Source organism: Urocitellus parryii, chromosome 8 (genome assembly GCF_045843805.1).
Source record: "Urocitellus parryii isolate mUroPar1 chromosome 8, mUroPar1.hap1, whole genome shotgun sequence".
Taxonomy (NCBI): domain Eukaryota; kingdom Metazoa; phylum Chordata; class Mammalia; order Rodentia; family Sciuridae; genus Urocitellus; species Urocitellus parryii.
In genome coordinates this window covers 118,542,789-118,786,581 of record NC_135538.1, presented here as the reverse complement: position 1 = coordinate 118,786,581, position 243,793 = coordinate 118,542,789, and the positions used below count along the sequence as shown (strand labels likewise).

At 49.1% G+C, this 243,793-nt stretch overlaps 20 protein-coding genes, 1 non-coding gene and 1 pseudogene across 34 annotated transcripts; 11 read left to right on the top strand and 11 right to left on the bottom strand.

Annotated features, from left to right (window-relative positions):
• The first annotated feature begins 1,080 nt into the window (after positions 1-1,080).
• On the top strand, positions 1,081-14,845 carry C2 (complement C2). Its single transcript, XM_026415390.2, has 18 exons — positions 1,081-1,192; positions 1,345-1,560; positions 2,430-2,615; positions 4,184-4,357; positions 4,454-4,552; positions 4,721-4,854; positions 6,796-6,934; positions 7,496-7,636; positions 9,218-9,307; positions 12,468-12,608; positions 12,734-12,828; positions 12,923-13,034; positions 13,152-13,317; positions 13,419-13,495; positions 13,640-13,731; positions 13,925-14,051; positions 14,176-14,225; positions 14,386-14,845. Exons 1-18 carry the CDS (start codon positions 1,096-1,098, stop codon positions 14,560-14,562), a joined length of 2,313 nt encoding a protein of 770 aa, XP_026271175.2. The 5' UTR covers positions 1,081-1,095; the 3' UTR covers positions 14,563-14,845.
• A 400-nt stretch (positions 14,846-15,245) lies between these two features.
• On the top strand, positions 15,246-21,059 carry Cfb (complement factor B). Its single transcript, XM_026415335.2, has 18 exons — positions 15,246-15,434; positions 15,523-15,753; positions 16,122-16,307; positions 16,415-16,588; positions 16,818-16,919; positions 17,012-17,148; positions 17,446-17,584; positions 17,890-18,021; positions 18,296-18,397; positions 18,473-18,610; positions 19,148-19,245; positions 19,366-19,483; positions 19,644-19,797; positions 19,907-19,983; positions 20,156-20,256; positions 20,344-20,476; positions 20,547-20,596; positions 20,892-21,059. Exons 1-18 carry the CDS (start codon positions 15,371-15,373, stop codon positions 21,045-21,047), a joined length of 2,292 nt encoding a protein of 763 aa, XP_026271120.2. The 5' UTR covers positions 15,246-15,370; the 3' UTR covers positions 21,048-21,059.
• A 170-nt stretch (positions 21,060-21,229) lies between these two features.
• Positions 21,230-27,212, bottom strand: Nelfe (negative elongation factor complex member E). Its single transcript, XM_026415336.2, has 11 exons — positions 27,119-27,212; positions 26,602-26,684; positions 25,083-25,152; positions 24,843-24,988; positions 24,137-24,211; positions 24,014-24,051; positions 23,504-23,835; positions 23,250-23,394; positions 23,042-23,096; positions 22,694-22,796; positions 21,230-21,416 (listed from the first exon to the last, which is right to left on the bottom strand). Exons 2-11 carry the CDS (start codon positions 26,674-26,676, stop codon positions 21,319-21,321), a joined length of 1,137 nt encoding a protein of 378 aa, XP_026271121.2. The 5' UTR covers positions 26,677-26,684; positions 27,119-27,212; the 3' UTR covers positions 21,230-21,318.
• Positions 27,213-27,358: 146 nt separating this feature from the next.
• Skic2 (SKI2 subunit of superkiller complex) lies at positions 27,359-38,026 on the top strand. Its single transcript, XM_026415333.2, has 28 exons — positions 27,359-27,439; positions 27,518-27,621; positions 28,687-28,796; positions 28,895-29,012; positions 29,103-29,217; positions 29,332-29,406; positions 29,695-29,748; positions 29,834-30,024; positions 30,195-30,323; positions 30,551-30,696; positions 31,214-31,360; positions 31,475-31,559; positions 32,159-32,265; positions 32,537-32,683; positions 32,754-32,850; positions 33,030-33,242; positions 33,322-33,432; positions 34,403-34,633; positions 35,176-35,313; positions 35,466-35,603; positions 35,731-35,835; positions 36,144-36,291; positions 36,384-36,510; positions 36,680-36,890; positions 36,978-37,088; positions 37,170-37,388; positions 37,558-37,698; positions 37,793-38,026. Exons 1-28 carry the CDS (start codon positions 27,418-27,420, stop codon positions 37,991-37,993), a joined length of 3,741 nt encoding a protein of 1,246 aa, XP_026271118.1. The 5' UTR covers positions 27,359-27,417; the 3' UTR covers positions 37,994-38,026.
• A 72-nt stretch (positions 38,027-38,098) lies between these two features.
• Positions 38,099-40,357, bottom strand: Dxo (decapping exoribonuclease). Its single transcript, XM_026415385.2, has 7 exons — positions 40,119-40,357; positions 39,575-39,936; positions 39,186-39,421; positions 38,877-39,096; positions 38,627-38,762; positions 38,380-38,474; positions 38,099-38,295 (listed from the first exon to the last, which is right to left on the bottom strand). Exons 2-7 carry the CDS (start codon positions 39,928-39,930, stop codon positions 38,145-38,147), a joined length of 1,194 nt encoding a protein of 397 aa, XP_026271170.1. The 5' UTR covers positions 39,931-39,936; positions 40,119-40,357; the 3' UTR covers positions 38,099-38,144.
• Positions 40,358-40,526: 169 nt separating this feature from the next.
• On the top strand, positions 40,527-46,514 carry Whr1 (winged helix repair factor 1). Its single transcript, XM_026415389.2, has 7 exons — positions 40,527-40,715; positions 40,865-41,001; positions 44,500-44,595; positions 44,877-45,016; positions 45,569-45,666; positions 45,777-45,924; positions 46,124-46,514. The coding sequence occupies exons 1-7, from the start codon at positions 40,616-40,618 to the stop codon at positions 46,167-46,169; spliced, it is 765 nt and encodes a 254-aa protein (XP_026271174.2). The 5' UTR covers positions 40,527-40,615; the 3' UTR covers positions 46,170-46,514.
• Positions 46,515-47,164: 650 nt separating this feature from the next.
• Positions 47,165-60,776, top strand: C4a (complement C4A (Chido/Rodgers blood group)). Its single transcript, XM_026415338.2, has 41 exons — positions 47,165-47,270; positions 47,398-47,596; positions 47,798-47,999; positions 48,176-48,246; positions 48,325-48,413; positions 48,636-48,718; positions 48,899-48,995; positions 49,132-49,237; positions 49,326-49,458; positions 50,255-50,370; positions 50,475-50,651; positions 50,776-50,961; positions 51,092-51,277; positions 51,438-51,596; positions 51,889-52,015; positions 52,168-52,242; positions 52,509-52,706; positions 52,795-52,906; positions 52,995-53,065; positions 53,294-53,433; positions 53,549-53,758; positions 54,004-54,055; positions 54,156-54,245; positions 54,354-54,563; positions 54,724-54,799; positions 54,910-55,066; positions 55,167-55,283; positions 55,378-55,549; positions 55,792-56,024; positions 56,102-56,269; positions 56,615-56,674; positions 57,639-57,732; positions 57,826-58,012; positions 58,149-58,239; positions 58,376-58,450; positions 59,201-59,303; positions 59,465-59,554; positions 59,636-59,734; positions 59,881-59,964; positions 60,215-60,347; positions 60,514-60,776. Exons 1-41 carry the CDS (start codon positions 47,206-47,208, stop codon positions 60,653-60,655), a joined length of 5,235 nt encoding a protein of 1,744 aa, XP_026271123.2. The 5' UTR covers positions 47,165-47,205; the 3' UTR covers positions 60,656-60,776.
• A 2,895-nt stretch (positions 60,777-63,671) lies between these two features.
• On the top strand, positions 63,672-66,199 carry Cyp21a2 (cytochrome P450 family 21 subfamily A member 2). Its single transcript, XM_026415396.2, has 10 exons — positions 63,672-63,873; positions 63,955-64,044; positions 64,158-64,312; positions 64,423-64,518; positions 64,615-64,716; positions 64,805-64,891; positions 65,041-65,241; positions 65,474-65,652; positions 65,731-65,834; positions 65,958-66,199. Exons 1-10 carry the CDS (start codon positions 63,672-63,674, stop codon positions 66,197-66,199), a joined length of 1,458 nt encoding a protein of 485 aa, XP_026271181.2.
• A 32-nt stretch (positions 66,200-66,231) lies between these two features.
• Positions 66,232-124,000, bottom strand: Tnxb (tenascin XB). Of its 5 annotated transcripts, XM_077801749.1 has the most exons (43): positions 123,810-124,000; positions 116,073-116,462; positions 113,887-115,725; positions 113,335-113,450; positions 108,279-108,435; positions 107,832-108,095; positions 106,344-107,084; positions 104,863-105,231; positions 103,557-103,850; positions 101,562-101,852; positions 100,903-101,208; positions 98,977-99,309; positions 98,243-98,590; positions 92,015-92,323; positions 90,538-90,825; positions 89,991-90,287; positions 89,128-89,442; positions 88,687-89,010; positions 87,975-88,298; positions 86,031-86,327; positions 83,822-84,154; positions 83,051-83,401; positions 80,223-80,555; positions 77,908-78,225; positions 77,386-77,694; positions 75,120-75,437; positions 74,436-74,786; positions 73,587-73,874; positions 72,907-73,185; positions 71,199-71,486; positions 69,988-70,296; positions 69,397-69,732; positions 69,061-69,183; positions 68,797-68,940; positions 68,481-68,600; positions 68,247-68,390; positions 68,023-68,153; positions 67,772-67,904; positions 67,544-67,695; positions 67,336-67,432; positions 67,085-67,246; positions 66,847-67,010; positions 66,232-66,518 (listed from the first exon to the last, which is right to left on the bottom strand). In XM_077801749.1, exons 2-43 carry the CDS (start codon positions 116,449-116,451, stop codon positions 66,417-66,419), a joined length of 12,876 nt encoding a protein of 4,291 aa, XP_077657875.1. In that variant the 5' UTR covers positions 116,452-116,462; positions 123,810-124,000; the 3' UTR covers positions 66,232-66,416. The 5 variants fall into 5 exon arrangements, with proteins under 5 accessions (XP_077657875.1, XP_077657876.1, XP_077657877.1 ...); XM_077801750.1 differs by lacking the exon at positions 80,223-80,555; XM_077801751.1 differs by lacking the exons at positions 75,120-75,437; positions 77,386-77,694.
• Positions 124,001-129,349: 5,349 nt separating this feature from the next.
• Atf6b (activating transcription factor 6 beta) lies at positions 129,350-141,008 on the bottom strand. Of its 2 annotated transcripts, none has more exons than XM_026415359.2 (18): positions 140,903-141,008; positions 140,445-140,524; positions 140,238-140,316; positions 139,880-139,971; positions 139,241-139,376; positions 135,290-135,375; positions 135,011-135,146; positions 134,793-134,924; positions 134,510-134,643; positions 133,566-133,751; positions 133,384-133,475; positions 131,860-132,039; positions 131,581-131,688; positions 131,306-131,387; positions 131,090-131,160; positions 130,781-130,892; positions 130,558-130,642; positions 129,350-130,030 (listed from the first exon to the last, which is right to left on the bottom strand). In XM_026415359.2, exons 1-18 carry the CDS (start codon positions 141,006-141,008, stop codon positions 129,801-129,803), a joined length of 2,127 nt encoding a protein of 708 aa, XP_026271144.1. In that variant the 3' UTR covers positions 129,350-129,800. The 2 variants fall into 2 exon arrangements, with proteins under 2 accessions (XP_026271144.1, XP_026271143.2); XM_026415358.2 differs by having other exon boundaries at positions 140,894-140,999.
• Positions 141,009-141,492: 484 nt separating this feature from the next.
• Fkbpl (FKBP prolyl isomerase like) lies at positions 141,493-143,004 on the bottom strand. Of its 2 annotated transcripts, none has more exons than XM_026415387.2 (2): positions 142,864-143,004; positions 141,493-142,626 (listed from the first exon to the last, which is right to left on the bottom strand). In XM_026415387.2, the coding sequence occupies exon 2, from the start codon at positions 142,550-142,552 to the stop codon at positions 141,503-141,505; it is 1,050 nt and encodes a 349-aa protein (XP_026271172.1). In that variant the 5' UTR covers positions 142,553-142,626; positions 142,864-143,004; the 3' UTR covers positions 141,493-141,502. The 2 variants fall into 2 exon arrangements, with proteins under 2 accessions (XP_026271172.1, XP_026271171.1); XM_026415386.2 differs by having other exon boundaries at positions 141,493-142,589.
• Positions 143,005-145,418: 2,414 nt separating this feature from the next.
• LOC113201629 (U6 spliceosomal RNA) lies at positions 145,419-145,515 on the top strand (annotated as a pseudogene).
• Positions 145,516-164,545: 19,030 nt separating this feature from the next.
• Positions 164,546-169,485, bottom strand: Prrt1 (proline rich transmembrane protein 1). 2 transcript variants are annotated; one of them, XM_026415436.2, is made up of 5 exons: positions 169,074-169,485; positions 167,831-167,914; positions 166,437-166,975; positions 165,654-165,839; positions 164,546-165,511 (listed from the first exon to the last, which is right to left on the bottom strand). In XM_026415436.2, the coding sequence occupies exons 2-5, from the start codon at positions 167,847-167,849 to the stop codon at positions 165,335-165,337; spliced, it is 921 nt and encodes a 306-aa protein (XP_026271221.1). In that variant the 5' UTR covers positions 167,850-167,914; positions 169,074-169,485; the 3' UTR covers positions 164,546-165,334. The 2 variants fall into 2 exon arrangements, with proteins under 2 accessions (XP_026271221.1, XP_026271220.1); XM_026415435.2 differs by lacking the exon at positions 169,074-169,485 and having other exon boundaries at positions 167,831-167,954.
• Positions 169,486-169,503: 18 nt separating this feature from the next.
• Positions 169,504-178,558, top strand: Ppt2 (palmitoyl-protein thioesterase 2). 2 transcript variants are annotated; one of them, XM_026415438.2, is made up of 10 exons: positions 169,504-169,665; positions 170,199-170,248; positions 170,577-170,767; positions 171,019-171,172; positions 171,612-171,707; positions 171,797-171,904; positions 172,491-172,574; positions 172,692-172,776; positions 177,474-177,528; positions 177,720-178,558. In XM_026415438.2, the coding sequence occupies exons 3-10, from the start codon at positions 170,585-170,587 to the stop codon at positions 177,861-177,863; spliced, it is 909 nt and encodes a 302-aa protein (XP_026271223.1). In that variant the 5' UTR covers positions 169,504-169,665; positions 170,199-170,248; positions 170,577-170,584; the 3' UTR covers positions 177,864-178,558. The 2 variants fall into 2 exon arrangements, with proteins under 2 accessions (XP_026271223.1, XP_026271222.1); XM_026415437.2 differs by lacking the exon at positions 169,504-169,665 and having other exon boundaries at positions 169,692-170,248.
• A 57-nt stretch (positions 178,559-178,615) lies between these two features.
• Egfl8 (EGF like domain multiple 8) lies at positions 178,616-182,181 on the top strand. 2 transcript variants are annotated; one of them, XM_026415433.2, is made up of 8 exons: positions 178,616-179,563; positions 180,116-180,244; positions 180,475-180,597; positions 180,696-180,805; positions 180,919-181,014; positions 181,128-181,298; positions 181,380-181,459; positions 181,541-182,181. In XM_026415433.2, the coding sequence occupies exons 2-8, from the start codon at positions 180,144-180,146 to the stop codon at positions 181,844-181,846; spliced, it is 987 nt and encodes a 328-aa protein (XP_026271218.1). In that variant the 5' UTR covers positions 178,616-179,563; positions 180,116-180,143; the 3' UTR covers positions 181,847-182,181. The 2 variants fall into 2 exon arrangements, with proteins under 2 accessions (XP_026271218.1, XP_026271219.1); XM_026415434.1 differs by lacking the exon at positions 178,616-179,563 and having other exon boundaries at positions 179,640-180,244; positions 181,541-181,694; positions 181,958-182,181.
• Positions 182,182-182,249: 68 nt separating this feature from the next.
• Positions 182,250-189,891, bottom strand: Agpat1 (1-acylglycerol-3-phosphate O-acyltransferase 1). Of its 4 annotated transcripts, none has more exons than XM_026415441.2 (7): positions 189,626-189,891; positions 185,295-185,503; positions 184,933-185,066; positions 184,437-184,612; positions 184,186-184,281; positions 183,999-184,071; positions 182,250-183,488 (listed from the first exon to the last, which is right to left on the bottom strand). In XM_026415441.2, exons 2-7 carry the CDS (start codon positions 185,492-185,494, stop codon positions 183,304-183,306), a joined length of 864 nt encoding a protein of 287 aa, XP_026271226.1. In that variant the 5' UTR covers positions 185,495-185,503; positions 189,626-189,891; the 3' UTR covers positions 182,250-183,303. The 4 variants fall into 4 exon arrangements, with proteins under 4 accessions (XP_026271226.1, XP_026271225.1, XP_026271227.1 ...); XM_026415440.2 differs by having other exon boundaries at positions 185,295-185,539; positions 189,626-189,890; XM_026415442.2 differs by lacking the exon at positions 189,626-189,891 and adding an exon at positions 187,098-187,544 and having other exon boundaries at positions 185,295-185,539.
• Positions 189,892-192,507: 2,616 nt separating this feature from the next.
• On the top strand, positions 192,508-195,011 carry Rnf5 (ring finger protein 5). Its single transcript, XM_026415380.2, has 6 exons — positions 192,508-192,728; positions 193,747-193,765; positions 193,860-193,972; positions 194,086-194,140; positions 194,217-194,334; positions 194,449-195,011. The coding sequence occupies exons 1-6, from the start codon at positions 192,589-192,591 to the stop codon at positions 194,544-194,546; spliced, it is 543 nt and encodes a 180-aa protein (XP_026271165.2). The 5' UTR covers positions 192,508-192,588; the 3' UTR covers positions 194,547-195,011.
• Positions 195,012-195,294: 283 nt separating this feature from the next.
• Positions 195,295-198,913, bottom strand: Ager (advanced glycosylation end-product specific receptor). Its single transcript, XM_026415381.2, has 11 exons — positions 198,375-198,913; positions 198,096-198,202; positions 197,787-197,979; positions 197,541-197,605; positions 197,346-197,433; positions 197,067-197,249; positions 196,796-196,926; positions 196,466-196,607; positions 196,162-196,188; positions 195,589-195,715; positions 195,295-195,468 (listed from the first exon to the last, which is right to left on the bottom strand). The coding sequence occupies exons 1-11, from the start codon at positions 198,424-198,426 to the stop codon at positions 195,372-195,374; spliced, it is 1,212 nt and encodes a 403-aa protein (XP_026271166.1). The 5' UTR covers positions 198,427-198,913; the 3' UTR covers positions 195,295-195,371.
• A 135-nt stretch (positions 198,914-199,048) lies between these two features.
• On the bottom strand, positions 199,049-203,937 carry Pbx2 (PBX homeobox 2). The gene is made up of 9 exons (XM_026415407.2): positions 203,682-203,937; positions 202,735-202,808; positions 202,270-202,517; positions 201,981-202,171; positions 201,670-201,805; positions 201,417-201,570; positions 200,955-201,043; positions 200,751-200,837; positions 199,049-200,617 (listed from the first exon to the last, which is right to left on the bottom strand). The coding sequence occupies exons 1-9, from the start codon at positions 203,900-203,902 to the stop codon at positions 200,525-200,527; spliced, it is 1,293 nt and encodes a 430-aa protein (XP_026271192.2). The 5' UTR covers positions 203,903-203,937; the 3' UTR covers positions 199,049-200,524.
• Positions 203,938-204,815: 878 nt separating this feature from the next.
• Gpsm3 (G protein signaling modulator 3) lies at positions 204,816-206,532 on the bottom strand. The gene is made up of 4 exons (XM_026415408.2): positions 206,408-206,532; positions 206,088-206,187; positions 205,693-205,892; positions 204,816-205,474 (listed from the first exon to the last, which is right to left on the bottom strand). The coding sequence occupies exons 1-4, from the start codon at positions 206,444-206,446 to the stop codon at positions 205,337-205,339; spliced, it is 477 nt and encodes a 158-aa protein (XP_026271193.2). The 5' UTR covers positions 206,447-206,532; the 3' UTR covers positions 204,816-205,336.
• Positions 206,533-208,264: 1,732 nt separating this feature from the next.
• On the bottom strand, positions 208,265-230,417 carry Notch4 (notch receptor 4). Of its 2 annotated transcripts, none has more exons than XM_026415361.2 (30): positions 230,228-230,417; positions 229,361-229,442; positions 228,886-229,181; positions 227,019-227,366; positions 226,793-226,915; positions 226,446-226,682; positions 226,183-226,338; positions 225,584-225,778; positions 223,997-224,110; positions 223,060-223,173; positions 222,854-222,976; positions 221,783-221,942; positions 221,041-221,186; positions 220,616-220,768; positions 220,300-220,417; positions 219,988-220,075; positions 219,493-219,646; positions 218,222-218,406; positions 215,709-215,961; positions 215,369-215,481; positions 213,842-214,365; positions 212,948-213,331; positions 212,667-212,842; positions 211,982-212,198; positions 211,710-211,791; positions 211,484-211,622; positions 210,707-211,002; positions 210,342-210,489; positions 209,730-209,827; positions 208,265-209,534 (listed from the first exon to the last, which is right to left on the bottom strand). In XM_026415361.2, exons 1-30 carry the CDS (start codon positions 230,298-230,300, stop codon positions 208,803-208,805), a joined length of 6,027 nt encoding a protein of 2,008 aa, XP_026271146.2. In that variant the 5' UTR covers positions 230,301-230,417; the 3' UTR covers positions 208,265-208,802. The 2 variants fall into 2 exon arrangements, with proteins under 2 accessions (XP_026271146.2, XP_026271147.2); XM_026415362.2 differs by having other exon boundaries at positions 211,719-211,791.
• On the top strand, positions 214,936-215,008 carry Trnaa-ugc (transfer RNA alanine (anticodon UGC)). Its single transcript has one exon. It is a non-coding gene; the product is annotated as a tRNA-Ala (tRNA).
• Positions 230,418-243,793: the final 13,376 nt, after the last annotated feature.

The window sequence follows — 243,793 nt, the reverse complement described above, 5'->3', positions numbered from 1 at the left end:
TAGGTGAGCGCTCTACCGCTGAGCCACAATCCCAGCCCCCCCAAATGCTTTTAATACTTCAAGTAACCAACTCCAAATTTATTTATTTTGCAAGTGGGGACTTTTTCTACTGGGCTTTCTGTAAAAATATTCTAAACATTTTTCCTGTCTCCACAAACAAATGCTAATTCTATTTTTCTCCCTAGATTCTCTCTTGGGAAGGATTGCAGGAAAGAAAAGGATTGTGAATCTTCCTATTAAGAAGTCTAAGAAGGGCTGGAGTTGTGGCTCAGTGGTAGAGCACTTGCCTTGCATGTGTGAGGCTCTGGGTTCCATCCTCAGTACCACATAAAAACAAATAAATAAAATGAAAGGATTGTGTCTATCTCCAACTTAAAAAAAAAAGTCTAAGAAAATCAGTCTCAATCCTTTGCAAGTTTATATTCAAGAAGATCACACTCTCCCAGGCTCCCAGGAAATAAAATGCACTTGGCAAACCCAAAAAGAAAACAAAAACTTTGCTTCAAAAACATATTTGACTTGGGCTGGGGATGTGGCTCAAGCGGTAGCGCGCTCGCCTGGCATGCGTGCGGCCTGGGTTCGATCCTCAGCACCACATACCAACAAAGATGTTGTGTCCGCCGAGAACTAAAAAATAAATATTAAAAATTCTCTCTCTCTCTATCTCTCTCTCCTCTCTCACTCTCTCTTTAAAAAAAAAAAAACATATTTGGCAAGATCTTGGATGGTTTGTGGGTTTGTGTGCTTTAGACTAGTTATGTGAGAGCAAGTGCAAATGAGCACACGTGTGTAAGTGCACGTGTGTGTGTTTGTGCATTTGTGTGTGCATGCCTGTGTTCCTGCATGCATGTGTGTGTATGGGTGTGTGTGGGTGTGTGTGTGGCACATGGCACTTGACATCAGTATGCAAAGTCTGTGGTGGTGATCTACTGACTATGGATATATCAGAATTAGGGAAGCAAAGATTTTGCCTCTCAACCCAGTCCCCAACCCCTGCTTAGTGTTTTCTAACAGGAGGCCACCCCCCTTGCCACTCCCTAGCTTTCATTTTCTGTCAGTAAATGAAACAGCCAGCTTTGGTTTGCGGGAAGTCAGATGACCTTTTCCCTCTTCTGGCTTGGCTCTCCTTGCCCTGGGGTGGACACTATGGACCCACAGATGGCTCTCCTTTATCTGCTGCTCCTGGGCCCAGGTAGGAGGCAGGGGAGGGGGATGGTGGGCTCTGCAGGAAAGGCCAGTCCCCCCAGGCTGAGACCAGTCCCACGATGGTCTTTTGTTTCCCTTTTTCTCATCTGTGCGTTTCTTCTTTCCCCTCTCATTGTCTGTGTGTCCCCACACCCACAGGCCTGGCAGCTACCGTTCCTTCCTGTCCTCAGAATGTGAACATCTCTGGTGGCACTTTCACCCTCAGCCATGGCTGGGCACCTGGGAGCCTCCTTACCTACTCCTGCCCCCAGGGCAGTTACCCAGTCCCTGCATCACGACTGTGCAAGAGCAGTGGACGGTGGCAGACACCAGGATCCCCAAGATCTACCCGGCTCACTAAGGCTGTCTGCAGACGTGAGGCTCCCCCTGGGCTTTGCCCAGCATGCTCTGGCCAAGGGCCAGCCCAGAACTTCTATTTATGAGTTGCTCAGGATAGGCTGACCCTGATTAGGCGGTGTAGAGGGCTGGCCAGGCGGCTCTTGCAGAGGGCCCTCCAAAATACTTGGAAAATGTCAATTATCCACAGTAAGGAATTCAGGACAGGTTTTAATGGAGACTGTGGGGTACCAAAGATAGGGATGACTTTTTATGTACAATTGATTGTGTGGTGGTGATCATTCTGAATGGCTGCTGAATGGTCCCAGGGTCTCCTGACATCTGAGAATCCCAGGAAAGGGGCCGGGGTGACCATGACCCACTGTGGGCTCAGGGAAGTAACTATCAATCAATTAAGTTGTACTGTGTATAATTGTCAGTATTCAACCAGTTATCTTAAAAAGTAATTTCATCTCTGTCCACCTACTTTCTCAAAAAAACATGTGTGTGTGTGTGTGTGTGTGTGTGTGTGTGTGTGTATGAGAGAGAGAGAGAGAGAGAGAGAGAGAGAGAGAGAGAGAGAGAGAGAGAGAGAGAGAGAGAAAAGAGAAAAGAGAGAAGAGAGAAGAGAGAGGAGGGGGAAGTGATACTGGGAATTGAACCCAGGAGCACTCCATCACTGAACTACATCCCAGCCCCTTTTATCTTTTATCTTGAGTCAGGGTCTTGCCAAGTTACCGAGGCTGGCCTCCTGCTTCAGTCTCTCCAGTTGCTGGGATTGATCATGTTCAACTCTTTCAGTGTTTTGACAACCAGTTGATCATTCTTCCCAGAAGAATATCACTCACTTGATGTCCAGCCCAGGTGTCAGCCATCCACCCCTGTCTCCTCCACTTCTCTCCCTCCAGCTGTTCGCTGTCCAGCCCCTGTTACCTTTGAGAATGGTGTGTACACTCCACGGCTGGGGTCCCACCCTGTGGGTGGCAACCTGAGTTTCATATGTGAGGACGGCTTCACACTGCGGGGCTCACCTGTGCGGCACTGTCGTCCCAATGGCATGTGGGATGGAGAGACGGCCGTGTGTGACAATGGGGGTGAGTAGTCTGACAGGGAGGGGGAGTTTGTGGAGGCCAGATGTGCCCAGGGAACCTCTGTTGGGGACAGGGGCCTGGTGTTCTAGACCGAAGAATATTCCTGGAATTGGGTAAGTTGAGATCCACAGGTCACCCATCACTGGTCTGCAGGGTGCCTGGCCCTTGGAAGTTGGTACTAAACTTCAGCTCCAACACAATGGCTCCACATACTCTGTCCATCTTTTCTACATGCCTCAAGGCAACACTTAGTATTTGGGCCCCAGGAAGTATTGCCCGGAAAACATGATTGGAGAGAATTAAGTATTGTGCTTAAGTGCCTTGCCTTCAGAGCCAGATTAGGATATTCCAAGCCCAGATCTTAATAGTCTTTGGGCAGGTTATATAACCTCTTCGTGCCTCAGTTTTCACATCTATCAAATGGCAGTAGTAAGAGTACTGATCTCATGGGATTTCCATGTGAGTTAAATGAGTTAATATTATTAAGCACCTAGAATAGCTGGAACTTGATAAACACCACATACACTTTTTTTTTAGTTGTAGGTCACAATACCTTTATTTTATTTATTTATGTGGTGCTGAGGATTGAACCCAGTGCCCCATGCATGCAAAGCAAGCACTCTACCAGTGAGCCTCAACCCCAGCCCCACCACATATACTTTTTTTTTAAGTTGTCGATTTATTATTTATTTATTTATATGTGATACTGAGAATCGAACCCAGTATCTCACACATGCTAGGCAAGTCTCTACCACTGAGCTGCAACCCCAGTCCCCCACCACATATACTTTTGTCATGGCTCTTACTGCCCCTGTGAATAGTGAGTGGCTCTGCTTGGCAGAAGTAGGACTTCCAGGATTACTCTGAGCCACAGCTGCCTGTGGCTTTCCATAACACAGAAGACAACGCCTACCAGGCAGCAGGACTATACCCACACCCAGTGGCTCAGCTGATGGCTCCCTACTTCTGCCCTACCCTGGAATTTTCCCCAAATAGGCTTTTTTTTTTTTTTTTTTTTTTGGTACTAGGGAGTAAATCCAGGAGTACTTAACCACTGGCCACACCCTCACCCATTTTTTGTATTTTATTTAGAGACAGGGCCTCACTGAGTTACTTAGAACCTTGCTAAGTTGCTGAGGCTAGCTTTGAACTCACGATCCTCCTGCCTTAGCCTCCAGAGCCACTGGGATTACAGGTGTGCCCCATCATGCTCGGCCCCAAACAGCCATTTATTCAAATATAAATTTAATTTATTTAAAAATGTCCCTAGGTGCTGGGGAGTGAACCCAGTAGCCTCACACATGCTGGGCAAGCAGCTGTCCTCACACTACATCTTCTCTGGGGTTCTGGGTAGACACAGGTGAGGCCTGGGTTGGAACTAGGATGCTCCAGCTGGCAACTGAGGCTGCCAAATTCTAAACCCTTCACCCTACTTAATGTTCTTTAAACTTACCCTGGTCTCACAGTTCTGTTTTCTCCCAAGGGACCCTTGCAGCTCTGAAGGTCTCTAGAGGAGCCTGGAGGGAGGGGTTGGTGGCTTGCTCATCTCTGTCTTTTTTATTCACTTGCAGCTGGCCACTGCCCCAACCCAGGCATTTCAGTGGGTGCAGTGCGGACGGGCTCCCGCTTTGGCCTTGGGGACAAGGTCAGCTATCGCTGCTCCTCAAATCTGGTGCTGACAGGGTCATCAGAGAGGGAGTGCCTGGGCAATGGGGTCTGGAGTGGGACAGAGCCCATCTGCCGTCGTGAGTAGCCATGCCCTCCTGGGACTCCTGACCCCCCTGGCCCCTCCTGAGACTCCTGACACCCCTTGGCTGACCTCCAGGTGCTTCTTCCCACAGAACCCTATTCTTATGACTTTCCTGAGGATGTGGCCCCTGCCCTGTCCATCTCCTTGTCCCATGTGCTTGGAGCCACCAATCCCACCCAGAAGAAGAAGGGTGAGTGTTTTGAGGACGGGGTAGCAGGGGATGTTCTTGGGTGGAACAGGTCGGGGAGGGAAGCCTCCTGTGACTCAGTGACTGAAGGAGAGGCAGGGAGGCTGGACTCTCTCACCAAGAGCACAGGAAGGAGTGCGCATCTGAATCTCCCCTTGCACATTTCTCCAGAGAACCTGGGCCGTAAAATCCAGATCCAGCGCTCTGGTCACCTGAACTTCTACCTGCTCCTGGATGCCTCTCAGAGTGTGTCGAAAGATGACTTTGAGATCTTCAAGAAGAGTGCTTTCCTCATGGTGGACAGGGTCAGGAACCAGGAGTTTACAGGCTGAGAAGTCCTTCTTGGCTCTCTCGGTCTTCTTCCTGTGCTCAGAGCCTCTCTCACAGCCCACCTCCTTCTAGATGTCCTCCAAGATTATATTCATGCCGTGCAGGAATCATAAATTCAATTCACACGATCATTTTTAAAATTCCACAAATCCCTTTGGGGCACCTACTATGGGTCAGGCACCATGTTGGGTGCTGGGGGATAACAAAGATGAACAAGGCTGTGAGGTCTTCTCCCCAGAAATTCATTATCTAGAGCAGTGGTATCCACAGAGGGGTAACAAAATAATCCATGGGGGTGAGGCAGAAAATTACTGATGTCTCTGTTAAATAATCTTAATTAAATTAATGATATTTAATAATTTTCTCTTAAAACTTCAATATTTTGAGCAGTTTTAAAAATGTGTATATTTGAATAGTTCAATCCTTTATAATTTATAAATGGGCCCAATGGCCAATAATCCTGCTACTCAAGAAGCTGAGGCAGGATGATTGTGAGTTCAAGGCCAGCCTGGGCAATTTAGCAAGACTCTTTCTCAAAACAAAACAAGGGATGTAGCTTAGTGGTAGAATGCCTCTGGTTCAATCCCCAGGATTCCCCACACACACATAATCATAAATATATACACCTGTATTGAGGTATGTGTCCAAAATGTTTTTATTTTATTTATTTTTTTGATACCAGAGATTGAACTCAGGAGCCCTCAACCACTGAGCCACATCCCCAGCCCTATTTTGTATTTTATTTAGAGACTGGGACTCACTGAGTTGCTTAGTGCCTCACTTTTTCTGAGGCTGGCTTTGAACTCTTAGTCTTCCTGCCTCAGCCTTCTGAGCCACGGGGGTTGTAGGCATGCATCTCCGTGCCTGGCCTCCAAAATGTTTTTGCTGACAGGAAGCATCACCAGAAGAGTTCGGATGCCACTGGCTTCAGTTCTTTGGTTCCTTGCCAGCCCTTTCTTTTGTATTATGCTTTTCACAGTAATTGGTGTAAATAGGTGGTTTTTCGCTTTCAGCTACATTTTTTTATTATCTATTTTTTTTAGTTGTAGATGGACACAATACCTTTATTTTACTTATTTGCTTTTATGTGGTGCTGAGGATCAAATACAGTGCCCTACACATGTGAGGCAAGTGCTCTACCACTAAACCACAACCCCAGCCCTCAGCTACATTTTTGACTTTATTAAATTGTTGTTGCTGCTGCTGGGGATTGAATCTAGGGCTAAGCACACTTACCTGCACACCCCAGCCATTTTTTAAAGAGGGTTTCTTAATGTCTTCTGTAGAGTTTCTCTTAGGACTTAGAGTATATAATTAAATGGTGAGGTGATAAAATATACCAGTTAGAGAAATGACCTCAGAGTCATTTCCTAATGACTAATAAAGCCAAATCCTTTATTTTTTTAATGGAATATATATATATTTTAGTATTGGGGATTGAACCCTGGGGATATATCCCCAGTCCTTTTTATTTTTTATTTTGAAACAGGGTCTTACTAAGTTGCTGAGGGTCTTGCTAAATTGTTGAGACTGACTTCAAACTTGTGATCCTCCTGCCTCAGCCTCCTGAGTCATTGGGATTACAGGTGGGCACCACTATGCCTGGCCAGACTCAAATCCTAATGCCACCTCTTGCTAGCGGTGTGATCCAGGATGAGGTAATAAGCCTCCGTTTCCTAATCTATGAAATAGGGAGCATCAGGTCCCTCACTGATTTGATGTGAGGATGAGATGAGGAGCAAGTATGTTAAAGAGAATAGATGCTTGTTTTCCTGGCTTCTTCCTAGCTGCAGTTGCTTGCACCTGTCAGTCTCGGTGCGGGTTCTCTGCCTCTGCAAGGGCCTCTTACTTATTCTCTTACTATGTCCCCTTTGGTTTCCGGACTTCTCATTCCTCCACTCACCTGCCCTCCTCAGCTCTTCAGCTTTGAGGTCAATGTCAGCGTTGCCATCATCACATTTGCCTCACGGCCCAAAACCATCATGTCTATCCTGAGTGACAAATCCAGGGATGTGACTGAAGTGCTCTACAGTCTGCAAAATGCCAACTATAAAGGTATGGCTGTCATCAAATGAGGGCTGCCAGAGAGGAGAGGTCAGTACCTGTAGGTAGAGTCTGGAGAGTGAGGTCTCTTGGGGCCCTGGAGTCCTAAGGCTCTGAGGTATCTTCCAAGTCCAGGGTCACGGTGGAGGAGTCCCAGCTTGCCCTGGCTCATGGCTTACCCTGAAGTGCTGTTAATCTAAACGAATGGTGCAGATATTGGTTTTCAACTCCTTCTAGAGGGCCATGCTGTGTGGTTGAATTTCATAGCTCAGCACGGTAGTCTCCCATCATTATCCACCCGCACGCTGTGTAAAGAAAAATGATCAAACAATCCAAGTTCTTTGGAAACTCCATCCCTGAATCTTGGAACCTTACAGTGGTCTTGGATGCAGTGAGCATTCTAGGTAGAAAGACTGAACATTTGAACAGGCAACGAAGTCAAATCATTAAAGGTCTGAGTTTATCAAAGCCTATTGATAACTTACGTTTCCAGAGGTTGTGAAAGAGTGATTCCTCACTCCCAGGTGGAGGTGGGAAGTTTCTAAGACAGTCTTTCGTTTTGGCATGTTCCAGATCATGAGAATGGAACTGGGACCAATATCTATGAAGCTCTAAATAGTGTCTACATCATGATGAATAACCAAATGCAACGCCTTGGCATAGTAACATCGGCCTGGAAGGAAATCAGACACGCTATCATCATTCTGACAGATGGTGGGTACTGCCATCTTTGTGAGGGGTTCTGGAATAGTGAAAGGGGCATCAATGTAGGGTCAGAAGACCTTTTGCATTCTGTTCCCCCCTTGGCCACTTCAGACCTCAGTTTCTTTCCTTTCCTTTTTTTTTTTTTTTTAATACTTTCCATGGTAAAAGTGTTTTGAGGGGACAAGTTGAACCACAATGCAGTTGAACCAATGTAATGTTTTGTGAATTTTCATGCAATCCTTGTTCAGGGGTCATGATAATCTTTGTTATCATCCTGATTTTTTTTTTTTCTTTCTGGTACCAGGGTTTGAAGCCAGGGGTGCTTAACCACTGAGCCACATCCCCAGACATTCTAATTTTTTATTTTGAGACAGGGTCTTTCTAAGTTGCTTAGAGTCTTGCTAAATTTCTGAGGCTGGCCTCAAACTTGTGATCCTCTTACCTCCACCTCCTGAGCTGCTGGGGTTACAGGCATGTGCCACCATGCCTGGCTTCATTCTGATTTTACTATATGTGCTGCTGAAACTATAATGAGCCTCAGTTTCTTATCTATAAGATAGAAATAGTGTTATTTTTTAAAATATTTTTTTAATTTAGTTGTACACGTTTATTTTGTTTATTTATTTTTATGTGGTGTTGAGGTTCAAACCCAGGGCCTCGTGCATGCTAGGTGAGCGCTCTACCGTTGAGCCACAACCCCAGCCCCGAAATAGTGTTATTGATGATGATTGTAACAACAATGAGGATAATGATAACTACTCTCCTTTCCTTACATAATTTTTTTTGGACAGAAACTTGAGTAGTATGTATAAAAGCATTCTATGATTAGAACATGTCAGTTCATGTTACCACCTGGAGGTAACCTGGTGCTTGATGGTGGAGATGTGGTTCTTGAACACGAACACGAGGAGCTGTCTGTATTGGATCTGGCCTCTGCCATTTGTGCATATATATAAATTGTATATATATACTTTATTAAAATATTAAATTGTATATATATATACAACTTTATTAAATGTATATATATATACTTTATTAAAATAAAGTAATTTAATAAAGTATATATATACTTTATTAAATTACTTTATTAAATTAAATAAAATACTTTATTAAATTGTTGTTGCTGCTGCTGGGTATTGAACCTAGAATATATATAATATATATATATATATATATTATAGTTGTAGGACACAATACCTTTATTTTTATTTTATTTATTTACTTTTATGTGGTGCTGAGGATCAAACCCAGTGCCTCACCCGTGCAAGGCAGGTTGTCTACCACTGAGCCACAATCCCAGCCCTGTCATTTACATCTTGATTTTGTCCAAATTACATAGCCCCTCCAGGACTTGGTTTTCTCATCTATGAAATAAGGATATCCATACTTCCTGGGGTTTCATGAGAATTAAATGAGAAAGAGTATATGAAGCTCCTGGCCCAGTGCCTAAATGTAGACAATTTCAGGAAACAAAATATTTTGAAATGGCTTTGTTAAGGTTTCCAGGCTGAATGCTTCTTCATGCTTCTGGGGCTCCAGAGGATTCAGAAACCCACGCAGATGGACAATTCTTTCCCTTCTCTGTTCTAGGAAAGTCCAACATGGGTGGTTCTCCCAAGCCAGCAATTGACAACATCAAAGAGATTGTGGATATCAAACAGAACAGGAATGACTATCTAGGTAAGCCTCTGCCTTCACCCACCCACCCAATCTGTGCTGCCCTGTGGACAGTATGGGATCCTCAGCCAGAGTTCCAGTGGGTCTTGGCTCTGGCCCAGAGCCACACAGTTTTCTCTCTGTTGTTTTGTTTGAGGGTAGCTGAGTATCACATGGAAGAGGGGAGGTGATATGCCCCTGGTCCCCACCTTGGTTTCACTTTTGGTGGCCTGGGATTGTGGGCAGTTTCTTCATCTGTAAAAGGGGAGCAGTACTAGGACCTCCCTCATAGGCCAAGAGAAGACGCTCAGGCAAATTTTGCCTAGCATAGAGAACTGCCATTGTCATCATTGGTGTGGTCACCACCATTGTCTCAAGTTTCAGGAAACTTTCCAGGAAGAAGGATCCTGGATTCCTCTAGACTCTCCCTGCTGTTTCTCTTTTAGCAATATAGACAGCTAACCAAGGTTTAGCAATTGCAGTCTATGAAGGAAAAGTTTCTCAGGTTCAGAGTAAACACAAATTGTACTGACCCTTGACCTGAAAAAGATTTTGGAGAGAGACACTCAGAGAGGGCAGCTGTTTTTTTTTTTTTTTTTTTTTTTTTTGTACTGGGGTTCTTATCCACTGAGCCACTTCCCCAGCTCTTTTTATATTTTATTTAGGGACAGGCTCTCACTAAGTTGCTTAGGGCCTCACTAAATTGCTGAGTCTGGCTTTGAACTTGTGATCCTCCTGCCTCAGCCTTCCAAGGAGGGATTACAGGCACGTGCTATCATACTTGGCTTAAAACTGGCCCAGTTTTAAAACTCCAAATTCATTTCCTTCCTCTTTAGCCTCTGAACCAGAGTCAGATGCTCAAAAAACACCTTAATAGCTGTGTGCAGTGGCACATGCTACTTGGGAGGTTGAGGCAGGAGACTAGAAAGTTGGAGGCCAGCCTGGAAAATTTAATAAGACCCTGTCTCAAAATACAAAAATAAAAAACGGGGTTGGGGCGCTGGGATTGTGGCTCAGTTGGCACATGTGAGGCATTGGGTTTGATCCTCAGCGCCACATAAAAATAAATAGATAAAATAAAGGCATTGTGTCCATCTACAACTAAAAAAAATATATTTAAAAAAATGTGACTAGTCCAAGTTGACATGTACTGTGATTTAAAAAACAAAACAAAACAAAAACAACAACAACAAAAACAAAAATGAGTGGGGATATAGCTCAGTGGTAGAACATTTGTTTGGCAACAGCAAAGACCCTGGGTTCCATCCTCAGCACTGTGAAAGCAAGCAAACAAACAAATGGAAGCAGGAAACTGAAGGAATAGAGCTGAAGAAATCATTTTGTGGCTCTGCTATGCTTCTGTCCTGGGCATTGCTGATTGCTTCTGAGATTTCCCTCTGTCTTCCTGAGCTCCTTGATCCTTTTACACCAAAAGGGTGCAAAGAGTGGAAGCAGATGGACTCTGAGGGCCACCACAGGGTGGTTCTTCCAGGGATCCCTACTCCTAGGCCAGAACTGGCAGCTGTGTGGGTTCAGGGCCTCCAGTGTGAAGAGATGGCTTTAGGCCCTTCTCCTACAGCCTACTTTTCCAGAGGAAGACTATATCTGAAGCTCTGTCTCTGTGCTATGTTTATGAGTCTCTTTCATTCAGTCATTCATTTTAAAGTCTTTACTGAGAAACTCTCCTGAGCCAGGCACCATCCTGGGTGCTCGACAGACAAAAATGCCTGCTTGCACAGGACCGCCATTCCAGAGAGGACAACGTATATTAGTTTCCTAGGGCTGCTGTAACAAACTGCCCCAAACTTGGGTGGCTTGAAACACAAATTTATTCTTCCACAGTTCTGGAGGTCAGAAGTCTGAAATCACAGTGTGGCAAGGGCCAGCCTCCCTTTAAAGGCTGTAGGGAAGAATCCTTACATGCCTCTTCTAGTTTCTGGCAGCCCCAGGCATTCCTTGGCTTGTAGCAGCATAACCCAATCTTTACTTCTGTCCTTACTTAGCCTTCTTTCCTGTGTAATCTCTGTATCATTACATGGTGTCCTGCTATCTGTGTGTTTCCAAAGTTCCTTATTATTTTTATTTATTAAACATTTTTTTTTTGCATTGCTCAGGATTGAACGCAGGGCCTCATACATGCTAAGCAGATGCCCTACCACTTAGCTACACTGACAGTCCTTGCCTTTAGATTATGACCCACTTTAATCTAGTATGATCTCATCTTAACTTGATTAATTCTGTAAAGACCATTTTTCTGGACCACCTCTATCAGGTCCACTCTTGGCCTGTGAGAGCTTTCTCTTCTTACTTGAATAAATTCTACTCTTTACACTCAAAAAAAAAAAATAAAGAAAGAAAATAAAAGAAAAAAGAAAGAAAGGAAGAAAAAGAATTACTGAGGATGTAACAGTACCAAGAAAAAGAAAAAATAATAAGACCCTGTTTCCAATTAAGACCCCATCCATGGGTCCTGAGGGTTAAGACTTGAATATATCCTTTGGAGAACATGATTCTACCCACATTAGGTGATACTCAGGATAAATAAGGAATCCATATAGCATGCAGCTTGTAGGTAACTCATGACATGATATGAATGAGGCAGAGAGGGAATGGGAGGGCCTGGGGCATTGAAGTTTTAGACATTGAAGGTACATTTGTGCTAAGACTTAAACAGGTGTGAAAGTGAACCGTGAGAACATCTGGGGAGAATGACCCAGATGAGGTGAAGCTGGTGCAGAGGGTTGAAGGTGAGAGAGCGTCTGCAGATTTAAGAAACTTCAAGGGTTGGGGTTGTGGTTTAGTGGCAAAGAAGAACCAGGGGATCTGGGAGTTCTATGGTGATGATAGTCTTGCTGATGTTGGCCCAGAAAGTGAAAATGTCCACCCATGCTTCTGCAAGGCACTGGGTTTGATCCTCAACACCACATAAAATAAGTAAAATAAAGATATTGTGTCCAACTACAGCCAGAAAGCTTTTTTTTTTTTTTTTTAAGAAACTTCAAGAAGGCTGTGCTGGAAGAGTGAGGGGCAGGGAGTGCTAGGAAACAGAGAGGTGGCAGGGGTGAGGGAGGCTTGGATACAGCTCATGTAGATCTTTGTTGCCATAGTAGTTCAGATTCCAGCATTCTCTCTCACGGGATAGCCCCTCAGCCACAGGATTGGTGACTTCCCTCCTCCCCATCAGACATCTATGCCATCGGGGTGGGCAAGCTGGATGTGGACTGGAAAGAATTGAATGAGCTGGGGTCCAAAAAGGACGGTGAGCGGCATGCCTTCATTCTTCAGGACTCACAGGCTCTGCACCAGGCTTTTGAACACATGCTGGGTGAGTGAGTTTTGTCTTCCTGGTGTTGGGGAGAATGGTGGGGAGACAGTGGGGGGCCCATATTGGGAACCTGGGCACAATACCCCTCCCTTGCCTCCTTCTCAACCTGATCCTCACACTCACAGATGTCTCCAAGTTCACAGACACCATCTGTGGGGTGGGGAACATGTCAGCTAATGCCTCCGACCAGGAAAGGACACCTTGGCATGTCACTATTAAGGTACCAGGAAAGAGGGGTGGGCTTGGATCCCAGAGGTGAAAGCAGCTATAGGCCAGAGACACTGCAGTTTCTGAATATCACTTATTCCCTGCAGCCCAAGAACAACGAGGCCTGTCGGGGGGCTCTTGTCTCTGACCAGTGGGTTCTGACAGCAGCTCACTGCTTCCACAATGCTAAGGACCGCTCCCTGTGGAGGGTCAACGTGGGTAAGGCAGGGGCTTCACCAAGTTCCTGACCCCAAGGCCAGAGCGCTGGTTACCCGTCCCCAGCCTCTGGCCCCTTCAGGAGCCCTGATTCAGCCTCATCTACCGTATCATTCCCAGGGGATCCCAACTCCCAGTGGGGCAAAGAATTCCTTATTGAGAAAGTCGAGATCTCCCCGGGATTTGATGTCTACGCAAAGAAGGACCAGGGGATACAGGAGTTCTATGGTGATGACATAGCCTTGCTGAAGTTGGCCCAGAAAGTGAAAATGTCCACCCATGCCAGGTGCTTGATCCTAGGACAGGAGGATGCCCTGCAGGGGAGAGTGCTCTGGGGAGCCCCAGGATACTGAGGATGGGCTGTGTGACACTCACCCTTCTCTCCAGGCCCATCTGCATTCCCTGCACAGTGGAGGCCAACATGGCTCTGCGGAGACCCCAACACAGTACCTGTCAGGACCACGGTGAGTGCTGAGGTTTAGAGTTTGTAAAGAGCTGGGGCCAGAGCCTGGGGGTGCCAACAGGGACTAGACTTCTGTCTCCAAGCCAGAAGTCTGACTGGTGGGTAAAGGGACCTACAATCAACACCCTCTTCTCTTTGATGGCAGAGACAGAACTTCTGAACCAACAGAGCATCCCTGCTCATTTTGTGGCCTTGAATGGGAGCAAACTGAACATTAACCTCAAGACAGGGGAAGAGGTGAGGGTCTTAGGTGGGGGGGGGGGTTCTGGGGTCCCACTCAAGCCAGATCACAGAATGGTGCTCTTCCTCCTCTAGCTCCGGCTGCTTTTTCCACCTCACTTAAGTCACCCCTCCTCCCAGGCTTAGTGTTTTGCCAAGTGTCCCTAGGCCACTCATTTCATTCTTCCTTCCTGTTCCACCTCTACTGCAGAGGTCAGACTGTATCAAGGTAGTCTCCCAAGACAAAAAAAAGTTCCCCAACTTGACGGATGTCAGTGAGGTGGTGACAGATCAGTTTCTATGCAGTGGGACCCAGGAGGATGACAATCCCTGTAAAGGTGAGCACCCCCCATGTCTGGATTTCCCAAGGAAGGGCCACAGTGTTCCTGTGGCCAGCATGCATGCTAGGATGCCAGCACCTGCCCTGGATGACACACTGTCTCTTGTTCATCTTGCTGGCAGGAGAATCTGGGGGAGCAGTTTTCCTTGAGCGGAGGTTCAGGTTTTTCCAGGTGGGTACAGGGAAGCTCACAAGGCTGTCTACAGGAACTCAGCCTAGCTGGGGCAGGGGTGGTGATGGTGGTGGTGAGGGAGGTCTCTGAAGGAACCATGGGAGTCAGGGCTCAGAGCTGGGGCTGTGGCATCTTTCTACTTCATTTTCCTTTCTTTCAGGTGGGCCTGGTGAGCTGGGGTCTCTACAACCCCTGTTTTGGTGCTACCAACAAAAACTCCCGCAAAAAGCCTCCCCATGGTGCCCCACCACCCCGAGACTTCCACATTAACCTCTTCCGCCTACAACCCTGGCTGAGGCAGCATCTGGAGGGTGTTCTGAATTTCTTGCCCCTCTAATCATGGCCACCAATCCCTTGGCTATCTTGCCAGGATCTGCCTTCTCTCCTATCTCCTACCCCTGAACACCTACCCTCAGACCCTGTGGCCCATCCTCAATTCTAGCTGTGTGAATTCAGGAGCCCAGACACAGCATGCACAAGCAGGAAGGTCCCCCCGGGGTGCTGGCCAGTGTGTCTGCCAGCTGCATCCTCCCCTCCTGCTCCTGCTCAAATCCCTCACCCTGGTAAACATAACGTATTCCTTTCACTTTCACATGAAATTTCCCAGTTATGAAATTAATAAAAATTGATGATTTCCACATCTGTCTGTACCTCTGCCTGGGGGATGGGGAGGGCAGAATGATTCCAGGAAGGTCAGAGACCCTGCTGGACAAACAGCAGCTGGACTCTGCCCTATAACACAGTCAACAGGGAAACCAGCTGGGGGACTATTTCTGGTCTCTAGCTAGGGTGGTCTGGGATTGTTGGGGAGAACCTGGAAGCTGATATGAAGTGTCAAAGGGGAGAGTCCCAGACCTTGGGCAGCAAAGGGTGGGGCTTGTGTAGTTTCTATTTCTTCAATTGGCAGCTCAGTGGGGTCCTCCTGCTTGAACATTCCCGGAAAGTGATGTGTATAGGGAAGGCTGGACAAGCTGCAGGTGCCAGAACAGATTGCATAAAAGGCTGGGGGTTGGTGGGGAAGGGAGTGCCACTAGACTTAGGTCTAGAGTTTCAGCTTGGACACTGAGCCAAGCAGGCACACAGAAGGAACCTGGAGAAGCCCTCCTGACCCCAGCTCGCCCACTTCTCTCCTGCCTTCTATCACCATGGGGTGCCATCTCAGCCCCCACCTCTGTCTGGTATCTTTGGTCTTGGGCCTCTTGCCCGGAGGTAAGAAAGGGTCACCCCCACCCTCCTGCTGCCCCCAGCATTCTTCCTTGACTTTGTAGGGCCAAGCTTCACCAGTATTTCTTTTCAGGTGTGAACACAATTCCATTGCTGGCCCAGCCCCAAGGCTCCTGCTCTCTGGAGGGGGTAGAGATCAAAGGTGGCTCCTTCCAACTTCTCCAAGAGGGCAAGACCCTGGAGTACATATGTCCCTCTGGCTTCTACCCATATCCTGTCCAGACACGCACCTGCAGATCCACAGGGTCCTGGAGTTCCCTAAAGACTCAAGACCAAAAGATTGTCAAGAAAGCAGAGTGCAGAGGTTAGAGGCGGTGAGAACAGGGATGTGCTGAGACAGGGGATGATGGGGCAGGTGGTAGCCAAGGTCAGCACGCCTTGGGTGAGATTAGAGCTGTGTTGAGGCCAGCAGCCCAACAGGTTTGGCTAAACAGGGTAAGGGGCAGCCCTAGGGGTGCAGGTAAAAATCTGGGAGGCAGGGGGGCTCACCTTCACTAAACAGTTGCCCTGTATCTGGCAGCTGTGGCAGTGAAGAGAATGCTCAGGAATTGGGAGCAGATCAGCAGACCAGGGACTTGCTGTTTCTCAGTGACAAGGTCTCTGAGAGCAAGAGGGATACCCTGAAGATAGCCCTTCTATCTTGATGACTTTTACTTGTCCTCCTCCCCAAAGCGATTTACTGCCCAAGACCTCAGGAATTTGAGAATGGGTACTACTGGCCCAGGTCTTCTTATTACAATGTGAGCGATGAGATCTCTTTCCAATGCTACCATGGATACATTCTCCGGGGCTCTGCCAATCGCACCTGCCAAGTAAATGGCCGGTGGGATGGGCAAACAGCAATCTGCGATGATGGAGGTGAGAAGCCTGCCTGCTCCTGTCGACCACACTCTCTCCCTTACACATCCATCCCCAAGGAACAGGCATCACAACTGTTCTCTGACCTGCCCTCTCGGCCTCTGCAGCGGGGTACTGCCCAAACCCGGGCATTCCCATTGGCACAAGGAAGGTGGGAAGCCAGTACCGCCTTGAAGACACAGTCACTTACCACTGTAGCCGGGGGCTTACCCTGCGTGGCTCCCAACAGCGAAAATGCCAGGAAGGTGGATCTTGGAGTGGGACAGAGCCTTCCTGCCAAGGTGAGTCTTGACTTGGGCTCCCAGGTCAGATCCTACTCTCCAGTCCTAATGTTCCCACAGCAAGGCACTGTCTCCTTCTCTCTTCAACCCAGCTTCTCCTAACTTCTTCCAAACTCTGTAGAGCTTTCTTACTTCCAAGCCCTTCCCATCCTAGAAACACATCATCCTGTCTTTCTGGTCACTGTCCTTGACCCTTCAGCTATTTGACCTGAGTTCTGACCTTTCCCAGACACCTTCATGTATGACACCCCTCAAGAGGTGGCCGAAGCCTTCTTGTCTTCCCTGACAGAGACCATAGAAGGAGTTGATGCTGAGGACGGGCACAGCCCAGGTTTGAGCAGAGTTGGGAGGAAGAGCAGGGAATTGGGGGAGTTGCAGGAGAAACATGCATCCTGAAACCTGAGTCTCTCTGCTGGCATCCAGGGGAACAACAGAAGCGGAAGATTGTCCTGGATCCCTCAGGCTCCATGAACATCTACCTGGTGCTGGATGGATCTGACAGCATTGGGACCGGCAACTTCACAGGGGCTAAGAGGTGTCTCGCCAACTTAATTGAGAAGGTGGAATCCCTTCCCCTTGAATGTGGGGATCCTGACTGGACCTTGCTGCCCTTCCAGGACTAAGTTCCTTTGTGCTCCCTGTCTCTCTGAACCACAGCATCCCAGTAAAATCTCCAGGTCTTATTCTGTCCTTTCCTTTTAAGGTGAAGTGGTAATTTAATGCTTGACACAGCCTCCTCCATGAACTTCAGCCTGAGCTTCTTACTGTGGTCTTTCTGTCCTAAAAAAGGTGCTGAATTTTTCTAACTATAATATTGTACTTTCAATGCCATGATCTCTTACTCTTCTCACTCACAGATAGCAAGTTATGGGGTGAGGCCAAGATATGCTCTAGTGACATATGCCACAGAACCCAAAGTTGTGATCAGAGTATCTGATCAAAAGAGCAGCGATGCAGACTGGGTCACAGAGAAACTCAACCAAATCAGTTACGAAGGTCAGAGGTTAAGAAAGGGAAGCTCTCAGGTTAACTGGGGGGGTCAGAGAAGTCAGAAGCCTCAGAGATATTGTGGGGGAAGGGGTAGAGGGGGCAGGGGTGGGTACCATACATTGTAGTTAAAGATGGATGGCAGGGTTACTGGGTAATGGGGGTTAGTGGGGACATATTGGGTGCTGATAGGGCAATTTTGTAGTCAAAGGGATGACAATCCACCAAGATGAAGGATGTGGGATCTCAGTTGTGATAGGCTCAAGGATGGCTTGGAAGACCAGGTGAGGTGATGACCTTTTCCCTTTCTACAGACCACAAATTGAAGACAGGGACTAATACCAAGAGGGCCCTCCAGGCAGTGTACAACATGATGAACTGGGCAGGAGATGTCCCCCCTGAAGGCTGGAACCGTACCCGCCACGTCATCATCCTGATGACTGATGGTCAGAAGGGACCTTTTTCCTACCCAGACTCCCCACCCTCAAATCTACATGTAACACTTGAGTTGGGGTCCTGAACACTGCTCATAGCTGGCTGTTGAGTTTTCCAATGACCCTTTTAAAGGTGGGATCCTTCTCCCCAAGGCCTTCTATGATCTGTCACCTCCATCCCATCTCCAACCTGCTACTCAGCCATGTGTGTTGTCACTGCCTTCCCCAATTAATGTTCTTTGATTCTTTTCCTCTCCTGCCCACATGGTCCTTGTCTTCTCTGCAGGCTTATACAACATGGGTGGGGATCCAGTCACTATTATTGGTGAGATCCGGGACTTGCTGGACATTGGCAGGGATCGCAAAAACCCAAGGGAGGATTATTTGGGTGAGTGACCTGCCAAAGACCTAGCATCATGCTTTCTCAGGGCCTGGACCCTTACTCTGCCTTTTCCTTCCTTAGATGTATATGTGTTTGGGGTCGGGCCTCTGGTGGACGAAGTGAACATCAATGCTTTGGCTTCCAAGAAGGACAATGAGCGGCATGTGTTCAAAGTCAAGGACATGGAAAATCTGGAGGACGTTTTCTACCAAATGATTGGTAAGAACATACAAAAGCATAAGACGAATATTAGGAAACTCAGATCTCATCAAATTGCTCATTTCCCTCTACCTCCTCCTCCCTCCCTCCCTTCCTTTCTGGGGATAGAATCCAGGGCCTCACACATGCTAGACACGCATTCTACAACTGATACTTCCCAGACCTTGGAAACCTTTTCTCATTCCTCTATGTCACTATTCTTGTTTCCTGCCACTGTCCACTTCCTGATCTTAGAATTACAGCAACATCAGGACTTTCTACTTCATTTTACAAATGTGGTAATTGATACTAAGGGAAAGAAAGCTAGCAACAAAAGTGGGTCTGAAAACAGCAGGTCCCTGATTTGGTCCCAAGGCCTTTCACTACCCCAGTGTTTTCTTGTTTCCTAACATAACAAATGCTCTCAGCCTTTTTCTCTATGTGGGCTTCTGTTCCCCACAGACATGCGGGGTGGGGGGTGGGGATTCCTTCTGAAATGGCTGCTGCCACTTGGGGATGAAGGGTCTCTAGCTTTCAGCACACTTTCCTTTCGACTAGATGAAACCCAGACTCTGGGGCTCTGCGGCATGGTTTGGGAACACAGGAAAGGTACTGATTACCACAAGCAACCATGGCATGCCAAGATCTCAGTCACTGTAAGTACTATATCCTAGTAGGTACTTGTGGGAGGGGAGGTGGAAGGGGCAAAGAGGGCAGAGGAAGAACAAAATATGCACATCAGACTGGCTTTTCCCCCTTCACTGTTCTGTTCCCAGCGCCCTTTGAAGGGACATGAGAACTGTATGGGGGCTGTGGTGTCTGAGTACTTTGTGCTGACAGCGGCACACTGTTTCATTGTGGATGACCAAAAACACTCAATCAAGGTCAGCGTGGGTAAGGATGCAGCAGATGGGCCCTGAGCTCCGGCCATACCTCCCACTTCCTTGCCACCCTGAACTCTGCCCTTCCCTCTAAAAAGTTGGGGGTAGGGAAAATCAGAAGTCAGGGTGACACTGGGTCAGAGTCAGGAGGCTGCCCTCTCTTCCCCCATCAGGAGGGAAGAGGCAGGACCTGGAGATAGAAGAAGTCCTATTTCACCCCAACTACAACATCAATGGGAAAAAGGAAAAAGGAATTTCTGAATTTTATGACTATGACGTTGCCTTGATCAAGCTCAAGAATAAACTGAAGTACAGCGAGACTCTTAGGTGAGAGAATCTGGGTCCCTGAGGAAAGGAGGCTGGGGAAGGTGGGCTGGAGGACAGGGGTGCAGGGCAGGCCATTTGCTGCTCCTGACTTTCCTCACCTCTGTAACAGGCCCATTTGTCTGCCCTGCACCGAGGGAACAACTCGAGCTTTGCGACTCCCTCAGACAGCCACTTGCAAGCAACACAGTAAGGCATATTCTGGGATGGGACAAAGATAAGACTCCAGGAGATGCGAGGGGGAGGTGTAGCAGGAGCAAATGATGCCTAGCTCAGGAAGGGCTTGAAGGACATCTGTTAAGACAGAAGCAATGGGGTGGGAGGGGAGAACTGGAGTAACCCAGTCTGTCCACCTGTTCAGAGGAAGAGCTGCTCCCTGTCAAGGATGTCAAAGCAATGTTTGTTTCTGAGGAAGAGAAAAAGCTGACTCGAAAGGAGGTTTACATCAAGAATGGGGATAAGGTGAGGAATGGGGAATCCTAAGGTCCTCTAGGCCTGACTTAAGTCGGTTTTGTTCATCATCCCTTTCTCCCCCATGCTCCCCTTTAGAAAGCCAGCTGTGAGAGAGATGCTCAATATGCTCCAGGCTATGATAAAGTCAAGGATATCTCAGAAGTTGTCACCCCTAGGTTCCTCTGCACTGGAGGGGTATATCCCTATGCTGATCCCAATACTTGCAAAGGTGAGAGGAGTCTGGTTCTTATAAGTTCCTGAGGCCCAATAGTCCTTTCCCTAAAGCTTCTCTCCTACAGGTGACTCTGGTGGTCCTCTGATTATTCACAAGAAAAGTCGCTTCATTCAAGTGAGTATTCCCTTTCCTATCTGTGGGGAGATGCTAAATGGTCAGCATGGACCCCAAAGCAGGAAAGCTCACTGAACGTAGCTGGTAACAGGACAGAGCCCGCCTAACCTTAGAGTTAGTCTCTGAACAGATCACTTTAGTGTTATGTGTCTGGCCTGCAAGGCAAGAACAGGATTGAGCTGGATATCTAGTCTCATTCCCTTGGATCAGCTAAGATGCACTCGGGATAACCATGCTTCCTGACATTAGGATGAAACTCTACAAAATGATCCATAGCATTCCCTCACCTCTGCAGGTTGGTGTGATCAGCTGGGGAGTAGTGGATGTCTGCAAAGACCACAGACTGCAACAGCAGGTACCTGCTCACGCCCGGGACTTTCACGTCAATCTCTTCCAAGTGCTGCCCTGGCTCAAGGAGAAACTCAAAGATGAGGATCTGGGTTTTCTATGAGGGTTTTCCTGCTGGAAAGGGGCATGGGATCAAATTAAAACAGCTGCAATAATAACTGTGTTCCAGATCCTTGTGGGGTAAAGGAGCGGGGGATGTGTACTGACGATGTTAACAACTGAAAATATAATCTGACAGCCGTTTTTAAAGGCTTAACCCCAATCCCAAGTGCTGAAAAACCAGAGGCTGAGGAAGGTGTGTGAGCTTCCACCTCAGTGTTTTACTGAGACGAGCATTGGGGGCGTATGAGGCACAAGGAATCCAGCTCCATTCCCTAGAAGTCATCCACAAGGTTTTCCTCATAGACATCATCATTGTAGACAATCTGGGTCCTCTTGTCCCGGTGGCAACCCTTAGGGCTATTCTGGACAGCTAGAGAGGGAAAAGAATAACAATTAAGGTTTGAAGGAGATCCTGAGTCAGACCTGAGGCCTAGAGCCTGACTACCTCACTCTGGCCTCTGTCCCCAGGAAGCCCAGTTCTCATGCTGCCCTCTGGTGGACAGGATGGCCTGTCTCCTCTTAGCTCCTTCAGGTTGGTTGTGGTCAACCTATCACAATCGAGAGTGTGATGTTATTGCAGAGCATGTGGCTATTGTGATGAATGTTTTGTTCTTAGAAAATCCTCAAATGTTATCATTACTGAGACGTGTGAATGATGTTAACCTACTGCTTTTAGTCAATACATCAAAAATTAAAAATCAGAAATCTGTAGCCCTTTGTTGATCAATTCTGGATCCTTCCTAGTGTCCAAATCCTACCTCCTGCTTACTTCTTTCCCAGGAAAATCTATTTTCAGGTAAAATGGGTCATTCACAGTAAGAAATGTTACTGGCCTCACCAGAACTCCTTTAAGGGGTAACTTTGGCTCTCAGCATACTCTCTTGAGCCTCTGGTCCTTTTTTCCCTTTCTCTTTCTTTCCTTCATCAGACATGGTCCCTCTCTTCAAGGATTCCATCCCTCCTACCTGAGGGCTAGAGCAAGTCTCTCCACACCAACTCCCATTCTCTGGGTCTCCTACCACTGACCACTTATCCCTCTTGAAGCCTGCGTCCTTTGGCTTTAGTGGCCTAGGGTCTCTGATGCTGTTCCTAGTGCTGGACACTTCTTGTTTTCTTTGCTGAATCCTCACCCTAACATGTCAGGGCTGCTATGGACATGTAGGGCACAAGGAGCCTGGTCCACCTTCCTAACATATTCCCTGAACAGTCCCCAAATTAGTCCTGGGTCACTCTTTTCTCCAAAATCAGTTTTCCTAATGATACTGTCATTTTGTAGCCATCCCAAGATGCAAATGGCTAAACCATTTTTATTCCTCACTTCACATTTGAGTTCTGGACTCTTAATTTCAAAGTTTCATGAAGCCTGCTGTACTCCAGCTCAGAATGCACAAGTCTCATGAACTGTTCATCTCCCTACTAACCTGACTTTGGCTCCCACTTTCTTCCCTGTTCCAGTCATTGCTTTGGTTTCAATACTCTTCTCTCCTCCCCTTACCCCTAGCTGATGGAGGGCCTGGCAATTCTCCTTTCTATTCCCATAGCCTCCATGAAAATTCTGACCATTACCACCTCTAAGGAACCCAGGGATATGCAAGGGAACAAAAAGGGATAGGTTGTGGGGGGAATGAGGAAGATTTCTGTTCTTACCAAGGGAGCCCCAGAGAGACTTGCCAGTAGCAGCATCCAGCATGGGCTGTTTTCGGGCTATGTTGACTTTGAGCTGTACGGACTCCACCTGGGTCCCGTTGAGCTGTAGTAGAAGATGATAGGGTACAGAGGATAGGGGAAACATTACAGATAACCCAGAGAAGCTATTCCAGGGGCTACTATCCTAGAAGCAGATAAATAAGGATCTGAAATTATTAGTTTTTCTGTGTGACTAGAAAGAGACTTCCTGTCAAAAGGAACCAATTTCCTCCTGGCTTTCAAGTATTTTAAGAAGAAAACATGAAGCTGGCAGAAGGGATGGGAAGAACAGGTCTGGGAAGTCCCAACCTCGGCAACGGCCTGATCTGCTGACTCCATCTTTTCATAGGTGACGAAGGCACAGCTGGGATGAGAAAAAAACAGAGTCAGTAGAAGGCCTCTGGGCTCTGCTGGACCCAACCAAACCCAGTGCTCACAGGCTGCTGGAAACAGGGCAGCTTCCTCCCCTAGGCCTTACATCCCAGGTCTTCTTATCATGCCCTGTGGCCATCCTTACTTTCTGGGTGGGTCCATGGAGAGGTCAATGATGTTTCCAAAGGGAGAGAAGGCCCCTCGGAGGAGAGTGGGTGTCATGTCTTCTCCATACACGTACAGAGTGTTCCCCTTCCGAGGGGCCCGGCGTTCAGGGAATGAGTCCGACCCTATGGGATTCGCAATCAGTCACAAGACAGTCCATTTCACCTTCCACCTTAGTGGCACCCACCCAAGTCTGAGCTGAGATCACCCATCCTGCCAGCCAAGATCACTCACTACGGAAAGGGCCCTCTCGGTCTCGGTCTCTATCCCTGTCCCGGTCTCGATCTCGATCCCTGTCTCTATCTCGATCTCGGTCTCTGTCTCGATCCCGGTCCCGATCTCGATCTCGATCTCTGTCCCGCTCCCGATCTCGGTCTCGGTCTCTGTCCCGGTTCCTCTCGTGGCTGCGGTCCCGGCTTCGGGGAGGGGAGGTTGAGGAGCGAGCACTGCCACGTTCTTCATAGCCCCAGTCAAAGCTTCGAGGGGGACCATCACCAGACGCTGGGCCCTCTGCTTCTTCTCCATCTGGCCCTAGTTCCCAAAGTCTATCACTAGAAGATACAAAGCTGAAGAGAAACAGACAATATAATTCAAAGAGGGCCTTTACTTCCTCCTCCCAGACCCTGTGGAGACTCAACACACCCTCCACAACCTATTTTTTTTTTTTTTAACTCCAGTCCCAACCATCCCAAGGACTAGGCAATCAACCCCCACACTGAGTGGGACCCAGTCTAGTTCTCTAACCTCTCATACAAAGATTTCCTCTGGGGACGTCTGGATGACTGAAAAAGAAACCAAGAATAGTTAATATGGGGTCTCTCGTCTTCCTCAATCCCCAGCTCAGGGATGGCAAATTGGAACCATTACCTCCTGCAGGTCATCGTCAGCAGATATGCTCCTCTGGAAGGGCTGGAAAGTAGGGACTGGCCCCTTCTCAGGGTCCTGAAGAGGTGGTAGAAGCCTATGTCAGTGTTGGAACAGGAGGCTGCCTAACCATGAGACAGAGGGGCTACTCTTCCCTCACTCTCTTCTTGACTTCTGATCTTTTCTTTTAATGCTACATATACTTCTTATCTGATTGTGTGTAGTTTTGAAAATAAATGACCTGACATACATGTAAAGTACCTGGTTTAACCGCTATCTTGAATCTGATATTTTCAGCCTGTTCAACTTCTTGGAGCAACACATTTTAAGAGCTCTAACCTCATGTGGATTAGAATCACAGAATGTATAAAACAGAGAAGACAATAGGAGTCACCTAGTTTTTTTTCACTTTACAAATAAGAAACCTAAGGCTCTTCCCACGTGTGGTGGGTCACACCTACAGTCCAGCTATTGGGAAGCTGAGGTGGGATCCCTTGTTCCCAAGAGTTCAATATCAGCCTGGGCAACATAGGGAGACCCATCTCAGAGAGAAAAGAAAAGGAAAAAAAGAAACCCCAAAGCTCAGTTGGTACAATAAGTTGCCCATGTCTAAATATGCACTGTTTTCCCCCTAAACCTATCTCCCTTCTAACTTGGAGAGATGCTCTCTGAAATCAAAGGTCCCAAGAACAATCCTGCTTGTGCACACCTTTAGCTTCCCCTCTAGGGTTCGAGAACGTTTGAAGCCTGAGTTCTTGGTCTCGGCTTTGATGGCACTGATAGCCCCTGACTTCACCAGTTGCTTTGCCTGCTCTGTTGCTGTAGCTGTGTCCACCACAGGCTGCTCTGACAGTGCTGGAGTAGTGAAGGAAACAGACATTATGTTGGCTGTGGTACAGGTCAGGCCCACACTGCCCACTTCTAATCTTCTCCATTTCCTGTCACTCACAGCGTTTGACGCCACCTTGGCTGGCTGTGCTGCTGCTACTTTGCTTCTTCAGAGCCAGCAATGCCTTTTTCTGTGAATGGTGAGAAGACAGTGGTCAGGCAGGCCAAGTCTTTTCCCAAGGCCCCTGGGTACAACACTCCAGGGACACCTTCCTTGAAGAAGACAATGCAAATGGTACCCCTGGAGTGGTGCATTGAGGCATCCCCGCCTCTCATATCTGATCCCCCAAATCATGTACAATACCAGCAATACTTAACCAAACCATGGTATTCAGAGGCTTTCCAGAGTCTCACATTTTTTAAGTTGATGAAAATGAATCCAGTCATGGATTGGAGCCCCAGGATATAAGTTGCAAGTAAGTATAAGCCTATGTACCTTTGTGGGGGTGTTCACCTACCCATTCCTTACATATTTAAGGAAGTCCAGACATGACTTTGTAACAGAGATATACAGAAGTAAATACATGGTTCCTATGCTTAACAGTCCAGGAGATGAAATGACTAGACTGAATGCCAAGAATGATAATAAAAGATGTAGATTACTTGTAGCTGAATACAAATAAGAATTTCTGATGCTTATGTGGCTACTAAACTGGGCCCCTAGTAGGATCGAAGCCAACACAAATAGAAAAGTATTTTAGACAAAGAAAACAAAGATGCAGAGAAAAGACGGTTTCGGGGAATGAATTCTGAGTAGTAAACAGTTCTGCTTGATTAGATAGCAATGTCAACCTAAGGTTTTGGGGCTTTGCTGTATATATAATGTGAAATCACTCATGAATTTTGAGGACAAAATGAATCATTTTAATAGGAGTGAATGTTTGTTCAAAACAACAAAAAAACAGACTGAAGACCATTCTAACAGCCTAGGTGCAACGGTGTGCAATGAGAAATTCATGGGAATGAATAAACAGGATAAATTACTTTGAAAGAAGAATCAAGAAGACTTGGCACACTGAACATGGTGGTGTGTGCCTGTAGTTCAGTAACTCAGGAGTCTGAGACCCGAGGGTCACTTAAGACTAGGAATTGGAGACTAGCCCAGGCAACATAGTGAGACCCCAATCTCAAAAAGAAAAGGGGGAAAAAACTGTTTGGCTCTGCAAATGGTGCAGAAGTCAGAGATGAGATTTTTGAGTTCAAACACAAAAGAGTTGAACATAGTCAGTTCTATGTGCAAGAGCAAGAAAAAGGACTAGATTAGATAGGAAGATAATAATTTCAGTCTGGGTCCCTAAAGGTTATAAGTAAGGCAACAGATGCAACTGGAAAATCTAAACTTGGGAATTACCAGTGTGAAGTGTGGTGGTATTAAAAGCCCCAGAAAAGATGACAATTCCATGAAAGACTGCATAGAAAAAGGAAAAAGTCACACCAAGACTTGAGAAAGCCCACCTTTTGAAGTTATGAGGTGATGTCTCCAGGTGTAAGCTGGAACCCCCCATCCCCTCACACTCACCCCGGTGTTCTTGGAGTGCTGAATCTGAAAGGTTGGGATATGCCCCCACACACTCCCTCACCTTTTTCTTGAGTTTGTTGAATTTCTTCTGCAGAGCCTCCTCCTCCTCGCTCAGTCCGGGGGGTATCACCAACATGGTGGCTCCTGGTTCAAGGGCAGGGCCCAAGACATCTTTCTCCACTTTCACCACCCGGGGTTCACACGCCGTCCACCCTATACTCCAACCCACCCTTCCAGGCCTGCCTACTTTTGCCTTTGGCCTTTCTCTACCCCTTGTTTAAACCAGGCTGTGGTCCAAGCTCCCGCTCGTTGTATCAACCAGCATTTCCTCTTGTCTCCAAGGATCAGACATCAGAGCCTTGGGGTACCACGTGGCTCAGGGAGGGAAAAACACCGACTCCGTCACCAAGGTGATGGCACCCGACCCCCCATCCCCATTTGAGTTAGTATGGCCAACAGCGGGGTCTGGACAGCAGAGGAGGCGGCTGAACCCGCGCAGCTCTCTTAGTGCAAGAAAAATGGGAAGAAAATAGAAGGGGCTCCGAAAAAAGGGGCGAGGGGTGAAGAGAAGACCTTACCTGAGGGGGCGGCAACTCGAGCCCCACGGTCTCGGGCGGCGCCAGCGCTGGCTGCTGAGAGCGGGCTCTAAGCGATGACGTAGCAGGGGCTGAGAACGCGGTAACCAAGGCGGCGGAGGCGCAGGCACTTCCGCCCGGCCTTCTACTGTTCCAGGTCGGGCCCCAAGGCCGCGCTGGTCCACGCTCCCGGCGGGGGTGTGTACCGGAAGTCGCCTCTACTTCCGCCCATTTAGGGGCGGGGCTTGCCTGCAACTACTAGCTGCCTTTCAAGGCTGCGGGCTGGCTGTCCTGGCTCCGGGATGTTGGAGACCGAGAGACTTGGTGAGGGGGAGGGAGGTGGAACCGAGTCGTAGACTGAGAATGACTCTTGACCTTTGACCTCTGACTTTTTCTCTCTAGTGCTTCCTTCCCCCGACCCCCTGAACCTGCCGCTGCGGACCGTGGAACTGGGATGCACGGGGCGCTGGGAGCTGCTCAACGTGCCTGGGACTCCAGAGAGCACCGTGAGTGACATTTGACCCCAAGCTTTGACCCGCATTGAGCCTAAAACTTCCTCCACCCTCCTCAGTAGGATCTAGCATGACCTCCCTGTCCTGTGTCTGGCCACTGTCATCTGGGCCCCCTGCTGATGCCGGGCAAATCTTAGCTCAGTGGACCTGTAGTGGGTCAGAGCCCATCTGAGGATGGAGCTGGGAGTGCTGGAAATGCCTTAGTTCTGAGAGATAGATACTCTTTGAAATGTGTCCTTTTCTTGGAGTTCCCTGTCCTCAAGAACAAGTGCACTTTGTGACTGAGATGCTATCTTTTGAGTCCCTGTCTCTTCATCCTTAGGTCTGGCATGCCTTTTCTAAAACTAATGATTATCAAGTTTAAGTGTACTTAATGATTATCAGAAGAGCTTTTTAAGAATGCAACTCTTGGTGCTGGGGATGTGGCTCAAGCGGTTGCGCTCTCGCCTGGCATGTGTGCGGCCTGGGTTCGATCCTCAGCATCACATACAAACAAAGATGTTGTGTCCAACGAGAACTAAAAAATAAATATTAAAAAATTCTCTCTCTCTTTCTCTCTCTCTCTTTAAAAAAAAAAAGAATGCAACTCTTGGGCTGGGGTTGTGGCTCAGCAGTAGAGAGCTTGCCTAGCACATGTAAGGTTCTGGGTTCGATCCTCAGCACCACATAAAAAAAATTAAAACAAAATAAAGGTATTGTGTACAGCTAAAAAAATAAATATTTGAAAAAAAAAGAATGCAACTTTTCGGTGGGAATGATTGTGAAATCCAAAGTCTGTACCCCAGATAATTTAGTAGCAGGTAGTGTTTTGACAACTTTTAGGAAAACTTGCTTCTGCCTGATGAACCTGGACTGTCTGGGACATCTACTATTTCTGACCTAAACACAAATCTTATCATTTTTTTTCATATTACTCTTTTTTTTTTTTTTTTGGTTCTGGGGATTGAACCCAGGACCTTGTGCATGCGAGGCAAGCACTCTACCGATTGAATTATATCCCCAGCTCTTCATGTTACTCTTTTTCCTGACCTAATGCCTCTCATCTTACCTTGGTTCCAGCTTCCCCATGGCCTTCCTCCCTGTGCCCCAGATCTGCACCAAGAAGCAGAACAGTTGTTTCTGTCCTCTCCAGCCTGGTTGCCACTGCATGGTGTGGAGCATTCAGCTCGGTGAGGAGACTGGAGGGGTCAAGACTAGGGAGACAGGTCAGTGAAGGAAGCTGGGGCAGAGAGAGTGAAGACTTGAAAATTATTTCCTTTCTTTTCAGAAAATGGCAGAGGAAGACAGATCCCTGGTCACTCCTGGCTGCCCCCGGGGCTCCAGTTCCATCTGACCTTCAGGCCCAAAGACACCCAACAACAGGCCAGATCCTGGGCTACAAGGAGGTAAAAGATCAGGGGCTTCCAGAAGTAGAATTGGGAGAAGATGGTCAGAGGCAAGCTCGGCCTCACTGGGGTTCTGATCTCTTACCTCAGGTCCTGCTGGAGAACACAAACCTGTCAGCCACAACCTCCTTATCTCTTCGCCGGCCTCCAGGGCCAGTCTCCCAGTCTCTATGGGGGAACCCAACACAGTACCCTTTCTGGCCAGGTGACTGTTGTGGAGACAGGGTGGTAGGAGAGGGAGTCCTTAGTCTTCAGGGAAAGGTTCCCCACTCATCCTGTTTTACTCATTCCATGAATCCCTATCTGTCTACCCTCTCAGGTGGGATGGATGAGCCTACCATAACAGATCTGAGCACTCGTGAGGAGGCTGAGGAGGATATAGACTTTGAGAAAGGTGAGGTGAAGCTCTGCATCTGAGCCCCGAGGAAGAGGGGCCCAGGCAGCCCTGTCACTAGGCTACTGGTAGCCCTTCCATGTTTTTGTGTTTTATGAAAGCTCTCCCTTGCCCTGACCAACAAACAAACAAAGGGAAAAGTGACCTTTCAATAACAACCTTTATTGTCATCTATTGGGAAATGGTCACAACAGACATACCCATCTATAAACATCTGTATGGCAGATATCTGTTATCTATAACAGCATGCAGTGACCTTGATTCTGTCTCTTTACTCCTGGCTTCCAGATCTTCTCACCATTCCACCTGGCTTTAAGAAAGGCGTGAATTTTGCCCCCAAGGGTGAGTTTTATGAGGTTTTACAGTGGCACCCTTCAGTGGATAGAGATGGATGTGACAAGGTTGCTCTTTTTGCTTTGCTTCTCAGATCACCCAGCTCCAGCTCCTGGGCTACTCAGCCTTAGCCGTCTGCTGGAGCCTCTAGATTTGGGAGTGGGTGATGAGGATGAGGGCGAGGCAAAGGGAGAGTCTGAAGGTCCCAGATGGGACAGTGTTTCAGCCTCGACTTGCAGTGTTCCTCTGGCCCGGGCAAGCAGCTTGGAGGACCTAGTGTTAAAGGTTGGTGGTTCTGGGCAATGGAGTCAAGAAAGAAGGGGCCTTGCCATAGGGAGGGTGGGATGGCTAGGTTGGGTCTAGGGGAGGAATGGAGCATCTTTGGGAAGAATGAAGTATCTCTGGGGAGGAGTGATCTTTGAGAGCTCTTTGGCTGTACCTTTTATCACTCCTAGGAAGCATCCACAGTCATATCCCCGCCAGAACCTCCCAAACCTCCACCTCAGGAGCAGTGGGCCATTCCTGTAGATGTCACCTCCCCTGTTGGTGATTTCTATCGTCTTATTCCCCAGCCAGCCTTCCAGGTACTGAACCCCAGTCCTCACATGTTCTTTCATCTTTGGGTGACTCAGACTCTGGCCCTGTCTCCCAGCCTACCCCTTGTCTTCTTTCCCCACCAGAGGCCTTGTACCTCCAGACCCGTGTTAGTCCTCAGTCCCAGCTTCACCCTACTCTGAACTTTGTCCCTCTCTCCCGTATGTTCATGAGCAGAAGTCCTCTTCTTCAGCCCATCAATTTCTCTCTCTCACAGTGGGCATTTGAGCCAGATGTGTTTCAGAAACAAGCCATCCTGCACTTGGAACAACATGACTCTGTCTTTGTAGCAGCTCACACATCTGCGGGGAAGACAGTTGTGGCTGAATATGCCATTGCCCTGGCCCAGAAACACATGACACGGTATAAGTACCCTCCTCACCCTTCACCAACCAGCCCTGATTTTTCCTGCATCCTGTCTGGACCTCATCTCTCCCACACCTGTCTGCCTCATCCTTTATAAAGGAGGTTCAGGAAAGACTGAAATGGGGCCCAGAGAGAAATGAGAAGGTGTGGTGGGGAGAAAGTTTAGAAAGATGACCTGGGCTATAGGAAGAGATGGGAGACATTTTTTTTTTTAATATATTTTTCAGTTGTCAGTGAACCTTTATTTTTATTGATTTATTTATATGTGGTGCTGAGGCTCGACCCCAGTGCCTCACACATGCTAGGCAAGTGCTCCACCACTGAGCTACAGCCCCAGCCCAGGAGACTTAAGTTTTTCTGGAGTCATATCATGAAAGAATATGTGAGGGCATTTGGGTAAAGAAGGGGAGCATCACAGCTTCTGGGGTGTGGACTTGGGATAGCTCAGCAAAGCAGAACAAGTGCTGACCATGGGTCTATGTGAGACTCTGGCTGACTTTACACCTCTTCCCAGCACCATCTACACTTCACCTATCAAAGCCCTGAGCAATCAGAAGTTCCGGGACTTCCGAAACACATTTGGGGATGTGGGGCTTCTCACTGGGGATGTGCAGCTCCACCCAGAGGCCTCCTGCCTTATCATGACGACAGAGATCCTCCGGTGAGAAAGGGGCACCCAACATGGTGGGTTTTGGGTAGGTAGAGGAGGCTGCTCTAGAGAACAAAGGTGAAGATGGGAGCCTCTAAGGAGTCAGCTTTCTGCTCTTCTTCCCAGCTCCATGCTGTACAGTGGCTCTGATGTCATTCGGGATCTGGAATGGGTCATCTTTGATGAGGTTCACTATATTAATGATGCAGAGGTAAGAAACATGGGGTCTCCTGTGGGACTAGTGGAGAGTTCTCCTATTCCATATACCCTGAGGACTGCTGCAACACATGACTAAATCAGTCAGGATCACTCTAGGTAAATTGGGCTGGCACTAAATAAGCACACAGAGACAGAGAAAATACTTTTTTCTTGAGTTCCAGTGACGGCTCCTCTGCTCTAGCTCCCACAAGGGAGGCCAGAGAGGCAGGCGAAAGAGAGAGAGAGCATGCCTGAAAACCTATTTATTGGGGGGAAGACACTCGAGAAAGTTCCACCCAAATGAGGCAAGGGATTGGGTTTCAGGGGTGTGTAGCCCAGTCCATTGGGTGACGCCCACTCCCAGAGCTATAATTCCTTGTCTAGAGAAGGTGAAATGCTTTCGCACTTCTAGTGGAAGCCAGTTCCACACCTTCATTGCTCAAGGCTAAGGGTATATGCTCAGCTCCTATGTGCTCAGCTCCTGTTCATTGTGGCCCCCGACAGAGGACCTTACTGCTTTCTTTGCCCCCATGGACCCCTATGCCACATCTCTGGGGGCAGAAATTGGCCTCTCTGCGCTCCCTATGACCAGTCTTCCTTTTCCATGCCTAGCGTGGGGTCGTGTGGGAGGAGGTACTCATTATGCTCCCTGACCATGTCTCCATCATCCTTCTGAGTGCTACCGTCCCTAATGCCCTGGAGTTTGCTGACTGGATTGGGTGAGATGGGTGAAGGAACTGTAAAATTCCTTGATTGGGAGCTGGGGGTACTAAGGACACCACAGCAAAGAGAAGAGTCAGGCCTTGGGGGTGGCTGTGGAATTCCTCTTGGACCCAGAACACTTTGTATGTTGAGATGGGATTCTTGGGGACAACTTTCCATTCTGGGTCTCAGAGTGAGACTGGATAAAGTCAGAGGCAGTGGGGAAGGTGTTAGAGATGGGTGTTCCTTTCTGCACTCCCACCCTGACTTGCTCCCTCTTCCTTTCAGGAGACTGAAGCGTCGCCAGATCTATGTGATCAGCACTGTTGCTCGCCCTGTGCCCCTGGAGCACTATCTCTTCACAGGGAATAGCCCCAAGACCCAGGGAGAGCTCTTTCTGCTGCTGGACTCTCGAGGGGCCTTCCATACCAAGGGGTAAGTCCAGGGTTGGGTGAATCAGGTCTGGGCTCCAGCCAGATCTGATGGCTGCCCCTCTCTGCCACAGGTACTATGCAGCTGTAGAGGCCAAGAAGGAGAGAATGAGCAAACATGCCCAGACCTTTGGGGCCAAACAGCCCACACACCAGGGGGGCCCTGCACAGGTGAGATTTGGGGGGGTTCCTATCTGCCAACATAGGTTTCTCTGCTATCCTTTTTTCCCTAGTCCTCTAGGGACTTGGTCTTGAACTTTGAACCCTGGCTGACTGATCACTATTTCACATCCTCCACTTTAGTTGCCTCTCAGGGACTCAACATCTACCCTTTATCCTTCCTTCTCCAGGACCGTGGGGTGTACCTGTCACTCCTGGCCTCCCTCCGTGCCCGGGCCCAGCTGCCTGTGGTAGTGTTTACCTTCTCCCGGGGCCGCTGTGATGAGCAAGCCTCAGGCCTCACCTCACTTGACCTTACCACGAGTTCAGAGAAGAGTGAGATTCACCTCTTTCTGCAGCGTTGCCTTGCTCGTCTCAGGGGCTCTGACCGCCAACTGCCTCAGGTGCATCTATATGGAAATTGGTGAAATAAGGTGTTCAGAGACCCATCTCTGACTATGGGCCACTTCCCCACCCTCACAGGTCCTGCACATGTCTGAACTCCTGCACCGTGGCCTGGGTGTACACCACAGTGGCATCTTGCCCATTCTCAAGGAGATTGTGGAGATGCTCTTCAGCCGTGGCCTGGTCAAGGTACACATGATGGGGGAAGAGGAACTTCCACGGTACTAGGCATCACCTTGTGGGCAGTCCCCAGGACAGAAGTATAGAAGTTTAGGCAAGACAGTGCAGAACCTGGGCTCTGGGTCCAGACCACCTGGGTTTGAATCTCAGCCTCACCATATCCTCCCTGTGTAATCTTGGACAAATTTCTTAACCTCCAAACCTCTAAACAGGGCCTTTGAGAGTCTTAGGTTTCCCATCTTAAAATGGGGATGCACAGGATGCTCAAACAAATGATCATCAGAAGAGAAACCCAAAAAACTAGGGACCATATGAAAAGTCACTAGAGCTGGGGATGTGGCTCAGTAGTAGAGCAGTTGCCTAGCATCCATGCCACCCTGGGTTGCATCCCCAGTGCTGAAAAAAAGGAAAAGGAAAGGGAAAAAGTTACTAGTAATCAGAGAAACATAAATTGAAATGCTTAGAAGATATGACTTTATAGCTATTAAATGTAAAATTTAGGAACCTGGCTAATATTAGCCAAGTATGGCCAGAGACATGGGAGACTAGGAGTTGTTGTACCACTTATACCAGTTTAGAATTCACCTGGCATTATATTTTTTACCCTGGCACTATTTAAGCCAATGAATGCCTAGCATGCATAAGGCCCTGGGTTTGGTCCTCAGCACTAAAAATAAATAAATATTTTTTAAAAATTACAAGTGCACAAAACAAGTCATGGTCTGAAATAACATATTCACCAAGATACTTGTTAAACACATTGGAATCATTGCAGTGGGATACGTGTGCAAAAGGAAAAAAATAGGTAAATACATAAGCAAAATAAAGACAATGATAGTATCTGTCCTAAAGAGTTGCCTGGAGAGTTAAATGAGATCCTGTAAGAAATGACCTGGGACTATGCCTTGGCTACAAAGTGAGGTGGGTGTGACTTTTGCTGAGCACCTTTGTTGATCCTTGCTCTTCTCTGCTCTTCCAGGTCTTGTTTGCCACAGAGACCTTTGCCATGGGTGTAAACATGCCAGCACGTACAGTGGTGTTTGACTCCATGCGTAAGCATGATGGCTCCACTTTCCGGGACCTGCTACCTGGGGAGTATGTACAGATGGCTGGCCGGGCAGGCCGGAGGGGCTTGGACCCCACAGGCACTGTCATCCTTCTCTGTAAGGGTCGTGTGCCTGAGATGGCAGATCTGCACCGCATGATGATGGTGAGCAGGGGTGGTGTGAGGCCAAGACAGGCAGGGATCTGCTGAATTCCTTTTTCCAACCTTTTGCCTGTTTCCTCCCTAAAAAGCCTACCTCACTTTGTAGCCAGGGCACAGTCCCAGGTCATTTCTTAACAAGATCTCATTTGACTCTCCAGGCAATTCTATAGGACAGGTACTAGCATTTTCCTCATTTTGCTTATGTAGTTACCTCTTTTTAGAGAAGAAATGGGCAGAATATTTGTTGGAGTTTTTTATTTTGCCTGGAAGAACCCAAGATGAGACTGAGAAAATCTAAGGAAGAGATTGGATTCCATCCATTCTAGTTTATTCCTGCTGTGAATACTGAGCTAGACAGGGCCTTTGAGAGTCTGTATTTCATTTTGTTCTTTCCCCCTGTTACAGAAGAGGTGAGCAGGTGGTTTGTCTAAGATCCATGGTTACAGAGCTAGGACCAGATCTGAGTGGATACAGATCCCCATAGGACTGGCCAGGGAGTGGCAGGTCCCCACCTGATCTCATTGACCTCTCTGGCTTGGCTCCAGGGGAAGCCATCCCAGCTGCAGTCCCAGTTCCGCCTCACTTACACTATGATTCTCAACCTGCTTCGGGTAGATGCCCTCAGGGTGGAGGACATGATGAAGAGGAGCTTCTCTGAGTTTCCATCCCGTAAAGACAGCAAGGTGAGGAGGCTGGGGTGACCAGTATACTGGACAGGAAGGTGGACAAGACCAGGTTGAGAAGAGGTTGTTATACAGACCAGTTGGGCGAAGGTGGGGGGTGTGGCAAGATGGGCCTGAGGGGCTTGCTTCACAACATCCCCTTTGCCACCCAGGCCCATGAACAGGCACTGGCTGAACTAACCAAGAGGCTGGGTGCCTTGGAGGAGCCTGATATGACTGGTCAATTGGTAGACCTACCAGAGTATTACAGCTGGGGGGAGGAACTGACAGAGACCCGGAACATGATCCAGGTAAATGTGTGCCAGTGGGGAGATGATGGGGTGAGGGAGTAAGAGATTGGGTCACCCTGGGTACTCCCAAACTTAGTCCCAGTGACACCTTCTACTATATCCCCTTGTGCATTTCCCTCTTTTTCAGCAACGCATCATAGAGTCGGTGAATGGGCTGAAATCTCTCTCGGCAGGAAGAGTGGTGGTTGTGAAGAATCAGGAGCATCACAATGCACTGGGTGTGATCCTGCAGGTGAGGATGGGTTGGGAACTAAGAAGGTGGGAAGGAATGAGGAAACAAACTCTAGCTCCCTCTTCCCTGCTTGGCTGGGGGGCAGGTTGCTGCCACCACAATGCTTTCATTTCCCCCCTTTTCCTTCCCACCAATACCTCATGTCCACCTTCCCACACAAAGAAATATGCTGGGTGGTTGGTTACCTCTCCATATTGGTAGGCTCTGCGTGGTTGTTCCCTGATCCCAGCCCAAGGGTGGGCTTCTGGTTTCTACTTTTGATGTCTATTCCTTATATTCCACTGTCCTGGGCTTTCTGCCTCCCTCAGGTCTCCTCAAACTCCACCAGCAGAATTTTCACAACCCTGGTCTTGTGTGATAAGCTTGTGTCTGAGGATCCACAGGACAAGGATCCAGCCACTCCAGATGTGCCCCACCCAGATGACCTAGTAGGCTTTAAGCTGTTCCTGCCTGAAGGTGAGTGAGGCAGATGTCTGGCTTCCTGACTGGAATGTGAGCTGGATGCCTGGCTCTATGGCAAGGACTGACCTACTTTTCCTTTTTCACAGGGCCCTGTGATCATACTGTGGCCAAGCTTCAGCCAGGAGATGTGGCTGCCATCACCACCAAGGTGCTCCGGGTGAATGGTGAGAAGATCTTGGAGGACTTCAGCAAGAGGCAGCAACCAAAATTCAGGTCAGAGATGCTGGGGGGATCCTTTTCCCCAGAGGACATGAATTACCAGCTAGGGGAGTATATTTGAGAGATCCCCTCAGCCTGAGGGGGATCCCCTTATCTAGCCTAAAGAGGTTCCTATGGCAAAGAAGTCTCTTGCCCAGATCTCAAAAACATGCTCCCTCTTTAGGAAGGATCCTCCCCTTGCAGCTGTGACCACTGCTGTCCAGGAATTGCTTCGTCTGGCTCAAGCCTACCCAGCAGGACCTCCCACCCTTGACCCTGTTAATGACCTACAGCTCAAGGATGTGTCAGTGGTAGAGGGGGGGCTCCGGGCCCGGAAGCTGGAAGAGCTAATTCGGGGAGCCCAGTGTGTACACAGCCCCCGTTTTTCTGCCCAGGTAGCTCTCAAGTGAAGGGGGGACTTTTCCTTAACACCTCTGCTGAGTGGGAGAGGACTGAGGGCTCTTGCCTGTGACTCTCTGCAGTATTTGAAGCTGAGGGAACGAATGCAGATTCAGAAGGAGATGGAGCGGCTGCGCTTCCTACTGTCAGATCAGTCACTGCTGCTGCTCCCTGAGTATCACCAGCGAGTAGAGGTAGGAGCGGTGGGGATGGGGTTAGGAGGCTAATGTGGGAGAAAGTGGCAGACTCCCCATCACTAACCCTCTTTCTTGTAGGTACTCCGAACGCTGGGTTACGTGGACCAGGCAGGCACTGTGAAGTTGGCAGGGCGGGTGGCTTGTGCCATGAGCAGCCATGAATTGCTCCTCACTGAGCTCATGTTTGACAATGCACTGAGCGCCCTGCGGCCTGAGGAGATCGCAGCCCTGCTTTCTGGCCTGGTCTGCCAGAGTCCCGGGGACCCTGGGGATCAGCTTCCAAGCACCCTCAAGCAGGTAAGGGATACTACCACTCTCCCTGGACTGTGGCATTCCCAACCCCTGATCTGGTTTCCCCAGGTGACCACAAGTGCCTCTAAAAATGCACATGGCCTCTTCCTTCACTTGGGCCTCCCCGGGCCTAGAGCAGGAAGACAGGCCTTGACTTCTTCTTTCCCTTCTACAGGGAGTAGAACGTGTCCGAGCCGTGGCAAAGCGGATTGGTGAGGTCCAAGTGGCCTGTGGTCTGAACCAGACAGTGGAGGAATTTGTGGGGGAGCTGAATTTTGGACTTGTTGAGGTTGTGTATGAGTGGGCCCGGGGCATGGTGAGTACCTGGGGTTTGGGGTTTTGTGGCTGGCTGGCCGGTCAGAAGCTGTCTGGGTCTGGCATCTTCAATCTTCACTCTGTTTTCCCCACAGCCCTTCTCTGAGTTGGCAGGGCTCTCGGGGACCCCTGAAGGCCTGGTGGTCCGCTGCATCCAGCGCCTGGCTGAGATGTGTCGCTCACTTCGAGGGGCAGCCCGCCTGGTAGGGGAGCCTGTGCTGGGAGCCAAGATGGAGACAGCAGCTACCCTGTTACGAAGGGACATTGTCTTTGCAGCTAGCCTTTACACCCAGTGAATGACTCCTGGGTGGAAGTGGAATAATAAAATAGCAAACCACCACATGTGCTTGGGGTGTTGGGCAGGATGACTCAGCTCAGAAGACACAGCAGGGAGAGCCACTTAGAAAACCTTTATTATTTCTGCAGATGAATTGGCCCCTTGAAGTCTTACTCTGTCGGGGAGGGTGTCTTGGGAACTGATGGGAGGTCCTGTGTCATAGCTTCCACATACCACATAGGCAGGAAGGCATAGGGTGCATCCCGATGTACAGACACTGTGACTGGGCCACCAGGCTCCCAGGAGAAGAGGTGGACAAGCCTGGGGGCAGACGGGAGAGTGAGTTGAGGGTCAGAGACTGAGCTCCTGGGATCCAGAGGGGGTGCACAGAGCTGAATGCCTCACCTGGAGTCATCCTGGACAACTGTGCTCTGGGCAAAGCTAAGGAAGGCAGCACAGAAGTTCATGCACACAGAGGGATTCCAGCCATCACGGTCATTCTGGAGTGGACAAAGGAGGAGGAGGCAGAAGACTAGTGGTGAGGATGGGTTGGAAGAAGGGGAAGGCAGACTGCAGCCCTGGATGTTGGACCCGTGGTCTTGGTGCATGGGGTAGGCAAATATAAGTGGGAACTGTGATGTCATTGTCTTACCCTGACATGTTCAAACATCTCCATGGTAGGAAATGTCTTGAGAGAACAGACGAAACCCTCTGGGTTACGAAAGCCAGCAACAACTTTTGGGACTCCTGGGAGGAATGACTGAGCCCACCATTTCAGAAGCTTGTGTCTGACAGGAAAGGCAAGGGGTCAGTGGGACCCTCTCCACCCTCTGTTCCTCCCTTTAGGCCTTATCCTCCCCAGTCCCCTTCCCAGTCCTTGCTCTGCCCACCCCATCCTGAACCTGTAGAAGCTCCTCCACTGTCCAGGGCTGTACATCTCCTTGGAGGTCTTGAGCTCCACATAACAGGTGGGGGGCTGTGTAGATGGGGCCTGGGGGTCTGTGCAGTCTACCTCCCCGGAAAAGAGCAGAGGGTGGTTTCCCAGGCGGCCGCGTAGCACAGAGCAGAAGGCGACGTTGGTGTTAACCTCCCCAGAGGGGTCTGGGGAGCCTCCCGGTTTGTCTGCACAAGGAGAGAAGCAGCAGCAGGGGTGGGGGCATCTCAATCTCTGGGGAAGGGGAAAGGGGCCACTGAGTAGGGGCAACTCTCACCTGCACACATATACTGCTCAAACTTGTACCCCATGTACATAAGCTCTCGGAGAAGGGGTGGCCGAGCAAGCCTCTGAGCTCGAGCAGCTGGGGTCTCCACTTCACTCAGGTACAGTGTCCCCTGGAACCTGGAGGCTGCCAACTGCCAGCCTTCCTGCCGCTCATATGGTGTTGTCAGCAACTTTGTCAAGTGTCCCCGCCATGTCACTATGGCCCCTGCCAGCCAGCCTGGACCTCTGAGAGGGAAGAGTTAAGAGACCAAAGGTCTGACGCAGCATTAGCTCAGCTCATTTCCCCAAGAATCTAAAGACTGATTCCTGTTCCAGCTTTTGCCTTCCTAACTTTAGAAGGTACATTTAAGTCTCCAGATCTACTCTTGGTTATCTCACCCCTCCAGCTGGCCTCGGTGTTCCAGGAGCCAGCGTAGCAAGTGGTCCAGCCCCTCTCGGACCTCCTCATCCCGGGGCAGATATCGATCAGGGTATCCATCTCTCAGGTCAAATTCAGGGCCTGGACCATTGGTGGGGGGTGGGCTGTAGTAGCGGAGGGCTCGGGCATCTCCATGGTATTGGCGTTGTGCATCCAGAGAGAAGCAGCCTAGTTCAGAAGGGCGCCGGTAGAAAGGAAAGGGTCCAGAGTAGAGTGCAGGCTCTGTGGGTAGTGAGGATGTGGAATAGGCAAGTTTGTTCCGAGGTTCAGTTATCTCTAACTTTTCTGTTCTTCTCTTGGTCCCTCTGGGCTCCATAAAGTCCTAAGAGGGAAAAAGAGTGGGTCAGGACAAAGTGAGCTTCCAGACTACCAGATTTTGGCCTTGAAACTTGCAGGCCCCAGCCCCTCAAAGCCAGCCCACCTTTTTCTTTGCCCTATCCCCCAGGTTCTTTAAATGCAGTGAGGTCAGGAAGGAATCTGGACTCAGATGAAATATCTGGTTACCTTAGAGTCCCCAACCTTGTCTTCCGCAAGGCTATGACGTCAGGGGGGCATATCAGAAGAAGAGCAATGCAAAATTGTTTTATTTTTTTCTTTGCTTCCAATGATGCAACGATCCCACTGCGGTGCCAGACAAATCCTGGAGGGGGTGGAGCGGGTGTGGGTAGCAGTGAGATTTACACCAGGAAATTGAGCCCAACGTGGCCACCGGTGAGGCTTAGAGCCATCTAACTGTTCCGGGACATGAGCGCTCTCGGCCAGAGCCAATCAGCGGCAGGCATAGGGCAGCTGCCCCGCGGAAGTGGTGCTGGTATCCGCCTCTCCTGGCAAAGGGCAAGACAAGTGGGACCCTTACGTCATCACGTTGTTTAAACCTTGGGGATAAGATCTCCATAGACTCCCAGAAAGGTCTACGTCACTACTCTGCGCCGGAAGACCCTGTTTCCACAAGCTCTTCCCTCAATTTCTGCCGCTTCCCCGGTACCTTAAAGTCCGGGGATATGAGCCGGAAGAGACACCGCTTGGCCCCGGAGACTTTTGCATTGAAGAAGCGGCGGGAGCGAGGGCCTGTAGAAGCGGATCCTTTGAGGGGTGAATCAGGTAGGCGTGGCAGCCCCGGGGCGGGGCTGTAGACCTAATTGGGAGGGACCTCACTTCCACTAGCCAGGTGTTTGGGGGAGACCTGCACCCCTATAGTTGTCCCTCAGCCCCACTTAATTCTGTCTCAATGTCCCTGTCTCCCCAATCAGGGTCTGCGCGCGCGGCGGTCGAGAAGCTAGTGCAGCTGTTTCCGAGAGGTCTGTTCGAGGATGCGCTGCCTCCTATCGTGCTGAGAAGCCAAGTGTACAGCCTCTTGCCGGACCGGACCGTGGCCGACCGGCAACTGGTGAGGGGCGTCAGGGCCACCACCGGAGGCCCCTTCCCTGCCTTGTGGGCACTCGCGAAGGCCAGCGTCAGACAGATCCTCAGTCGGTTCACCAGCCATCCAGCAAGCATTAGGCCAAATCAAGAAGACAGAAAAGTGAAACTTTTAGGGAAGCAGTCGTGGGGCATTCATAGTACGAGCGTCCATCTCTAGGAATGCAGGCATACATCAGATCACAACAGGCTTGGTCTGTTTAGTGGTGCTATTTCAGTCTTATAATGAAGGCGTTGAGCTAGTAGAGCATGTTAAACAGGAGAGAGAATGGCGTATTGGGTGTATTGGAGGTAGTGCCATGCCTAGAAAGCTATTGCATCTGAGAACTGGGGAAGGCCTAACCTAGGGAAGTGTGGAAGGTAGGGGGAGTGTGAGTGAGGCTTTGTGGAGAGTGATGAAGAGGGAGGAATTCATGGTAATTCCCAGGTGTTCCAGATGGTTGGCGGAGTGAATACAGGAGGAGCACATTGAGCTTTGGGGAGCATATGATGCATTTAATTTTGTACAAGTTGAGTTGGAGTGTTTGTGGATCATCCAAAGTTGTTGGAGAGAATTTGGAGCCAGTAATAATAGAATTAAAAGTCATAGAGGTATGGATAGTGGGTTCAGAACATGGATGTGAGTGAGATCCAGTAGGAAAAGGGAGTGATTTTTTACAATGTTTGGAAGGTGGTGAAAGCAGTAGCTATTTCTTGCCAGAAAAATGCCTCTACAACAGACACACACATGCACACACAGTATTATGTATGATTTGTGGGGGAGTGTTTCACAGTTCCTCTGAGATCCAAGGTTAAAGACCCCAGGTTTAGAGTGTAAGATACTAGGGCCATATCCACAATGCTGGCAACACCATTATTTAGGGCAATGTTACTCAATGTAATACTATATGGCCTTATTTCTACCCAGACGATTCTGGGCTGCTAATTCAGAAATTAGAGGTTCTGGGATTTACCCAAGGTTAATGAATTAAGATATCTTGTAGGAGTGGGATGAAGGGATGTAGGAATCTACAATTTTAAATTACTGCTTCAGGTGATTCTTAATTTGCCTTAAAAATTGAGACCTACTAATGTAAGAGAAAAATAGAGGAAGAGAAATCTGTGAAAGAGGCTGAGAAGGAATTGCCAGTTAAGAAAAACCCAGGAAGAGGTCTAATGTGAAAGTAAAGAGGTATTCAATGGGGCTGGGGATGTGGCTCAAGCGGTAGCGCGCTGGCCTGGCATGAGTGCCCCCGGCACCACATACAAAACAAGGATGTTGTGTCCGCCGATAACTAAAGAATAAATATTGAAATTCTCTCTCTCTCTCCCTCTCTCTTTAAAAAAAAAGAGGTATTCAAGGAGGTTGGAGTAGTTGGTGGTGTTAAAACCTGGAACTCAAAGAATTTTCTCTGAAGAGGTCCAGTAAAATAAAAGCTGAAATCTCTCCATTGGAGTTAGCTAGTCACAAAAGGAAAGAAGAAAAGGAGAATGGAGACTTGTACAGTCTGATGAGAAAGCAGGTCAGATGGAACTAATTCTTTAAAAAGTATTTGTGATTTTTAGCCAGATGTAGTGGTGACTCGGGAGGCTGAGGCAGGAGAATTGCAAGTTTGAGGACAGCCTTGGCAACTTAAGAAGACCTTGTCTTAAAATAAAAAATCAAAAGGACTAGGAATGTAAATCAGTGGTAGAATGCCCCTGGGTTCAATCCCTAGTACCACACACACACACACAAAGTATTGTTGTTTTTAATTTATTTGTGTTAGCTTACATCTTTTATATTTTGAAAGAGTTTTAAAAATTACACAAAAGAAAATATAAATGTACACAGAGAATTTACAGAATGTTTATAAAGAAATACCTTGCCACCACCTAGGTCAAACTATAAAACATGGCCAATATTGTACATATCTTTCTCTGACCAAAATTCTTTACATCCTTGGGAGTTGGGAGTTGACCACCATTCAAACTGCTATAATTGTTACCTTGGTGTTCTTTATATCACCTGTGTACGTATTCATAAATAACTGGCTTAATTTCCATCCCCCCCCCCTTGTTTCACTCCTAGGGATTGAACCCAGGTGCCAATTTGAGGCCAGCTTCAGCCACTAAACAAGACCCTATCTCAAAATAAAAAATGACAAATGACTGTGGTAAAGTAACCCGAGTTCAATCCCTAATACCAACACAAAAGTAAATAAGTAAATAAACAAACAAATAAATAAAAGTGGATAGTCTTATTTTTACATAGAGTAGTTGTATGCATTGATAGGATACAATATGACTTATTTGATCCATGTATACAGTGTGTAATCATCATATTAGATAATGATCATTTTCTTCTTCATTTATAATTTTGTGTTGAAAACTTTCCAGTTCTTCTTTTCTAGTTCTTTATAAAATTGTTTTCTATATTATAGTTATCCTACCATGCTATAGAACAGTTATTCTGTTTACCTAACTGTATTTTGATAGCCATTATAAAAGATTGTCTTTTTGATAATTCCGCTATAAAAGTCTTGGTATGTTTCATTTGTTTCTTTTTTTTGTTTCCTGTGGGCCCAGTTATTTTTGGCCATGTGTTGGACAGATTTGATTTAGATTAGCAAATGCTCTCCATGTCCCACTCTCACTGTGAGTTCTTGTTTCTGCTTAAATATTATATTAGGTCTGGTAATTTTTGTTATCTTTTGATCTCTTTAGTGTTTAAACAATTTTAAAATAATATTTAGTATTTTAGTTAATTTCCGAGTAGTTGTTTCGTTCTTACTATATTCCTATAGACAGGAATTCTAGTTTTTTTTTTATTTTGTTGTTGTTATTATCTTTAATACTGGGAATTGAATTCAGAAAAACTCTACCACTGTGCTGTATCCCCTGTCCAGCTCTTTTTAATTTTTTTAATAGCTTTTTTATTTATTAATTTTTTTTTAATGTGGTGCTGAGGATTGAACCCAGTGCCTCATCGTGCTAGGCAAGTGCTCTACCTTAGCCACAACCCCAACCCTATTTTAAAATTTTGAGAAAGGGTCTTGCTAAGTTACCCAAGCTGGCCTCAAACTTGTGTTCCTTCTGACTCAGCCTCTGGAGGAGCTGGGACTACAGGCATGTACCACTGCACCTGGCTATTTTTACTTGTTTTAAACATTTTATCCAATACTTCTCCCCACCTTCTGCCATCTGATATCTAGACTGTGGATTTCTTGAGGGAAGGGCCTGTGTCTTAATCACTGTTTTATCTCACTGCTTGGCATAGAACTGGTCTTCGAAAATATATATTTTTTCACAGACAAGTGATAAGACAGGTGACTGGGAAGGTGGGTAACTAGTTGAAAAAGGCTGCTTGGTGTACCACCTGATTATATCCCCACACATTAAAATTCCCCAATTCTGGCAAACAAAGACTCCCTGCCCCATTGTGCCCAGAGTATAACAACATCTTACCCTGAAATCCTTTTTTTCATTTCTATCTCTGTGGAAACAGAAGGAACTTCAAGAGCAGGGAGAAATCAGAATCATCCAGCTGGGCTTTGACTTGGATGCCCATGGAATTATCTTCACTGAAGACTACAGGACCAGAGTATGTGTAGCTGTGTATGTTTGTGTCATGAGCAGGGGAGGGTAAGGAAATTGAGGAATGAAAAAATGATTTCCCTTATCCCATGTCCCATCAAGAGGCTTAGGGATCTGGTAAGTGGTAAAATGAGGGAGAGGGAATAAAGAAGGAGAGGAGGAGGAGGGGAAGGAAGAGGAGTGGAGGAAGATCTTGAGTAAGAGGGAAATCAGGAAGAGAAATGCTGTCCTGGGAATGGAGATGGGTGGAGGGTAGGACTAGCCCATGTCTCTCGCCTTTGGTTCTAGGTCCTCAAGGCTTGTGATGGCCGACCGTACGCTGGGGCAGTACAGAAATTTCTGGCCTCCGTGCTTCCAGCCTGTGGGGACCTTAGTTTTCAGCAGGAACAAATGACACAGACCTTTGGCTTCAGGGATCCAGAGATCACGTGAGATTTGTAGGACCAACAGTCAAGCATCTGGTACCTCCCTGCCTTCTTCCAGTCCCATCCAACATATCTTTTTCTTCCTAGTAAACCTGCCAAAAAAGGCTGACTCTTTTATGTAATAAAATGATCTAAGTTTGTGCTCTTTCTTTCAAGAGAGGAGGCCTATCTTAACTTGGGGCTTTCGAAAGAACTCCAGACCAGAATTCAGGAGAGCTGAGTGACTTGACAAATACATGAGGGGGTTGGCAGAAACTATAGCTGTCTGATTTTATTCATGCTGGATCTAAGAGGATAGAGAATGGTATTAAATAACAGGAAAAGAATGGGCAGAAGGCAGTTCAGTATGGACAGTTGATTAAGCAAGGGCACAAAAACCTTAAATAGCATGCATGGTCCAAGCAGACACCTGCGCCAGGTTGGGTTTTCTTATCTGGTCCCTGTTGCATGATTCCCCATGTTTCTGGAAACTTGGTGCCCAAACATAAACAGATGGGGAGGACATATGGTTCTCAGAGTCCAGGCCATGTCTCTTCTGACTTCCCCCTGCTGTAGGCACCTGGTAAAGGCCGGAGTCTTCACTGTCCGTGATGCTGGGAGCTGGTGGCTAGCTGTACCTGGAGCTGGGAGATTCATCAAGTACTTTGTTAAAGGTAACTTGTCTGCAACCAAGCCCTCAACCTCTCAAGAACATCCTTTGGTGGCTCCTCAGGCCTCTAGGCTTTATTCACCTTTTCTCTTTCCTGTACCACCTCTTCTCCAGGACGCCAGGCAGTCCTTGGCATGGTCCGGAAGGCCAAGTACCGGGAGCTTCTCCTGTCGGAGCTCTTGGGTCGGCGGGCACCTGCCACAGTGCGACTTGGCCTTGCCTACCATGTACATGACCTCATTGGAGCCCAGCTGGTCGACTGGTGAGTCTTGCCCCTGGCCTGGGAGATGAAAGAGCAATGACCCAAGGTTGGATTTCTTCCCAACACAAGCTTAATTCACTATTGAAGCCCAATTTCTCTCCATTTTCTCTGGGACCCAGGAACACCCCTTACCAAGTTGAGTTCTTCTCATACCTTGGGCCTACACTGTTGGCTTTAGTCTTATCTTTCTCTTGTATAGTGTCTCCACCACTTCTGGAACCATCCTTCGCCTGCCAGAAACGTGAGGATTCTGCTTGTCATTGCACATCTCCCAGAGTGGGGTGAGGGTCCTGGGGATCCTGCCCAACAATGACTGATCCAGGGTCACCTTGGGAAGGCCTGGAAGCCAGGAATGCTGCCGTGTATGTTGCTGAGGTTCAAGCTTGGGTTCTTTCTTGTGGTAGGCTCTAGGCAATATTTATCTGCCCTTCCACGAATCTGGAGCCAGAAACTGTGCCAAGGCCACCATGGCCATTGCCTATCAGGAAAGAAGGTGCTATTGTTCTATGTTGGGACAGGAAGGTGGGATTGCTGGGGAGGCTGGGGAAAGAGGGGTCTTGTGCCCTATGTGTTGGATTGAAACTGCTAAATAAAATACTCTGCTTTCTGATATTTTCTGGATGTCCTTTATTTTGTGTGACGTGATTGGGTGTCTTATTTTGGGGTAGAGATAGGTAAAGCCAACCTTAGTTCTGAGGTTTTCTCCATTGCTCAGAGAGAACAAGGGTTAACTCTGGTATTCAGGCCAGTTCTCCCTGTAGGGTGGTGAGGTTGCACCCCATCTCTTAAACCACAGGCTTTCTGTTAGGGCCTACAGAATGTGAAAGGCTGTAGAGGTTCAGTTTGTGTCAGGGTAAAAGTAAGAGGCAAGGGTCTTAGAAGCCTATCCTTGTTTTGTTAGGTGTGTACATCTAGGCCACATTGGGCCCTCGCAGGCTCATGAAACGTGAGCACAATTACATGTGTACACACACAGGTATACCCAGTTAGAGGGCAGTGCCCAGGCACCAGGATGAGGAGGGTTAATAGGGAAGGCAAGATCCATCTCTAGTCCAAGATTTCTCCAGATTTCCTCAGACCCTGGTGTCCTGGCTGCCCCCAGTCCCCAACCCCCCACACCTGGGCCTGGGGCCAGTTGCATTTCTTGACTGTCACGTGGTTTCCCGGCTTAGCTGGGGTAAGGGAGGAGCAACATCCAGAGTCAACTCTGCCCTGAACCCTAAGTTGACCAGAAGGGAACAGACAGACAGGCAGACCTGACTCCTCTTGGATTCTCCAGCCATGAGGCTCCTCTGGGGGCTGATCTGGGCGTCCAGCTTCTTTGTCTTGTCTCTGCAGAAGCCTAGGTACTAAAGGCAATCAATATGCTGGGTGCTTGGGTGGAGGCACGGCTGGTGATAGAACCCAATTCCGGAGTGAGGGAGAGCTGGTGTGGAAGGGTCAGGGTCAAGTCTGTGACACCCCTCTCCTCAGGTTGCTTCTGTTCTCGCCTTCTGTGGTTCATCTGGGGGTCCCCCTGTCAGTGGGGGTGCAGCTCCAGGATGCCCCCCGGGGACAGGTAGTGAAAGGATCACTTTTCCTGAGAAATCCAAGCCGAAATAATCACCGCTGCTCCCCAAAGGAGGACTTTACCCTCAGCTCAGAAAAAGACTTTGTGCTCCTCAGTCTCCAGGTAACTGGCTCCCATCCTCTACTGCTGTTTCTGGGGGCCTCCCCAATGTTCCCCTCTATAATCTTGCCAATGACTGGCTTCTTCACTGGCTTTCCTTCCTCTCTTCCCACCTCAGTGGTCTCCTTCCTGTTGCTGTGTTGTTCTCTCTGATATTTTTCTCTGTGTCTGTCTCTGACCTGCTCCTTCTCCTTCTTCTGACAGATCCCCCTGAATAATGCAAAGAGTTGTGGCCTCTTTGAACTACGTAGAAGCCCTGAGGTCCAGCTAGTGGCCCAGTCATCATGGCTGAAGGACTCCCTGTCTAGAACAACAGATATTCAGGGTGTTAACCTGCTCTTCTCCTCTCGTCGGGGACACCTTTTTTTGCAGACTGACCAGCCCATTTACAACCCTGGCCAACGGGGTAAGCACAGGCCTCAGGCCCTCTACTTTAACTCCCTCCCAACCCACTCAGGACATGTTTGGTTCCCCTTAATGTGAGGTAACCTGAAAGAAAGCGCCATTGGGCCTTTCCCTCCCTTTGGGCCTACCCTCCCTTTGCACACAGACTCCTGCTCATCTCTCATTCTGCATTCCCAGTTCGGTACCGGGTCTTGTCACTGGATCAAAAGATGCGCCCATCCACTGACACCCTCACGATCATGGTTGAGGTGAGTCCCCTGACTGGCCTTCAGACCCTGGCTGCCGATGTGACTTCCCACATGAGACCACTTCTATTCCCCTTGTAGAATTCTTTTGGCCTCCGTGTGCTCAAGAAGGAGGTCCGCGTTCCTTCACCCATCTTCCAGGATGACTTCACGATTCCAGACATCTCAGAGTGAGCTACCCCCACCTGGGAGTTATCCCCGTCTACACCACTCCAATTCCCATTTCCTTTTGGGCTGTCCACCTTCAACATGGTCACATCCCAAATGCCCTGGCCCTGGGCCTCCTGAGCCTCTGGTTTATCCCCTTAGACCTACTCCTAGGGAACCAGGCTGCTGGCTCTCTGTGGTTCTCCTGCATAAGTGAGTTGAGTCCCTTCCTTGTCCATCCTCAGACCAGGGACCTGGAAGATCTCAGCCCGATTCTCAGACAGTCTGGAATCCAACAGAAGCACCCTGTTTGAGGTGAAGAAATATGGTGAGTGCCGGAGATATGAAGGACAGGTAGCTTCTTTCAAGAAGGAAAAAAGGGGTAGAAGAGAGATGGTGGGACAGGGCAGGACCAGGGAGGTATGGGCACTACAGACCAGAGGGGAGGGGGTCTTAGAAGGGTACTTTCACTAGGGTATGACCTGCTTACCCCTTTGTTCTGGGTCAGTCCTTCCCAATTTTGAGGTGAAGATCACCCCTGGAAAGCCCTACATCCTGACTGCACCTGGCCATCTTGGCGAAATTGAATTAGATATCCAGGCCAGGTAACAGCCCCTGCTCCTGCCGGGTCCTGTTCCCATGTAGAATGAACAGGGTATAGAGCCCCGCTTCCTTCCTTCCCAGATTATTATTTCTACCAGGCCTCAGCCTACCTTCTTCCTCTTCTCCCTTTGGTAATAGGTACATCTATGGGAAGCCAGTGCAGGGGGTAGCATATGTGCGCTTTGCCCTCCAGGATGAGGATGGTAAGAAGACTTTCCTCCGGGGGCTGGAGACTCAGAACAAGGTAGGAAAGAGGTGGGGAGAGGTGGGGAGCAGAGAAGTGGAGAACTCCAGTCTTACCCCATGTCCTGTTTTTTTACTCCATGCCCTAGTTGGTGGAAGGCCAGAGTCATATTTCCCTCTCAAAGGATAAGGTCCAGGGTACCCTGGAGAAGCTTAATATTGGTATTGCTGACCTCCAAGGACTACGTCTGTATGTTGCAGCAGCCATCATTGAGTCTCCAGGTAGGTGACTCCCCAGTAAAATCTAGCCCCTTGTCTCTGACCTCTGAGCTGACTGTATTAATCATCATCCCATCATCCTAACCACTACCTGAGAGAGTCAGCTTATAAATACAGATTTGTTTTGGCTCATGGTTTTGGAGATTCCAGGTCATGATCAGTTGGCCCCTTTACTTTGGGCTTGTGGTGAGGCAGCGCCTCCTGGTAGGAGTGTATGTTGAAGCAAAACTGCTCTATTCATGGCTGGGAAGCAAAAGAAAGGAAGAGTAAGGGTCCTGGGTCCCACTATCACCTTTGAGGGTGTGCCCCCAATAACCTGAAGTCTTCCTACTAGGCCTCACCTTATTAAGGTCCCACCACCTCCCACTATTGCCACACTGGGGACCAGTCCTTTTCCATATGGACCTTTGAGGGACATTCAAGATCCGAATTATAACACTGATCGTGTTCTCTAGCACCTGCACCACCCCGGACTTCTGCTACCTCATATCAGGCCTAAAGACAGGAAAGACCCAGAAGACCTGTCTTTTTCCAACTTTGTCTTTGCATGGGTCTGCCCCTTTCCCCATCTTGGTTTATTTATTTATTGTTTTGCTCATTTGTTCATCAGCTCACTCATCCAGCGCACCTCTGTGTGCAGGTCCTTTGTTGGGCCTCAGCAAATGGAGATGAATACTGTTCAGCCTGGGTGCTAAGGAGCTCATTGTCTTAGGGGGCATGCTCAAGCTGTCCCCTCACCTTCCCATTCCTCTTTCCCAGAGCTCTGTCCTCCACATTCTCACTGCCATTTGTCTTGCAGGAGGGGAGTTGGAGGAGGCAGAGCTTACATCCTGGCGTTTTGTGTCATCTGCCTTCTCCTTGGATCTTAGCAAGACCAAGCGACACCTTGTACCTGGGGCCCCCTTCCTACTGCAGGTTGCTCCTGGGGAGGGAGGATTGGCTGGGAGTGAGTGTTGGTCAGGAGGGTCCTGTGTCTTGCTGACCACTCCCTTTTACCAGCCCCTTTCACCCCCACGTAGGCCCTGGTCCGTGAAATGTCAGGCTCCCCAGCTTCTGGCATTCCTGTAAAAGTTTCTGCCACTTTGTCTTCTGAGTCAGTTTCTAAAATTCAAGATTTTCAACAAAACACAGATGGGACTGGCCACGTCAGCATTCCCATCGTTGTCCCGAAGACTATCACAGAACTGCAGCTCTTGGTAGGGCTCCCCTGTCCCTTGGGGACAGTGGGGGAGGAAAGGAAGTGTCCACTGCCCAACTTGAGAGGAGTGGGGTACATGGGTTCTTGCCATTGACCCTGTCCTGACCTGTCCCTCTCTCCAGGTGTCTGCAGGCTCCCTCTATCCAGCCACAGCCAGGCTCACTGTGCGAGCCCCACCTTCAGGAGGTTCTGGCTTTCTGTCTATTGAGCGGCTGGATCCTCGACCCCCTCGTGTAGGGGACACTCTCAACTTGAACCTGCAAGCCATGGGCATCAGTGGGGACACCTTCTCTCATTACTACTACATGGTGTGCATAGCTGGGGAGTAGAGGAGGGCAGGGTGCAGGGAACAGCACCCTGGACAGGTTGGGTGCAGCTTCAAGGGTGGGGATGTTCAATGAAGAGGAAACCACTCTTGTCCTCTTCTTCGTGACCCAGATCCTATCCCGGGGAGAGATCGTGTCTGTGAATCGAGAAGACAGGAGGGCCCTGACCTCGGTCTCTGTGTTTGTGGACCATCGCCTGGCACCCTCCTTCTACTTCGTGGCCTTCTATTATCATCGAGGCCTCCCAGTGGCCAACTCCCTGCGAGTGGATGTCCAGGCTGAGGCCTGCGAGGGCAAGGTGACTGGGGTTGGAAGAGGTGTTGTGTGTTAATGGGATTAAGAAAGGAAGACAGGGTGATTGCTAGAAGGGCATGGATTTAGTTTGGGTACAGTGAGGTTGTATGGGATTGAAAGAAGCTCTCCCTACTCTGACTGCCCCCACCGCCCATCTCTGCCAGCTGGAACTGAACCTGGATGGCGCCAAGGACTATCGTAATGGGGAGAATGTAAAGCTGCATCTGCAAACAGATTCTCAAGCCCTGGTGGCCCTGGGAGCTGTGGACACAGCTCTGTATGCTGTGGGTGGCAGGTCCTACAAGCCCTTGGACATGAGCAAGGTTTGTTGAGCCCTCTCCCCTGTCTTTTTGCCCCCTATGGCTCTTTCCCCTGCTTCCCTGAGCCCAAGTACTGAGCTCAGTTCCTAGATCACACTTGAGCTCCTAACAGACCCTTCCCATTCTTCTCCCAGGTCTTGGACCTTGTCCATTTCTCCTCTTGGCCCCTGCTCTCTATTTTCCCGCTCTATATCTCTTTCATATTTGTCCATGTCCTGCCCTCTTGCTCATAGCCGAGTGGCTGATCTTGCCCCCCAGACACTCTCGCCTCCAGTTTCCTGCTTTTTCTTACCAGGTCTTTGAAGTTATGAATAGCTATGACCTTGGGTGTGGTGCTGGAGGTGGGGACAGTGCCCTTCAGGTGTTCCAGGCAGCGGGTCTGGCCTTTTCTGATGGAGAGAAGTTGACGTCCGTTAGAAAGAGTGAGAACAGTGGTGGAAAGAGAGTGGGTGAGGGGAAGATGAGGAAGGAGGAAGGGCCTGTGGGGTCAAGGAAGAAGAGGGGCAGGAGGGATGGGCAGGGGAAGGGGAGGAGAGGAGAGGCAGGACTTGACTGTAGACTTGCTCTCTACCAGGTCTGAGCTGTCCCAAGGAGAATAAAATCCGGAAAAAGAGAAATGTGAACTTCCAAAAGGCATTTAGTGAGAAGTGTGAGTTGGGGGCACCCATGAAGCAACTTAAGCTGTCCACTTGTTTCTGGATCAGGGTAGGGATCTCTTTGCCCTTTTACTCCTCAGTGAGCCAGTAGGTGGTATGTGGGACCAAGAAACCAAGTTGTGGGGTTGAAGTAACTGGGTTGGTGGCTGTCTCCCCACATTTATGTTCTCGAGGCAAGTCCTTGTGGGTCTAGGGGTTGGGATGGGGGCTGAGGCGTGTCTGTTTTGGTCCCTTGCTCTTACCCTCACCTGGCCTGCAGTGGGCCAGTATTCTTCACCTGAAGCCAAGCGCTGCTGTCAGGATGGGCTGACACGGCTACCCATGGCACGCTCCTGTGAGCAGCGAGTAGCTCGTGTGTTGCAGCTGGCCTGCCGGGAGCCCTTCCTGTCCTGCTGCCAGTTTGCTGAGAGCCTGCGCAAGAAGAACAGGACAAGGGGCCAGGTGGGCCTCGCCCGAGGTGAGGGGCTAGGTGGGGTGGGGGACAGGCAGTGGTGCCTGGAAGGGCAGAAGGGTCCCTCCTCACTCCCATCCCCCATGGCCCCCAGCCCTGGAGGTCCTGCAGGAAGAGGAACTGATGCATGAAGATGATATTGTGGTGCGCAGCTTCTTCCCAGAGAACTGGCTCTGGAGAGTGGAGACAGTGGACCGTTCCAAAATGTGAGGACCTGGGGGACCTTGCTTTTTCTCTGGGTTAGGTCTAGGACCAGCCCTGGGTGTGACAGGGCTTCTCCACCTCTCCTGCTAGATTGTCATTGTGGCTCCCTGACTCTCTGACCACGTGGGAGATCCATGGCGTGAGCTTGTCCAAAAGCACAGGTAAGGTTGCCCTGCCTGGGCCTCAGGCTGCCTTTCTCCCATTTCTCTTTGACCCAGGCACCCTGCTTAACCCTTTGCTCTCAGTAGAAGAAGGGGTTCCAGGGATCTGGGGAAGTCTCTATTAGCATGCACCTGGGTTGATCCTGAGAGAAGGGGCAGGCTAATGGCAGAGCTAGGTCATACCCTGCTCTCCACTGACCTCTGCTCCCCAAATTCCCCATCCATCAGGTTTGTGTGTGGCTAAACCAGTCCATCTCCGAGTGTTCCGCGAGTTCCACCTGCACCTCCGCCTGCCCGTCTCTGTCCGCCGCTTTGAGCAACTTGAGCTGCGGCCTGTCCTCTATAACTACCTGGATAAAAACTTGACTGTGAGGCCCCTTGGGAGCCTGAGCACATGGGGGTGGGTGGGGGAACCAGGGACAGGTGGGGATGGAAACCCTAACTGGTCTGGGGCTCTGGCCATCCCCATTTTGTTGCCCCCAGGTGAGCGTCCATGTGTCCCCAGTGGAGGGGCTGTGCCTGGCTGGGGGTGGAGGGCTGGCCCAGCAGGTGCTAGTGCCTGCAGGCTCTGCCCGGCCCGTTGCCTTCTCTATGGTGCCCATGGCAGCTGCTGCTATGTCCCTGAAGGTGGTGGCTCGAGGATCCTTTGAATTCCCTGTAGGGGATGCAGTGTCCAAGGTTCTGCAAATTGAGGTGAATGGAGCAACCCCTGAATCCAAGTCCCTGGACTCCCAGATTTATCCCCCATCCTCAGTTCATCCTCTGCTGTCCAGACCAGTGTTCTTATACCCAAAACCAATGTCTTGTTCCACTTACATCTTCTATTGTTGTGACCTAACACTCCCTGAAGTTGGAACAGTCCCAGGGGAGTTTGCAGTGGGGGAGGGGGAAGGCTATAGACCTATCTGATGTCTCACAGCCATGTTTCTCCGAGACAGAAGGAAGGGGCCATCCACAGGGAGGAGATTGTCTATGAACTCAACCCCCTGGGTGAGTGACCCCTACCCCAGTCATCAGTTTCCTAAGGAGATTGTGGGGTGATAGGGATGTGGATAGAAGGACCGACTGCTAACTTCTCCCATCTTCCCAGACCACCGAGGCCGGAGCTTGGAAATTCCTGGCAACTCTGATCCAAATATTATCCCTGATGGAGATTTCAGCAGCATCGTGAGAGTTACAGGTGGGGGTGACCTTCAGTCCCTTCCTAATGGGTCCACATGTGAAGCCTGTGGATCCCTGTTTTGACCCTAAGACCCACTCTCATCCTCAACCCTCTCTCTCTTCGTAGCCTCGGATCCATTGGAGACCCTTGGCTCTGGGGGGGCCTTATCCCCAGGGGGCCTGGCCGCCCTCCTGAGGCTTCCCTATGGCTGTGCTGAACAAACCATGATCTACTTGGCTCCCACACTGGCAGCCTCCCACTATCTGGACAAGACAGAACAATGGAGCAAACTGCCCCCTGAGACCAAGGATCGTGCCGTGGATCTGATCCAGAAAGGTTCTGGGTGCAGGGTCAAGCAGGACTAGGGGTTGGGAGGGCAAGTAATGGAAGATGGGCAGCCCAGAAGGCTAGAGAGGGGAAGCAGGGGGAAGCATGGCCTCGGGCACAAACAGTGGAAGAATGTGTGACACCTTAGCAGCCCCCTCTCCTCTCTAAGGCTACATGCGAATCCAGCAGTTTCGGAAGACAGATGGTTCCTTTGGGGCTTGGTTACACAGGGACAGCAGCACCTGGTGAGATTGGAAGGGGGCCCTGGAGGTTGAATAATCAGATACCCGGGGAAGTGGATCTGTGTCTCCAGAGGGAACGCTCCTATCCCCATCTGTCCCTTCCTTCCCACTAGGCTCACAGCCTTTGTGCTGAAGGTTCTAAGTTTGGCTCAGGAGCAGGTGGGCGGCTCACCTGAAAAACTGCAGGAGACAGCCAGTTGGTTGCTGTCCCAGCAACAGGCAGATGGCTCATTCCAGGACCCATGTCCAGTTATCCACAGGGCCATGCAGGTGTGGATGTGCTGGGAGGCTGGGCCAAGGAGCACCTCCAGCAAAAACTGTCTCTGCCTCTTTCCCTCCTGAATGACATCTTCTTTTCTCCCCTCTCTAGGGGGGTTTGGTGGGAAATGATGAGACTGTGGCTCTTACTGCTTTCGTGGTCATTGCCCTTCAGCATGGGCTGGCCATCTTCCAGGACCAGAGTGCACAGCAATTGAAGCAGAGAGTGGTAAGGACACCTATGGGTTTTCCCATCACTGGAACCCAGGCATTCAGACCCAGTTCTCCCAGGAGTCCAGACCTTCCTCCTTGCTTTCTTCCAGGAAACCTCCATCTCAAAGGCAAACTCATTCTTGGGGGAGAAAGCAAGTGCTGGGCTCCTGGGTGCCCATGCAGCTGCCATCACAGCCTATGCCCTAACTCTGTCCAAGGCTTCCCAGAACCTGCAGGATGTTGCCCACAACAACCTTATGGCCATGGCCCAGGAGACTGGTGGTAAGGACAAGGGAGTTCTAGCAGTGACTCTGTTGGCTTGCGGGGGGAGGATGGTCCTTGTGATACCTGGATATATCTAGAAAGAGAGAGAATGGAGACCCTGAGAAGGAATTAAAGCATAAGCAGGGAGGATTTGGGAATAGAATCAGGAAAGCCTGACAGAAAGGAGTCAGAGGGCAGGTAACTGGGATCCTCTCCCTGTCTGTTGCCCTATTTGCCTGTGGGTCTCCCTTCTTTTCCAGATTACCTGTACTGGGGCTCAGTCACTGGTTCTCAGAACAATGTCGTGTCACCCACCCTGGCTCCTCGCAGTCCAACAGACCCCATGCCCCAGGCCCCAGCCCTGTGGATTGAAACCACAGCCTATGGCCTGTTGCACCTGCTGCTTCGAGAGGGCAAAGCAGAGCTGGCCAACCAGGTGGCATCCTGGCTCACCCATCAGGGCAGCTTCCAAGGGGGATTCCGCAGCACTCAGGTAGGAGTTGCCATGGGCTCTGGGGCTGGCTAGTCCTGAGACCAAGTGCTGAGTCCTACCTGGCCTAACCTCCTCAGGACACGGTGATTGCGCTGGATGCCCTGTCTGCATACTGGATCGCTGCCCACACCACTGAGGAGCGGGGACTTAATGTGACTCTCAGTTCCATAGGCCGCAGTGGGTTCAAATCCTATGTGCTTCAGCTGAACAACCACCAAATTAAAGGGATAGAGGAGGAGCTGCAGGTGAACACACTCACGCCTGGGTTGCCATGAAAACGGCCAGTCTAGAAGCCATCCCCACTGTCACCCTTCAGGAATCCCTGTGGCCCTCTTCCAGAGGTCCTCCTAGGAAGATTTTCTGTCTGTGTCACCAAACTTCTGAGCTTTGCTTTTCTCAGCTATAAATCATATATATGCCGAGTCTGTCCCACATGGTTTTAGGAGGCTCAAGTGAGAGAACACATACAAAGGTGGAGACTTTTAGAAATGTGAGGTGGGATATTTTAAGGGACGAGGTAAATTATTAGAGCAACAAACTGATTTCCGTCTGTCCTTCTGATGTCTGTTTCTCTTTTTTGTTCCTGAAAGTTTTCCCTGAGCAACAAGATTGATGTGAAAGTGGGAGGAAACAGCAAGGGAACCTTGAAGGTAAGGCTGACGGTGCAAGTGCCCGGTCAGGGGAGAGGCAGAGCCCACAGAAAAGGGAGGAGCTGGTTGTGAGGGGTCCCTAGGGGCTGAACTTATAGTCAGGGGGAAGAAGAAGCCACCTCAGGGTTGGTGTCCCCTGTTTCCATCCTGGGCCTTTCCGTTTTGCTCTGGTCTCCGCCTTTTCTGGGCATTTGTCATTTCCTTTATCTTTTTATCTTGTTCCCAGCCAAGGTTCTATCTCCTGATCCAGAGGCTCAACACATTCCACAGTACCTCAGACATAGCAGGTCTCAAACCCCTTCTTTCTCCTATGTCCCTTATCTGAGTGATGGGATCCCCTTCTGCCCAGGAGCCCAGCCACCACTCTAGATGCCATCTAGAAGTACCCAGAGCATCTCCTTATAGACTCTATAACTCCTGCTCTGCTCCCCTGCTGTCTAGGGCCTTTTCACTTGTGTCCTAGAGCCCTTGTCACTTATGTCCTAGAGCCCTTGTTAAGATGGTCTTGGCCCTTCCTCCCATTTCTCCACTCTGATCCATTGTCCACATAGCAACGAGACTGACCTGAAAACACCAGTCAGATTCACCTAGAAAAAATGTCACACTGGGGTCCCTGCCTACCTTTCTGGCCAGACCACACATCCACACAGCTCTCCCTGCATATATGCACTCCCTCTGCTCCCTGTTCCATAGAACAAGCTCATTCTCCTCCTTCTAGCCTCAGCCAGAACCCTTTCCTGAGCTTTCCGTTCCAGCCTCCTGTGTGCCTTCTAGAGCGCTGACCTCCTTGGGCAGCCCTGCATCATCATCTCTGTCTCATGTCGTACCCAGCAGCCCATCTGGTGTCCACTTATGGTTGGACCATTAAGATGGGCTAGGGCTTTAGACCCCTCAGCCCAAGGTGATGCCCTTAGGTCTGTACCCCAAGCATCGTATGTCCTCTCTCTGCCCCTTGCTGAGCCAGGTCCTGCGTACCTACAATGTCCTGGACATGAAGAACACAACCTGCAAGGACCTTCAGATTGAGGTGTCAGTCATAGGCCATGTAGACTACACAAGTGAGTGTTGGAGTGGGGAGTCCTTGGGCCCTGAGGGGCTGATGTAGGGCTGAGTGGCTTCCCAGCCATTTCTCACCATGCTGCCCTGTGCAGGGGAAGCAAATGAGGATTATGAAGATTATGAGTATGAGGAATTTCCAGCCAGTGATGACCCAGGTGCCTATACCCAGCCTGTGACACCCCTGCAGCTGTTTGAGGGACGGAGGAACCGCCGTAGGAGGGAGGTGCCCAAGGTGGCAGAGGAACAGGAATCCAGAGTGCAGTATACTGTGTGCATCTGGTGCGTGCTGGGAGCTGCACAGACCATGTTGGGTGCAACCACTGGGCCAGGAGAATGGGGGTGGGACAGAAGCTGGGGCTGCGCATCTGGAACAGAGTAACATGGAACCTAAGCATCAGGCCACATTTCTCCACAGGCGAAATGGCAAGGTGGGGCTGTCTGGCATGGCCATTGCGGATATTACTCTTCTGAGTGGATTCCATGCTCTGCGGGCTGACCTAGAGAAGGTATGGTCAGCTACCCAGACCATTCCTCTCTGCCCTCAGGAACCCTGCTCCATCCCTGTAGTACCACCAGATGCTAAGCCCTGGCTTGTTTGAGGCCTAGGACTACTGACCTGAAACTGTCTCCCCTTCTCCACAGCTGACCTCCCTCTCTGACCGTTATGTGAGTCACTTTGAGACGGATGGACCCCATGTCTTACTGTACTTTGACTCGGTGAGTGGGGAGGGGTGATACAGGAAGGGAATTGATGGCACTGGGATTACTGAATCTGTTATGAAGATTCAGGGGCAGCTGTGTCAGCAGCTCTTGAGAACCTAGAATGTAAGCAGGGAGCCAGGACAAAAATGAGACCCACATGAGCCACAGCAGAATTAGAGGCAGTCTTCTTAGGTTATGGCAGATAACAGAGGCCCTAGTTATATTGGTAACGAGGACAAGGCTGTCAGGAGTGTGGCTTGAGGGCAGTTAGAGTGCCTTGGAGGACAAGTCCTGCCACAATCCCAATGCAAGAATGGTACTGAAAGTCCAGTTTGAGAATCATCAACCTGGAAAGGTTTGTTGGGAGTCAGGGATAGAGAAACCCTTAAGATTACAAAGGAGGGAAGAAGGTGGGCTCAGGCCTAGGAAGGAAAAGAGAAAAAAGGATTTTCCAGATGGAACCAGAGACAGTGTCAGAAGCTTACTCTCAGTTTAGGGAGTCTTGCAGAGAATGTGTCCATAATTTAAGACTGCAGAGGGATTGGGACAAATAGTACTGGGGCAAGGTCACCATAAGTACAGTAAAGTTTATCAGAGACCTTGGGGATCAGTTTTTAGAGTTCTGGTGGCCGGAAGGTAAGAGAATGTGAAGGATGGTAGAGATAAGATCAATAGCAATGGAATATAAACAGGCCAAGTAAAGGCAGCCGGAAGCCTGCAGGCTGGGGAGTGATTCCCTGACCTTCCTTCCCCACCCGGTGCCAGGTCCCCACCTCCCGGGAGTGTGTGGGCTTTGGAGCTGTGCAGGAGGTGGCCGTGGGGCTGGTGCAGCCAGCTAGCGCCGTCCTATATGACTACTACAGCCCTGGTGAGCACTTGGGGACCACGTGGCATTTGGGGAGGTTTGGGTCAGCACCCTTATTTGGGATGCCAGGAACCAGCAGAGTGAAAGGTGGAAGGGGGCTCCCTGAGATGGGGAGGTGTGGAGGAGGGACATGTGCCTTAACTCCACTCTTTGTTTTTCTCCAGAGCACAAATGTTCTGTGTTTTATGGGGCACCAACTAAGAGCAAACTTCTGTCCACGTTGTGTTCTGCTGATGTCTGCCAGTGTGCTGAAGGTAAGAGGCAAGGTCTGGGCTAGGGCTGGGAAGATGAGCTGATGGGGCAAATGCACCCCTCATCTGGGCCTTCCACCTCAGGGAAATGCCCTCGACAGCGTCGCGCCCTGGAGCGGGGGCTGCAGGATGAGGATGGTTATAGGATGAAGTTTGCCTGCTACTATCCCCGTGTGGAATATGGTTAGTCTTTTCCCTCAGGGACCAGCTGTCTTGGTATCTCTGGATTTTCTGTTCCTCTCACAGGCCCATGTGTGGCCTCTTTGCTGTCTGGGGTCTCTCAGCCTCGGCTGACCAACCTGCCTTCCCTTCCCCTCACCCTTGCCTAGGCTTCCAGGTTCATGTTCTCCGAGAAGATAGCAGAACTGCTTTCCGCCTCTTTGAAACCAGGATCACCCAAGTCCTGCACTTCAGTAGGAAGGGAGCCAAAGAGGCGGGCAACTGGGGGAGGCAGGGAGGTTTAGGTGTGGGGTCTGGCCAGCTGGAATCATGAAAGTTCAGACTGAGCACACGTTCTTAGCAACCTGGGCTTGCCTATAAGTGGGGAGTAATAGCACATGCCTATCAGGCACAGTAAGGGTTAAATGATAGCTGTGCAGAGCCCTGTGCTGCCCTTGGCCTTCCCTACCTCTCTAATGGCTCTTGCACATATTATCCCTTCAGCCAAGGATTCCAAGGCTGCTGCTGGTCAGACCCGCAACTTCCTGGTTCGAGCTTCTTGCCGCCTTCGCTTGGAGCCTGAGAAAGAATATTTGATCATGGGTCTGGATGGGGCCACATATGACCTCAAAGGAGAGTGAGTTATCTGGTCCCTTCTGTCTTGTTTTCCTCACATCGATGACCTTCCTTAGGGAACACTTCCCTGGCACCCATCCCTGTCCCTCAGAAGCCAAGGCCTTATGCTCTCTATTCTGCATGCCCATCCTCCTGACCTCTGCTGACAGCCCCTTTGTTCCCTGCAGCCCCCAATACCTGCTGGACTCAAATAGCTGGATTGAAGAAATGCCCTCTGAACGCCTGTGCCGGAGCACCCGCCAGCGGGCAGCCTGTGCCCAGCTCAGTGACTTCCTCCAGGAGTATGGCACCCAGGGGTGCCAAGTGTGAGGGCTTCTCCTCTCTGCTTCCCAGGTGGAGCCTGAGCTGGAGAAAGGTGACGCTTGGCAGTGCAGCAACTCCTTGGCCTCTGAACACAGCCAGGGACAGGGTCACAATAAAGCCTTTTGCCAAAGTGTCAGTGTGTATCTCTAGGATTGAGAGCAGCTGCCATTCTGGGTTCTGGGGGGCCAAGGCCAGATTTGTATAATCTTGGACTCTCAGAGCCTGGGGACCCTTGGACTGGCCACCTCTGCCAGAACCCACCCTGATGATGACTCACTAGGCCTTAGTACATCATGGGACCACCTCAAGCAGAACTGTGACCCAACAGCCTGTTCCTCAAGGACCAGAGTGTACCCCGAGATGTTCCCAAGGAGCTCCATCGCCCAATGTCATCAGTCACCTGGGCCTTGGGCAGGGTTTGTGCTCAGTTGACACATCACCTCTTGCCAGATGAGCTGTGTCCAGTCCCGTGTTCCTACTCTGACCTTGTGCAGTTGGCAGTCCTGGGGTCTGTTGAATTTAGCTGAGTCCTGGTCTGTTGAAATCTTGTTGACCCTTGATCCTGTTATCAATAGCATTAGGTATCTTAAGTTGTGCAATCCGATGATGATGTCTTCATCTGGACACTGATTTTAAACAAGCCCAAAGGCTAACTATGATGTATTTGTTAATACTCTGAAGGAAATGATTATTCTACTGGGGCCAACCCACTCTACTCTGTTTGCCTAGCTTTCTCCCACTTTGGTTGCACCCTTGGGATCTTAAGCAGTGACCTTAGAAATCTACCCAGGGGAATTTACTGAGATCAGTTTTGATGCCAGCTGAGACAGTCCAGCAGCCCACCATTCAATCATTCAACAGAAATTCACAGAACTCTAATTCCATGCCATGCCCTGTGCCAGATGCCAGAAATATAGCCATCTGTTCCTCCTGTGCCAGAGCACCCACCAGTGTGCAGCCTGTGGCCAGTTCACTGTTGGAGGAAGCAGAAATGAGAATGAACACTCCCCATCCTTTGAAAAGTGTGATGTCAGGGAGCAGTGTGGTCCTGTGGGGCATCCAATCCAGTAAAGGAGAGTGCCAGAGGACCAGGGAAGGCTTCCTAGAAGAGGTGACACAGAAATTATGTTCCGAAGGTTGAGAAGGAGTGCATGTCATTCATCATATTTGGGAGTTGGAGTTGGGGTGGAGATGTCCACCAGTGTGTCAGCTTTCTACATCAGTCTCTTTTCAAATGGAGCCCCCCTCTTCTTCCATGCAACATCAAGCAGTTCTGACCTTCCTTAGCACTTCAGCACTTTCTTGGATTCTGCTTAAGTGACCCTCTTGTTGCCACTTCATCTCTCCCGAAGCCATTCTGCATGATGGCAGCATAAACTCATTTGCCAGTAGCTGCAATTGTGACAAGACACAGCTCGGGCCCAGGAGGTCGACCATGAAGAGGACGGCAGCTGTCACTGCCAACTTCAGAAGTCCCACCCTTCTAGTCTCCCTTCAGGACAAGGCATGAATCCAGGCTGAGCCTGAGCCTCTTTTAGGACCCCAAACAGCAGGGAAGGTCAAGATAGTAGGTGGCACCGCTGGGATTTCAACTGGGGCTCTCTAGCAGCACAGCCTGTGCTCTGGATAAACCCCCAGGGGAGAGGGACCCCCGGGTCCCAGGAGCTATCTGCAGAGCTAGGGAGTTGGGGGAAAGCCTAAGCTCTCACCTCCCAGGCAGCCCTCTTTTCTAAGCCCCCAATTACCTTCTCACAAAAGTAGTCCCTGATAGTTACTTGATCCAGTGAAAATCCATCCCTTAAGACTACAATTCCAGAAGAGGAGTAGCCCCTGGTCAGTTTTGGCTATTGTGCTGCTTCCTGGACTTTGGTATTGATGCTCAGTAATGCTGGGAATCCACACTCTTCTTGGTCTGACCCTATAACCTGTGGACCCTGGCACCAACAGCAACCCCTCTCTGCCTGCCTGGAAGCATGTCTCTCCTCTGCCAGCAGGGGAGAGAGGGGAGGAGTGACAGAGGAGGCAACTGCCACCAACAGGAATTTTTTTTTTCTGCCTCCTATTCCTGGTCTTCAAGGCCAGAGATCCCTTCCTTGCTTTCCTATTGTTGGGTTCTGCAAAACATCTCCGTATTTGTATGACAATTCTTATTTTTATCACACATGAGTTTAGGTGTGTTATTTTTCTTTGGGACCAAAGAGAGATGCCACTAGCTGTTAAAGGTACAGATTATGCAGCCTGATCACAAGCCTGAATGCTGCCTCTACCACTTTCTGATTGTTCTGGTTTTTGGGGAAGCCACTCAGCCTCACATCTTAGGTCCGTTATCTATAAAATGGGAACAATACTAGTGTTCTATGTATAGCATGTCTGTGAAGGGTTGCTTTATACAGGGAAAGCACATAGAACAGAGTCTGCTACATGCTAGGTGCTCTAAATGATGACCCCTATAATTCTTTGCCTCCTTGACACTTCTGATAGTGGAAGAGGCTCTATTAATAATTTTGCAGGGACTACAGGTATATATTTGGATGCCCCAGGCAAACTAGGCCATATGACCACCCTATCTAAAAGTAAAAACAAAGAAAACCCTATTTTCATTTCATTTTGTCCTTCAAACAATCCTGGAGGGACACAGTAGGCAGGGACTGTTATTTTTCTCTTGGAGACAAATTTAAACCAGTAAAATTGTCCAAGGTGGGTATGGAGGGTGAGGGCCTGGGCTGGGGATGGACACATTGACCTGCATGGCTGACATGGAACTGGAAAGCTGATTCTGGATGAAAAAGGTCAGGGTTTTGTTTCCCTTCCTATCTTCTTGATAGATGGTATGTCCTTTGAAATGTGATATCTCCAAGGTCTGTAAGACTGTCACCATCCTGGGAATGTGTCATCTGTGGGTAGGACAGTGGGAAGGGTCCTGAAGGTGGGGGCTGGAAGGCTGCCAAAATGACCCAAGCAACAAGGCGGGGGCTCAAGAGTTATAAGTGGTTGTGACAGGGCCTCGCACAGGTCTCCAGCCATGCTGTTTCTTGGGCTGTTGTTGCTGCTGACACTGTTGGCTGGCAGCTGCCTGCTGTGGGGCCAGAGGAAACTCAGGGGCTTCCACCTCCCTCCTCGTGCCCCAGGCTTCCTGCACTTTCTGCAACCCAACCTCCCCATCTATCTGCTCGGCCTCACTCGGAAACTCGGGCCCATCTACAGGCTCCGCTTGGGGCTTCAGGGTGAGCGTTCACTCCCTCCTTGTCCCATAGGAGGCTAGGTGGGGTCCTGCCCTTCCTGACACCTGCTTGGGCTCCCCCCAGATGTCGTGGTGCTGAACTCCACCAGGGCCATCGAGGAAGCCATGGTCAGAAAGTGGGCAGACTTCGCTGGCAGACCCCGGGTACCATCCTGTAAGAGCTGGGGGCATTCTTGAGGGAGAAAGGGACTTGGGAGGCAGGAGAAGTTCAGGTCCTTGGCTTCTGTGGTCAGTTCTTACCATCCACTCCTGTGATTCCCACTGCAGACAAGCTGGTGTCTCACAACCATCCAGACCTGTCACTAGGGGACTACTCCCTGCTCTGGAAGGCCCATAAGAAACTTGCCCGCTCAGCCCTGCTACTGGGTGTCCGTGAATCCATGGAGTCCCTGCTGAAGCAGCTGACTCAGGAGTTCTGTGAGGTGAAGCTGGGCTCCTGCAGCCCAGCCCTTCCCATGGGTCAGGCTTCCCTCTCTCATAGTGCCCCTTTGTTCCCCTGCCAGCCTGTGTAGCTCCTGCTCTTCCCCCACAGCACCTCAGAGTCCAGGCCAGTGCCCCCCTGGCCATCCAGAAGGAATTTTCTTTCTTTGCCTGTAACATCATCTGCTGCCTCACCTTTGGAAAAAAGGTAAAGGTTGCCCTCCCTTCCCCTCCATCCTCCCCCTCAATCCTTCCCTGACCCTTCCTTGGTCCCAAACTGAAAGTATTCCTTCGTTTCTGGCAGGATGACACCCTGGGACATGCCATTTATAATTGTGTTCAGGATGTCATGAAAGCTTGGAACCACTGGTCCATCCAAATTTTGGACTTGGTTCCTTTCCTCAAGGTGAGGAGGTGGAGTCCAGACATGTAGGTGGGGGCTAGAGCTGCTTCTCAGCAGCTCACTCTTGCCTCCCCCTTCTACTCTTGCCCAGTTCTTCCCCAACCCAGGGGTCTGGAAGCTGAAGAAGATCATGGAAAAAAGGGACAAAATTGTAGAGCAGCAGCTGAGGCAGCACAAGGTGGGAGTGACATGAGTGGACCAGGCTCCCTTCAGCCCAGGCCGGTGATGCTATTGCCTCAGCATCACTGCTGGGTCCACCTTTGGACCTGCTGCCCCCACACATCCCTCCCTGAGCTGGGAACTCAGTCACTCCCCCACTTTCTGTAGGAGAGTTTGGTGATGGGCCAGTGGAGAGATATGATAGACTACATGCTCCAAGAGCTGGGGCGGCCGAGAGAGGACAGTGGTTCTGGACAGCTCCTTGAAGGGCACGTGCACATGGCCGTGGTGGACCTTTTCATTGGTGGCACTGAGACCACAGCGACCACCCTCTCCTGGGCTGTGGCTTTCTTGCTTCACTACCCTGAGGTGTGCGCCAGGGGCGGGCAAAAGGTTCCTTCCTGTCAGCTTGGCCAGGGTCAGAAGAACCCAGCTCCCTCTTCTCTTAGTGCTGCACCCTGGGGGGGGGGCGGCTACATTCATCAAAAAGAACACAATGGCTCAGCCAGATATCTGGAGGGAGTGGCTGGAGGTCAGGCAGTTGTGAATGGGCAGCAGTGGAGCTCGGTCCCTGGTCTCCAGGCTTACCCTTGCCTCACAGGTTCAGCATCGACTGCAGAAGGAGCTGGACCTCCAACTGGGGCCCGGGGCTTCAAGCTCCCAGGTCCTATATAAGGACCGAATGCGACTGCCCTTGCTCAATGCCACCATCTCAGAGGTGTTACGCCTTCGGCCTGTGGTGCCCTTGGCCTTACCCCACCGCACCATCCGGCCCAGCAGGTGAGTCCCAAGGGTTAGGGATGAGTGAGGAAGGCCTGAGCAGGGTCCTGGTCAGCCTCTAACTCCACCTTCCCTCAGCATCCTTGGCTACGACATCCCTAAGGATACAGTCATCATCCCTAACCTCCAAGGTGCCAACCTTGACGAGATGGTCTGGGAGCGGCCACAGGAGTTCTGGCCTGGTATGTGGGGGGCCAGGTGCCAGGCATGGAGGTGAAGGAGGAAATGGAGGAGGCAGAAGAGGAGGTGGAGGAGGCTCATAACTGCTAAAAACCTCCCTGTCCCATCCACCCATCTGCTCACAGACCGATTCCTGAAGCCTGGCAAGAACCCCAAAGTGACATCCTTTGGCTGTGGGGCACGCGTGTGCCTAGGAGAACCGCTGGCGCGTGTGGAACTCTTCATGGTACTGGCCAACCTGCTCCAGACCTTCACGCTGCTGCCTGAGGGTGCCCTGCCCTCTCTGCAGCCCCAGCCCTACAGTGGTGTGAACCTTCTGATGCAGCCTTTCCAGGTGCGGCTGCAGCCCCGGGACCAGTGCCAGTGATGGGGCAGGATCAGTGCCAGCCAGGTGCCTCAGTTTCTCCTTTATTGCTCCCATAGAAACCCCTCCCCCTCCCCCCTGTAAACATGATGCTGTGAGGTCACAGGCAGAGAAGGCTTCCTCTGGTGGCTGGGAGGTGGAGGCATCCCTGGCTCTTCTCTGGGTGTGACCCCTCAGTGCTCGGCAGTCATACTGGGGTGTGAGAGAGGTGGGCAGCAGCTCAGCCTCCCCCTACAGGGGACCGATAGCTTCTTGGTCTTAGCTTCATTTCCGTAAAGGGTACAGAGAACTCGAAGCCCTTCCAGTGGTACCAGCTCACTCCCTGGGAAAGTTTGTCAAGAGTCAAATCTGGATATCTCATCTGTCCCTACTCCTGCCCCTTTAGGAAGTGATTCCAGAGATCTATCCACTCTCCCAGTACCCTGCCCCCCTTTCATTGCAATCCTCAGCTGCCCAGGACTGAGGTTTAATCCTGAGCTGGCCTTTTTCACCCAATAAATCATCTTATTGGGATAACTTAGCAAGGTTGACATTATTATCCCATTTCACAGATGGGGCCCTGAGGCATGAGCAACTCTGTCACATCCTGGGCTTCACCCAAGGAACCAAGCCCCAATCACTGCAGCCCTGCTGCCTCCCCAGCCTCTCACCTGGTGGTCCACTGTGCTCCCATAGAGCCCATTGAGGTTGGCATAGTGGCAGTTCCTGTACCACCATGCCCCACGGTAGGAGACAGCGCAGGAAATGAGCAAGTTGTTGGGGTCTCGATCACGGGCCGAAAAGACACTGCCACTGTGGTAGCTCATGGAGTCCCCTGGGCAGGGCATGGGAAGGAATGGTGAGGTCACTCCTTCCCACTCCCTCTCCCAGGCCTGGGCCTGCTCTTACCTGCGGTGCCATGGTAGCCCTCCAGGTGGAGGCGGTAGTTCTCAGCAGCTGATCCTACTCGGAAGGAGTCATACTGGGCGAACACAGCCTCATCCCCAGCCCGCAGGTCCACACGCATGGAGTAATCACCAGCCTGTGTCAGGCTGTGCAGGGCCTCATTGCCTGGGGGTAGGGGTGGGTGCTTCATCAGAGACCACATGTCCACAGGGCCTTCATCCCCTCCCTAGTTCTCCAATCCCTGAGGCACTGACCCAGCCAAAACTCCCTGGAGATGTTCCCAAAGCCATGGGCATAATCCTCCCAATCCCTCCAGAAGTCTGTCTGTCCATCCATGCGGCGCTGGAACACCTGGGAGGCAGATGGGAACAGCATTAGTCTCTGGCTTCAGGGGCAGCAGTCTCTGCCCTACACAGATCCCTGGGGTGTGAAAGAGGAGGGCAGCCACCAGCTGGCACCCACCAGCCAGCCGCCCCCATCGGTCTCCATGTCACAAAACACATTCAGGGGCCGCTCGCGATTGCCATTGAGAAAGATGGTGGTGGTTCTCGAGGTGCTGGGCCCATTCTGCATCTCCTCCCCACAGTCCCTGGGGAAGGGGATCCGCAGTCCACCTGTGGAGAGGAGCGTGAGAAACCTGTCCTTTTTCCAAACCTTAGCCCACCCAGTGCGGGCCCCAGTTCTGGGTACCAGTGGTGAAGGAGGTGGATACTGGTGGTGTGAGGCTTTGGCCCCACACGGCCTGGAGCCGTGCATTATAGTAGGTAGAAGGGAAGAGGCCAAGGAGCCGGTGTGAGGTGATTCCTGAGGGGAGCAGGATCTCCTGTGGGACAGACAAGACATAGGTCAGGGGAGGGAGAGACCTCCTGAGGAAGCCAGAGCCAGCACCTCCGAATCAATCCAGGGAGAGGAGGTAGCCAATAGGGTAGGGGTGCGGGCACCTGAGTCTGTCCACCAGGGGTGTCAAAGCTGAGCAGGTAGCCTGTGGGTAGGACTTGGGGCTCAGTCCAAGTGAGCAGCGCTGTTCGGGGAGTCACTTCCTTGGTTTCCAAGTCCAGGGGAGCCTTCAACCCTGGGAGGGGAAGATGGGAAGAGATAATGGGGATGAGGCCTGCCAGGCTCCTTTGCCTTTCTCCTTACCCATTTCACATACCCCAGGCTGTACCTGTGGTGAAGGTGATGTTGGCTGGGGAGGTGAAGTTGGGTCCCCGGAGGCCGCGCACAGTGGCAGTATAGTTGGTGTGGAGTACCAGGTCACGCAGGGGGTAGTCCACAGCACTGCCCGGGGCGGAGTCCTGCAGAGATGGGGCTGGGAATGGGGGTGGGTGTCAGCTCCTGCCACTCTCTGCTCTCCTACCCCCAACAATCCCATGTAGAGGGAGTCTTCAGCTCTGCTCACCCCCTGGGGCTGTAACCTGGACGTTGTATTTGTCCACAGGGTTCTGGGGGGGCTTCCAGTGCAGCAGAGTGGATCCCTCAGTCAAGTTCAGTGCACGCAGCTCAGTGGGGCCATCAGGAACTGGGAGAGGGGAAGGGCTCAGAGGGGTCTCCAGCACTGTCCCTACTCCTAACCTTCCCGAACTCACTGGCTACTCCCTTGTCCACAGTCAGAGCTCCAGTGCCTCCCCTCCCTTCCCCTTGGGTTCCTTCCAGGCTCCTGCCCACACCCTCATTTTCTCTCCCTCCACCTGCTGCGCTGGCCCAGTCCCTCTCACCAGTGGTGAGGAAGCCTGTGAGAGGCTCACTCTCCTCAAAGCCGCGGACAGAGACCACTGTCACCTCGTAGCGAGCACCTGGGATCAGCCCCTGAATTTTCTGGGTCTGGGCCCGGCCATCCACCTGCACACTCTGCGGCTCCCCTGAAAACATATTGGGGGCTAGGAGGTTACCCAGGGAACTCCATAGCAACTGGGGGTGGACAGAGGGCAGGGGCAGGAGAGATGAGAGAGCAGATGAGGACATGGGCAGAAAAGCGTTACCTCCATCTGCCAGCTGGTAGGAAACTTTGAAGCTGTCCACCCTGGATGGTGGTGGCACCCAGCTGACCATGGCTGAGGTCTCCCCAATTTCGCTGAATTGGAGGTCACGTGGACTCTCCAGAACTGAGGATGGGAGCAAGGGATGATGGTGAGGGCAGGGGCAGGGAGGTTCCCTCCCTTTCTCCTGGGCCTCCTGGCTCCAGAAGTGCCCACCACACCTTTTCTTAGGAATGGAAATTGCTCTCAAGAATCCTCCATGTCTCCTACGCACTCCCCAGCCTCCCTCTGGCTGAGGTACCAGGTCCATTTTAGTGGGTGCCCCAAATGGGGCCTTACTTGGGCTGAGGGTCCGGGCAGTGCCTTGGATGCTGTCAGCCTTGTGAGGCCCTCGTAGCCCATAGAGAGTAAGGCTGTACAGGGTCCCAGGGCGCAGATCTCGGAGCACCGCTGAGCGCCTTGTCCCGGGCACCATCAGCTCCCTTTGCAGCAGAGGACGTGGACGTGGCTCCAGGGTGCTTGGTGATGGAACCCCAAAGCGGAGTAGGAAGGAATCAAAGGCTCCAAGTGGGGCCTCCCAGTTGAGCCGTAGCGAACTGGTGGTCACATCAGTCACTGACAGGTGAGACAGGCGGGGCCCTGGGTCTCCTGGGGTCAGACCAGCAGGAGGAGGCCCTGGGAGGAACAGATGGGAAAGAAAGGTTGGAGACAGATACACACCAGCCCAGTGGCCTTCTGCCACTGCCCTGGCATATTTCTCTGACAACAGTAGAGCTGGTAAAGGACTCCTTTAGTGGCTGCGGGTAGGAGCAGAGCAAAGAGCTGCCCTAGAGTCCATTGGCCTGCCTTCTCCTGGGCACCACCTCAAGCCCTCAAGTGATCCCCATTTCTGGGGGCCCCCTTACCCAGCTCAACCCAGGCCTGGCCCACCTGTGGTGCCCTCTGTGGAGATGGGCCCTCGACGCATCCCTTCATGGAGACCATAGAGGGAGAACTGGTAAGAGGTGTTGGGCTCCAGGCCTGAGATGAGGACCTTGTTCTGATCACCATCCACAAGCAGGGCCTGGGGCTGCCCATCTGTGTCCAGATACTGGACCACAAAGGAGTCAAAGGGGCCCTGGACCACACTCCACGACAGGCGCAGTGAGTCTGGGGTTGCCTTGGTCACAGCCAGCACCCCCAGCTTCGGTGCTTCAGAGGGCTCAGGGGCTTCTGGGGCTGGTGTGTCCTCTTCTGGGGCTGTGGGGGGGGCAGAGAAGAAGTTAAGTGGAAGTGCCACGGGGCTCTGCTTTTTCCATCTTGCTGGCCCAAGGCCGGGGTGGGGACTTTATAGTTCTGATTAGGCTATCAGGTAGAGAGAAGAGAGGGGCTAAGTTCTTCTAGGACTTTCCAACTCTTAAATCTGACTTATTCCTGATACGCCTGAGGCTTGTTCCCTGATTGGAAAGCTGCTGTGACCTCATCCTCTTTTCAGGTATCCTGTGCTGTGTCTGGATCAAGTATGTATTTTCCCCTTCCCTACCTAATCCCATCCAGCCTCTCCTCTAGCTGTCTGCACAGACTCCACCCTGTATTGATTGCCTGGCAATCATGGGGCTTGGGGCTTGGGACACATGGTATTCTTTCTGAGAACAGCTGAGGGTGGGCCGGGCTGTGATAGGCCAGTCATACCAGCTGCCTCTAACCTGGCAGACCTGATGTGGATGTCAGTGACCTCTGGAAGAGGAGCCTGCCCCACAAATGCAGTCACATCTACTGGCTTCTGTGTCCCTCATCTGTTGTGCTTCCCAGAGATTTTCCATTTGAGGAAATGCTCCTGCCTCATCCATGGCAGGAAAGTTTGCCCCAGTCTGGAGGTTAACAGATACCCCAACAGAGTAGTGGGGGGAAGCCACATGATGGACAAAAACTGGGGTCAGCAAGTACGGGAACCACCACTAAGACCTTTCCTTCTCGCCTGTCCTGGCTCCGCTTTTGTCTAACTCTGTAATCAATGGCAGCCTGACTTAGTGGCAAACTTTCCTTTTCCTTGGGCCCTGGTCAAGGCTCCCTCTCCTGGCCTGTCCACTCCTGTCAGTCTTTAGCACAAAGGTGCAAGGAAGCTACCTGCTAGTGCCAAGCAGGACAGCCTTAGGCCTCACCTGTCATTCCCAGGACGGAGACTGGGCCCAGGCGCTTTCCTCCAACTAGTCCACAGAGCAGAAACTTGTATTTCCTGCCAGGTTTCAGGCCCTCTATGGTGACTTCAAGCTGGTCTGCGGCCACAGGCACTGCCTGGGACTGCCCGTTGGTGTCCTTATACTGGACTAGGAAGGAGTCAAAGGGGCCCTGGGCCACAGTCCAGGACAGGCGCAGGGAGTCTGAGGTCTCCTCAGTCACTGCTAGTTCCCCTAGGCGTGGTGGGGGCTGCCGGGTTTTCTCCAGGGGAGCTGTGGAGAGCATAAGGGAGAATCCTTGTTAAGACCTGCCTGACCCCAAGCCCTGGCAACTCCTGGGAGGTATAAGGGTCTTGGAAAGGTCCCCAGGTGGTCTCTGGAACAGCACCTAAGGATGAATAGGCCTGCTCTGCAGGATGAGGGATAGCAGCCCTGTCCTCCCTCTGGAGGCCACTGCCCACCCCCCTTCCCATCTCTGCTCCCTCCCTGCTGTGTTCAAGGGGACAGTAAACATAAAAGATCATCTCACCAGAGAAGGGTGGTACAGAGGGGGACCTTAATTTCCTCTGACCTCTAGCCTCTGAGCAGGGCTGTGGTCAGAGCTGAGAGACTCTCAGAGGGTGTCTGGATTGTCAGACACCCCCATGTGGGAGACCTGGGTTGGGCAGCCAGGCAGCTCACAGCTTCTATCACTGCTCAGCCTTATGTCCTGCCATGGCCATCAGCCTGAATCATCCCCCCACCTGCTTCCCCAGTCCCAAACTAATCCTACTGGACCAGGGCAGCTGGGGTAGGGCAGAGCTGGAAGAACAAAGACAAAGAAAAGGAAACTCTCCCATATGGGGATGGCTGTTGATAGAGATCAGAGGAACCTATATGTAGTCTCCAAGTGAGAGTTTGGGGTAAAGAAAAATGGAGTCTGGTTGGGCACAGTGGCACATGCCTATAAGCCCAGCAGCTCAGGAGGCTGAGGCAAGAGGATCATGAGTTCAAAGCCAGCCTCAGCAACAGTGAGGCACTAAGCAACTCAGTGGAGACCCTGTCTCTAAATAAAATACAAAATAGTGCTGGACATGTGGCTCAGTGGTTGAGTGCCCCTGAGTTCAATCCCCAGTACCCCCCCCCAAAAAAAATAGTAATGGAGTGTGGGGCCCCAAGCCCTGACTGGCTGGCCAGGGTGACTCACGGTCCTGGGAGTGGGTAAGGGTCAGTGACCCACTCCACCCTTTTCTCAGGGGGCTGAGTCATGGGCTCAAGGATACCAGATTTTTCCAGTCTTTCTTCAGCCAAGCCCTCCCTTACTTTCCACCTCTTGCCTCAGGGTTGGGATTGGAAGAAGAAAGATGGGCAAACTGAGTGCCAGTGGGGATTATTCATCACCATCATGCAGTTGAGGAAGCCAATGTCCATGGCCACATGGCTGGAGAGGGCTGAAGTTGGAATCTGAACACAGGTCGGCCCAAAGCCTACTTCTTAATCCTTCAGCAGCAGTTTATGAATGAAGGTAATAGTGCATATGAAATGCTCACAATTGTGTTTAGCACACAGTAGGGACTTTCTTTTGGTGTTATGGTTGCTATGCCCAGGCTGAAGAGAGAATATATTTCCTGGGAAGGCCATGCTGTCAACTCTGGGCTCTCAAATAAGAGGCAGCTCTGGAAAGGGCAGGAGGCAGGGCCAGGGGCTTGCTTACCTGTGGTGCCATCAGCAGAGAGGGGGCCCAGCCGCTTCTTGCCTGCCAGGCCATACAGTAGGAACTTGTATTTCCTATTTGGCTCCAGGCTGGGGATGGTAACCTTACGCTGGTCTGCGGCCACAGGAACCACCTGGGGCTGCCCATCCCTGTCCTTGTACTGGATCACAAAGGAGTCAAATTCGCCTTCAGGGACTGTCCATGAGAGGCCCATGGAGTCAGGGGTCACATCTGTCACTGTCAGCTCTCCCAGGCGGGGAGAGGGTTTCTTGTCTGGGACTGGAAAAGAGAGGGAGCTGTATGGAGAGTGATGGACACAGAGATGGAAGCAGAGAGACTGCTGGGTGTGTGTGTGTGCTATGCTCTATGGTTATGGAGGACATGAGGGAGCAAATGGACCAGGAATAGGTATAAAAGCACTGCAAAAAAAAAAAAAAGTCAGCAAAGAAACTAAGGGTCTCCTGGAATGGGATGTAAGCAGGGTAGGGATAAGGATGGGAGTGGGGTGGGGGAAGAGAAGCTCAGGGTCTGGATTTCAATAAACCTGATAAATAAATGGGTCCTGAGGTCCTAAGGTCTGGAGTGTGAGGCACAGAAATATGAAATCCCAACAGTCACCACAAGGGGGCGGAGCAGGCCACAAGCTCCAGAGACAAAGGTGGCCTCTGTCTTCCACTCACGGGTCTTGGCATCCACAGAGACTGGGCCATGGCGCTTCCCATCCAGGAGTCCAAAGAGCAAGAACCTGTACTTGCGGGCGGGGTCCAGACCCGAGATAGTAACCTCACGGAGGTCTCTATTCACGGGAACTGCCTGGAGCTGCCCCTGTGCATCCTTGTACTGGACCAGGAAAGAGTCAAAGGGACCCTGGGCCACGGTCCATGAGAGGTGCACAGTGTCCAAGGTCACAGCTGCCACAGCCAGGTCCCCAAGGTGGGGCTCCACGGGAGTCTGAGTAGGGAGGGAGGCTGGAAGAGAGCAGAAGAGGCTGAGGATAGAGGCAGGAACTGCTCAAGGGAGACGGTTCTTTCCCCCATAACCTCTTCCCTGTATCCCAGGCTTTGCTGTAAGCAGTTCACACCCGAGAGTGCACCTAACTCCCAACAAAGTGCTAATAAAATTACCACCCCATACTGCAGGATCTGAGGCCACAGGGGTTAAGAAAAGCTTGCAAAATTACAGTTAGTACACTTGGAGGCAGATTCAAATCTACAAAGTCCAAACCTGGAGCACATTTGGAGTCAATAAAATATCCAGTCATGGAACCTGAGGGTGCAGTTAATGAGAAATAGAGTGACTTAGAAGTTCTGGATAATGGTGGGAGGAGGGAAGCCACAATAAATGGGGCATGGACCACATGCCCATTTCACCACAAATGAAGTGATAAATAATATTCAATTCAAGGACAAGCAACATCATTAGTAATATTTAAGAAAATAGGAACCAAGAGGTCCAGTGATAAGGTGTTGATATCCAAAAAAGAAAAAAACAAGAGGGACCCCAGAGTGAAGGGCCCACCCCTTACTTACAGGTCACCCCAACTGCAGATGCAGGACCCACGCGGTGGCCCTGGTGGAGTCCATACAGGTGCATCTTGTACTTGCGTCCAGGCTCCAGGTCCCCCACAGTGGCCTCTCTCTCCTCTCCTCCAACTCGTACCACCTGGGGCTGCCCATCCCTGTCCTTGTACTGGATGGTGAAGGAGTCAAAGTGGCCCTGGGGCACAGTCCAGGAGAGGCTCAGGGAGTCAGGGGAGGTGCCTGTCACTGTTAGCTCCCCCAGGAGTGGCTCCTCAGTGGACTCTGGGGCCTCTGTGCTGGGTTCTGTGGGCCTGGGGGTCTCCTCCACCTCTGTGGGGCTGGGGGTCTCCTCCTCTGCAGCTGAGAATGAGAGACAGAGAAGGTGAAGCAGGTTCTCTAGGAGATGCATTCAGGTCTTGGGGAGAAAGAGAGAGAAGCCATGGCCAGCACTGGGGGTACTGAGGTCAGTTTAGACAAGCCCAAGTTCATCCTTAGGGCTGAGAGGCCCTGCTTAGCTGACAAGCATGCCCAAGCTCAAGGTCAGATGGATGGAACTGGGGGCAGCTCCCAGCACAGCACAAGTCCCTGTGGTCCTTCCCTGTCCAGGACAACTGTTCCCTGCTCAGCTGTTATCCAAGAATGAGAGTCAACCTCCCACTGGGCCCCACCCCGGAGCTCCCAGCATCCACTCACTTGTCACCCCAATGACAGAGACGGGGCTTGTGCGCTGGCCACTGTGGAAGCCATACAGGTGCATCTTGTACTTGTGGTCTGGCTCCAGCCCTGAGATGGTGACCTCGTCCTCATGTCCTGGCACCCGCACCACCTTGGGCTGCCCATCCCCATTCTTGTACTGGACCAGGAAGTGGTCAAACTGTCCTTCAGGGACTGTCCAGGAGAGGCTCAGGGAGTCAGGGGTGGCCTCTGTCACAGTCAGCTGCCCTAGGCGTGGCCTGAGAGGAGGCTCGGGGGTTGTGGTGGGTGTTACTTGCGTGGTCATTGCTTCATCCTCTGCAGAGGGACACACACACATACAGGGACAGTGAGATCTCCTCAGCCATCTTAGTTCAGCAGCCAAAGCAGCACTTACAACAAATAAAGCACCAAGGAGCAGAGTGATGCTGTCCAAGGCACCACTGACATGTTCCCTTCCTGCTCCTTCCACATCCCCGTTCCTAGCCCTTACCCACCATCTACCAACTGCCACCATCTACCAACACCCACATAACTTCTCCTCCCTCCAGCACCTGCCTCTTGAGAAGGGCCCACTTGGTCACTGTACACTGGGCCTCCCTCCACTGGAGTCTCCTGGCCACCTCCTCATCTGCCTGGTTCAGGTCTTTGCTCCCAAAGAGCCTCAGAACACCCCACCCAAGCCAGAAACTGGGGAGTGCCCTGGACCTGTCCCTCTCCCAGCTGCCATCACACTAGTGGCTCAGACTGTCCCAGACTCCTTCCTAAGTTCCTCTAGCTGCAGGCCCTGGGGTGGCCACTGTCTCTTCTCACTTGGATTGTTTCCTCCCTACCGCCCTTCCTGACTCTGGGCTCACCTGCACCCGCCATATTTAACATGGCCTAAGCTTGGTATGTTCACATCAGATGCCAACATTCGGCAACCATACCCCTCAGGCCTCCTAAGCTTCTCCCATCTCTTCACCCACACCTCAGGGCCATCCCTGTATCTTGAAGACATCTTACAAAATCCTCTCTTGTGTGCCATGCTTTCTCTATCCTCATGGTCTCTGCACCAGTTGGGACATTTACCTGATATCCACTTTCTAAAGCTGTTGCCAGGCTAATGCCTGATAAGTTTCAGCTCCCTGTAGGCATGTTAGCTTGGGAGTCCCTGCCTCATTCAGACTCATCCCCCTCTACTGAACTTTCTGGCTTTCTGCCTGTCACCCTGAATGTGAGCCCAACAAAAATGTGAACTTGTATATGTATCTTTCAAAACTTTACCCTGAGAGAGAAAAAAGCAGCAATGTGAGCTAACAATGGGATCTGCCCACTCTCTCAGCTGACCTTGCTTGCTCAAAGCTGGCCTGGCACAGCTCAGTCCTGTGTGGTCCAGTGGAGCATAGATAGTTTCATGGGTCATCCACATAGACATCTGTCATCAGAATAGCTTAAAAACAGAGCCAGCCTGGAATCATGTCTCCACACACAAACTTGAACATTCACCAAACCACAGACATGACCCAACAGCCCCATCCAGCTAATCTGAGTGATGGCTGCTGATAGAGTCCCAGCTTTGGCCTCCCTCTAGAGACCTCCCCACAGATAAGACTTGGTAAGATTCCCAGTGATAAAGTTGAGCCCTCTTCCTGACAGCATCCAATTTGGAGCCAAACCTGCCTCCTAGTCTCTCACAAGTCACCTAACACCTAGCATGGATCCTAAACCATTTCTTTCCCAACACTCTTACAGAATGACTCACTATCCTGCTCCACAAGCAGCATAAACTCATTCATGCATCACAGGTGAATGAACTCCACAGTGCCTGGATAAGGGCATGAAATTCACTGTGGAATAAACAGTATACCCATAGACCAAAGGTCTGTCAGTATCCTACAATGGGATTACAGGTGCACAGAGAAGATACTGTGCCCCTTTACCTTCCCTCTTTTTTCATGGCTTCCAGGAAACTCCACAGAGGTGGAGCCTCTCTGAGGAATCAGGGATGCAAGCAAAATTCTCAGCAATGAATTGCAAGGGACAATCACATTGCTCTGTTGTGAGGAGGTATACCAAGGCACCAGAAGCAACAAACCTTGATAGGAATGTAGAATATCAGGCTCCAGCCCCAACCTGATGAATACAAATCTGCAGATGCACAAGGCACTCAGATATGCACAAGCAGCATTGCTGCTGGGAACGTTTTGTTTTTGTAAAGCTGATGGAGAATCAAACACTTCCAACACTGCTCTTCCCTGCCCTGCCCCTCCCCACTTTCACTCACCAGTGACACCCACGGTGGACATGGGACCTACACGGTGGCCCTGGTGGAGTCCATATAGGTTCATCTTGTACTTGCGTCCAGGCGCCAGGTCCCCCACAGTGGCCTCTCTCTCCTCTCCTCCAACTCGTACCACCTGGGGCTGCCCATCCCTGTCCTTGTACTGGATGGTGAAGGAGTCAAAGTGGCCCTGGGGCACAGTCCAGGAGAGGCTCAGGGAGTCAGGGGAGGAGCCTGTCACTGTCAGCTCCCCCAGGAGTGGCTCCTCAGTGGACTCTGGGGCCTCTGTGCTGGGTTCTGTGGGGCTGGGGGCTGAAGGGAAGAGAGAGAGAGGGTGAAGCAGGTTTCCTAGGAAGTGTCCTCAGGTCAAGGGCAGCTGGGTGGAAATGGGGGCAGCTCCCAACACAGCACAAGTCCCTGCGGTCCTTCCCTGCCCAGGACAAATGTTCCCTGCTCAGCTGTTATCCAAGAGTGAGAGTCAACCTCCCACTGGGTCCCACCCTGGGGCTCCCAGCATCCACTCACTTGTCACCCCAATGACAGAGACGGGGCCTGTGCGCTGGCCACTGTGGAAGCCATACAGGTGCATCTTGTATTTGTGGTCTGGCTCCAGCCCTGAGATGGTGACCTCGTCCTCATGTCCTGGCACCCGCACCACCTTGGGCTGCCCGTCCCCATTCTTGTACTGGACCAGGAAGTGGTCAAACTGTCCTTCAGGGACTGTCCAGGAGAGGCTCAGGGAGTCAGGGGTAGCATCTGTCACAGTCAGCTGCCCTAGGCGTGGCCTGAGAGGAGGCTCGGGGGTTGTGGTGGGTGTTACTTGCGTGGTCATTGCTTCATCCTCTGCAGAGGGACACACACACATACAGGGACAGTGAGATCTCCTCAGCCATCTTAGTTCAGCAGCCAAAGCAGCACTTACAACAAATAAAGCACCAAGGAGCAGAGTGATGCTGTCCAAGGCACCACTGACATGTCCCCCCTTCCTGCTCCTTCCACATCCCCGTTCCTAGCCCTCACCCACCATCTACCAACTGCCACCATCTACCAACACCCACATAACTTCTCCTCCCTCCAGCACCTGCCTCTTGAGAAGGGCCCACTTGGTCACTGTACCCTGGGCCTCCCTCCACTGAGGTCTCCTGGCCACCTCCTCATCTGCCTGGATCAGGTCTTTGCTCCCAAAGAACCTCAGAACACTGCTCCCAAGCCAGAAACTGGGGAGTGCCCTGAACCTGTCCCTCTCCCAGCTGCCATCAGACTTGGAGAGTGTCCCTCCCAGCCTCTTTCCTAATTCCTCCTTGCTGCCTCACTCCCCTTCCTCCAGTTGCAGGGCTCTAGAGTGGCACTGTCTCCTGTCACCAGGATTACTACCTCCCTACTGGCTTCTCTACCTCAAAGCTCACACCAGGTCTTGGCTGTTCCTGGTATTTGGGGACATGCTGGCTTAGGAGTCCCTGCCTGGTCCTGGCCTGTCCTCCAGGCTTCCCTATCACAAAATCATCTCCTTGCTGTACTTTCTTGTTTATGGCCTGCCTCCCCACTGCTCCCCATTACTCAGGAATTTGTCAGTCTGCCATTTTCAAGGTCTCATCCAACCTCCTCAGGGCCTGGATCCTGCCACCCACAGGTTTGGTGATCTACTGGAGACATAAGTCTGATGATACCCGTACCATGAAGTTTTGGGGTGTACAGTGAAGGAGATGCCCTGGGTACCTGCCCCCTTTCCTCATGGCCCCCAGTCAACTTCACTAGAGACCCAAGAGAAATCTCCACAAGATTCCTCTGAAAGGAATCAGGGATGCAAGCAGAATTCTTAGCAAAAATTCCAAGAGAAGATCTTATCACTTTGTTTTGAGGAATTTGCTACTCAAGAGCTGACCCAGAGACCTACAATGTCAGCATCAGGAGCACTGCTCTAGTCTGGATCTTGAATGCTCCCCAATGGCCCGCATATCAAAGAATTGGTCCTCAGGGTGGTGACACTAGAAGGTAGAACCTTTAAGAGATGGTCCCTGGCTGTGGGGTGTCCTCATGTCATCGGGTGTGCCCTTGAAGGGGATACTGGTGCCCCAGCCATTCCTTTCTCTGTTTTGCTTCCTGGCCATCAGGTAAGAGGTTTTGCACTGCCATTCTCTCCCACCATGATCTGCTGACCCACCTCAGAACTAAAAACAATGGGCAGACTGAATGTAGACTAGAACATCCAAAACTGTGAGCCAAAATAATCTTTTCTCTTTGTAACTTGATTATCTGTGGTACTTGTTGTAGTAGCAAAAATCTAACAAGTATCTTTTTTTTTTTTTCTTTTTGGAAATGGGGATTGATCCCAGGGGTGCTCTACCTTTTCGATATCTCCTGGAGTTTTTAAAAAATATGTTTTTGATGTTGATGGACCTTTATTTTATTAATATATTTAGATCCAGTGCTGAAAAATCGAACCCATAGCCTCACACATGCTAAGCAAGTGCTCTACCACTGAGCCACAAGTCCAGCCCCTCTTCCAGCCTTTTCTGTTTTTTATCTTGAGATAGGGTCTGGATAAGTTGCCCAAGCTGGACTGGAACTTGTGATCCTCCTGCCTCAGTCTCCAAAACAGAATGGCTGGGATTAGAGACATGCACTATAGCACTCAGTTCTAATACAAGGACTTTGATAGAAATGCAGAATATCAGGCTCCATCACCAACCTGATGAATACAAATCTGCCTTTCAACAAGATGAACAGGCTTTCACAAGCAGCATTCCCACAGGAATATTTTGTTTTTGTGAAGCTGGTGGAGAATCAAACAACTTCCAGCACTGCTCTTCCCTGTCCTGCCCCATCCTACACTCACTCACCAGTCATGCCCACAGTGGACATGGGGCCCACACGGTGGCCCTGGTGGAGCCCATACAGGTGCATCTTGTACTTGCGTCCAGGCTCCAAGTCCTCAACAGTGGCTTCTCTCTCCTCTCCTCCAACATGTACCACCTGGGGCCGCCCATCCCTGTCTTTGTACTGGATGGTGAAGGAGTCGAACTGGCCCTGGGGCACAGTCCAGGAGAGGCTCAGGGAGTCAGGGGAGGAGCCTGTCACTGTCAGCTCCCCCAGGAGTGGCTCCTCAGTGGGCTCTGGGGCCTCCATGCTGGGTTCTGTGGGGCTGGGAGTCTCCTCCACAACCTTCTGTGGGGCTAAAAGAAGAGACAGAAGCAAAGGTGACTTACTTCACTAGTGTCATTGATACATATGGAGAAGTACATCCAGGAGATATGCTTCTCAAGTCAAAGGCTCAGAGGCTTGGGTAGCCTTTGGTATTAGCCATCCAGTCATTCATAGTTGGAGGGAGCTGAGCCAGCACCCACGCCTGTCCTGTCCTGTTAGCAGTGGTGCATGGTTACAAATTTTCAGAAAACAAATGGGACATAGGTGTCAGGAGCCAAAATTGTACTCATTTCCTTTGACCCAATAATCCCATCCTGGGCATCTGTCCTAAGAAAATTATTAAAAGCAGGAAAAAGTTATAGCATGGAAGAATTCATAATGGGATTATTCATGGCAGCAAAATGTGTCAGGAAACCAAATGACCTGGAAAAGATGATTAATTTTGGTACAGAGCTTTCACCACAAAGCATCAAATAACCATTAAAATGATGATTAATAAAGGTTGTGTAGCTGCCAGGTAAATGATTACAATGTAACTGTGTACAAAAAATTAAGAGCCAAAATTTAAATGAATATTCTTGACTGCAACTTCAAAACACATACTTGTATGCAAAATGCAGAAAGGGAATATGTGTTATACACATAGTTTTTGGTTTGTTTGGAGGGGGGCTCATGCTTGCTAGGTAAATGCTCACACTGTTATTTACAGCAGTTATTGGGTCAAAGGTAGGATTATGAGTTTTTTCCTATTTTTCCATAATGCTGCTACAGTTCTTTTCACTATAAAAATGTAGATTTAGAAAGAAATTCTGCTTGAGTATGGTAACGCATGCCTATAACCCCAGCAACTAGGGAGGATGACGCAGGAGGATGGCAAATTGGAGGGTGACCTTAACAACTTAGGAAGACCCTGTCTCAGAATGAAAACTAAAAAGGTCTGGGGATGTAGCTCAGTGGTAAAGCACCCTGGATTCAAAAGAAAAAAAAAATTTTAAAAATTAAAAGAGAAATTTTGTATTATAAAAAGTAATGATTGAGGGCTGAGGTTGTGGCTCAGTGGTAGAGCACTTGCCTTGAATGTGTGAGGCACTGGGTTCAATTCTCAGCACCACATAAATAAAACACAAAGGTTCATCAACAACTAAAATAAATAAATAAATAAAATTTTAAAGAAATAATAATTAAGAAGGGGGTGGGATTGAAGAGCAATGCAGATAGAACAGGAAGGCAGGGGACATGGACCCCTTACACTGCCCCCTCTTCCTAGGGAATGCTGTGATTTGCCAGGATAGGGGATAAGAAAATACACAACTGATGGTGCATGAGAATTAACAGCTTAGTGCAAATTTTTCTGATGTTCATTTTCCAATGACTCCTCTGTTCTCCTTGTCCTCCCACTCCACACACAGATGATCTGCTGAATACACGTATAAGAACAAGGCCTGTCCCCATGGGCAGGGAGCCTGAGGAATAACAGTTCCTCCATCTAGATGATCACCAGGACATGAGAGTACCTGTCCCAAACCACAGTTCTGGGGCAAAGAGGCAGCCACCTGCCCTCCACAAGATGACTCTCAGAGGGTGGGGCCTTCCAGATCTGGGAAACTCTTAAGAAATAATCTGAGGCAGGCATCAGAATCTGGCTGAGAATGATTTGGAAAAGGCAGCCTGATGCCCTGTGGGATTCCAATTCACCTTGTGATTTGTTCCTCACTTTCTTATGGACTGAATTTAACTTTCTCATAATTAGAAATGAAGTAAGTTTCCAGAGTGACAGGGAAGAAGACAGATGGAATACAAAAAGAAGACATTGTATTTCTCTGCTTTTTTCTGATTATAAAAAAAATGCCTAGAGAAAGAAAAAAGAAATGCCCTCATTTAAGAAAATTTGGACAATGCAGAAAAGAATAAAATAGAAAAATAAAACATGCTGGAACACTCCATTCTGTCTAACAAATCATATACCCATGGGATGTATTTCTTCCCAGTCTTCTTGCCATGCCTGCTATTTTAGAATAGCTGTGATTAGCATCTTTACAAAAATTTGGGCCTCTGTGTTTTCAATGGAACATAATAAAGTCATTGTTTTATGTAAAACATTTTCAATGGCAGTATAATAGCTCATTTTAAAGCTATTCACTAAGTTATTCAGTCATCCCAATGTGGCTTGATGTTGGGTTGTTTCTTTTGTGTGTGTGTGTGTGTGTAGTTATAACAAAGAATCCCATAATTAAGATGGAAAGAAAAGAAAATTCTGGTAAATCCAGCTTGGCCTGTGCCTGACATATTTCACTGTTGGAGGTGGCAAAGGTTGCCTGTCAGAGAGAGCCCACAACAAAGTGAAAATGGCTGAAAGTGAGCAAAGGTCAAACCAATAGGTATAGGCCATGGACAAGGATAATGGAGGAAGGACATGAGAGGGTGGCCAAGGCTCCGGCCCACAGGAGTTGTTGAAAAAAATCCAACAGTCAAACAGATATCCACAGGGAAAGAAAGATAACCCCTCAGTCCCTTCCTCACTTACCGGTCATTCCTAAAGTAGACACGGGGCCCACACGGCGGCCCTGCTGGAGGCCATACAGGTGCATCTTGTACTTGCGTCCAGGCTCCAGATCCCCCACAGTGGCCTCTCTCTCCTCTCCTCCAACACGCACCACCTGGGGCCGCCCATCCCTGCCCTTGTACTGGATGGTGAAAGAGTCAAAGTGGCCCTGGGGCACAGTCCAGGAGAGGCTCAGGGAGTCAGGGGAGGAGCCTGTCACTGTCAGCTCCCCAAGGAGTGGCTCCTCAGTGGGCTCTGGGGCCTCCGTGCTGGGTTCTGTGGGCCTGGGGGTCTCCTCCACCTCTGTGGGGCTGGGGGTCTCCTCCTCTGCAGCTGAGAAGGAGAAAGAGAGAGAGAGTGAGGCAGGCTTCCTGGGAAGTGTCTCAGGTTTTGGGGAGAAGAAGGGAGGAGCCACAGCCACCATTGGGGGTACTGAGGTCGGTTTAGATAAGCCCAAGTTCATCCTTGGGGCTGGGAGGCCCTGCTCAGCTGACAAGCATGCCCAAGCTCAAGGGCAGCTGGATGGAACTGGGGGCAGCTCCCAGCACAGCGCAAGTTCCTATGGCCCTTCCCTTTCCAAAAGGAAACAGAGGTCAAACCCAGGAGAGACACAAAGGGGGCCATAGCCTCAGCCAAGAGCAGGCCTGTGGTTACTGACCAAGCCTCTGCCACTGTTCCCTGCTCAGCTGTTACCCAGGAGTTAGAGTCAACCTCCCACTGGGCCCCACCCCGGGGCTCCCAGCATCCACTCACTTGTCACCCCAATGACAGAGACGGGGCCTGTGCGCTGGCCACTGTGGAAGCCATACAGGTGCATCTTGTACTTGTGGTCTGGCTCCAGCCCTGAGATGGTGACCTCGTCCTCATGTCCTGGCACCCGCACTACCTTGGGCTGCCCGTCCCCATTCTTGTACTGGACCAGGAAGTGGTCAAACTGTCCTTCAGGGATTGTCCAGGAGAGGCTTAGGGAGTCAGGGGTGGCCTCTGTCACGGTCAGCTGCCCTAGGCGTGGCTTGATAGAAGGCTCAGGGGTTGTGGTTGGTGGTTCTGTCAGAGTTGCGGTAAGTATTTCATCCTTTTCTGGGTCTGGATCATGAGAAAAAAAATCGGTGGACATATTTGGTAGGGTTCCTTCTAGCCAAGGGATTTTAGGATTTCTCTTAGAAGGGAAATCCAGCTGAGCAGGGAACAGTGGCAGAGGCTTGGTCAATAACCGCAGGTCCTCTGGTTTGAATATTCAGTTACCAGGGAGAAAGCACAGACTTGTGCAAAGTTGCAATGCAGTCCCTTAGGAGTTGCCAAATCCCATCCGTTTAGTGTGTTAGATACAACATTTTATGACAAAACCCAACATTATAGGAAAGTTATATTGGGAGCTACATCCTCTTGGGATTGGGACTCCTATTTTACAAGTATTTTCCTTTAATGTCCCTTCTGGTTTACAATATTTTCCCAAGCATTTTTAGAAGCCAATTTTGATTTCACCACTGAGGGTAAGGAGATGAGAGACTGAGGTCATTTTTGCAATCAGGTATTTTCTAGACCTTAACAGGGGTTCTGCTAACTTAGGACAAAGATTCCACTCCACTGAGACCAGCTCTTTGGGCCTCTGTGAAATCATGTGCTTTGTTTTTATTAACCTTTTCTGTTCTTATAGGGTTTCATCTGCCTTGAGAATTGAATCACAAAATCACCATGTTCATTTGTTCTGTTTGGGAAAGCATCTTATACCTCAGGGGTAGCAGCGACATAAGGCCTAATAAAAGCATCAGTGACCATGTTACAGAGTGACTGGTGAAAGGAAAACGCCTTGTTAAGTTGCACACATGACTAATATTAAATAGTAAAACAATGCACAGGATTCAGTGTTGGTTCAGCATAAGTGGTATCAATTTGGGGGCTTAGGAAACAACTATAATTTTTCCTACTAAAATCAATGATAATAGGTTTGTCCTAAGGAGTTTTTTTAAAAAAATATTTTTTAGTTGTTTAATTGTAGATGGACACATACCTTACCTTACTTTTATTTATTTTCTTATGTGGTGCTGAAGATCAAACCCAGTGCCTCACATATGCTAGACAGCACTCTATCACTGAACCACAACTCTAGCCTCTGTCCTAAGGAGTCTTTAAGAACGAATTACCTTCAAGGGGAAGTGGTTACCTTTCACACTGTGTGAGCCCAGTCATACCCCACCCACCCTTTAAGATGTGTGGCTATTCCTTCTTTGAAGAGGAAAGGGAATCCCAGAGAGGCTGAGTGATTCTTTTGAGGTTGAATGGGCTGAGGTTAAGGTCAACCCAGGCTGTGCCTGAATCCGTTCTTTCCCTGGTATCTTGCCTCTTCAAGGACCCAAAATACCCCTGTGTAAAGGATAAGAGAGCTGAGGCAACAACAAAGGTTTGGAGTGAAGACAAGAGCGGAACCAATCCTAGAAGCTCAGGAGGCTCAGTCTCAGGGAGTAAAATAAAAACACCCAAGCAGGGCATGGTAAGACATACCTGAAATCCCAGCAACTCAGGAGGCTGAGGCCCTAAGCAACTTAGCAATACCCTTTCTCTAAGTAAAAAGATGAAATGGACTAGGGTTCTAGTCCATTAGTAAGGTTCCCTGAGGTTCATCTCTAGTATAAAAATAACAACAACAACCGGGTGTGGTGGCACATGCCTGTAATCCCAGTGACTCAGAAGGCTGAGGCAGTAGGATTGTAAGTTCAAAACCAGTCTCAGCAACTTAGTAAGGCCCTTAGCAACTTACTGAGACCCTGTCTCTAAATAAAATTCAAAAAGGGATGGGGATGTGGATCAGTGGCTAAGTGCCCCTGGGTTCAATCCCACATACAAAAAAAAAAAAAAATACCCCAAATCAAACCAAAACAACAACAACAAAACAAAATACTAACAGTAAAAGGAAAACTGGATCCAACCTGGGGCAGGGCCCAGTATCTTTCTATCTACTCACCAGTTGAACCGACAGCAGAGACAGGGCCCGTGCGCTGGTTACCGTGGAAGCCATACAGGTGCATCTTGTATTTATGGTCTGGCTCTAGGCCTGAAATGGTTATACTATCTTTGTGCCCTGGCACCCGCACAGCCTTGGGCTGCCCATCCCCATTCTTATACTGGAGCAGGAAGTGGTCAAATTGTCCCTCAGGGACTGTCCAGGAGAGGCTCAGGGTGTCGGAAGTGGCATCTGTCACAGTCAGCTCCTCCAAGCGTGGCTTCAGAGGAGGGGCATCAGAAGGCTCCTCTTCAGGGGCTAGAGATATAAACAGAATATTTCTTGTTGCTGGAAGGAGGTGTTGAAGTCCCAGCTTTCTTGGATCCAGGTCAGAAGGTGGACTAGCTCTGGCCTTAGAATCTATTTCTGATTATGATCACCAAAGTCTTTCTGTGGTCTCTTTACAGTCCACAAACATGCCAGGCAGCCTCCTACATCAGGGCCTTTGCATGACTGTTCACTTCTCCTGAAGACTTTCTCCAGATGTACGAATGGCTCATGTCTATTCTTTCTTTAAATCTTTGCTCAAATATCACCTCCTATTGGAGGCCTTTCTTGACTATTCTAATCAAAATTCCAATTCTTTTGATTTCTTTCTTTTTAATATTTATTTTTTAGTTATAGGTGGACACAATATCTTTATTTTATTTCTATGTGGTGCTGGGGATTGAACCCAGTACCTCACGCATAGTAGGTGAGGGCTCTACCTCTGAGCCACAGCCCCAACCCAATTCTTTTGATTTCAATGGTTTTCCTTATTTGGACCTGGCTCTAGCAATAAATTGCAAAGCAAGAGTTATGAGATCTGGATAACTGACCATAGTAAGAAATGATTGTTACGATTTTTTAAAGTACGGTAATTGCATTGTGGATATTTTAAAAAAATAGCCTATTTGTGTGTTTATTTCCTTTTGCTGTGCCAGGGATTGAACCCAGATCCTTGCACATGCTAGGCTACTACTCAACCACTGAGCTATACCACCAGCCTATAAAAATAGCCTTTTTAAAAAGAAAGATATGTTTACATATTTATTAAAAATACAGTGTGTCCAAGATTAGTTTTAAAATACTGCAGTGAATAAACCTCAAAAACATCATGCTCAGTGAAAGTCAAACTGTCCCTGGGACACAGTGAAAGAAGTCAGACCCCAAAAAACATGAATTATATAATTATATTTGTATAATTCTAGAAAAGGCAAATCTCCTGAGTCATGTAGATAAGTGGGGAAGGAGGGTTGGGGATAGGAACGCATCTGAAGTTAAAATATCTTTTTGGGATGGTGAAAAAGTTTTGAAAATAGACAGTGGTGATGGTTGCAAACTAGGTAAATGTACCAAAATGGATAAGCTGCACCCTTAAAACAGGTGAATTTTATGGCACATAAATTTTATAGTGAAAAAAATCACTAATAAAGAACATTCTAGTAGGAGAGGGTGGGAAGGGGCGGGGCAAAAATTAACCAGACTGGCCAGGAGTTGACATTTAATTGAAGCAGAGTGACAAATATACCAGTGGTCATCATATTATTCTTTCTCATTGCATATATGATTGAAATTTTGCTTCATCATGATGTGTTAAAGGAATAAATTAATATTTCATGGAATTTGTCCCAATCATACAAAAAGAAATTTCTCTAGAATTTTCTCTGAGGGAAAGGAGAGAGCCACAAACTGGCTGTGAATCACTGTCTTAGAGGCCTTAGTCTCCAGGGCTCTCACCCAGATAGGTCTGACTTGCTCTCCCTGCTCTCCCTGCCCCCAGATCACACCTGTCTTAAGGCACTACAGGATGGGGTGGGGGGATTAGAGGCCTAGGGGCTCTGGGGACCTGGGTCTTTAGCAGAGGAAACACTGGAGACTCCACTTCCCTGAGATCAAACTAAAGACCCCTTAACCTTCACTTACCAGTCACTCCCAGAGTAGACACAGGGCCCACACGGCTGCCCTGCTGGAGGCCATACAGGTGCATCTTGTACTTGCGTCCAGGCTCCAGATCCCCCACAGTGGCCTCTCTCTCCTCTCCTCCAACACGTACCACCTGGGGCCGCCCATCCCTGTCCTTGTATTGGATGGTGAAGGAGTCAAAGTGGCCCTGGGGCACAGTCCAGGAGAGGCTCAGGGAGTCAGGGGAGGAGCCTGTCACTGTCAGCTCCCCAAGGAGTGGCTCTTCAGTGGGCTCTGGGGCCTCCGTGCTGGGTTCTGTGGGGCTGGGGGTCTCCTTCACTGCAGCTGAGAAGGTGAAAGAGAGGGTGAGGCAGGTTCCCTGGGAAGTGTGCTCAGGTCTTGGGGAGAAGAAGGAAGGAGCCACAGCCACCACTGGGGGTACCGAGGTCAGTTTAGACAAGCCCAAGTTCATCCTTGAGGCTGGGAGGCCCTGCTCAGCTGACAAGCATGCCCAAGCTCAAAATCAGCTGGGTGGAACTGGGGGCAGCTTCCAGCACAGCACAAGTTCCTATGGTCAACCCCAGGGAAGGAATAAAGGGGGCCATAGCCTCAGCCAAGAACAGGTCTGTGGTTCCTGACCAAGCTCTGCCACTGTTCCCTGCTCAGCTGTTACCCAAGAGTGAGAGTCAACCTCCCACTGGGTCCCACCCTGGGGCTCCCAGCATCCACTCACTTGTCACCCCAATGACAGAGACAGGGCCTGTGCGCTGGCCACTGTGGAAGCCATACAGGTGCATCTTGTACTTGTGGTCTGGCTCCAGCCCTGAGATGGTGACCTCGTCCTCATGTCCTGGCACCCGCACCACCTTGGGCTGCCCATCCCCATTCTTGTACTGGACCAGGAAGTGGTCAAACTGTCCTTCAGGGATTGTCCAGGAGAGGCTCAGGGAGTCAGGGGTGGCATCTGTCACAGTCAGCTCCCCTAGGCGTGGCCTGAGTGGAGGCTCAGGGGTCATGGTGGGTACTTCTGATGGCTCATTCTCTTCCTCCTGAGGCACTGAATATGAAGAGAGAGAAGGCTTGAAAGAGAGGCCATGTTCGCAGGACCTTTACTCTCCTTTGGACCCCCTAGTCATTTGGAAGGGAGCAGAGTGGCAGAGTTCTTCTCACTCACCTGTCAGGGCTTCTATGTGGGTAGAATCCACACGCTGACCATCATGGAAGCCATATAGGGTCACCAGATATCTGTGATTTGATTCCAGACCAGTGAGGGTAATATCACTCTGGTCTCCCCCAGTACTGACCACTTGGAGTTGACCATCTCTATCTTCATACTGGACCTCAAAGGAGTTGAATTCTCCATTGGTCACCATCCAGGAGAGATGCAGACTGTGAGGAGTGGCCTCCTCCACCATTAGTTCCCCCAGGTGGGGCTCAGCTGTCGGAGGGCTTGGGGTGGGGATATCATCTTCAATTTTTTCCCTAGGGGCTGGTTTAGAGAGATAGGGAGAGATGGGTGACTGGTCTGCCACTGAACAAATCTCTCAAGAGGAGGGTAGGAAAGAAGGAGATAAGGGCAAGAGATCAGCAATGAAAGAGTCAACTTTTCCTACATGTAGCTGAATTTCAAAAACTTTATGCAAATGCAAGAATCCAAACCCAAGACAACATGTATTGTATGATGCTGTTAAAACAAAATGCAAAAAAGGCAAAACTAAAATGATAGAAAGTAGATCAATGGATGCCAAGGGTTGGGAGTGAGGGTGTTGGCTGCAAAGGGGTACAAGGAAATTTGGGTAGATGCCAATGCTTTATATTTCCCTTGTGGCAATGGTTTCGTGACTTACACATTCACCAAAACTCAATGATACTGTGTAATCACAGTGCCATTGTGATGATTTAATGATGCCTTTAAATACTGAGGCATTCTTTCCCCAAAAGAAGGGAAACAGAAAGCTGAGAGACCTTATGGCTCAGTGAGACCAGGAGAGCCAGGAGGAAAAGAAACACAGGGTGTTCTGGTCACCACACACTTACCAGTCATGGCAATGGCAGAAAGGGGACCCACACGCTTGCTGTTGTGCAGCCCATAGAGCAGCAGCTTGTACCTGCGGTCAGGGTCCAGGCCTGAGACATTGACCTCCCTGAGGCTGCCGTCCACAGGCACCACCTGGGGCTGCCCATCCCTGTCTTTGTACTGGACCACAAAGGAGTCAAATTGCCCCTCAGGGACTGTCCATGAGAGGCCCACAGAGTCAGAGGTCACGCCAGTCACTTGCAGTTCCTCCCCTAGTTGGGGTTTTATTCCAGTATGGTCCACAGAACTCGGGCTCACTGAGATGGAGAAATGGAGAAGAAATGGCTAATGTGTTTCTGGAAAGCTGGTGACCTCAAAGGGAAGGATGGAGAGATCTGGAGACAGGGCTTTGTAAAGGGCTGGTGCTACAGGCTCATGCAAGGGCACAGGGGAGCTGGATCTGAGACCAAGTGGTTGGGGTCAAATAATGGTAATGGCAGCTATCCAAGTGACTGCCTGCTGCCCCAGGGCCTTAAAGGATCAGGCTCTGCAGGGGATTCCCCTCACCTGTGGTGGCATCAGCAGTGAGGGGGCCAAGGCGCTTCTTGCCTAGGAGGCCATAGAGAAGGAATCTGTACTTGCGGCCGGGGTCCAGAGAGGTGATGGTGGCTGAGCGCTCATGGCCCTCCACAGGCACCACCTGGGGCCCATCCTTGCTCTTGTACTGGACCACAAAAGAGTCAAAATGGCCCTCGGGGACTGTCCAGGAGAGGCGCAGTGACTCTGGGGTGGTATCCGTCACCCATAGCTCCCCAAGGCGAGGTAGAGCCCCTGGGCTGGCATCACTTCGGGCAGCTGACAGACAGGAAAAGTTCCTGTGATTATTTTTTTCTGAAATGATTCTTTGACTGTCTCTTGCTATGGCTGGAAAACCCCAGAACTTCCCAAGTGGTCAGTGCTTCCCTCATTGTATTTCCATCAGCCTCCATCCTTGCCACCATCTCTAACTGGCCTGAGCTTCTCTTTACTAGACCAACGTGGGAAGAGTCTTCTGCCCTATGTTATTCCTGGGAAGAAATTCCCTAGTTCCCCTCTCCATCTTACCCTTTCTGCTGTCTAGACTCTTCCCATCTCTGAGAGACTATTTCCCCAGCAGGGGGCATCTTATCATGGACTTGGTCTCTATTTCCTTTGACCCAGGAGCCCACACTTTGTGATCTGGCTGGCCCCTGAGGAAATCCAAGTGGGGCACAGGTTCCCTAATGGGGGCAGACAGCAGTGGGGGAAGAGAGATGTTATGACAGGGGTGGTCCTTGCATGTCTCTGTTCCCTTTCTTATTCTGCACCAGCTGGACTCAGGAGCACTGAGAATCCCATAGGGCCTAGAGGAATGGGGGGTTGTCTGTGCCTGGGGGTGTTGCAGGAATTGAAGGGTAAAGTGGGAGAACTGAGATGGGGAAAGCATCTGATGTCTGCCAAAGGAGCCATTCGGGGGCCTGGGAAGGAGCTGGCCTGCTGCCTTCCTGGACGGCAAAGACGCTGACGGCATTGTTATTGCGAGAGGTTTCTGGCAATAGGAAGCCCCAGGGGCAGAGAAGGGCCTGGACTGAACCCCAAAATAGGGCACATTTGGGTTGGACTCCTCTGGTTCCCAGTTCCCAAGGCTTTAGGAGGACAGAGGAGGAAGAAAATCCTTTATGGGAAGCAGATGAGGGGCCAGATGGGTGAGGGGGGTGAGAGTTGGAGGGAAAGGGTGAAACTCTCAAGATGTGAGAAACCCACAAGGCCTAGGGAGGCAGGATGGTGACCACTACCCTTCTCCCAGCAGCCAGTCTCCCATAGTCCATCTTCCAGGAAGGGGCTTCCCCCATTCAACAGAAGCAGAAATGTTGAAAAGAGAGGAAAGACCAGCAGGAGGTAATCGGACCCAAGAACTGGTCCTTGTCTGCTTTGGACTGGGGCAGGCAGTATAAATTTTTAAACCAAACAGAAGCAGGCAGGAAGGCTGAGGCCCAAGGCCTGGCTGCACGGGGGACCCTCTCACCTGTTTTTGCCTCCACAGAGACTGGGCTGCGTCGTTTCCCATCCTGGATCCCAAAAAGCAGGAACTTGTACTTGCGGGAGGGCTCCAGGCCAGGGATGGTAACCTCCCGTTGGTCTGCAGTCACTGGCACCACCTGGGGTTGCCCATGCCTGTCCTTATACTGGACCATGAAGGAGTCAAATTCGCCTTCAGGAACTGTCCACAAGAGGCCCACGGAGTCAGGGGTCACATCTGTCACTGTCAGCTCCCCCAGGCGTGGCTCCAGGGGGCGGTCAGGGGTTTCAGTGGCCTGGGTGGTTGGGAAGGGATCTAGAATCCAAAAGACACAGAACATGCCTGTTCTACAAAGGGGAGAAATCCTGGGCTCTGCTGGTTCCAAGGGAATCAAGAACTAAAATGGGGAACAGTTATAGTCCCTTCAATGATGAAGATAGGAAGCCAAATATTGTAGAATTAACAATACTTGTGAGTTTGCCATCAAGAGAAAGCTGAGATGCTTTCATATCACCTTAGAGCTACTTCAGAAGCTTCAAAATTTTGCTTACATTCATCACTATTTCTAAGTGTGGTAGTTTACTAAACATGCCACAAAGACTTGCTATTTAATGAACTAATGAAGAAGTCCAGTATTACCAAATCACAAATGTGAGTTTTTAAGAAATATTTTGCTAACTGTCCCACAGAATCAAAAGAGGTTTGTTTCTAAGACCCTTCACAGCTAATAAAATCCGAGGATGCTCAAGTCCTTTATATAAAATGGTGTATTATTTACATATAATCTATGAACATCATCTCCAAATATAGTCCAACACACTACTTATGTAGTTGTCCCACTGCACCCAGTCAGGACAAGTGCATTTAAAAAAAATACTTAGTGCCAAATGTGATGATATACCCCTGTAATACCAGCGACTGGGGAGTCTGAGGTAGGAGGATTCCAAGTTTGAGACCAGCCTTAATAATTTAGTGAGCCCCTAAGCAACTTAGTGAGACCCTAATTCACAATGAAAAATAAAAAGGTTCATGCCCCTGGGTTCAGTCCCTGGTATAAAAACAACAACAAGCCTTCAGATCCATACTTGGTTGTGAAACCTGCAGAAACAGAAGACATGCTGTATGTCAATATAATTGGTGTCCTTTTTAATCCTATACATTCTATTTTCTAGATTTTAAAACAATGCTCAGAGAAGGGATAGGGATTTCACCATGTGCCTTGGCACAAAAATTGTGGCAAACCAATGCCCAGGAAGCCATGAGGGGCAGGAGGGTCCAAGGGAGAGGGCAGCCTGTGGAAGGATGAGACTAGCATGGATCAGCAGGGAATGCAACTCAGGCCAGATGGCTGGGATCTCTGAGAAGATATTCAGGTATGTGTATCATTTAACCCCAATAAAAACAGGCAGAAGAGGGCCAAGTGCGGTAGGATTCCTGTAATGCCAGCTAACTTGGGAAGCTAAAGCAGAAGGGTCCCAACTTGGAGGTCAGCCTCAGCAACTTAGCAAGACTCTGTCTCAAAAAATAAAGAGCTGGACTGGGGATGTAGCTCAGTGGTAGAGCATTTGCCTAGCATGTGTGAGGCCCTGGGTTCTATCCTTAGTACCATACACATTAAAAAAAGAAAAGAAAGGGGAAAAAAAAGTGGGGGAAGAGGGGGGAGGTGGCAGCTGCATCCAAGTCACAGGGTTGTAAAAGAGATGGGGAGGAAACAGCTGTGGACAATCAGAGAGGGTGGAAGAGAGAGAGAGAGACTGGATTTAGGCCAAATGGAAGGATGACATCATTCTGGCCTGCTGAGGGCTGGAGATGGGGAAGGCACTGAAGGGTGGGAAAGTTCTAGCTCCAGGGAGAGGCTAAGGGGTCGGAGAACAGACTAAGATGTCTGGGAGGCTGGAAGGGGACCTGCAGAGTCACTGAGGCACAGCCTGAGCGGCCTAACTCCTCAGTGAGGGATGGTGGCTTGGAGAAGGGTCTTAGGGGCCAGCTCTGGATAATAGGAATGAGAACTGCCTCACTCCCACTTACTCACCCATCACAGCTACCACAGAGATAGGGGGGCCATGTGTTCCTTGCCATGTAACCCACAGTAGTTCATCTTATATTTTCCTGTAGGCTCTAGGTTGGGGATGGTGACCTTAAGCTGGTCTGCAGCCACAAGGACCTTCTGGGGTTGCCCATCCCTGTTCTTGTATTGAACCATAAAGGAGTAAAACTGGCCTTCAGGGACAGTCCAGGAGAGGAATTGGGGGCCACATCTGTCACTGTTAATTCCCCCAAGGCATGGTTCCAGGGGGGTTTGGTAGTTAGAGGGGTTGCTTCTTCTGGTTATGGGGCTGGGACAGAGTTGGCAGGGGACTGTTAGGAAAGGACCTTTCTGTTGCTTTTGTGCACCCATGGGGTAGTTTTGATGTAAAACTGCATTGATTAACAACATCTCTCTGGCCAACTATCCTTCACTAAGTCCCTGCCAGATGTCTGAGATTGTGCTTGCTGGGGGAGGGGGATCAATTGTCATCAAGATTGGAAAAATGGCTGAAATCCCATCAGTAGGTCAGTGACAAAATTTATATCCTGTCAGAAACTTCCTCTATCCCCCAGAGTCATGTCTATTCAACATCTTCCTTGGATACATCGTTGGTCTCAAATGCAACAAGTCAAAACCAAGTTCCTCAGCTTCCCCTGACACCTGTGCCCTCTGCAGCCTTCCCACCTCAGTCAAACAACAACCTTGTTCTTCTAGCTGCTCTGGTCAAAATCTATGGTGTCATCCCCATGTTCTTTCTTACCTCCCACATTGTCCCAAGGGTAAGTCCTGTTTTCACTTTCTTAAGGATCTGGCTCCTCCTTACCTCCACCACCATCATCTCTAAACACCATGGGCTCTTACTGGGTCATCACGACAGTCTCCCCATCACCTCTTTCTTTCAGCCCTAACCGCCTTTGATCTGCTGGATCTACAGCCAGAGAGGAGAGACCATCTCACAGTGGCTTCCTGCTTACTTAAAGTAAAAGCCAACTTCTTAAAATGGCTCCCAACTACCTATGTGTTCATGTCTCATGTAGTCCCCTATTGCCTGCCTTCCCCTGACTCTATCCAAATCATGCTGAGCTCCCTGCTGGTTCAGACATTTGGGGCCTCTTGCCACCTGCCAGTCTCTGCATTTGCTTTTCCCTCTGTCTAGGACACATTTTCCCAAAGATCAATGTGGCGTTCTCTCCCCTCCTTCAGGTCCTTCCTTAGATACTGTGTAGCAAGGTCCTTACCACCTTTACCTACTGGCTTTGTTTTCCCCCACAGATTTTGTTCCCATCACAAATGGCACCGCTGACATTATTTGTCCAAGTGGTTTCCTGTTCTCCTCTTCTAGACTGTGAGCTCCACAGGCAGCAGTTTTGCATTGTTCACACTGCTGTGTCCCAGTGCCCAGCACACAGAGGGTCCCCCAGCAAATGCTTGTTAAATACACAAGTGGTGTGCTGGTCTGGGATAGGAAGACTGAGCTCAGGACCTGCCTATCCCCAGTGCTCCAGAGAAAGCCGAGTCTGGCAGAGAGGTATTTCATTAGTGAGCAAACTGGAAGGTGGTGCCAAGAGGCAAACTGGTGGAGAGAGTGGCTGGCTGGGTGGGACTCCCAAGAACCTGTTTCTCTGTCTTCCATGGGAGGATAAGACTACACTCCAGACAAGTGAAATCTGCTTAAAATGGACCAGGAATCAGGCTTCAGGCAGACAAAAGTGAGTGTGGGTGAGAAGGGCAGGAACAGAGGTAGCTGAAGGGGGTGAGGGGACCAGAGCAATCAGCATATATTAAACATCTTCCTTGTACAGTTACCAGGCCTGGCATTTTCTTTCGTTTCACTTGCCTTTTGACCTTATTGGTTCCTGTAAAATCCGTTTCCTGTTTGTTTCTGCCTTCTCTGTACTTCTTTCCATCAGGGAAGAAATTGACCCTCATCATCAAGCCTGATTGTTAATAATTCGGCTTAACTGGAAAAGGTGACATTATAACTATTCATGTATATGACAGTCTCCACGCTGCATCAAGGATAGTCTTTTGCCAAATTAGAAGTGTTTCTAACTAGCTCCATGCAGTGCTTCTCCTGGCAATGGTACAGCATGTGCTGTGTGCCAGGCACAGCCCTCAGCCTACTCAGCAGGCTCCAGCTGCTTCAGCTCCTTGCTGCCCTGATGGTAAACATTCTGTCCCATTCTCTTTTTAAAGGGCCACTTCTATATTATCCAAACATGTAAAGTACATGTTTTAAAATATCTAGCATCTGCTGGGCGCCATGGCGCATACCTGTAATCCCAGCAGCTTTAGGAGGCTGAAGCAGGAGGATCACAAGTTCACAGCCAGTCTCAGCAACTTAAGAGAGGTTTTAAGCAACTTGGTGAAACCCTATCTCCTGGGTTCAATCCCCAATTCCAGAAAAGAAAAAAAATTCTAGCATTAGAACACGGACATACAGTGATCTTTCTATAGAAGGGTCTGAGAAAAAGTCAAATGAGCTGAGAAATCAGCACCTCTCACACTTACAACAAGGTGGACCATGTTTCTCCATCTTGAAGATGAGGAAGCTGAGGTTCCAGGAGAGGAGGTAAATTTTATAAGATCAAGCTAAGAATGGGAAAGCCAAGAATGGAAATGGGTTTATCAGATTTCAAAACTCAATCTTCCTCTATTGCACCACTTTAGTCACTACCTGAAAGGGCTCACCCTTACCCCACAGACCAAGGACAAGGCCACACAAAGCCTAGTGTGGCTACCTGGGACAGAGGGACAGGCCAACAGTCACCCCAGGAGAGACCTTGGCAGTAGGCTCTGGGCATGGCACAACCCTCTACTTCACTACATCAGGTGATGAGGAGGGTAACTGAGGTGGTTCCTCCTCTTCAGAGGCAAAGAAAAGAATTTGGGAGTAGAAGGCTCTAGAAACTAAATAATCCAAGTAATTATGAAGTTGAGCCTTGTGCAAGTACAGAAACCATGTTCTAGAAACCTATTTGTTTCTCTGTCTTTTAAGTTTTTAATATTTTCTCTTATAGCAAAAGCTGTTTTTAAAACATTTGTGCCTATGTTTCAGTAATCAAAGGGAAAAAGAGACATCCTTCACTGTGACCAAGCTGGGCAGGTCAGCAGAAGGGTCCCAGAGGCATCCTCAGCCTTGTTGGATGAGGCTCTGCAGACAAAGTGCCCAGGATAGGTCCTTATGCTGGCCAATGTGGCCCCATAATTGGCCTGAGACAAAGGGTGGGAGAAATATTCTTTTTTGCTGTAAAGTCACTTGCTGGATGATCATTAAAGAAAGTTTCGAGGGCTGGGGTCGTGGCTCAGTGGTAGAGCACTCACTTTGCTTATGTGAGGCACTGGGTTTGATTCTCAGCACCACATATAAATTAATTAATTAAAGGTCCATCGATAACTAAAAACATATTTCAAAAAAAGAAAAATTTTGAGAGGCGCTGATGAATAGCCCACTGTCTGACACATATTATTACCAATTAAGTAGCTGACCCAGCCAGGGGAACAAAGCAGATCCCAGAGTAGGGATAATTATGACCATAGCAAGAAACCCAACACCATGTTTAATCGGTCTGCCAGGCCCATTCTTTATTTTTGGCACTGAAGATTGAACCCGGAAGTGTTTAACCACTGAGCCATATCCCCAGCCCTTCTTATTTTCAATTTGAGACAGGGTCTCAATAAATTGCTTAGGGCCTCGTTAAGTTGCTGAAGCTGGCTTTAGACTTTGTAATCCTCCTGCCTCAGCCTCCTGAGCATCTGGGATCACAGGCATGCACCACCACACCCAGTCCCATTTTTTTTTAAAATACCTTTATTTTGTTTATTTATTTTTATGTGGTGCTGAGGATTGAACCCAGGGCCTCGCACGTGCTAGGTGAGCGCTCTACTGCTGAGCCACAACCCCAGCCCCGCAGCTCCATTCTTAATACTTGGTATTTGTTAACTCATTTAATCCTCACAATATTTCCATGAAGTAGGTATTATCTGCTTTTTAAGACAAAGAAACAAAGGAAACAAAACTGGTAGACAGTCACAAAAACTGGTTGTAGGCCCAATAGATGTAGCCCCAATTCCCACCATGACCTGCTCTTACTAGGTCTTCCCAAGAGGCAGAAACTCGTGGCCTCACTGGAATGAGAGCAACTGGCTACAGAAAGTCAGGATCAGCTGTGAGAGGGAACTGAGTCAGACCCTTCCTCACTTACCAGTCACGCCCAGAGTAGACATGGGGCCCACACGGTGGCCCTGGTGGAGCCCATACAGGTGCATCTTGTACTTGCGTCCAGGCTCCAGGTCCCCCACAGTGGCCTCTCTCTCCTCTCCTCCAACACGCACCACCTGGGGCTGCCCATCCCTGTCTTTATACTGGATGGTGAAGGAGTCAAACTGGCCCTGGGGCACAGTCCAGGAGAGGCTCAGGGAGTCAGGGGAGGTTCCTGTCACCATCAGCTCCCCCAGCAGTGGCTCCTCGGTGGGCTCTGGGGCCTCCGTGCTGGGTTCTGTGGGGCTGGGGGTCTCCACCTCTATAGAGCTGTGGGTTTCTTCCACTGCAGCTGAGAAGGAGAGAAGGGGGGGGGGTGAGGCAGGCTCTCTAAGAGATGTGCTCAGGTCTTGAGGAAGGAGTGAGAAGCTATGGTCCCCACTGGCAGACCTGAGGTCATCCTTGGGGCTCCAAGGCCTTGCTCTGCTGAAAATTGACAAGCATGCCCAAGCTCCTGGTCAGCTGTAGGGAACTGGGGAAGCCCCCAGCATAGCACAGGTCCCTTTGGTGCCTCCTTTCCCAGGAGGAGACAGAGGTCAACCCCAGGGGAAGCACACAGGGGACCACAGTTTCAGCTACAAGCAGACCTGTGTGGTTACTCAACTAAGCCCCTGCCACCATGTCCTGGTCAATTATCACCAAAGAGTTAGAGGGTCAACTTCCCACCAGATCACTCACTTGTCACCCCAGTGGCAGACATGGGGCCCACACGTTGGCCACTGTGGAAGCCATACAGGTGCATCTTGTACTTGTGATCTGGCTCCAGCCCTGAGATGGTGACCTCGTCTTCATACCCTGGCACCCGCACTACCTTGGACTGTCCATCCCCATTCTTGTACTGGACCAGAAAGTGGTCAAACTGTCCTTCGGGCACTGTCCAGGAGAGGCTCAGGGAGTCAGGGGTGGAGTCTGTCACAGTCAGCTCCCCAAGGCGTGGCTGCTCAGGTGTTTCCAGGACTTCCATACTGGGTTTTGTAGGACTGGGGATCTCATCTACAACCTCCCGTGGGGCTGAGAAAAGAGATAGGGGCACACAGGCATTAAGGGTGACTTGGTTTGCCATCAATGGGAACAATGCAGTACATCCAGCCTACAGATATGCTCCTCCAGCCAAGGTGCATAGGGGCTTGTGTAGCCTTTGGCATTAGCCACCCAGGTACTCATGGATGGAGAAGGATCAGCCTGTCTGCTGGTGGGAGTGTGCTGGTGGTTCAGAAAGAAGCTGATTCGAAAAGACAGGACCCCTTTGAGGATCCTTCCAGATCCTATCCCTGACAGTACTGACCTCAGAAAACAGAGGGATGGGGAGGATTTTTACCACCTTGTCTACTCACAGGGTGCTTTGGCAGCCCCATCCCTCTTACCAAAATGAGATCATGGAATGAGTTCTTGGTAAGGCTTCCTCTCCAGGCCTCCTCCTTTCTCTCCCCTTGAGCCCTTAGATTGAACTGCTAAGGTAGGGCTCCGGCCAAGAGTAGGGGAAAGATTCAGATGGGCAGGGGCTGGGGAGGGACCTGCTCTTCCTTGGTTGGCTCTGAAATCACATCCCCACCCACAGTCCCCTCCAAGTAAGTCTCTGCAGGGCTCAATGGACTAGGGAGACTGTGGCACAAGGGAAACCAGCCCTTCTGTGACCCCTTCTTGGTTCAGAGGTGCTATGTAAGAGACTGAGCAGGAAGCAGGCAAGAATTAGAACCCAGGCAAGGATGGGAAGGCAGGGAGGAGAGGAGAAAAAAAGAGGTTACTAGAAAGAGCAAGAGCAATGAGGAACAGCCCCAGTCTCCATGGGTCAGACACCACTCCAGGTACTGAATGCATGTTCACTGTATTTTCTAACAACTCTGTGTAGTGGTCACCATGTTACCTCCATTTTACAGAAAGGAAAGCTGGGGCTCAGAGAGGTTAAGTAACTTGCACACAGTCCCCTGGCAGGAAGTTGCAAAGCTGGTATTCAGAACCAGTTGGTTCCAGAGTCCATGCTCCAAACCACTTTGCCACACCACTTGTTGGCAGTGGCATCTTGGGCTGTGATCATGGCATCCAACAGAGAGGAGCTGGGGATGCGGAGGAACAGGCTGGGATGCAGGGCTGAAAGTGAGTCCTTTGCTCCCCTGCAAGATGGTTGGGAATCAGGGAGGTGGGCTGGGAAGAGTCCTCTCCATGCACGAGGAGGCCAGGGAAACATGATTTCCTTATCTCCTGGATCTGCCACCTCTGTACAGAACAGCAATGCACTGAATAGTGACACAAGTGCAGAAGTGACTAGGTTCTAGCTGAGGCCCAGAAGGATCCCACAGTAAAAAAAAGAGAGGTGAGAATACAGTGGTTGCAGGTAAAGGCAGCCTGGGGTGGAGGGATGAGTCCAGATACTTGGAATGAGTTAAACTGGGGCCTGCTCTGAGATGGAGAAACAAGGCTAAGAAAGAGATTAGGAGCTAGAGGCTGGAAGAGGAGTTCTGGAATGTGGAGGACAGAAGAGCAGAGGGGAAGGAAGACAGTAGAGGCTTTGTCAAAAGAGGAGCTGAGAAAAAGAAGGTGGAGCTGGCCAGGTCCCACTCAGAGTTCGGGGGTAAGCAGGGAGGGAGGCCTATGCAGCTGACTCACCCGTCTTGGCCACTACAGACACGGGCCCCACACGATGCCTGCCATGAAGCCCGTAGAGGTTCATCTTATACTTCCGGTTGGACTCCAGGCCAGGGACTGTGACTTCATTTTCATCTCCCCTGACAGGTACTGCCTGAGGCTGCCCCTGCACATCCTTGTACTGGACCACGAAGGAGTCAAAGGGGCCCTGGGCCACAGTCCAAGACAGGCGCAGGGAGTCTGGGGTCACGCCAGTCACTGTTAATTCCCCCAGAAGGGGCTGCTCAAGGGACTCAGGGCGAGGGGGCTCTTCTTGCCTCTCTGGGGCTGTAAACAAGAGGATTCAACCAGATGCTGAGTTGGAAGCCTTGGATTGGGGTTTGGGGTTTAAACATAGTACCTGAGGGGGGAGGTGTCACTACTCGATTAGTATTAGAGCTGAACTCCTGGGAAGTCTAGTACAGCCAGAGTATGACACACCTTCTGGGCCTTGGGGAGTAGCTGAATGGAATGGATGAAGCCCAGCAGTGTGGGAGAGGCTGGCTGCCCCTCAGCCTGGGAGCAGGGCCAGGATGGTGGAGTCAGCCACCTTTCTGGGAGGCCCCAGCTGGCTCCTAGCTGATGGTAAGTGTGCAGAGAGAGAGAGGGGTCATGTGGGGGGCTTTGGTGGCGATACTCACCAGTAGTGCCATCAGCCATAAGGGGGCCATACCGCTTCTTATCGGCAATCCCAAAGAGAGTGAATCTGTACTTGTGATCAGAGTCCAAGGGGGAGATGATGACTGATCGCTCAGGTCCTTCCACAGGTACCACCTGGGGCCGTCCATCCTTGTCCTTATACTGGACTATGAAGGAGTCAAACTGACCCTCAGGGACAGTCCAGGAGAGGTGCAGTGAGTCTGGAGTAGGGTCTGTTACCCATAGCTTTCCCAGACGGGGTGGGGTTTCTGGACTGGGATCACTCTGAGGCACTAGGAAGAGAAGGTTGAGAGAAGGTGGGTCACAGCAGAAGGGGGAACCCATCTCCCACATAGGAATGTTGTGTGATATTGGGCAGGCTATTCAATGCACAAAGGTGCATGACCTAGGGAGTACAAGGGCACTGAAATCCAACTATCACTCTGCTTGCCGAGCTAAGTACCTTGCAGAGCAGGTTTGTTCACTTAAAAAAGGGTGCCATCATCTAAATGGCACAAAATCCCTGTGGATGCAGTGCTGACTTTGTCACAACCAAGGGGTTCAGAAAGTGGGGCACCCAGCCAGGCCTTCCCTTATCTCCACAGCCAGGAAAACTTCCCCAGTGCAACCTTCACTGCTTCCAAGCCTAACTCATAGCTGGTTTCTCCTTGAAGAGAAAAGGATAGGTCCTTGGGAAATTGTCGGTATCAGAAGGTGGCACTATGTGCTCTGGACCCTCCTCCTTGGGGCTTCAACTCACCTGCCATCCCCACTCTGTATCACCAGCCCCTGACTCCCTACCAATGTGGCCTTCAATATTTAAACATGCTCTTGTCCCTCACCCCCACATTCTGCCTGCATTTTTCTCTAACCTCTACCTTCCCTCTTTGCTTTCTATTCCCAGCCTAGATTTCCAAAAGCCACACTAACTGCAACCATGTCCCAACCCAGCTCCACCCCTCTGTCAGGCAGCTCCATGGTGCCAGTGTGACCTTACCATTGCTAATTGCCATTCAGTAGCCCCTGAATCACTCTTCCAGAATCTGGACCTACTGACCACACCCTCTTTCCTGGCATCCAGGACACCACTCTCCTCCCTGGTTCTGCCCATCCCTGACAGTCACCCCTCAGGCTACTCCATGGGATCCTCTTCCTCTGCTCCTGCTTGGAATGTTTTTGTCCCCAGAGTTCCATTGGTTCACCTCTCCTCTCTCTGGCTCCTGCCTTCAGACACTGATGCCCAGGCCCCTCAGTAGGCCTTCTCTCTCCTCTCTAGGCCCACCAGGGCAGCAATTGGAGGCCCTGGCCATTTTCTACTTGGGTGACCTCCCCTCCCTGTGCTTGATTCTCCTCATCCATGAAGTGGGCATGCCTTGCTAGGCTCCTCTAAGCAGTAAGTATGATCATTCACTTAGAACATCTTGAAGGCGTCTGACTCAATAAATGTTCAAAAGGTGTTTATGGAAGCGTCCCACGCTACATTGTTCCCCAGCTGCTGCTCCCTGCCTCAGGGAACAGAACTGATCTGGGAACCCAGGGTTTGCCTGGGCCTCTTTGCTTTCCTTCACTTTCGACATCCACCCCACTGCCATCATCCCAGCCAGGCCCCCATGCCTCACCAGCTGACTCACTCTCCAGTCAGCCTCTACAGCAGTCACAGTACTATTTGTGAGATAAACACCTAATCACTTTAAATGGCCCAGAGGTTCCCTGGGGTCCTCAAATGAGGTCCACACCCTTCGCACAGCAAAAGAGCTGTAGACCAGGGCCTTGAACTCCCCACATGCCTTGCTCTCCAGCCAGAGGAAACAGTGACATTGATTCTCCTAGGGACCACTCCCTCCCGCTGCCCCATACTGCTTTCCCTTTGGGATGCAGTTCAGGCCTTGCTGCCTGTAGCAAGCCTTCCTGAGCCCCAAGGCAGCTTCCCAGAGCATGAAGAAGGCCTCTTTTATGATGGTACAGTGGGCAGGTATGGGGTGTTTCTTCTCACTCACAGATCTTGGCTTCGGCCACTAAGGGACCATGCCTTTTCTTGTTCACGAGCCCATACAGGACAAATTTGTACTTTCGGCCAGGTTCCAGGGATGTGATGGGGGCTGAGCGCTGAGGCCCCTCCACTGGCATCACCTGGGGCCCATCTCTGTCTTTGTACTGGATCACAAAGGAGTCAAATTCCCCCTCAGGGACTGTCCAACGCAGGAGCAGGGAGTCAGAGGTCACGTCGGTCACTGTCAGCTCACCCAGGCGTGGTGGACCCAAGGACTTCCTAGGCTTCTCTCCATCCCTGTCTGGGGTTATGGTGGGGACAAAAGCAAAGCATGGTGGACTCAAACCATTTTCTTATCCCCCTTCTCCCTCCCTCTTCTCTGCCTACTTTACTCCATCCTAGCACTGCGTCCCTTGGAAACCTCCATCTACCTATCCCTCAGCCCTCTATGACCAACCCTCTTGGGAAGAGGAATATTTCCCCCCTCAATTTCTATTCCCTCCCTTGTGACAACTTCCCCAGCTCTCACAAAGCTTAGCTCCTCTGCACACCAGGATTTTGGTGGGAGTTTCAGTTCTCCTTTGGTTCTGCCCGAGTTTTTAACCACCCCACTGTTGCTCCAGAAGAGTGTGAAGGCTCCCTGGCCCATCTGAGCTGCTCTCTCCCCTGCCATCCCTCTCCCAGTGGTCAGCTTGACTTAGAATTGAGGTAAAAGTCAGCCACCCTTGTCCCATAGTGAGGACCAAAAGGGATGTGAGCCAGGTACCCCAGCCCTGTCTTTCACTGGTCCTGAAGTCCTGATGGCTGAGGAGTTCTAGCCCTCAAGGAGCCTCCAACCCCAGCAGAATCTAGCTGATGGAACCATAGGGTTCTGTCCACAGCAAGCCAGACTCCCAGGGAGGAGGTATCATGGGCTGAGGGTCAGTATCCTAAGGGCCAGAGGTCTCTTCAAGTCCACTTTGAGAGATCTATAGGGAAGGGTAGGGCAAGGAACAACCAGAAAGTAGGGGGCAGACACAGGTCAAAGAAAGTTGCAGGTGGTGGCCAGGAGCCTACAGCCTTTCTCCTTGGATTCCTGTCTCACCCTCTAACTTTTTTCCTCCCACTCCACCACCCTCATCATTGTTCTAAGATCCCCTCCAACTGTCTTCCCTCTGAACCCACCAGAATCCTTTTTTCTCCTACAACCCAGCCCCCAACATCAGCTCTTTCCTTCACCGGCTCCAGAATCCCCATCTCATTTCTGAAGTTCTGACTGCCCCCGTTTCTCCCCCAATCTCAGGACATTGATCTGAGCAGAGTTCAGGAAGTACCCATAACGCCTTGGTAGGTGATGGGAACAGAGGGCTTGCCCCCAGGGGGGATCCCATGAAGTAACAGCTTGTAGGGGGCTCCAGGAGGGGGCGGGGGCATCAGAGCCTGGCGGACGTCCCCTGGCAGCAGTTCTTCATGTGCCCCCGGGCCCTCGGGCACCTGCAGGCGCAGCTGGAAGTGGGCAAAGGTGTCGGGCTGGGCAGTCCAGGTCACACGGAGGCGCCCTGTCTTGTCTCTGCCCAGCACCCTCAACTCTCCCAGCTCCTGGGGGCGCTGCTGCAGGAGAGGGGCCTCAGCCCCTTGGGTCGTCGAGGGGCCTGAGGGAGGAGGCTCATCAGTAGCCCCCAAGAGGCCCGAGGGTGAGGACCCTGGGAAGGGGCAGAGCAGGGCAAGAAAAACAGGAGAGTGGAACATGAGAACCAGAAAGGAATTCTCAGCCTTTTATATTCCTGGGGAACCTCCCCTTTTATATTCCTGGTCCCCCCTCCACATCCTCCCAAAGTTTTTTTTTTCTGTCTTTCAAGCACCCCCATCTACCATTTTCCTGAGCAGACAGGCTTGTGCTTAGGGCAGGTAGTAAATAGATAAAGCCTGCCATCCCACTCCTCATAAGGCTTCCATGCCCTCTATGTCCCTCCCCACCCACTTCCCTCTCCCCACTGAGTGGAGGTCCGGCTTCCATTAGTGCTGCAGTGAGAAGCCTGGAAGAAAGTAGGGTACCGTGGTGTTAGGGAGGGAGGATGCAAGAAGAGAATGGGCAGTAGAAGAGAGGAAAGAGAGCATGGGGGTAGACGTCCAGGTCAAGTGGCATCTGAGCCCTATGGGGGAAGAAGAGTACCACCCCTACCCCTCCACACACACCCACTGCAGCCATAGAGCACCCTTTCCCCCAGCCCAGACATGGTTCCTGTGGGAGAGACAAGCATGTAGTGAGCCAGGAAGACTGAAAACACAGCTTAATAAGCAGTGGTTTCACCCCTATATACACATGCTGCCTGATGGCTTCATGGACACCCTCAAGCAGTTCTCAAATGTCCCTTCATAGTCAAGGCCAAGTTGTGGGAAATAACCACAGGCCACAGTCTTTCATCACCCTCACCACAGTAAATCAGAGAATCACTGGTTTCAACCCACACCACTCAGAGCAGGATAGGCTGTACAAGCCATTATCCCAGATAGCCCTTTCATTACCTAGGACAGCAATCCTGGTCTAGGTGGGAACCCAGATGCAAACAAGGGAACCCTAAAGGCCATAGGATGATATCAGAGCTCTGGGGTGAGGGTGATTTCCAGGGACACTGGAGGGTGTGCTTTGTAGGGGTGAGGGGGGGGGGTCCCCTGGTGCCTGGGCCAGGGAGGGCCAGAAAGTAGAAGGGTGTGGTGGTGGGGGTTGGCGGTCATAGAAGTGAGGCTGCAGGCTCCAAGGCAGGTGGCGCTGGGGACAGGAGATGGATGGTCCCGCCGCCCCAGCCCACGCTACCTGTGGTTGTGATGAAGGCGTAGGACTTGGAGGTCTGCCCTGCCCGCACCCCGTGGACCTCCACGTGGTAGGTGGTGCCAGGCCTGAGGTCGGGTAGGCTGACTGTGCGCGTGGTGCCCGGCACAGTCAGCTCCCCGCTGGGGCCCTCTGCAGGCAGCTGGGGCCGCCAGCGCAGCACCACGCGCTCGAACTGGCCGCGGAGCCCATCAAGTGACACCAGGAGCGCGCCGTCAGCTGAACTGCCCAGCACCTCAGGCTTGGGGTGGCGAGGCGCGGCCAACCGGTCGACGCCTTCAGGGGAGAGGCCGTAGATGCCCTGGTTGGAGTCCCGCTTCCAGGTGCCCGCAGCGGGGCTGGCGGTAGGGTGGGGGCGACGGGGCTGGGGGGCCGGGGAGCCGGCGGGGGCGGCGGCCGCCCGACGCCGCTGCAGGTATTCATGGATGTGGCGCGCCACGGACGTGTAGGTCTGGTTGGCGCGAAGTGGGTAGCCGTGAGCCCGCAGGTGGCGCTCCAGGTCCTGCACCGTGCCGCGGAAGCGGCCCAGTTCGGTGGTCAGGTTGCCCCACGCCCGCCGCGAGGGCTGAGGCAGGTTGGGCCCCGGGCGGGACTCCTCCTCGCCCTCCTCTGCTGGCCCCGAGGGCGGAGCTGGCCGCAGAGGCCGCGAGGCAGGGGCAGGACGGGGATGGGGCTTGGGGGGCGGGGCTGGGGGGTGCACCTCCGGGTAACTGTAGTGGCCTGGTGCTGCCGGGGACGAAAAAGGGGTAGGGGAGAGCTGGTCAGTGGCAGCTCCCCGCACCCTGCACTCCACTCCACCGCGGCTCCTCCCCCTCCCGTCCCCATCAGAACCAGAGGCCTCTCCCCTGAGTCCCAGCCCCACCTGGAAACAGAACCAGAGCAATGAGTCAGTTCCCCTCACCCTCCAAGCCCACCACTGTTGGTGCCCTAGAAAGAAAAGAGAAGCCAGCAGGCGGGGCCCTGTATCTGAAGGAGAGAAAGGGGAGTAAGAAGAGAATGTGAGCTACAGCGAAGTGAGTGTCCCCCTGTCACAGGAAAAGAAAAGAAAGATCCAGGCATCTGTTAAGAAACTTTGAGGGTTAGTGGAAAATTACGGCCCAGAGACCCAACTCCTGGAGACCAAAATCCTGAAGTCAACAGGACTGCTGATTTATAATCTGCCTGAATCCAGTTCCTACAAGATCTGACTTTCAGCACCACTGCTTCAGTGCCTAAGTTAGGATAAGAACCTTCCTTATCTGGGTGGATCAGAGAGCATCTCCTTTCCATGGGGTAGTTCCTTCCATAGTCTAACCTGCAGCCTTGCTATAGGACTCTAAGCAACTGTGTCCTCAGTGACTTCAGAACAGAGCAACAGGTGTTTGGGGATTGCCACACACCCTGCCAAATGCATTCAGAGGAGACTGTGAACCTTAGACCTGGGCTCCCTGTTTTGGAAATTAGGGCCCTTCCCTAACCCCTGGCTGGCCATACCTGTATTGGCCCTGACAGAAGCTGGGTAGCTGACTGCCCGACCCCGTTCTGCAGTGACAGTCACCACATATTCCACGCCTGGCATCAGGTCGGTAAGCAGTGTCCCATCCGCTTCGGGTGGAACTTCCAGCCGTACCCTCTGGTTTCCAGCACTGACATAGGAGACCACAAATCGGTCCACCTCAGCCTGGGGTCGTAGCCAGCTGAGCTCCAGGGTGGTCGGTGTCACAGCCACTACTCGGAGGTCCTGGGGACCATCGATCACTAGTTGAGTTGGAGAGAGGAGGGCTCATGTGGGATTCTGATTCTTCAGTCATCAGCTTTCCTTCCAAGACCCGAGCCCCCATCCCGCCCCATCCCTCTGCCTCCCACAGGACAGGCATACAGCTGTCCCTCTCAAACCCAGACTTCCACCCAGGACCCTGCCCCCACAGTTCCAGCTCTCACTGGTGGTGATGGTCTTAGAAGCAGGAGGACCCCAGCTGGTCCCTCGAAGGGCACGGACAGTGACCTGGTACTCCTGACCAGGGGCCAGTCCTCTCTGGTCATAGGCTGAGGCAGAACTGGGCACCCGCGCTGTGAATGGGGGGCTCGCCCCCTCTGTCTGTGAGAGAGAGTACCAGGTGGATCAGAGGCTGGTACTCTTGCCCAATTCCCCTATATCTCTTCTTTTTCCAATTCTGAACAGTGCCGGCATGGGACTGTGTGGAACTTGGCCCTGTACAAGCTGGGAGCAGGCAAGTAACAGCAAACATGTCCAGAGCCTTATTTCCTGCTAGCTGCTATTCTAGGCAATTTACAAATATGAACTCACTTAATTCTTTTTTGTTGTTGTTGTTTTGGTACTGAACCCAGAGGCATTTTACCACTGAACTACATTTCTAGCCCTTTTTAATAATTTTCATTTTTGAAACAGAGTCTCACTAAGTTGTTCAGGGTCTTACTAAGTTGCTGAGGCTGAGCTCAAACTTGCAATCCTCCTGCCTTGGGCTCCCAAATTGCTGGGATTATAGGCATAAGCCACCATGCTAGGCAAACTCACTTAATTCTTGCAACAGCTCTGTGAGATAGGTCCTATTGGTCCCATTTTACAGATGAGGAAACTGAGAATGATAAGTATCTTATCACTCAAATCAAGATAGTGGCAAGGACTTGAGCCCAGGCAGTTTGAACCCAGGTTTGCTCTTCCTGGGCATTCTTTGTTTTGTTCATCTACCAGAATCCCACCTGACAATCCTGCTGGCTTTCCCCTGGCAACCCCAACTACCTGAGTAGGAGGAGGCTTCTCCTAAACTTGTTCCTTTCAGAACAAATGAAGTAGACTAAGGATCCCCTTTGAATCTCACTTCCTCCTTCAAGTATCTACTCAGCCTGAATCTCCAGCAGATGCCTGCCCTGGCTGTGTAATTTGGTTGTGGCCTGTATCATGATATTTCTTTTTAGGACTTTTCTCTTCAGCATGCTTCTAGACCCCTTTACAACAAGGCCTATGGGCTCAAAGTTCTAGAAATGTTTTTCTTTCTTTCTTTTTTGATAGCAGGAACATATAATCACTGAACCACATCCCCAGCCCATTTTTTACTTTTGAGACAGAGTGTCACTAAATTGATTTAGGGCCTCACTAAGTTGCTGGGGCTGGCTTTGAATTTGTGATCCTTCTGCCTCAGCCTCCTGAGCTGCTGGGATTACAGGCATGGATACCATAGCCGGCTCACAAATGTTTCTTCATTGCTGATTTTGAACCTGAAATCATGCTCAGTAATGGAGACACAAAAATACAGTTCCTGTCCTTGGGTAGCTCATTCTAGTAGCTAAATATAGATCTCCACATAAATCTCTTTGTATAGTAAATGAGTTTGAGAAAACAACCCTTCTCTAAGTGTATATTTAAGGTAGTGTGATTGTATATGGTGGCCTCACAGGAAATTTGGGCTGCTGCTTTAGACAGAGTCTTCAGAGTGCCAGTCTCTGGGGAGGCTGGAAGAGCTGGACATTTGTGAGCATTCTAACATCCCTGCATTTCACTGGGTTATCCAGCTAGGATAGCTGCTGAGGACACTGTGTTCTGCTTAGCTATGTTGGCCGTGATGGGGATGCCTCCATTCAGCCAAGTAGGATTGGAAATTTCTAAAGGTACTCTCCTAAACCAAGAGACTTGTGGGGAAATCAACATAGTAAATACCAAAGTATAAAACCAGATGAGAAGGCCACGTAGAGATTTCTTGTGGAGGATGAAATAAAGCTTTGTCAGAGTTTTCTGGGTTGAAAAGCTTTCCTGGACACACACGATCCCTGTTCCTGTCCTACTCAGGCTGCTCTCGGATATCCCAGGCTAGGAAACCTTGGATTGGCCCTCACTCAATACCTGTAACGTCTCACCCTTCCCAGAACCCACTTGCCCATTACTCTCACCCCTACTTTCTCTTGTCTCTGTCTCTTTTGTTTTTTCTTTCTCTCCTCTCCTTCCCCCGACCCCACACTTGGGTGCTCCCTGATTAAGCCTGGTTCTTTCATTAAGGCAAGCCTATCCCCAGGGTTTTTCTTCACTCTGTGGAATAGCCTGTCTATATTCTGTAGACACCATTTGGTTCCTCCTGAGATAGATTTGGGAACAGTCCCCTGAAAGTTCCACGGTCAGCCTAACCCATGTGTCCCAGCACCATCTTGCTGGCTGGAGGCAGATTCTGGCAGCTAACTCTGCCCCTTGGTAAAGCTTGGTTCCCTCAGCAATTGTTCTTGGTGAATTTTTAACTTTATTCTCAATGTCAACCTCCCTCAAAGGGAGGACTCTATCTTGACTGGTCCCTCACTCTCCCTTTTCAGACAAGACCCATGCAAAAACTCTTCTGTGTGTGCACTCTTGTTTCAAGCCAACACTTGGCCTAGTCTGTTTCCAGGCTGCAGAATACACCCAGACCAGGAATACCTGAACCTCTTTCTGAGGCAGGGATCACCTCCCTTAGGATGCCGTGCTTTCTCTCACACTCTCATAACAGCCAACATTTTGGAAAACAGCAGCATTTCTTAAGTAATGATCCTCAGATTTGAGGCCATCAGAATCACCTGGGGGGCCTGTTACAACATAGGTTACTGAGATCCATTTGCAGACTTTCTGGAGCAGAGAGCTGGGGTAGAGTCTGATATACCATATGTTTCTAACAAGTTCCCAAGGTAATGTTGATGTTGAGGACCAGGGAGCACTGAATACACTTTGAGGCCCACTGAGTCACAATAACAATGCCACATATGCAAGGAGAAGAGGGACATTCTTCTTCTGTGTTCTGAAAATAATTCCAATAACTAGGTGTGCCCTGTGGCCAAGAATAGCAGAGTTTGGATTTTGAGAGAGAAGTACTTCCAGAAAGAGGGAGGGGATGAAGTAGAGACAGGCTTCAAGGAAAATGGCAGAGGTCAGAGGACAGTGAGCTACTGAATACTGTCCCATGCCAACAGAAATGGACAGAGAGCAGTGGCCAAAACAGAAGACTCAAGTGTAGAGGTCAGCTACACAAAGAAAGGACTGGGAGCACAGGCTGGTGTGGAATCCAAGAGGGGTGTTTAGGGACCAATTAACAGGAGCTTCTTTCACACCCAGGCCCACAAGGGATCCACAATATGACAGAGTTCCATATCCAGAGCAGAGTAGATGAACTGAGACCAGGACCACGCCTGGAGCAGGCCGACCCAGCACCACCCTGTCTTAGAGTAAAGGGCAAAGCCTAGGGCTTTGGCTGGCAAGCTGCACCCCCTGACAACACCCAAGGATAAATCTGTATTTATTCAGAGCAGGAGACAACGGTCTCTGAAAGCTTCTCTTATCTCCAGTGTTTATTTTAATTCTTCTTTCTCTGAAGTTTCTTAGGAAAATTCCTTTTAAAAGTCCCACCCTTTTTGGATTAGAGCTATGTAAATAATGTACACATAGAAGAAGAGAGTGGGAGAAACACTTTAAAATGTTAGCAGTGCTTGTTTTAGTGTGGAGCAGCCAAGAATTATTTGTTTTTCTTTAGCTGCCAAGTTCTTGTCTCGTGATTAAATTATTTTTATCACAAATTTTTCTTTTAAACAGAAGAAAAAACCCAAGATACCTTGGTTGTATCACAAACTAGGGATTTCTGCCTCTTCTTTGGCCTGAGAGTGAGAAGAGATAGGACATGGTGGGGCGGTCTAGCCTGGGGGACATAATGAGACCAGGCAAAGGGGGGCAAGGATGACAGCTAATATCTCTGAGCTATCCCTTCTATCCTAGTGCCTGACCAGGCTTTAGGCCCAGAGAGTTATTTATTTTTCCAGAGTCCTGGTTAAGCTGATGGAGATGAGGGTGACATGGCACATCCCTTGTGGCATTTGGGGATGATGCAGGAAAACATGAGTTGGATGCTAGAAATGTCAGATGATTTAGAGCTGGGAAACAGCCATATCCTAAAAGCTCAATTCACAGAAAGGGAAGGCCCTAATAATAGGCCATAGGCTTTGCCCCTATTGTGCTCCCCAAATGTTTTAACGGCAAGTTGGAGGCAGGCAGAGAAAGAATGCTTTGCAATGTGCTGGCGTCATGAAGGTGAGAGAACAAGTCCACAGACTCAAATTATTGCAACAGCCTAGACAGCTTGGCCTAAACCAAGAAAGATAACATTGAACAGAGTCAAAGGCAAAGACCTATATTTAGACTAAAAAGTGTATATAGTTGAATGTTGTCTTCTCTCTTTCCTTCCTTTCTTTCTTCCTTCCTGCCTTCCTCCCTTTTTTCTTTTTTTCCTTGCTTATCTGTATTTTCTACATTTTATGTACTTGGCCCAGATGACTTTTATAATTAAAAGACACTTAAAAGAATTATGATCAAAATGCTGACAGTATTGTGACTACAAGTTAATATATGCCAACTCTGAGAAAAGTGCTGGTGCATCCAGAGTTAGCCAATGGGCTCCTCTCTGATGCCACTTTTGGGGAACATACAAAATGCAGGAAGCACAAGAATAGTAATGAATTCAAACAACAAAAACTTAGGGGGAAGGGGTGAAGAAACTGAAGGGTTTTGCCTGGGGAGAATGAAATATAATTGATGGCTGATGTTGCCAAATATCTGGAGGCCTATGGTACAGGACACAGAAAAAGCAAAAAATATTCCAGCAGCTGGTGCATGCTCAGCTGGGCCAATGGATGGATGGTAGAATTTGGGCAAATTTGGATTCACCAACAAAATGAACTGACCAGCCTTGATGGCCAACAGTGGACTGTATAGCCTCAGGAAGTACTGAGCTCACTATCACTAGAAGTGTTCCAACTGCACTAGACCAATGCTTGCTGGAGATGTCGCAGAGGCCACCAGGCCTGGTATGGCGCAGGATAAGAAGGCCTGTACAGCAGCTTCAGGATTCCAGCCATCTGGGCTTAACCACTCATTACATGAACTTTTTGCATGAGGTGAGGACCCCCTCCCTTGCCACACATACTGCCAGTGCCACTCAGTCAGCTCACTCCTGGAGCTTGGCCCCCTTCTCACCGTGGGGATGAATTGAATTTCATAGGCATCCACAGAGCCAGGAGCCCGGGTCCATTCTGTCCGAACTGTTGTCTCCTCCAGGAGGTGCATCCTCATGTTTTCAATGGCTGGCACCTCTGCCCAGAAGAACAGGGTAGGAAAAGCTGGTTAGCCCCAGGAAGCCACCCCCACATCCCCTCTTAAGGCCACACCAAGAGGCCATCCGACCTTCCCCTGCTCTCTGTAGGTGGGGAAAAGCTGGTAGAGGCTGGAACAGGGCCTGGGTCTCCCTCATCTTCCCATCTCCAGAAACACAGAATCTCTTTACAAGCAGCTAAAGGGAGCCCCAATCTGCTCCTCAGAGATCTGAAGCCGTCTCACCTGCTGACTGCCCCCCCACCCAATAGTTCTGCTTTTCTTGCTGGACTCTGGCTCCTCTGACTCCCACCCCTCTAACACCTACACCATCTCCCTCCAGGTCTTGGGCACCCAAGGCTTTAGGTTTTCTGGATGGCTCTTGGTCCTAGAATCCCAGTCCTTGCCCAAACATATCGGAGAAGACTGCCTACTCACCTTCCCCACAGTCCTCCCCGGCATAGCCATCTTGGCAGAAGCAGCTACCCTGGCGACACTCTCCACGGCCATGACAGTCGCCAGGGCATATCTGGATAGCACAGTCAGGGCCTCGGAAGCCCTCAACGCATACACATTGACCTGCGCGGCACAGTTCCCTGGGCCCGCAGCCCCCTGGGCAGGCGCTGGCGGGAGGCTCTTCCTGCCCACAATCCTCGCCGCCATAGCCCATGTGGCATATGCACACTCCTTGAACACAGCGCCCACGACCCCGGCAGTCAGCTGGGCAGGTGCGGGTGGCACAGACGGGGCCGGTGTAGCCTGGGTCGCACACACAGCGTCCGTCCTCACAGCGGCCACGTCCGTGGCAATTGGAGGGGCAGGTGCGGATGCTGCAGTCCTCGCCTGCGTAACCCTCCCAGCAGGTGCATACACCGTCCTGGCACACGCCGTGTTGGCTGCAGTCTCGTGGGCACCGCCTTACACCGCAGTCCTCGCCGGAGTAGCCGTCGTCACACACGCAGCGCCCATCTAGGCACTGGCCGCGCCCTCGACAGCCCCCAGGGCAATTGCGTGTACTGCAGTCCTCGCCTGAGTAACCCGCATCGCACACACACACGCCATCCTCGCATCGGCCATGTCCGCGGCAGTCTCCAGGACACCGACGGCTCCCACAGTCCTCGCCAGTAAAGCCTGGGTTGCACACACAGCGGCCGTCCACGCAGCGCCCCCTCCCTCGACAGTCTCCAGGACAGGCACGCGTGCCACAGTCCCGGCCCGTGTATCCGGGCCAACACACGCAACGACCACTCTCGCATCGGCCACGACCACGACAGTCCCCAGGACAGCTGCGCACACCGCAATCCTCACCGCTGTAACCCGTGTTGCACACACACACACCGTTCTCACAGCGCCCACGGCCTCTACAGTCGCGCGGGCAGGCACGGGCGCTACAGTCAGGCCCGGTATAACCCGGCCAGCACACACAGCGGCCATCCTCACAGCGGCCCCTTTGGTTGCAGTCGCCAGGGCAGCTACGCACGCCGCAATCGTCCCCGCTGTAGCCTGCGTCGCAGATGCATTCGCCATCCTCACAGCGCCCACGTCCCCGGCAGTTGCGAGGACAAGTTCGGGTGCTACAGTCCTCGCCTGCGTACCCGGGCCAGCACACACAGCGGCCGTCCACGCAGCGCCCTCCCTCACCACAGTCCCAAGGGCAGCTCCGCACGCCGCAGTCTTCTCCAGTGTAGCCAGGGTCACAGACGCAGCGTCCGTCCTCACAACGCCCTCTCTGGCTGCAGCCTCGAGGGCAGCTTTTCACCCCACAGTCCTCACCAGAGTAGCCAGGATTGCACACACAGCGCCCATTCTCACAACGTCCTCTCTGGCTGCAACCGCGAGGGCAGCTTTTCACACCACAGTCCTCACCAGTGTAACCTGGGTCGCACACACAGCGTCCGTCCTCGCAGCGTCCTCTCTGGCTGCAGCTCCGAGGGCAGGAGCGCTGGCCACAGTCGGGGCCTGAGAAGCCTGCCCTGCAGACGCACACACCTTGCACACAGCGCCCTCGGCCTTGGCAATCCCCTGGGCAAGAAGGCCAACCACAACTTGGGCCGGTATAGCCAGGGAAACACACGCAGCGACCTCGGATGCAGCGACCCTGATCGTTGCAGTCATCCGGACAAGACCCGGATTCTGCAGGAGGGGAGGAGGGGGACATCCCAGAATCTGTGGGGTCAGAGCAGGTGGGTCCACCCCACCCTGGCTCACAGGAACAGGCACAACGGCTCAGGTCAAACACACCATGAAGGCTGCAAAGGCTACGAACATCTGTCTGGCCTAAAGTGGGAGAGAGAGAGACAGGCCTCAGTCTCTCTGCAGGGAGAGAGACTGAGCCTACATAGTGCTCCTGTGCCCTCCTCCAGCAGGGCCAGCCTCATTTCATAAGGCCAACTTAGTTTCCAGTTGCTTAATGACCTTATCAAATGCTTGGGTTGACATCTAGCCCGGCTCTACTCCCCAAGTTGTGCCCTGGGCTGCATCCACCCCTCCTAATAGCAAGGAAGGGGTGCCTTTTTGTAATTCATACCAAGATCCAAGATCCTTTATGGGCTAATGATGCCACCCAACCCTAACCCTCTTCTCCACCCTCTCTTCTGTGCCTCCTCTTGTGATGACCAGCTCACCTGTGCCAGCCTGGGCAGCAGCAGGACAACATCCCCCAGTGCACTGTTCCTTGAGCCCCTTCACCAACTCCTCCAAGATCTCTAGCCGGATTCTCAGGGCCTGCACCTCTGAGGCAGGGACAGGGGGCTCAGTGCCTGGGGGACAGCCACAGCCAGCAGAGGGGGGCAGATTAATGCGATGCGTGAACACCACTTGCTTTTCCCCTCCTTCCACAGTATGCTCATAAAGTTGAGAAGAGGGGCTTCCTCCCCCTGGTTGGGGAGGGGGCCGTGGAGCTGGGAGTGTGACATTCGACCGTGGAGAGAAGGGGCCTGCGCTGGCTGTGCCCAGCAGTACCAGGAAGGTCAGACTGGAGGTTAAAGGACATTGGGCTGGCATCGTTCAGGAGGCTGCAGGGAGAGAGGGCAAGTATGAGAGCAGCTTCAAAAGGAAGGAGACAAAATGCATCACTGCCTCTTCCCCAACACACCAGCAATCCCACCACTCACAACTAATCTACCCAACTCACATATTTGTGAAAATTCACATTCAGCCCAACCCCAAAAGATACTTTCCTGGGCATTATCTGGTCTCTACCACTCTTTGTAATGTCATTTGGTTACCTTGTTCCCCTTTATAAAAACTGTGTTCTCCCTTCACAGGCAGAGTGATCTTTTATTTGTCACAAGTGCTCAAAGTTTACACTAGCCTAAGGGCTTTGCACTGTTATCTTCCCTCTGTCTAGGATGCTCTTCACTCAATTTAATTTTGTTTTTGTTTTTACCACTGAGCTACATCCCCAGCTGGCCACTTCTAGTTCAAATCTTAATTCATGTGTCATTGACCCTGAGAGTCCTTCCTTATGCTGGGTCAGTAGCCTTCATCTCAATGGCCTATTTATATTCCTCATGGCATTTTCTGCTGCCTTGTTTTCTTGTTCTTTTGTCTTTTCCCACTACTATAATGGGTGCCCCTTTGGAACAGGGATCTTGACTGTCCTAGCACTGCTGTATCCCTGTCCCTAACAAATTAATGTGTTGGTAAATGTGCCACCCAATACATAGACATTGAATGAAATTAGCAGATGAGTATCTAGGGCCAGTCCTTCACCAAGCACCTGGATCCCAGCTTCTGTAGTCTTTCAGAATCCTTAAGGTATAGATTATTTTCTCTTCTTCATTCTCAACTAGATCTTTCCCATCAGTTTTTTTTAATAAGTTCATATATCTCCCATTAAAAAAAGCCTCTTCCTTGGGACTTACATTATTAAGTGCCAAGATTTATTATAAAGTTGCAAGAATAGTCACATGGAAGAGAATAAGAGCCAGAAAAGACCCAAGCACACATGGTCACCTGATTAATGACAAAAGTGCCTTTGCAATTAAGGAAAAAGGGGTTGGGGGTGTAGTTCAGTGGTAGAGCGCTTGTCTAGAATGTGTGAGGCTGTGGGTTTGATCTCTAACCCTGGAAAGGAAGGAAAGATGGAAGGAAGGAAGGAAGGAAGGAAGGAAGGAAGGAAGGAAGGAAGGAAGGAAGGAAAGAAATAATGGTTGTTTAATGATGGTCTTTTTAATGAATGGTGCTGAGTGGATTGAAGTACCATGCAGAAAAAAATCAATCTCCACTTCATATCCATATTTAGAGGCTAAAGTGAGATGGATTGTGAACTTAAATATGAAAGGTAAAGCAATGCTTTTCCTAACAATACCTTATAGAAAAAAAAATACAAGAAACCCTTTATGACTTTGGAGTAAGTTAAGATTTCTTAAATGGGACACACAAAAAACCTAACCATAAAAGAAATAAACACAGTGGATCTCACTGAGAATTGATAACTTCTGGTCATCAATTGACACTAGTAAAAATAAGAAGGCAAGCCACAGGATGGGATAAAATCTCTCCCTGCCCCCCCACCTCTCTCTCTCTCTCTCTCTCTCTCTCTCTCTCTCACACACACACACACACACACACACACACACACACACAAATCTAATAAAGAACAGAAAGCCAATTTTTTTTTAACTGGCAAAAGACTTAAATAAGTACTCCAGAAAAGAATGTATCCAAAGAGCCAATAAACATGAAAAGGTGTACATCATTAGTCATCAGGAAAAATGCAAATTCACACCACAATGAGATGCCACTAAATAACCACCAGAATGGCTAAACTTAAAAGGACTGTTTGATATGGGCAAGAATATGAAGCAACTGAAATTCTCACATGTTGTAAGCAGAGCATAGATTAGTGTGGGCACTTTGGAAAACTGATAGTATCTACTAAATCATATAGCCACCAGGTGAGTAGTGCATCTATGTTATCCCAGAGACTCAGAAGGCTGAGATAGGAGGATTTTTTAAAAATATTTATTTTTTAGCTGGGCACAATATTTTTATTTTATTTATTTTTATGTGGTGCTGAGGATAGAACTCAGGGCCTCACACATGCTAGGCGGGTGCTCTACCACTGAGCCACAACCCCAGCCCAGGAGGATCTTAAGTTCAAGAACAACCTTCACAACTGAGGGAGACCCTGCTTCAAAATAAAAAAATAAAACAATTAAAGGGATGGGGGTATAACTCAGTGATAGAGGACCCTGGGTTCAATCCCCAGTGCCCCCCGCCACACACACAGACAAAAAAAAAAAAGATAGGAAGGAAGGAAGGAAAAGAAAACAATAACTGAGCTGTTCATTTAACATTTGTACATTTCACTGTCTGAAAATTAAACCCTAAAATAAAGAAATTTTAAAAATCTTCCCTGATATCACACTCCTTCCAGCCACCACCACATATTTTTTTTTGCACCTAGTTCATGGTCAGAGTTGGCAAAATATTTATCTGCACTTGTCTCCACTTCCCCATATCCCACACATGACTCAATCCACTCTTGTCTGGCTTCACACAACCCCTTTAACCAACCAAACAACACTCCTGAAATATCCCAATGATCTTGATGTCACAAAATCCAAGGGACCATTTGTCTTCGTCTTACTTGGCCTCTCTCAAAATCAAATACAGTTGATCACATCTCCCATTTTAAAACATTCTATGTCTGAGATTTTTAGTATGGAAGCCAGAAGAAGTATGTGACTATTGAACACTCGGGATGTGGCTGAGTGAGGAAGGAGCCAAGTTTTATTTAGCATTTTTAAAAAGCTCCCCAAATAATGGTAATCTGCAGTAAAGAACTCCTGCTCTTGTCACCCACCTAATTACCATCATCCAGACTTTTACTGTAATTTCAAAACTATATGCCAATTTGTAAAGCCAGCCCAGACATCTCTTACCTCCACAACAATATATCTTACAGCCTCCTTAGCATCTTCTCTGAAACTGAACTCATGATTGTCTTTCCCATATCCCTTCCCTCCCAATGCACAGGCTCTATTATTCATCCGGCTCTATTAGCAGAAACCCAACTCTCATTCAATGCCACCATATTTCATCATACTTATCCACATTTTCTTATAAACATCTCTTTAATCATTTCTTTCTTTCCCTCTTACCATCATTATAGTCCAAGCTAGTATCCACCTCTTGCCTAACAATGGCCATTGACTTCTAGCTGATCTTCCACAACCCTGCAAAGGCAACCAGATGTCCCTATTCTCCTTGTCCCTATTCATCTTTGTCTTCCCTCCAAATTATCTCAGAACAATGATAAACAGCCTTGCATCACCTGGCCGCTGTTGACTTCTCTTACCTCATCTCCCTTCTTCTTACCACTCCAGTTCCACTCGCCTTCTTTAGGTCCCTCATATTCCTTGTGCTTCTTCCTGATCCCAGATCTTCATATACACTGTTCCCTCTATGTGGATTACTCTTCCCTTCTCTCTTGGCTTTCAGATCCTTCAAATCTCAGCCCTATATCATTTCCTCATGAAAGCCTTTCTGAACAAGTCAGGTCCCCCATCATGTGATATCACAGTACCATATAATTCCCACTTGCAGCATTTATAACAATTTGTGATCATATACAAATAGATATATGATGGGATTATTTTATTACTTTCTTGCCTATTCTCAATCTTCCCATTAGACCATAAGGTCTATAGGGCAGTCATAGTAACTGTTCCCCCAACCTTGTCAGCTGTATCCTTGCACCAAGCACATATCAGGTGCTCAATAAATATTTATTCACTATAGGAATGAATGAAAATTTCAATTTAAGCTCAGGACTAGCATTAAGGCTGAAGTCAAGAATAGGACCAAGGTCAGGGCTAGGACCACGGACAGTGTCTGTGAATAGAAGTTAGTTAGAAAGCAGTAGCCAGGGTAGACCAGTCAGAGACCAGAGTTGGATGGATCCTGGAAGGACCAGATGGTATAAGCACTTTAGAAAACTGTTTGGCTGAATTTACTTGATTTAATAAAGCTGAACATATGTAAACCCCATGACCTTGCAATTCCAATCCTAGGAATACAACCAACATAGCACTACTACCCAGAATAGTTTCAAACTGGGAGCTACCCACATGCTTCACATCAGCAGAATGGATTAAATAATTGTGATTCATTCTTACAGTAGAATAAAATAAGCAATGAGAAGGAACTACAGCTAAATGTAGTAATATAGATGAATCTTACTAAAAGCTTGAGCAAATGAAGCCAGACACACAAGAGAACATGCTGAATAATTCTATTTAAATGAAGTTCAAGAAGAGAGGATGGTAATCTACAGTGTTCTGAGTCATGAATATGGTGCTCATGGTTCGGGTAATGACCAGATGGGACATGGTGGGAGAATATAGAGTGTTGAGAATTAACTAATCAATTAATGGTACTGGGACTGAACCTAGGGTTTGGTGCATACTAGGCAAATGCTTTACCACCAAGCTACACTCCCCGATACTTTTTAAAAACATATACTATATATATAAAAAACAGTGCTGGTAATCGAGCTCAGGGAAATCTTATTTCTTAATCTGGGTAATGGTTATTCACTGTGGCAAGGGCTGGGACATAAAGGAGATAGGGGTTTGAGAGGCAAGGAGGGAGGGAGGGTTCTGGAGAATGAGGGAGTACAGAGGAGTGAGTCAAGCTTCAGTGCAGGTAAAAGTTGAGGAGTAATGTTGGCAGGTGTCAGCTCTTCTAGACTAGAGGGACTGGAGACAGGATGGCAGAGTAGGCATCGGAAAAATGAACTAGTAAGGGAAGGTGTCACAGCTGAGGAGGCAAGGGACTGACCCCCCCTCCCTCAATTTACAAATTTCCTGCCTGCCTCTGAGTCAGAGAAAAATGAGTTTTCAGGGATACAAGCCCCCGCAGTCCCCCATCAGCCATCAAGACACAGAGGGGAACTGGACACCAGAGACAGTGTTTCCACAAGGAGAGGCACCTCACCTCAGGTAGCCAAGGCAGACAAATCTGAATGTAGACAGCCACCCTTTTCTGTGTCCCAGCCCTTCTCAGGTAGAGGTGTAGCTTTGGGTATCAGGTGGGTTCTGGCTTAAACTACCTGTCACTCTGTGTCTAAAGCTGTGCAAATCATCCACACACCAACTATGATGGTGCATGCACAGACAAATATGTAACACAAATAAAGATATTCACACGTGTTCATCCACAAATACAAATATGAACATGCTTGTGCATAAAATACTTACATCCACCTATAAAGCCTGAATCTGTGCAGGCACGTGTACATAGTACACACCATACTCACACTCAGACACACAACCTCCCCTCTACCTAGCCATTGAGTGATGACTAAGAAAGTTGATTTCTTGCTGTCTCAAAGGGCAGCTGTGAAAATGAAGAACTGAATTGAATAGAAGGGAACTGCACTCCTAGGACTCTTCCGAAGTGGGAGGCGGAGGATACATGGTCCCTCTTGAATTCTCTGACACTGCTGAAGGCCTCTGGGAATTCTCCAGTCCCTTTCCCATCCCCCAACCCCCACAGGATTCAGTCTCTTTCCCCATGGGCATGGAAGGGAGTCTCTGTAGCAGGAAGGAGTATACAGAATCCATTGCCTTCTCTGGAAAGCTGGTCTAGAAGACAGGTGCAACCCCCATAAACCATTCCCAGAGCCTCCTTCCCAGTTCCCTCCCCTTCCCTTCCACCGCCACCCCTCTAGCTACCCACTCCAATTCTTGGAAAATTTTGACTGTTCTCTTAGCAATGGGCAAGCAAAGAATTTGGGTATCTCTTGTGTCTCCCTTCTGTCTCTCCCAAGTGTGGCTGGTTGGGGGCAATGTGGCCTCACCCTCTTGACATTCTTCCCACAGTTGGAGGACTGGTAGGGGTAGGGGCATCTTCCCAAACTGTGACTCAGCATCCCTGGTATTTGGTTTTGTGGCCAACTTTGACAATTTGCTCATCACGGACTCTAGAACCCATGGGGTGTGGAGGGGATGGGCTTCTATGAGGGATGTGTCAGAGACTGGGGGGTTCTGATCCCATCCTAATTCCTCCCTCTGCCCCTCCTGTCACACCCCCAGCTGAATTTGGCAATGAGGGGTAAAGGCAGAAGGAGTCTAAGAGTGAGAAAGGAGGGAAGGAGCACAGGAGCCTGAGATATTGGATAAGAAGCAGGTGGGAAGAGAGTACTGGTAAGGGAGAGTTGGGGACCTAGCTGCCCCTTATCCTATAGAGTCAGCTGATGGGCCAGGAGAATGGAAAAACTAAGACAAAAGGATTTCCGGATCCCTAGTGGGAAAGGTCAGGAGGACAGTGAGAGACAGGAAGGCGAGTTCTGGTTCTACATTAGTGGCCAGGATTTAAGCAGAAGGAAGTTTGAGGAATTGAGGTGCTGGATCTCAAGGGATTGGAGATAGGGCCAGGGAAAGAGGGGAGGGGGCTGGAGGTCTCGGAAGTGGAGAAGGGTGGGGCAGGCGGCAGCTGCGGTGTTTCCTAGTTGCTTCCCAGTAGTTCCCCTCAGTTCCTGCTTCCAGTTGTTTCTAAGCCATTAAATTCTTTCCAGGCGAGATAAGAGGCCTGCCCGCCCCACCCAGGGTGTGTCACGTGCATTAGGGGGTGAGTGGGACGATTCCGACTGAGCAGAAGGAGACTAGAAGGGGACGGCAGAGTGAAGACAAGAGTCCTGTGCCCCTCCAGGGACATCACTCAGCCATTGCAGCCGCGCTGAACTGTGAGTCATGGGTGCAGCGCTCCTGGCCAAGAACAAGCTTCAGGATCATCTCTGTAGGCTTTGTGCCCTTCCCAACCTGAGAGTCCTCACTTTGCCCCATTTCAGCATTTCCTAAAGGCTTAAGACTCCCTAGGGCTCCCTCCCAGGTTGTGAAACCTCCCTCCGTGCTGTCATCTGGGGAGTCCCCGTCTGGATGCCCAAAGCTCCCTCTGGCACCTCCGGATCTGGCTCAGCCACTACAGTCCCGGCAGTTGGGATTTCACCCGCACTTTCCTCCTGAGGTTCAGCTGTTCACCAGATCAGCCCAGCCTTGTCTTCTCGGCAGTCTCAGCACCTCACTGATAATCACCTTCACCGTGGTACTATTCCCCGAGTCCCTGGGTTTGTTCCCAATTCCTTTCACATGCCTGTATGGGAACCATCCAAACCCTGGCACCCCCCACCTCCCACAATCACACTGTCTCACCCTCCAGATATATCCTCTACAAGGAGTCTGATCCCAGTGGATGCCCGTATTCCCTCTGTCCTGAACAAAAGTCCCTGTCCTAGGAGAGACTCTGAGAGCTCTCCTGCCACACCTTTGCTGGGGTGTTTCCGACAGATAGAAGTGAAATCCCTATCTGTCTACTCCTCATCGGTGTCTCCCTAGGGCTCTGTTCCTTACCTGGGCAATAGGGCAGCTGCTGTGCCTCTGCACCTGCTCTGTCTCCAATCCTGGGAAAGAAGTGTCTCAGAGCAGGCCAGGGGGGGCTCCCTTTGGCAGCCCTAGACTCCCCGGAGGTCCCCCTCACTTGTCCCCTGCAGCAGAGGCTCACCAAGCCTGGACCAGACTGACTGTCGATCTGGGCAGCGACAGAGAAGGAGGGAGCCTGCAGTGAGCAGGGGGAGGAGAAGGGGAGGACCAGCATGAGGTCAGGGAGGGGAGCGGAGATAGGGCAGGTCCTCCCACCCTTCCTAGACACCACCCCTCCTGTCCTCCTGCCATCATCCTGGCCCCCTCCCTGTCCAGGACCACAGAGTCCCACCATACCCTTGTCTCACCCACTTCATCCTGTCTCAACTTCTCACGTTCTTTCCCCATCCTATTTTAAACTCCTCCCCACCCTAAGTTTTGCCCAACCTGACATTCCCTATTCTTTCTGCTAGTTCTTTATTCCCCATCCTTTCCCCACCTGTGGCCCCTTTTCTCAGACCCAGTTTCTTTTCTCTGCCAACACTGTTCCTCATGGCCAGTCCCTCTCGTGCTCTTTCCCCAAATTCCTTTTCCACTTCTTCCCAGATGCTGCTCCAATTGGAATCTCACCCTATCTGTTGCTAGCACAGGCTCCTTCATCCCCCCAACTATTCTCCACTGGCCATGCAGGGTAGGGAGCAGAGGTAGGAGCAGGAGATAGGAGGCAACCTCCCCTTTAACCCTAAAACCTCTGCCATGAGAGACCATCCATGGGGTTCCACATCCACCCCACCTGCTTCCCCACCTGTTCCCTCTTCCCCAGCTTACACTGTCACCAAGCTGCCTTTCTGTCTGCTCTGACCAGTCCCTTTCCTGTTCTCATTTTCCCACCTCAGCAAGTCCCTAGAAAAATGTGTGAGACTAACTAGGCAAGCGCTTGACTGAACATCAGGGTATATGTGACGTAGGATGAAGGAGGGTTTGAGGGAAGACAGGGAAGGAAAACCTGAGGTTAGGGGCAAGTAAAAGGATGAAGAAAAGAGGTAGAGCAGGAGGCACATATGGGTGATGTTGTGGAAATGGAGAGGTGATGTTGTGGAAGGCAGAATGGAAGGGAATTAATGCCTGGGGAGCAGGGAAGGGAGAGAAACAGGGGCTGGAGGAAAAGGGCATGTTGGTCTCAGACGAGACAGAAAGACTGATCAAGCAAACACACCCCACATTAAGTCTGTTGGGTGTTTCTCTGGCCTCATTTTCCCAGTGCTGCCCTGTTAATGGGCTAAAAATGGGACTTCCGTCACAGAGAACTGTTCACACTGAGGAAGAACGCAACCCAGGCTCTATGGAGGATAGACTCCTCTCCACCCCTCACCAAAAAGATGTACCTTGGCCAAGTAATAGGTGATAGTGAAGGAACTTAGAACAGGCATGTGTTGGATGCCACATGTGATTTGGGCACAGGTGTCTGCACCTCAGGTCAGAGATCTAGTCACAGATGTACTGGGTACCTGGGTCTGGGTACACTGGCATAGCATGTGGCTGTGGCCACTGCCCACTCAGCTCTGCGTGGCTGAGAACAGAAGCACACATGGGCTCTCTCATGGGTGTCCCCGTGTATGTCCGTGTGCCTGGGTGTATGTGGCTGTTTTTTTCCTGGCTTTGATGGGAAGGATGAAGTCAGCATCTTGGATAGAGCTGGACTAAGCTTCCTTCCTCTGTTTTGGCCTGAACCCTCAGAGCCATGAGTAGGTACCACCTTCTCCCAGATCTCCCAGCAAGCAGTGGGGAAGACAAATCAAAGGCAAGGGAGGGTCTTGAAATTGCACCACCTGGGGAGAGCAGATTGTAGAGTATGGATTTTTTCTCTTGACACCCTCCAATTTCTATGGTTATATCCATTCACCCACCCCCCAGGCCCTGTCTTCTTTTCAGTATTTAGAAAGTATGGTTATTTAGTCCAGAGAGTGGTCATGAGACTCTGGAGAGAAGCAAAAACCAGAAGTATGGCCCTAGGATGTTTTGGAAGCCCACCTCTGGGGACCGGATGCTGGGGTCTGAGACAGGAACATGGGGTTCCAGATGTTGACAAGCTTATGAGGCATTTGGGAAAGCCACTGGAAGCTTGATGTAGTTCCAGGTTCCAAAATAATGACTGTCTAAATCTTGACTCACCTCCTGCATTTCAGTCTCCCAGGAGTCCAGGCCTTATAAACATTTTGCTTCTCTTCAGAAAAGCACTGAACCTTGCACAGCACAGGTGACCAATAAATGCTCGTCAATATTAAATTGTGAAAGGACTATGGGGAGCAAGTGTTTGGCAGGGAACCACAGGTGTGAGGGCAGGGAAGCCCTCTGGTCAGGTGTTGGGTTGGCTTCACTGAGGTGTCCTGGGTGGTAGGTGGAGAGGTCATGGTGTTTTCCAAAACTGTCCGTGTGCTCTGTTCTCAAGGTCTTCAGCTGGTATCTTCAGCTCTGAGCCTCCATCCTTGAATGATCCTCCAAGTTTCTGTCCTGACCTCAGGAGGTTATAGAATAAAAGATATACATAGAAGAAAAGGGAAAAGAGAAGAGAAAGAAAAGGAAGGGCAATTGAGGGCAAGGGCTTGAAGGACAGAGAAGGAAACGAAGAAGGGAGGCCAAGGAGGCTGTGAGCCAAGGAATCAGTCCCAGAGAAGGAAAGATAGGAAACATTTGTACTGGGCTTCCGTTTACAAAGCAGTTTCCTACACAGGCATTTTATGAATCCCACTTTGTAGATGAGGAAATGGAGGCTCATAGACATTATGTGGCTTGTCCAGGAGAATTTGCTAGTAGTGAAAGTGGGCCTCACCCCAGTTTTCTGATTCCAAAGCCTACATTCTCTCCCCCTTCCCCAACAGCTCCAGGAAAGGAAGGGGTTGAAAACAGAAACAAGCAAAGTAGCTTCTTGAAGAACTTGCCGAAGAAAGCGTAAAGAAGCTGGATTTTTAAAACTTCTTTCTGTATCCAGTTATTGTATAGATTCAGGGAGAAGAAACTGCCTAAATTGCATATGGGGTAGGATGTCCAACATTTATTACAGGGAATTGAAGGCTGGGAGATGAGGATGGGAATATAGAAAACAGCCTGAGATGGGAGAGAACTAAGAGGTCAAGGATGAACAGGGGGCTAGAGAGTCATGGAAAGAAGGGTCTGGACCCTTAAAACTTCCTTTGCCCAGAGACATGGGTGTGGGGAGAAGGGAGGAGGGAAGACATTTCTATCTCGTGACAAAAGAAAGTCACACAATTGTTTTGTTCTCTGCTCTGGGGCGGGTGGGCGCCTGTATTTACCAGAGGGACTGAGGTCGCTGTGGCAACCACACATCTGGGCCCCGGAATCCAGATGTGCTGTATCGAGAAGCCATAGCAGAACGATGAGGCAAACATTAGGCTCCCCAGTCCTGGCCCCCACAGCTGGGAAGAGGACAGAGGACTGGAGCGGGAAAATGAAGAGAGAAGGGGGGAGGAGAAGACTGCAGCGGGGGAGAAGAGAGGAAGTAATGGAAAGGGGCAAGGAATGTGGACAAAGGAATGGAAAGGGAAATGGGGGGGGTGGCATGAAAAAGGGAGGAGGCATGCACTGGGTCAGCAGCAGGAGATCAGAAGACCAAGAAAAAATAAGAGGAAGAAAGACAGTGAAGCAGAGGGAGAGAAGGGGAAAAACAAAATGCAAAACAAAAAACAAAAGAGGAATAAAGGGTCAAAAGATGTGATAATTTGTGCTTCGGTGGAGGGCCAAAAAAAAAAAAAAAAAAAAAAGGCAGGCAAGAAAGAAGCAGAGAAAAGAGGAAGGGAGGGACAATGGTGTCAGGGAGTCAGGGACCACAGAGAACAAAAGGTGGGGATCCAGAGGGAGGAAGCAGGAGGTGGTAGCCCCAAAAAGCAAAACTGATCAAGAGGGACTAAGACAGGAAGGGAGCAATGAAGTGCAGGAGACAGTGGCCTGGAATGCTGAGGTAGCCTTGGAAGGGGCTGTGGACAAAGGAAATGGAAACCCACACGGGCTTGGAGGGCAGCAGCCAGGAGCCTGCCTTCACCCCACCCCAGGCATACCCAGTCTCCACAGTTCTCCATCCTCCCTGCTACTCCACTCCCTCAGCCAAGAGGTATGAGGCCTGGTTCACACCAGAGTGCCAGCTATCCTTGGCCACTTAGTGGAGGGGCAGCATGCCCCATCCTATAGCCTCCAGCATGAGATGCCAGTGCTTGAAGCACTTTGTCCAACTGGAGTCAGGAAGGAGGAGGAGCTGTAGGACAGTTGAACAGTGATGGACCCAGACGGGGATAAAATGAGAATAGAGGGGGGAAAGGCAATGTAAATGGGGAGAGAAAGAAGTAAGGCCTGAGGGAACAGTGTGTCTACTATGGAGTGAACACTGAAAATATCATCTTTCATCCTCACCCCACCAGAAGATGTAGGTAGGAGTATCACATCTCTCAGATGAGGACCCTGAGGACAGTGTTTTAGGACATCCACTAATAAAAGGCAAAGCAGGAGGAGCCCAACTCAGGTGATCTACTTCCAAAATCCTGGTTCTCATGGAACTTACTGCCTCTGTAGGGCTTGATAAGGCTCTAGGGACCCTGGTGCAGGAAGCACAGCTGAGGACCAGGGCTGCCCTCTGGAGGGAGGAGAGGTCTAGTTCCTGGGAGCCCCAGTTCCAGGTTGCCATAGTAATCCAGTCTGTTTTCACCCCAAACACAGTATGGGCGGGTGGTAGGGAGGAGGGAGAGCCTGGCTGGACACGTGAGGTTCTTCCTCCCTCCTTCAGGCCTGGGCTTATGGCCCAGGCAGCCCCTGTCCAGTCATCTGGGCGTGGAGCCCAAGCCCAGCTCACACCCTCCAGTTGACCCAGGACACTCCTGCAGGGTCAGGCCTGAGGCACTGCTGGACAGGGGCAGCTGGAGGGGGATTTCTCCAAGTTGGGCTCAGACTCAACTCCTCACTTTGTCCCTCCTCCTAATTAGAATACACAGTCTTTTCTGCCCGACCTCCCCACCAACCCCCTCATCTGAACCCTCAGATCCCAGTCCCTCTGGTTTAGGGCTAAGAGGATGCCAGAAACATGCCCCTTTCCTCCCAAATAGCACCCCTTTCTCCAATGTGGCCCCTCCTTCCTGGGCTCAGAGCCCTCTGGCCCCAGCTCCTGTTGTTTGTGTGAGCTGCTGCTCATCCTGGAAAGCAAGGGGAGGGAGGGAGAACCTGCTGGAGAGCAGGGGACCCTGAAGGGCGTGGGGCCCCCTGTCCTTCCTGTTTACTCAGACACATTCCAGGGATCTGCATCCTCTAGTCTGTCACGCCATAGACATCCCTGCGAGACACAGACATACCCCAGAGTTACAGGGGTGGGGCAAGGGGATGACATGAGGTCTGTGATCCCACACCCACCCCACCACCAGCAGTGTCTTCAGTGCTTGGTTTTGTGATGCTGGCTCTACAGAAGCCACTTTTCCCAAAACTCCCCATCATGAGCCAGGAAGGCAATCATCATTCCTTCAACTCCCTCCAAGTTGTTTATTTAATAACAAAAAAGAAGATATGCACACACATAAATCTAATCTCCCTCTACCAACCTTCCTTTACTCCCAGTAACTAGCTCCAAAATGTAAAAATGTCCCTTGTCCCACCTGGGGACTAAATTCCCACTTGTACCCTCAAACAGAGAAACAAAAGAACAGAACATGCAGCAGCCCACCCACCCCAAAACTGAACATCACTCAATACTCTCAGAGAAAGAAGCAGGGACTAGGGGTTCATGGGAATGAGAGAAGCCCTATATTCTGAAGTGGGGTGAGAAGAGAGATGAACCACCCAGCCCCCAAATAAGTGCTTAGCCCCCATACCCTGTCTTTCATTTACCAGCTGCCACCAAACCCAGGGATCAGGGGAATTTGAAACAGTCCCAATTGGTCACACTGTACCCCCCACCCCACCCCCAATTCTTAGTGTGAGTTACAGAGGTCAGGGATGATTGAGGTAGAGGGGCTGGTGGGAGGCCTGGTGGGCCTGGCTGGCTGCAGAAGCTGGCAAGGGGCCACCTGTGGCATTGCCCGAGGTTGGGGACGGCTGTTTTCGGAGCGAGGGGGGCACCGTGGAGGTCTTGATGTGAATCACCCTGGTGTCCATGACCTCACACTCGATCTGCATCATTTCCTCATAGTCCCCTGGGGCCCCCCGGCCTGATAGGGTCTCTGTGAGAAGGGGAGAGTCAGGAAAGAGGAGAAAGGGGAGGCAAATGCGGGGCAGAGGTGTGGTCAGAAAAGTTTTGGTGAGTAGGGAGGAAAGGAAAAGGCAATGGTACAGAGGTGGACCCATAACAGGGGTGAAATGGGATGGCAGGGATGGAGTTTGGTGCAGGGAGGAGGAAAGGGGTAGGAAAAGAAAATGATATTGATGGGGGAGGGGGCCATAAAAGAGAGGATGTCAAGAGGAAAAAAAGGACATGAGTCTAGCAGGTTCCCAGCCCATGCCCTCTGCCCAGCCACCTGCCCAAGCACCTTCACCAAGGAGCACCCACCCTTAGCTTCCTCCCATTATAATCTGAGTTTTGATTTTCTCTCCACTTACTTCCTGCTTCTTCTCACCTCTGAGCTTAGCATCTCTCAATGTCCCACTCTTCTTCCCTTCTCCCTCAGCTGCCCTGCTGGATCTCCCTACCAGAACTTCCTCCTTCCTTGGTTTCAGGACCCCTCCCTACATTCCAGAGGGAAAGAATTACCATTGGGGGCCATGGCAGGCATCACCAGGGACATCTTGGGCCGAGAGGTCTTGTTGTGGCTGATTGCTGGTAGCAGCAAGTGGTCCTAGGGAACAGAGGGGCCAGGCTGGGAGGTGGAAGAGAAGATGCCAGAAAACAGGCACTCCAGCTTTACTCTTTATCTTCCCATTGAAGACAGGTTGCTAGAGAGTCTGGGATGACAGACAGGGGCAGGAGTACTTACCCTTCGGAAAGAGACAACATAAAATGTATCTTCCCGGCGGTCAATCGCATCCAGGAACTCTGGCTGTGAACGATCTGGGTGTCGATAAATCTGCAGTTGGCCCACAGAATCCCTAGGCAGGTGGGGAAACAGGATTTGGGAGGAGTTAAACCCAATGCCCACTTCCCACTGGGCCAGGATGAAAGAGTATGAGAGACAGAGACCTCAGAGGATAAGTGGAGGATAATCTCATTGGTGACAATGCTGACAAGCACAGTATGGCTCTTTAGAGTGGAACCTCACTTAATAAATAAGCACCCCAGTACTCACCTTTCTGGGAGGTCAGGAGGTTGGGTGGGGACTGCCTTAACTGGAAGTGACTTCTTCCGTAGCTGAGACTTCTAGAAGAAGAACAGGTGGCCCCCATCTCACGCCCATTCCTCCACTTCCCCAAACAATTCCTGAAACCTCCACAACAAGATGTCTCCCCAGAACAGTTAGCCCTTTTCTTCAAGTGGCCTCCTTGAACAATCTTACCCATCCTACCTGTCTCTCCTGGGTTTTCTGAGGGACCTTCCGCCGGCCCCTCTCATGGCGCTGGACCCAGCCACTCAGCTCATCGGCAAGCCTAGAGAAGCACAGCAGGGTAAACATGTCTGGGCCAGGCCTAGATGCCCTAGATGCTTTTCTGTCCTGCACACAGGAATGAGAAGATAAGGCAGGGGAGCTGGTGCTTCAGTACATGAGGAGAACCAGGAAGTGGAGGGCCTCTGAGCTTAGCATCTCTCTGTAGTCAGAGCCTAGCCCTGACTCCCCCATACCTTAGGGATTCGGTTCGGTTGAAGTGCCGACAGTCAGAGGAGAGAAACAGCTGGTCTAGGTCTCTCAGTAGTAGTTCCTTGGCACCCCCAGGGAAGGCTGTCAGGTTCCTGGAGTGAGGCATGGATGAAGCACCCATCAGAGACTTCCCAGTACACCCACATCAACGAGGAAGGTGCCAGTGGCAGGGGAGCAGCTTTGGCTCCCTCTTCAAGCAAAAGTGCTTTTAGGGAGAATACTTGCTTACACCCACAAAGGAGATGCAGCTTCTTTCTCCTTACCTGAAACTTGGCAAGCCTTTTGAGCTAGGCTGCAGCTCCTCAGGGGCCTGGGAGGATCCCTGGAGGGGTTCAACTCCATGAACTGGCTCATGCTCTGAGAACTCCAGCAAGTGTCTCTGGAGTCGAGGCTCCTCCCCGCTCATCCGAGGAGAGACGGGAGCTGGAGGAGGCTCACTGATACTATGGACAAAGAAGGAAAGAGCAGGGGCTGGGGATGTGGCTCAAGTGGTAGCGTGCTTGCCTGGCATGCGTGCAGCCCGGGTTTGATCCTCAGCACCACATACAAACAAAGATGTTGTGTCCGCCGAAAAACTAAAAAATAAATATTAAAATTCTCTCTCTCTCGCAGGATAAAGAAGTCCAGCTTATCAAGTATCTACTTAAGAGTAAGGGCTTGGAGCTGGAGTTGTGGCTCAATGGTAGAGCACTCATCTAGCACATGCGAGGCACTAGGTTTGATCCTCAGCACCATAAAAAATAAATAAGTAAATGTCCAACTATAAGTAAAAAATATAAATATATTAAAAAAAAAAAGAGTAAGGGCTTGAGGGCGGGGGTTGTGCCTCAGTGGTAGAGAGCTCACCTAGCATGTGCAAGTCCCTGTGTTCGATCCTCAGCACCACATAAAAATAAAATAAAGATATTGTGTCTATGTACAACTAAAAAAAAAATAATAATAAAATATTAAAAAAAAAAAGAGTTAGGGCTTGTGGCTAGGGTTGTAGCTCAGTGGTAGAATGCTTGCCTAGCACATATGAGGCACTAGGTTCAATCCCCAGTACCATATAAAAATAAATAAATTAAATAAAGGTATTGTGTCTGTCTACAACTAAAAAAAAGTAAGGGCTTGCCAGATGTGGCACATGCCTATAATCCTAATGGCTCAGGAGGCTGAGGCAGGAGGATCACAAGTTTAAGGCCAGCCTCAGCAACTTAGCAATGCCCTCAACAACTTAGCAAGACCCTGTCTAGGGGCTAGAGATGTGGTTCAGTGGTTAAGTGCCCTTAGGTTCAATCCCTAGTACCAAAAATAAAGAGTAAGGGCTTTGTAGTCAGATTGCCTGAATTCCAGTAAGACCAAGTCACTTCATCTTAAGATGGGAATAGAAACCATCTTTACCTCATAGGTCCAGAAAACAAGAAAAAGAATGCTTAGCCTTGAGCCTAGAACTCAGTAAGCCCTTAACAGTCACTGTTTTGTTTGTTTGTTTGTTTGGTGGTTAATAGGGATCAAATCCAGAGCTCTGAGCATCTCAGGCAAGTACTCTACCCATTGAACTACATTCCCAGTTCAATATGGATTATTTTTATCAACATTATCACCAACATCTATCTATTGTACAATGTGCCATCCATGAAGGAAACAGTGGAACAAAAAGACTGCTGGATATACCACCATTGCTGAGGACACCAGAACTGTTTGTGTACAAGTGGAAGGAAACAGACTTGGCCAAAGCAGGCAATCTGACAGTTGTGAGGGTCAGCTCCACCCAGAGGGTTCTAGGGAAATAAGTAGGGTCTCACCTGACAGGTCCAAAGTTGAAGGCAATAAAGAGAAGGAAGACCATGATGCAGACCACCTTCCTGTTTCCAGATCCTAACTTGAGCTCGCTGTTCTAAGGTGCAGAAGGAGAAGCAAAAGAGACAGGATGTCATCGCGTGGAGCCTGTGTTGCAACCCATCTCCCAAGGACAGTCCAATCTGACCTCAGCCAGCAGGGCCTCCAGCCGCCGCCGGAGGGCAGCATTCTCCCTACGCAGCTGCTGGTTGTCTGCCAGCACTGCCTGCAGCCGCGCTTCCAGCCCCTGCAGATACTCTTTCTTCTTCCTACGGGACTGGCAGGCAGACTCCCTGTTCTTGATCATTCGCTGTTGTCGCTTCAGCAACTTTGCCTAGGCACCCAGAGAGGAGGAGGCAAAAAGAAAATGATAGATGAACTGGAAAGGGGGACCAATGCCCCTAGGCCTCAGGGACTAATTACACAAATCTCCCAAGGGCCGTTCCTACCTTCCACCTCCTCAGCCAGAGGGGCTTCCTCCTCTACTAAAACATTCCAGGGAAGGAACCCTTCTCTCAACCATTCCCTGTTCCCTCTGTCACTCAGAGGAGGGAGAAATTAAGACTGCAGGAAGAATTTCCTCCATCCTGGTAAAACCTCTTTACTTGGTGGGCCTTCCTTCTTCCCAGCCCTTGTTTACGGAGACCAAGTTTAGCCTTGCACTTGCACAAAGTTTAGCCTTGCACTCTGACCTCCAGGATCATCTATAGGTCTACATCTTCACTTTCTGCTCCCATGTCTTAACTCCCTCCTCATCCACCATTCTCTCCAAGAGAGACTTCCCTTATCACCGTGTGTGTGTGTGTGGGGGGGGGGGGCGGGGGCAGGGTACTGGGGATTGAACCCAGGACCTGTGCATGCAAGGCAAGCATTCTACCATCTAAGCTACATCCCCAGTCCTCCCTCATCCCTTTCTTTCCTTTTCCTTTAAAAAAAATATTTTTTAGTTTTAAGTTTTTATGTGGTGCTGAGGATCATACCCAGGGCTTCATGCATGCTACGTGAGTACTCTACCACTAAGCCACAACCCTAGCCCCCTCTCTCTCGTCCCTTTCTATCACTAGCTCTACTCCTCTTCTTCCTAATACTTACATCCACTTCAGGTGGGCAAGAGTTCCCAGGCATAGGAGCTGGAACAATGCTTTTCCTCTCAGGCCGTGGAACAGTGGGGGCTGGCCCTTCAGGCTGGACTCGAATAGCACCTTGGATGAGGACAACTGGGGACACTGGGGCAAGTGAACAGGACGTCAGAGAGCTATGAGTTACATGGGGTCCTCTGTCTATCCCTGCACCAAAGCACCCAAGGACTGGGTGCTTCCATGGCTGGGAGCTCTCTGACCAGGTCAATCCAGCCTGCCTCCTCCCTCTTTGGTACCTGCGGGTGGCTGGACAAGAGGTTGTAGAAGGACAGTGGTGCTAGGAGGCACGGCTCTGGGTGGCATCTGGACGGTGGTTAGCACCACAGGTTTGGGCTGCAGTGGTGGCTTCCTTGTGGGTGGGGTTTTGCCTAAAGGAAGGTGAAAGAGAGGAAGATGGAATTTCAGGACTCTGGGCCTCTTACCAAGGACCCCAGGGGTCAAGAGGCCCCATTACCTGAGGAACTATCAGGGGATGGACCCATGCTGATCTGGACAGCTCCAAGTGAGGGGGCTGGAACATCCCATAGGAGGCACCCTGAAGGGGATGGGGACTCTGTCTTCACTTCCAGCACCTCCTCTCCTATAAAAGCCTATGTGGGGCAGTCCAGAGAGATGTTAGTCAGGAGGAGTATCAGATATGTCAAGGAGAAGGAGCTGAAGAGAGAAAAGCTCTCACAGCCATGAAGCAGGAAGAGCTCAGAGGAGCTCCAGGAGGAAAGGAAGTTATACTTACCTGGCTGGGGGAGTCTGCCGACAGCAGTGAAGCCTCAGAGTTAACAGAGGAAGATGGAGAGACTGGTTCTACCTTGGTTTGGATATCTGTGGGGTTGCAGGAAGAAATAAAAGCAATAAACTTAAACAAAATAAAAAGAAATAAATTTACCTAATATTATCTGGTAAATATTGAAGAGGAAGTGGAAGAGGGTTCAGATGGAGAAATGAGTTATTTCTCGTTCTACCTATGATACTACTCTGGCCAGAGGCAGGCAATTCAGAAGGGGCCAGAAGCTGCTACCCTGATGATTCGTCTTCTACCTTTCTTCAGTACTCTTTCTCCTTCAGTAGTTTCTCTAATTTTTCTTATTACTGCTAGTTCTTCTCAAGACTGTTCTTGCTATTCTCTTTCTTTTTCACAAATCTTGTTCATTCACATAGCAGAGACCCAAACAGAGTCTCCAGTATTTACATGGCCCATGTTCCTGTCTTGCCTTATTTCCACCCAACCTGGCCTATAGTACCTCCCACGCTAAGAACTACCCATCTTGCAAGTGATCTATCACTTGCACCCAATCCTGACTTGCAAGCTGACTTCTGGTCACTTACATCTTCATGCCTCCATGTATCTAAATTCAACTGGCCTTAAATGAGGCTCACTGCTTTTCCTTCATACTAGTTCCCTTTTGATATCTGTTAGCTTCCCAGCCACTAAATTACAAAGCCTCAGGCACTTCTGAGCCTCCATAGCTTCTGTTAAATCTCTTCATATTTTGTTGATAACTCCAGGAAAACAAATGTAGGACCCACAGGGCTGAAATGAAACCCAGATTCAGGTCAAAGGGCAACAGTTCACCACTATCTCTGTTCATACCACTTGTTTGCTACTGGTAAATTATGATTGCTAATACTGCTATTTAAAGTTTACAATTTATATTTTGGATACTTAATAGTCATATGATATACATTCCAAAAGAACAAAGGGGAATTCAGTGAAAATTAAATTTCCTTCCCTTCTCTGTCTCCTACCCACCCAACGTCCCTCCTCAGAGATCACTGCTATCATTATTATTTCTGCTGCTGTTATTATTTTTGGCACTGAGAATTAAACCCAGGGGTGCTTTACCTCTGAGCTACTTCCCAGTCCTTTTTAATTTTTTTTTTTACTTTGATACAGATTCTTGCTAAGGTGCCCAAGCTGGCCTAGAACTTGGGATCCTCTTCCCTTAGTGCCCCCAAGTATCTGGGATTACAAGTATGTACCACCTGAATCCATGAGGTGACCACTATTATTTGTGTGCTATAGCCCTCACAAAGCTCTCCAAATGCTGGGACTATGCTCCTATCATAGTAATGGATAAAGTATAGGACCTTGAAAATACCTAAAAAATAGGGAAGAATCTGACTTCAATAACAATGTGCTTTACCAAGTCACAGACAATCTTTGCTGCTAAAAGTCTTTCAATTCTTATTGTGTGTGCCCTATTTGTAACATTTAATAGTCTGCTAGATATGATCTGTTTGTCTCTCTAAACTACTTTCTACCCTTCCTTGAACTGATGAGGTCCAGGAAGAAAATCTAAATGGATTGCAGCAGTGGACTCCCTTGCTCTCCAGCTTCTTGTTGGAGTTCAACCAGGCAAAAGGCACTTTGAAATAAAAAGTCATCATGTCCAACATTGAATTAATCCTCTTCCCTGATCGCTTCTTGGCCAAGATCAAGTGTAGTATCATATTCTTTGACCAGAAAATTCCTGCCTTTGCAGTCTCCATCCTGCAAACAGTACCCTCAAGCACTGGTACCTGGCAAGTCAGAAACCGAGGCACCCTCTTTGAATCCTACCTCTCTTCAATGCCAAGGATCATTGAAGTTCATCCCTTTCATTTCATTCTTTCTCAAATCTGTCTTCTTCTCAGCATTGGAATGTTGAGTTTCTTCCTTAGTCCATCTCACTATAGTCTTGCCTCTCTACAATCCATTCCTCTTTATTTTACTTTTATTTATTTATTTATTTGTGTGGTGCTGGGGATTGAACCCAGGGCCTTGTACATGTGAGGCAAGCACTCTACCAACTGAGCTATGTCTCCAGGCCCCAGAGACATCTTTATAATCCTATGCCTTCCCCCTCACTTATTTGTTCAAAGGCTCCCAACTGCCTTTGAACAAGAGGCCCCTTGCCCACTTGGTCCCCTAGCCTCTGTAGGTCTTCACCTTACTTACATCCACTCCAAAGAGCTGCAGGGTCCTCAAATACTCACATGTTCCCAAACATGAAAATGATAATATTTGAGGAGATAAAAATGCTAACTACGGGCTGGAGATGTGGCTCAAGCGGTAAGCGCGCTCGCCTGGCATGCATGCGGCCCGGGTTCAATCCTCAGCACCACATACAAACAAAGATGTTGTGTCTGCCAAAAACTAAAAAAATAAATTTAAAAAATTCTCTCTCGGGCTGGGGATGTGGCTCAAGCAGTAGCGCGCTTGCCTGGCATGCGTGCGGCCCGGGTTCGATCCTCAGCACCACATACCAACAAAGATGTTGTGTCCGCCGAAAACTGAAAAATAAATATTAAAAAAAAAAATTCTCTCTCTCTCTCTCTCTCCTTTCTCTCTTTAAAAAGAAAACATGCTAACAACCCTGATCTGATCATTATACATTGTATACATGTATTATATTATACTCCATAAATAATTTATGTCCATTAATTTACGTCCATTAAAAACCAAAACAACAAAAAAGGATAAAGTAAAACAAAACAAAATCTCAGCTCAGGAAACCTTTCTTCAGGAGCAAGTCCCACATCCAGCCCCATTCCGGTTAAGCAGCCCTCTCTCATGAACTTTCCTCCTACCATCCAAAGATCTTTATGCTGGAATGACCATAGCTATACTGACTCATATTTGTCTTTCTCTCTACTATATTACAGAACTCTTAAGTCAGTGTGGTGGTCACATCCTTTTCATCTTTGCTTTCCCAACATGCTGTCCAGTATCTAATATGAATTAGGTAGTAGATAAATATTTGCTAAATGTGCTTTTGAATAATAAATTTAAAAATCACCAAAAAAAAGCACAAATGAGGTTAACTGTAGAAACTAGGGGTTAGATATATGGTATTCCAACCTTTCTGTATGTTTGAAAATTTTTATAATTAAATATTGGAAGAAGATGGGTAGAATGGTGCTCTGGAGGCTGAGGCAGGAGGATTGCTTGGGGCCAGGAGTTCAAGGTTTGCTTGGGCAACACAGCGAGACTTCAGCTCAAAAAAATAAAAATAAAACAGTGGGGTAAAAATAACACAAATAAATATGTCCTAAATTGTCCACAGTTTTTTTTTTTTTTTTTTTAATATTTATTTTTTAGTTCTCGGCAGACACAACCATCTTTGTTGGTATGTGGTGCTGAGGATCGAACCCGGGCCGCACGCATGCCAGGCGAGCGCACTACCACTGAGCCACATCTCCAGCCCAATGTCCACAGTTTTTTTAAAATGCAAATTAATGGTAAGTTGAATAATACAACAGGACACTAAGAACAAGAAAAAGAGAAATCATTGATATCAACACCTTTGCTTCAGTTTCTGAAAATTCTCCCTTTCATTCCTGGCCCTTTTCCTTGCTACCTGCTATTTTCCCACCCCATCTTGTTGTTCCTGTCCTATTGCCTACACCCACTTTTCTATCTTTACACATACACAGAAGTAGACTACCTTGGTAAAGCCCCAAAACTATGGCAGCTGCCCGCTACTCCTCCTGCTTTTACCAAGCTGGGGATGGAACCCAGGGCTTCATATACACTAGGTAAGTACTCAACTGCTGAGCTATATCCACAGTTCTTTTTATTTTGAGATAGTGTCTCCCTAAGTTGCTGAGTCTAGCCTTAAACTTGTGATCCTCCTGCCTCAGCCTCCCAAGTAACTGAGATTACAGGCATGGGCTACCATGCCCCTCAGTGGCAGGTTGTTATTACCTGAGGGATCATCAGAGGTGGAGCCCAAGGTAATCTGGACAGTTTCAAATGGGGAAGTTGAATCATCTCCCAGGAGGCATAGTGGGGGTGCTAAAGACTCTGTCTTCACAGGCAGAACTTCCCCTACTCCAGGGACCTAGATGAAAATCGGGGTGGAACAGGGAAGCAGAAAAGAGGAAAGAAAACAAGGAAGGTGTTGAGAGTAAGAGCAAAAACAGAAGTTTTAGAGCTTGTCAATTATCTGACAATTATTGTGGTCTGAATGGTACTGAGCATCTCTCTAAGCTATCTCTTGTCCTTTGCTTTTTCTTTCTACTTTCTTCCTGGGAAGGCTGATAAAATTTCATGATTTGGAATATTGCTATATAGTAGACAACTTGGGCAAGAATAGCTCCAGAATTCTCAGCAGTGACACCTCTCTTCTTCCCAGCCCCACATCACTGCTGCCACATATCTCTGTATATAAAAAGACTCCATTTTCACTTCTAGACAACTAGAAAGGAATATGGAAAATGCAGAGGCAGAAGAAGACACCTCCCTCCACTTCATGACTCAGAGCAAATCATTTCCTCAGCATCCATGGGTAAAGGGAATGGAGAAAAGTCCCTGCAACAAAGAGTAGGAAGACTGTTCTCTCACCTGGCTGGAGGGCTCGGTGGACAGATGTGATGATTCGGAGCTGAGGGAGGAGGAAGAGCAGGGGGAGGATGGCTCAGACTTCACCTGAAGATCTGGAGGAAAAGGGGTTAGATAATAACCAGGAAGCAAAGCCTGAGAAGAGTCTGAAAAGTGTAGAGGGACATGGCAGGTGGGGAGGTGGTAGAGATATCTCCACAAGAGCATGGAGGAAGGAACACACAGAAGGGATCAAAGGAAAAAAGAGTGCACAGGCACTTAGGGGGAGGAGGTGTGAGGACTCAGGGGATGACAGTTTCTAGAAAACAGTGGGAAGATAAGGGATTCTGGAAGGCTGAAGCAACCACAAAGACTATCTTACCTGGAAAGATAGGCAGTGGGTCCCATGGGGGCTCAGGGGGGCTGGCATCCATCCCCACATCCAGGGAGCTGCTGTCAAACTGAATAAAGGGGGATATCGGAGAGAAGGAATGTAAGAAAATAAGGATGACTCTGGTCTTGAAACAAGTCATAATTCTGGGTCCACTCCCACCCACCAAGGGTTAGAGAAAGGCTAGGGGAGCAATACCGGGACATCCTGCTCCACGCAACGGAAAAGCTGCGTCGGCTCCTCGGCCACTTCATCCAGGCCAGTATACAAGGGGCTGTCTGCAAGCAGTGGAGAGTGTCAGGAGGGTCGTCCAACCGCCCAGCCTACCGATCGCACACAAGCCCCCGCCCCATCCCTCATTGGCTCTGCCCGGCCAGACCCACCGCCCGCCCACTTGAAAAGTGATACAGCCAAAGAACTTCAGCCCCTCCTTCCCCCGACCCCGGAACAACTCGACATTCCCGTTGGGAACGGAGGTCTTCCCCAACTCCTTCATCTCCCGAAACCACGATCCCCCCCCCCCGCTCCGCCCTCCTTCGGACGGTGGATTCCGTATTCGCCCAGCCTTTCTCTTTGGCCTTCGCTTCCTTCCCGCGTGCCTCAGGGACACAGTTGGCCATAGCCGTCTTCCCTCCCCGACGCCTCACTCCGCACACCCCAGTCCTCCGGGCTCAGCAGGTTGTCAGTGAAGAAACGTGTGGGGTCTGCAATCTCGCTGAGGAGCATCAGCTCCGCCATCTTACCCCCCCACCCCCCGACCATGAGACGGTTCCCAAGGCCCGCCTCTCCCCATCACCAACTAATCAGTTGACTATTTTAAAAAAGGGAGGCGTCCCGGAAGTCCTACCGACCAGTAAAAGACCTGGATGCTGAGCACATGAATTGAGAAAAGAAATGGCTGTACAGGCAGGGCCAATGGGAGCACGGCGGTGGAAGTAGTAGTTCCACGGTAGATGGCTGTAAAGCTGACGCATGCGCCAAACAGGCCCCAGCGACAAGGAGCCTGGGACATGTAGTTCCCAGGATTTAAAGGTCTAGCATCTCCCCCAGCCAGTCCTAAGTTTAGACTTGAGATAGCTTCTCGACGTCTTCGGAGATAAATATGCTCCCCCAAGATTGTCTGAGAACACTGCTATCTCCCCCAGCAAGGCAAAAAAATTGTAAATAAGATATGGGCTGAAACCCTCCCACTGGGCCCCTAAAAATCTCACAGAATAGACACAATTCACAGGTTCCTGTCTTTTTTTAACTTTTAATCAGACAAACATCTTGCGCAGACCCTGAGCCAGCCCTGCATCCTGTTTCTTCCCCTGAATGACCACCTTCCCCAACTCTTCCTGGGCTGCTCGGTTTTTGGGGTCTACTGCCAACACTTTCTTGAGGTCAGCAGTTGCTTTTTCCAGGTTACCAAGGGCAGCCTGGGCAACCCCTCTACGGTATAAAGCCTTTAAATGGCCAGGATCCCGCTCCAGCACCCGATCACAGCTCTGGGCTGCCAGCTGGGGCTGCCCGAGCAGCAACTGACAGGCAGCAAGATTGGCATGAAGAGCAGTTCGTTCTGGAGGACCAGGTGGGGGTAAAGTCAGCAGCAGCCGAAGAGCCCGTCCATAGCATCGGGCAGCCCCTTCAGGGTTTCCAGCCCGAAATAGTTCTGAGCCCCTTGCATGTTCTTCTTTGGCCAGGGCCTCCTTCTCGCTGATCTCCAATTCCCAGGAGTCCCGGCCCTGAGTGAAGGAGTCCAGTGTGAGCCTGAAAGGAGGCCCAGAGTGCCCAGGGAGCTGAAGTTCTGCTTCCTCACCTTGACACATGGACTCTAAGCATTTCTCTATGAGTTCTCCCCAAGTTTTTTCCCTCCAAGGCCCAATACCCACAGTTAGCTCTGTCCAGCCTTCTGGCAACCCTGACCCTAAAGGGAACCCCAAAATGAGTACCCGGCAGCGGGAACCTAGCTTGGGTTTGTCCAAGCCTTGGCCACGGATTATGATCTTCTTGATAAAGCTCCCATCAGGACAGTACCAGACATCAGAAGCTTGAAGGAACTGTGGCATCTCATGAGTTGATTCATGAGATTTATCAGAGTCTCCTTCAAGTCTAGTGACCAGTTTTTCAGTCCCTTGAGGATTCTCTATAATTTGGCTGGCTGGATCTGAACTCATTTTCAGCTCAAGGGTTTCAGTAGGAAGGTTTTGGGTCTGCTGCCTAAACTCAGTAGTTGAATCAAAGTTTTCCTGGAGGTTCCTTTCCCATTGTTGCTTCAGTTGAGAGGTGTCCTTCTCTCCCGTTGGATTTACTGATGGTGTCTCCATTTGTCTGCCTGGTCCCTTCCACTGTGAATGAACAGTTCTGATTTGAAAGGAACAGATCAGGTTCAGGTCAGCAACTGAAAAGAAAATCATAACAATGCTAATTGCTGGAGTCCTAACTCGTTCTTTCTCATCTGAGACCGAGGCTCCTAGTCTGAAAGTATCCCCTCCTCCGCTTTTATTCCCCCGCTCCCAAAATCTCTTGTCTTCCTCAAGCTTCGGTTCCACCCAGACCAGATTCAGAACTATAAATTCCACAATTCCCTACGGTTCTAGTAGCTTCCCTACGGACACCCGATGAGGTAAAAAACTACCTGAACATCCAAAACACTTAGCATGGTGGTAAGAGCCGGATTACTCGAATCTTCTCTCCTTCCGAAGCTAAGTGCTTACTGATTATTGTCCTCGGAGTCTAGTGCTGGACTCAGAGGACTGCCTAGAAGCTAGGAGCAGCTGATACTGACAACTAACGCTGGAGCCCGCGAGACTTGCGTAACCAGTCAAATTTCTGACAGCCAATCGGGAGAGGGGATGAACCTGTTTGGCCCGCCTACTGCGCATGACATCATTTCCTCCGCAACCACGAAGCTCCGGGCCTTAGCAACTGAAGTAGGCCAAAGCAACTGAACCAGGGGAAATTGAACCGACCCCGCTGAGGTCCACCTGGTCTGTTTACTCAAAGTGGGAAGAAAACCTGGAGTGGGAAACCCGGAAGATTGAAGATAGAATAGAGAATGGGGGTGGTGATGGGGAATGAGAGTGGCAGCAGTCCTTTTTTTTTTTTTTTTAATATTTATTTTTCAACTTTTGGTGGACACAACATCTTTATTTTATTTTATGTGGTGCTGAGGATCGAACCCAGCGCCCCGCGCATGTCAGGCGAGCGCGCTACCACTTGAGCCACATCCCCAGCCCCGCAGCAGTCCTTTTATCCTGCAACCTCAGGCCCTTCTGTGCTATTATTCCTAAATTCGGGGATCCCAGCAGAGGTCAACTCCTACCGGGTCCTTTACCCCTTCCATCCAAGATAAACCCTCCAGCCTCTTTCTCTCCCACCGGCATGATTCCCTTAGGGGACCACTTGAGGCTTTTCCTTACCTTTTACATTATATTCATCATTGCCTTTCAAGTTTCATTTAATCAAGAAATCAGTGCTTTTCAAACTTTAAGGTGAATACACGTCAACTGAAGAAGCTGTTAAATTGCAGATTCTGATTTAGGAAGTCTAAGATGAGGATTGTGATTCTGCATTTCCACAAGCAACCAGGTGATGCTTCTGCTGGTTTAACCACTCTTGAATGATTCCAAAATAACTTCATCCCATTCTCTTTACCCCTTGCTCTGTGCCCCTTCAGCTTGTTCTACATTTTGCATATATAACTGGTATAACTTGCTCCATTGAATGTAGCAGGGGGAAACTGGTCCTCCTTGTTTGAGTAGGTGTAAGTTTCTTTTGTGATTTCATCCTTGCTTGGCCAGCTACCTGCACAGGCTGGGCCACCACAACTCTTCAGGGGGAAGGAATCCTTTTCATACCTCACTTTGACTCCCTTTTCAGTTTGTCTCATTGTGCCTTGGACTACAAGGATCATGCAAGGATAGTGTATGTGTGTGCTGTGCATTGGTTTCATCATTAACTACAGAGTTGAGTTAAAACAGCCCTCTCCTGTTTTGTGTTGAGCCTCAGGTCAGTAACTTAGACATTCTTTTTTTTTTTTTTTTAAATTTTTTAGTTGTGGTTGGACACAATACCTTTATTTTATTTATTTATTTTTATGTAGTGCTCAGGATCAAACTCACTGCCTTGTACCTGCTAGGTGAGAGCTCTGCCGCTGAGCCACAACCCCAGCCCCAATCTAGACATTATTTACCCTTGATTTTTATTTCTGGGTTCTGAGCCAGAGTAAGCTTAGTCAACACTGCTTCCACCCCATGGCTAACTACTTTGATTCTGGAATCCCTGGGATCCTATTGAAAATTAATCCATCTCTTCTTCCTCCCTCTTCCTCTTTTGATTTCAGGGATTTCAAGGCAGTCTAAAGCAAGTCACAAAGGAATGACACCCTACCAGGTATAGGGGGCATGCCAGTAATCCCAGCAAATCTGGAGACTGAGGCAGGAAGATCACAAATTCGAGGCTACCCTCAGCAATTTAGCAAGGCCCTAAGCTACTTTGTGATACCCTGTCTCAAAGAATAAAAAGGGCTGAGGATGTTGCTCAGTGGTTAGGCACCCTTGTGTTCAATCCCTGGTACCCACCTAAAAAATAAAATAAAAAATCACACCTAATCTCTGGATAGAGATCAGTTTCTCTCAAAAGAAATTTCTCCCTGCTACGAATCTGTGTTTTGAAATATTTTCTCTTATTGCTGTTTATCTGTACATTTCAGATTCCACAGGGTTGTGATTGTGTATGTGTGTGTGTGTGTGTGTGTGTGTGTGTGTGTGTAGTGTGTGTGTGTTATATCTTCTCCATCCATTCAATAAGTATTTGTTGATCACCTGCTGTATGCCAAGCAACATGCTATGAACTGGGGATACATAGATGCACGAGACAGGCCTAGTTATTGCCTTCATGAAACTTATAGTCAGGCCAAGGAAAGTCAGTAATTACAATGATAGGAAGAGAAGTGTGAGATACTATGGGAGAGAATGATGAGGGATGAGGGAACATTCTTTGACACTGAGAAATTTTTACTGATATTATAAGAATGAGTTGGAGCTGAACCTCAGAGAATAGACATTTAGGCTATATACTGAAAAACACTGAATTAAATAGTCTACTTTGTTTTTTAGTAGATCCTTTCTTGCTATTGTGAATATAAGTGCAAATGTAAACGTAGTGCAAACCTCTTTAAAAATAAGTCAAGTGCTTACTTTTGCACACATATACTAAAATGGGAGTGATACAGAGAAGATTAGCATGGCCCCTGTGCAAGCAAATTCATAAAGTATTCCATATTTTTATTGTTTTATGCCCTAAAAATAAGTAAAATAAAACTAATTTAAATCATGAATGAAAGCATTTTTTAAAAATGTTTTTGGCTGTTGATGGACCGTTATTTTTTATTTATATGTGATACTGAGGATCAAACCCAGTGCCTCACACATGCTAGGCAACCCCAGCCCTGAATTAAAGCATTTTATTTTTAAAAGATAACCCCCCTAAAAAATGAAAAAAAAATACAGGACTAGGAGTGTAGCTCAGTGGTAAAGCACTTGCATAACATGCATGAGGCCCTGGATTCCATCCCTACCATCATACAGACACTGAATTTTACATTTTTGAGAGAGGACTCAGAGGTCCCCAGGGAAGACATCCATGGACCCATAAATTCTTCCAGGCCTCAACATGTGTAGGTAAAGAAATGGGGAAAAGTATAGGCTCTCCCCTAATGCATAGGTACTGCCTGAATGTTGACTGACTCACTGTGCTTGCTCTCTCCCAGTTGTGCCTCATTATATTCTCTGGGGGTAGTCACCAAGGAACCATGACAAAGGAAAGAAATAAGCCAGGAGAATTACACCCCCAGGCCTGGCTATAGAACATGGGATCTGAAGAAGACATAAAAAGACACAGGTGAAAAATTACTTTCTTGGGAGAAAGGCTTGGACTGTGGAATAAGGGAAGAATGATGTCTCTGCCCTCTCTTTCCCTTAGAGATTTGAGAGTGTAAAGGGATGCAGTGACATGCACCTGTAGCCCCAGTTACTGGGGAGGCTGAGGCAGGAGGATCTCTTGAGACGAGGAGTTTGGGGGCCAACTTGGGCAACATAGTGAGACTTCATCTCACACACACAAAAATGATACTATATAGGACTGGTGTAGCTCAGTGGTGGATGGCTTGCCTGCATGTAGGAGGCTCTGGGTTCAATCTCCAACACACAAATAAAAATTCTTAACCAAGTACTCAGAACTCGTCGATTAAATATGAATATTTGGTGGATTCCCACCAGTCATCTAATAAATGTAAAGAATCATATTATGAAATGCTCCGGGGGGGGGGGGAAATTAAGTGGCAAGGAAGTTATTTTATTTATTTATTTATTTATTTATTTATTTTGAGAGAGAATTTATTTATTTATTTATTTTAGTTCTCGGCGGACACAACATCTTTGTTTGTATGTGGTGCTGAGGATCGAACCTGGGCCCCACGCATGCCAGGCGAGCACGCTACCGCTTGAGCCACATCCCCAGCAACAAGGAAGTTATTTTAATGAGGGATGAACTGATCTGAAAAGTCTTCATGAAGGGGTTTAGAGTCGAACCTTGAAAGATGGCCAGCCATAGTTTTGACCTGTGAAGACTGAAGAGATTTTTTTTTAATATTTATTTTTCAGTTTTTGGTGGACACAACATCTTTATTTTATTTTATGTGGTGCTGAGGATTGAACCCAGCGCTCCGCGCATGCCAAGCGAGCTCGCTACCGCTTAAGCCACATCCCCAGCCCATGAAGAGATTTATTGTAGATGCAGAAGAAACACAAGACAGGAGAGATAAGTAAAGGGAAACTAATTTACCCCCAGCATTATTCATGTCCAGCTTGTCAATCTCAATTTTCCCAGGCTATTCCAATACCTATTTGTGCTGCCCTATCACCAGGCAAAGAGCTGGCTGCAAGTTTTTATACTCTCACATTCCTTTGCATTCCACATTCACCACATGGAACCATATGCTACACTAACACTCTGCCATTTAGCATCAGCATGAGAGACAAAAATTCTAGCTTTCCAAAGGTTAAATAAATTTCCCCTTCTGTTTAGTTTTGGTTTCTGTGGTTGGTTTTTAGTTCTGCTGGGATTTGTGTCAAAATTTTTCCTCCCTTCTCCCAAAGCAGTTTGTGCTTCCCTGTAGGCAGAGTTTTTAGGCAGGATGAGACAGTGAAAGGCAGACTTTTTTTTTTTTTTTTTTTTTTTTTTTTTTGCAATAAAGTGTGTAATATGAACTGCTCTTTGGCCAACACTGACCATGCAGTATGACTGTAATACTAGTCACTGTGCTAAGTGTCTCACATACATTATCCCATTTGCTCCTCACACAGTTCTATGAGTTACTTATTCAGTAAGTTATTCAACAAATTATTTTTTCTTTGGTGGTGCCAGAGATCAAACCCAGGGCCTTAGGCATGCTAGGCAAATACTCTACCATTGAGCTACACTCCCAGTCCCTGGTTCAACAAATCTTTATTCAAAGTTTCCTTTGTTCTAAGCATTGTGCTAGGGGCTGGATATAAGGCAGTGAAATAGAAGCCCTGATTGCTTCTTGTAGTTTACATTTGAGGGAAGATGATAGTCAATAAAAGTCAATCCAGGGGCTGGGGAAGTAGCTCATCTGGTAGAGTGCATGCCTACCACGAATAAGGCCCTGGTTTGTGGGAGACCAACCTTGCACGTGACTGAGTCACATTCCCCCACTGGGTGCTGAGGCACTCAGTCACAGAAATGTGGCAGAGCTTTCCCCACCCTTCTGGGTTCGAGGGTTGGTGTCTCATGCATGGGTGTGTCTTGCTACAGCCCCATGGGTGAAGCTATGCTCACCTGTTCCTTTGTAATATTACCCCTTGCCCTGTTTAGGGTAGAATCTTCCACGGAAGTGCCTTGTGTGTGTCCCCTTCTCTTACTGTGCCCTTGGGTGTGGCCTACCCAGGTGTCAGTCAACCAGCTGGCAGTGGACATCATGAAGATAGACTCAGCCCCCTGAAACCTCACCCCTTGCCTCATTTGAATAGCTTCTCCTCAATAAAAGGGGTCAGCGTGTGCTCTCGCTCTCTTTCTTCCTGCGGACCCTTAAGGTCAGAGGAGCCGTCACATTTGAATCTCTTGTGTGGTTATTTTGCTCAGCCCAGTCAGCCCAGTTTTCCTGGAGTGACCCCTGAGCCTTTTAGTTGTAAGAACAGAAACCCGGCACTGGTTCAATCCTAGAAAGAAGAAAGAGAGAGAGAGAGAGGGAGAGGGAGAGGGAGAGGGAGAGGGAGAGGGAGAGGGAGAGGGAGGGAGGAAGGAAGGAAGAAAGTCAGTCAACCCATAAAATATGATACAATGTTAGGCACAATGTGAACACAATAAAGAAGGGTAAGGGAATAGGTGGAAAATCCAGGTATATGTGGTGCTATTTTTAATTTTAATCCTGTGATGAGGGTGGAGGTGATATTTATGCAATGACATAACTGATGTAAGGGAGTAGCCATGCAGGTATCTTGAGGAAGAATGTCTGGGGAGTGAAAAAGGAAGTGAAAAGGCCATAAGGCAGGAAGGAATTGGAGCTTCATGTTAAATCATTACAACTGGAAGAACAGAAAGGAGGTCAGAGTGGGTGGGACAGAGGGGATGAAGTCAGAAGTAGGGAGGAACAATGTCAGGCCTCATAGGCCATGGTGTGGACTTAATATTTTGTTTTATAGGGACATAAATGTGAATTCCCCTTTCATCGACCATCATAAGGGTCATGGGTCAATAGCTTATAACAAGAGTTAGATTAACAAGAGAAAAAGTTATCAGATTTATTTAATCAAAGTTTTATAAGACACAGGAATCTTCAGAAATGACAACCCAAAGACCAGGGAAAATTGTCCATTTTTCTGCTTGGATCTGGTGAAGAATGAATAGTGTAGAAATGTAATTGGACAAAAAGAGTATGACCTAATGGAAACAGAAGAGAGGCACTCAGCAAGGTCTACGTGTTCAGATTCTTCTTGGCCTGAATAGCATTTGTTCCTCCTGGATAAGGGGCAAGACCTCTTTTGGAACAAGGGTCTTATGATCTTCTATCCGACAAGGCAAGTCAGAGCATTTTTTTTCTTTTCTTTCCTTCCTTCCTTCCTTCCTTCCTTCCTTCCTTCCTTCCTTCCTTCCTTCCAGTATGGAATGCTTCATGAATGTGTGTATCATCCTTGAGCAGGGGCTCTGCTGATTTTAGTATATGTCTGCCAAAGTGAGCGCTAGAACATTTCTTCATAGGCCGCTCTTATACAAAAAAAGACAGTAGAGGATAGTATAATCTCTCTAGATTTTATAGCTGGCTTTGGGAGAGAGGGTTTCTAGTTTCTATGGTTGGCCTTGCAGGAGAAAAGGGAGGAGAAAAAAGGGTAGGCACAAAACTAAAAGGTCTTGCTTCTGAGTTTCTTTTCCTTCAGTGCAAATTATTCAGCAAGACAAGGTAGCATAATTTGAGGTAGTGTGTCCTGAACCTCAATAGTTGGGTGGACAGGAGCCAGCAGAGGATTAAGCAGGTGAATGATATTTGGTAATTTAAAAAAATCACTCTGATAGCTGGGTGTGATGGCTCATGCTTGTAATTCCAGCAGCTCAGGAGGCTGAGGCAGGAGGATGGAGAGTTCAAAGTCAGACTCAGCAACTTAGTGAGGCCCTAAGCAAATCAGTGAGACCCTGTCTCTAAATAAAATACAAAAAGGACTGGGGATGTGGTTCAGTGGTTGAGTGCCTCTGGATTCAATCCCTGTATAAAAAAAAAAAATTACTCTGATTTCTGCATAAGAGATGGATTATATCAGTCAAGAATGGAAGCAGGGCTGGGGTTGTAGTTCAGTGGTAGAGCACTTGCCTCTCATGCTTGATGCACTGGGTTTGATCCTCAGCACCACATAAATAAATAAAATATATTGTGTCCATCTACAACTAAAAATAAATATATATATTTTTAAAAAGAATGGAAGCAAAGAATCCAGTTAAGGGACAATGGTTGCATAGGAGCTTGGTTGAAAGTTAAGAAGAGGTCCATGTGTAGACTCCTGAGGCCATCTAATATTTAGGGGTCTAAAAAATGAAAAGGAGGTTTGATCAATGAAACTGGGAAGGAACAGAAAATAAGAAACTAGGGTGCTCTTCCCTCCCTCCTCTCTTTCCACTCCTCCTCCTCTTCCTCCTTCTTTTTCTTCTTTCATTGCTAGGAATCAAATCCAAGGCCTTGTGCTTGCTAAATAGATATGTTAAAGCCCCAGCCCAGGAACACTCTTTATTTGGATCCAGAAAGAGTATTTTTTTAATATACATATATTTTTAGTTGTAGATTGACACAATAACTTTATTTTATTTATTTATCTTTATGTGATGCTGAGGGCCTCACATGAGCTAGGCAAGCACTCTACTGCAGAGCTACAACCCCAACCCAATAAAGTATTTGAGCCAGGCAGGTGGTACATGCCTGTAATCCCAGATTCTTAGGAGGCTAAAGCAAGAGGATCACTTAACAAGACCTTGTCTAAAAAGAAAAAAAAAAAATTAAAAAGCCTGGAGATGTAACTAAATGGTAAAACATTCTTGAGTTTAATTCTCAGAAATGGAAATATAAAATACAACAAAAAGAAAGAGTGAATTGAAGTAAGCATTTCAAGGAGTGATCAACTGTGTCAATGTTGCTAATAATCAGAGACTAAGCTTTTTCAATCTCAGCATTAATTTAAATTTTGGGACTGACAATTATTTTTTGTGTCCTGCACATTGTAGGATGTTTAGCACCATGCCTGATCTCTGCTCACTAGCTGCTAGGGGCACTTCATCAGTTGAGATGATCCAAAGTGTCTCTAGACATTGCCAAATGTCTCTGGGGGGTGGGAAGATCACTCTTGAAAACTGCTGCTCAAGATATTCCCCAGGAGATACTTGGCAAGACAAAGTACATGTCCGTCTTCCACAATAAAGAGTCATCTAGAGGCTGGGGTTGTGACTCAGTGGTAAAGCATTTGCCTAGCATGTGTGAGACACTGGGTTCAATCCTCAGCGCCACATAAAAAAATTTAAAAATAAATAAAATAAAGATATTGTGTCTATCTACAACTAACAACAACAACAAAAAGTTATCTGGCCCAGCTGGGGATAAAGCTTAGCAGTAGAGCACTTGCTTAGCATGAGCAAGGCCCTGGGCTTGATTCCCAGCACTAAGAAAAAGAAAAAGATATGAAGAATTATCTGGCCCAAAGTGTCAATAATTCCCAAATTGAGAAACTCTGATTAAGACTCTAGTTGAGATGAGGGGCTGAGTGAATAGCTCGTTGTTGAAATATGTGCTGAACATGTTCAAGACCCTGAATTCTATCCCCAGTACTGCAAAAATAATAAAGAAGTAAATGTACAGATAGGGTGTAGCTTAGCCAAACATGCACAGGTCCCAATTCTATCCTAAGTACCACAACAAATAAATAAATGTAAATTATCTCATACCAAGTTATAATACATGTGGATATGTGCATATATACAACAAAGAATAAGTAAATATCACGAAGCTTAAGAAGTCAAAATTTAACTGTCTCAATTACCCATACCTGTTACTCAAGAGGCTGAGGCAGGAAGATCTAAAGTTTGAAGCCAGCTTGGGCAACTTAATGAGAAAGACTGTCTCAAAATAAAAAAAAAAAAAAATTGAGAAATGACTGGGGATGTAGTTCAGGGATAGAGCACTTGATTAGCATGTACCAGGCCTTGGCTTCAATTCCCAGTATTGTTTTCCTTTTTAAAAAGGAGTAAAATCAGGCTGGGGATGTGGCTCAAGTGGTAGCGTGCTCGCCTGGCATGCGTGCGGCCCGGGTTCGATCCTCAGCACCACATACCAACAAAGATGTTGTGTCCGCCAAGAACTAAAAAAATAAATATTAAAAAATTCTCTCTCTCTCTCTTCCTCTTTCACTCTCTCTTCAAAAAAAAAAAAAGGAGTAAAATGTTCCCAGTATTGCTAAAACCCCTTGTATTGTAAGGGGGGGTCCGGCGGAGCGTCGGAGGGAGAGACCACACACAAGAGACTTACTCCATGCAATTGGCAAAAGGGGATTTATTGGGGATCCATTCCAGCGTGCTGGGACTCTGTGCCCACTCAAGAAGGGAGCGCAGCTCAGAGCCCAGAGCAAAGGTCAAGCAGAGCTTAAGTACACTTTTTGGAGAGGGCGGTGGGCTTTGCATACATCAGAACAAATCATCATGAGGCACGGGGAAATTGAACAACAACTCTGAGATGTGATTGGCACATTCATTGGCGGGAACCGGCCGGGCGGCGGTGATTGGTCATTCGTAAGCGGGTTACACATTCAAACTGATTGGTTCGGGCCCTGTGAGGAACTGCCCTAGGCTAAACGGCCAGTAGGGCATTGTTTTAACTATCTCAGGAATCTGGGTGTAACAGAGGAACTTAATAATACCTAATCTTTTACATTCAAGCTTTCCAGCTTAGAAACTTTACCCTTTCAGTATGTCTTATTCTTATCAAAATTCCCTGCCTGCCAAGTGATAAGACATAAGCACTATTATGAATATTGTATTTTTATGCATAGTTAAGTAATTTTTTTTTTTTTTTTTATATTGGGGATTGAACTCAGGGCAGTCGACCACTGAGCCACATCCCCGGCCCTAATTTGTGTATTATATTTAGAGTCAAGGCTTCACTGAGTTGCCTAGAGCCTCCTCACCTTTGCTTAGGCTGGCTTTGAATTTGCTATCCTCCTGCCTTGGCCTCCAGACCTGCTGAGATTACAGGTGTGAGTCATCACGACCTACCCTAAAGATTATTTTTTCTTTTTAAAGAAGAAGATTTTAGGGGCTGAGGCTGTAGCTCAGTGGTAAAGTGCTTGCTTCGCATGTATGAGGCACTGGGTTCAATCCTCAGCACCACATAAAAATAAATAAAGATACTGTGTGTTCATTTACAGCTAAATAAATATAAAAAAAGATTTTTATTATGGCATGTTTGTACCACAATGGAAATGTTTTCACAAAATGGGGAGTACTGATTATTCAGAAAAGATAGGAGATAATTTCAGGAGTCCTGTTTCTAAACAGGTGAAAAGGAACAGAATCTTGGGGCTCAGATGAGGTGGGGACCAGTCAGTCTCTCTGCAGTAGAAATGCAGGCAGGCTAGTGATTTGGGGTGAGACCATGAGGGGTTTCTTTTCTGAAAGTTTCTGTTTTTGGTTTTTTTTTTTTCACTGAAATAGGAAGAAAGGTTATCATCTTGGGAAATTGTGGTCTCAGACTAGGGAATGTGAATTGACTCAAGAAATGTGAGATAGCAGGCCACACTGAAGGCCCATAGGAAGTGGAACCAGCCAGTATGACTATGTGTTTTTCCCCAGCTAAATTCAGCTGTTGAATGCAGTGTGAAGCCCTCCCAGTGTGATTTAACCAGGGACAAATGTAAATGTAAATAAATGTTTACAAGACGAGGGGCCAAGTCTACAAGATGAGGGCTGAGAGGTGACCATAATGTTGAACCTCAGAAGGAAATTGAATAATGAGGAAATTAAGAAATTGAGGAAATCAATAAAACAATAATAAAAAGTGATGGGTTTAAAAAATGATAGGTAGCTGGGTGTGGTGGTGCATACCTATAATTCTAGTGACTTAGGAGGCTGAGGCAGGAAGTTTGCAATTTTGAGGCCAGCCTTAGCAACTTAGTGAGACTGGTCTCAAAAATTATCCCATGAAATAGAAAAGGAGATAACACTGTCACATTCATTTTATAAAGCCACTATCACCCTAATACCAAAACCAGAAAAACACACATCAAGGAAAGAAAACTTCAGACTACTATCCCTGATGAACACAGATGCGAAATTCTTAATAAAATATTGTCAAACTGCATTCAAAAACATGTTAAGAAGATAGTGCACCATGATCAAGTGGATTTCATTCCAGGGATGCAAGGTTGGTTCAACATATGCAAATCAATAAATATAATTCACCACATAAATAGAATTAAGGACAAGAATCATATGATTAGATCAATAGATGCAGAAAATGCATTTGACAAAGTACAGCATCCATTCATGTTTAAAACACTAGAGAAACTAGGAAAAGAAGTTGTTTACTTCAGATAAACTCAAGGCCAACGTCATAGGGAACCAAGAAAAACTGAAAGCATTAACTCTAAAAACAGGAAGAAGACAAAGATATCCACTCTCAACATTCCTATTTGACATAATCTTTAAAGAAATTTTAAAAGCATAATCTTAAAACTCTAGCTAGGGCAATCAGGTAAGAGAAGGAAATAAAAGGGATACAAAGAGAAAAAGAAGTCAAATTATCTCTGCTGAGGACATGATCCTATATTTAGAAGACCCAAAAACTCCACCAGAAGCCTTTCTAGAGTTGATAAACAAATTTAGCAAAGTGGCAGGATGCAAGACTAACATGCCTAAATCAATTGCTTTCCTATGCTCCAATAATTAATTTTCTGAGAAAGAATTCAAGAAAACTACCCCATTCACAATAACCTAAAAAAATACTTAAGAATAATCTAACCAAGGAGGTGAAAGATCTCTACAATGAAAATATTAGGAAGAAATTGAACAAGACCTTAGAAGATGGAAAGACCTTCCATATTCTTGGATAGGAAGAATTAATATTGTCAAAATGGCCAAACTAGAGCTGGGGTTGTAGCTCAGTGGTAGAGTGCTTGCCAAGCATATATGAGGCACTGGCATTGATCCTCAGCACCACATAAAAATAAAATAGATTGTGTCCAACCAAAACTAAAATAAATAAATAAATATATTCTTAAAAATGGCCAAACTACCAAGAGCAGTATACAGAGTCAATGCAATCTCCATTAAAATGCCAATGCCATTCTTCACAGAACTAGGGGGAAAAAAAACAGTTCTAATACTCATTTGAAATAATAAGAGATCCAGTATAGCAAAAGCAAATCTGAGCAAAAGAGCAAGGCCAGAGGCATCACAATATCAGACCTCAAATTATCCTATAGAACCATAGTAACAAAAACAGCATGGTATTAGCATCAAAACAGACACAAAAACCAATGGAATAGAATAGAAGAAACAGAGGTGAGCCCATAGTCATCTGATACTCAACAAAGTTTCCAAAAACAACTTTGGAGAAAAGATAGTCTTATGGTACTGGGATAACTGGATATCCATATGTAAAAGAACAAAACTGGATCCCTCTCTCACCTTGCACAAAAGTTAAATCAAGGGGCATCAAATTCATAGGAATTAGATTAGAAACTCTGCAACTGCTAGAAGAAAATGTAGGCCCAACATTCCAACATATTAGAACAGGCATCAACTTCCTTAACAAGACTCTAAAACTCGAGAAATAAAACCAAAAATCAATAAGTGGGATGGCATCAAATTAAAAAGCATCTGTTCAACAAAGGAAACAAGAGCATGAAGAGAACCTACACAATGAGGGAAGATCTTTGCTACCAGCTCCTTACATAGGGGATTAATATCCATAATATATAAAGAACTCAAAAACCTTAATACCAAAGAAACAAATAACCTAATTAATAAATGGGTAAAAGAACTAAAGAGACACCTCTCAAAAGAAGAAATACAAATGGCCAATAAATACATGAAAAAGTGTTCAACATCTCTAGCAATTGGGAAAATGTCAATAAAACTACATTGAGATTTCATCTCACTCCAGTCAGAATGGCAATTATCAAGAATACAAATAAATGTTGGCTGAGATGCAGGGAAAAAAAGGTACACTTATACATTGTTGGTGGGAATGCAAATTAGTACAACCACTCTGGAAAGCAGTGTGGAGATTCTTCAAACAATTTAGGAATGGAACCACCATATGACCAGCTACCTTGCCCCTTTGTATATATCTAAAAGATCTAAAATCAACATATATATGGTGCAGTCACATCAATGTTTATAGCAGCACAATTCATAGTAGCAAGCTAGGTGCCTGTCAACAGACAAATGGATAAAAAAAAAATGCACATGTACACGAAGGAGTTTTACTGAGCCATAAAGGAGAATGAAATTATGGCATTTGCTTATAAATGGAACTGGAGAATACCATGCTAAGTGAAATAAGCCAGACTCAGAAAGTCAGGGCTTGAATGTTTTCTGTCATATGCAGAAGTTAGGCCAAAATTAAGGAAAATAGAAAAGTGGAGGAGATCCCCTGAAAATAGAAGAGGGATCAATTGAGGAGAAGAAGAGGACTCAGGGCAAGGGAGGAGGGATGGGAAAGGGGAGGAAGGGTGGAATGAATCTGACCTAATTTTCCTATATACATATATGAATGTACCATGGTAGATTTTATTTCACCTTTATTTAGTAATTTTTTATATGAATGGCACAATTTTTTAAATAATTTTTTATTTTATTTATTTACTTTTATGTGGTGCTGAGGATGGAACTCAGGGCCTTGCATGTGTGAGGCGAGCGCTCTACCGCTGAGCCATAACCCCAGCCCACAATGCACTAATTTTTAAAACTACAAATAAATAGAATAAAGATCAATAGAGTAGAGGAAAGGAAACAGGGGGAAGGAGGAGGAGATAGAAAGGGGAAGTACTGGGAATGGAATTGGAGAAAATTATATTCCACGCTTATATAATTATATCAAAATTAACCCCAATGTTATGTATAACTGAAGAATATGGAAACGACAGCCTGAAATGACAAGCCCCAAGCAGTGTGTGACCCAGGAGGAGGGAGGGAGGGAGAAGCCAAAACATTGATTCTTCCCCAATAAATTCTTTCCCAGTGACAAAACAAACTCTGGAAAGGAGATACCATCAATCCAAAAATAGCAGTCCCTGGGAAGAGGACAAGTATTGATCCTCTCCCAAGTAAATTCTCTCCTAATGGCAGTGAAACTACACATTAATCCTGTCCCTGTGACAATACAATGACTCCTGGAGGAAAAGATAAGCATTTGAACACTGTAAAAACATTGCTTAGTGGGACTGGGGCTGTGGCTCAGTTGTAGAGCCCTTGCCTAGCATATGTGAGGCACTGGATTTCTATCCACAGCACCACATAAAAATAAACAAATAAAATAAAGTGTCCATCTACAACTAAAAATATTTTTTTTAAAAAAAACAAAGAAACAAAAAACCCACTACCCAGTAAAAACAGTGCCCAGCAAAAACAACTCCCAAAAGTTAGCAACCTTTTGCCCATGTCCTGTTAAGTCACCTCCCAATGTAACCTGAATAAACCCATACTTTTCCTGGGGGCCATTTTCTAAAAAACTGAGCCCCTCCGATGCCTGACTGATTGACTCTGCTGCTGAGTAAAAGGCATAGCTGATCCATGAAGTCTGTTCCCATCTTAATTATTTGTGCTTTCATTATGGTGCTGAAACTGTTTTGGTTATTTTTGCTTACAATAATTATAACAAACTAATTTACAAAAGGGAGGCTGAGGATATAGGAATGTAGTTCAGTAGTACAGCTCCTCTTGGTTCAATCTCTTCTCCACACAAAAGTAATGCATAAAAGTGATTCAATGCATGGGAAGTCCAGATAGGGTTGAGTGGGATACTGGGGGTTGGCATGAAAAAATTGTGGATTAAATTTTTGGAAATTTGGTTGTTATTGGTGGCAACCAAGTTGAAGGTATGATACAGGGGAATGGTGGAAAGCAGGGACAATCAGATTGTCAGAGGCAAGGAAGGTCAGGAATTGGCCAGAGAACTGAATGATCTACATGGATATTGAAGACATTAAAAATAATGAAATGAGGGCTGAGGATGTGGCTCAGTAACTGAGGGCTCCTGAGTTCAATCCCTGGTATCCCCTGCCCCGCCTCCCATCAAAAAAAAAAAAAAAAAGAAGAAGAAGAAGAAGAAAAAAAAAGAAAGAAAGAAAAAAGAAAAGAAACGAGAGACTGAGAGACTGAGAGACTGGGGATATAGCTCTTTGGTAGAGTATTTGTTTGGTATGAGTGTGACCCTAGGTTCAATCCCCAGCATCACACACACACACACACACACACACACAAAAAAAAAAAAAAAGTGTGGAGTTAGAAGACAGTGAGTCATGAGCCAGGTGCCAATATTCTTTTTTTCTTTTCTTTTTGTAGTACTAGGGATTGTGAAGCAGCAACCCCTTCCTAAGATGTTTCTTTTCTTTTTATCTCTGTTAATAACTGCAACCTCCTAGTTACCGCTTCTGTAATCATGCTTGCTCAGCAGCTGTGGCAGGAACCAGAGCTGCCTGGAAAGAGGGAAAAAGGGATCAAGGCTACTTGTATGAGATAGTCTTTTTTTTTTTTTTTTTTTTTAAAGAGAGAGTGAGAGAGGAGAGAGAGAATTTTTTTTTTTTTAATATTTATTTCTTAGTTCTCGGAGGACACAACATCTTTGTTGGTATGTGGTGCTGAGGATCGAACCCGGGTCGCACGCATGCCAGGCGAGCGCGCTACCTCTTGAGCCACATCCCCAGCCCGAGATAGTCTTGAGACCGGAAAGTGTGTACTATATAAAAGATACTGAGAGGGGAAAAAAAAAAAGATACTGAGAACAGCCAAGCGTGGTGGTGCATGCCTATAATCCCAGTGGCTTGGGAGGCTGAGGAAGGAGGATCATGAATTCCAAGCTAGCCTCAGCAATTTAGTGAGGCCCTAAGCAAATTAGTGAGACCCTGTCTCTATATAAAATATTAAAAAGAGCTGGGGATGTGATTCAGGGGTTAAGTGTCCCTGAGTTCAATCCCTGGTGCTTAATACTGAGAACAAAAGCCTGTGCTAAGCCTTTGGAAAAGACTCCTCTGAGCCTGCATGGGTACAGAATAAACCTTGCTCTCTACATTTCCAAGCACCGAGTGTCTCTTTCCAGTGCCATGATTTCCTGTATTTTCCATAATAATTGAACCCAGGGCCTCATGCATTCTACACAAGCACTGTACCGTGGAATTACAACCTTAACCCTTTTTATTTATCTTGAGACAGAATCTCCTTAAGTTGCCCATGCTCTCCTCAAACTTGAGATCCTCCTGCCTCAGCCTTCTGAGTAGCTAACAGTTAATATTTTCCTTAAGGTTAAGGAAAATATTAAAGATCCTTCCTGTCCATGTGCCTGCTGTGACTTTGTGCATCCTTGATGGAACATCTATAGAATACTGAATTATTGGTGGGACTGGCTTACTCATGACAACTCAGAGATTCACTTATTTCAAGGCTAAATTCCCTCCCTTCAGGGATCTCTCCAGTCCTTGGGGGTTGAAGTGTCCGTGAGGAGATCACTAGCTTATGTAGGTTGTTAGAATAGAGGTTTCTTTGTTCTAGTTGTATTTAAAGAGCCCCACTGGGAATAAGACTTTGGAGTCTCAGCAGTGGAGAGGATGCTCTGCCTGAGAAGTTCTCAGTTGGGACCTTGAAAAGTTGCTCTGGGACTCCCCAACTAATTGACCTCAGGTGTTTCCCCTGATCTGGTGATGTATTTTCTTCTCTTTCTCTCTCATCTTTGCTTTTGCTTTCATATTATTTTTTTTAAAGAGTATTATGATTTGCCAATTTTTTTTAATATTTATTTTTTAGTCTTCGGCGGACACAACATCTTTTTGTTTTTGTACGTGGTGCTGAGGATCGAACCCGGGCCGCACGCATGCCAGACGAACACGCTATGGCTTGAGCCACATCCCCAACCCTGCTTTCATATTATTGATAAAACAAATGCTATCTAATATCAAGAGAGTGTTTTTATTATCTATCAGATCCGACCTGCCAAATTCAGCGGCTGCATGCATGCAGAACATTACTGGATTGATTACAGGATCCACACTCAATATGTGCCAAATTCTCAATGAGTGAATGGGAATGCTGACCCAGAATCTAGTCATGGGGGAATCAGAACACCCAAGTAGATGTGAAAGGGGGTCAGACTCTCTCCTGGAGGATGGAATCTGTCAGTAGGGGTACAAGAGTAAAGGGCCTCATGTGCAGACAGAGTTAAAGTTAGGTGGGAGAGAATCGAAAAAATACCATTTTTTATTTCCTCTCCAGGGAGGAGTTTAGGTGAGGTGAAGAGATCTGGGAGAAGTCATGTTTACTCATTTCTCCTTCTGCCTAATTACTTTCAATGCAATTGAATTCTAAGATTAGTAAAACAGATTTTATCAGATGAGGAACTGAAAACCAGAGATGAACAAGATTTCGTTCCTGCCTTTGAGTAGTTCACAAGATAAGGTGTGTTATATATCAAAAAAACAGGTGGGGCTCAGGTGTGGTGGTGCATGCCTGTAATTCAATTGGCTCAGGAGGCTGAGGCAGGAAAATTGCAACTTTGAGGCTAGGCTCAACAACTTATGGAGACTCTGTTTCAAAATAAAAATTAATAATGATAAAAAGGGCTGGGATGTGGCTCAGTGGGTAAGCACCCCTGGGTTCAATCCCCAGTACCAAAACCAATCAAACAAAAAAACAATACCACCAAAAACAGGTAGAATGGGAGGGTTTCAGACCTAGAGACTTTTCTCCTAAAGAAAGTTGCCTTGACTCAAGCTACGTTTTGGCCTCTCCCCTCTTCCTAAGTAGTTCCTGAGATGACTTGAAGCCCGTGATTCTCAACCCTGGCTGCCCTTTGGAGTCATCTGGGGATGTCTTTAAAAGACATCGACTATTACTAACTGCCACCAGGCATGGTGGTGCACTCCTGTAATCCCAGATTGGGAGGCTCAGGGAAGAGGATCATAAGTAGGAGGCCAGCTTCAGCGTGAACAACTTGCCTAGACCCTGAGTCCCATCCCCAGAGATTCTGATTTAATTGGTTTAGTGAGCTTTGGGATTTTTAAATGCTCCCTAGATGATTCTAATGTGAATCTGGCTCTAAGAATTGCTCCAAGGAGTTCCTGGGGCTCTGTTTAGAAATCCACTTCTTTAAGACAGGAGTGGGGTGGTGCACACTTGTAATCCCAGCAGCTCTGGAGGCTGAGGCAGGAGGATTCTGAGTTCAAAGCCAGCCTCAGCAATTTAGTGAGACACTGGGTCTAAATAAAATATTTAAAAGGCCTGGGGATGTGGCTCAGTGGTTAATTACCCCTGGGAAGGAAAGGAGAGAGAGAGAGAGAGAGAGAGAGAGAGAGAGAGAGAGAGAGAGAGAGAGAGAGACAGACCAACCCACTGCTTTAATCCAGCCCAGAGGACTGAGACCTTTTTGCTGGTGGGGTGGGGTGGGATGGGGTGGTAAATTGATCTGGGCCTTGAAGGGCAGGAAAATCTTGACCCCAAGTAGAGAGGCAGATGTGAAAGGGGAAGAACATGGTAAGCAAAAGTCTAGAGGTGGTCTGAAACTCATGGCAAGCTGCAGTTTGTTTTATAATAGAGATTGGAGGAGGAGGTCTAAGATTTGAGTACAGCTGGGTAAAGACCTGGGGGTGGGAATGATGAATAATTCATTTTGGTTGCAAATGAGGTTGAACAGAGAAAGTTCAATGATTTTAAGTATGGAAGTAATTGAAGGCTAGACTGAAAATTTATAAATAATTGAATAAACAATCCACAATCATGCAGGACATATAATTATGACTATGATTATTATTTTGAACTGCTGGGCCTTGGGCACCCAAGGTAAGTACTCTACCACTGAATTACACCCTCTCCCTTCCCCCACTTTTTTGAGGTGAGATCTTGCCATATTGCCCAGGCTGGTTTCAAACTCCCAGGTTCAAGACATCCTCCTGCCTCCTGAGTAGCTGAGACTACAGGCATATGCCACTGTGCTAGCTTTTCAAAAGATTGTTGAGCAATGCAGTTATATCTAATAGCAGAGTTGAGAGAGACTTGAAGTAGAGAGACACGTAGGAAGTAGGAAGAGATGCTGGGGAGCTGTTGCGATGATCCTAGATGAGGTAATGTTTCTGGCAAGGACTGGGGAAAAGTGGATTCAAAATATATTGTGGCTGTAGAATTTACTCAACTTGACAACACACCAAAAGTAAGGCAGGAGAATGATGAAGGCAGCAAGTTTTCAGGCAAGGAAGGGTGACTGACAAGATGATGCTATTAAAGGAGATGGGGGTTTTGGTGGCATTTCATCAACTTGGTTTGGAATATGTTGAGTTTAGATAACCAGCAGCATGGTCCATGTGACTATGTTCCTCAGACACTGGAGGTATGTCTGTTTGTACAGGACAGGTTGGAGCAGCATTTGGTTTGAGATGATGGCTAGAATCGGAATCTCTGGGGTGAGGAGCTTGGGGGAATAGCATGTGTTTAGCTTAAAGTCCTGGGTTCAATCCTCAGCACCAAAACAAACACACACCAACAATATTGATGGGATGAACTTTTTTTTTATTTATTTACCTTTAGTTTTCGGCGGACACAACATCTTTGTATGTGGTGCTGAGGATCGAACCTGGGCCGCACACATGCCAGGCAAGTGCGCTACCGCTTGAGCCACATCCCCAGCCTGGGATGAACTTTTAAGGGAAAGTCCCAGAGAAGAAAAAAATCCACATGGTCACTTAGGTAACCGAGGAGAAAAAGCAAGAAGAAACCTGGGCACTGTGATACATGCCTGTAATCCAGGTTATTTGGGAGGCTAAGGCAGGAGTATCATTAAATTTAAGGCCAGCTGGGTGCAGTGGAGCACACCTGTAATTCCAGTGGCTCATGAGGCTGAGGCAGGAGGATCACAAATTTGAGGCCAGCCTCAGCAATTTAGGGAGACCCTAACAAACTCAGTGAGACCAAGTCTGAAAAATAAGAAAGGCTGAAGATGTTACTCAGCATGAAGCACCTCTGGTCCAATCAGAAGAAGAAGAAGAAAAGAAGAAGAAGAAGAAGGAGAAGGAGAAGGAGAAGGAGAAGGAGAAGGAGAAGGAGAAGGAGAGGCAGAAAAATAGGAGGAAAAGAGGTATGAGAGGGTACAGAAAGGCAGATTCTGTGAAAATGCCATTGATTTTGGTCCAGGTAAACTCTGGTCTTTGGATGCCATGTGAGAGAGAAGTTTTGGTAGATCAGGGAGTGAAATAATATTTTGAGGAGTCAAGACATAGTATGAAATAAAGATGACACAGACACATCTCTGATAGCAATACTCCTCTGTTCAAGAAAAACAGAAGATTAGAGGATGAAGAAATGGAAATTGAAAACATGGACTCCTTTTTGAGGAAGTTTGGTAAGGAAGGCGCATTAACACAGACATGATGGTCCACAGCAACTTGGAAGGCTAAGGCAGGAAGATCACAAGTTTAAGGGCAGTCTGGGCAACTTAGATCCTGTCTCAAATAAGATTTTAAAATAGTTTCAGGATGTAGCTCAGAGGAGCCCTGATTCGATTCCCAGTACCAGGGGAAAAAAACAAAGACAAAAACAAAACAACAACAACAAAATACAAAAAAGGAAGACACATTAAACCTGAACTATCCCAAGGAGAACTCATGATATCCATGCCCCACCTCCTCCTCCTTCCATGTCTCTGATCTCAGTGCATGGCTTTCCTTACAGATTGTAAGTTCCATGAAGTCAGGGCTGCACCTGCTGTTGAGACAGGGGTCTCACCAGCATGCTGTATGGTGTCTGCATGTTTCATGGATGCAGACTTAGGGTAGGACCCGTCCTCAGATGTACAATGAAAGACACCAAACCCATTCCTTGTAGTACTCCTGTCTCCCCTGCATCCCAACACAGAGGCCTCCTGGTTAACTTCAGGAAAGCAGAAGGTAATTCTCCTCCAGACTATTGACCTCCTCTCTGGGGCTTCCAAAGCTCTCTGCATTCTTTCTTTCCCCTGTCCCCTCAGGTGGGGCTCTAATCCAAGTTGTTTGCCACACTCCAGCACACAGGAACAATTATGGGCAGGTAACATCTCCTCCTTGCCCCTGTTACCTACCCTATCCTCAACTAACTTCCTCACCATGGTCTGCCACTTTCCTTACTCCTGCCTTCTTGGAGTTCTGAGGCTAGATCTCTGCGTCTCCTTGTAAATCTTTCCTCTCGGAAGCCCTATACCCAGCCTAGTAAGGAGTGGAAACGGGGCCTTGGGGAAAGCAAGACCCATTGAAAAGAGAATGGCATCCGTTACCTTCCCTGGTGGATACCCAAGGACCTATTCTCTGTTCCACATATATGTCTGTCTCCTCTCACTTGTCTTTGTCAGTCCGCCCCCCACCCGCCCCAAAGAGATAGAGAGACGTGAAGAGGGAAACCAAAGGGGCAAAATCTTCGTGGTGCCAGAGTCTTTGGAATTGCGGGTGATAAATCCAGTAAGTCTCTTTAATATCGTCTTTCAGTTCACACACACGCACACACAGATCAGAACAAGGCAAGGACCGCCAACGGGAACAAGGAGGGGGGCCGGAGTCCTCCCAGGATTGGGAGGTTCTTATCCTGGGATTCCCTTCAGCCCGGCTGCCCAGGAATAAGATGAGTGGAATGGAGTATTTACAGAGAATGGGTGCTTTTCTTCTGGGTGAAGGGTCCTAAACCAGAAATCTCCCAAATCACATTCCAAAAATCACTAAAGGAGAGTTCTGGAATTTGGGGGAAAATATGAAGAGAATCAAGTGGAGGAGAACGAAACTGTACTGGCAAAAATTGGGAGAGAGCGTGGGGGCGTGGCTATCCCGGGTCGCAGCCCTCTGGCCTGAAAAAGGGGAAGAGTCTGTTTGTCAGTGGGCTAGGCCTAAAGCCACAAACCCAATCACCTGACTGAATCGCCCCGTAGAGACGGAAAAGAAGGCGGAGCCTGCCGACCTGAAGGCGGGGTTTTGCCAGAGCTGGGGTGGAGCCTATAAAGGAGGTGGGACTTTGGAGACAAGATTCCAGGCTGGGGAGCACTGGGAGCACGGCTGGGGGCGCTGCACTTTGATGGGATGGGGTATTGGAGCCCGACTTGTAGCAGGGATCCCGGGAAGCAGCGTCCCTGGGGTTGTGGGTTTTGTAGGGGTTCCTGAGGAACTGGATTAGGAGCGTGCTCGCAAGGCCAGAGATTCCGTGGAGGCGGAGTTTAGGATGTTTGGAAGTCCGGCTGCCCCAGAGGCGGGTGTGCGGGACGCCTATTGGGTCCGCAGCTTGACTGCAGAACGAGTCTGGGAGGTTGAGGGGCGCAGAGTGGGGCTGGGCAGAGGGAGTTTTTAGGGATCCCAGTAGTTTTCGTGGTGCTGTGCGGCAATGATGATGACTACGGTGAGGATAGTACAGAGCACCATGGCTGCGATGCCCACCGCCAGGGAGATGAAGGAGAAGTTCCGAGCCTCGCGTGAAGCGATCTCCGCAGACACCATGTCTCCGCGGGCCAAGGCCGTGCGCACCTGCGGGGGAGGGGTGGAGGACGGCGGTCAGGGTGCCGCTGTTCTCTAGCATGCCCCAGCCTTCCTTTAAGATGGTTCCCTTAAGGCCCAACACTCCCAGAACTAAGAATAACGGCGTAAACCTAACCCCGGCTCCCCACACCTGCACTGCCTTGAAGATGGCGATGATGCCCGTAGGCCAGAAGCAGCAGATGGTGGTCAGCACTGCAATGGGCATATAGTCGTGTGGCGGGCGCCTCGGCTCCAGCAGGGCCAGCCCTGGGCCTTGGGGCGGCGGGGGGAGAGTGGAGGTCACTCCAGTTCCCCCTGGGGTCCCGCCTGCATAAGGCTGCAAAAGGAAAATTGGGGGAGGGATGTTGCTCCGACCTTGTTACAACCCACCAGCGTCCCGCCTCTGGCAAGTTGGTTTTAATAGCACAATTCTTATCCGTTGCAAAGAAACTGATTAACCACTGCCCTTGTAGGACACCCATAAATTTCGCCTAGGTTCCTCTCCTCCATTCATTGCATCATTTTGGATATCTCCGCATTCTTCCACTAGCTACGGACCACAGGCACTGTCCTGGCCTCACTTGGGACCTGTTCCTTCCCTCCAGACACCTCCCTGGCCTCCCCTCCCTCATGCCCCTTGGTTTCCAGGTTCCATTTCTTTCCCTCCCTCCAAAGGGTTTCCTTCTTTCAAACTTCCTTTTGATCTCTAGGTTCCCCCTCTCAGGTCCCGACCTCTGACCCCAAAGGACCCCCAGGTCCTTCACCTCCAAGCCTTTTCTTAGCCCCTTCTCTCTCTCTGGGACGTGTCCCCAGAACACAACCTGGTTTTCTGGTTCTATTTCTCTATTACCTCGGTTCCCGGTGTGCCCCCAATTTCAAGTGCTGTTCCACTGTGCCCCCCTCTTCCCAGGCCCCAGTCAGCTCCCTCACTCACCGTGCCCACCGGATAGACCGGCACGTAAGCAGTACAGGGCTGCAGCTGCAGTGGGTAGCCGGGCGCTACGTAGCCCCCCAGCGGCAAAGTGCCCACCGCCCCCGCGTGCGTGGGCACCACGAAGCCGGGAGCCTGAGCAGTCGGTGCAGGCGCCGGCGGGGGTGGGGCAGCGGCGGCGGGCGGAGGCGGGGGAAGTGGGCCCTCGAAGCGAGTCTCCTGCAGGTAAGGGTCGGGTGGCATGCGGGGCAAGGTAGCGCAGCCGGGTGGGGGAGCCCCGGCGGCCGGACCAGGCGGGGCGTGATGGGGGGGCCGGGGTAGTGTGGCTGAGGACGAGGGACCGCGTTGAGCTGTGGCCGAGGAAGAGGCCAGGCCGCCTGCGCCTAAGCGCGGGAGGGTGGCGGTGCCAGACTGGTGGTAGTGGTGGTGATGGTGATGGTGCGAGGAGGGGGCTGCCTGTGGGGGCGGGGCGGGAGGTTCGGCAGGGGGCTGGGGAGCATTGTATGGAGGTGGAGAAGTGTGTGGAACTGAGTCCGGGAGGCCTAGGGGCAGTAAGCCAAGGAAAGGATAAGTGGAGAGAGAAGACAGCAATAAGATCAGAAGGAGACAGAGATGAAGATAGGTAATGGGAGAGGAGGAGGGAGGTGATAAGAAGTCATCTCTCATTTGGGGGTCAGGAGAGGGGTTGTATCTAGGCCATCTGCCTCCCCCCCTTCAATCTAGTTTTGAGGTCACAACTGTCCCCTCCTCCTCTTCTTTTTAAGCAATACGCACTCAGCTTTCACCCACAGACACAATCTTACTTTTAAGCTATGGCTGCCTTTGGACAGGCCTACCTGAGCTAGTCCTATGTGTGCACATGTGTAAACACGCATTACTATGTTCACATGTGCTTACTTCAGTAGTTGTATACACACATGTGGGATGACATGTTCCACTCTGCCCTGGCCTCTCTGGGAACCTCAGGGCCATTTTTTAGTGCCCATAAAGAAGAGTCTTTTGAATTTGACTCCCTTGACAACCCCAATTTGATCATGTCTCCATATTTCCCAACTGGATGTATCTATGCCAGTGAGCCACTGACTTTCCATCTGTCACTTCAAGTGATGCTATCCCTGCAGTACCTGGCTGATGCTAAGCTTCTCTTTACCTCCCTTAACCTCTCAACCTGCCCTCCTACCCATGTTGTTGGCAAGAGGCAGAGGCTGAGACTGGAAGGAGGAAAGGAAGAGAAGGGTGGGAGATAGAGGAGGAGGTGGGAGTGTAGAGAGCTGGAGAGAAGGGGAATGGAACCGAAACACTCACTAGGGAGGGCTAAGGAAGGGGGTTAAGGCAAGGGAGGGGGAGGATGAGGAGAAGATGGAGGGAGGGGGTTGTTATTGTTGTTTATTTTTTACCTGACTTTTCCGATGTCATGATTGCAGTGTGGCTGGGACAGCGTCCCTGCCCTGGAGTCAGTGGCCCCTGTCTGGCGCTGGAGTCTGGGTCCGGGATGGCGCAGCCAGCGGCAGCAGCACAGAGATGGAGAGATGAAGACTGTGGCGTGGGGCGGAGGGAACTCGGAGGGGGGGGAGCTTAAAGGGACCGAGGCAAGGGAGGGGGAAGAGCCTCAGACGTCCCCCAACTCGTCTCTGTTCTTGGACCACCTCTCTCCTCCTCTCACCCTGGCATTCAAGCCCCCAATTTAGGCTCCCTTGGAGTTGTCATGGAAACAGGAGGCAAGACCAGGCAAGGAGGGTGGGACTTAGGGAAGGAAGGAGGGAGAAAGAACTCTCTAGAGTCTCCCCCTCCAAGGCTCGCTGTAGTGATTATATTGTGGGAGGAAGCCAGCAGGTGCTCATTGGATTCAGTGTGCCAAGTTCCCTTTACATCTGGTTCACCCAGGCAGGTCTTCTTAGTTTCCCTCAGCTCCCTGCAAGGTGCCAGCATCTTTTCCCAAATCCTTGGCCCTAGTTTCTCTTTAGGAGAGATAATCTTGTGTGAGAGAGAATTGTGCAAAGCTGAGACGTGAGATGGTCTGAAGAGTTCCCAGGGTACACAGTCTGAACCTGAGATCCCGACAGTAAAGTGGGAGGCTCAGGTCTATTATTTGAGGATAGCTCCTCTGGCTGGAGGAAGAGAGATGGGGGTAGGGGGATGCATAGCTACCTTCTTCCAGGGTTAAGGAGCTGAAATGGTTTGGGAGCAGGAAGGGGTGACTTAACTGCTCATTTCTGGCAGGTCGGTTTGGAAATGTATGCTTGTTGGTGGTGTGTTTGGAGTTCTAAGGCAAGTTAGCCTTCAGCTACACCCCACCCCCACATACACACCCGCCAGGAGGAAACTCCACCTCCAGGGTCGACCTAAAGCATAGCGATTATTGCTCTTTTTATTTGCTCTTTGCATCTTGGAAGCGAGTGGGTGGGGAGGAGGGATGACGAAAGGCAGTCTATGGAGATTTACACCAGTTGGGCTTGTTGCAGAAACATGGCCAGAAAAATCATTGTGTCCCCCGCCCCCCCCCCTTAAGATTAATTAAATTCCCAGCCTCCATCTGAGGCAGTCATTTTGGGGCTGTGTACCTCCCGGTCCCTGTCCAAGGAGATCAGTAAAGAAGGCCTCGCCCCAGTCCCATGCCCCAGATTTAGATCATAGCCTTACCTGGTACTTCTGGTTTTTCAGGTGTTTGCGGGAGCCCCTAATGCCTTGCTCCCGAATACCTTTCTCCCACCTCGTCCTTCACTCTACACACTTCTGAGCATACATTGGTTTTATTGGGAGAAACAAATCTAGACCCAGTAGAGACCTTGTGAAATAGGGAGAAGCTCAGACAGCTGACGAACCTTTTCTCAAGGGAAACGCTTTAAACTAAGTAAACGCTCAAACAAATAAGGGCCCTAACCCAGGCTTTGGGGCATCGGGTTGGGGTCACTAATAGGTTGAGAGGTGCAGGCGCCTGGAGCTCGGAAGTCTGGATTGGGTGGTAGGGTCTGCGTCGGGAACTGCCTACAGAGTTCGGAGGGCCGGATTGTGGGGTCGCTCAAGTTCAACGACCAGGCAGCAGCATCTTCCAGGCGTGAGTCAGCGCAGCCCCAGGGCCCTCCGCCCCTTAAGGGTGGGTTGTTCCTTGGGAGGGAAGTAGATAGAGTAGGGCGGGAGAAACTGGGCCAGGCTGCACTTAGCTCGAGGGGCCTTGAGGACTCTCCGCGTCTCTGGAGACAAGGGTACTACACGCACTTCAGGATGAAGAGTTGTAAGACGCTGACCTGGGGCGGCGGGGGCGGGCGGGCGTCTAGGGGAGCGCATGGCTGCCATCAGCCGGTCACTCCATCTGGCCACTCACCCAGCGTACCGCAAAATACTTTTTCCCAGTCCGTCCCCCACCGCCCCATGGGGACCAAGAACTTCGTGTTCGGCTGCGAAGCCAAACGCGTGGATTGGGAAGCCGAGCGAATCAAGGCAGGGGAAGTCGAACCCTTGGGTCGCTGGGAGCAGCCGGGCCTGGAGTGGCCTTCTTTCGATTCCCAGGATACATTTGCTGCTGCTGCTTCTCCCCACTGGTCTAAATGGGTTGCTCCGCCTACTTCCTCCCCACCTTCCAGAGCGCATTGGAACGTTCCATTGCCTCTCCGGTCCCCTGCCTCTGTTGCAGGGGACGCTCGCACGGTTGCCAGGGAAAGCCCGGACGTGACGGCTTTGCGCGACCCCGAGCAGCCCTCCCCCCTCCCACCCGTCATCCCCCTGGCGCTTTCTTCTCTCACGCTTTCCCTCCCCCTTGGGTTCCAGACTAGGGAGAAGTAAACATCTGGCTGAGTGAGACCTACAGACCAGGCCAGGTGGGAGTTTGCATTCTTCAGGGGGCCTACGCTGCTGTTCAGGGTCCTGTGGAACGCTGGGTTGTGCCTGGTGGTGGGGTTGCATAAAGAAGATCCTGGGCCTAGGGACCGAGTCCCTGAGCGCGGAGTTGGGGGCGGGACTTCTGGTGAGCGTTGGTGCGTCAACGCGGTGGGGGTGTGTGTTTGTTGGGGGAGAACTGGAGTAAGTTCAAAGTAGGCTAAAGGACCTGGTGTGGGAGCAGGAGGGGGAGGCTTGATGGCTGGGCATCTGTTCCGAAGGTAATGGGTGTTGTCATCTACCTCATGGGCCCTCATTCTACCTTCTTAGGCGGGAGCATGCTGGGGCTCTGGGGGCAAAGGTTCCCCTCGGTGTGGGTCCTGCTCCTGTTGCCATTCCTGCAGCTGCTGCTGCCTGCAGTCCCCGCGTCCCACAGCGCTTCCTACAAGCCGGTCATCGTGGTGCACGGGCTCTTTGACAGCTCATACAGCTTCCGCCACCTGCTGGAATACATCAATGAGGTCTGTCCGGGGACACTCAGTGGAGGACATTGGCAGAGTTTGCCTTGACTGGGGAGGAAGTGGGTAGCTGAAAGCCACCCCCCCACTCCCACGTCTCCTGCCTGCCAGTTCCTGCCATCCTGGCATGGGGATAATTGGGGGACGGGAATCCCCGGTTCTAGCAAGCACAATAGACATGTGGATTTGGCCAGGGATAGGTATGTGGGGGCTTCATAGTCCATCCCCAGTGGTTGTATTGTCCCTTCCCACAGACACATCCTGGGACTGTGGTGACAGTGCTCGATCTCTTCGATGGCAGAGAGAGTTTACGGCCTTTGTGGGAACAGGTACAAGGATTCCGAGAAGCTGTGGTTCCCATCATGGCAAAGGCTCCTGAAGGGGTACATCTCATCTGCTACTCCCAGGGTAGGCAATTACCCATTCCCAACTCCTGATCAGTGTCTGAGGGATACTTCTTAGTGTCCTCAGTACTACATTGCTGAACCACAGGCCCTAGCCTGAGCCCTTCTTTTTTGACTTAACTCAGCACCTGGGTCTTCTCTCTCTGTGTCCTGGATGGGAGGGAGGCTCCCTGCACTGCTGCCCTTACTTTGTCCATTACCCCTGATTCTTGGATTTCATGATTAATAGGGGCAGTTGAAAGTATCCTGGAGTTAAGAGTCGGGAAGCCTTAATTATAATTCTGTCACTTACATGACACATGACCTTTTGGCCCAGGGTGTGTCTGTTCTCTGATCTCCTTTATGTTCAGTATGGTGGTGATGATGGGGTGTGGGGCAAAAGACAAGAGCTGTTGACCTTGCTATCCTTCATTTCCTGCCCATTATTGGTGTTCTGCCTATAGGGGGTCTGGTGTGCCGGGCACTGCTCTCTGTCATGGATGACCACAATGTGGATTCTTTCATCTCACTCTCATCTCCACAGATGGGACAGTATGGAGGTGAGTGGGCACTGTGGGCTGCGTAGAAGGCCCCAAGTTTTGGAGGCACAGAGGTTTGTGGTCACTTGGCACTGCCATTCTTTTGCCAGACACAGACTATTTGAAGTGGCTATTTCCCACCTCCATGCGGTCTAACCTCTACCGAATCTGCTATAGCCCTTGGGGTCAGGAATTCTCCATTTGCAACTACTGGCATGGTGAGTGGGGATACTGAATAGGGATACCAATATGGTTATTACCATAACCAATAGCAATGACAAAAATAGTGGTAACTTCTGTTCACTGAGCACTTATTATCTGAAGAGGCATTATTCAAAAATGTTTGATGTGGCTGGGTATGTGGCAGCACATACCTATAATCCCAGCAACTTGCAAGAGTGAAGTAGGAGGACTGCAAAATTTGAGGCCAACCTGGAAAACTAGCATGACCCTGTCTCAAAATAAAAAATAAATGGGATGAGGATGTAGCTCAGTGATAGAGTGCCCTGGGGTTAAATCCCCAGAACTGGGGGGCGGGGGGGAGACCACCACCAAAATATTTCATGTGTGTCACCTTGCCTCAGAGAGTACAAGATACAAAGATCAGCCAGACTTTTCTGTGATGTATGTTGAACAGTACCTGGTTCATAGTAGTGGCTAGATATAAGTGCTTTCTATTGTGTATACAATTATTATATTGCTATCCACCTTGAATATGAATGCAGTCACCTGACTGGTTTTCCAGTCTTTGGTCTTGTCTCCCTTCTTTGGTTCTCTGTCTTCCTAACTGTTGTTTACTCCCAGACCCTCACCATGATGACTTGTACCTCAATGCCAGCAGCTTCTTGGCCTTGATCAATGGAGAAAGAGACCATCCCAACGCCACTGGTAAGATCCCATGTTCCTACCCATCTCTTTAGCTTCTTTGATCCCCTATATCCTTCTATCCAACCTGGCCTGACTCAGGTTGTGGCTAACTCACTCTCTCTTCTTCCCACTCTGCAGCATGGAGGAAAAACTTTCTTCGTGTGGGTCGCCTGGTGCTCATTGGGGGTCCTGATGATGGTGTCATTACTCCCTGGCAGTCCAGGTAATAAGGAATGTGTGAGCTGAACATTGGCTAAAGACACATCCAACCTTCACCAATCTCTATCTCCTGCCTAGAACTGGCTTTTCTTCTCACTGTTCAGTTAGTGCCACCCCCTATACCTATACCCCTATATTCTGTTACCCAAATGTAAAACCTGGGAGTCCTATTCTAACCCCTATGTCTAGTCAGCCACTAAGTCTTGCTGAATTTACTTCCTCTACCACTCACCTCCCTTTGTAGATTTTTCCCCCCAGTGGTGAGGATTGAACCCGGACCTTTTCCCTTGCTAAGCAAGTGCTCTACCACTGAGCTATACCCCCAGTTTATTTTTTATGTTTTTAATTTTTTTAGTTGTAGTTGGACACAATTGGACACAGTACCTTTATTTATTTATTTTTATGTGATGCTGAAGATTGAACCCAGCACCTCATACATGATAGGCAAGCGCTCTACTGCTAAGCCACAACCCCAGCCAACCCCAGTTCTTGTAAAAAAAACTTTTAATTTTGAAATAATTATGGATTCACAGCAAGTCCCAAAGATGGTATAGAGAGGTCCTATGTACACTTGACCTAGTTTCCCAATGGTTATATCTTAGGTAAACTAAAGCACAATATCAAAACCAGGAAATAAGCTGGGCATGGTGGTACGCGCCTGTAGTTCCAGCACTTGGGAAGCTGAGGCAGGAGGATCAGCTGAGCCCAGGAGTATGAGACCAGTCTGGGCAACACAGCAAGACCCCATCTCAAACCAACCAACCAACCAACCAGGAAGTTAACATTGGTACAATGTATGTTTGTGGTTCTGTGCCATTTTATTATTTCCTACCAGCACTTTATTTACCAAGACTATTGTAACACCTCCAGCCTCATCTCTCTATGGCACTATGTGATTGTCTCTGTTGTAGGTCATCATGAGTGATCTGAAATGTCACCTGAGTTACCTTACTTAACAAATATTTATTGAATTCTATGTGCCCAGCTGCTATTCTGGGTTCTGGGAATGCAGCAGTAAATAAAAAAGAAATCACTGCTATTATGTAGCTTACATTCTAGTGGGTAGAGGAAGTAAATTAGACTAGACTTAATTAGATAATAAATGTAAATATATATATCAGGTGGCAATAAAGGAAGGCAGGGGAGGCATCAGAGGATGCTTAGGGCCTGTTTTAATGCTCAAAGAAGGCATAATGGAAGAGCTGCAACTTGAGCAGAGGCAGAAGGAAGTGAGAGAGGGAGTTGTATAACAGAGGAGGAAGAAGACCCAAGCAGTACCTGCAGAGGGCCTGGGGCAGGTGTGAGTAATGAGGCTGATATAGGAAGAGCACGAAGAGCTCATGAGAGGAAGAAAAAGAGGTAGTGAGGACCAGTTGTGTTGAGTTTTTGCAGGTTAAAGTAAGGCCTTACTTCTTTATTCTCTTTCTTTTTTTGTATGTGATAAAATATAGATAACAATAGGTTGGGGATACAGTTCAGGGATACAGCACTTGTCTACCATGTGTCAGGACCTGGATTTGATCACAAGCACCAGAAAAAAAAAAAATAGGTAGTAAAAATTACCATTTTAGTCCAGGCAGTACATACCTGTAATCCCAGTGACTCAGGAGGCTAAGGTAGGAGGATCACAAGTTTGAAGCCAACCTTGACAATTTAGTCTCAAAATAAAAAGGGCTGAGGGGCTGGGGATGTGGCTCAAGCGGTAGCGCGCTCGCCTGGCATGCGTGCAGCCAGGGTTCGATCCTCAGCACCACATACAAACAAAGATGTTGTGTCCGCCGAAAACTAAAAAATAATATTAAAATTCTCTCTCTCTTAAAAAAATAAATAAATAAAAAGGGCTGGGGGTATGCCTCAGTGATAGAAGGCCTCTGGGTTCAATCTCCAGTACCGCATACACAAATAAACAAACAGGTATGGTGGTGCATACCTGTAATCTGAGCTACTTGAGAGACTGAGGCAGAAGGAGTGCTAGTTTGAGACCAGCTTCAGTAACTTAGCAAGACCCTGTCTAAAAATAAAAAATAAAAATGGGCTGAGAATGAAGCTCAGTGGTGAAGTGCCCCTGGGTTCAATTCCCAGTACTTTGAAAGAAAAAATCCTATTATTATCTTCTTTTGACATTTAAGGAAACACAGGGCAAAGAGATTAAATAACTTGCCTACATTTATAGTGTTAGTAAGTGGTGAGGTCAGGCTATCTGACTTTTTTTTAAAAATTTTTTTTGTTTAGTTGTTGATAGTCCTTTATATATTTTTCGTGGTGCTGAGAATCGAACCCATTGCCTCACACATGCCAGGCAAGTGCGCTACCACTGAGCCCCAGCCCCAGCCCAGGCTATCTGACTTTTTTTTTTTTTAATATTTATTTATTTGTTAGTTATTGGCAGACACAACATCTTTGTATGTGGTGCTGGAGGATCGAACCCGGGCCGCACGCATGCCAGGCGAGCGTGCTACTGCTTGAGCCACATCCCCAGCCCCGGCTATCTGACTTTTAATCACAATGTTTTACTTCCTCTTGATAAAGGAGGTATTCTTTATAGGACAATGAGGACAAGTAACATACTGAGACATACACTTGGGGAGAGTGTGGCAGAACTGGGGTTCAAATTCAGGCCTGTGTGTGTGTCCCTACCACTTTCTTACACCTTCTACAATATAACGCCAGACCCCCAGACCTCCAGCCCAGCTTTCCCATGTGCCCAGCTGTGTCTCTGTGGCTTTGCTTTTGCTGTTTCCTTTATCTGGATACCCGTCCAGGAGCACCACAGGGAAGTTTTGTTGATGCTGTAAAAACTAAAGTAATGGTCTCTTCTCTGATCCCACAGTCCACCAAACTTAAAATCATTAGCATTTGTGAAGTTATTCACAGTGAGGTTCCACTCAGTGCCCATGACAGTTAAATACTCTTTAATTTAAAAATGTGTAATTAATCCTGAGAATCACACAAAAAAACTATTTTAAAAGAAATTTTATTTTGAAATAATTTTACACCTAAGAAAAATAAAGCCAGGCATTGTAATGGCATGGTATCCAACATACCAAAGACATTAAGTCAGGAGGATTGCAAGTTTGAGGCAAATCTGGGCAACTTATTGAGACCTATCTCAAAATTTAAAAAAAGAAGAAAAGAAAAAGGAAAAGGGTGGGCAGGATGTAGCTCAGTAGTAGAGTGGTTGCTTAGCATGTGGAAGGCCCCAAGTTTAATTCCCAGCATGGAAGGAAGGAAGCCAAGTTAGTACAAAGCATTTCTTTTTTCTTTTTTTTTAAATTCTTTTGAGACAGGGTCTTTCTAAATTACTGAGGCTAGCCTCAGACTTGTGATCCTCCTACCTTAATCTCTTTAGTCACTGGAATTACAGGCCTGTGCCATTGCACCTGGCTTGTATACTCTTCACTTAAATTTCCCAAATGTTAACATTTTACCATGTTTACATTAACATATTTTCTCTGTCCCCTTAAATATATGTATATTTATGCATATATGTTAATATTTAAATATATTCAACATTTACATATAAATTTTTTGTGTGAGCCCTTTGAGAGTATTCTGTAGACATGATGTCTCTTTACATCTGTATATTTTAGTGTGTCAGGCTGTATTTCCTATAAGCAGGATGTTCTTTTATGTAACCACAGTAGTTTTCAAAAGTGGAAAATTAATAGAGACAGTAATGTAATTTTTTGGGGGGGAGGGGGGTGGTTATTGGAGATTGAACTCAGAGGTGCTTAACCACTGAACCATATTCCCAGCCCTTTTATATTTTATTTAGAGACAAGGTCTTGCTGAGTTGCTTAGGGCATACTAAGGTTGGCCTCAAACTTACAATCCTCCTTCCTCAGCTTCCTGAGTGGCTGAGATTACAGGCATTCACCACCATGCCTGGCTGTCCTCAGACCTTTAAAAAAAATTAAAAATTTTTATTTTTACATATATAGATGGACACATATCTTTATTTTATTTATTTAGTTTTATGTAGTGGTGAGGATTGAATCTAGTGCCTCACATGTGCTAGGTAAGCACTCTACCACTGAGCCACAACCCCAGCCTCATCCTCAAACCTTTTTAAATTTCACTTTTGTTTTACTTTTTGTGGTGCTGTGGATTGATTCCAGGGCTTTGCACATGCTGAACAAGCACTCTACCACTGAATTATACCCCTGGCCCTCAAATTTTGAGACAGGATCGTGATAAGTTGCTCAAGCTTAACTCAAATTTGCAGTCCTCCTGTCTCAGCCTCCCACGTAGCTGAGATTGCAGGTATGCGCCACCACACCTGGCTCTAATTGTCCTTATAGGGGAAAAAAAAATCAATACAAGTTCAAACTCAGGCCTGGGGGTTACATTTAGTTGTCATGTCTCTTTAGTCTCTTTTAATCTGGAATTGTTCCTCGGTCTTTGTCCATGACATTGACAGTTTTGAAGTGTATTGACCAGTTGTTTTGTGGAATGTCCTTCAGTTTGGGTTTGTTGGATATTTCCTCATGATGAGATTTAGGTTATACATTTCTAGTGAGAATTCTACAGAAATGATGCAGTACCCTCAGGGCATTACTGCATGAGGTATGTGATATCTAATTAAGTTTTTTGAGTGTCCTTCCTGCTGATTGTCTCCCCAGCAGGCTGTAGGTTCCTAAAGGACCCTAGACCACCTTGATTATTTCCAGTTTTTGATATCCACCCTCAATCTCTTTGTAGCTTCTTTGGTTTCTATGATGCCAATGAGACAGTCTTGGAGATGGAGGAACAACTGGTGAGCCCCTTGGGATTACTCCCCCTCTCTTCATCCACTGTCCCACTCATTCTGGAGTCCTTCCTGCCACTGACTCCTGAGCTGAAGGGTTCACCCTATGGGGAGGGGGCCTAGGACACCAACAGTAACTCAATTTTGTCTCTTTTTGTGTCTTTCTTCCATGTTTCCACGCCCTTTGGCCTACCTGGAAGGTATATCTGCGGGATTCTTTTGGGTTGAAGACTCTCTTGGCTCGGGGGGCCATAGTGAGGTGTCCAATGTCTGGGATCGTCCACACGGCCTGGCATTCCAACCGCACTCTTTATGAGACTTGCATTGAACCTTGGCTCTCCTGAGGACATCCTCAGATGTCTCCAGAACTCCCCAGCCCAGAGACCAAGTGGTGGCCTTGGAAACCAGATGTCAGGCTCTGGCATTGGCAATGACCACCTCATTGCTCTCACACTGCCCCCACATCAACCAGGGCTCCCAGAACCCCCATCCTTTGCTCCTCCATGAATGACAAGTCCTGGTCCCCCTACCTCATGTTTTCTAGTTTGGGGGTAGCTCCATGCTCTCCCTTTCTCCCAAGACCGAGGTTGGGAAATGAGAACCAGGTTTTTAACTTGTGGCTGCTCCTGCTGCTGCTGCTGCTGCTCCTCTGTATCTGGCTGTACAGGAGGAGAACCCAGCCCCTGCCCACCACAGGGGTCTCCTTCCAGGCCACTCAGGACATTTTTAGCTTATGTTCTCCCCATGTTCCCTTTTCCTCTGAACTTCCCTGTTGTCAGCCCTCCCTACCCACAAGAGGGACACCCATGAGTGGGGTTCTGAGGCTCCCCTATGGGGACAGTTCTGTTCTTGAAATGTCAGTGTTGGGGACTATCTGTGGCCTGCGAGGCCCATCTCAGGTTTTGGGATCCCCCAGTCCCTAGGATCAGTGTTGGGGAATCCCTGGGAGCCTAATTTCTTTGAGGCCCCAGCCCCTCTTTTAACTACCCTTGTATGGGTATGTCCCCTGTATTTATGGAAATAAAGTTCCATTTCCTCAGAGTGGCTTGGCTTATTTCCAGGTGAAGGGGACCTAGGCTCCTCAAGGAGGGTGGGAATGGAAAGCCTGGGGCCTGGGTGCCCGGATGCTTGGGCTGGGGTGGGGACCCCCTTGGTGTTTCCGTCTTCTCAATGCCCATTCTGTGTGGGTTCCTGATTCTCTGCGGGTTCTTTCCTGCTGAAGACAATTCTCTTCCTGTCCCAGCCTAGGATTAGGGGGCTGAACCCTAGGCTCCAGTGGTTTGGGCCTCAGTTTTAGGGGTGGAATGTGCCTGCCACCCCCAGGCTAGACGAGGAGGCTGAGGGTCAGGGTGGGCATTTGTTGTGCCCCTTTTTGACCTTTGTAGGCCAGAGCTGGATGAGGGGCTACACAATGAGCCTCCTTTTCCTTGAAAGAAGGAATTTTGGCTGACACAATAGGGCCCTGTCTGCTCTGGCATGGAGGGTGGTGGCTGACTCAACTCTGTGCCCCCCAAGCCCTAACAAATGTCATCAAGAGATGGGGGCACTTTTCCCCTTAGTTCCTTGGGCTGCCCCCCTGCCCTTTTGACAACTTACTTTTATTTCTTTTCTCAGCTGATCTTGCCTCTTCTCTCATGACTTGATCTGCTGTTTCTTGCCAGCCTGCCCTTCTCCCTGCCCCCAATTCTCCAGCAGTCTGTCTTGGGTTGAAGTAGGGCTAGGGAAAGGTCAGAGGGTATTGGTGGTGTTAGAGCTAGGAGTCTCTGTTAATTTAGGAATCCAGAATTTGGGGCCCTCATAGGGTTAGGAAAATTCTTCTAGGGAGCTCTATGCTAGAGTGGGGGTGAGAGTTATAGGACTTGACCCCACTGAGCTGATCAGGCTAGAACTAAGGAGGAGGCTTGTGGGAGGGGGTAGGAATGGGAGGCCTCTGTCTGGCCTAGCCCCTCCTCTCCTTCCCTGCCCAGAGGGCCCACCCACCAGTCTGAGCTGCTGCTGCTGAGGCTGATCTGCCTGAAGTCTCCCTGGAGAGAGAGGAAGCCAGGTTGGAATGGAGGGGGGGGGGGCAGATGGGGAGGGAATGTCAATGAGTAAGGGGGGGAGTTACTCAGAGCCTTAAGAGTGAATATGAATTGGGGGGCATTGTCTGAGTGAAAGGTGTGTGTCCAGAATGTATTTGATGGTGTGGGTGCGGAAGGGTAGAAATATGTTTATGGTATGGTGGTTCCAGGAGCTTGGATTTGTATGTAAGGTGTGAGGGTGTATAATTGGGGTTTTGAAAATATGAAGATTAAGTTATAAGACAGCATGTTAAGGAGGACCATGAGGGGAGGGTTAACCATGTGTTTGTCCCTCCAGGTTGAGCAGAGTATCAGGAGAGGATGTGTCAGAGGGGTAGTGGAGGGAGTGTGCTCGGGGGGAGCCTGTATGATGCTGAATGGATCCGGATATGCTAAAGATTATATCAGTTATATGTACACACAATTGTATACAGTTCTGATGGCTAGTGTGTAAAAGTGAATGTCTTAAATCCCTTAGAAGGCATCCACAGATGGAGAGAGAGGAAGGTCATCCATTAACCTCTTCTTGTCTGTAGCCCACAGAGTCTGGACTCAAAGAGAATCATGGGGTCCAAGGCTGAGCTGTGCACATTCTTTGGTGGACTTTCATTCCTCCTGCTATTGATATCAGGCGAGGGAGCCAAGGGTGTATCCCTCAAAGAGAGGTGACAACAGAAGGGGTGGGGCCTGGGTAAAGTCTGCATGTGAGCCTTCTGCTGGGAGTGGGGTTTCCTAGAAGGCAAAACAAAGTTGAAAATTCAGAAAGGGGGTTAGAGGCTGTCACCTCAGGGGTGCAGGATCTCAGTGGCTCCTTGAGGGAGATGGTTCTCCTGGCGGCCTAGGATGAACCTGACCCGCTCAATGTCTCCCACCTCCTCCTTTGGCACGGATGCAGTCAGGGGGTCTGCTCCCAGCAGACGCTGGTGGTCCCGCTACGCTACAATGAGTCCTACAGTCAACCGGTATACATGCCCTACTTGACCCTGTGCGCTGGAAGGCGCATCTGCAGCACTTACAGGTGAGGGATGGGGAGCTTGGACTCTGGGATCTCTCAGTGACCCCAAAGAATCTCTACCAGATCCATATCTGAGGTTTGAGTCTGCTGCTGTGTTTCAGGACCACCTACCGCGTGGCGTGGCGGGAGGTGAGACGGGAAGTGCAGCAGACCCATGCCATATGCTGCCAGGGCTGGAAGAAGAGACATCCAGGAGCGCTCACCTGTGAAGGTGAGATCCTGTCTTCCAGGCCTTGCAGGAGGTCTGCCGATGGGAGGCAGAATATTGGGGAGCTGAGCTATAGGTTTGGACCTGAAGCCCCACTCCCCCCCCCCCCCATGCAGCCATTTGCGCCAAGCCTTGCTTGAACGGAGGCGTCTGTATTGGGCCGGACAAGTGCGAGTGCGCCCCCGGCTGGGGAGGGAAGTACTGTCACGTGGGTGAGTCAGCTGGCCCTCCCCGCAGCGAGTGGGAGGGGCATTGGTGGCCTTCCCACCCACTCAGACGCCAGGCCCTGCCCCCACCTCAGCACTCTCTTCTTTCCTATAACTAGACGTGGATGAGTGTAGGACCAGTGTCACCCTCTGTTCGCACCGTTGTTTCAATACCGCCGGTAGCTTCACTTGTGGTTGCCCGCAGGGCCTGGTGCTGGGCCCCGATGGACGTGCCTGCGCAGAGGGGTCCCCGGAGCCCCCAACCAGTGCCAGCATTCTGAGCGTGGCGGGTAAGTATGGGCCAAGTGCAGGAGAGCGCCAGGCAGCTGCTGGGGCCAAGGTAGCAGTCAAGTTTTCGCTCTTTGTCCTAGTTCGGGAAGCCGAACAGGACGAGCGCGCCCTAAGGCGGGAGATTCGTGAACTGCGAGGGCGCCTGGAGGGGCTGGAGCAGGTGAGTGAAGGCGTCTAGCGCCAAGCCCTCGGGCCAGGAGTGACCAGTCGCCTACATCCTCAGGTATTTCTTCCTTTGCAGTGGGCCGCACAGGCTGGAGCTTGGGTACGGGCAGTGCTGCCCATGCCACCCGAAGAGCTACAGCCAGAACAAGTGGCTGAGCTATGGGGCCGGGGTGATAGGATCGAATCTCTCAGCGACCAAGTGCTGCTGCTGGAGGAGAGGCTGGGCACCTGTGAGTCTTCTTGCCCCTCCCCACTCAGACCCCTATCCCAACTGCCCGAACTCCTCCAGAGACCTTCCAGGTTCCGAATTCCCTCATTCCAGAAACCTCTCCTCAAAGTTCACTCTTTACTACCTTCCAGGATATCTCCATTTTTCTCCTAATCTGGGACCCTGCCTCAGTCTGGGTGAGAGAAGCAGTGTGGGCCCCTCAGACTGGGGCAGTCCCCAGAGACTTCAGCCATGGTGTCACACTATCCCCTTGTCATTAACCAGGCTCCTGTGAGGACAACAGCCTGGGCCCAGGACTGAATCGATAAGGAACTTCTAGAGCACCCAATCCCCTAATTTATAGAAACTGGACCCCACTAATCCTCTGGGATTGGCCAACTGGGAGCTGCAAATAAGACTGCCACAGAGGAGCTATGAGCCTGGAAACTTTGAAGAGCTGAAGAATGGGCAAAGGCAGGCTGTTAGCCTGCCCATTTCTTCCGGCTGGGGGCAGGTTGTCTGGACAAAGCCTGTGTCTTCAAATCCTTAACAAACATGGCAAGAAAGCACCCAGATCTCTCTCTCTCTCTCTTTATTTTCAGTTGCTTGCTGTTATCCAGATAATAAAAACCAACCATGAAAAACTGGGTGCCAGCCTCTCCTTTTGCTCCTAGCCCACCTCCTGGGCTGAGGAAACAGGACTGGAGTAGGAGGCAGGGAGTGGCCGATGCCACCAGGAGGAAATGAAAACTGGCTCAGAGAGGGGGAAGCCTCAAAAGAAAGAAATAAATTAAACAACCTCCTCTCCCCTCTGGCCAGGGTCCAGTTCCTTTCCCCAACTCCCCAGGGTTCAGTGAGTGCAGAATCTGATATCTGCCTCTTTCCCCTGTGTCTGGTTGGGATGGTACAGGGGACAATAGGGGACTGGGTTGGATCAGGACTACTGAAGGACTGTACCATGGGGACAGGGGGAAGCAGAAATGTGAGACCAAATTGGCATCCAGGAGTGTGTGCTCAACCCTGGGCATCTTGGCAAGGGAGGGATGAGACCTCTGAGTTAGAAGAGTCCAGCCCCTACAGATAGGGGCTCCACGGGGAGGGAGGATGAAGGTGCTGAGGAAGATTCCCAGGATGAGCCTGGGAGGAGTGTTCCAGGTATCAGCTTCCAGCCAGAGTGAGGAGTTGTCCCCACAAATGGATCAGTCCACTGAACCCATGAACTTAGGCATGGGGGGATGAATTGTTCCACAGACAGGATGAGTCTACTGGCCAATGTGGGATGGAGAGGGAGAGAAGACAGCAAAGGAAGAGTCCACTGGGGATGGGATGGGATGGAATATTCCCCACCCTTGTGTACAATGAGCCACTCAAGTTGAAGGGGAGGCAACTATCCCACAGACAAGATGGCAGGAGGTGAGGATCAGAATGAAGACTGCACCTAGGCAGGAGAGTCCCTGGATGGGGCCAGGAAGGGATAGGGAGTGACAATTGTACGTACTTTCACATCAGAATTTGAAGATTCTGAAGAGGAGAATGAATGGGGAGAAAGGAAATGAGGAAGAGTGCCCCTGCTTTAGGGCCAATGGGTTGGTAGGTGTGGGGCAGAAGATGGGGACAGATGGGAGAGAAGCTCACAGCCGGGCTTCGCCCATTCCCCCAGGCTTCTTCAGATAGTCACCACCACCCCGGCCATCAGTGGAGATTTCCCGGAAAATGGTGAGCATGGAGTGCCGGACTCTGTCAGCCAGAGCAGGGACATCATCTGGTGTCAGCCCTTCTGTGGGCACTGGTGGCAGCACCCGTACCTGACATCGCCCTGGTGAGATGAGGAGCACCATTATGGCTTGTTCTCCCAGGATTTTGCCCACAGGTAGTGCCCAGCTTCTGAGCAATGCTGCTACTCCCTTCCTCAATCTTGTGGGTTTCTTCCCCTAACCCTGGGCAACCGCCTCCTGATTGCCAGCTGCCACCTGTTTTTTGAGGCCCTCCTGTACAAAGCCTTCCCTGAACCTCAGTCCAGATATCTCCTATCACCCGGGTTTAGCCTTCACGGTGGAGGTTTATTGACTGCAGTTTTGCATATATAGACTATCTTTCCTGACAGATCAAAACAGCCCCTCTTAGAGACCAAGTACTGCCCACCCAACAGAGTATGGTGGGTGCTTAGTAGATACTTTTGCCTGATGTGGGATCATACATGGGATATTCATGTGGGTATGTCTCATGGCTCTGTCACTGAATGATCCCCTGCTCACAGGGACATACCCTAGCCTCTCCAATGGCTGTTCTGGCCACACACTACCCCAGACCTGCTCAGAGCCCTCACCCGAGGTGAAGCGGCGCTCCTTCTTGCAGTAGAAGTCTTGATAGGAGGACATGACTATGGGGACAATGGGAACCTGGAAAAGGGATAAAGTGGATCAGTCCATGGCTCCCTGAGACCAACCATTGCCCAGAGAGGAAGGAAGGATGGGGGCTGGGGACTGAGCAGTAAAAGGCGAAGTAGTAGTCACCTGGGCCTGTACTGCAAGATGGAAGGCGCCACGTTTGAAGGGCAGCATGGAGCCATTGTGATTTCTTGTTCCCTCAGGAAAAACCCAGACTCTTACCTGGTAGAGGAAGAGGATCAAGGAAGATATGCATATATGGAGGCATCAGAGTGGGTGCAATGCTATAATGAGGCCTGCCTGCCCTGTCTATCCATTAATTTATAACTGTTCCATTCCCTAGTTCCCCAAGCCCCCATTTCCCCAAAATGACTTACGTCCTGGGTAAGCAGGGTCTGGGCAACCTCAGACATGACACTGATAGCATCCCCTGTGCGCTTCCGGTCAATGAAGATGACTCCTGCCAGCCAGCAGGCCAGCCCAGCAGAGCCAGCCCATAGTAGTTCACGCTTGGCAATGGGAACACAGCGGCCTGGCAGTACCTCCATCATTCCTTAAGCAGGCATGGGGATGGGGTAAGGATCAGGGTAGAGGCAGAGTGCCACAGCAGGCATCCCACTCCACCCAGGTCATCACCCACACTAGCAGGGACTGGAGATAAAGGGAGGAGACTACATTTTACCCATGTAAAAGCAAGGGTGACTAAAGGCATATGTACCCTGCTAATGAGGGCAGACGTATTCTGGAGAAAGAAAACCTAGGAGGGAGCAAGGGAGCAACATCCTAGAAGAGAGGAGTTGAGGACCTTTAAAAGGAGCAGGTTTGTGGCAAAGTGCCAGGAGGGAGGGCATGTGCCTAGGAACGGGGTCTCACCAAGCAGGTCGAGGGAGCTCTGGTGGTTGGAGACTACAACGTAGGGCTGTGAGGGAGGGAAGTGATGGGCCCCTCGCACCTCCACTCGGATCCCATACAGGTATTTGACGTGGAGCAGCATTAGACGCAAGATCCTGTGGGGTCACGGCAAAGGGGCCCAATGGGATTCACTGATGTCCACCTGCCTGTCTCAGTTCTTCCCACCCTACTGTCTTTCTGGCCATTTTTGCAATTTTCTCCCCCTTCCATGTCCCTGGGCTTATTCAGTCTATTCTACACGTACCATGCTGCTCCCTGAATCTACCATTCACTTCTCACCCTTGGGTTCCCTCATCACCCATCCATCACCCCTCGCCCCTCACTTCATGTTCTCAACGTTGCGTCCTCGCACGGCACACACAGGGATGGCAAGCACAGCCAGGAAGAGGATCCAACCGTTGTAGAAGGCCATCTTAAAGAAATACTTGGCACTGGGGCTGCAGAACCACAGGGTGGGCAGCAGGAAGAGAAGCAGCAAGAGCAGCAGCAGCAGCACCGTCCATGCCCCGGGCCACAGCTCCATTCTGGCCACCTGCAGAGAATGGGGCAAAGGACAGTGGCCTGGTTTCTGGAGGGGAGGAGAGTGGAATGAGTAAGGCACAGAAGGAAAGGTTAGGGGGTATTATCAGGACAAGGACCAGAGATACAGAATGAGGTCTGAGCTCCTATCAAAACCTTCCCAGGAAGCCTCTCTAGGACGGGGAACTCAAGATAGTTGTCCCCACCACCTCCAAGAGGGCTCTAGATACACTGAGACAAGAAGATCTGAGACATGGATATCTACAACTCACAGATAAATGAGAACAAAACAACAAATCTAGTGTGGTGGTGCACGCCTGTAATCCCAGTGACTCAGGAAGCTGAGGCAGGAGGATCTCAAGTTCAAGGCCAGCCTCAGCAACTTTGTGAGACCCTTAGTAACTTAGCAAGACCAGTCTCAAAATAAAAAATATAATAAATGGGGATGTGGGTCAGTTATAAAGCACCCCCAGATTCAACCCTCAGCACCAAAATAAATAATAAACAGAATCAACAAAAACAATGATAGCTAACACTTGTACTGAAAAGATAACAGTCTACACCTGCTTAGCCACATGTGGATACTGAGCACCTGAAATGTGGCTAGTACAAATTCAGATATTCTAGAAATGTAAAGTATACATCAGATTTTAAAAACTTTGGGTGAAAAACGAAAGTGTAAAATACTGCCTGATAATCTTCTAATTTCTTTTGGATATATTGGGTTAATGACGTACTCCATTAAAATCAATTTCACTTTGTGTATGGTACTGGGGATGAAACCCAGGGTGCACTGCCACTGAGTTACATCTCCAGCCCTTTATTTGTTGAGACAGGGTCTCACTAAGTTGTTGAGGCTGGCCTCAAACTTGTGATTCTCCTACTTCAGCCTCCCTAGTGGCTGGGATTAAGGAATGCACCACCATGCCTGGCTCACTGTTACCTTTAATGAGGCTATAAGAAAATTAAAAATTACATGTGGCTCACATTATATTTCTATTGAACTGTGCTGGTCTATACGTTATATTAAACATTTACATACTATATACACTATAAAGTACTATTATTATTTACATTTTATAGAAAATAAACCCAGAGATTAAAGATCTTACCTGAGATCATATAGCTCCTAAACAACATTAGGTCATATAGCTCCTAAACAAAATTAGGCAGCCTGTGTCCTAAGCACTTTGTTATGCTGTCATCTGTATCTGTGTGGTGTATGTGTATACACCACACACACAGTACACAGCAGATACAGTGACTGTGAACAAACATCCAAAAACACTAAGTGATGAGAGATGGAAATGAACACACACATAATCATACAGAGAGACACATTTGCATACATGCACAAATTTACCACCATACCCAGTGACAGGTAAAGGAATATAAATGCATACCTAAAAAAAAATCTCTCCCCCTCTCCCCCTCCCCCCGGGAGCCTCCTCTATTTTCAATAAATCCAACATACCAATCCTGTTTCCACAGATAGGTAAACAAATTTCACCACCCTTTCCCCTTCTTTCTAGCCATATGCAGGCAATGTGGCTGGCCTCATCAAGTAAAACATGGAAGGTAGAGAATAAAAGGTCCAGATATCATACCACCTGCTCTGGATAGGACAGGACTCAAGTGGAAGAGGTATAGACATGCAGAGATTCTTCCTACTTCCTCCACTTTGTCTCACTGCTAAAGGGAGAGTCACAATTGACAAAAGGGGTGTTCAAGCAAATTATCTGTTATTCCCATCTAGGCCAAAGGCACTCCCTTTCTGGAACAGGAAGGGCTATACTCAAAGGTCAGAGGCAATGGAGGAAACAGGTGATCTTGCCAGTTAGGAAGGATTTCTCAGCTGCTCCATCCCACTGCCTCTTCAAGTTCAGACCTGCATGGTTTCTCCCCTGGCCTATATGCTGTAGACTCCTAACCCTTCCCCTCCAATCATCTTCCACGTGACAACCAGAAATGTTTCTGTACTGGATATTTCTGTCTTGCCCATAGGCCCTTCTTCACAAGTTGACTTCTGCTTATATTTTCCACCACATCCTCAAAAGCAGCTTTGTTTTTGCTCCAAACTGATTTACTTCAGTTTCTCAGATGCACCATGATCCTTCATGCTTCTGTGCCTTGAACATGCAGTTCCCTTTGGCTGGAATGCCCTTTCTGACTCTTCTCCAGCCTCACACAGTTCAGTTCCACCTTCTGGATGACTTCCACTCAAGGCCTGTGTTTTCATTAGATATTTTCTTATCAGTGGATCTCAAAGTATAGAGTGCAAATTCTCAGAACTCAACCCAGAAATACCAGATATATTGAATCAGAAATCCTGGGCACTGGGACTAGCAATCTGTATTTTAACAAGCTCTCCAGGTGAGTTTGATATGCACTTGGGTTCTCAAACCACTGACACTGCACCACACTAAGTTTAACAGCTCACTGGCATCCACCTCTTCACCAAGGTTGTAAAAAACTTGAAGACGGGGATTCTGTCCTATCCCCAATGCCAGGACAGTATGAGGTGGAGTAGGCATTCAATATTAACATTTGCTCAACAGATTATAAGGCTGTATACACACCCACACAGCTATAATTAATGTTGAGAGATGGTTTTGTTTTTGTTTTGCAGTACTGGGGGTTGAACCCAGGGTCTCACATATGCTAGGCAAGCACTCTGCCACTAAGCTTAAACAACCAGTTCCAAGATGGTGGCCCAGATCACAAATCAGATAGCTACCTTTTTAAGGAATATTAACTATAAAAAGTCACCAGTAAAATATGGAACATGTCAAGCTTCACAGTAACTTATTCTGAAAATAAACGATACATGGTCACAGTGAAGGCAGAGTAAATACCATGACGATATTGTCTCATACATAAGAGAGAATGGGATCAATGTGCCACTGGGGAAGGACGCTGGTATCACCAAATATGTGCCAACAGTATGAAGAGTGGGGCATAGATAATGTCCTTAAATAAATATGGATGGGGTTTCACAGCTGGCTAAACCCTGACACACATTAAGCCCACAGACAAACTATACATAGCCAATGGAGAAATAATGTGTGAAGACACAGGCCAAGGAGGTCAGCAAGATAAGGCATGGTCCTTTGCGGATTTGGACCGTTTATAATACATGATATTAAGTAACACTCTGGTCAGAAATGTCCAAGGATTTATTAACACAATGGAGTGCCAAATGGGTTAATGAGCATATAGCTCACAAAATATATTGACAATAAGTTTATTAAATAAATGGTAAGTGTAATCAGAAGCACACACACTATGGATGTATCACATCCATGCATCATTTGAAGGGGAATGCACATTTGGTAAGAATCATAACAGGGGTAACAGGCTGATCCCATCACAGTATAAGAGTGTGTGTTATTCCTTGGATCCCACAAAGGAAAACTCCTGCATATGTCGTGACCATGGACATTTGAGACCAAACAAAATAAGGTATATAAGCTTTACATGATAAACATGCAAAAGCATAAAACATGTAAGTAACATGAAATCGCCTATTAATAGGTGCAACATAAAAAACAATGCAGGACTTGAACATGTCAAAATTGGATGTGGCACAAGGACACAAGATATGAGAATGGGCAATTCTGATGGAAAATAAAAAACATTATTTCTCTATAATGTATGGATAACAGGGACAACCTAGCTGCACACAAGCTATCAAACACATTAAAGACACACAGCCAATATAGAAAACATGTCCCGCCCCCCCGCAAGGAATTTACAGTGTCAGTGTGGAAGGCCACTGAGAAATAAGGTTCTGTGCCTAGAGGGAGAGGTGCCTGAGGACATTCCTAGGAATCAAATTTTACTGGCCTTCTCTCCTCTCCCCCCACCCCGCAAGAGTCATGTGGGGCCAAAGGGCAGGAAAAGGAATTGGGGAATGTGTAGGGAATTCCCTCTCCAGGATTCCCTGTCCACACCCCCAGTTCCAAATTCAGTTTCCATCTCTCTTCCCACCCATGTCTTTTTCATTCTTCCTCTCAGGCCCCCTCTCCTTTCCCCAGCAACCCTCTTCCCTGTCGGCCTTCCCAGCCCCATCCCCTCATCTCCGTCCCTTTCAGCACCCTCCTCCCTCTTCCTCCCATCCCTTTCCCGCCCACACCTCAGTGGGGTGGGGGGCCTGGGGGGCCGGCCCCCTCCCCAGCCAGGCTGCGGCAGCGGTGGTGGCGGCTGGCTGTGTCTCTGCCTCTGTCGGGGTGTCGGTGCCAAGGGGGCGACAGGATATGGGGGTGTCCTAGCCCCGGCCGATGGAGGGGAGGTGGGAGTGGGAGGTTGGGCCCATAGCGGTAGGAATGGTGGGGGGTTGTCCCCCCAGCACCCTCCCTCCCTCCCTTTCTGCTGTCTCTGAGGGCTGGGGCTGCTGCTGCCGCTATCCCCCCCCCACCCCTCCCCAACGCCCGCTGGTTTCCGGGGCTGGCCAGGAAGTGGGGGGCGGTGATGGGCGGCCTGTCTTACCAATCTCCTCTTAGAGACCCGGCATCTCCTCTCCACCTCTACCACAGTTCTTTGGCTAACTCCGCCTCGGGAGAGCCCAGCAGGGCTCTGCTCAGTCTCCAGCTGTATCTTTTTTCCTCCAACCCCCTTTCAGCACTCACGGGCCAAGAGCCCTTGTTGTATTCCTCCATCGGCACATTCCTTTCCCTCATTCCTCATAAGCTCACCCTCTTACTGCCAGTTTTTTCTTTTCTTTCTTTCTTTCTTTTTTTTTTTTTGTGTGTGGTACTGGGGATTGAACCCAGGACTTCTTACTTGCCAGACAAGCACTGGGTTACATCCCTAACATTTAAAAAGTGTGTGTGGGTGTATTTTTTAAAAATATGCTTTAATATATATATTTTAATTTTTAAAATTCTGTGACATGGTCTCTCGCTAGGTTGCTCAGGCTGGCCTTCAACTTGCGATCCTCCAGAGTGGCTGGGGTGACAGGTGTGTGCCATTTTTTACTTGCTCTGATTTTTTTTTTCTCCTTAACTCCTTTATCTGTGCTTCGTCCCCGTCCCCTCAGCTCTTCTCAAAGACCGCTTCTCCTGTCCCCCATTCATCCCAAACATTTATCATATCAAGCACCTAATATATCCCAAGCAATAAGTTCACCTCTTTTCTTTTTCTCTTCAGGACTCCATCTCTCTCCACCTCGCCCTCCAGCTCTCTGGTCTGGTCTTTTTGCCCTTTGTCCCTCCCTCCCCCCAGCTCCATCTCTCAGCAATCAGACTCCCTCCTCCACTCTCATCCTATCTAGCCTTCTCCCGGTCCATCACTTCCATGCACATTTACCTCAGCACATCTTTCTAAGTTCCTATCAGTCTCTTTACTCAATAAGTTGAGACAATTCCCTCCCCCAACAAAGAATCTGGATGCATTTTTTTCTTCCAATGGAATTTGGGTATTAAGATACTGCTTCCTGGCGGGGTGGGAGGGAGAGTAAGGAAGCATGGTGATTCTTCTGGGATAAGTATTCCTCTTTAAATTTTGTATCTAGCTCTCAGTCCCTGCACCTCTCTTCCTCATACTCCCGTTATCAGGATCATCCATCCCATCACTCCTCCCTCCTGGGTCTCCATCTCTCCATTTCAATATCTTATTTCCTAAACTTCTTCAAGTCTCCTAAATCCTCACCTCCCTAGTTCTTCCAGCTTCTCATCTTTTCTTATTGAATCACATGGAACCTTTTTTCAGGGTGTTGCTTAACTGCCCTCAGCCTCTGTCTGCCTCCCGCCCCCAGGAACACCTATACCCTGCATGCGTTTACGTGCCCTGGTGAAGAGGTTGTATAGAACACTGATAAGAGAACTGTTACCTAGTTCTGCTCCTTGGGCCACACAGTGAGGGCCACTGTAGGAAAGGCCCAAGCTCCCAGGGGTCCAGCCCAGGAAGAAGACCCCAGTTCTGCTGGGCAAACTACAAGAAGGAAGGGGCGGGCCTAACCCCATTCTGCCGCAAGTCACCTAAAATGGAGCGGGCCTTGCCCTTTCTGCACCCACTCATAAAGGGGTGGAACCAGACCTTTTCTGTTAAGGTTTAGGACAGAGCTGTGGTCGACTGTTCCGCTCCGAGTCACATGAACAAGGGGGTGGGCCTTTAACTCTGTTCTGTAGATCACCTAAAGAGGGGCGGGCTGAATCGTCCAGCTGAAGGAGTTAGGTTAACACCAGCGCCGAAGGTCGAAGTTCGCACCATCCAAACGTGGGGCTAATCCCAATTCTGTTCCCTTCTTCACGAAGAGGGAGGGGTGGACCCAAGTTCTGCCCTCTACGTCACCCAAAGAGGCCGGAGCCATTTTGAACCCCGCGACCCTAGTATTTTTGCCCTCTTTTCCGAGATCTGCGTCGGCTTTTCCGGCTTCGGCCAATCACAGGCAAAGAAAACAGCCCAATCAGCCCAAAAAGGCCACAGCCGAAGGACCCGGATGAGGCCGAGCCAAAGCCTTTGAACTGCAAGACCCGCCAATTGTAGAGCAGTCACCATGGCGACAAGATAGAGATGAAGGGGTGGGACCAGAGAAGGCTCAACCCTCATAGAGTCGGTCCATCCCATCCCGCCGCGTGCTGCGCAGGCGCATTTTCCTTAACCACCATTTTCCGTGGAGTTCCAGCCAATCGCTTATACGCTCCAAAGTCCAATAGGAATCCGGACATTCTTTGAAAGAGGAAATGAAGGAAAGAAAGGGGCTTAATAAAGTGGGTGAGTTCTAGTAGTCCCGAACCAATTGCTTCTGGCCTTTAGTTATGAGTGGCATCTGCTCAGACAAATAAAACCCTCCTTGGCCGGGTGACAGGACCCAGTTTAGCGACTTGTTACCAATCCCTTGGTGTAGCATACTGACAGTGACTATATCAACCAATAATCATTGTTGAAGGGCAGGGCCGCCTAAACCTTTTGCCGCCCCCACCCTTTGGACCAATCCTTTCTCTTGAACCTTATGTGATTGGCAAGCATTTAGACCAATAGCAATTAGAAAACCTTGAAGCCTGCCCAACGATCGTGGGCAGGAGGCGGCTTCTTGTTTTTTGGGGCGTGTGTGTTTAGGGGGACTGAGGGGTACGCGGGGGCGAAACAGAACCGGCCATGGCAGCAGCAGAAGAGGAGGACGGGGGCCCCGAAGGGCCAAACCGCGATCGGGGCGGGGCGGGCGCGACCTTCGAATGTAATATATGTTTGGAGACCGCTCGGGAAGCTGTGGTCAGTGTGTGTGGCCACCTGTACTGGTGAGAGTCTGGGATCCGGGCTGAAGGTGGTGGGGCTTACCTCTATACTGGAGAGCCCGGGAGCGGGGAACCCTACAATCACATTGATAATCAGAGGGTCCATTTCTGTGGGTGAGGCCTGAGGAGGGGAACATACATCTTTTCTGCTATGTGTGGGAGGAGGGATCGTCTGTAGATCTGTGGAAAGGACAGTCTCAGGAACTAGGATAGGAGCTGGTGCGTGTGTAGTGTGTTATAAGGAGGAGGTTGGACCAGAATGGGGACAACTACACATCTGTGCAGCTGGGACCTGAGGGCACCTTATCCCAAGGAAGTTAAGAATTTTTTAACTAAATTGGCCCAATTCTTATATTGTGTGCATGTATGAATGTGTAACTGCAGATCCCATCATTATGTACAACTATAATGCACCAATAAAAAAGGTAGAAGAGAAAAATAGTTTTTTTTTTTTTTTTAACTGAACAGGTAGAAACGGATGAGACTCAAAGGTTAGGACAGGCATGCATCAGTTGAATAGAGGAGACCCAAGGAATATGGGCTCACATTCAGATGAGATCTGGAAGTAGGTAGTAGACAAACCTGGAGACATGGACTGTGGAGGGGCAGGATTGAGAAAACGTTGTAGAAAAAGAAACTTGAATAAGCTTAAAAGTGAGAGTAATGGGGGGGAATGTGCTAGCAAAGGGGGTTTGGTCTGGAGGAATGGGGGCTAAAAGGGGTTGGATCTGGAAAGGGGTGGGTTGAAGAAAATTGAAAATTAAGTTGAAAGAAAAGAGAGGGAGGGTTGGAGGAGAGGCGAAGGTTGAGTGTATTGTGGATGGATAGAGCTTTAGGTGTTAGATCAATAAAGCAGGAAGGCCAGGTTGGCTAGTGTGGTAGATGTTGCAGAAAATATGAAAAGAAATAGCAGGTAATATCTGGGAAGATGGGAGAGATGGGATTCTGTTAAGTCTGGGGTCTGTGTCTCTTTTTTGTAGCTAGTTTGACCATTTTTTTTCTCCCCCTCCCCCCCATCCAGTTGGCCCTGTCTTCATCAGGTGCGTACTCAGGATATGGAAAGGAAATGGGGAGGTCTGAGGAGCTGGAAGACCCTTCTATGTAGTTGAAATCACTGCATTTGTTTCTCTCCAGTGGCTGGAGACACGGCCAGATCGGCAAGAGTGCCCAGTGTGTAAAGCTGGTATCAGCAGAGAGAAGGTTGTCCCGCTTTATGGGCGAGGGAGCCAGAAGCCCCAGGATCCCAGGTGAGAGACTAGAGGTAGTGTTGAGGCAAGGATGAAGGCTTCTGTCCCAGGAAGAGGGTGTCAAAGAAGAGAGGAAAGGATCCCTCTTGACAGTCTTCTCTTCTCACCCTCAGATTGAAAACTCCACCCCGCCCCCAGGGCCAGCGACCAGCTCCAGAGAGCAGAGGGGTGAGTCTTCTTGTCCAGTTGTGTCCCTTTTTTGCCAAAGATATGCCTAGTTCCCCTGACTTTGTCTCTTCCCTAGGGATTCCAGCCATTTGGTGATACCGGGGGTTTTCACTTCTCATTTGGTGTTGGTGCTTTTCCCTTTGGCTTTTTCACCACTGTCTTCAATGCTCATGAGCCTTTCCGCAGGGGTGCAGGTAAGAGTCTTCCCTTAGCTCTTCTCAGGGAATCCCCTCAACCACCCCCCACCCCCACCAGGTTCCCTTGTGGCCTAGGAATATGTGCTTCTGCAGCTTTCCTTTCTCCCACAGGTGTGGATCTGGGACAGGGTCACCCGGCCTCCAGCTGGCAGGATTCCCTCTTCCTGTTTCTCGCCATTTTCTTCTTTTTCTGGCTGCTCAGTATTTGAGCTAAGTCTTCTTCCTGCCCACCTCCAGCCAGAGGAAAATCAGTATTGGGGGTCCCTGCTGACCCTTCCTTATTTCTGGAACCCCATTCCCTGACCCCTCCATTTCTGTTGGCTGAGACCACTCTCCAGGAGGGCATGGGAAGGAGTAGCAACAACTGTGCATAGGATGAGAGACCAGCCTCTGAACTCTCTCACTCCCTTGCTGGGTAGTAACTCCCAGCCCTGTGGAAGGAGGGCAGACTGAAAAGAGTGCCCTTTTTCCTCTCACCTAATGTTTTGCTTCCCCTGATTTCTTGATTTGATGTTGAAAGGTGGGCAATGCTCCCTCTGACTTTCCTCCATTCCTCTTGTTGATTTAATTTAATTTTTCTCTCCCCAGTGCCTAATATGAGTTTTGACTTTAAACACCCACTCCCCCCCCCACTACCTCCTTTATTACAAGTTCAATAAAAAAGGTAAAATGTATTGATGGGAACTCTTCCCAAGTTCTTCCTTCTCTTCTTCCTTCCAGGAGAGAAGCCTCTTCACCCTAACTTAAATAGATGTTTGGTGATAAGTCCCTCCCCCAACCCCTTCACACTCTCTCTTTCTCTGTCACACACACACACACACACACACACACACACACACACACATACACATAAACAGAAGACACAACAGTATGGGCAAGATGTATCAGGTGTTTATTCAGCATGGTTTGTGGAGGGCTCTGGTTGTGGAAGAAAGTGTGTTGAGGTGGGGTAGAGATTGTACAGGGTTTAGGGCCAGCACAGTTCAAGGGAAAAAAGCAAGGGAACTGAAGGACAGGATCTGACTGGGGTCCCCTTAAGACCCTCCTGTTCCACTCTCGGCTGCCTCCGGCTCCTCTGACTGATTTAACTCTGCACGTTCTTCCTCTTCCTCCTGGTTTTCTGGGGCCTTCCTAAGGAGGATTGGGGAGAATTCCACATATGGCTCCTAGCTCTCCATTGTTCCATCCCCCACACCCCTCACTGGCTGCCTGGAAGCCCTAAATCTGAGGCATTTGGCTTTCTTCACTCACCTCTCCTCTCCTTGGCGTCGCCTCTTTCTCCACATGATGATCCCAATGAGGAGGGCAGTTATCCCTAGGCCTCCCAGGATCCCCAGAGCTAGGGCTACAGTTCCCAGCTCTGATCCTCCCACAGATCCTGTAAGGAGATGGAGAAAATTGAGGGCACAACCTTCACTTTTCACCATTCCTTCCTTTCTTTTTTTCTTATTTATTTTTTTTTTTAGTTGTAGATGAGACACAATACCTTTATTTTATTTATTTATTTATCTTTATGCGGTGCTGAGGAACTAACCCAGGGCCTCACACATGCTAGGCAAGCATTCTACCACTGAGCTACAACCCCAGCCCACTATTCCTTTTTTTTTTTTTTAACCATACGATTTTTAAAAATTTTTTTTTAGTCATACATGACAGCAGAATGTATTTTGACATATAATACATACATGGAATGTACATACATCAATCATATTGTCTATTCTATTCTGCTGTCCTCCCACTATTCCTTTCTTATTGACCATCTCCCCAGTCCATGTGGAAGGGACTGTCTGCTTTTCTCTGACTCTGTTCCAATCAATCCCTCACCTGTGGTTGGCCCCTCCTCTCCAGTTTCTGGAAGAAAAGTTGGGGCAAGTCAGAAGGAAAGACTTCAGTTTGGGAAAGGACTGTTTGGTGGGAGCGACAGTGGAGTCTTTCCCTCTGGTTCAGAGGAGAGAGGCTGGGCTGTTCTCTTGGCAGGATTTGGGTGGGGCAGAGACCTGGGTGTGGGTGCATTGAGGGTGGGGTAGGATGGCTCTTGGGGATAATGCCAGAAGGGGATAGGGAGTTGGAGCCTACTATGTCCCTCATCCCAGGCCCAGGGTCTCAGGAATTTGGGAAATGGTCTTACCTGTAATGCTGATGCTGACAGCAGGGCTTTCCTGGGACCCATGGCTGGGATGTGTAGCAACGCAACTGTAAGTCCCCTGGTCCTGAGGCCCTACCTCAGGGAGGAGCAGGATGGGGCTAGGGGGAAGGGGCAGGGGCATGCCCTGGTGGAGGAAGGGGGACACTAGGCTATTACAAAATCCCCATCCACATGTCTCCACTGCCTAAGATACCCTGTCTTCTTTCGCAGCTCCTTGCCCACCTTTCCTCCATTAGCCCTCTGCCCTTCTTCCAATTGCCAGTTACTTCTTCCAGTTGCCACTCTACCTCCCAGCTCCCCCTGGTCACTCACATCCTTCACCCAGTGAATTTGAGGAGGGGGCTGGGCAGGGGCTTCACAGGTCAGAGTCACGGTCCCACCACGAACTACTGCTCCCCCTTCTGGTTCCACCACCAATCGAACTTCCTCCAGAGGCACAGGCTCTGAGGGCAGGAAGGGGCACGAGGTTGAGTGTTAACACCTGGGAGTGGTCACGGTGAGTGTGGGCTTGACCATTGCCTCCGGGAGGACCATACTTCCAGAACATGTTCACTTGAACTTGGGGCTCTCCCCATCTGCTCACCCCAGACACTGGGCTGGATGGGGGCTGTGTTCAAGGCCCGGCGCCTGGGAATGCCTGGGCTGAAGCTACAGGAGAAGGTGGGGTGGGCATTTCCATCCCGGGCTGGGGTCACCATCAGTTCTGACTGGAGTGTGAAGAGCCCTGTCTCAGGGTTTCTCCTAATCTGTTCCTTCACAGACACTCCTATGGGAGGGAGGACAAAAGAAGACATCCAGGTGGGAGATATTGATCTAAGAAGAAGGAAGCTGTGGGGCAGGGGGTGTGCACATGGGGACTCACCTTTTCCATCAGGTATCAGGGGTTTCCCATCTAAGTGCCAGCTAAGAGTTCCCTCAGGGTAACTTCCCTCGGACACACATGTCCCCACCTGAAGAAAGAGTGGTAACCTCATCATTGAAAATGTGAGATATATTCATACAGTACATAACCACATTCACATCACCACTTTCTGCTTCTCCCGCTTCTTTCCACTACCTTATTCGGGACCCCAGCCATGAGTTCAGAAGCAGGATCTAGAATTTCTGGCTTCCCAGGAATTTCTGCAGGAGGGAAAAGTCTTGTCAGAGGCTGCAGCTTTGAAGGTTCCCACTCTCCAGGTGTGATAGTGTAGGTAGTGAAGTCAGAGGTCCTCACACACCAGGGCCAAGAAGTCAAGGGCTGGGAGTGAAAGCTTTTTCTTAGATGAGAAGTGGGCCTTGGGCAAGGCCCTGGAACCCTTACGGTAGACTCGGACCCGGTAGTTGGACTTGGTCTCCTTTCCATGCCTGTTGGTTGCCCGGCACCGGAAAGTCCCCTCATCCTGGATCCCAATTGCTGGAAGGAGGAGGGAGCCATTGGGGAGGACACGAGCCACACTATCCCAGGGGCTTCCCTGGGGAGACAGGATCTTCCAAGCCTCTGTCCGGCCTGTATTCTGGAGACAAAGAAGGGCCTGAGCAATGCCAGTTCTCTGGGAAAGTCTGATCGAACAGTGATGGGGATGCAAGCTATCACAGGTCTCTATGAAAATTGGGACAGGGCCCTGCTTACCAGTTTCCATTCCAGCTGCTGGGGTGGTTTCTTGGGGGCCCCCTTACAGTTCAGCACCAATGGCTCTCCAATCCGGGCTGTGATATTTTGAGCGCCTACTACTGCCCCTGGGAAACAGCACTGAGGTAGAAGGGGCAGGAAGGGAGATAGGCTAATGAAATTAGGGGAGCGTGGGTTAAGAACTTGAAAGCAAGTGTCCAAGATCTAGAAAAATTCCAGGGAAATTATGGGCAAAGTGTTTTCTCCAGGGAGAATCATTGGGGACAGGGAATGGCTCACCCCATAGACTGAGGACCAGCACCCAGGTTCCAGCCGTTGCCCCTGCTGCCATCCTGCTTCTTTCCTAGGCTCCTGTCTGTCCCTTTCCCTTTAGTGGTCACCGCCCTGGGTGGGGCTTGCACCCTCTCCCCTACCCCCATCTCCCAGTCTTGTCCCTTTGCAGGGAATGCTAGGAATTCATGCTTCTTGAACAAGAGTCCTTCAGGTGCTAGGAGAAGCAGTTCTTACCTCACCCTTGGGCACTGCCAACTCTGGACACAACCACTTCCCTGGGGGTGAGGAGTGTACCTCTTAAGGTCTCATTCTCTTAGAGCCCCCCACTGCATTCATAGTCCATCATTCCTTTGCTGAGGGCTGCCTGGAGCCCCATTTTGACTAGGCATGGTTGCTAAGCAACAGGGTTCAGCTGTTGTCTCCAGGGATGGACTTGGGGCCTGAATGATGAGGAACAGGGTAGGGGACTGGGAAGAAATCTATTGGGGCTTTGAGAGAAACATTTTTTCTTCTAGGGTCTTTCATTTTTTGAAAAAAAAAAAAAATTCTCAACTAAACCCAGGGAAAAAAGAAATTTCTTTATTTAAAACTGAATTGTTTTTCTTTTTTTTCTGTGAAACTACAAGTTTACAAGTGAGGAGAGAACTGCCCCTGGCCCCGTGCCTCCCACCCCCCACCCATCACACTCCCAACCTGTTCCCCAATCCTGCCAGGATCTTTAATGGGAGGGGTTCCCCACTCTTGACAGTTTTGTAAAATCCTGAGGATGTTTGAGGGGATTAGATAGTAGGGTTCAGGGCCAAGGATGGGACAGTGTTTTTTCTTCCCCCATACCTGGATTTTTGCAACCTCCCACCTCTCCCCACCCCCTTGATTTTGGTGAGAAAAAAGGATACCTCATTTTTGGGGAAACTGAGGGAAATACATATATAAGCACCCAACCCATATTTAACATATTTGGCAAGAATCCCCTCTCTGTTCTTTATCCTCCAATCTGCAAATGACAATTAAAGAAAAAAAAAAGATTTAATTAAAAGATGTGTCACATGGGGAAGGTGGCAACTTCAATTTCTTCAATTGTTGAGTTTAGCCCTGCCCAAGGGTTGTGGGAAGGGGGTTGGATATAGGGGGCCAGCAAGGCAAACCCCTTACTGCCTCTGATCCAAATACAACAGAAACTGCCTGCATAAGCAAAGAACACCTAAGTGATTTTAGAGGGAAGGGCTTGGTGTTCTGTAAAATTCACTTTCTGATGAGCAGGCATAGAGCCAGGTGGGCTTCTTCACTGGTATTGTTGGTTCCCCTTTCTCTTATGGAGACCCCTTTGGCTATCACCTCTAATATGGGAAAGCAAGAAATTATATTAAAAAAAGTATGTTTATTTTAAAAAAGAAAACAAAACTACTTCCCCATACTAAAAAATTAAGAGCCACCACCACCACCACCACCAAAAAATAAAAATAAAAGACGATACAGATGGATCCCAGGGTTTCGTTTCTTTAAAAACAAAAACAAAAAACAACAAAAAAAAATCCCAAAGCCCAGTCAACAATTCCCTAAAGTAGCAGAAACTCCCTCCGAGGTAGATATCTGAGTCAGACACTCTCGTCCACCGAGCGATTCTATTGGTTTAAGATGAGCTGCATATGAGGTAATAAAGCCGTCTGGAGGGGAAGGGGGTGGGGATGCACAGGGGGCGTGGCCCATGTCATTTGTCCAGAAGTCGAGTCCCCATTTTTGGCATCTCTGGGTCGGGCAGGGCTGACGTCTCCAGATTCCAGAGCATATTAGCAGGGTGGGGAGGGTAAGTGGGGGAGTACACAGAAACAGAAGAGTTGTATGTGAGTGTGTATGGGGGGGGGTGAGAAAAAGGGGTCTGGGAAATAGGTATCTGATTTGCTGTGTAAGAGAAAAGGGGGAAAAGACAAAAAAGGAAAAAAGGAGGAGATAGACCCCACTCTCCCCTAAAGGGCCCCATTCTCCCTGCCATGTAGTCAGCACCCCCAGCACTGAGAGTCTAATTGGGGAGGGTTGACCCCATTCGCCCTTCTCTTTCTTGTGCTTCTCCTGTTAGGGGTTTGTCCTCTGGATGCCTGCGTCCTCTTCAAGAGTCGCCTTATGAGAGCCCCCACCCCCAGTGATCCTGAGGGGCAAGATCAGTTGGAGGTGTCAGAGTGAACACTCCCTGGTCCCTCTGTGGGGGATGTCACTGAAGATGGGGTCACAGCTTCCTGCCAGCCGCCATTTGCCTGGAAAAAGGGAGAAAGACAGTAGGAATAGGGTCCTGGAAAATTCTGTGGAGGTGGGGTGGACAACACTGCTTGGGGAAAGGCCCTCCCATCATGGTAAGAGCGAGTGAGAGTGAGTTGAATATCCACTCACCCTCATTTCCCGAGGGCTGTACATCTGGCCTCCTCCAAGGTTATCCCCATAGCCTCCTGGCCCCATGGAGTGTCGGAGTGATTCCACCTACAGGCAGCAGAGGAAGGTAAAACAGTGAAAAGAAGCCTCAGAGGATATCTTGTACCCTAAAGAGGAGAAACAAGAGTTTGGGAAAGTTCCACTCAAGGAGATAGGGCACCTGACCTGGGAAGCAGAATAGGAATCTCCGTTGAGCCCAGGCATCCCCAAAAACATGTCTCCGGATCCTGAGAGATTGAAAGAACCGCCAGAGCCTTGGAGGAGTAAAGAGGGAATTAGAGAAGAGTATAATGGAGTCTGTGGTGGCAGATAGGAGATGAACACAACTCTCAGGTTCCAGAAAGCCCTCTAAATTAGCTCTGTAGGGACATATGTATATCTGTATACAAATTATCCACAAAACAACATTTCAGCACTCAGAATAGATTCCAAAGCCTTCCCTGGCCACCCACTGGAAGAAAGGCTGAAGCAACTTCATTGGAATGGCCTGTGTCCACTGACATTACCACCCCATTTCAGCTTGGTCCCTCTCAACCCCCAAAATTCTCTGATAGGATTATGCCTAGATAGGAAGTGGGAACAAAAGCAGGAAGTATGTAAAATAGCCAGGGTGGCAGTGAGCTCCACCTGCAGAGGAAGGGGGTGTTGGGGAGCTTGTGCGGCTGTGGCCCCCTTGGGTGACTGATACGGCAGTCTTGACAGCGTAGATGTTTGCCTCTTCTTGGAATTTTCCAATATTTTTCTTATACCGAATTCGCTTATTACCAAACCAATTGGAGACCTGTGGGATGGTGGGCAAAGAGAGTCAGGTGGAAACCCCTCATTGAGTAGGATCCGAGAGCTTTTTGCCCAAAGACTCCTTCCCAAACTCCCACATTACCTGAGAGACAGTGATGCCACACTTCTTGGCAAGCTCCTCCTTAGCCTCTTCACTAGGATATGGGTTACTCAGGTGGGAGTAGAAATACTCATTTAGGACTTCAGTGGCCTGTTTGCTGAAGTTACGGCGTTTCCGTCTATAAAGGATGGAGAAGAGTAGCGAGGATGTTAGCATCCTGGCAGCCATACTGCAGGACTCTAGGGGGCATCGTTGTGTGGAGTACCATGTTATGCAACATGGTGGCTCAGGGTCTTGGAGAGAAATGGGAAAGAGCCTGGTACTGGGGGTTGGTCTTAGTCCTTGGACCCCACCTGGCATCCAAGAAACGGGAACGAAGGATCATGACGGCCTCACAGGTACTCTGCTTGAGCTGCATCTGGATGGCGCTGAACTTTCGATGAATGATGCTCACCATGCGCTCCATTTCCTTGGGTGCCACGGGCCGCGTGCGGCTCTGCTCCCTCAGCAGGTTCATGACATGGGTTGTAAACTCGTTACATGCCTGTAGTGGGGAGCAGGTGGGCTGGTGAGAAGCCCTTTGGCTTTGGTATTCCCTCCAAAGAGCTTCCTCCTCCACCCACCCTAGCTTCCTCTCCTCACCTGCTCATACTTCTCCAGCTCTGAGTGGTAGATGTGGCGGATCTGGGCAAGCTTGCTGCGATAGTCCGAGTGTTCGATGGAATTGTCAGGGGACACACCACCCCCAGAGGCTGCTGCGGCTGCAGCGGCTGCAGCTGAGCCTCCCCCCTTCTCAGGCCCAGCCACACCCTCTGCCAGAAGCATGTTGTCCAAGCGCATCAGCTGTGGGTCCACTGGCTCCTCCTCTTGGGAGCTTCGAATGCTGAGGCCTAGCATGCAGGTAAGTAGACTTAGGGACACAGACACCCCTTACCCAAAGTTCAGTCTTCCTGTTGCCTCCTGTAAACCCAAGTCTACAGGCTTTGGTTCCTTCCCCAGTCTCTCTCAGCAATACCTTTCCTCAGGGTCCCAAGTTGTCAAACTCAGCCCCATAGTAAACATGGCTGTCCCCAGAGTTGAGGATTCAAGGGGGAGACCCCCACATACCAGTTTTTTCCTTGATTTCACACAGGACACTAAAGAGAGCAGGCTTCATTCTGTGGCAGTTTAGGGCGTGTTTCCTTAGGAAGAATGGGAGTAGAGAAAGAAAAGTTGAGGAGCTAAACAGCAAGGGAACCATAGCAGTGTGAGAGGGCAAGGAGAGAGAAGAGGAAATCTGCAAAGGAAGAAAGCAGAGTTTGGGGATGGTTCCTGGGTAGCAATCAGCTTCCGAACATGGGGAAGCTACTCAGCTTATTAGCAGATATTGGCAGAAGGCAAAAAGGCACCATGGTGGGCTGGGGACTTTGGGAGTTGGTCACGAAAAGCTGTGAAGAAGGAATTTGGGGGTAACTGGAAAAATGAGAGTGACTAGGTAGACTTCAGAAAAAGGGATGGATACTAAAGGGGAGAAGGTTCAGAATTTTGAGGTGGCAGAGAGGGGTTGGGGGTGCCCAGGTAAGGAAGGAGTTCAGTATAAGGTATCTAGAAAGGTCCTGGGGCTAAGGGAGGGAGAAGGGACCCTTGGAGGCTGGGGCCATGGGTTGGAGAGGACTGTCAGCACCTTTGGGAAGGGTTGTTGAGGTCCCAGATCTGGAGAGAATGGGGCAAGCTGGGTGGAGAGTTAGGGGAGGAAACAGCATGGTCTAAGAACAGTTTGTGAGTCTGGGAGCCAGAAGGGGGCTCCGGAGATGAGAAGGGATGAGTGTGGAGGGTCAGCAAAAGGTTAGGAGGGGGAGACCACCTGGGCTTCCCTCTGGAGGTTTCAGGGCCTGGGGCTGAAAGGAGGTTTTGAAAGAGATCACTTCGCTCAAGGGATCCCAGGCTAAGGGAGAGAAGAGAGCTGAGAGGGCCCTGGAGTTGGGGCGGGGGTGGGGGTGGGGGGCTCCCAGAAGACTCAGCTTGTGAATGGGGTCCTGTGGGTCTGTGTGGGGTCCCGGGGTGGGGGCACTCACTTGGCCTGGGCCTCGTCCAGGCTCTGGTCGGTGATGGTCATTATCTGCTGCAGAATGTCCCCGATGTCTTGCTTCCCTCGGCCTCCCGGGACCCCCCCGCTACCCCCACCGGGGTCTCCGCCACCGGGAGGCTCGCCAGGGCCCCCAGGTTCCCCACCCACCAATCCTAGGCCCCCCCGGCCTCCGCCTGGAGGGGGCGGCCCCAGTAGCCGCTCGTCCATAGCTGGGGGGGGGGCCCTGAGGCCCCCTCCCTGCTCCGCCCCTCCCCCCGCCTGGTTACTTCCCCCCCAAACTCGCTGGGGCCGCTGCTCCCTCCGCCCCAACCCCCGCCCGTCTCCCCCCCTCCTCGCTCCCCCGGGGGTTCACCCCGGCACTGAAGGGAGACCTGGGGTACCGGCTGGGCCCCCCACAGGAGACCCCGGCCCCCGGCGGCGGAGAAAATGGAGCCGGAGAGAGAGAGGAGGCCCAAGCGGGGGTGTGTGTGAGAGAGAGGGAGGAGGGAGGAGGGAGAAGGGGGGAGCGAGGGAGGGAGGCTGGGGGAGGGGAACCCGGGAGGAAGAGGAGGGGAGAAGAGAGGAGGAACAGGGAGGAGCCGGGGGCGGAGAGAGACACAGTGAAACAGAGGAACTGAGACCGAGTGGAGGAGGGGAGAGGGAAGACGGGACGAGGGGAGGAGACTGGCACTTCGGGGCACTAAGGGGAAGGCCCGGGGGCTGGACTTCCGTGGCCGGGGAGGGGGGCGTGGTGGGGGCTGGGGTGTCCACCTCCTGGGTTCTGAGTCTCCACCCTAGGTGACACCGACTCTAGCCGCTGGAATGCCGGGATTCACAGGCAGCTCAGTTCATATTTCTTGTTCTAATGACTCCCCTCCCTGTTCTACTTAATTAAAACCAGGAGAGGGGGGCTGGGGAGATAATTAGGGAGGTCTCCAGCCGCTGCTTAATGAGCCAGTAATTAACCAGCTAGGGAGGGGAGCTGGCCTCTGGCCAGACTGGGGAAAGAGGGCGCCTCTGGCCTCACCTTCCTATTCTCCACCCTCCCACCCCGCAGACATCAGTCTTCAGTCCAGAGGGGAATTATATTTATTTATACAATCAAAACATCAGACAAACTCAGCAGCAGTGGGGAGGGAGGGTGGGCAGGCTAAAGGTCCATTCACAGCTCCTAGGCCCTCTGTATTGGGTGCTAGATGGTGCCCAAGGCAGGGATGAGAAAATACTCTTGATCTTTCTGTGCTGTGCCCACCCTCCCTTTCTTCCTATGGGGAAGGAGGGTAGAGCTGTCTATCAAGTGATAACCTTAGGAGACTTGCCTTGAGAGGGAAAGGCCTGAGCCCTCACACCCTGCCTAGTAGCTGGATAGCTCAGGACAGGGACTCCCAGTTACTGCCTGAGATCGATGGCTGGGATCCTCTTACAGCCTCAAGCTCCAGAATACTTGAGGAAGTTCATTGACCATCCTACCTTGCCTATTCCCAGGATTTGAGGACTTTCACCCCCTCCAGTTCCCAGGGAAGGTGCTGAGGGTGGTGATCACTGTAATTTCTGCTGGGTCTTCCAGTCTCTGGTACCCATGCCAGGCAGGGTTGAGGGCAGACATTGGCTGCCCAGCTTTGAGCCCCAGGAGGGAGGAGGGGCTAGTTGGAGACTCAAGTCTCAGCAGGTGTGTGTGGGGGGCCGGGATCTTTGCTCCTCCATTCGACCCCCACCCTGAACTCTCAGCAGCAACTCCAGGAGCTCTTGCCCCCCTGGTGGGAGGGGAGGCTCTGATCTCTGGGCTTCCATGCGCTGGCACTGGAGGAGTGGAGGGAGAAAGCATTGGTAAGGACTGGGGGGTAGGTATCCTTGAGAGGAGCCAAGGCTGGCTTGGTGGGGTCGGGGGAGCAGATCGGAAGCCTATGATGGGGATGGGGGGACTGGGGACTGGGTATGGGGCAGATGTCTAGGGACAAAGAGGAGTAGATCCAAACAGAACAGGGGGCAAGAGACCAGACCTTCTGGGGGTGTCTTACCTGGTGACTGAGGATGGTGCTGTAGAGCTGCTCTCTGTCCTCGAGAGGCCGGGGTGGGATTGGAGTTAGGCTTGAAGGATTCTGAGGGGCTCGGAAGGTGGCCCTCTGCTCCTCTAAGCGGCGGGACTGGGCCTCAGCCACCAGGTCCAGAAGGAGTTCAGTCTGCAGGGAAAGCAGGGAGGCCGAACGGGGCCCCAAGGCTGGGGAGAGGAGGGAGGAGGGCTCAGAGACCCAGAGAAGTTGGTGGATTGGAGCAGTGGGGGATGATGAGGGGGTGAAGTGACTAGGAACTTTGGGTCGGAGCCATGGGGATGTGATGGGGAGTCTGGAGAGGTAGGGATGGAGTCAGGATGTGGGCACCAGGGTCAGGGGGTTCCCTGGGTGCGTTGGGGTACCTGTGTGGCGGGTTCCAGGAGGAGGGGATGGAGGAGCAGATCGCCAAGGCCGAATGGTGGAGTTCAGAGGAGGCCAGCCCAGCTCTTCTTCTGGGGGTCCCTGATGCCAAGAGACATACATTCCAGTCAAGCCCCGGTAGGTGGAGGGAGTAGGGTGGGCAGAGGGATAGGTCAGTGTCCCATTTCCTGTGTTTCTGTTCCTGCCTTAGGGTGCCCAAGCCTTTTCAAGTCCTTTAGGTCCACCGTCACTAGATCTTTACTCTGGGTCCTTGCATTTCTCTCTCCACAGAGTTAGCCTCCCCAGTTAGTGCCCAGCTCACCTGCTCACCATCTTCTTCCTGGGGTCTCTCAGCCTCCATCCCCTTTCGGGGAGAAACTGATGGGGGAGGGGTGACTGGGATTTGGGAGGAGGGCCGGAACCTTGGGTTCCTGAGGGGAGTGGGGGCTGGAAGGGGTGGGGGTGAGCTGGGGGATGGATGCCTGGGCACTGAGCAGGAAGCTGGGTTCCTGGTCAGCCCCCCCACGGCCCCGCCCATCCATGTCAACTTCCTCCATTCTCTTTTCCCACCCAAACAGTTTGTTTGACCCCTCTCCCCAGGGGAGCATAAAGACTGGGAACAACTCCTCCAGCTGCAGGAGTGGAGAGGTTTCTGGGGTGGGGAGGGAGATTTTGGTCTTCTCTCCAGAGCCTCAGTAGCCTCCCAACCCCCAATTTAGCTCCCTTCACTGCCCCCCCCCCATCTCTTTCTGTCAACACAGGAACTAGCTATACAGGAAGTGTGGTTTCACTCTTCAGGATCCCCCTCCCCCAAACCAGGTCCTTTTCCTCCCTAAAACAGACCTAGGATTTGGCCCTTCCCAACTCCCCTCAGACTTATTGGGATTAGGAGGCACATGGTTCCAGTGGAAAGCAGAGCACTCAGAGCAGTGTGTGTGTGTGTACACATGTATCCCTAGCACTGGTTCTCACATGCAATAGTTACTCAAGAATTATGGGCTGGGGGCTGGGATTGTAGCTCAGTGGTATTTGTGAGGTTCCATACCCAGCACCACATAAAAAACTAAATAAAGATACTGTGTCCATCTACAACTAAAAATATTTTTTGAAAGAATTAAGGATTGAATAATTATTCCTGCCCACTAGATGTTTAGCTCTTAAGGATTAAGGGTGCAGTGGCACATGCCTATAATCCTAGCAAGGCAGGAGGATCACAAGTTTGAGGCCAGCCTCAGCAACTCAGTGAGGCCCTAAGCAACTTAGCAAGACCCTGTCTCAAATAAAAAAAGGGCTGGGTGTATGGTTCAGTGGTTAAGTGCCCCTGGGTTTAATTCTTGGTACCCTCACCCCTCGCCCCCTCCCCCCAAAGTGCATCAAATGTGAGAAAAATAGAAATAGGTTTCATTCTGGCAATTTGCAGCTTAATGCAGATAAGGGGCAGGAGAAAATGTTAGGTCATGAATGAGGGATCTAGAAATGAATAGAGGACAACTTTCCTGGCTTGGCCTTCGATTGATGTTGGACTGGATGACATCGAGGAGGGAACAGGGTAGACCTTTGGGATCTTTAAATGGCTACCTGGCCACAGCAGAGTGGATGGGACCATGAAATGTGATAAAGAGATCTGGATATGCCACTTAATACCTTGCAATTGTGGATAAACAAAATCTTTTGTGCCTCAGATTTTGAGAGTAAAATGGGGCTTTCATAGCACCTACCTTATATATTGATGTGAAGATTATGATACAGCACTTGACCCATAGTGAATGTTCAATAAATGGTAATTATTAGCTTTCAAAATTTCTCAGGCCTCCATATCTCAGGCTTATCAGTATCAACGAGGTGTAATCATGTTGTGAAAGGTGGTTGGTTCCTTTAAGATGTTCTCTCTCCATCTTCCTCTACTTGAGGCCTTAGGAATCTCCTAAGCAGCTATAACTAAATGCACTTGGTGAGGGACAGGGGGTGTACATGGCTTAGTATGTATGTATTCTCCTTGGGCTACTAGAAATTCTTGCTTTCAGATTACATCCAAAATGAACATGGGACTGTACTTACTCTTGCTCTTAAACTGTATTTAAAGTTCCGATCCAAATGTTGAGCCTGGGGCATTAAATCCCCAACACTATGCAGAAGCTCCATTATTTCCCATTCCACTCCACAACCCATCACAAAAAAATTTAATGCTTTAAATCAGCTTTATTACTAGTGAGATTTGGGGTTTACTAGAGATGGCAGTGACTAGAAGCGAGGCGCTTCATCCCTGCATGGAGTTTCTTTGATGGGGTCAGGGAGAGCAAGGAGTCATCAGCTGGACTAGCTACCTTTCAGCATCTACACAGTGCCTGGCACACAGTAGGTGCTCTATAAGTATTAGCTATCTGTTGACCACAGCGTGGGGGTGGGAGAACTCGGAACATCTGCCGGCAGTTCCTAGTTCTGGTTTAGGGGTAGTTCTCTCCATGAACTTTGTCCTTTTGTAGCCTCTCATGTTTATTTTCTAGAGGATGACCTGGGCCTGCCTCATCCCAGCATCCTAAATCTGTAGTGCTTCAGCTTCTCTACGTGGAATACCATGCCTGTTGAGGTGGGCATTCACTCATTTTGGGAGGGAAACTACCCTCTCCACTTTTGGGCCTTAATTTTAAAGTCTGGCAGGCCTTCCAGACACCCAGTCATTTAATCATTTTTAGGATTCCCCTCTCCTTACTATCCTTCTATTTCTGACCCTCTCCTTCGGAGTTTAAGGGAATGACTTGCTGAACTGGGAGACCCCAGACAACTTGAGGGGATCCCCGCTCTGGGGAAGGAGTAAGGCAAGGAGGCGGGATCGGAATGTTGGGGGAGGGACCGCAGGTCTTCAGGGTTACCCAATCACAGGGCCAATCATCCGCTACTGTCCTGCCCCCGCGTGCGGCCACAACTCCTGATTTTCCCCGAACTATTGCAGGGTTGGGCCGAGACCCACGCATGCCTGCAGAAAATCTACGGCTGCGGGACGGCGGGCCTCCTCCTGCTCCTCCCGACAGGCTCCGGCAATGAGGATAGGCCCTGGCCCCGCGCGGGGCCAAGTCTACGGACAAAGTCCGAGATTGCTGGCAAGCTCCGCCTCCACGCGGGCCTGCTCCGCCTCCACGCTGGCCCGCTCCGGCTGACAGCGTCCGGCAGCGCGGAACGGCGCCGCCCGCATGCGCAGGCACGCTTCCTGACGCGGTCCGCGCGCGCGGGAAGGCCCCAGTCTCGCGGTTCGGCGTCGCTTTGTGACGTGCCTCTGGTGGTCCCGCCCCTTCCAGTAGCGTCAGCAGATCCCAGTGGTTACGCTGGCGTGCGATGTCGCTGGGCGCTAGCCCAGCCTGGTCCCGCAGCCCTCGGGCCGCCCCCAGCCCCAGCAGAAGCTGGGCTATCTCCATCGCTCCTTCCCGGGCAGCCAGGAACAGCGGCGTCTGCTCCTGTCCGGAAGGAAACAGCCGGGAGGTGGGGGGGGTGAGGTCAGGGAAGGCCACGCCCACAGAACGAGTCCTACCCGGCTCCAACGGCTTGGTTACTGGCCCCTCCCGCTTCAGGTTTTCTGGGGTTCCCGTGCTTTCCAAATCACTGGTCCTCCCCTCTTTTTAAAATATGGGCATCCAGATACCCGTTCTGACCCTGCTGTCCTGGGCATCTTTATCGGCTCCAGCTTGTAGAAGGGAGCGGGCGGCTCGGGCGTTGTTTACAGCAGCAGCCCAGTGCAGCGCAGTTTTTCCTAGAGGACAAGGGGAGGGTGTTAACGCAGCAGTTGGGGACCAGGAGCCTGGGTTCCTGTTTCCCACGGATTCTAGCCTTGGGGGGAGGGCTTCTAGGCCCCTCAAAGGCGGGAAGCGTTGCCCTGGCGACCGCCAGTCAGCAGGAAGCGTTGCCCTGGGGACGTCACTGGCGCACTGGAGGGACAATGGGTATTGTTCTGGAGTCGGTGGGACCGGGAGACCTCCCTCTCCTCCCCACAGACATTCTCCCATATCCCAGTTTCCCGTGGGTTTGGACAGTCGCGTGTGTGTGTGTGTGTGTGTGTGCGTGTGTGTGTGTTTGAGAATTATGGGAGAAACTCAGCTACTCCGTACTGTCACCGTACAGCAGCAGGTTTACCACCAGATGGAGGAGCAGGGGTATGCCCTCCAACTGCTGCAGCCCTTCTCTGCTGCCCCTATATTTTGCACCTCATCTTACACGCCCCAGTTTCCTTAACTCTATGGCATGACATTACCCCCGCCCTTCCACACCCCATTTATCTCTGGCCCCGACATCTGCTTGGGCTGCAATCAGTTCTTCAACTAGGTCTTCCACTGCCAGCCTGGCCGCCAGCATCAAGGGTGTGGTCCCGTCCTCTGTACGTGCGTCCACTGCAGTCTGTCTGCTGCTGAGTAGGAGCTGTAAGGACAAAACCTGTGACCTCTGGGGTACCCTGGACTGTTAACTCAGGTCCCTCAGACTTTTAACCCTTTTACCAATCCATATGCAACTATCTTCCTTGTTTCAGGTCCTCAATCTCACATCAATTTCTTATGTCAAACACTAGAGGATGCTTCTACCCAGTGTAACTTGTAAGATCACCCTTTTCCTTTTGGGGACCCCAATGTATGCTTACCTGGCAGACCTCCCGTGCATCAGCAGCTACAGCAGCATGAAGTGGAGTACGCCCTGCCCGGTCTGGCTGGTTGGGGTTGGCTCCAGCCTCAAGGAGACGGTGGGCAGCAGTTGGTCTGGAGAATCGGGCAGCTAGGTGCAGAGGGGTCTCCCCAGTGCCCACTGTGTGAGCCTGGGGATAGGCCCCTCCATCCAGCAGAAGTTCCCAGGGCTCAGGACTTCCCAACCATGCTCCCTGAAAGGTCCTGGACTCCACTCTCCCACAGCAAACTGCAGACATCAGGGGTGTAACCCCATCTGTGGGTGAGAATGAGTAATGGGTCCATCAAAAGGACACAGGAGGAGGATCTTAGGGAGAATCACAAGAAGAGATATGAGGAAGCTAAGCTCTGGCTTTTGATTTTGTGCTTAAATGACTTTCCTACTTGAGCTTCAGTTTCCTCACCTATAAAAATAAGAAGGCCTTAATTCTCTTAACATTCTAGGACACTGATTCTCAAACTTGAGTCTGAATCAGACTCCCCTAGAAGGCTTGTTAAAACACATATTGCTCAATATCTCAATTTCAGAGTCAATAGCTTTGTAGTGGATCCTGATAATTTGCATTTCTAACAAATTCCAAGGTGATGCTGCATTTTGAGGACCATACTTTGAGAATCACTATTCTAAGTTACTCATTCCAACATTAGTTCCTCCAGTTCTGACACTAAAGGACTTTTCTGCTTTTAAAAGGATTAAAAAGCATTTTTTCATTTTCTTGGTCTGGGTTGGTTCATACCTGGTCCACAGGCATTCACATCAGAGACTTCTATCTCTGATTCCTGAGGAGGAGTCAGCATGGCCACTTGAGGGAGCTCCCCACAGCCACCACTCAGTGGCCACAGTTGGCACTTGGAGGGTGGGGCCATTTCTTCAGCCTTGGGGCAAAAGCAAGAATCAGTGAAGGCCATTGACTTGTTCTTTATTCTATCAACTTCATACTATTTCTGCCCTAGCCCTTTCACCTGGTTCACCTCTTCTTCCTCCTCAGGGCCTGAGCACATCACCACTCCATCCTCTTCCACTTCTGCCTCTGGCTTCAGTTCCCTGGAAGGAAGTGAGTTGGGTACAGGTTACACAAGTTAGGAACACTAAGAGTCTCCAAGATTTCCAGCAGCCTTCCTGCCCATCATCTTTCTGTTTTCAATTTTTGCAATAGCATTTCTTATTGCTTTGACCATAAATATCTCCATGGACAGATTCCCCTTTCTGAGCCTGAGTTCCTCCTCATTCTCACTTGAGGCCAATGCTGTCCTCGCCCAGTGGGGGCCTGCGTCTTCGGGGAGTCTGCTGAGTTCTAGGCCTTCGAGTGAAGCCAGGAGGCAGCCAGAGGGCCCCATGCTCTCGGCGTCGACGTCGGATGAGCTGAAGGACAAGAAGAGCCCCCAGGGCCAGGAGAAGCACCCCAGCAACTGGAGAGCACAGCACAGTCCAGGGAAGCTGTTTGGTGGGTGCTAGTGGAGAGATACAGTGACAAGGAGGTCATTCCTGGTGGGACTAGTTCTACTCATGAGCAAGTGCAACAATCTTTCTCTGCCTCAGTTTCCTCATCTATGAAATGGACATAATACCTGCCTCTTGGGGTTAAATGAGTTAACAGTAAAATGCTAGAGCAACACACATAGTAAGCATGATATAACAGTTATTATTCTTTCATGTACTACGAACTATGTAATACAAAGATGACTGGGTACCCACATCTAGTAAAGAAGTTAAATTAGAACCTGAGGTTTCTTGGAGGGCTATGTCAGAGGTTAGAAAGTACTTACAGAACCAATAGGCTGTGAGGAGAACCAGGTAAAGAGTTGTTAAAAGGAGGGCAAGTTCCCACAAAATATTTTTGGTTCCAGCTATCCTGATTTATCTCTTGCCTATTACTGACATGAGCACAAAGGTCAGGAGAAGTGGCGGGTGTCACCTACCAGAGCCTGTGTGAGGGTGGGCAGCCAGCAGGGGTGCAGGCAGCAGGGGCTCTAGGGCTCCCACTGCAGCCATTGCTGCAAGGAAGCGAAGCAGGAGTCCTGAGTCCCAGGGACAACGGGATGCTGGGTGGTCAGGGCCACAGTGGGACAAATCTACACCCATCACCACCACAAACCTGTAGGGGAGGCATGTTAGAGACGTGTGTCAGTAACTGGCTCCCAACCCTCTGTCCCATGGGAAAACAAACTAGTGTCTGGACTTCCCTCCATCCACTTCTTACCCAGCACTGAGGGAGTCCTTCTCCTTGCCTAGGAGCTGCATATCAGGGTCTGCTTCCTCTGCATGTGAGGGGTCATGGGTTCCTCTTAGCTCTTCTTCTGCCCGGGCCCCAGGATAGGGGAACACCATGTCTCTGCCATTACTATCCTTCCTCACCCAGAGCCCCACCCTCAGAGTCAAGGACAGCACGCGGGCCAGAGCAAGCAGCTGCTGGTCCAGGGCAGTTGGGCTCAGCACCACCAGCAGGGCCAGGGAGGGCCCCCACTCCAAGTCCCCATCTTCAGGTCTGCAGTCGCCTCCATCCCAGCCACATTCTGCGGTGTTGCAGCCTTTCTCACAGTGCCCATTGTGGAAGTGGTCCCGGCAGTACTGGTCATAGGCTGGACTGTAGGGTGAGAAGAGGGGAACTGAGGACCCCCTAAAACCTGACACCCCTCTTTCCCCAGAAGAAATTCCTGACATTCCACAGCCCTTTGGTTGCTAAGTGGGGGTAGCTGTGCATCCCTGGATAGTGGCCCAAACACCCTGACATCCTCTCCTGAGACCATCCTTTCCCTCCTTCCCAAGCTCTTTTTCCCTGAAGAAGAGCCCTTTTCCCTCAGGGATGCTGGTTGCTAGGAGAGAGATTCCATGGCAACATGAATTAAGAAGGCAAGCTTGAGGACCAAGCCCCAGAACTCTGAGAGGAGCCTAGAAAGAGGTTGTGTCCCACACAAAGTATTGATGCCATCCCATTATTCTAGGTTGGAGTCCAGAGTCTTCAAGCCCTACTTAGCAGTGGTTATTAGGGTGGAAATTCCTTGGAGCCTGAGACTATGGTCACCCTGTAACTCAGACATCTATGTCTCACTCTCTCATCCCCTTATACCCCAGCCACAGTGGGCTCTAGGCTCACGTGCAGGATGGAGGGGGCTCACAGTCGTAGCCATCAAACAGACATTCTTCTGAGTCACACTGTGGGTGGCACTGTCCATCCCGGAAGAGAAGCCAGCACCGGGAATGGGAGGGGCAGCCTTTCCAGGGGTCTGGGACCCCCAGGGAGCAGTCCCCACCATCCCAGTTTCCTCCTGGGCCACTGCAGCCAGTGTCACAGGCCCCATCTCCACTTCTGCCTTCACACCCTTTTGCTCCAGGCCTCTGACATCTGGGCCCCGGAGAGTCAGGAGGGCAGGAGCATCGAAAGCCTGGGCCCCCCAACCCAGGGGTCTCTGAGCAGCTGCCATTGTGTAGGCATGGGGAGGGGGGGCCACAGCCCTGAGGAGCTGGTGGAGTCAGGCAGTCAGGACCCTCAAAGCCATTGAGGCAGGCACATCGGGGTGGGAATCCTGGCTTAGGGGAGGGCAGACACAGGCCTCCATGGTGACAGTGATAGATGCCGCAGGAAGGAACTCTGTGGCTGCAGGTGGGGCCTTCAAAACCCTGTATAGGGGGAAGACATTGGGGAAGGACCTTATTTTATTATTCCCACTCCCCCAAGAAAACTCTGGGTTAGATTAGTGCAGAGAGGGTCCTAGACTCTCATCAAGTTCATCATTTTATGGATTTGGAACCATGTTGCATGATAATTTCATGCAATGACAGGACATTGTTGCAAAAATGGATGAACTTTGCCATTATAATAAAAGTCCTGAAAGACTATAAAGTCTTAATACTTTTTTTAAAAAAAATTTTAAATATTTATTTTAGTTTTCGGTGGACACAACATTTTTGTTTGTATGTGGTGCTGAGGATTGAACCCGGGTCGCACGCATGCCAGGCGAGTGCGTTACCGCTTGAGCCACATCCCCAGCCCCCTTAATAAATTCTTAATAGAATTGAATTCTATTATATTCTTATGTTCATCCTTTTGGAGACAGGATCATATGCCTTCCTCTTTCTCCAAGGAAGGGAACATAAGTAGAAGTAAGTTATTAATATTGAACTTTTGGGATTAGGTTCATGGATGTAATATTGTTAAAACACTAAAATAAAAGGTCAGGTACAGGGGCTGGGAATATAGCTCAGTTGGTAGAGTGCTTGCCTTGCATGCACAAGGCCCTGGGTTCAATCCCCAGTACCTCCGAGGGGGGAAAAAGGATTAGGCACAAACCAATGATGAGTGTATCATGAACCATGGCTTACTATTAATCCAATCCCATGCATCAGGGATCCACACACAGAGTTAAAGTAACTTATCCAGGAGCTTCTGATCTTAGGCAATGCCTATGGTTTCTGAACATTCCCTTCAAGATCCTACCTTTTCCCTGACTCCTTTCCCCTGACTGCTTCTGAGAGCCACTTACTGCTGGGAATTTAAGATGGCTCCTTCCAATAAGTCACACTTTGATGATCTCCTATGCTCCCCTCTAGGATTCCAGCTCAGGCATTCTCACCTTTTATCAGTATAGAAGGCAATAGAGAAGGCAGCTTTGTGGTCTTTTACCTGGGGACAGTGGCAGGTGAAACCCCGGGGTGGTCCTGCGGTGACCTCACAGGATCCTCCATGGGAGCAGGGCTGGCTCTGGCAGGGGTCTATCTCCACCTCACACCACTGGCCTGTGATGGGGAGGAGACTAGATATTGCTTCAGTCACTGCCTACCTCCTCACTCCTGGAAGTTGGCCCAGCACAAAGGGATCCTGGAGCATCTTCTCTGGGATAGCACATGGAGGCAGGGGATAGACAAGGGGACTAGGCTGTCTCATAGGTGAGGACTGTCTAGGTCTCCGTGGTCTGCTTAGATGTCTTCACCCCCCCCCCACCACATACACACCAAGGCCTCACCTGTATGTCCAGGTAGACACTGGCAGTAGAAGGCATTGGCTAGAGAGTGGCAGGCTGCGGTGCCTGTCGGGTGACAAGGCTTGTCTAAACACTCATCCACATCCCCCTCACAGCGCAGACCCACAAAACCTGGAGGGCAGGCACAGTTGAAGCCTCCAAGTATGGGGGTGCAGGTTCCATGGTTGTGACAGGGTTGGGACTGACAAGCATCAATTTCCTTTGAGCAGTTCTGTCCATTGTAGCCTGGGGCACACTACAGGGATGAAGGATCAGAGATGTAACCAGTGGATGAGCCTAGCTCAAAGCAGTCTGTTCAGCCCCCCATTTTCCAGCCCAACAGCTTCAGTCAACTCACCATCCATCGCTGACACATGTAGCTTGACCATTCTATCTCAATGCCACATGATACATTATTGCTCAGTAACTTACAGCTTAACCCTCCCCTAGTCCCAAACAAACCCTTTCCCCTACCAATACACCCTCCAGATTGTCTCATACTTCATTACTTCATAAACATGTATTGGATGCCCACCTTCTGCCAGGCTCTGTTTTAGGTACTAGGAATACAGGCAAAATTAGAGCTCATTCCTGTTTCTATGAAGCTATCAGTCAATCAGAGGGGAGAGGTAACTAGTATTTATTACATGCTTTATATACATAACCTCAGAAAAACCTCCTAAAACCCTTTATATAGATTATCTCACTTGATCCTCACTTCACAGAAAAGGAAACTGAGTCCCACAAAGGTAAAGTGACTTGTGCAAGTCACATGGCTGTAGATAGAAGACCTGAAGTTCAAGTCTATTACTCCATAATCATTTTTCTGCTTGCTTCATGCCTTTCTGCTAATGAGAGAATGTCATTGATGATTCTGTACCACATGCTGGGTTCTTGCAGGAGGAAAGAGAGCATGCAAGAATGGAGTACAAGAAGCCTTTAGAGAGTTGATAAAAAATTTACAAAGAATCTGAGCAGTGGCCAGAAGGTTGGTAGGAACAAGTTAAATGTTTTGGAAACTTCTGGAAGGGGGAGTTTCAGGAAGTAGGACATGAAACAGAAATGAGTGCACAAGAAGTTCACTGCTTTCAGTCAAGCACACTGAGTTTGTATATAATTGAAAATGTTCATAATAAAAAGGTTAAAACTAAAATTTAAAAGTGAAGTAAAGGATCCAGGAATAGTGGTACGCGCCTGTAATCCCAGCGACTTGGGAGGCTGAGGCAGGAGGATCACAAGTTTGGTGGGGATGAGAGTAGATATTGCTTCAGTCACTGCCTACCTCCCAACTCACTCCTGGAAGTTGGCCCAGCACAAAGGGATTCTGGGGCTTCTCTCTGGGATGGCACTTGGAGGCAGGGGATAAACAAGGGGACTAGGCTATCTCACAGGTGAGGACTGTCTGGGTCTCCGCAGTAACTTAGGGAGGCCCTAAGCAGCTTAGTGTGACCCTGTCTCAAAAGGGCTGGGGGAGTAGCTCAGGGGTAAAAGCCCCTGGATTTAGTCCCCAGTACAAAAAAAAAAAAAAAAAGATGAAGTAAAGGGGATCCATCTTGTGTCTTCTGTTAAAAGTTGTGGTCTGAGCATAGAATCAGGCTGCCCAGATTTAAATCCCAGCTTTGCTTTTCCTGGTATAGTGATAAAAACCACCAAGGAGAAGCCTTCACCCATCTGAGAGAGGACTTAGAGATATCCTCCTAAGGAAGGTGCTTCCTGGTCCCCATCCAGTGGAAGAGGGGTGGGGAAGGCCATTCCAGGCAGAGGCAATGGCAGGGAAAAAAACTGAGACTGATGCTCGCCTGTAATACTAGCAACTTGGGGAAGCCAAATGAGAAGGATTGTAAGTTTAAAGCCAGCCTCATCAGGTTAGCAGGACCCTGTCTCAAAAAAAAAAAAAAAAAAAAAAGACTGTGGATGTAGCTCAATGGTAGAGTGCTCCTGGGATCAATCCCTAGTACAGATTAAAAAAAAAAAAAAAAAAAAGCTAAGAAGCAAGAATCAGTATGGGGTGTGTAAGGTTTACATTGCTAGAATGAAGTAGGGAAGTGGAGAGTGGAGAAGGTGACAAATGAGGACTGAGGGGCAGGCAGTGCTGTATCAGGCAGAGCCTTGAACTTTATAAAGATGTGGGCACCCCCTGAAGGATGTTCAACAGGGGAGTGACAGGTCAACTTAACATCTGCAGTGATCCCCTGGTTGTGGGGTAAAGACTGAACCAGTGGAAGGATAGATATGGAGGCTGACATGGGTATTCAGGTGGAATGCAACAAACGCCTGTACTAAAGCAGTGGGATGAAGGGTGAAGGGGAAAGGATAGAGTGGAGAAATATTTAGGAGGTAGAATGGCCTGACCTGGTGGTTAGCTGGATGTGTGGGGTAAAGGAAAGGGAGGAGAATTGGGTACACCATGTTATCCTTCCCATTATTACTGTTTTCCATATCTCCAGCCATGTCCTGTTTCCCATCTCCAGAAAGGAGAGTTATCTTCTCTCCCTTCTTTTCTCTACACCTCTTACCTGGCAGAGATAGCCATTGGGCTGGGCCACACAGGTGGCCCCATTCTGACAAGGCCGGGATTCACAGGGGTTCATGTTATCCTGGCATAAACTGCCTTGGAATCCAGGGGGGCAGTGGCAGAAATAGGAGGGGCCTCTGTCAACGCAAAGGCCTCCATTCTGGCACAGGGCAGAGACTTCTATGCCTGAGGGAGAAAGACAAACAGGTAGAAGTGAAGCTAAGTGGGCTGGAAGGGTTTTCAGGATCCCAGATCTCTATCAGAGAGGCCTTTAACTTGGGAGCAGCTAATGTTCTTGGGTGGAAACCCCGTGGGCACAAGGAAAAAGTGACTCCTGACACTGAAGAGGGTAGAACATCAGGTTTCTCTGCCTATCTTTTCTGCCAGAATATGGGAAAGATTTCTTAAGCTTATCAGTGTTGTAAGGTGACTATTGTCTTGAGCCATAAGCAAGAGAGAGCTCAAGGGAAGGCTGGACATACAGCTCAGTGGTAGAACACTTGCTTAGCATGTACAAGGTCTTGGTTCGATTTCTCAGCACCACAAATAAAATGAAGTTTTTTAAAAAATGAACTCAAGAGAAACTTTAGGCTGGGGACATGGGGCTTTACTACTGTCCCAAGTTTGTCCCCTGGATTTTGCATCAATTTTGATGTTATCTCCCATCAACCTAAGCCCTAAGCTCTTCCCTGAGCTCTTCTCATGTTGAACCTTATTTGAAGTAGAGTATTCTTTTACAAGAGGGTTGGCGTAACCTCACAGGGGTGGGGTGAAGTGTGTTGATGTAGCTGGGTTAAATGTAGTCCACTCAAGGTGAGTTACAACCATAACAATGTTGAGTTGCTCCACCAGGAGTTATGTCCCTGGTGGTTGTGTTAAGCTGGAGTCTACTTTACTGGGCTGATTGGTGTTGTGCTGAATGTGGTGACAGGAGTTGGGTTGTTTTAGGCTTCCTGGGTATTAAACTGTAGAATCAATAACTATAGTTGGGGGCTGGAGTTGTGGCTCAGAAGTAAAGCACTTGCCTAGCATGTGCGAGGCACTGGATTCAATCCTCAGCTCTACATAAATAAATAAATAAATAAATAAATTGAAGGTATTATGTCCATCTACAACTACAAATATTAAAAAAAATAACTATAGTTGGTTTATATTGTTTTGACTCTCAGGTGGTTGTTTTGGTCAAAAGCTGTGTGGCTGCTTTTAGGAAAGGGGTGAAGAAGGACACTTGTTTTTCTGCATCTGCTCCCCAGTTGGGCCTTGTGTTGGTACCTTGGCTCAGCGCAGCCTTCTGGCAGGAGGACTGTGGAATGTTGCAGAGAGGCCCGGTCCATCCCTGGAGGCACAGGCACTGGAAGGAGGGCCCACTCTGGAGGCAGTGGGCATTGTGTGGACAGGGCTTCTGGGCACATAAGTCCATCAGAGTCTGAGGGTTGGGAGAGATCATGAGTCATCAGGTTTCCAGGCCTGGAGATGGGCCTCTGCCAATTCCACTTCCTCAGAATCCCTCCCTCTAAGACTCTCTCCACGAGTGGCCTGGACCAGGAAACCCTCCCTGGTTTCCCTTCTATACCCATATTCCAGAATGGCCCCTGAGGGTCATAACTTCATTCGATCTTTCCTCCCTTCTTCAGGCTACACAAACCTCAAATCCTAGACCTTTCTTCACGAGCTTCCCTGCTGCCCACCTTTTATTTCTTGAGACCATTCTTACTAGAGCTCTTTAGGTCCCTCCCTCCTCTGCACACCTGGCTCATTGCACCTCACCTGGCAGCTTTCTCCTGTGTATCCAGGAGGGCAGAGGCAGCGGGGGCCCTGAGGGCCATCTTGGCAGGTTGCCCTGTTCCTACAGGGGCTGTACAAGACAGAGATAGGGCAAGGTAGGAAGGAGGTCTGGGAAAAAGGGGGAGGGAGTATGTGATGGGGAGGCAACTACTGGGGTGATGGCTGACCAGAAGGGGAGGCAGAAGGAAGAGTGTGCAGCAGAGATAGCCTGGAGTTCCAGGGGGAGGGAAGGGAAAGGGTGGGAAGGCTGAGGGGCTCCTTCCCTTCCTCTGGGGGCCTTAGTGCTCTGCTCACCTGTCTGCACAGCTGGAGTGGATCCTTCCCTCACAATGTGGACCCTGGAAGCCCACGGCACAGAGGCAGGAGAAGGTGCCAGTCCTGTTCACACAGGTACCCCCATTGAGGCACGGGGCTGGAGAGAGGAGGCTGTGAGGGATTGGGTTCCTTGCCTGTAACCTGGCCTGTGACCTCAGTCACACCGCTCACAGGACATACCTTTCCCCCACTAAAACAACAGCTTCAGTTAATTTTTTTTCTTCTAAATATGGAAGAACCCTGCCCGATTCTTTCATCCCCCTGTGCTTCAGTGCCGGACATGGTGGGCACTTACCAGACACGCAGTGGTCAATGATGGTTTGGCAGTGGGGCCCTGTGTGGCTTGGAAGGCAGATGCAGGAGTAACCTCCAGGGCTGGGACTACAGGAGCCACCATTGAGACAGGGCTCTGAGTGACAAGCTGTCACCTCCTCACTACAGGTGGGCCCTGAGGGAAAGAGGTGGGATCTGAGATTGGGAATCCTTTCTCTCCCTCCATCCTCCTCTTCTTCCTTTTGCCCTCCCTTCCTTACCCTAACTCTATTATTCCCCCCTGTTCAGCTCCTTTTCTTATCACCTCCCACACATCATCTGTGTCCCCTGCAACCCATGACCAGTTTTCCTTGGTGGTGACTAATACACAGAGCCTTTGGCCACATATATTTCCCTTGACTTAGGGTGTAACTAGCCCAGGTGTATATGGTTTAGAGACAGTCTCACCTGTGTAGCCTGTGGGGCAGGTGCAGTTGTAGCCAGAGGGCTGGGGATAGCAGGTCCCCCCATGGGCACAGGGTGTGGAGATGCAGGCCCCCAGCTCTGCCTCACACTCTGGCCCTGTCCAGCCCACATCACACACACATGAAGATCTGGCCATAAAGAGAAAGGGGAGTATTTTTCTTTTCTTCTGGTGTATCCTTTTCCTTTTCCTGTGGGCCAGGCCCTTATGACCTCCTCTTTTTTGTCCCTGAGACTCTGGCCTTTTTCTTCAGTGACTTTCCTCTTAACATTGCCCTTTTACCTTCCTGATCCCACAGCACACATTTTATTTCTCTATCTTTATTTCTTCTATAACTTGTGTGTTGTCTTTCTGCCAGACAGAAATGAAAGCTCCACGAGAGTCATCATTTTGTCTCTTTGGCTCTGTGCTATTTCCCAGTGTCTGGAACGGTGTTCACACAGAGTAGATATTCAATAGATACTTGTCTAGTGAATGATGAACTGATGCTGGGCATTATGCTCCCTTTTCTGCTCTGACGCCTTAATCCTCTGTTTCCCTCATCATATACGAGCTCTCCTCTCCTTGGATAACAAGTCCTCCTATCGACTTGCCCTAAGAACTTGGTCATCTCCTTCGTAGTCGCTGTTGGTCATTTCCCACAGACATGTTCCTCACTTGCTTTTTCTCCTACCATAGCTAAGGAGGACCAGAAAAGGGGCAAATGGAGGGCCTGGAAGATGTTACCTCTGGCAATGCCCATGGTGGCAGGTGCAGTTGTCCTCAGCAGGGGCACAGCCAAGGCTTCCACTGGGGCAGAGGCATTGGATCTTGTTTTCCTGATCCTGGCATTTCTGCTCAGGCTGGCACAGGTTGGGGGCACACAGGGGAACCTCACAGAGCTGGCCTGGGGTGGGGATATGAGTCAGATAGAAAACAAAACCCTTTTATGCCCTCCAGGGGACCAAAGACTACTTATGTATGACTAACTCACTCCCCATAGACCTGTCCTTCAATGACTTCCTGTTACCTTCAGGATACTAACTTCCTGTCACATGGGATCTGGTGTGACATGACCTTCCTACAACTGCTGTGTTTCTCATCTTTGCCCTGTTGCACTCTAAGCTCTGGATCTTATGCAGTTCCTTAAATGAAAGGTGCTTTTCTTTTCCCTGTGCTTTTACAAACACAGTGATTTCCAACTAAAACACATTATCTGGCATTCTATTTTGACAAACTCCTGCTCATTTCTCAAAATTCAGCCTAGCCATCATCTCCTCCATGCAGGCCCTTTTCTGCTCTGAACTCCATGAAGAGTTCTCATCTTTAGTCTGGGTTAGTGGGTTCTCCTCTCTCAGGGCCATTGGGCCATACCAACAGGAGACTTGTTGGTCTATGCATTAGACTTAAAACCACTTGAGGATAGCAACTTCTTACTCAAACTTGTTTCTACGACTGGCATAGTAAGCATTTATTTATTTGTTTATTTGTATGGTGCTGGGGATTGAACCCAGGGACTCATTCATGCCAGTACTTTACCACTGAGTCACATCCCCAGTGTTAATAAAGTCTTGCTATATAAAAAAGTGAATGGCTCCCCTTTGAGCCCAATCTCTGCTCCTGAGCCCTAATTATACCCATTCATGTTGGGATAAATGTGGCTCTTTAATAACACCCACAGTTGTGAAGGTTTTGCTCTGAGTTACTTTAAGGGGTGCCATTCTTATCTGTTTCACATCCTGACTCTCAAACACCCACCAATGACTACTGTCCCAAGCCAAATGGACTCAATTATTCTCTAACAACTTCCCTGCTGACCTGTGAAGCCAGAGGGGCACAGGCAAAAGAAGGCTCCTGGGAGATCAAGGCAGCTGGCTCCACTGGGGCATGGGCTACTCAGACACTCGTCCACCTCTGTCTCACACTGTGGCCCTTCAAAGCCTGTGGCAGAGGAGGAGAATCAGGGACTGCAGAGACTTCTGCCCTCTGCCACCCTCTCCTCCCGTGTTTGGGCCCCAGTTTACCTGGGAGACACTTGCAATGGAAGGCTCCAGGCTGGTCCTGGCACTGCCCACCATTGGCACAGGGAGAGCTTCTGCATTCATCGATGTCTTCCTCACACTGGGTACCAGTGAATCCTAGTGGGGAAGGGAGTAGATGGGGAGAGAAGGCCAAGATCATTGAGGAAGACACAGCTTAGCTCTTTCTCGCCAGGAAAGGTGAACCTGTAGGTCTTCCCAAAGAAGACACCTGGTAGTTGGGCATGGATCAACAGAAGGGTGGTGCAGAAAACGTGAAGCTCAGCCACCTACTAGCTGTGTGACTTTGGGCAAGCTACTTAAACTTTCTAAGCTCCCAGTTTCCTCCTCTGTAAAAGGAGCAAAAAATGGAACCTAGACTGGGGGTGTAGCTTCAGTGGCACAGTGCTTGCCTAGCATGTGTGAGTGCGTGAGGCACTGGCTTTGATCCCCAGCACTGGAAAAACAAATAAAGAGGAGCCTACCTTATGTTGCCATTGAAAGGATTAAATGACATAATGCCCCCAAAGCACAAAGTCAAGTGCCTGTCCTGGAGTAAATAGTCAATAAATGTAATTATTTTCATAGCAGGGTACCAGAGGGATGTTCCAGGAAGCTGGAAAAGAAAGACCTGGGGCAGCTTTCCCTGTGTCCAGGGCAGGCAATGCCAAGACCAGCCTGGGACCCCTGACATGCAGAGTCCATAGAGGACTATGCAGGAGGACTGCAAAGGAGGGATATATGGGTGATTTGGAAGGTCAGAGATGAGGGTGGGTGTGTAAGTAAGGAAAGATCTGGGATGTAGCAGAAGAGAGTTTGAGGAGCAGAGGAGTTGGAGAAATGGGGAACTCTTTGACCAGGCTAGAGAGAACTTCCAGAGGACAGAACTCTGGTGGTTCCAACATTGCAGGGTGAGGATGGCTGGATAGAAATCTGCACGCACCAGGCTGGCAGACGCACAGGAAGCCGTTGCGCAGGTCACGACAGTCAGCTTGGTTCAGGCAAGGAGCTGAGGCACACTCATTGGTCTCCACCTCACAGAGTAGCCCTTCTAAACCTGAGGACAGAGGAGCATGGTGAGGGTGGGGCTCTGCCAGGCTGGCCCTGCCCCCTTCTCCCTGGGAGACCTGGGTTCTAGAGCCAGCACACATGCAACTTGCTGTGTGTCCCCATCAGGCCTCCCCTCTCTCTGCTATCTGCCGATGGATTTGGTAGATGAACCCTGAGCCCTGCTGTGGTGTGCAGTGCTGCCTCCTTCAGGTGTGAAAGCTCAGGAAGCAAGAGGGCTCCTATTAAGAGCTGTGAGAGGGCATCCTGGAAGTGCCTCTTGGGGCCATCTCCGGGTAAGGCAGCGTGGGACCCACCCAGGTAGGCTGCTTAACCTGGAGGTCTTTGATGTACAAATTAGGCAAGCGGGTGTCTGCCTGGAGCACGATTTACTCCTCTTGTTCATGGCAGGTCTTCATGCTAAAGTGAACAGGAATCCCAATGTGGGGGAATGTGAAGGGCATTTGGGAAGCTGTGTTACTCTCTTATTTATCCCATTGCTTTGGGGTCATCCTCATGTCCATGGTCTCATCTTAAACAAGGACCTCATTATCTTCCTTTTCTTGCTTAGGGAGCGTGCCTCCAACCCTCCTTCACGTCTACAACCTTGTCCACACATAGATAGGTATATAAGAGTATAGTTTTCTTTACTCTTGTATACTTATCTATGTGTGGTCTGAGCCATAAACCTTGGATATTGCTCACCTTAGAATGGTAGTGTAGTGTAGTGGTTAATGTTGAAACTCTGGGTTTGAATCTTGGCTCTGCCACTTACTAACTGCATGACCTTGGACAAACCACTTGAACATTTTATATGTCTTGGTTTCTTCATTTATAAAATGGATATAGTAACAATGCCAACCGCATAGGATTAGTGTAAAGAGTAGATAAGATAATACATGTAAGACAGACAGTCAGCTATTTTTTTTCTGGTTTCATCCAGCTCTCTGTATTGGCTCTGTAGTTCTCTTTCTTCAAATCACTTTTTCCTGGTAAAACTAGCCTGGAAGTGCCTGCACCCTTGCTGTGTTTCTTTCCTACTGCATCAAATTCAAGCACACAGATTTTTTTTGGAATTTTAAGGATTTACTCTTTATCTCTGCATGGGAGAGTTGGAGTGATTAGGGGGAGCATTGTAGGTAAGTATGAGCAGAGGCTGCAGCATGGAAAGTTTATTAACTATCCTCCCTTATTTGGCCACAGTGTACAGTGGGCCATGTGTTGTGCTGTCTCTGATTACCATGAAAGGAATGGCAGCCCCTCTCCCCCAGAGTTGAGCAGTGTACAACCTCACGACTATCTGTGGCAGCTCTTTTCCTAGGGTCCATAGGTGTCTCCGTTTTCACTTGGGGGGAGGGAGAGGAGAAACATCCTGTAGTAAGTGACGCCCGTTGGACTGATGCTCTCCTTGTTCTCTAGGGGCAATTCCCAGTGGGTTCAGCTTAGTTGTTTCTCCCCCACCCAAGTCCCCATTAAGCCATACCTGGTGGGCAGAGGCAGTGGAAGGTGGCAAGGAGGTCCAGGCAGGTGCTGCCTGGGTGGCAGGGCTGGGACAGGCACTCATTATGATCAGCCTCACAGCGGGAGCCCGTGTAGCCAGGTGGACAGAGGCAGTTGAAGGAGCCAGGGGTGTTGAGGCAGGAACCACCATGTTCACAGGGACTGGGACCTTGCTGGGCTGGGAAGAGAGAAGAGCTGAGAGTTCACAGGGGCCAGGGATGGGAAGGGCAAAGAGGCCAGACTGTCAGGAGAGGTGTGGGGGCCCATTTGAGGCTGCAAGACCAACTGGGGAAAGGGCTTGTATTTTTAGGATAGAGAAGGACCAAGAGGACAATCTATGAGGCCTGGAGGGCTAAGCATTGGGGAGAGGGCCATGTAGGGAAGAGATGTCACATCAGGACCAACCCAAAGAAAAAGAGATATTTCCTTTCTTTCTTTCTTTCTTTCTTTCTTTCTTTCTTTCTTTCTTTCTTTCTTTCTTTCTTTCTTTTTCTTTTTAATTTAAGAAACAACTTCCCCTTTTCTCTGTTCAGTGTGGAGGCCTGTCTGGGCTCAGAGAGGCTCTGCTGTGGGGTGTCTCACCCATCTGACACTCATCCAGGTCTTGGTGGCAGGTGGGCCCTGAGTAGCCAGGTTGGCACAGGCAGAGTGTGGAGCCCGTCAGGGGGTTGGTGCTGCACTGGGCTTCCCCATGGCATGGCTGGCTCAGACACATATCTTCCAGGTGGCATAGGAGGCCTGGAGGGGCCAGATGGGGGCAAGGTTGATTGACCTCCCAAGAGACCCCCGGTTCTTCTCAGCCTCCACCTTTACCTCACTCTTCCCTGACCCCTCAGTCCCCATACCTGTGCGCCCAGGTGGGCAGAGGCAGGAAAAGAAGCCCACGTGGTCAATGCAGGTGGATCCAGGAGCACAGGTAGCAGCAGCACAGTCATCCAGGTTCTCTTCACAGCCTGTGCCTCCCCAGCCACTCACACATACACAGTGAAAGCTGCCAGGCAAGTTCTGGCAGGTACCCCCATTTTTGCAGTGAGGGGGACCGTGAACCTCACATTCATCCACATCTTCAGAGCAATCCCAGCCTGTAGGGAGGTAGGAAAGGAACAAGGTCTAGATCTGGGAGCCCTGTGAGGAAGGGAAGCCACAGGCTGACTGGGCCACTGGTGCCATTAACTTGGCTTAAACAACTCACCTGTCCAAGTCTCTGGGCAGAGGCAGGTGTAGGTGCCCAGTCCGTCCTGGCAAATGCCCCCATTCTGACAGTGGTGCTCAATACAGTCATCTGGATTCACCTCGCAGTCTAGGCCTGTGAAGCCTGATAGAGTCATGGGATTAGCCAGGTGAAGGAACCCAAAAGAGGCAACCCTCCCTTCCCAGAAAGGGGAGGAGGCTACAGAAAAGCATCTATGAGGACACACCTGGGGGGCAGAGGCAGAAGTGAAAGGTGGTGTCTCCTCCTGGCACCAGCTGGCAGGTGCCCCCATTTGAACAGCCTGCCAGAGGGCAGGGTCCTGTTCGGAGCTCACAGTGTGGACCTTCCCGCCCTGCAGGGCAGAGACATTGGTAGGAGCCCAGGGTATTATGGCAGGAGGTGCCTTTAGGGCAGAGTCCAGGATCCTGGAAACACTCATTGACATCATGTTGGCAGGCATGACCCTCAAAGCCAGGTGGGCAGCGGCACTGGATCTGGGGGTATGTGGCCAGACATACGCCTCCATTGATGCAGGGGTTGGCTGAGCAGAAGTCCCGAAGCTGGCACTGCTCGCCTGCAACAGAGGGTAGAGGGAGCTGTTTCTAGCATTGCACAAATTCCAGCCCATCTGAGATGACTCTGATCTCCCTGCAGATAACCTGTGGATTGAATATTTGAATTTTCCTCCCTTTATTTCTGTGCTCACTTTACCCTGTTCCATCACCCCTGCCTTAGTTTTGCCATGCCTTGGTAGGATTATATCTGGAGCAACCTTATTTTCTAAACTGAAAATGGATATTGCAAATTGGCCTTACCTGGGAAAAACTGGGACCTGGGGTCCTATAACACCTGATCTTAGCCAAATAGTAGCAATGATGGGGTCCCTACAGTGATGACCTTCTTGGAGGAGGTGAAAAGCACCCAGCTTCTACAGGTAAGAGATTCAGATTGGTATCTTTTTGTGCCACAAAACTGGTTGTATGCTCTTGGGTGAGTTGCTTTGCCTCTCTGATCTGATTTCCTAATCTGGACTGGCAACTCTGACCTGGATAATGACAAGGAAACTCACTTTACAGCATGTGCAATAGTGGTGATGGTGGCAGCAGTGGTGGCGGCAGCAGCAGCGGCAGCTTTAGCTCACACTGCATACATACCATATGCCAGGTTTGAGCTAAGTAAGCACTTATTGAGTATCATCCCTTTTAATTCACTCAACAACCTTAGGAAATACGGACATTAGTATCCTTGTTTGTTTGTTGATAACCTAGGACCCAGACCACTTTAAATATCTTATTCATGTTCATGTAGTTAGTAGCAAAGCTGACATTTGCATCTATTCTAAAGTAGTAAACTTGCCCAGGGTTAGACCCCTCTTCTTGAGGTGCATTTCCATTTCTATCTCTAGATCAGGTCCCTCCAGTCTCATCACACCTTACCCCACTATATTCTTTCCAGGATTATTATGAACACCCACCATTTAGAATAGGGGCTGTTCCGATGCTCAGAATGTAGAGCATGGAGAACTCCTGGTGAGCAGCTAACAACCTCTAGTTTCTAGGTTCAGCAAGCTTAAGGAATTTAGAAATATTTCAGATAGTTTGGAAATCTTTCAATGTTTTAGCAATCACATGCTGATGAATTTCAATCTTGAGTAATGGTTGCCTGTCATGGATTGGCTTATTGATTCTCATGGCCTCTGTCTTCAAAAGGCTCACAGTCTATCATCTACCTGGGACCTGAGGTCCTATAACACCTGATCTTAGCTAAAAGGTCAAATAGCAATGATAGGGTCCCTACAGTGATGACCTTCTTGGAGGAGGTGGAAAGCACCCAGCTTCTACAGGCAAGAGATTCAGATTGGTATCTTTTTGTACCACAAAACTGGTTGTATGCTCTTGGGTGAGTTGCTTTGCCTCTCTGATCTGATTTCCTAATCTGGACCTGGCAACTCTGACCTGGATAATGACAAGGAAACTCACTTTACTGCATATGCAACAGTGGTGATGGTGTCCAGTTCCATCTTTCCCAGCCCACATCTTTCCTAGCCCACTGCTGTTGCTTGTCCTTTCCACTCCACTCCCACCAGAGCTTACCTGTCCATCCAGGCATGCAGGTGCACTGTGGGCGGCCTGAAGCCTGGATGTGGCAGCGGCCCCTTTTGGAACAGAAGGAGGGAAGACAGGGGTCTTGGAGGCGGACCTGGCACCTTTTACCAGTGAAGCCAGTGGGGCAGTTGCAGAAGAAGCTGGGGGGCAGTGGAGAGGGGGAGCTAGAGGAGCCTGGTGAGGTGGGAAGTAGGGTTTGGCAGCTGCCCCCATTCTGGCAGAGCTGAGCATCTTGGCAGGGGTCAGGAAACTTGCATGTCTTGCCCAGGAAGCCAGGGGCACACCTGGGTGGGAGGGAGAGAGGAAAACTCACATCACTGGCCCCTCCTTCCCTTCTCTCCCACCCTTCTCCCTTGCCTTATTTGTTTCCCTTCATCTCCTTCACTTCCCCTCATTCTCCTTTCTTCCCTCACTCTCCCTCCCCATTTCTTTCTAGTCTCCTAGTCCCACAAGGTACACTCACAGGCAGGTCTCTTGCCACTGAGGTAGGGTCAGGCAGGTGCCTCCATTGGCACAGGGTTCTGGAAAACTTCCGCACAGCAGCCCTATAGATGGAAAGGGAGAATGAGATGGAGCCATGGAGCTTGTGTCTCACTTCCTCCTTCAGGTGCTCCTAAGAGACCTGTTCAAAGCAAGCCCCCATGCATGCTCTAAACTACCATGTCCTTCATGCCCTGTTCCAGTCCACGTGTGGTCCCATGCCTCAGTTCCTTCCATCCCAGGCCTCTCAGTTACTACTCCCTAACACCCCCCTTTCCTGTTTACTCTCTAGCCTTCCAAGTCCAGCCCTGGACTCCATCCCTAGGAAGCAAGACAACAGGGAACAGAAGGGGGGCAAGGGGGCCCCAGGAGGTGAATGGCTGAGACATTGAAGGGATTTCCTCCAGGAAGGCCAGGAAGGGCCCAGAATCAAGCCTTCCGGGGGGTGGGGACAGCTGGACAGGAAAGGGACATGGTGGACCCGTGACCTTCCACATCTCCACCTCCTGATCTCCTCTTATCTTCCCCCCTAGCAGGTGGTCGATCTGCCCTTCTCAACATGGTTATAAGAGTACACTTAACTCAGCTCCAGGGCTAACTGGGTTTCCCTGGGGATGGGCGCCCTCTCACCCATCCCCCCAACAGTCCCTACTGGCACCCAGCCCAAAGCCTGGGCTGGAGCAGCTTCTGTGGCGGTCGGCTCTCCCTACAGGCTGTCTGCATTTTTGGGGAAAATCTCTTCTATCTAGTGTCCCTTCAAAACCTGGGGGTCAGCTCTATTTCTCCCACCCCACTGGACATCCTCTTAAGGGAAAGTGGACTCCCCCTCCTCTCCCACCCCATAACTCACCTCTGGCCATGACAACTAGGAAACACGGTGGTGGCGGCAGCAGCAGAAGCAGCAGCAGGGAAGGGGGCTGCATTCCAGAGCATCCCCAAGCCCAGATCTCCTCTCCCTTTTCAGGCAGGGACTTTCAGAGCCCTCACTGTGGCAGGGCCACCTCCTTGGCTCACACTGCCCTTTCCTTGTCCTCTTCAGCCTGCTGCAAGCCTAATGTCTGAGCTGTTTCCTGAGTCACACAATGTCCTGGACACCCTAGTGAATGGTGGTGTGGGGGGGTTGGAGGAACATTGAGGGGGATGAAGGAGGGGCCTTCTGTCCCTGACAACCCCTGGGGAAGTGGGAGACGTAGGACGGTATGAATGAATGGCAGGTGAAGATAGGAGGGGAGAACTGGCTTGGTTTCTGAGGCCCCTGGGTGGGGGGTAGTCTCAGTTCTTCTGTTTGTGAATCTGGTTTCTCCTTTCTAGAGAACTGCAAGGTGGCTACCCCTGAGCCTCCAGAGGGGAAGGATCTGGAAGCAGAGGTGTGGGGTAGTGAGGGATCTCCCTATTCCTCTTCCCAAGAGATGATGCTTAACTTGCCTCATGAGTACAGATGCTTCTCAGAGGACCTGCAACTTGTCATGATTTGAAACCATTTACCTTGCAGAAGAGACCCAGGGACCTCTGGACCTCACCTTGGCCCTTGTGGGGACTTTTTTTTTCCCCTCCTTCTGGGGAATGGGCAAGATACTCGGTTGGTTTTAGGAGGAAATCTTGGCCTTCATATTTGTCATCATCAATGATAAATGAACATAGTGTTTCCTAAATTCTAATATATTCTATCATCTATTCTAAATTTAAAATTCTAACTTTTTCATTCTGAATTATTTGTAGCAAATACTGAATTTGGGTAGCTTTTAATCCTTCCATCTCTGCTTCCCTCTACTGTGGAGATCTCTGGGATGTATAATATATTGGAGTAAATAAAGCCACAAAAGGAAATTTGTTGCCTTGAAGTCTCATTCCATCTTCTTAAGTCAGCCCAGGAGAGCTTTGGGGTCAACCGCATGCTCAGTTCCTCTAGTAGCACAGAGAGCAAGAGTCCAGGGTTGTGGAGGTGTCTCGGCAGCCGCACACACCCAGTGTTGACCTGGGCTGCATCCTGGAGTGTTCTGAACACCTCTCCTGCCAAGGAATATACATCATCGTTGCCATTTGTCTCTCCCTCTCCCTTTCTCCTTCCCTCCTTCCCTCCCTTTCTCCCTCCCTCCCTCCCTTCCTTCTTTTCTTCCTCCCTCCCTCCCTTTCTTTTTTTTTCTTTTTAAACTTTTTATTTTGAAATAATTTAAAGCTTATATAAAAGCAGCAAAAACACTAAAAAGAATTCCTGGATACCCTACACTTGGATTCACCAATGGATATCATTTGACTACATATGCTTTATCATTATTTCTCTATAAATGCACATTAGTAGCATTTTTTTTTCTTGAATCCTTTGAGAGTTAAGTCACACACAAGGCCAGTACCTCTAAACCCATCAGCATGAATTTCTTAAGGACAAGAACATCTTTTTATATAATATAGTACAATTATCAAAATAAGGAAATTAAGCCAGGCTGGGTCGTATATGCCCATAATTCCAGCTAGTCAGGAGACTGAGGCAGGAGGATTTCAAGTTGGAGGCCAGCCTCAGAAACTTAGCAAGACCCTGTCTCAAAATAAAAAATAAAAAGAGCTTGAGATATAGCTCAGTGATAGAGTGTACCTGGGTTCAATCACTAATACTGGTGGGAAAAAAGATGAAGTGACCTTAGGAAACTTAGATTGATATAATACAGTGTTCTAATCTGCAATCCATATTCAAATTTTGCTAATTGCCCAATAACACCCTTTATAAAAATTTTATTTCTAGGCCCAGGATCTAATGTAGAATCACTCATTATATTGTATTTAGTATTTAAGTCTTTTTGTTTTGGGTACCTGGGATTGAATTCAGAGGCACTCAACCATTCGCAATCTTCCCGAGCAATTGGCATTATAGGAGGGACCACTGCGCCCGGCTAGTATTTGTCTTTTTACATTCCTTTAAAGTAGGTATGTTTCTTTAGACTCACTTTGCCTTTCATGATGTTGACATTTAAAAGAATACAGGTCAGAAAAGAGACCAACAGAGTAGAGAAAAGGGATCAAGGGTTGGGGGAGGGACTGGGGAAGTACTAGGGAATGAAATCTACCAAATTATTATATGTTCATTTATGAATATGCTATAGTGAATCCCACTTATAATTATAATGTAATAATAATAATAATATTAATAATAGATGGAAGATTGATCGGTAAAGTAGAGCAAGCAGATCAATGGGAAGGAAGAGAGGAGAGAGAGGGAAAGTAATGGGAATGAGATTGATCAAATTATGTGATGTGCATATACAAATATGCCATCATAAATTTTATTATATATAACTATAATGTAGCAATTTAAAAAATAGTATAGGTCAGTTATTTTGTAGATAATTTGAGTAAGTCTGAATTTTATTATTTTTTCATTTTTTGATGCTTGGTATTGAACCCAGAGCCTCAGGCATGGCGAGCATGTGCACTACTAATGAGCTATATCTCCAGCCCGCCATCATTCTTAATAGTTGCCTAGTATACCACTATTTGGTGAATCCTCTTTCATTTAAACCAAATTCCTATTGTAACACATTTAGGTGGGTGTCAATTTTTAAAAATATATAAACTATTTTACAGTAAGTATTCTTGAATCTACATAATTTGTGTGGTTGTCTGTTTCCTGGGTCAAAACTCTTGGTCCTTAAGTGTGGCCAATGTCATTCTCCAAAGATCAGTGCAGGACTTTATATTTCCAGTCAGCAAGGTCTATATGTATGTCCTTACTCTTTTCAACCCTAGGTATTAGGCAAAATGGCATATCATTGTTGCTTTAAATTTATATCTTGTTGCTGGGCATGATAGTGCATGCCCAGAATCTCAGCTACTTGAGGGGCTGAGGCAGGAGGATCCCAAGTTCAAGCCCTGCCTGAGCAGCTTAATGAGACTCTGTCTCAAATAAAATATAAAAAGGGTTTGGAATGTAGCTCAGTGATAGAGTGTCCCTGGATTCAATTCCTAGTACAAAAAAAAAAAAAAAAAAAAAAAAAAAAGAAGTATTTTGTTGTTAGGGTTAACATTATTTTCATCTATGTAATGATGATTCATGATTCTTCTTTTGTGAGTTTCCTGTCTGTGCTTTAGGCCCATTGTGTTATTGGTAAAGCCATTTTTGTATCACCTCCTTAGTTGAGGCAGCAGCTGAGGAGCCAAGGGTATAGGGATCTGGGAAGGGGAAACCTGGTGTGAAAAGCCCCTCCTTTTGCCCTCTTTGATTTTCTGATTGGGGGATTTGGTGTTGGTGAGTAGCAAAAGGAAAATAGGAAGAAACATTAGGCTTCTCATGGAACCACAAAGAAAAAACCTGGGTGGAAAGAACTGAACTTGCCATTTCTGCTGTGTTGCTGACCTCATAGCATTTTAGAGAAGGAGGCTGGGGCACTCTGCTAGAGCTTGGGAAAAAGAAGAATTGGCAATGGAGACAGAGACTTTGTTAGGTGGAAGGGGAACCAGGAGTGGTGTAAGGCAGAAACTGTTTAAGGATAGTGTCAGGAAGGTGCTTGGTTCATTCCTTGCTTATCCTGCCTGAGGTCAGGCAGTATGAACCTGCCCAGGCTATCTAAGCTGTTCCTGGGTCTCAGACACACTCACTGTCTTCTAGGACCTTACATCCCCAAAGAATATGGAGACTTGCCTAAGAGCTTGCTTTTCCTTCATAAAGGCTTCCCAGAGGTTGATGCTGACCATGATGGTATGGTCATTAAAGTGATCTACAGCATGGCAGGGGCACAAAGTTCTCTCTGGTGAAAATGACCCCTTTCCTTATAATATCCCATCAAAGAGAGGTTCATTTTGCTCAACTGACTTTTCTTTCAGTGTATATTTCCTGAGTGGGATAACCTGTCAATCATGCATACTTCAGGTTCTGACCTTCAGAGGATCAGTCTTTGAGCTGGGCCCTGATAATGTGACTAAACACAAAGAAGACAACAGCCCACCATAGATATAAAAATAAGCAAAATTGACCCCCTGCTGATAAATCAATCTTTCCTTCTTTCTTCACTTCTTCCTTCCTTCCTCTGTTTCTCTCTCTCCTTCTTTCATACTGAGGATCAAACCCAGGGACATTCTACCACTGAGCTATATCCCCAGTCCTTTTTAGTTTTTATTTTGAGACAGGATTTCACAAAGTTGCCAAGGCTGGCCTCAAAATCAAGATCTTCCTGCTTTAGCCTCCTGAATATTTTACATGTACCACCACTCTGGCCTCCTCTCCCTGACTACTACTACTACTACTACTTCTTCTTCTTCTTCTTCTTTTTTTTTTTTTTTGGTGTGTGTGTGGGGGTGAGAAACTGATGTGACTCCATTTTTGAAAACAGCTTCTACCTCAAAGCCTGTCCAACGAAGGGGGTGTGACCCTTGTCCTTGGAAAAACCCACAGAGAGCTCCTAGGCACATATCCACCCTGCTGAGTTGTTTTTCCGAAAATAGAGAGACCTGCGGAGCCAGGTGTCCCTGACTCAGGCTAGGTGAGGACCCATAGCAACCCTCTAGCAGACACCAATCAGCATGAGACAGGGAAAATACCTGGGATGCCAGATGACCCCCCAGTAGTTTATGGTGGTTGATAACATGTTGGGAAACCATGTAGTTTAGCACAAACACCCCTCATGGCTTAAAACAATCAGTTCAAAGGAATCCCCCTCTTTTACTAACCAATCACTCCTACTCAACTTGTTCCCGCCAGTGAATGTGCTAATCAATGTTAATTGTTGTTTGACTTTCCCGCGGTGTGAAATGATTTTCTGTATGATGTTGTGACACATAGAGTATCCCCCCAAACCTATAAAATCTCATTGAACAAAGGACCGGGACTCACTCCTGGGGACTGCTGTGTCGGGAACGGTTGTTGAGTCCAGGCTCGAGCTTGCAATAGAGACTCTTGTGTGATTGCATCTGATTGGGCTCCTGGAGGTCTATTGGGGTCCCATGAATCTGGCATTACAGGGGCAGTACCAGAGATTAAACTCAGGGGCACTCAACCACTGAGCCACATCCTGTTAGACCACGACGCAAGAAAAGACCACTGACTCCAATTAAAATCAAATTAAAGCAAGCTTATTATTTCGACCGGCCGGGCTGCCTTGCCCCTCAAAATCGTGGGAGCCAAGGACAGCCCCGAGGCTTCTTTGTGGCCCAGTTTTATAGCCCAAAAAGTTACACAAAATGGGGGGGGGGTTACAGATAACAACATTCTGAAGAGCATAACACAAGTTTACATTTTTGCTGGCCCCGGCATCAGAATTTATGGAGATCTTAGAGACTCAGAGAGGGTCGTTGTCTGGCCAGGGAGGGCCAGAATTTATGAGGCGTCACTAAAGTTTAGGAAAGGGTTGTTATATGGTCAGGGAAAACCGGACTTGGGTGAGTTCAGGGCACGGGCAGGCATTCCAATCAGCTTTACAACATCAACTAATGGCCAGGCCATACAGACATCCTGATATTTTTACAGAAAACAGAAATGAATCCTTCATAACTTGTGACAAGCTGGCTTCTAATCTAATGAGATAATTAGGCTAGGTATATCATTCCCCCCTTTTCTGATGTGTCCCTTTCAAATCTTTGATAGGGAGCAACCAGTAATGTCAGCAACATATGTTAATACTGTCGGTGGTACATAACAGAATTGAGTTGTAGCCCTATAAACCTGAGCACATAGTTAATAATGCATGGGACAATAACTAATAGGAGAAGAATACAAATTATAGGACCTGCAAGAGAAGTTAACCATGGAAACCAGTTTTTTAGGTCTGGCCAAAAGTTGTCCATTTGAATCTTGTTTATTTCCTTTTTCATTTCATCTATCTGTTGTTGAATAACATTAGAATAGTCAGTAATATTAAAACAGCACATGCCTGGGAATTGTTGGCAGCCCAAATGATGTTTCAGTAGCAGAAAGTCAGTAGCTGCTCTATTTTGTAGTACTGAGGTTCGGAGTTCTTTCATCTCTTGATTAATTTCTGCTAAAACTTGTGCTGTAAGGTTAGCTGTTTTGCTAAAACTACAGGCTAATTTAGTGATTTCTCTTTGAATTCCTACCATTAGTCCCGGGACTGGTAGAATGAAAGCTGCTGCAATTGCAACGTCTAGTGGATCCAGGAGGATTACATTGTCATTGCAATTGGGGGGCAGACTTCGGATAACTCGGTGGGGAGCTGCCAGGGATGGCAGTAAAGGAAAAATCCTCCCAACAGAGCAGATTCCAGAGAAATTGGTAGGCAACGCTTGGAAGGTTGTCTTATTACAGAGAAAAACCCATCCTGTAGGAAGTCGTTTGCCATTGGGTAGGGAGATATATTGTTCAATAGAACAATTTGGTGGGGATCGAGGAAGGGTGCAGTCTATGCATAAACAATGTTTCTGGACGATTAGTGAAGCCGGCAAGGCTGACTCTGTATGAGACACAGGCCAGTTTTGCTGTGTAACTCTATCCCCAGTCACCTTAACATAGTCATCATATTTTATAGACAGGCCCATAAGATTATTAGCTAACAATTGATGGACTGAGCTTCCTTCTTGTATGCAGAAGGAACTTTTGTTCATAGTATCAACAGCCAATTGTAGCCAGAAGTTCTGGTTATTTACAGACTCTAGGGGGCTCACAGAAACATCCACATTTAAAGTGGCACTTGAATAGACAGTATCCACCAGGGCTCCCTTTTTAAGCTTAACACAGGAATATTGCCCTGAATCTCGTGGGTGAGCTGAGTATTTATAGATTCCAAAGTTTATATTACCTCTTTGGGACTGATCTGTGAGGTTTCTCCATGGTCCCTCCCTGAACACCTGACTAAAAACTTCTTGGTTATCTTTATACCATCTGATAGGGCCAATTATTGGATCCTGACAGGAGTAAGTGCAATTTAATATTAGTGGGGATCCTGCAATGGCAGGTCCTACCTGGGTTACAGAAGGGGTGCAAGGCTCGTTGAAACTGGCATAGCTAAAACCCAAGAATACATATATACTACAACAAGTGAAAAACATTAGCATAATGTTTACAATGACAAGGAAAAAATGAGAAGTTAATGACAAAACATTAACCCTTAGAAATTTTAATTTTAAAGGGTCCACGTTTAGTCACTTTCCACCTTTGGTTGCTTGATTTTCCTCCAGTGGGTTCTGCAGGTGCCTTCTTAAGCTGTGAATGGTGAATCCATGCAGGAATGCCAGCAACTTTGACGGCAGTGGGAGTGCGGAGAATCACGATGTAAGGGCCTTTCCACCTGGGTTCAAGACTGTTGGTTTTTAACCGTCTTATCAGCACAGCGTCTCCAGGCTGGAATGAATGATCAGGCGATCTGTGTCCGATGGGTTGAGCAGCCTGGACCTGAGGAAAGATCTTATCCATGATTAGTTGTAACCCTTTAAGTGCCTCTGAGACTGGAATGTCTCCCAGCAGATCTAGATGTATTCTGGGAACCACAGGCGGTGGCCGCCCATAAATTATTTCATAAGGGGTAAATTTTTCCCGATAAGGAGTACAACGGGCCCTCAGCAGGGCAAAAGGCAGGAGATCAACCCAGTTACCACCAGTCTCAAGAATTAATTTAGTCAGTGTTTCCTTCAATGTTCTATTCATCCTTTCTACTTTCCCTGAGCTTTGAGGATGATACATACAGCGTAATTTCCAGTTTATATTAAGGGCCTTTGAAATCAATCGAGATAATTTGGCCGTGAAGGCCGGGCCATTGTCAGACCCCAAAATTAGAGGGAGGCCAAATCTAGGAACAATCTCAGTTATTAGCTTTTTAACTACTATTTGTGCTGTTTCCGTCCGGGTTGGAAAAGCCTCTACCCAGCCTGAGACAGTATCAACAAAGACTAACAAGTATTTATATCCATATAGTCCAGGTTTAATTTCAGTGAAGTCTAGTTCCCAAAATTCACCAGGTACAGTACCTTGACTTCTGTTTCCTTGTGGAAGTTGGTTCCTTTTAGCGTTTACCTGTGCACATGTCATGCATCGATTTGAGATATCTTGAAGCATCTCTCGATGTCCTGGTAGCCAGACATAGGGTGAGATCAATTCTGACATCTTCTTGGGGGATAAATGCATGGCTTGATGAAGATTAGTTAACCATTTTCTCCCTAGTAGCTTAGGTATGCAGATTTTTTTATCTGGGAGGGTCCACCAGCCATGACAGTTTTGCTGGGCCCCCATTGAGGAGTATGAGTTTATTTCTTCTGTAGTATATGACGGGGCCTCTTCCCAAAATTTAACTGGAAATTTTGGATAATTGGAGAGTTCTAGGACAGCTTGGTATTTTGGCTCTCCAAGGGCTATTTCCCTGGCTGTTTGATCTGCCAGGTTGTTACCCTGGGTCTGAGGACTATCGTCTTTGCGGTGTCCAGGCCAGTGGATAATAGCCAATTTGTCTGGTAACCAAATTGCCTCCAGTAGTTCAAGAATTTCTTGTTTATTTTTGATGGTCTTGCCATCTGAGGTTAGAAGTCCCCTTTGTTTATATATTTGTCCATGCACATGTGCCGTAGCAAAGGCATAACGGCTGTCTGTGTAGATATTCACCCGTTTTCCTTTTGCCCATCTCAATGCCTGTGTCACAGCAATGATTTCTGCTTTCTGGGCTGATGAGCCCCTGGGCAGAGCCTGGGCCCAAATAACTTCGTTTTGACCTGTGACTACAGCTGCCCCTGCATACCTTATTCCATCCCGGACATAGCTGCTGCCATCGGTGTAAAGGTCTGCGTCTCTGATGGTGAGAGGAATGTCAGTCAGGTCTAGTCGAGTACCTTGGATGACATCCAGCATCTCTGAACAGTCATGAATTGGCTCCTCTGGATTGCTGTCCGGCAGCAGAGTTGCTGGATTGATGGCCAGGGATTTACTGAAGGTTAATCTGTCTTTATCTAGGAGTAGAGCTTGATATTGAGTGAGGCGCGCATTTGACATCCAATGATTTGTGGCATCCCTCAATAGAGCTTCCACTGCATGAGGGGCAGTCACAGTTAGAGTCTGCCCTAGGGTAAGCTTGTCTGTTTCCTTCACCAGAAGTGCAGTAGCCGCTATGGCTCGTAAACAAGGGGGCCATCCTGACGCTACTGGATCCAGCCTTTTTGAAATGTAGGCAATAGGCCTTTTCCATGGCCCTAGATTTTGGGTAAGAACCCCTTTTGCAATGCCCTTTTTCTCATGAACATACAGATGGAAGGGCTTAGAGATATCAGGGAGGGTTAGGGCTGGAGCCTGTGCCAGGGCCTTTTTTAGATTTTTAAAAGCTAAGTCATTTTCTTCAGTCCAAACTAAGGGTGAGTTGCCCCCTGCAGTTGCAGTATATAAAGGCTTGGCAATCTCAGCAAATCCAGGTATCCAAAGACGGCAGTACCCAATTGCCCCCAGGAACTCCCTAACTTGCCTTTTAGTAGTTGGGATTGGGATCTTCATTATGGCCTCTATGCGGGCTTGGGATAGCAGCCTTTTCCCTTCCCTCAGTTCATATCCTAGATAAGTAACTCGAGGAGAACAGATTTGTGCTTTCTTTTTGGAGACTCGGTACCCCAGTTGAGCCAAGGTTCTCAGTAAACCCTGGGTGGCCCTTAAACAGTCTCTTTCATCCCTTGCTGCTAGTAAAAGATCATCCACATATTGGAGCAAGGTTATCTCGGGGTACTCACTGCGGAAGAGGCTCAGATCTTTGTTGAGTGCTTCATCAAAGATGGTGGGGGAGTTCTTAAATCCTTGAGGTAGTCGAGTCCAGGTTAGTTGTCCTGATATCCCCTGTTCCAGGTCAGTCCATTCAAATGCAAAGATGGGCTGACTCAGTTTTGACAAAGGAATGGAGAAAAATGCATCTTTCAGATCTAATACAGTGTAGACTGTATGTTCTGGTGGCAACATACTGAGCAAGGTATAAGGGTTTGGGACGGTTGGGTGTACAGTTTCCACCCGTTTGTTTACTTCTCTTAAGTCCTGTACTGGTCTGTAATCATGAGTCCCAGGCTTTTGGACCGGCAGCAAAGGGGTGTTCCAGGTTGACTGGCATCTAATTAGTATTCCCTCTTTTAGGAGACGTCTGATGTGAATTTTGACACCTTCTCTGGCTTCAGAGCTAATGGGGTATTGTCTAACCCGAATGGGCATAGCCCCAGAGGTTAGTTGGACTACGACTGGTGGCACATGTTTAGCTAACCCCGGAGGATTATCTTCAGCCCAAACTGCAGGAATTTCTTGGATTAATAGTTTTTTCCACTTTCCCTCTGAAGCTTGGATAGGATTTTGAGAAAGCAGATATTCCTCACTTAATGGGCATGTTATAGTTAAGGCTCTTGTAGGACTCCCCAATTGTAGTGTAGGCATCTCCCCTGAAAATGATATAGTTGCCTGAAGTTTGCTTAGAAGGTCCCGCCCCAGCAATGGGAAAGGGCATTCAGGGATAACAATGAAAGAGTGAGTCACTGTTCCTTGTCCTACATCAACAGTCCGATCTGTGGTCCATCTATAATTTTTAATTTCTCCTGTTGCCCCTTGTACTTCCATAGTTTCATTAGAGAGGGGTCCTAGGGGCTTCTGTAACACCGAATATGAAGCTCCTGTATCCACCAAGAAATTTACAGGTTGGCTCCCAATTGTGAAGGTTACCATTGGCTCTCGGGAGCCTAGTTTGAAAGAGCCATGGTCCCCCTATTCTTCTAAAGTTAGAGCCGGTTGTGGCTGAGGGGCTCTGGTCTGCAGCGGGGGAAAGTCTTTTCGATTTCGTTGGGGGCACTGATTTTTCCAGTGTCCATGTTCCCGGCAATAAGCACACTGATCTATTTGGAGGGGAGTCCTTCTTTTGCCCCTGCCATGTGCCGCCTGCATCTGTCTGGAATTAAATACTTCGGGAGACCTTAGTGCAGCTACTGTGGCCCGATTTACTTTCCTTATCAGTAGATCATCCTGGCTCTCTCTGTTTTCGAACACCTTTTGGGCTATCTCCAATAATTCTGACCTATTCTTCCCTGCAAAGCCATCTATCTTTTGAATCTTTTTACGGATGTCTGGGGCTGACTGAGCTACAAAAGCCAGGTTAATCGCCTTCAGATTTGTCGGGTCCTCAGGATCTATAGGAGTATATAGACGGTATGCCTCTAGGAGCCGTTCGAGAAACGCTGAAGGCGATTCGTCTGGGTTTTGTTTCACCTCTGCTACTTTAGAAAGATTGGTGGGCTTGCGAGCTGCCCTCCTAAGACCCTCTAATAGAGCCTGGTGGTAATCGCTGAGTGCTCTCCTACCTTCCGCCGTTCCATAATCCCAGTCTGGTCTTCTTTTAGGTAAAGCCAAGTTGATTACTTCCGTTTTCTCGTCATGCGTAAGAGAGTTTATTCCAGGCAGCGCTTTAGCTGCTTCTGCCAGGATTCGCTCCCTTTCCTCCGTAGTGAAAAGGGTATGCAGAATCTGTTGGCAGTCATCCCAGGTGGGGAGATGATTAAAAAAGACAGAATCAACCAGGGAAATCAGGGAACTAGGATCCACACTAAACGGGGGATTCTGGTTTTTCCAATTGTAGAGATCAGTTGTGGAAAATGGTACATATATGTAACGACCTTCTGGAACCTGGCGGAGAGGAAGGACAGGGGCGGGAGTCACCTCTTCCTCTGGGATAGAAATAGAAACAGTGCCTGCGGGTCTGCCTGGGGAGGGGATCGAATCAGGCCTTCCATAGGGGCGACCCTGTCGGGTATGAGGAGGGGATGGAACAGGGGCTGGCTTATTTGGGGAAGTGATAGCAGAAGGAGTGGTGGAATGAGGTAGTTGCAGCGGCTCAGGGGAGGGGCAGGGAGGCGGTGGTGCAGTTTTTGCAGCTGTCTCCATTGTTCCCGCACCAGCAGCAGGGAGATAAAGAGGAGCCCCAGTGTATGGGGGGAGGAGGAAATCCTCCTGAGCGTCCTGTAAAACAGGGCTCTTAATTGAGGGCTCCTGGGAAGTTTTTTTGGTCACAATCAGGGCCTGCCCTCCCTGTCCATTCCGGACCATACAAACCTTCATCCAAGGGGGTGGATTAGTTGTTGCTTCTGCCCAGGGTAGGATATATCCTATTTGATCTGGGTGGCCGGGGTTGCCAAGAGTGGTATTAGTTACAGCCCATGCCACCTGGGGATCAAAGGTGCCCTCAGGGGGCCAGCCGACTCCAAAAGTGGGCCATTCTGCCTCACAGAAAGTTCGGAGGCGATTCTTGGTGATGGGATAATCATAGCTCTGCTTAACAAAAGAGGGGTAAAGTTTATCAAAATTCCTTAAAACACAGTTCAAAGGGCTATCAGGCTTACTTGCTTTATTACCCATTTTGATGTCCACTTTCCTTAAGTTTCACCACAGAAGTCACACAACAAAAGACAGAAAAAACATATAGAACACAGAACAAAACACAAGGAAACACAAACCCGGCACCGAAACAGAAAAACAGAGGAGCAATGCAACGTCTTGCCAAAGCTCCGGGGTAGGAGTGCGTGCGTGCCCGTCGGCACCTCTCTACCCTTCCAGAGGAATTCCCTACAGAACAGAACAGAAGACAGAACGATTTCTCGTTACTGTCCGGACAGGAGTATATGTGAGCCTCGCCAGGCCACCTCTCTGTCTTCAGAAGAGATCTCCCTTAACCAGATATCAGATGTTATAAAGGCGCCACTTACCTATGGAGGCCTCCTCCACCAGATGCTTGCTAATTGTTTTAGTGCGGCAGTTCACTCCAGCTCTCCGAGGACCAAAGGCTCACCCTGGGGCCTTGGAACGTCTCAAGGTGCGCACCCCCTAGAGTGGCTCTCCAGCCCGGAGCCCGGGAGCGAAGGTCCGACTTCAGAATTTCCAGCAGCCTGATATTGCAGTCTGGTCCTGCAGTTTGATCTCGCTGGGGCCTCCAAAATGTTAGACCACGACGCAAGAAAAGACCACTGACTCCAATTAAAATCAAATTAAAGCAAGCTTATTATTTCGACCGGCCGGGCTGCCTTGCCCCTCAAAATCGTGGGAGCCAAGGACAGCCCCGAGGCTTCTTTGTGGCCCAGTTTTATAGCCCAAAAAGTTACACAAAATGGGGGGGGGGTTACAGATAACAACATTCTGAAGAGCATAACACAAGTTTACATTTTTGCTGGCCCCGGCATCAGAATTTATGGAGATCTTAGAGACTCAGAGAGGGTCGTTGTCTGGCCAGGGAGGGCCAGAATTTATGAGGCGTCACTAAAGTTTAGGAAAGGGTTGTTATATGGTCAGGGAAAACCGGACTTGGGTGAGTTCAGGGCACGGGCAGGCATTCCAATCAGCTTTACAACATCAACTAATGGCCAGGCCATACAGACATCCTGATATTTTTACAGAAAACAGAAATGAATCCTTCATAACTTGTGACAAGCTGGCTTCTAATCTAATGAGATAATTAGGCTAGGTATATCAATCCCAAGCCTTATTTTGTATTTTATT

Bases quoted from the DNA above. Each gene is read 5' to 3' on its own strand.
- Egfl8 (XM_026415433.2), top strand. From the start codon at position 180,144: ATGGGGTCCAAGGCTGAGCTGTGCACATTCTTTGGTGGACTTTCATTC. The intron at 180,245-180,474 runs GTGACAACAGAA...GCACGGATGCAG, and splicing joins GGTGTATCCCTCAAAGAGAG to TCAGGGGGTCTGCTCCCAGC. The intron at 181,299-181,379 runs GTAAGTATGGGC...TCTTTGTCCTAG, and splicing joins CAGCATTCTGAGCGTGGCGG to TTCGGGAAGCCGAACAGGAC.
- Pbx2 (XM_026415407.2), bottom strand. From the start codon at position 203,902: ATGGACGAGCGGCTACTGGGGCCGCCCCCTCCAGGCGGAGGCCGGGGG. The intron at 202,809-203,681 runs GTGAGTGCCCCC...ATTCTTCCTAAG, and splicing joins CTGGACGAGGCCCAGGCCAA to GAAACACGCCCTAAACTGCC. The intron at 202,172-202,269 runs GTGAGGAGAGGA...TCCCCACTACAG, and splicing joins AGCTGGAGAAGTATGAGCAG to GCATGTAACGAGTTTACAAC.
- Dxo (XM_026415385.2), bottom strand. From the start codon at position 39,930: ATGGAGCCCAGAGGGACCAAGAGAAGAACAGAAAAGTTAGAGATAACT. The intron at 39,422-39,574 runs GTGAGATAACCA...CTTCCCTCTCAG, and splicing joins CACCGAGGCCAGCTGGAGGG to AGGTCCAGGCTGGCTGGCAG. The intron at 38,475-38,626 runs GTAAGACAATGA...TGTCCACTCCAG, and splicing joins AGATGTTTGAACATGTCAGG to AATGACCGTGATGGCTGGAA.
- Notch4 (XM_026415361.2), bottom strand. From the start codon at position 230,300: ATGCAGCCCCCTTCCCTGCTGCTGCTTCTGCTGCTGCCGCCACCACCG. The intron at 218,407-219,492 runs GTACCAACACAA...TTTCTCCCTCAG, and splicing joins GAAGGCTGCGCTGAGCCAAG to GCATAGAAGTCTCTGCCCTG. The intron at 209,535-209,729 runs GTCAGAACGGGT...CCTTCCGGACAG, and splicing joins AAGATGCCCAGGACAGCAGG to GAGCAGACGCCGCTGTTCCT.
- Skic2 (XM_026415333.2), top strand. From the start codon at position 27,418: ATGTTGGAGACCGAGAGACTTG. The intron at 29,218-29,331 runs GTGACTGTTGTG...CTACCCTCTCAG, and splicing joins ACAGTACCCTTTCTGGCCAG to GTGGGATGGATGAGCCTACC. The intron at 36,292-36,383 runs GTGAGTGAGGCA...CCTTTTTCACAG, and splicing joins TAAGCTGTTCCTGCCTGAAG to GGCCCTGTGATCATACTGTG.
- Ppt2 (XM_026415438.2), top strand. From the start codon at position 170,585: ATGCTGGGGCTCTGGGGGCAAAGGTTCCCCTCGGTGTGGGTCCTGCTC. The intron at 171,708-171,796 runs GTGAGTGGGCAC...TTCTTTTGCCAG, and splicing joins ACAGATGGGACAGTATGGAG to ACACAGACTATTTGAAGTGG. The intron at 172,575-172,691 runs GTAAGATCCCAT...CCCACTCTGCAG, and splicing joins AGACCATCCCAACGCCACTG to CATGGAGGAAAAACTTTCTT.
- Rnf5 (XM_026415380.2), top strand. From the start codon at position 192,589: ATGGCAGCAGCAGAAGAGGAGGACGGGGGCCCCGAAGGGCCAAACCGC. The intron at 193,973-194,085 runs GTGAGAGACTAG...TCTCACCCTCAG, and splicing joins CAGAAGCCCCAGGATCCCAG to ATTGAAAACTCCACCCCGCC. The intron at 194,335-194,448 runs GTAAGAGTCTTC...TTTCTCCCACAG, and splicing joins GCCTTTCCGCAGGGGTGCAG to GTGTGGATCTGGGACAGGGT.
- Cyp21a2 (XM_026415396.2), top strand. From the start codon at position 63,672: ATGCTGTTTCTTGGGCTGTTGTTGCTGCTGACACTGTTGGCTGGCAGC. The intron at 63,874-63,954 runs GTGAGCGTTCAC...GGCTCCCCCCAG, and splicing joins GCTCCGCTTGGGGCTTCAGG to ATGTCGTGGTGCTGAACTCC. The intron at 65,835-65,957 runs GTATGTGGGGGG...ATCTGCTCACAG, and splicing joins GCCACAGGAGTTCTGGCCTG to ACCGATTCCTGAAGCCTGGC.
- Gpsm3 (XM_026415408.2), bottom strand. From the start codon at position 206,446: ATGGAGGCTGAGAGACCCCAGGAAGAAGATGGTGAGCAG. The intron at 206,188-206,407 runs GTGAGCTGGGCA...TCTTGGCATCAG, and splicing joins AGGAAGAAGATGGTGAGCAG to GGACCCCCAGAAGAAGAGCT. The intron at 205,475-205,692 runs GTAAGACACCCC...CCACTCCTCCAG, and splicing joins GCACCATCCTCAGTCACCAG to TGCCAGCGCATGGAAGCCCA.
- Atf6b (XM_026415359.2), bottom strand. From the start codon at position 141,008: ATGGTCGGGGGGTGGGGGGGTAAGATGGCGGAGCTGATGCTCCTCAGC. The intron at 140,317-140,444 runs GTATTGCTCCCC...CCCTTTATTCAG, and splicing joins GCGTGGAGCAGGATGTCCCG to TTTGACAGCAGCTCCCTGGA. The intron at 131,689-131,859 runs GTAAGGAGAAAG...GCCTCACTCCAG, and splicing joins AAAGGCTTGCCAAGTTTCAG to GAACCTGACAGCCTTCCCTG.
- Nelfe (XM_026415336.2), bottom strand. From the start codon at position 26,676: ATGTTGGTGATACCCCCCGGACTGAGCGAGGAGGAGGAGGCTCTGCAG. The intron at 24,989-25,082 runs GTGAGTGACAGG...TCACTACTCCAG, and splicing joins CCAAGGTGGCGTCAAACGCT to CACTGTCAGAGCAGCCTGTG. The intron at 23,097-23,249 runs GTAAGGATGGCC...TTCTCATCCCAG, and splicing joins TCCATGGACCCACCCAGAAA to CTGTGCCTTCGTCACCTATG.
- Cfb (XM_026415335.2), top strand. From the start codon at position 15,371: ATGGGGTGCCATCTCAGCCCCCACCTCTGTCTGGTATCTTTGGTCTTG. The intron at 16,308-16,414 runs GTGAGAAGCCTG...CGGCCTCTGCAG, and splicing joins AGCAATCTGCGATGATGGAG to CGGGGTACTGCCCAAACCCG. The intron at 19,484-19,643 runs GTAAGGATGCAG...TTCCCCCATCAG, and splicing joins CTCAATCAAGGTCAGCGTGG to GAGGGAAGAGGCAGGACCTG.
- C2 (XM_026415390.2), top strand. From the start codon at position 1,096: ATGACCTTTTCCCTCTTCTGGCTTGGCTCTCCTTGCCCTGGGGTGGAC. The intron at 12,609-12,733 runs GTGAGTGAGTTT...TCACACTCACAG, and splicing joins GGCTTTTGAACACATGCTGG to ATGTCTCCAAGTTCACAGAC. The intron at 13,496-13,639 runs GTGAGTGCTGAG...CTTTGATGGCAG, and splicing joins CAGTACCTGTCAGGACCACG to AGACAGAACTTCTGAACCAA.
- Ager (XM_026415381.2), bottom strand. From the start codon at position 198,426: ATGGCAGCAGGGGCAACGGCTGGAACCTGGGTGCTGGTCCTCAGTCTA. The intron at 198,203-198,374 runs GTGAGCCATTCC...GCTGTTTCCCAG, and splicing joins GCTGGTCCTCAGTCTATGGG to GGGCAGTAGTAGGCGCTCAA. The intron at 195,469-195,588 runs GTGAGTGAAGAA...AATCCTCCTTAG, and splicing joins CGACGCCAAGGAGAGGAGAG to GAAGGCCCCAGAAAACCAGG.
- Agpat1 (XM_026415441.2), bottom strand. From the start codon at position 185,494: ATGGAGCTGTGGCCCGGGGCATGGACGGTGCTGCTGCTGCTGCTCTTG. The intron at 184,613-184,932 runs GTGAGACCCCGT...TGCCTGCTTAAG, and splicing joins GAGCTCCCTCGACCTGCTTG to GAATGATGGAGGTACTGCCA. The intron at 184,282-184,436 runs GTAAGTCATTTT...TTCCTCTACCAG, and splicing joins AGACCCTGCTTACCCAGGAC to GTAAGAGTCTGGGTTTTTCC.
- Whr1 (XM_026415389.2), top strand. From the start codon at position 40,616: ATGAGCCGGAAGAGACACCGCTTGGCCCCGGAGACTTTTGCATTGAAG. The intron at 45,667-45,776 runs GTAACTTGTCTG...CCTCTTCTCCAG, and splicing joins CATCAAGTACTTTGTTAAAG to GACGCCAGGCAGTCCTTGGC. The intron at 45,925-46,123 runs GTGAGTCTTGCC...TCTCTTGTATAG, and splicing joins GGAGCCCAGCTGGTCGACTG to TGTCTCCACCACTTCTGGAA.
- Prrt1 (XM_026415436.2), bottom strand. The intron at 165,840-166,436 runs GTGAGTGAGGGA...TTCCTTTTGCAG, and splicing joins CGGTCTATCCGGTGGGCACG to CCTTATGCAGGCGGGACCCC. The intron at 165,512-165,653 runs GTGTGGGGAGCC...CCTCCCCCGCAG, and splicing joins CCATCTTCAAGGCAGTGCAG to GTGCGCACGGCCTTGGCCCG.
- Tnxb (XM_077801749.1), bottom strand. From the start codon at position 116,451: ATGCCAGCCCAATGTCCTTTAACCTCCAGTCTGACCTTCCTGGTACTG. The intron at 90,826-92,014 runs GTGAGAGGGTCC...CCTGTCTGTCAG, and splicing joins CTCTGTGGAGGCAAAAACAG to CTGCCCGAAGTGATGCCAGC. The intron at 74,787-75,119 runs GTGAGTGGATGC...TCTCATTCTCAG, and splicing joins CTCTGTCATTGGGGTGACAA to CTGCAGAGGAGGAGACCCCC.
- C4a (XM_026415338.2), top strand. From the start codon at position 47,206: ATGAGGCTCCTCTGGGGGCTGATCTGGGCGTCCAGCTTCTTTGTCTTG. The intron at 55,550-55,791 runs GTAAGGACAAGG...CTTCTTTTCCAG, and splicing joins CATGGCCCAGGAGACTGGTG to ATTACCTGTACTGGGGCTCA. The intron at 59,735-59,880 runs GTTAGTCTTTTC...ACCCTTGCCTAG, and splicing joins CTATCCCCGTGTGGAATATG to GCTTCCAGGTTCATGTTCTC.